This window comes from Sabethes cyaneus, chromosome 3 (genome assembly GCF_943734655.1).
Source record: "Sabethes cyaneus chromosome 3, idSabCyanKW18_F2, whole genome shotgun sequence".
Classification (NCBI taxonomy): domain Eukaryota; kingdom Metazoa; phylum Arthropoda; class Insecta; order Diptera; family Culicidae; genus Sabethes; species Sabethes cyaneus.
The window spans coordinates 82,409,206-82,697,563 of record NC_071355.1 but is presented as its reverse complement, the minus strand read 5'-3'; the positions used below and the strand labels follow the sequence as shown (position 1 = coordinate 82,697,563).

At 40.4% G+C, this 288,358-nt stretch overlaps 8 protein-coding genes across 8 annotated transcripts; 2 read left to right on the top strand and 6 right to left on the bottom strand.

Annotated features, from left to right (window-relative positions):
* Nucleotides 1-19,608: 19,608 nt before the first annotated feature.
* LOC128741144 (venom allergen 5-like) lies at nucleotides 19,609-27,957 on the bottom strand. Its single transcript, XM_053836744.1, has 5 exons — nucleotides 27,831-27,957; nucleotides 20,614-20,686; nucleotides 20,278-20,549; nucleotides 19,977-20,218; nucleotides 19,609-19,911 (listed from the first exon to the last, which is right to left on the bottom strand). Exons 2-5 carry the CDS (start codon nucleotides 20,630-20,632, stop codon nucleotides 19,665-19,667), a joined length of 780 nt encoding a protein of 259 aa, XP_053692719.1. The 5' UTR covers nucleotides 20,633-20,686; nucleotides 27,831-27,957; the 3' UTR covers nucleotides 19,609-19,664.
* A 62,282-nt stretch (nucleotides 27,958-90,239) lies between these two features.
* On the bottom strand, nucleotides 90,240-91,933 carry LOC128739791 (venom allergen 3 homolog). Its single transcript, XM_053835294.1, has 4 exons — nucleotides 91,915-91,933; nucleotides 90,860-91,167; nucleotides 90,562-90,803; nucleotides 90,240-90,483 (listed from the first exon to the last, which is right to left on the bottom strand). Exons 1-4 carry the CDS (start codon nucleotides 91,931-91,933, stop codon nucleotides 90,240-90,242), a joined length of 813 nt encoding a protein of 270 aa, XP_053691269.1.
* An 18,865-nt stretch (nucleotides 91,934-110,798) lies between these two features.
* Nucleotides 110,799-120,439, top strand: LOC128739790 (uncharacterized). The gene is given in 4 exon segments (XM_053835293.1): nucleotides 110,799-110,967; nucleotides 112,078-112,192; nucleotides 120,372-120,420; nucleotides 120,422-120,439. Coding segments are annotated over 4 exon segments (327 nt in total). The 5' UTR covers nucleotides 110,799-110,822.
* A 9,688-nt stretch (nucleotides 120,440-130,127) lies between these two features.
* LOC128741449 (microprocessor complex subunit DGCR8) lies at nucleotides 130,128-137,572 on the bottom strand. The gene is made up of 4 exons (XM_053837272.1): nucleotides 136,797-137,572; nucleotides 136,412-136,737; nucleotides 134,997-136,097; nucleotides 130,128-131,187 (listed from the first exon to the last, which is right to left on the bottom strand). Exons 1-4 carry the CDS (start codon nucleotides 137,110-137,112, stop codon nucleotides 130,906-130,908), a joined length of 2,025 nt encoding a protein of 674 aa, XP_053693247.1. The 5' UTR covers nucleotides 137,113-137,572; the 3' UTR covers nucleotides 130,128-130,905.
* Nucleotides 137,573-145,158: 7,586 nt separating this feature from the next.
* On the top strand, nucleotides 145,159-155,246 carry LOC128743853 (cytochrome P450 4c21-like). The gene is made up of 5 exons (XM_053840535.1): nucleotides 145,159-145,510; nucleotides 145,572-145,827; nucleotides 154,163-154,289; nucleotides 154,387-154,602; nucleotides 154,668-155,246. The coding sequence occupies exons 1-5, from the start codon at nucleotides 145,159-145,161 to the stop codon at nucleotides 155,244-155,246; spliced, it is 1,530 nt and encodes a 509-aa protein (XP_053696510.1).
* A 105-nt stretch (nucleotides 155,247-155,351) lies between these two features.
* Nucleotides 155,352-155,976, bottom strand: LOC128743034 (general odorant-binding protein 84a). Its single transcript, XM_053839540.1, has 3 exons — nucleotides 155,713-155,976; nucleotides 155,510-155,639; nucleotides 155,352-155,446 (listed from the first exon to the last, which is right to left on the bottom strand). The coding sequence occupies exons 1-3, from the start codon at nucleotides 155,974-155,976 to the stop codon at nucleotides 155,352-155,354; spliced, it is 489 nt and encodes a 162-aa protein (XP_053695515.1).
* A 14,938-nt stretch (nucleotides 155,977-170,914) lies between these two features.
* Nucleotides 170,915-258,338, bottom strand: LOC128740680 (glucose dehydrogenase [FAD, quinone]). The gene is made up of 5 exons (XM_053836241.1): nucleotides 257,579-258,338; nucleotides 209,464-209,648; nucleotides 209,264-209,390; nucleotides 171,712-173,006; nucleotides 170,915-171,649 (listed from the first exon to the last, which is right to left on the bottom strand). The coding sequence occupies exons 2-5, from the start codon at nucleotides 209,611-209,613 to the stop codon at nucleotides 171,398-171,400; spliced, it is 1,824 nt and encodes a 607-aa protein (XP_053692216.1). The 5' UTR covers nucleotides 209,614-209,648; nucleotides 257,579-258,338; the 3' UTR covers nucleotides 170,915-171,397.
* Nucleotides 258,339-279,341: 21,003 nt separating this feature from the next.
* On the bottom strand, nucleotides 279,342-280,041 carry LOC128739788 (uncharacterized). The gene is made up of 2 exons (XM_053835290.1): nucleotides 279,557-280,041; nucleotides 279,342-279,492 (listed from the first exon to the last, which is right to left on the bottom strand). The coding sequence occupies exons 1-2, from the start codon at nucleotides 280,039-280,041 to the stop codon at nucleotides 279,342-279,344; spliced, it is 636 nt and encodes a 211-aa protein (XP_053691265.1).
* Between the last annotated feature and the right edge of the window lie 8,317 nt (nucleotides 280,042-288,358).

Genomic DNA, 288,358 nt, shown 5'->3' with positions numbered 1-288,358 from the left:
ACCTCGAGCGCAAGAAATAATTGTTTTGACGGCAAATGTTAACAAGCGATGCAGAGGAAAAAAAGCGCTTGGGAAAACTATATAAGCATTATCACGAGTGATCATTTGGCCAAGTATTGACGAGCGCGGAAACCGCTTAGTTGGTTCCGAGGTACGATGCTGGTCTATCAAGGCAGTCGTCGTATGATCGAATCTCGGTTCGGCGGTGCTGCGAGGTAGAGTTAGTAGGATTGTTGCACTCGACCCGTAACCGTCCTGTAGGGGGGCTCCGTAGCCGCAAAGTTACCGAGTCTGCTTTGACAAGCGAGTGGTCGTAGGGACGAATCTTAGTAGAATCAAGCCATTCGATGTCAAGTGACTTTAGCATGGGTTTATTCTCAGGCCCCTCCATTTACCCTTCCTTCGTGCTGAAGTCTCTATTTACCCTCTGAAGCCTCTTGACAGTGCAAATGTCCCTCCTATAGTTAAGTGTACTGGTCAGAGGTACGAATGAATCCTCGCCAGGGACGGCTATAATATGGGATAGTACTGACAGCGAGTGGGTAAAGTAGATCAAGCTTTAAAGGAAGGGTAAATCCCAATACACACAAGCACGCATAAAATTTAATAAGCATATCGCTCATTCAATAACGATTATAGCAAAAAGAAATGCAGTGCAGGTCATACAGCAAACACCCAGGCGATATTACAATAGATCAACTATACTGGTCGCAGTAATGACTCCACACATGGGAAAAAACCGTCCTGTACTCTAATAGCGGGCTGTGAATTCTATCGATAAAGAAGGGCCAAGTCTAAGAAAGACGTTTAAGCCCAAGGTTTTTTTTTGATGAGCGCGAAATGAGTTGACCACGATCCTGAGGAGGAAAAAGCGCCAGAAGTATGGCGAAGATCGTGAAGTTCTATAACAACCATTCCAAGCTAATGAGACGCGTAAGTTCTACAGTGTGACACATATATATTCGAACAAAAATCGTTTTATGCTTGCAACGACATATATAATCAATTCAATCAAACTAAAAGACCATATTGTGTCTCGTTCGGCGTGCACGTACTATGTGTGAGTTACGGTCGTTGATAATAAATAAATTCCTAAACGGTGCTACACGCGGCACTATTTTTCATGACCTCAAACATCTCGGCACAAAAAGAGGATTTGTACACTATATAGCAGTGAAGCCCAGGCATAGGCATAATGCGGGCCAAATCAGATCATTCATGAATGCCGCGGGCCGCAATAAACTCAGAAGTACGTAACAAAATGTAAAATATGCGACTACAAAAACCATAGGAATAGGAATCACCACAAGATTTAAACCAGAAAAAAATCAAAATCACAACATGCACGAGGCATTACAACTAAACTGAGGGACCGCTATGTCACCAAAAATTTTCTCATAAGTCCACCATCTTTCAAATCAGTTCGCGGGCCGCACGAGTCACCTCAAGAAGCCGCAGTTTGATCATTACTACTATATAGTAGCTATACAGTTTTGTCGGAACGGAATCTGTTGAAAACCGTAAAAAATCGGAAGAAAGTGAAGCGTTTGAACTACAGAGGTCAAAAAGGTTGTTCGAGAGCGAATTCGTCACAGTTGCGATCGGTCCGTACGGAAATTGGCAGTTGAACTGAATATCAACAGGGAATCTCTTCGTCGAATTTTGAAGATGGATCTGCATATGAAAGCATTCAAAAAACGTAAACTCCATGGATTAACGGAAGCAGCTAAACAAAAACGACAGGAAAGTTGCAAATTGCTGCACTGCCGGCGAAATGATGTTTTCTGATGAGAAGTTATTTGTTCTTCAAACTCCGCATCATGCTCAAAATGATCGGTTGTGGTCGGTTTCGATCAAGGACGTTCCAAAGCACTACCGGAATGTACCACAATACCAAAAATCAACAGCGGTCATGGTATGGGAAGACATTTCAAAGAATGGGAAACTTCCTCATGTATTTATTGACAAGGGTGTGCAAGTTAATGCAAAATACTATCTACAAATGGTCTTAGAACAAAATTTGATGCCTTACGTTCGGGGAATGTATGGTGAAGAATATTACTGCTTTCAACAGGATGGAGCTCCAGCCCAGACTTCATATCTTGTGCAGACGTGGTGCTAAGCCATTCTGACGGATTTCATAATGAAAAAGGAATGACTTCCAAGTTCTCCTGATTTGAACCCACTGGATTTTGGTATATGGGAGCACATGCAGCAAAAGGTCAAGGATTATAAATACAGTGGTTTACCGATTTTATCTACCCATCCGAAAATTTTTGGTAGATATATTTGGAAAGTAGACAAATTTGGGGAAAAATAAATTGCTCCAAAATAATTTAAATAAACGAAAAATATTGTTAATGTTGACCATTTTCTTCAATTGTGTACTATTTCAGCGTAATTTTGCGCATAGGGCTCATTTTATTCATATAAGCCATTGGCCATAATGCACGTCAACTCAGCATATTATGAAAAAAGACATATCGAAATTCAAAATTGCTCCGATTTTATTCAAATTTTGTGTACTTTATTCCTTTGCAATAAATTTTAGAACCGTATTTTTATTTGGTACTTAGGGTTTTCTTTTCTGAGTCAGTGTGGTCCCAAAAGTTACCATTTTTTCCACCTTTATTTCTATAAAAATTCATAACTTTTGATCTATTGAACCGATTTGAATGATGTTAATACCAAATGGAAAGCAAGATGAGATTTTAATAAGCTTTTCAGAACAAATATTGGACTGAAACCCAGTTTTTTTTATTATCGCAAAACATTGAAAACATTCACTTTTTGTGTATACATGGTGTGTAAACCAAAGAAACTAAGTTTTCAAAAAGTGTCGAGAATACAATGGAGACGCATGGTTTTTGTTTTTACTACTAATAAAAGCATTTTTTGACAAAGAAGTGCGTCTCTAAAATAAAACGCCATGCGAGTTCATTACATTTTCATATCTTTATTTCTTAAAAAAAGACTATCTCAAAAACTAGAAATGTCACATCTGTTTTTTATATCGTATATTGAAACAAACAAACTAGCTTGCCATTGAATGTATTATTTAAAAAATGGATAACGAATATTTTAAATGTTTTAAGTGATTTTAAGGGTTTCCTAAAAAAATGTTATTGTAATCATAAAAAACTTTGAATAAAAAATATTTTCTGTTATGCGTAAATTCATGAAATCTTCCAAATTTTCATGCCACGTGGTTAAAATAACAAATAATAACAATAATAACAAAAGGTAGATAAAACCGGGTCAAAATGGTAGACAAAATCGGGGGTACCTAAAATCGGGTGTAGATTAAACCAGGTGTAGATATAATCGGAATACCACTGTATTATAATTTGGATGAATTTAAGTTAGTTATCAGCAAGATATGTGATGATGTTCCGATGGAAATACTGCGTGCCGCGTGTAGCGACTTCAAAATGCGTTTGAAGTGTGTTATCCAGGCAAAAGGTGATTAAATAGATAAATGATTGTTTGTTTCGTTCTGTATCTATGGGTAAACAACATCTAAAGCTAAAATTCGAATAAAGGCTTTATTATTTACAAAAATATATGATTTTGTTTTTGTTCGAATACATGTGTGTGACACTGTAGGAGAAGGTGAACCACTCAGATATCACAAGATCGTAAAAGAAAGTCCACATTAAGTCGAATGCACGTAAATTTTACATTGGAATTGCATAATGGTTTGTTGTTTTGCAGTTGTGCGTGTCATCATATACAACTCATAGGTATGCATTATAAAGCAGTTTAGATGAATGTAACATTTAGTTATATCTTAATCGTATATTAAGTTGCGTGTTCCAAAAATTGTTGTAAAGAATGCAAGTTAGAATTATCCAAACTTATGCACGTATATTGCCTCCACTTTGGTATTTATATGTGTTTTTGTGGTGTTAAATATAACTTTTTCGTTGGGATATGATTTCAGTTGTCCAACCAAAATATACAAACCAAATTGTTCACTGGGCAATCTCATAAAGGATACACACTGACGTCCAATAAGTGTAGGCACGAGGAGGAAAATCTGGGGTGACATTACGATTCTCGTTTCGAGTAATTTTGGTTCGTTTCGTCCACGCTAAACGAATGGGCGAAACGAACCAAAACCTCTCGAAATGAGAATCGCAATGTCACCCCTGGTCACAAATGAGCGCGAGGTGATCGACAAGTAGAAACAGGAGCATTTCAACGGCGATATCGCAGAAGGAGACGCAACGGAAGTTAACCTAGGAGTGCCTACAAACGATAACATCATGCCGTCCTCCGATCTCGATGAGATCCGGTGAGAAATCTGTCGGCTGAAGAATAATAGAACCGCCAGAAAGGAGCGCCTCCTAGCAGAACTCTACAAAAATGCCCAAGAACCGCTAGCAACGGCACTTTACTGGATAATTTCAAGGATTTGGGAGGAGCAGAAACTACCGGAGGAGTGGATTAAAGGTGTGGTTTGTTCCGTCTACAAAAAGAACGATCGGCTAGATTGTTGTAATTACCATGGCATTATACTGGTCAATGCCGCCAGGGTGCTCTCTCAGATTTGGCCACGTCGTCTATCCCCAATAGCGAGTTAATTCGTAGAACAGTATCAGGTAGGCTTTATGGGGGCCCGTGCTGCTACGGATTAAATTTTTACTCTCCGGCATATCCTAAAGTATGGATTTTTGGACAAGCTGATCAAAACTACCCTGCACCGAGGGATGTGTTTCTTGAGTGTTTAGGGAGCACTATCGGCTCTCGAGTTCTTCCGAATCGCGCAGAGCGGCAAGGGGATGGGCTGTCCTGTATGTTATTCAACTTCCCTATTGAAAGTGTGATCCGGCGAGCGGGTAACGAAATAAGGGGAGCAATTTAAAGCAAGAGTAGCCAACTTCTAGGTTTTGCAGACGACCTCGACATCATTACCAGAAACCTTGGGATGGCTGAGGCAATCTACGCCAGACTAAAACCGGAGACTAAGAGGACTGGGTTACAAATCAATGCGTCTCAGACCATGTATATGGTAGGAAGAAGCTACAGAGAAAACAACGTAAGCAGATTCGACGACGTATTCAAACTAGAAGTCGAGCCTACTTTCCCCTCCGCAAGACGCTTTGCGAATACGCCGCCGCACAAAGGTGACGATGTATAAAACGCTAATCGGATCCGTGGTCCTCTACGTACTAGAGACAGTTACTTTCCTTACGGAAAACATACGTGCCGCATTTGAACGAAAGGTGTTGCAGACTATAGCGGATAGCGAAGAGTGGCGAATGAACCACGAGTTGCAGGCACTAACTGAAGAGATTCCCATCGTACACCTGGTGAAAGTTGGGATACTACGGTGGGCCGGCCACGTCGCAACAATATACCGGACGACTGTGCAGTGAAATCCGTTCTCTTCGAGAATCTCACCGGCATCAGGATAGAAGGGACCAACTCGGCGGGCAATTCAAATGGTACATTAGCTGTACACGACACGACACGACACCATCGTTTCCATCGTCTGACAACCGGAGCGCCGTCCTGATGAAATACGATTTTTCTTTATCATGTTGAGTATTTCCTATATGTTTATGTGAGTTTCTTGATAGCTTAACTCTTCGGAACAATAAGCTAAATTCCGTTCGTGTCCCAAAAAACCAGAGACTATCACCTCACCTGCAGATTATTAGCCACTCCTCTCCATTTGACTTGCCTTCGAACAAAGACCATAATTTTTTGCACCTGCTGTTTTCCCACTTCACAGCGAAATTTCGTTCTCGCTCCAAGTCGATCTCATCGTTTATAGTATGACTGTTCTTTGCGTTTTGCGATTCACAAATGGCCAATACTCCTTAATCGGTTTTAGCTAAAGGATATTTGCCGGATCCCACTCCTTTGGAACTAAAGTGACGCCATTGTCGTTGTACAACTATTTGTTAGAATGTAAATAGTGACACCATGCCAATTCAGGCCAGCAAAGACCATCATCCTAATGTTGAGCTAGAAGATGCTCATCTTTTTGTTAAACTCCCTGGTTCATGGTTTTGCCTTTCTACTATATAAATATATAGTATAAAGGTATAGAAATCACTTGGAAAACCGGAAATGGAAAGAAGGTCCTGCGGGCCGAATGTTATATACCATTCGACTTGGTTTCGAAAACTGAGCATTTTCTGTGTGTGTGTGTGTGTGTGTGTGTGTGTGTGTGTGTGTGTGTGTGTGTGTGTGTGTGTGTGTGTGTGTGTGTGTGTGTGTGTGTGTGTGTGTGTGTGTGTGTGTGTGTGTGTGTGTGTGTGTGTGTGTGTGTGTGTGTGTGTGTGTGTGTGTGTGTGTGTGTGTGTGTGTGTGTGTGTGTGTGTGTGTGTGTGTGTGTGTGTGTGTGTGTGTGTGTGTGTGTGTGTGTGTGTGTGTGTGTGTGTGTGTGTGTGTGTGTGTGTGTGTGTGTGTGTGTGTGTGTGTGTGTGTGTGTGTGTGTGTGTGTGTGTGTGTGTGTGTGTGTGTGTGTGTGTGTGTGTGTGTGTGTGTGTGTGTGTGTGTGTGTGTGTGTGTGTGTGTGTGTGTGTGTGTGTGTGTGTGTGTGTGTGTGTGTGTGTGTGTGTGTGTGTGTGTGTGTGTGTGTGTATGTAACGCTTTAATCTCACTCACTTTTCTCGGAGATGGCTGGACCGATTTTAATGTTCTTAGTGTCAAATGAAAGGTCTAAGTGTCCCATTGGTCGCTATTGAATTTCATTTTGATCGGACTTTTAGTTCAAAAGTTATGTATAAAAATACGAAAAATATGGGACTTCATTATCTCATAGATCCCTTAACCGATTTGAACAAAATTGATTGCATATGAAAGAGGAGTCTTATTAACCCTTAACTTCCAAATTTCATGATGATTGGACTTGTAGTTTGAAAGTTACATAAAGAAATGTGAAAAAATAGTATTTAAAACATATTTTTGTAACATTTAAGAATTAATTCAATGAAAAACATCACACATTTTATTATTATTTGAAAATTAATGCTGAGATCTATCAAACGAAACCGAGTTATTTAAAATCGGACGGTTCATTCAAAAGTTATTCAAACTTTAACACTTAAGCACCGTATATTAAACCGTTAAAACGTGTGAAATCAAAACGTATCAATCAAATGTTGATTGTATTCAATGTGTGCGATGTATGTATGTATGTATGTATGTATGTATGTATGTATGTATGTATGTATGTATGTATGTATGTATGTATGTATGTATGTATGTATGTATGTGTATGTGATGACAATTTGCAATGAAATTCAAGAAAAGTGAGAAACATGTCAAAAGTCAGAAGTTTTTGAAGCCTCTTAGTGGAATACGAACTCTGAAATAAAAGAAAAGAAAAAAACTTTTACCGACTAAATTCCACTATTTAATATTTATTCGCAACAGATACGTATACGCTTTGAAAAAAGACACTGATGAAGCCTGCATGTTGTGGGCGAACTACGTATCTGTCGCAAATAAATATTAAATAGCGGGATTCAATTGCAAAGTTTTTTCTTTTCTTTGATTTTAGATTTCAATTGTCATTTTCTTCACTTGCTGTTACTCACAATTGCACGCAAAGCAAAAAGCGGAGAAAAGCAGTTAATTTAAGTATATAAGTATAGTGTTGTATAGGATCAAAATACTAGTGAGTTGATTTTTTCAAATAAATTTATACAAATTTCATACAAATTTTGCGCATCAATATATGCTCTTTTCAATCCATAGATACTAGAGCTTAGAAATGTTATATGAAAAATAGGAAGTAAACGTTGCACGGTAGTAACTTTGTACGATTTGTTTTCGTTAGTGACATTTTAAAGGACAGATGTCTTATGTCATGTATCATGTTTTAATAAATAAATCAAAAATGACAAGCACTGGAAATCATATCGATCATATTTCTCATCATCAAGCATGTTTACGGCGCAGTTTTTGCACTATTTTTCGACCTCATCTTGTTTTCCTAACCCTCTAACACTGTAAAAACGATGCGATCAAGCTAATGACTATCTTTTCATGAAAGTACATTCAAAAGAAGCTCAAGTTTTGATTTTCATGCAAAAATAATTATCTGAAGGAGCGCCAGCTAAGAAAAAGTTCAATTTCTCTTTTTCGTATCTAATGCTCTATTCAGTTATTTTTTCTAATTCAGATATATTGCAAAATTGAAGCCAAGCAAACTAATAGTAAAATTTTGAGATTAATCATTTTGTTGTAGATATCCTTTTTCTTCAAAAACGAAGTATAATAATAATTTTTCTGAACTCTTGTTTTTCAAAGATGCTAACTTTTGAACGCATGGTATTAATATCAAAAAAAATATACCCTTTGGGCTAAAACCACTCAAAATAAAATATCAAAAAATATGCTATGAACGCATATTTCATATTGTCAGTTCAAAACAAGTTTCGTATGTGGCTCTGAAACCCAAAAGTTAAGGCCGACCGATTATAAAACTAAATAAGGTGTTCATCAAATAACATAAATGACGCTTACAAGTATTTACGCACCCAAGGAAAGAAAATATAATTATTCTACGCAATACGTTGTGAATTTTACTGGCAAATAAGGATTTTGAGGAATACGGAACGGATATTTAAAAATATAGTCAAGTTAATTATAGATGTTCCTGAGAAATTAAATAATGATTATTGTGGCAGTAGAAAGGCTAGGTCACGCCGCTAGGTGGATTAATTCGGGTTTTTTTGGAAGTTATGAAAGCATAATTTTTTAGTAGCTGAAGATTGTTTGCGACACAAGGAACTTGTTCCCGTAAAATGAACGGCTTGAATTTTGCAAAAAAATTACAATTTTTTATTTCAGATTGTAATTTCACAGACTTTTTTGCTTCTGTAAAATCATGATTGACAAATGTACCTTTTTCTCGCAATAGAACTTCTTCAGCATTGTCGTGTACAGCTTCCGGGATCGTGTTTTGACCATTTTATTTTGTTTATCATCGCTATTTAAAGTCAATATTTTGTTAAACTCGACAGCATGACTCGGGTTTAAAGCTTTATTAACGGTTGTAGATAACACTCTCAGCTTGTTTGCGACATCTCGGTTGATTGGAGTTCTGCTAGAAAGCACTGGTCTCTCTGTTGCAGTCGTTGGCGGCTTCCAGTCTCCGATTTCCCCCGTTCTAGGCTTCTTGGCAGTCGACAAACGTTCCCAGAACAGTATTACGTTGGTAACAGTTGATTTGGCTACTCTTTACTGGATGTCTAAGTAGTTTGGATTTTCGCGACTCGTGAGCCTTAAGCTTGTTTATTGTTTATTGGAAATGGAAAGACCTTCACCTGAACATTCTTACGTTCTGTTTCTTAATCGATGGACAGTTTGAAATGGTTTTACAAGATAGCAACTCTCCGAAATGTACCAATTATATCTGTTACTTATTTTACTTATGATGAAAAACAAAACTGTGTTGCACCCGTTAAAAACTCTTTGATGTCGTCTGATAGTTCAGTTGATTCAATTGCAAAATCAATAAGAGATTTCAAAAATCATACGTATTCCAATCGACTGGTGAGAGAAAGATAACTGACTCGAACATCAAAAACATAGCCGATTGATTATAACCATATGACTTTCGAACCAATACAGTCATTTTAATAATCGCTGAATTACTCGGCAATTGGTTATTTTACCCTTAAAAATCGAATATTTCGTTGTTGAATATGTAGAAATCAGTAGAATTAGTCGTATCGAAAAAAATTCCATTACTTACTGGTGATTCGATGCATTTGGGAAAAGCCACATCACATCCGGTCTGCCTCGAGCGAAATGAAGTAAATCAGGTTTGTTTGTCTGCATAAAGACCATTCGTGGTCGGGCTACTGATGGGAAGCATCGAAAACTTATGTTTACTGAGCTAGAATATGTACCTAGCAGTAGTTATTTTCCTTATGTGCTTCGATTTTGTGAGTAACCATTTTCAAACAATTTGACCAATTTTGTTAGGTTACAGTGAATACTTTGTGGAGGATTATATTTTTTATTATATCATTACATGTGAAATCATTAAATGCAGCTACCAATGCAAATGCATCATTTGATGTTGAAGTTGAAAACGTAAAGAATAAAGTGAAAACCGCAAAATTTTATCTGAATAGCATCAATTGTTTGCTATAGGCTATAAATTATTGTCGATAAATGTATTTACATTAATATTTTTTTTCATGAAACTAATGTTAGTGAGCACTAATAATTAAAATATTCGATGAATGTTGAAAAGTAGAACATTAAAGCATCGAGAATTTTAAGCTGGCAAAAAAATGGCATTAATTCACGGCCGATCATAAAGTAAGTTTTGTGACCTATTGAGGCATTTTGCACAAACCTTATTCATTCTACAAAAAGCACAATGCGCTTTCCTTTAATTTCCCTTCCATAGTAACTAATGCCCCAAACAATAATCTGCTTTTGCGCGATGAAGGTGTTTTGTTATGTTTTGTTATGGTATATTTTCAATCAAATTTCTCTACCGGATGTAATGGAATCTAGACAATTCAATGTTCGAGTATTTTTGTTCAAAACATTAGCGCTCAGTGAGCAGTTTTATAGGGGTTTGGGTCAGCTAGTCAGAAGAGTTTGATTTTATGTGGAAGTGGGTTTTTTGCTGTCTAGTTAATAGCAAAATGCTGTCACCGTAATGTTTCTCCCTACTGTTTATTTTTGATGACTACTTGGCAATAAAACTTTCCCGTTGTTAGTACACTCAGGAAATCGTCAGGTTTGCAAGGTACGAACACAACCATAAGAAAATGTCTTATTTTATGATGCTACGAACCCACCACGAACAATAAAATAAATTAAATAACTTACAGGTAAAATGGCATAGCAACAATTTTAATATTGTTTTCACGGAAAGCAGCAACAGCAGCATAGCTTTAACAAAGGAAGATGATGGAGGATTTTTTCTGACATGGTTTTAGGCATTGTATAACAGTCTAGATATTCTACTGATTCTATCACACGCAGAGCTGGTAAGCTTGTGAATATCACGAGGTTTGTTTTTTAGCTTGAGGCAATGTATTATTTCCATGGAATCGAGTTGAGATTTTTCGTTCCTCTTAAAATGTTTTTTGTATATTATGCACAAAAAGCTGATAGACGACGCAATGCGTAATGTTTCATCATTTTACGTTCGTAAATAAAGACCTTTTGGTTTTCTAATATTGACAAATTTAAATTTCATTTTCGCTGCAAAGCAATCTAATCTAGAAGGTTTCCGCGATATAGAATATTTAAACTTATAGCGAATAAATGTTGTTGGCAAAACTTATGTTACACACGACTCGTCACCGCGAAATTGATTTATTTGTACATCAATGAAACAACACATAACGCAGATATACAATATGGATTGAACTTTGAACTATTTTTAAAACAACATAATGAATTATATCACTACTTTCAGTAGATTAATCTCTCTTTTCCAACGAACTTTCTGAATCTAGAAACATTTATTGTTTTGATCTGATTACACTTGAGGCGATGTAATAAAGCGTTGCTTCTATTTCCGCATAAGTGATATAGATAGTAATTAACTCGTACTGATTGATCTTTGTCGTGCGCCAAACACCAACCGCCCACGAACTCTATTTTGTAACCGGATTAGTTATCAATATGCTAAGAAAAGCGATAAATGAAGGCTTCGAATGCTAAGGCAATCCATAAACCGATTAGTTTCGGTCGAATTCTATCAGTTGCTGGAAGGGAATTACCTATTCAAAAGATTGAACAAGATTACGCAGCCTTGCCTTATTCATGTAGCTGAAAATTTGTTCATACCAATTATTGGAATTGATAGGATAAATGTAATTGGAAATTTTGAATTTAATCGTCATGTAAATTAATTCAATAAGCTCGGGGGGATTTTATTTTCCTATTAAATATTATGGAGAAATGAGTCAACATGGATTCTGTGATTTTTTGAAAAGCAATTTTTTTTGTTTGAAACAAAAATTCTGTTCATGAAAATGTATTCTCTATGTACAGATTGGCAAGAAGAATGCAGTAAATACATTTCTAAAAACAAAGCCCCTGTTTTGGGCCGAAAAACTGCTTCCGAAAATGGGCTTTTCGACGAAAAGTTAATGACTGCACATTTCCCCTTAAGTTCCTAAGAACAGAACAGGAGGGATTGCATACGTACGAAGTGCAGATGGCTCCAAATCGTTACGAAGGGCAAAATATGGTAGGAAAGTAACGGGCTCGGAAACTGTACACCCAGATGTTGATGAAGCCTCATTGTCTCATCATGGATGATGAGACTTACGCCAAGGCGGACATCCGGCAGCTTCCGGGGTTAGTTTGATGTTCTGGAGAAATATGGAAACAGAAACTTTCAAAGCGATCTGCTCATGTGGCAAACGGAGTGCGCCGTTCGTGACGGAGCATAAACGGACAGATCTACCTCCAAGAGTGTCTACAGAAGCGTCTGCTTCCTCTGTCGAAGCAACACGAGGGCCCTACGATCTTCTGGTCGGACCTAGCTTCGTGCCACTATTCAAAGGATGTCCTGGAGTGCCGAAGCCAGCCAGCGAGGTTATTTTTGTACCCAAGAACATGAACGCACTGAAACTAAGGCCCATCAAAAAATACTGGGCTATTATGAAGCAGGCACTACGGAAGCATCTCATTGAGGTCAAATCCGAGGAAGCCATGAAGAAAATGTGAGTTTCCGTACAGAAGATGCTGCAGCGAGATGTTGCACAAAACTTTTTGAGTGGAGTTAAGCGTATGGTGCGAGCTTACGGTTATGGTATTGAAGTTGAATGAAATAAATATGCCAAAAGCTTACTAATGGGCTAAATTTTATTGTCTGAAAGTTTGAAAAGGATCGATCAATTAGATAATTCCGTGGTGCAATTTGATGTGGGACACCCTTTAATAGTTAAATAACAGCCTATAGTACCAATTATTTCTATGAATCAACCTAACATATATGATCGTTTTACGCCAAGAGTTTAGCTCTTTTTTGTCTTCGTTTATTCGCATTATCAGCACACTTGGTCGATACTAAAACAAACCTAGTATGGCTGCATACTTCAATACTTCATTGGAGATTGGAAACGCTGTTCGCAGTTAAATTGTTCTACAACTTCTATTTATACTTCTATTTTAGTTTCAATTTTAATTTATTTTACATAGACATATCACTACTCCATAACTTTTAGACAGAGACAGTTGCATTATTTATTATGAATTAAAATCCCAAACATATCTTTAAACGTCTTCAAATTTCGACCGACAAATAAAACAATTGTTTGCAAGTGTTTAAAGATGTGTGCAACTTGGAAGTGATTAATGCAATTTTAATCTTTTGAACCTATTGATTTGTGCCTTATTTTATTTTAAACTTCTGATAATTAAGAAATGTTAATGTTACCGTCTATTTCTCCTTTCTTATCTTTTCAGGTACCTATTTTGCTGAGTTGTTCAAATAACCAATGGTTGTAAACCCGTAAGCCGCACCAACGGATTAAACAGTATTTCAAATATGTTTATACAGTCTATTTTTATGCACCACAAGCTTATCGTTCAATTATCGTTCAAATTGGACCGAAAATATCGTGGAATTTAGCATACAAGCATAGTTTATGGTATTAATTGTTTAAGGTAGTAATATAAGCTCCATTTCATATAAGCTCCACTAGAACTTTCTGATGATCACTATATAACTGCCTTCCGATCAAGTGGCCTACTCTTCAGAAGGTTTTTATAACCTCTTTAAGAATCAAGTTTATATTTACTTACTTACTTATGTGTCCATGTCCGCCGGTCCGGCAGAACAAAGGGATGAAATCAGAGATCTCCACTGCTGACAGTTACCCGCCATGGCTTTTACCTGTCGCCAGGACAGGTTCTCGTCTACAGCCCGGATGTCGTTGGCTAAGCTCCGTCGCCATGAGCCTCTGGGTCTGCCTCTTCTACGCTGTCCTTGTAGATTCCAATCGAGTGCTTCTCTGCAAACCTCGTTCGCTCCTTTCAAGGTGTGTCCGATCCACTTCCACCTACGTTCACGAATTTCTGCGGCTATCGGCCGTTGATGACACCGACGATGGAGTTCCTCATTGGATATCCAATTATCAGGCCACCAGGCACGAGTGATGTATCGCAGGCACCGGTTAATGAATACCTGCAGTTTTTGCGTTGTCTCCGCTGAGACGCACCACGTTTCGCAGGCATACAGCAGTACGGATTTAACGTTTGAATTAAAGATTCGGGTTTTCGTACGTAGAGTGATCTGGTTTGAGCGCCAAATGTTTCGCAGACCTGCAAAGGCACCCCTGGCCTTCCTGATCCGTGTGGCTATATCAGTCTTGGTACCACCATCGGGCGTTGTTTGGCTACCAAGATATTGAAAGGCAGCTACCTGCTCAACTTGTTGTCCCGCTACTGTAAAGTTGGTGGAATTGTCAGTGTTCACTACCATAGACTTAGTTTTCGCTACATTGACTGTGAGACCTGCTGCCTGGGAGCTCTCGGAGAGGTCGTCTTACTTGCTCTGCATATCGTTTCGGCGTTGTGCGAGCAAGACAATGTCGTCGGCTAGGTCGAGGTCATTTAGCTGCTCCATCGTTAGAGGATTCCAAGCCAATCCTCGATTTGGTCTACTAATATCTCATCCATAACGATGAGAAACAGAAGCGGTGATAAAATGCGTCTCACGCCAGCAGTAACCCTTATGGGGTCGGACAAGACACCGTCGTGCAAAACCTTGCACGAGAACGGCTCGTACTGAGCCTCGATGAGATGGACTAGCTTATCTGGAACTCCTCTACGCCTAAGTGCGCCCCAGATGTTTTCGTGATTGAGTCGGTCGAACGCCTTTTCGAAGTCAACGAACACCAGCAGAAGAGAGTCCTGGAATTCGTTGATCTGCTCCAATATAATGCGGAGCGTTGTGATATGGTCTACACATGATCGGCCAGCACGGAATCCAGCTTGCTGCCGCCGGAGAGTAGCGTCGATCTTCTCCTGGATCCGGTTGAGGATTACCTTACAGAGTACTTTGAGAGTAATACAGAGCAACGTGATGCCACGCCAGTTACCGCATTCCGTTAGGTCTCCTTTCTTAGGGACTTTGACCAATATGCCCTGCATCCAGTCCACCGGAAAAGTTGCGGTTTCCCAAATATTGCTGAAAAGCTGATGCATCATCTGGGCTGATAAAGATGGGTCAGCTTTGGGCATTTCGGCTGAAATACGATCTATCCCTGGCGCTCTATTGGATTTCATACTCTTGATGGCTGCTACAATTTCATCCAGCGATGGCGCCTCCGAGTTGACGCGATTTATTCGACGAACTGTAGGCGTCGTACGCTGCTGGTTTTGTTGGTCTCTGACATTTGAAACTCGGAAGAGTTGTTCAAAATGTTCAGTCCATCGCTTAAGCTGTTCTGTACGGTCAGTCAATAGCTGACCAGCTCTGTCCTTTAGCGGCATCTTTGTATTCATCCTGGCACCACTAAGGCGGCGAGAAATATCGTACAACAAACGGATATAACCATTGGCGGCGGCGGTTTCTCCTTGTTCGGCTAGGGAGTTAGTCCAGGCTCGCTTGTCCCGCCTACAAGCACGTTTAACAGCCCTCTCCAGTTCGGCGTATCGTTGACGGTCATCAAGGCAATCAGACGGGCAATCAAGTTTATATGCGTTCGTATAAAAAAACAGAAGGTCAAGAAGGGATGGTTCCTCCTCAAAAGAAAAAAAGAGAAGAGAAAAATTGAAACTGTGCTCAGTCTTCAACGCGATTTATTCTGCTCCGTTTCATTTTAACTTTTCTCTTTCTTGCTGAACGCAGTTGTATGAGCAACCGCACACTGTGCTACTCATTGAGGAAAATGTTAATACACTTTGAATACGTTGATGCGATGCGCTGACGTATGACAACTACGGGTAGTTTTAACACTGGTAGTGCGTTGAGAAAAAACGACGATTGTCAGTAGCGGTCATTGCCATCAGAAAAATATTAATCCATTAATGCTGTTGAATAATGATTCTTACATTTAGTATATTCAGTTGAGTTTGGCTGCCCGTGAACGCAACTGCATCATATGGTTAGGCATGTCACAACGGCAACAGTGCGAAAAATGTTATTTAGATATGACAACATTTGAATTCCATTTGCATTTGCTTCTTGACGCGCATCAACAGGAAAGTCCCATTATAAACAAAGGTAATTCTTCGTTAAGATTCAAAATTTAACGACTTTTCTTGACGTCTTCTTTTCTTCACATCTTGACGCCTCTGAGTCTATAGTTGCTGTACGCGCACCGGTTGTTTTGTTTTCACGTTTACTGCTGTAGCTACCGAGAGGACCGGGAGCAAAACCGAAAGTTGCTCATTTAAAGAGCGCATTAAGAAGTTTTTCTGCGCGTCAGTTTTTCCCATTGTGTTTAGTCTGTTTCTCGTTGTGTGGATTTATTTCTCATTTCTGAAAGCAGTTCTGCTCATTGTGTTGAACAAAAAAAGTTGCACTTTTTGCACGATGAGTGAGGAAATAACAAGCCTGAGGTCAAGTTTCGATAACGGAATGTAGCACCTAGGCTTTGCTTTGTGTTTTGAGCAGAAAAGTTAAAATTTTACTGTCAGATCATTCTGATCAATTTGGTTTATTGCGACCATAATAAAATATCCTAAAGAATAAATAATAAATTTTCAGCAGTTTTCGTAGTTATGCAGCATATGCACGTTGAATTTTATCGTGGTATGGTATGGATTGTATGATAGGTGGATAAAATCAACGCGTGGTCGAAATTTTGAAATTGTTGAAAGCGACTTATTTTAACATAATAAATATGTTGAATTAGTCAATCGCAATTTATAGCAAAATCATTTTAGTTGCTTCCTGTGACATGAAAACCGATTGATAATAACTTTTTTTTCTGCACCTCACACTTTGCTTTGATAAATTGTTGTTTACGGGATAAAAAAAGACTAGAATATCGCAAAATGGCCTAGCAGAAAAAATATTTTCGGTGTTGAACTCTAATATTCTCACTAATAATAGCAATGAATCTATTTGGTCAGGATGTTACCACATTAATAGCACTATAAAACTAACAGATTTATTGCGGTTTGGCAAGTAGTCGCAATAAAATCAATTTTATGTTGGTACGCCCCATTTATAGTAGGATTATAAAACAAGTGGCGCAGCCAATTAGTTTTATCGTGGTAATTTAAGCTACCACAATAAATTTGAATTATGAACAGTTTTATTATGGGGGTCAGTCTCGGCGTAGTGGTTAGCATTCACGCCTCTCACGCCAAGGACTTGGGTTCTAATCTTAACCCCGTAGAAGTCACGAATGACCCAAAACTGGTTAAAGTGACTATAATCTAAAAAAAAAGTTTTATTATGGTTTTATAGTTAGCTAGCTAGCATATGGCGCCTGAGAGACATGGGGTGATCGCCAGCCAATCGTTATTTTGTCGAGTGCTGATTTGTTTTATATGCGTCATGCCATATGTTACTGATGTTGAAATGTTGCTCTATGGGAAGCGCCATCGAGTGCACTAGTTAAGTGGCTAACTAATCATTTTTCACTTTTTACTTCTCAGAAATCACATATCGCACATATCACATTATCGCAGAAGCCACTTCCGTTTAGTTTTTTTTATTTCTTACTTGTATCTGACTGTACGCTGTCAAGACTGAAACTCTTTTTTGGAAAGTGAGGAAGTATCTGGTTCGAAGAATGACAAATTAAATGAACTGAAAAATTTCCGTATATATGTCAAAAATATATTAGCTCGTTTAATGGCAGATGGAGCTCGCACTCACGATCTTCCGGGTGATATCCAAATGTTTTTCTATGAAATGGTACGTGGAATGATAGAATTGGGAGAATACAAATAAAACTAGGCCTTCGATCACCTTATATAAGGGAGCGGCAGTAGTTTAGTTAGTAAAACATTTGGGTACCAACCAAAAGAGTGTGGAGCCTGTTGCTACGCACCATATTTTGTAGTTGGTCAGCAATAAGGCTTTAATGTTTGAAATGAAAATTGGAATTTTGGTATGTAGAGTGATCTGGTTTAAGCACCGCATGTTTCGTGAACCTCCAGAGGCACCTCGGGCCTTCCTGATCCGTGTGGTTATATCAGTCTTGGTAACACCATCGGACGCTATCTGGTTACCAAGATATTGAAAGGCTTTCATCCGACCCGTCGGCCCACTACTGTGAAGTTGGTGGAATTGCCCTCGTTCAACATCATAGGTTTAGTTTTTACTGCATTTTACTGTTACCGTATTTGGTTAGGTCAGCTATTTCAGCCGATCTGGGTCGCTCTTGCTCAATACCGGTTCTCTTTCATTCTGGCTGTCGTTCATCTCCCAAGTTTCATCCACAAACCACTCCCTCCGTGCGTTGCCCACTTTGTCGAGAGTTTTGCGACAGAATAGAATCTGTGGATCTGTCAGTTGAGATTCGGGACGAAGTTCCCCCAAACATCAACAATGCCCTATTGTAATAGCAACCTTTCTTATGATTTTGAACCGTGGCTTTGAATGCCTGAACCGTCTTTTCCCTTTATATCTGTGAGCATACAAATATTAGTGACCACTCCGTCCCAGACGCAAACCGCGCCAGACTGCGTGCTATCACCCATAATGCTGTGAGTGGCAGTGGTGAATTCAGTAAAAGCTTTTCCGTATGAACGACCACTCCGTCCGAAGACGTGGCGAGCTATCATCCATACAGCCATCTGCATGCTACCTCTCGGTAAAGCTATTCTGCATGACCCAGCTAGCATTTTCATATTACGGTTACAAATAAGAATTATGTATCCAACAAAACCGTACTAAGTACTAAGCAATGGTTACATCGCTCTGTTCTAAACGGGTTCTATTTAGATCAATTTATTTTTACTTCTCGCTAGCGCAAATCATCAAGCATGGACAAATAGCTCTACAATAGAGAAAGGAAGGCTAATGCTGGTAAACGCGTGGATAATGCGTGTTGAGCACCTGGCATAGAATAGGCCCTACTCTTATCCAGCAACTCCTATCCCTAGGCCTTGCAAGCTTGCAAACTTAGATTGTCGTGCTTCTTGTGGGCTTCACAAGCAATTGCGATTGAACAGACTGAGTCCTCGAGCAAAGTGTACCCTGTATGATACGTGGACGGTGAACACAGTATTCAGAAGGAGGTTATAGCTGGACGGATACGATGGGCAGGGTACATATAGGTATGGCAAGATAATGTATCTGACGGCGATTGTCCAAGGTATTAGAGAACGGGAATCCACAACCAAGTTAACTGGAGAGTCCATTAGTCTTCTAGCCAAGCCCAATATATTTGATCTTTTGGAAGCCAACATTGAGCATATTATATACGAAATGGTAAGCCTCGAATATTGATACAAAATTGCATATCATATGGTTGCAATTATTTCACTAAATGACATATTCTTTTTTAAAAAGGTCGGGCCGCTTCTAAATACAAATTGTATTGAATAATGATTTAACGTAATCAACTTTATTCAGTGTTCTGAAATGCAAGTAAAATATTTGAAATGGTCGAAACAGCTGTTGAATTTGTAGAAGTAGGTTCGTTGTGATATTAGTAGCCATAAGCCCGTAAAATATAGCTCTTCAACTCATTAATGCTTTAAATTATTTATTGCTTATAATAACTCGTCAAAACTGCACAATCCATCTACCACGGGTTAGGATTAATATTTTCAGCTGTATTGCATAAACCTGGATAGTTTGCATTGCAACCCGTTGTGCACATGGAGCAGTAGTTACCGCTTTGATACACTGGTTGGCCGATTATGTTGGTTATGGCATAGTTGCAGACAAATAACTGCTTGATCCAAGGAGATTCATTGTAAGTTACCATCGAGCAACCCAAGTGGGTGGCACGATCGGCCACAATCTGCGTGAAGTGTCCAATTGCAGGACTGAAATATAAAACCAAATTTATCATAATTGAAATGTATCTAATTGTAAAAGTTTAGATAAGTACCCGGTGTAATCCTTCGGATAACTGGCTATGTAGCTGGGGTTTGCGTATGAATATTCCGAGTACCAAGAATCAACAAATCCTTTAATGAGATCAGTCACTGAAATGGTCATACCGTAGTACGATTTTGAAGCAATGTTTTGTCCAGCCGCCTTGAAGTCGGCTGTGTTCCGACACTGGTCGTGACCGAAAACGCAGCGTCGAGCATTGGCTGCGGTTACTTTGGCTAACTCATCACTCCACACCTGAAAATTTTGTTTCATTAATTTCGAAATATTTTACATTCAAATTCTCTTCAACATACAGTTGTCGCCATACGTTTTGCTTGAGGATAGAAACTATTTGACGTGTAGTTTTGGTGGCCCATTGCAATTTTGCTACGCAACTTATTATGTGAATCTAAAATTAAGGCTTTCAAGGTTGAATCCATAGTAACTTCTACCGCTCCAGCTCCACAAGATGGCGAGAGTCCCGTTAATCCATTGCAGGCAATATGTTTTGTTCCGGCTGGGCATAGCGAAGAACTGCAGAAATCTGTCTGCTGTTGGCTAAACTTGGCCAAAGCCAAGATTGTTACTGAGACCAAATAGGTGAACGTTAGAAATTTGGTAATTTAAAAAAACATTAAACCTTAATCTACCTGCTACTAAAAGCTTCATTCTGTTGTTTCTAGTTTACTGACTGTTGAGGTTCCAATGTCTCGCTTTATATACCTGTTGTTAGATAAGCAAATGGACGATAAGAGTTTGTTGATTAAAACCAAAACAATAAAAGAAATATCTCGTAATCTGTATTTCTTCGGAAGCTGAGATAAAGATTTATGTGCTTAATTCCTGGGAACGGATTTATTATGTGTTTATGATATGGAAATAGAAATAGAAAAGATTGTTTCTGGTAACAATATATCATTCTCATGTAAACTATTTCATTTGAACGGGTTTAAATTAATTACTAGTGAAGTGTAGTTTTGTAGGAAAAATTTTATGTATGGGTCATAATATGTAGAATTTCAAATTTAAAACTCTTTCGAAGGAGGTTAAGAAAAATTAAAACAGACAGAAAACGAAGTAAGGAGATATAAAGAGCACTTCGTAATGACACTGCGATACAAACCTAATAGCTTCTTTGCGCACCGAATTACGGCGACAACGAATCTATAGCTCCATTCTACTATAGAATATGTATGTACTTGTTCACAGAAAATTGCTGCTCAATAGATACGAAAGGTATGTACGTAAGAAAACTTAGTACGGAAGAAATGCATATTAAGATAGAGCAGAGGGTAGAAGAAAATGATGCTGCGGTGACTGCCGAGTGGAAGGAGTAGACATTTTTGAATCACGCCGTCATCGCTGCCAGCGGATATGAAACCATACCGCACACCTTAATAGTGTTTCGAATAGTTGTCGGTGTCTGAGAAATCGTTTCACCACCGTCTCGTGGTGCAAGCAAGGTGACACCACGAACGGCGCTGGCTTGAAAAGGAAAACATGCTCACCGAGGAAAGATCCTTTCTTGGAAAACTCACAAACGAAAGCGAAGCAACGAGAACTTCCTGCTGGAACGTACTTACCTATACCTACGCTATACTATATCTATGCAAGTGTGAAACCTTCCAAACGAGTGGCCCGTCGGTGGAAATCTTTGCGAATGCCGGTGAAAGTTCCGACATGTTTTTAATTGAAAACTGTGGTACGAGATAAGGCGGGAAGTTACTCGCACGTGCAGCCAACCTAGTAGCTTCAGTGCTAGATCGAACATACCTAGGCATACCTACGGTATGAATTAGTTAATTAAAGTTCCTTGTTTTCGATTTTCTTTTTTGGCAAAAAGTGCAAGTTTTCTGTCGCAATTAATTTAGGTCAATGATTTAATCTCATTTGTATATTCTTTCCGGAAAATGAATAGGCACTTCAGACAATGAATAATTGAGTTGAAATTCAACCGGTGGAAAATCACGTTAGGACCGTTTAAAAACCGTATATCTAAATTGAACTTGAATTACGTTATAATATTTCCTGGTAGATAGATTTTGCGATTCGTATTTGGAATAATTCTGTCATATGTGATAAGAGTAACTGGTTTATTAGAATAAATGTCTTAATTTCCTGGTTCGTGCAGTCAACCGATTAGTTTATTTACTACAACTTTGTACTCCATGATTTTTGAAATGTCTGAAAATTTTTTATTTTTTTAAATCCTAGCGGTTTTGAAGATTTTTGTATTTAGAATTCAAAATAAACAGATTCGGGTTCAATCCGTGGGTTCCGTGGATTGTTTTCAATGCCAGGTGAAGCGAAACCTGTATATGAGAAGTTGCTAAGTGGAAACGGTGAAAGAAAAATATGAGGAACTATGCGTAGGCAGTTTTAACGTTATGTCACAGTTATGACAGTATCACTCTAGTATCACTGTATTTCAAGTATCATCATGTCTGTCACTACGGCACTACCACGGCAATTCTACGCTCAACCATGATACTTAGAGTGATTTTGAAAACATGGAATTCTGCTACATTTCAAAGGTTTTGTGTTATCTTAGTTTCATTCTATACATTTTTTTCTGTACATCGCCGTATTCATATCACTGTACAAGAATCACAGATGTGTCAGTCATACCAAGCTTTGAACATGTATTCCGTAAAGGAAATCATTCTTTTTTCACAGGGTAATTAAACATTATGACGCAATACTAATTTTTGAAGAGGGCATAAGAGTTTTCACTTATGAAATCTTAAAAAAATCAGACGGGCTGTGCACAAGACACGATCGCATAGGTGACGTAGGACTACGTAAGTCTCTTTGTAACGATAGTAGGATGTATCCATGTATGTAATAATACGATTCTTCATGTATACATGCTACATGCTTACGTTACGTACACGTTTACCAAAGTAGGAACATTGTATACGGTCAATCCTCAACAGATTTCAAAGTTATTTCTATGAATTGATTGAATCTATTTTATTAAAGCGAATCAGTCACACTAAACCAAACAGTAAATCAATTTTCATGATCTGTTTCTACGTTGAATAGTCCCGAGTAACAATTTGGTTTTTATTATACTCTTATGATGGTATTTAAGACCACAATTGGTCTTGAAGATCACCAATAAAACTCACATTGTTGCTTGGGAGTGCTTTTCCTCTGGTAATCGGTACACGGTACGCGCTAGTTTTTAAAAGCTGAAAATTTTAAGCAAAACTTTTCTGCGGTTAACAAAAGAAGAACACTGATTTACAAGCTGCAGACGTTTTGGAAGTGGCAGAAAATGTCGTCCGTGACCAGAAAACTTATTCCCGCCATTTGTTGATCTTCCGCAACGGCGAAAAATTCAACTTTTCCCTCGTTACCTGTATTATTATCGTATTAACTGGACAAGAGAAAATAATAAACTCTTCAATTGTTGCGTGGTCCTTAAAAGAACCGATTGTTTGATTATCATAACTCCAGCTTGCAATAGACTTGCACTAACTAACCTAACGCAATTTTCTTTTCGGTAAATTGGAGTACAGATAACCACAAACCAGGCACGGCTTGTTGCAACGATCCAACCGGAAAGCCACAGCAGCTATGCGATCGACGAAGCCGTTCATGTATAGTCATGAGTCACGATGAAATACCAGTCCAGGTGGCCAGCTGCAAGCAACGTTGGATAATTCTGGTCTTTTTGTTGTCGTGAGCAGCACTTTCGCAGTTAATTATTCCATCACAGCAGCCAACTTCAGCTCAGTAGCCGATGAATGCGACCGGCAGGGAACTGCAGACGTGCACGACTCGAGCGTAACTTTCGCTTCCCATTGATGCTTTCTTCTTTGTCGCGTACAGACATGCCAATAAGATGTTGGCTGTAGCTCAGCTAGCGTTTGAATAATGCTGTTCGCTGGCTTACCTCGTGGTATGTACCAGAGCAAGCGACAAGAATCAGTCCCGTTTATTTTTCATGGTCCGTCATATCATCATCTACATTGAAGAAAATTGAAATGCTCCATTTTAGTCTGAACAAAAGAGCAAAGTTGCCAGTGAGCCGTTCACTTTTTGCTGCCAAAGAAAAATTATGCTACATATTACTGTAGCATTGGTGATGGATAGATTTGTGTTGCTAAAGAAAACCTAGTGAAAAGCCCTAAGTGCCAAGTTTCCTAAGTTTCATCAATTACCGAAAACCGTTCTTTTAAGAATGAACAAATTCTTATATGAAGATACAAAAGATGTCACTAAAACTGCTAATACTGCTTACATGAAAATGTAAAAGATTGTTGTTCTCCGCTGATCACAATAAAGTTTATTGGGTCACGAAAACGCGTTACCACTTTTGATGACGTCGTTTCCAACAACCAATCACGGCGCGAGGATTTCTAGGTGGACAATGATTCATTATATCCAATTTTTCAATAGTGTGCACTTAAAAATCAATAGTTTTCTTTATTGGTGAAGATGCATAGAAGGTTTTCCGATCGACTGGTTCAAAAATATTGAAAATCGATTGGAAAACCGCTAAGCTATTAGCGCTCAAAACCTATCATTTTTCGTGACGCTCGCATTTTTCGATTTTTTGGAATGACACCCTATCTCAAAACTTGCCGTTAGACGTAGTCGAACGTCAAAAAATATAATTCGATTTTTTATTATAGTTGTAGTGATCTTCTTCTAAGAAGAGGACCTAGAAAAGAGATTCCCAATCTTTTTAAGATACTGGAACGCCGTATTTCCACTAGTATGGCCAGAACAGTTGGGTTTAGCAGGAACTATCTGGATACCGAATGTGCCATAATAATTTGATGCCGTGATCAGTGCTGCCAGACTTTGCTTTGTCATTTTTAGCTCTTTCTTTAATGATTTTTGTTGAGAAGAAGGGTATACTGGATGAAGCTGAGAAATTTCGATATGAGGCCAAAAATATACTAGAGCATTCAATGTCACGTGGGGCTCCAACCTACATACTGTTACCCGAGTCCGTTCCCCAACCGAGAGCCGGGGTGGCTCTTGCCGCAACGAGAGTTCCTCTCTGTTGTACTCGGTCCTGGGCTACTCGTCACCAATTCGTTGCGCGTCTCGACACACGCAAGTCGACCCATCTGGCACGTTGGGCCCCTCTATTCATGGTGTCGGTGGGGTTCTTGAAGAAAACGGATTTCGCTGCACAGTCATCCGACATCCTTGCGACGTGGCCGCCCCACTGTAGTCCCCCAACTATCACCAGGTGTACGATGGGAATTAATACCTTCAACTCATGGTTCATACGCCTACGCCATTCTCCGCTATCCGTTTGTACTCCGCCAATAATAGTCCGTAACACCTTTTGTTCAAATACGGCTAGTGCACGGATGCCTTCCGTAAGTAAATTACTGTCTCAAGACCGTAGACGACTATCGGTCTGATTAGTGAGTGAGTGGCTACTCTCGCCGAAGATCGTTCCTCTCGTTTCGATGCCCGCTCGCTAGATCACACTTTGAATAACGATATTGAATAACATAAAAGACCGTCCATCCCCTTACCGCAACCATCTACGCGATTCGAGAAGATTCGAGAGTGTCCCTGAAACGCGCACGTAGCACATCACTCGCTTCAGGGTAGCTTTGATCAGCTGCGTCAGTTTGTCCGAAAAACCGTACTCGTGCATTATCTGCATAGCTGTTCGCGTTTAGGTGTATCGTACACTGCCCTGAAATCCACGAAAATATGATGCGTTGGCACGTTGTATTCCCAACATTTCTGAAGGATTTTTTGGAGAGTAAAAATTTGATCCGTAGTAGCATGGGCCCGCTTGAAACTGTCCTACGAAGTCTCTTGCTATTGGTGATATACGATGCGACAAAATCTGGAAGAGCATCTTAAAGGCGGCGTTGATCCGCTTAATGCCGCGGTCATTACAGCAGTCTAGCCGATCGCCTTTTTGAGCATGGGACATACCACACCTTCTATTATCTACTCGGGTAGTTTCTGCTCCTCCCAAATCCTTGAAATTATCCAGTGGAGTGCTGTCGCTAGCGGTTCTTAGTCATTTTTGTAGAGTTCTGTCGGGAGTTGGTTCTTTCCGACGGCTCTATTATTCTTCAGCTGACCGATTTCTCAACTAGCCGGTTGTCTAATTGCCGAATGTTTAATCGAGGTGGGTCGCTTTGACGCGAGGTATAAACCGTCGATAGTGTAGAGCGCAAGTGTACTGCTACTAGGTAATAATCCGAGTCGATATCCGCACTCCGTAGGGAGCGTACGTTGGTGATGTTCTAGAAAAACTGGCCCTCGATGAGAAACCAGAGGTACCCGAGTGTTTTAGCAATTAAACTACAGTCACAGCCTTCTATTAGATAGTCTCATATCTAATTTTGTCCTTCCAGTCTAATCATTCCATACACCTACACGTACGCTCCTCGCCGACGGTAATTATTTTTTGATTAATGACCTTTTGCTTCTACCATCAAGACTGTTATCGACTGTAGTGTGGTAAGAGCGAGCAGTCGGGCACCGACCGTGGAACAAGCGGCACGTTAATGTTATACCACACTTGATGTGTGTTTTCTGTTTTATTTGTCTCTGACTCTGTCGCGGTCCAACGTAACGTGTCCTGGAGACACTATATCCACACCTTTGTTTCATTACTTTCTTCTACTGTTCCTTTCACCGATTGTAAAAAACTATCGTTATAAAATATTAATGAATTGTCTGTCCTCATTACAAAGGTCAAGACAAAAACACAAATCTATTTGTTGTCCTTCTTCGTCTTTTGTGCCATTTGTGTCATCTTATCGTTGTTTTTTTGCTGTCGTATTTCCGTATTTTTCGACTCTTTTTTCGTCTTTTGTTTTGTTATTTTGTTGTTTCGTCGTTTGTTGTTGTTGTCTTTTCGTCACTTTTTCCCAGCTAGCATTTTCATATGTATATAGAAGATGAAAATCAGCATTACGTACAGATATATATGCTTATAAACCGGATTTTATGCGCAAAATTGGCATATCCGTACTATTTTGGAGGCGATATACGTGGTTAGGAATAATTATAAGCGTTACGACAATATTTGTATTTATATATGATAATATCCAATTAAGCGCGACTCGTTTCGTAATGCTATACGATTTTGTGCTGAAAACCGTATGTATGTCAGTTATTATCATTACGATAGAATGGGCCCACTTTATCAAGCTTTAATTACGATTTCAAATTTGTTAAGAGATATTTACGATAATTTTCGTAGATTGATATACGAGTTGGTGCTAGCTGAGTTGCCATTTGGTCATCACCCTGTCTTCAAACAACCCAAGCAACAATGTGAGTTTTATTGTATTGTTATGGGGTTTGACCATGACCAATTTTGGTCTTAAATGCCGTCATACGACTGTAATAAAACCCAAATTGTTACTTGAGAACAAAACTGTTGTATTTTTCTTGTCTTTTAGACGTACTTTCGTCGTTTTTCTGTCATATATTCGTCGTCCTGTCGTCGGCTTTTTTACAATGAGTAAAAATGCGTAAAAATGTTTTCTTTAAACAAATAATTAAATTTCTCAACCAGTAAGAGATAGGTAGTTACGACATTCAGCAAAGTTTCGCATTTTAGTGTGTTCTACAAATTTCTGAAGAAAAAGATTTTTTGCACGCATGAAAAATAAAAATTTGTATCACCCTAATAGGTGGATTCCCGGCCACAAATAGTGTGAAAACGCGCTATATTATAATAATAAACTTCTCCAAAAACATCACCCTTGAAAAATGACACACATGTTACGCGCTTTTGCGATTCGGCACCATTGTGCTTAGGTCCATAGAAATGTTCTAAGTCCGTAGAACTACGGATGAATCCGTAGATCTGACATTAATAGACGTGATTGGGGCCAATCTGCGTGATCGTGGCACTTACCAATGAGGTTGCTTCAAAGAATTACTAAACACAAACTATTCTTGGACCGCGTTGCGCCACGGCGGTGGTGGCTTCAAATGCACTGAACCATTGTACTTTATTACTTCTCTCTTTTATACATTTGGGGATAATAGTCGGTGCATTTACTTCGAAAAAAACACGGTATTGTTTGCTGGATGTGAGCAGCAACGTGGTTTTCTATCACAACAAGAATGTTTGTGCAAAGTTTCAGCTGAATCAATAATGGACATTTATAATCGATTTGCGAAACTCCGTTTGAAATTTGACAAATGCGTCAGGAATTTTAAATTTTAAAGCGGATGTTTTGAATTTATCTTTTATATATTTTTAATTCAAAAGTTATTTGCTTTTTTACGAGTTTTTATTAATCAGTCCAGTTAATATTGATCGAAATGCGTAGTTTTTGGTAGCGAGTAACCTAAATGTTTCATGTAGAGAATGTAGTATAGCTTCATGTGAATATTTTTTGTCGTTATTTAGTTGAAACGTCGCTATAGTGGAATTAATCATCATTAACATTATTAAGCATTACATTATTATTATTATTATTTATTGTTTACTCCTTACCTCTGTTATTCACATAGTTGTTCTATTAATTGTAACAGTTTTTACTAACTACTAGAAACGACCAACATTTTATTCGTGACATTTTTCTCAGCAAAGTGTGAACGGATATAATAAGAATTTTCACACTTTCCCTAAAAGTGTTTTCACACACGCAAGCAACCGCTACGTCATCTTGGTGGTGGTGGTGGTGGTACACGAGTTTTCCACTTCATGGTCTCACACCTTGTTGCTTTGCGGTCGGTATTTATTGTCGCAAATTCGTACCGCAAACCGCTTCAAAGGGTCGCCTTCGTTCCGACGAAATATTTACGTGAAGACGTGTTCTAGTAGCAGTCGGAACAGTTTTCTCGCAAACCAAAACTGTATCGACATAGATTGTACCTACTTCCGACAGCGAGTGCAGGCACGGCGCTTTCACAGCATCTTCCCTCTTTGGTAGCGTGCCGTTAGCAACAGTTTAAGGAAGCCACTTGGCATAGACAATAGTGCATTCATTCGAACCAAGTGGAGCGTGGATGTGATCCTTCTAATGAAACCTAGCTTTGGCACCCACAGCATCCCCGGCATGGTGTGTCGGGTGAGGGCAGAAGGGGGTTGTTTAAGCAGTTGGCAATTTCCGGACGCTTGTCACTGCACTGACTGTGTTGAGGTAGAAAGCGAAACTTTACTGTCAACAGCAACCGGACTGGATGGGTGGATTGTCGCTTTTACAGTTAAAATGTTAACAACGGATTGCTGCCAAGAAACGGAGCTAACTTGCAAATTGAAAAGTAAAAATGTCCTCAACCGGAAGCAGCCACATAGACGATAATGTGCTAGCTTGTGTTCATATGTAAAAATGTAACGAGACAAGTATAAAAGCTGCTACATTTCTAGGAAACTAGACACAAAAGTTGAAAGACATCGTAAAACCGTCTGTGGTATCTGCTCATGGAGATTAACCACAAACTGTCGGTTTGTTTGTAACTTGTGGTGTGTCGTTACGCACTCGAATGGAAAGAGTTTGCCAAGTCTTGTGAGAGTAGAAGTAATACACCTGTTATGAAATAGCATACAAGAGATGATAGAAATCAGGACAAACGTTTTACGCAGTTTTTTCCATTTTCCGAATCAATTATTCACGTTTTACTAACCGTCGACAAACAGCAAACACGGTGTGGAAATTGTAGAAAGATAGCTATTTCGAATGGTTGACGATCATGTACAGCCTTGTATGCGAAGGGGTGGAAGTGAGTGGGAGAAAGTGCACGGCTTTTTACTCGGTTGAACAAGCACCGCATGACAATAGAACACAGCATAGCAGCGATTACAATTCCGGCCGCTTTTTTTTTCAAATCATACAGATGAAATGTTTACTTTTATTGCTTCCTGAGTGGAAATGCTTTAAAATGCAGCAGTAGAAATGTAAAAGGTAGCTCTACTATCGTAATGGTTTAGTCATTTTTATGTATTATGCAAACTGCTTTCATTTTATTTTTGATCGAGCTTAGCTATATTTGCCACTCGTAATTTTGTCTACAATGACTATCGTAGTGCGTCGTTGTTTATCAGTACTTCTATTCAAGTCAATATTAATAGTGTTTCAACTGTATTGCATGTTTTGAGGTAAGCAAAATTCTTCGAACATCAATATCATAGCAAATCATATCAAATTGCAATTAAATCGGACTCACACACTAAAATATGTTTGCATGCCAGAGCGTACATTGAAGAAAGACCAACTTTGAAGGATTTGTTCTCTCTGTTTATGACAATGTTCGTAAAGCGCAATAAAGATCCTTTATCTAAAACGGATAGCGTTTCTTGCAGCACAGTCTTCACAATTCGAATCGGATTGTTTAATCCAGATTGGTTGAATCAAGTGCATGCTACTTTCTTCGACTTATTTTCAGCACAATTTTTGTCACGTTGCTTGCTAGATGATGCTTTGTAGCTCAAGTAAACCACTCGCTACCTATCAAATGGCATGTTAAGTGTCACGTCGTGTGGGGCGAGAAAACCAAAACGTTCCAACAGAATTGGTTACGTATCGTGAAATATCGGTATTGGCGTGTTATCTTGTATTTTGTGACATTTGCTAGCCAGTTTGCAATGAGTATAGATCCGCTGAGACATTATTGAACAAAATACCATCGCGTTTCACGTGAGTTCCAAAATCGATTTGACATGAGTTTTGTGAAACAGATAGGATGCATCGAAAAGCGTCGATCAGGTCTAGATTGTGCAAGCTGTATGGTACGATGATTGCTGGAAACTCGAAATGCATAACGCAGGGCCACAGTATTATATGGTGCGAGAAGGGCACATATTAGACTAGTCTCGAACATCCATTCAAAACAAAAAATTCGGTGAAAGGCTATGGTATGGCAAGCTATTTATGGCTGTGGTAAAATTTCAAAACCGACAACCAGCGAAATGTATGGCGTGGTACACAAATTACGTAACGCAAAAAATCCGGATTTTTTACTCCCTCCCTCCCCTATGTAACGGTAAGTAACGCTTGGCACAACCCCCCCATTAAATTACGTAACATTGGCCAAACCCCCTCCCCCCTTGACAATGAAAAAAATTCACATAAATCGTATAATTTTTTATAAATTGAACAAAATCATGTTCAAAACAACAATCAGGCACTGATCCATGTTGAGGTCAATTGGTTTTCAACCATAACATTGTGATGCCACTAATAAATTGGATTTCCGGAAAAACGGCAAACGATTTTTCTTCCGTACCATACATTAAACCTAGTGTCGGAAGTAGTGCGCCATAGCAAATGAGACGTGCTATACAGCGCACTACTTCCGACACTAGGTTTAATGTACGGTACGAAAGAAAAATCGTTTGCCGTTTTTTCGGAAGTGAAATTTGTAATAGATTGGAAAAAAGTGTTGGTGAAACTTGTGCACTAAGTACTAGTCTTATTTCAAGAGTATGTCCAACGAAAATTTAATCTTCTATATAATAAAACCAAGTTGGTTCGTTTGTTTGTAAGGGATAAACTCAAGAACGGCAGGACGGAATTGGATGATTCTTTTTTCAGTTGATGTGTTTTGGTTTGCGTCAGGTTTATACGCAAAAAAAAATATTTAAAATCTACGCGAAAAACTGAAAAATAGTAAAAACCCGATATTTTACTTTTCCCGCCATTCGTCGCATAGATAATGTTTTAGACTACTATGATTATTATCGGTGCAAATCAACCGGCGTCGCATTCAATATGAAGCGTCGTTGCTGGGCTAACAAACATGTTGATGAGGGTAACTTTGATTGAATGGTCAATAGTGCCTGATTTTCACAGAACATCTGTTCGTTACAACTATGTTAGAAATACTGAATACTGAAATACTTAGAAACTGAGTTAGAAATAGGATTGGGCAAAATTCCCGAAAGTATCGATAATTGAATATCAATATCAAATCCGCCGCTTTATCGATACCGCCGATATATCGTTCGTTAAGCATCGATATTAGATTTATCGATATTATTCAAGGCGGCATTCTGGAATAAGGAAATGCTACACAAACAAGGGATTCATAAAAGTTAATCAATAAAAAACATGTTGAGCTAAGAGAGTGCCCCCAAAACACGCACGCAACACATCACTCGCTCCAGTGCAGCGCTATTTTGGACACGTCGCTTTGTACGGGAAACCGCACCACCTATTCGCGCCCGACTGAATCGTATATGCTGCCCCAAAATCCACAAAAATATGATGGGTTGTACTCCCGACACATCTGGATGATTTGCCGAAGAGTAAAAATCTGATCCGTAGTAGCACTGGCCTCCATAAAGCCCACCTGATACTTCCCTACACACTCTCCTGCCACCGGGGATAGACGACGCAACAAAAGCTGGGAGAGCACCCTGTTGGTGGCTTTGACCAACGTTATGCTGCGGCAATTGCAGCAATCTATCCGATCGCCCTTTCCGTAGATGGGACAAACCACACCCTCAATCCACTTTTCCGGCAGCCCTCTCCCAAACCCCTGAAACCATCCAGTGAGGGGTCGTTGCTGGCGGTTCTTGACCATTCCTGCAGAATTCCACCGGGAGTTGTTCCTTTCCGGTTCTAGCTTTTTTCGATCTCTGTCCCACCTCTGTCACTTTTACCGCTATTATGGCGTGTACAAAGCTGAAAAGTATTTGTTATTGCCGTCAATGCCCAATAATACTTTCTGTGCTCTCGGATCAGTTCTGAATTGGATAAGAGTCAATTCCAATAAAGAAAATTTGAGAATTAACCTTAGTAGATACCTCAAAAGAAAACAGCACGAGAAAAAATCCTGAAAATATTGCTCTCTTGAGCCTTTCCTGGCCTAGTTTTAGCCTATATTTTTTTAGCTGCATATCCCGCTTTATCAAAACAGTATCGGGATGAAATTATCGATTTAGCATAATATCGACGTCGTAAGTATCGATGAAAAATATCGAAATATCGGCCTTCGAGTATCGATATCGCGGGTATCGATACGGTATCGCCCAATACTAGTTAGAAATGTTTGTTCGATTTAATCGACGTTTTTCGGCGAAAGAAGTATGAAGATTTTTAAATACCAGTTAGTCCGGACGTTTCGAGCTACTACTGGTCTTCGCTCATCATCTGCGGACAACTTTTTCGTCCATTAGGTTCTACTTGGTTTATCTTTCTCCAAGTCCAAGTAGAACCTAATGGACGAAAAAGTTGTCCGCAGATGATGACGTCCTGACTAACTGGTATTTAAAAATCTTCATACTTCTTTCGTCGAAAACGACGATTAAATCGAACAAACATTGCGGTGGCGGCGATTATCTGAAATCAACATTAGTTAGAAATGGTAATCTTTCCAGAATCCTAAAACTTATTGCCAAATATTCATTGAAAACATGTGGAAAATGTTAATTTTTCCATTTATAGCACTCAACAGTTAAGCTGGCTGTTAATTTATTTTTTGTAAAAGTAATTTCGATAGCTCTAGATAATGTCTAATTCCGTCTGCTGTAGTTGTCCGTTAATATGGCATGCAATATACATATATTGAAACAGAATCTGTATTCTTGCTAATAAACAGTTTTATGGGCTAGTTGTATAATGCGTTGGGGGTTCAGTTTATAAAAGAGCCTAATAGTCTAAAACTAATTCTTTTACATCATTTATCAAATTAATGAAATTAATCAGAACTGGAAACTTTCTACGTTGTATGCGTTTCTAATGCATGTTTACATTTACATTTTCGTATGTTTGAGGAGCCCAGCAAGAAATGAAATTAGCAAATAACATTGATTATATTTTGAGGAATAATGAAACCTATCAGATTGGTTTAATATACTAACAAAGGTAATTGTTTGAGGACTTTCAGTAGAGTATAATTCATTCGATAAATTCTTACCAATCGATTGATAAGTAAAATTAAAAATCTAATGAATCTAATTGACATTCTCATTTCATACATATGAATATCAAATTTAAATTCAAAAATTACGGTGGCAATCACAACAAAGCTCTGATTTCGATACAGGAAATCGTAAGTGTCAACAAATTATATGTTTAATAAACCAACAATTTGCGTAAAAAAACAAGCAAAATTTCAAATCAATAATGGGGGAATGCACAAAGGCGAAAGAAAACATTTGAGGGCGTTGAACAGAACAATCATAGATTTCGGCGGCAATGAAAATATAGTTGGTGGTGAAATGATTCTGTTCTCAAAAAGTTTTGAATGTATATTGCATATCATTAGATAGTTAACTGCAGTAGACGGAATTAGGCGTTATATAATAACATCGAGTCTATTGTTACAAAAAATAAATTGACACTCAGCACAACTGTTGGCTACTGAGAATTGAAAAATCAACATTTTCCATATGTTTTTAGCGTATATTTGGCAATACATTTTACGATTTTGATTGCCATTTCTAACTAATGGTTTAGCACAGTTGTAAGAAACAGATGTTCTATGAAAATCCGGTAGTCAATTAACCATTCCCTCAAATGATAAACTTCTCAAAAACGCACAAAACTTAACCTACACTTTGAGTGCATCCAAAATTTACTATTTACGGCATTTAATTCAATTGGTGGCAGTACGAAGTTTGCCGGGTCAGCTAGTATCTAATATTTTTGATTTATTTTTACCTAAATTTAATTAAAACATGTTAAGGCATTAAAAACGAAACCAATTGCCTATGGTTAATCCGAAAACGCCGCGACTAATTTAAATTATTATTATTATTATTGCACAACGGGTGGCATCATACTTAATATTAAACACAATTCGAGTGCAGTTATGCAGCACGGATGTATTGTTGTGCAATGCAGTTGAATGTGTAGCTGTGTCCAACCATCGCGAAACGTAATTTATGATCAATCTTTCGTTAATGGCTTTAAAATACGATTACGACTTGTTTGTTCTACCATGCATAAGATAATAGAGGTGCTGAGGAAAGTATCCTATGAAACAGTTACGCAATAATATGATGCAAACTAGTCTAATTATATCGACTGTGTCTTCCCAGGTTCAATTGATTTCGTTTATGTGACAGAACTTTTTGTCCCCTTTTGGTTTTGTATGTTTTGGCTTTATTTTAAAATTTTAACGATATGATTATTATGTAAAAAAAAGCAAAGTCTAGGTGCAACATTCCGTTTTCGAAACTTAACCTATTATTTTTACTCGACAGACTTTGTAGCCAACTGTTAGAGTACAGGACAATTGCAGGGCTAGTGCTGTGATCCTATTGACTCTAACAGCTTCAATATAATGAATAGTAATGTAATTGATTCGAAAATGTTCGCCAGCACACTTAAAATGCGTGTAAAGATCGGAAGTTTTTTTTTGAAATACTCTAGTTTTAACTAATGGGCAGGCCGTCCTTATTCATGACCCTTTTGTCTCTCAATCACTTGTTTGTACATCTGTTATCGTATTTTTTTTAACGAGTAGGGACATCTGCTATCAGACACCTGAGAAGACAACTCAGGGAGTGGGGTTTGGTATCCCGACCCCCCTACTGGGGCGTGAGGATCCAGACCCACTAAAACCCTACTCGAGTCTCCAGCCTCAATCCCCCCTGGCACCACCTTATCGGTATTACTTCAGAGAGGGGCTATTGTGCTTAACGCACACTCTTAGATAACTACTGGACTATGGTAGTTAGGCTGTTTGTTTATTCGCCGTTGATCGGCTTTCCAGCGGTTTTGTAGCTCAAGTACGATCTGGGTAGCAGCCGCGTTGACCTCACCCCAGACGTCCGAGCTAGAACACATCCTTTGGACTAAGTTATCCGGAGTAGTGTCCTGTCCGCTCACTGCCATCATGTTGCTTCTCACGCCCGCGAAGCGAGGGCATATGAAGAAAGCATGTTCTGCAGTTTCCTCAACGTCCACGCATTCGGGACACGCGGGGGACTCCATCTGCCCAAACTTGTGCAGATACTGTCTGAAGCAACCATGCCCTGACAGAATCTGTGTCAGGTGGAAGTTTACTTCGCCGTGGCGCCTGTTGACCCACCCGGATAGTTCCGGGATAAATCGATGTGTCCACCGGCCTTTTGTGGAATTAGACCATGCCCGCTGCCATGTGGTCATCGAGGCCGATCTTGTGGTACTCCGTATGCCTCTAGTTCCACGTTGGTTGAAGCACTCTACGTCTTCGCTGATGATAATGCCAATAGGCATCATACCTGCTAAGACGCAGATTGCGTCATGTGAAACTGTGCGATACGCACTCGCCACTCTTAAGCACATGAGACGATAGGTGCTTTCCAGCTTGGCTTGATAACTTTTGGTACCTAACGCCGATGACCACACCGGCCCGCCATACCTGAGTATGGACCGGACCACGTTGGCTAATAGCCTTTGCTTGCTGCCATATAGAGCTATTAGACATCATACGAGACAATACCGAAATAGCTGTGGAAACCTTCTTGCAGGCATAGTCGACGTGGCTCCTGAACTTGAGCTTGTCGTCGACCATGACTCCCAGGAGTTTTAAGGACCGCGTTGACGAAATAGTGCAGTCCCCGACGCTGATATTTGCTTGCTGCACCGACTTGCGGTTCACCACGATAACCTCCGTTTTATGATGCGCTAGCTCCAGTTTCCTGGATCGCATCCAATCTTCAACAATGCTTATAGAGTGGGCAGCCGTCAACTCTGCCTCTCTGATAGATTCACCATAGACTTCCAGGGTGATGTCATCCGCAAAGCCGACAATCACCACCCCTACCGGGAACTTTAGCTTCAACTCCTCGTCATACATGACGTTCCACAACACCGGGCCCAGTATGGAACCTTGCGGAACCCCTGCGGTGATTGGAACGCACTTCTGACCCTCCTCCGTGTTGTAGCATAGCACACGATTCTGGAAATAATTTTCCAGGATCCTGTACAGCGACACCGGCATTTGGACGTTCCGAAGCGAGTTGGCTATGGAGTCCCAGCTAGCGCTATTAAACGCATTTCTCACGTCGAGCGTGACAACTGCGCAATAGCGAATACCTGTCCTCGTGCGCTGGATCGCCACCTCGGCTGTCTTAGTGACAGACAAGATGGCATCCACCGTAGATTTGCCTTTTCGGAAGCCGAATTGGTTCCTTGACAGACCGTTTGTACCTTTAGTGTACTGTACGAGTCTGTTAAGGATAACCCTTTCCAGCACCTTGCCGGCAGTATCGAGCAGACAGATCGGCCTATATGACGAGGGGAAACCCGGAGGTTTTCCCGGCTTCGGCAATAGAACCAGATTCTGTCGTTTCCATCTGTCCGGGAAGTTGCCAGCTTCCAGGCATCTACTCATTACTGCCTCGAATAATTCGGGAGCCTCCAGAATAGCCACTTTAATGGCCATATTCGGGATTCCGTCTGGTCCCGGTGCCTTGCTCACCTTTAGGGATTTAGCGATCTCAATCAGTTCGTCGTTCGTAACCGTTACTTCCTCCCCGACCTCTAAACCACCGTCGCCCACGTTACTTTGGATGTTCGGCACGGAGACCGACCATCCTACGCTATGGTCTGAGATACTGGAACGTCGGCCGTGGGACGACTCGATCTGTTATCGTATGGAAATTCTCAAACGCAATAAACAATTATGAGGAAAACCTCATTTGATCGACCCTCCCAGCTTGTCATGTCCTTACTTTTTAGTCCTGTTAGAAAGTGAAACAAAGGCTTTTTTCTTTATTTTTCTTTATTTGAATCTCCTTCCTTGTCTATGGCCAATTGGCCATCTCTTCTTTTCAGATCTTTCTTTTGTCTCCTAGCCACTTGTATATCTGCTATCGATCCAGAAATTGGTATAATGCAAGACAAAACAGCCTTTTTTGTTTGGACCTTCTCCGCCCTTGTTAATCTTGTTGTTGTTGTTGTTGTTGTTGTTGTTGTTGTTGTTGTTGTTGTTGTTGTTGTTGTTGTTGTTGTTGTTGTTGTTGTTGTTGTTGTTGTTGTTGTTGTTGTTGTTGTTGTTGTTGTTGTTGTTGTTGTTGAAGCCTTTTGTTCCTGGTACCGGTGAGGTTGTTGAAGATAACTGTTTTCGCCGCACTGTCGTCCCACATCCTTATGACGTTTCCGGCCTACCGTAGTGTACTGACTTTCGCCAGATGCACGATACGAATCTCTCCAAGCAGTTTCTGTAGCTCATGATTAATACGTCTTCGCCACCCTCCGCTTTCAGTTTGTAGTCCGCCAAATATCGTCCGCACCACCTTCCGCTCGAACACGGCAAGGGCGCGTATGTCCTCTGTGACCAGCGTCACAGCTTCAAGTCCATAAAGAACTACTGGTCTGATAAGGGTTTTGTACATTGTCCGCGTCGTACGGCGGCATATGCTTCTTGTTCGTAGGGTTTTGCCTAGGTACACACTTAAAAAAGCACCGAATTCGGTTAAATTTGGCCGAAATTTCAACAGCCGACCGTTCGGTAATTTTTTTTATGTTATTGAACGTAACTAAAGATCCGTAAACGTTGATATGCAAAGCAATAAAGGCTTCGCAACCAGCTGTTACAATACAGGACAGTGCGGGGTCAGTGCTACGATCCTATTGACTCTAACAGCCTCTCCCAGCCGAGATTCGAACATACGACGACTGGCTTATTAGACCAGCGTGTTACCTCGAGGCCAACTGGGAGGTTGATATGCACCATCGACATGTTTACCGAACGTTCAGCTGTTGAGATTTCGGCAAAATTTTATCGAAGTCGGTGCTTTTTTAAGTGGATGGGCCCGATTTCCCGCTTGAATGCACCGCTGTATCTCCTTACTACTGTTGTTGTCTGCGGTCACCAGCGATCCCAAATATCTGAATTCATCTACCACTTCTAGTCATCGTCATCGCACGCATACCAGGAATAACAATATTATTTGACTAGAATGAACCTAAAATGTTTCTTCGCAGGGATTTAGTATATGATATACCCTTTCAGAAAAACATAATCCCAAAATATTCTATCGGTGAAAAATTGAAAACACCATGTTTAAAGTTTTTTGCGAAGAAATAAGCAAAACTCGTACATTGTTCGGGCGACCAAATAGTTTAAATTTACCTCCAGTGTCTCTCAGCCTCTGAATTCGTCGAAATGGTATATGAAAGATTTGTAGATAATAAAATTACCTATAATTTTTCCAAAGATGATATTGTTCTATCTCCAATATACACGTCACCAGGGAAGAGAGACCTCCAGCGCATTAATATGGAAACCAGTCTTCTTAACAGCACAAATCAAACATTTTCTACGAGACGTTCTAAAAAATGCTCAATAAATTTGTCGGCTTGTATTTTTTTTGCTATTTTGAATATAAAAAATTCGCTATACAAACAATATTATCCCTATTAAATTCTTAGTTTTATTTCTTCATTTTCTTCATTTAGGCTGATTCAAAACTCGTCACATTTATTGTATTTAAAAACTCATAACTTTGAAAGTTTTGGTACAATATAGCAAATTAATAAGTTTTAAACAGTTTTCTAAAAAATATAAATAATAAGTGCACTAAATTGAGAAAAAGTTACAAATATTACGAAAAGTCGTTGTATTGGCAGAGTTATTTATTTTGATTGATATTTTTTCCCTGAAAGTTCAAACTGCAGCAAACCAACATTCAGCAAACATGAATCTCAAAAGATTTCAATCTCATATTGCAAGGGATTAAATTTTAAATAAAATTAAAATGTCTATCTGACCGGGAATGATCGTACTATTAAATGATCCTACTCAAACAATTCCTCTCAGGTAAGCGTCGAACATGGAGGCTGGTTTGTTAATCTAACATCGAAATGCTAATCAAAAACATGTTTAAGCCCTCCCTAGTGACAAAAAAACAAAATTTCACCCTTGGGTCTAATAATATACTCATATAATTTGCTTATTGAGGATTTTTGTGTAAGAAAAAGAGAGGGCGCTATATTTACGTTTTTGCCAGTACAAACACGTAACCACTTTCTTACGGGTTTCGTCAGAAATTTCGCAGCCCATGAACAAAAATTGTAATTTCTTGATTTTCTTCACAGTTTTAACATATCGTTACACAATTTAATGACTTCATAGTTACTCGAAATCCCATATGAAGTTATCAAGTAGGATCATTCGCCTTGTAATTATTCTGCATAAAATCACTCAGAATTTCAAGTTACAGTTTTCTGAAGGATTACGCAACATCTACGGATTTAGTTTCATTTTTTTTTGAATCCCAATATTCCTACATCTACGCAAAATATGTTTTTCGTCGAACATTTTTATATTAAAAAAATTACGAAAAACTAAAAACCAGAAGTCTTGTAAGCATTTGTATAGAACTTTACGAAGAAATTCATCAAAAGTTGGATTTGTGCTTTTTTCAATGTAAGGAAAAGATGAAGGTTTGAAAATTAGTTCCATGTTACATGCGCTAGAGGTCTCTCTTCCCTGGTGACGTGTAAATTGGAGATAGAACAGTAACATGTTTGGAAAAATTATAGGTAATTTTTTTATCTACAAATCTTTTTTATACCATTTTCACGAATTCAGAAGCTGAGAGACACTGGAGGTAAATTTAAACTATTTGGTCGTCCAAACAATATACAAGATTTGCTTATATCATGGAAAAACCTTTAAACATGATTTTTTTAACTTTTCACCGATAGAATATTTTGGTATTATGTTTTTCTGAAAGGGTATATTATATACTAAAACCCTGTGAAGAAACATTTTAGGTTCATTCTAGTAAAATAATATTGTTATTCCTGGTATGCGTGCATCGTCATCGTCAACAGTTACCGTCCGTGCGAGGTGCACATTTATCTCCTTTGTGCCTTTTACTTTCAAATACATGATCTTGAACGCATTTATTTTTAGCCCAATCCTCCTAGACTCCGCCTTCAGTCTGGCGAAGTCATCCATAAAGTAGCTGGTTATTCTTGATGAAAATCGTACCTCTCGTTTCGATGCCTGTTCGTTGGTATCACCTCCTCAACAGCGATGCTGAGTAACATGCAGGATAAGCCGTCATTTCATCGCAACTCACTTTGTACTCCGTTGTCTGCAAGATCTGTCGGTTGGTGAAAATTCGGTCCGCAGTGGTGCGAGCCCTCATGGAACCCTCCTGATAATTCCCTACGAAACCTTGTGCTATAGGTGGCAGCCGGCGTAACAGGATCTGGGAGAGTACATTGTAGGCAACGTTTACCAGCGTTATACCGCGATTGTTGCAGTAGTCGAGTAACCCTTTGTGTAGATTAGACAAACCATTCCTTCCATCCACTCCACAGATAGCTTCTCCTCCTCCCTAATCTTGGAAATTACCCAGCCGTTGCCAGTGCTTCTCGGTCATATTTATAAAGCTCTGCCGGTAGGCCTACCAGCGGCTATGTTCTCCCTAGTGGCAATGCACAGATAATTTTTCTTTCTTGTTGGCATTCCCCATCAAACCAACCATGTTGTATTCTCCGGAGCCAGTACCTAGTGCCTCTCCGATGGCCGAGCGTATTCTGCCCCAACCGTCTTCGAGCTTTGAAGCACTTAACTCCTCGGAAGAAGGCAGGGCAACATTCAGTATTCGCGCGAAGTTCTCGGCAGATTGCCGGTAATCTAACTTCCTGATGTGCAGGGCCTTACGTTTCTTCAAGTCTTCATCAGATATACTACAGAACTATTAATAAAATAAGGTAAAATTTGCTTGAGGAATACCATTATAAAACCTGATAGACTTTGTAATGCACTGGTAAAACTACTTTAAAAATGAATAAAACCAATTTGCTACTGTATTGTTACTTGGGCAGGACCAGAAATAATGGAAGGGTCTTTTGTTACACGGTGAATACATGGCGCGTAAAAAATATAGTGTAAAAATAATTGTGTTGATTCAAAAACTGTTGTAATAATAAACGATGTTATTTCCAAAATCGTAATATTTAACCGTGTGAAAAATAATTGAGTGTTTTGCTTATTTTCATGAGAATAATTTAAGACCTTTATCGGTGGCTCTTTGCACAGAAGTTTTACGCAATACATCTCAACTGATGAGCATGACTTTTTTCCTGGTCGCTCGATTAGCACACATCTGGTGGAGGTTAGCTCATTTTGTTTACAACATATGGAAGGTAGAGCATAAATCGACACGGTGTATACTGACATCAAAGCAGCGTTCGATCGGGTTGACCACACCATCTTGCTAGCCCAAATAAAGCACCTTAGTGATTCTGCTGCCTTTGTCCGGTGGTTGAAATTCTTCCTTGAAAACGGCTGTCTTTCTGTGCAATTGGGAAGCACTGAATCTTGCGACTTCCAGAGTACCTTAGGCGTGCCTCGGACCCTTGCTAGTTTCGCTGTGCTACAACGATGTCTGCATGATACTTCCTCCAGGATACAGAATCGTATATGCTGATGATCTCAAAATCTACCTTGCAGTACGCTCAGTTGCTGATTGTATCAAATTGCAAAAGCTGATCGATATGTTTTATGGGTGGTGTGTATGCAACCGGTTCAGCATCAGCGTTGCCAAGTGCTCCGTAACTAGTTACAGTAGAAAGATCCAGGCTCCAATCCAATACAGTTATTCCATAAACGGACAGAATATTGAACGCGTAACAGTAGCCGATCCAGTCGAACTTCCTCCATACGAATACAGGTGTAAGCTGCTGGATATGGACACATTGGAAAAGAAAATGGACGATATGCGTACCGTATTTGTTCAAAAGTTATTATGTGGATCAATTGGATTCTAGCAAAGATCAATATGAACGCACCCTCGACAGTTCTTCGTTCATCTAACTCCCTCAGAATTCCGTTTCATTGGACATTATATGGTCAAAATGAACCTGATACCACTATGTGTGCAGTTTTTAACTCTGTGTTCTACTTGTTTGATTATAATATTAGTTATGAAATATTCAAGTGTCGTTTACGTAATCGTAGATCACTTCAATTTATTAGTTATTAGTTTTAATTATTTTATATCAAGTTCTACAGTTGTCAGATGAAGCAAAGAATAAATAATAATGCAAGAATTAAATTAAAGAGTTTTCAACGCTTGGAAATCGAGTTTAACTAAAATTCTTTACTGAACCGTGTGTCAACAGACCGGAGCCACCAGCGCAACTACTTGGAGAATTTTTGTTCTAAATCCCACAAGTTGGAGTGTTTACCGTTTCCGTTTACGTCACTGAAATTGAAACCAACGTGATAAAAATTACTTTTTTCATTCAAACTGTTTTAAAATGTTTAAATATATTAAATATAGTAAATACTATGAAAACACTTTGATGAAATAATGAAAAAATACAAATAAACACTAATCCTAAGAAAGTTTCAAATGCAATGTATCTTTATAAAGCGTGAAATTGATTGTCAAAAATAGCCCATTAAAGTATAAAATATAAGGTATCTGGAATCATTTAGTTTGTCTGTAGAACGAAACATTTGTTCGGCTCACGGAGAATGGAATTCAACTATTTCATCACGTCGTATTTATATCGATTTCATCTTGACGCGTGAACTAGAAATGCTTTCGAAGCAAGTTCCTGGCACAAAATACTTACTGTACGATGACTAGTCAGCAGAGAGATGTACGAATGCAGATCTATCACGTATCCACCGGAAAGTTCTTGATGAGAAAAAATGCATCGTTTCCGATGGTTTTGAGCCGCAGTTACTTGAAATCACTGTTCACTTATTGCCGCGCTTGTGTAGAACTACTGCATTTGAATGAGGATGAAAACTGGTGATTGAAGATAGGACGGTTTTGTGCTGTAACTACGTGTTAGTTGTCAAAGGCAGAAAAAAGCGTGACTTTAATTTTAACTGAATTCAACATTAGCTAAGATAAGTCCCTGTACTAACATATAAATGTTTTATGGGGTATTTGAAGTGCGATAATACAGCTATGGTATATCATCGGGAGGCACGAGTTTTCCGGTACGCAAGCAATATTTTACAGCCTAATCAAAACAAATGATGAAACAATTCTTACAATTCCTAAATGTACTACATCTGTAATAGTCTATATCATTAGAATAGCCTTTTTTGTAAAAATTAACGGCGAATATCTAAGTAAAATGCGGTTGTTTGAACGGTTGTTTTAATTTTTTTTTTAAGGTTTGTTGTTGCTTGTTTTAGTAAAGCGAAAATAGCTACATATAAGTGATTTTGTCTTTATAGTTCCAGCAATACGACACTTTGAATCCAGATTTCTCTGGAGTGCTTAGTGCTGTTAGCATCAAATAACATTTTTCATACGTCAACACTTTATGATGCTGCACCATCGACGAACGACCATATCTTGGTGTAACTTTGTAAACAAGCTTCTATGAATACTCATCTCAGACGATTAACAGAATTATTTCGCCCAAAACTTTTGTTTTCCCTACCATTAAATTTAATTTTTCTACTAGGCTTACAAAAGCTGTTTCAGCTTTCACTAAAATAAAACTAATACATTCCGGGAACGGTTGCGTTTGCTGCATTGAACGGATCTCGCACACGGATCCGTACGTGATGGCACGGAGGTAAACAGGATACCATTTGCCTGTAGCAGCCAAAGCTTAATCCTTTTATCAGTGTGCTTGTTTTAAGACTTTTGCTGAGCTCAGCGGAGCGTTTACTCTCCGTTATGTAAACAGCATAACATTCATCCCACCTGGGCGGTGCCTGATACACCGATACAGTGATATTATGGAAATGTCCGCTCCAGTAGTGTATCGTCGGCAGGATGCTACGTTGTCCTATCTATAGTTTGATATAATTTATTTAGCTGAGTAAAATGTAAGTCAACACTCTGCTCAAGCAATATTAATTGCAATTTTCTAGCTTTTCTAGTTAGTTAGTTACTTCAGTAAGAATATTTAATGTTGTTACGATCAGGTACTGCATATGTATAAATCTTCTTGTAGAGAATGAATTTTCGACCATTCCACCTAGTTCATAATATGGTCAATCGTTGTACGCTTATATTGAATTTCTAGCTAATTTCACTTCCCATAGGCAACGTCGACTGCTACTGGAACGCACTTGCGGTCTCGACATACTATACAGGTACCGCCGCATTTATGATTATATCGCACCCAAAGTGGTGTGGTTATAGAAATTGTTTCACTACGGTATGCAAATGGCTTTTCGCTGCACTACGATGCTTTTCAGAATACTGTTCAGAATGATAGGCAGCCGAGCTCATTTGAACAGATTAAGCTTTATGTGCGTCACAATGCGCTTTGGTTTTTATAGGATGATAGCGGCGCTAATACCTATTATGCAAAAAAAAACGATTGTGTTTGTTCCTCCGAATCATATTGGCAACATTTTCATATAAAATGTATTAATCAAAAGCATAGCAAAATCTGTAGCAATTCACGATCAATGAGACGATGAGATGCCATTTGTTGAAGAGCTTTCCTTGAATAGTCTATTACACGTCTTCACGTGGTCGTAGTTCATGGGAAGTTCGTGATTGGATAACTTCAGAAAATCGTCAAGAATCCTCGTTAGCTTTCAAGCACCATCAAGCAGCACCATAAAAACATTTTAAAGTTTTTTTTAGCTTTTTTAGTCAAAAATATACTTTACCCTCATTTTAGATTTGTTTCCTGCTTCTCGATCAATAAGTGGTGTCCCTAGAAAAATATTTTCATCGATAGATAAAACCCAATTTACATCCAAGGATAGAGAACCGAATATCTAACAAAAACCACCAAAATGACGGAAACAGGGCTTCTGCTGGTTATGTGTGGAAAATAATGCCATTTTGCTCTTCTTGGTGTCTTCGGCTGCCCGATACGTCCTGAACTGAACCGGTCCTGAACGGATTGATACGGAAGTTGGTCGATAACGGCCACGCTGCACTGCAATATTCTCGCTCGCTTTGCCGTGTCCACCAATCACGTTGAGTAGACGTTTTGCCATGACATGTTATCGGACGGACGATACGAACGTTGATCACTGGAAAGCTGGAAAAATAGCACGGCTGACTTTTCCTCTTCAAAGTAAAAAAAAAGCAATCCGGTCGACTGAAGAATCCTTCTCTGCTGGTACCGGGTTCTGAAGAGTAGTGTTTGAGTTCACTACATTCTTCATTCAGTACGTCAGAGAAAAAAATCCATTCTGTGCGCTGCGTTAAATCCAGTTGTAGCGTAATATTTATCAATTCAAGCGTACAAAATAAATTTTGAAGAAGTTTGTATTTGTACCGCTTTTTTTGGTAATGTAAATATAAGGCAACTTAACAAGTCGAGTGGAAGATATATTATGGCTACATGTTTACAAAGTTTTACTATGCTACTTGTTTTGTAAAATTACAAAATAAAATAAATCTAATTAAATAACAATTAGGTACATTCAAAGCTATATAATTTATAGTAGATAATTACGTGGAAATAGACACAAACAACGTATAGGCTGTGTTTAAAAATCATTTTTCAATTTTTTTCATAGTACGAAAATACAGAGGTGTTTAATTTTTGGAAAAAAATATAGCATATGCAGGGTAAATAGAGGACATGACTCACTTCAATCACGTTTTTCCCAACTAAAAAGGCAATGAAAGGTCAACTCTACCGCAAACATTTAAATTATAAGTATGTATAAATTTTTGTATAACGGTAGTTTTTTACAATCAACGAAGGGGACGGTAGATGAAAATAATGTAACAAAGATGTTGATAGGGTTGAAACAGAATGGGACCTGGTATGAAGGGGAAAGAGCGGAATATTAGGCAAGGAAGGCTCATTGAAGCAACGTTTATGAAGTTGTATACCGCTCTTTTTGTCCAAGCTAGGGAATCCACGGATTTAACTAAGCAATAATCGAAGTTAATTACAACCGGATTCGAACCCACTTCTCCTCCCAGGCTCTGTGGATCGCAGGTAAGCGGACTGGACAAAGTAAGACTCCACAACCGCCCATCATTACCCAGTGACTAACACAACATGTGTTGGTGTACTAGAGTACAGATAAAATGCTCTCAGTATTGTTAATCTGAAACCAACGATTCGAGCGAATCACTTGCGTTCAGGTTAAGAGACCAACACGCTCTAAGTTCATTCATTCTCAACAATAGTGAATGAAATGAAATCTTTCATTCATTATGAACTTCCGACAAAGATAAACGAAATTACAATAAACGTAAACTTTGCTCCGAAGTTTTAACTAATTTTCTTCAGCCAGCTTTTGGTTGATTTTGAAAAGCGGGTAGTTTACAAACTAAGCTTTGAGATCTAAAATATAAGTTAAGAGCAACAAAATTGCTGTCAGTTGGTCGAGCAATCATTCAGCACTGCCATTCATGAATGAATTGTTCTGAAGGGTAGAAAAGCACTGCTTTTTGTTTGTGATAGTATCATTTTATTTCTCATTTGAGATAGAATTCAGCAGATCTTCAAATATAATTTAATTGTTTGAAACTACTAGTTTTGATCAATATTCATGTGTATTTAACACACTGAATACATTTACCGAACATTTGAGAGTAATTATAAAGTTGGGGAAGAATAAATGCTTAATGCTAGAAATGTAGATTCAGGCAAACTGAAAATTCTTGATATTAGGCCAAAACTGTAGACTTAGCGTAGGTGAGAGTCGAACTCACAGGTCCCAATCTCTAGTTGAGCGTGTTGTTAACCAATTACACCACTAAGCCGTCTGGTTAAACAACACGCTCAACTAGAGATTGGGAGCTGTGAGTTCGACTCTCACCTTCGCTAAGTCTATATTTTTGACCAAATATCAAGAATTTTCAGTTTGCCTGAATCTACATTTCTCGCATTAAGCATTTATTCTTCCCCAACAGAAAAGTAAAGCCGACTGCTATACGTCGTTAGAAAAAAAGAAAGAAAAAAAAGTAATTATAAAAATCGCATGCAAAGTTCTGGAGCAGAATTGATATTTAAGAGCTAACTCTGGAAACGCGAAAATGAACTCTTAATTAGCAAATTTTGATAAACAACACCTTTATTTTGAAAAACTGGCCATTTTAATAATTTTTCAATTTTTAAAACCCTGCTACGAGCAATTCAAAAATGAAAACAATAGCATTAACTTGAATAATTATCTCAATATTTGCGAAGAACTCAACTCGGCCGCTAAAAACGCATATGAAGAATATAATAGTAAAGTCGAAAATAAAGTCAAATCATGCCCAAAAAATTTCTTTAACTATGTAAATACTAAATTGAAAAGTGGTAATTTCCCATCCCAAATTAAACTTGACGGGCTTATTGGAAATAATACTAAAGAAATCTGCAGTCTTTTTGCAAATTTCTCTCAAGAAGTATATACAACATTTACCGAAGAAGATCGCGACCAGGAATATTTCTCATTTATCCCTGAATTTTCTAACGACATATCTGTCTCTCAACTATCAGAAATTGACGTATTTGAAGCACTCAAAGACCTGAATGCATCAAAAGGACCGGGGCCTGATGGAATAGCACCCATATTTCTCAAAAACCTGGCCGAAGAACTGGCTACACCATTACAACGCCTATTTAACATGTCTCAGAAAAATGGAAAATTCCCGGAAATTTGGAAATCTTCGTATTTAGTCCCTATCTTCAAATCAGGAACAAAATCAGACATCCTAAACTACAGTGGAATTGCCATTATCTCTTGCATTCCTAAACTATTTGAATCAATTGTAAATTGACCAAACTTGTGTATTTAGTCTTTTGACCTTGAAATGCGGTCAGGCATATATAATTATTTTTTTGAAACGATGGTTCTACAATTGATGAAGGGACGGTAAGGGAAAGTAATGAAGTAAGACTTTTGGGAATGGAGGCGAAAGAGTGGAAAGGAAGGGAGTAGCTCATAGGAACGGAGCCTTTCTCCGAAGACCCGCGCTGAGAAACGCGGGCTAACACGCTTACGGACGAACAACGTCACACGTAGTACCTTGCAAGTCGTAAGGGCCTGCATAGTGTCGTCGTCCTGAAAGTAAAAAACGAGTTAGATCAAAACTTCTCGGGACGGTGGTCTCTACAGTAGGTGGAGGAAGAGGCACAATTTGTGTCTAAAAATAGCCCAACCCATGTCGCTACGTTAATAAGGCGGTTTGTGCAGACTTCTTTTGTCCAGCGCCTCTGTGGTTCATAGGTACACGGGCAACAACGAGCCACATGCGCTGGCGGGTGTTGTGGGTTCAAACCCGTTTATAATCTTAGATAGCTTGGTTCGACCCATACACCTTCCAGCATTGGACAAAAGGCAGGAGTCATAACGACTACTTGTTAAGCGTAGCTACCAACCTCCCCCCTCACCTTCCCGCGCTTTCCCCACCTATCCAAAAAAATTTCATTACTTTTCCCTACCGTCCCTCCATCAGTTGTAGTACCACCGTTTCTAAAAAATATTAATATTAAGGCCTGACCGCATTCCAAGGTCAAAGCCTAAAACACGAGTTTGGTCTATATAAGACCCGGCCCTCCGGGCCTTGGATCAGTTTCGTGTTTTTCGACGTTGTTATGGTACAACAAAGGTAAAAATGTATAAAGATCTACGTTTAAATCCTCTAGAAACTTCGGGAGTTACAACGTGCCCATGCATCATATTTTAGTGCATTTCAAGGCTGAATACGACACAATCGAGTGCGAACAGCTATGGCTGCTAATGGACAAGAACGGTGTTTGAGAAAAACTGACACGGTTGATCAAAGCTATCGTGGAAGGAAGGATATGCTACGTGCATGTTTTAGGGGTACTCTAGAGTTCTTTGGAATCGCGCTAAGTGTTGCGGCAAGGAGATGGACTGTCCCGTATGTGATCTGACGAGCGGTCACCGAAAAGAGAGTAACGATCTCCGGAAAAAGTAGCCAACTCCTAGCCTTCGCAGATGACCTCGACATCATTACTAGAAACCTTGGGACTGCGGAGGTAATCTACGCCAGACTAAAAATGGCGGCTAGGAGGATTGGGTTACAAATGCGTCAAAGACCAAATATGTGTTAGGCACCAGAGAAAATAACGTTTGCCTTCCACGGGTTGTGACTATTGATGGCCATGAACTTGAAGTGGTTGATGAGTTCGTATATTTGGGTTTTGGAACGGTGACCCGACAATAATACGAGTAACGACGTATTTCAACTGGAAGTCGGACTTCCCAAGTAACACACAAAACAAGTTAGAAAATAATATTCGTGGAAAGTAGTGGCTTAAGAGTACTATAAACGTACTTTGAAAACATATGCCGTTATTATTAAGGTTTTGAGATGTTTTGTGATAACATGCATTTATTTGACAGCTCATATCAAATGAATAATGTTTGTTTTGTCAACATGTCAACACGAAGTTTTTATTATGTCTCCATTACTAAATTTAAACTACTGGAAGAACAAGTTGTAGCTTATGCTATAATAACGTTTTAAATTGGTATGAAATAACCTGATACATACTTCTTTCAATACTTGTTTCATTAGACTTCAATTTTTTGCGCTTTTCAGGTAATAGAGAAATTCTGATATATGTAATATTATACTGTTCTATAACAAGCTGTGTTGCTTGGGTTACTTTTCCCTCTACAGGACGCTTCGCAGATGATTTACAAAACGATAATCAAACCGGTAATCCTCTACGGACTCGAGACTGTGACTTTGATTACGGAAGCCATACGTGCATTTTCCATATTTGAACGAAAGATGTTACAGACTAGTTTTGGCGGAGTACAAATGGAAAGTGGATAGTAGAGCTGTATGGGCCACGAGTTGAAGGCTCTACTTGGAAAGATTCCCATCATACACCTGGTAAAAGTTGGGAGGCTACGGTGGACCAGCCACGTCGCAAGGATGCCGTAAGAGTGGCCGGCACCTGGAAAACATACGCGAAAGGTTTCTGGGGTCACGCCACAGTATACTGCGCAATGCATAAATAGCGTAAGATTTTTTTCTGTACAGCTTCGATTCAATCGGTGATTGTTGATCGGGGTACCCGATCACAGTTCCGAATTTCAAAACAGACCTTAGAAATGAATAACACAATGATCGTTATTGGTACGAGTCACGGAACTCCCTTTGCGATTTCACAAAGTGAATTCAAGTTGCTTATTAGTTATAATGTTGTATACGAAAGGCTACGATACAAAAAGCAACACAAAGCGGATACCAGATAGCGGATGAAGGATACCGTGATCCACCAGATCAAACGTTGCTTTCAAGTCTGTGTACATTGTATCAATTTGCACTCCTTCATTCATGTTACGCAGGTAGAACGAGACCAAACCAACGAGATTCGTAGAGACTGAACGCTTTGCGAAAAATCTGTGCTGGTCAAAAGAATGATAGTATTGAGTCAACACTGTCTTTCTTCAGACCAGCATGGACCAGCAAAACGTTCAGTCTCTACGAATCTCATTGATTTCGTCAAAAGAGTCACATGAGATTGAGAGTCAAAACAGCAAAAAAAATGTAAAAAGAGCAAATCAAGCCAGGTGTTGAAAGCTAAAGGAACGAAGCCTCATTCATGATGGTCCATGGGTGGGTTTGTTTATGTGGTGGAGATTGGCGATTTCTTGGCTCTTTTACTTGTTTTCTATGAGTTGCTGTCTAGCGATTTGTTTTGTAGTTTGTAGCCAGAAATTTATTTCAGTGTTGTTCTATATTGTATATAGGGTCTGTTTTGGCGTTTTGGCGGAGGTATAACTGCTTCTCTTCCAAAAGTTAGCTCGTATGGAGTGAAACCCCGGTCCGGTTATGACAGTGTCACGATCGCCATATAATAAACTTGGTCTTGTATATGAGGATAAGTGAAACGAGTGGAAAACAATTGAAACGATGCATCCTTTTCGCAGCATCGGCAAAATTGGTTATTTCGACCTGGTACAGACTTCGTAATAGGACGTTTCATTCGGCGAGCTCAGCGAGGCTGTACGGATCACGAAAGAATATGCAAAAGTGTACAGCGCTAATGACAAACATATGTGTTGCCTCTCGCGCTGTACTGGTCTATGTTTTGACATGGGTTACAGCGTGTGGCTCAAATACAATCAAGTACTTTTTTACACGGTTTGTTTTTTCGAATATTGAGAACGGGGCTATTTAGGGACCATTCATTTATTTCTCAATACGTTTGGGAGGCCCGACATTCGTCACGTATTTTGTAAATGGTCCCTAAATTGCACCGTTCTTGAGTAATCGAAAAAAACTCGTAAAAAAAGACTCGAGTGTCAGTGAATACACTACAATAGCAAGCCATCAAAACATTTCCGTTCTGTGGAAGTCTAAATCCTTGCCATCGCTAACATTCTCAAACACGACAACAATCGGCGAACTGATCGGTGATCGGCATCGTGCGTGATAATAGGTTCAGCTGCTTTGGAAAATGAACCAAGTTGTATGGCGAGATCATCGGGACTAATTTATGTTGGGACGTGAAACCAAACCCGCCTAAAAGGGCGGTATAAGCGTAAGAGCCTTAATAGTCGAGACTAGGGCAACCGTTTACAGGAACATTCAAAACTAAACCGGGATGGTTGTAATATCGAACAGCAGCACTAAGCATTGTTACGCACTTTCCCAATTCAGTTTACTCTCAAATTATTATACAGGCCGGACTCGATTATCCGGGGATTCGATTATCCGGGTTTTTAAAAAATTTTTTTTTTTCACTGATTTATTTTAAACCCAAATGTTATAATTTTCATGCTACATGATGATTCCAACTAGAAAAGCATAGATTAACCTCCCTAAAGCTACAAAATTCCTTTCTTATATCCCTTTTATCGGCGAAAAAAACAAAAATAAATCTTGCGATGATGAAATCAATTTTTTTACTTAAAAATCATCATCACCATCATCATTATCATCATCATCATCGTAATCATCAGTAAAAAAATTGCAAAAAAGGAATTTTATGACTTTAGGGGACATTGATCAATAATAAAAAAACATTTATAATACCTAAATATTGAAAAACATAACATACAAAAAATAATATTGTACCAAAAAAAATCATCAGTGGAAAAAATAGTAAGAAAGGATTTTTCTGACTTTTGGGAAGATAGATCAATAATAAATAAAACATTACTGATACCTATAAGTCAAAAAACTTGACTTACCAAAAAAAAATTTGTACCAAAAATGATGATGCGATTATCCGGGCTGAAAATAAAAAAGAACACCCGGATAATCGAGTCCGGGCTGTATTAGTCTAGACTCGCATGACATCAATAATCTTCGTCCTGTGAACTGGGAAACTTGGTTGTTTTTTTATCATTATTTCAAGTAACTGAGTTTCCACTGGCTAAAATGTGTTTTTAATTGTCGCCTGTGCTTGGGAAATAAGGCGATCAAACTGAAAAAGTATGGGAAAACTTGACCTTGAAACTTTCGTTGATTTTCGCTACCGATTGAAAAATAATATTGTGCTAATTATTGTACATTTTCTACATATCCTATGAATCGATTGGTATACAAACGATTGAAAATCGTCCATAGTGGCCGAGTTATTAGCGTTCAAATTCTTTTATTATTTTATGATGCTCACCTGAATCTAAATTTCGGAACGACACCATAGGTAGTCTCACATCAAAACTATCATGCGCTTCCATCTAATTTGTGTTCGGTGGAGGCGCGTTGTTTATCATTGTCCAAAATATTCAAGAGTCAACTCAAGCAACAAGGCGTGTCCATAATTATGTCATAATGGGGTATTGCGCTTTGCAGCTCGCAGTATTAATTTGTATGAGTTATGCAAATTTAGTTCAATTGGCAGAGTAGGATTTATTTAATCCTTAAACCATACTAGTCGCCAAATTTTAATGTCTCTGCACTATACAACTCTCGTTTATTGGCAATGATAAATGATTCTCGCCACAGTTCTGTAAACGGACAGTGAGATCATCAAGATTATTTCATGAAGTGAAAGCAGTACGCCAAACACTGCGATAGAACGAGTCATTTAATGGGTACCAATTACAATGATTTATCGTTTTCAGTCGCATGGCTCTTAAAAAGTAGTTTCATAATTTATGTTCGCTTAATGTTTATCCTCCCTGGTAACTATCTCACTGTTTCTTACCCGCGAAACATTACAGCACGATGGAAGTGAAAACATTTCTCCACTATATCAATTATCAACTTTTTGGAAGAAGTTAGGATGAAAGTGGAATCAACTCTTGTTTATTCTTCGTTTTCATCACTTATCCCAAGCGATGGAGGAGGCGTCAGTTCACATTATACAGATGACTTCATCGATAAATTCAAGTCACCCAAGCAAATGCTTGTTAACGCATTTCACACCACCCTTCACCGTTCTTTTTTTAGGTTCAAGCTTCACACGCCTCATTCCGAAAATTTATAGAGTAAAGCTTGACATTGAAACTGCTGATTATATCATTTCCTCTTTGTTCCACGACATTTAACCGGATGGCAGTCCTCTGCTACAGTAATACCTTCTCAGTGCACAGAATACCGTTCAACGCTTTCCATCCGTTTCTGAAGAGGAAGAAACAACAGCACAGTAATGGCAATGATTCGGAATATTAAAGTATCGGGGAGATTCTTTTTTCATCTCTAACGAGACGAAAGACACGCTCAACAAAATACAATTTTCCACACAACAGTCAGGCTCCTTCAATGTGATGGTAGTTCAGTCTGATAGAGAGTGAAGGAAAAAAAATACCCTAAAGATGGAAGAAGACATGCACGTAATGGTACTTTCTTTCCGAGGGATGCGTTCAAAGCCGATGAAATTTCACAAAGGAATGCTGAAAAGGGTTTGCTCACGTCTTCGACAAAAGAGCATAATTGGCCACTTTGCAAATAGCGTGAATAATATGTTCCGAATGATGATTTGGACGAATTTTTGCCTCGGTTAAACGATGGCACGTGTTAAGAATTCGATTATTGATTTGTCACTATCGAACATCGACATCAAGTGCAAGATCCAGTGTGGTTTCTCGTGAAGATAAGTGGGTTTTAGTTGGAACACTAATCTACCTATAAGTGAATGAATGCTTTTCTCTTCAAAATATATTTAAAATGGACTGAGGCTTTAGTTAGGTTTTATGAAATAAACTACATCCAGTCAAACTTTTATGGCATTAAACTTACGTAAAACGAGTTTAATCAATATCAGCAAAATGTCGATGATCTACATTTTTGATTGAAATTTCAAAGAAGTTCACACTTACTGTTTACGAGGATTGAAATTTAGCCACAACAACTGAAATTATTTGAATTTTTAGATTTACTAATAAAATTAAAAAAATAACTATTGTTTAAGAAATTAACGCCTATCTCAATCAAAATCAAGCTTTTAGTCTGTAGCAGCGAAGCATACTCATTCGTGATACGGAATTTATTCGTCCGTTATTGTCATTCATTTTGGATGTAATTTGTAGATCGAAATATAAACTCTTCCCAGAAGCACTTAGTTTCTGCTGTAATACGTTTAATGAAATGTTCATAAACCTACCTTTTCTCTGTTTAAAAGCAGTCAACGCTAATAGAGTAGAAAGAAGTGTCCCACATAAAAAGAATGATTCCCTTTGGGTATTTTGTTACATATTTTATAAAACAACCAAGAACGAGGTGACAAAAGCATAAACTGCTCCGTAATTCCACTTTCATATGAAGCAAAACCGCTAAAATTATATTACTACGTAAAATATCGTGAAAGGCCGAAAGCGTGAGGACGTTTTCGTACCAGACAGCTATAAATTAGATGAGAACGCCATTCGAAACACGAAACTTCCTCGCTCAAAGTGCAATAACAGCGAACCCAAAGGAAAATTAGATCAAATATACCCTTATCGCTGAACCGCTGAGCCGTGGTTCTATCGGTTTCGGGCGTTTTATCTCATCCGGCGCAGTAAGTAGGATTCGGAGCCTGACTCAACAACGGCAGATAGATATAGCTACCTATATCCGTGTGCGTAAAGCCAGACTAAACATTCTGAATCTGATAGGGTCAGCATTTTGATTTGTCTCGTGATAGTGCCGGTGGGTAACTCTCGGAAATGGTCTGCTTGGGTGAAAGCCCGATGCTTGATAAGTGATGCGGCGGAAACCGGAGCATGAAGCACGAATCAAGTTAATGTAGGTACGTAAGGTACCTATAACGTGAGAGTGAAAGACAACTGCAAGCTTCCACAGATAACAGATTGTGCAGATTGGGACTAAGCAATTTACTGTTAGAGATAAATGCAAATAAACTCAAGTGGGTGTTTGTCATGCTTTCAGGAGATTATTTCAGAACGAACTTCTAGACAAAGCGAAATTGTGAATAATTAGAATTTTAAACGACTGAGTTATTTACGATAGGAGAATCATGTGCTATGGAATAGTTTAGGTTTTCGTTTCGTTTGGAATGGGAAGGTTCTGTTTTACAATTTTTTTACAGTATTTATTTTGATTTAGATTCTATAGACTTTCCGCTTATTTTTATATACATTTTGTAATCATCCGACCACGGGAATTGGACGAAAAAAATCATACATTTAAGTGTTCCAATAACTCGTGGAACAAACTCGACATGCTTCACAACACGTGTATCAACAAATCATGTTTTCAGACGTTGTCTTGGAATAATTTTTGTTGGAACGAGGCCACTATTGGCACGAGGTCTTCAAGTATTCAAACCTTTGTACTTGATTAGTTGAAAATGTTTAAAAAATGTGAATTGTTTTCATTACCTCGCAGCTGTGGGCACCTCGTTCGCCAAGGAGTTGGACAGTTTTCAAAGAAATTGATTTCTTGGCAAACCTGGACATCTTCATCACGTTATATATCCAAATTTTGCTATCAAACAATTAACAAATGACATGGTTCTGTAAAGAAGAAGAAGAAGGATTTTAAATGATGGTTTAGTCATATACACCTTCAGTTTATTATGATTTCGATTTTCCTTTTAGAGAAAGAATGACAGAGTCCTCTCGTCCCAATAGGTCACAGATTCTTTACAACGAATCAACCTAGAGCTATTTGATGTTTTTACTTGCCAGGGGATCTAATCACAAACGATCGCGAGGTGGTCGACAGGTGGAAACAGTATTTTGATGAGCACCTCAACGGCGGTATAGCAGCAGGAGTAGCAACCTCGAAGAAATCCGGCAAGAAATTCGTTTGCTGAAGAATAATGAAGAGCCGCCAGAGAGGACCGACTCACGGCAGAGCTCTACAAAAATGCTAGCAACGGCACTTCATTGGATAATTTCTAGGATTTGGGAGGAGGAGAAAGTACCGGAGGAGTGCTTACATCCACACCTGTCTGTGTAGTCTGTCTTATCTACAAAAAGGGCGACCGGCTAAATTGCTGTAATTGCCGCGGCATTACGTTGGTCAACGACGCCTACAAGGTGCTCTTCCAAATTTTGTTGCGTCGTCTATTCCCAATAGCAAGAGAATTCAGGCAGGCTTTATGGGGGCTCGTGCTACTACGGATCAAATTTTTACTCTCCGACCAATCCTCCAGAAATATTGACCGTACAACATGTCCACGCATCATATTTTCGTGGATTTCAGGGCAGCATACGTTATAGTTGAACGAGAACAGCTATGCCAGATAACGCACGAGTACGGTTTTCCGAACAAACTCTGGAGCGATTGATGTGCAACGTGCGCGTTTCGGGGACACTCTCGAGTCTTTTCGAATCGCGCAGAGGGTTGCGACAAAGGGATGGACTGTCCTGCATGTCATTCAATATCGCTATCAATGGTGTGATCTGGCGATCGGGCATCGAAACGAGAGGGACGATCTTCAGCAAGAGTAGCCAACTCCTAGCCTTCGCAGATGACCTCGACATCATTACTACAAACCTTGGGACGGCGGAGGAAATCTACACCAGACTAAAACCGGAGGCTAGGTGGATAGGGTTACAAATCAATGTATCGAAAAACGAAAACAACATAAAAGGTAGGAAGAGGCTTCAGAGAAAGCAACGTTTGTCTCCCACGGACAGTGACTATTGATGGCAATGAACTGGAAGTGCTGGTCACCGCCGACAATAATACGACTAAGGAGATCCAACGACGCATTCAAGTTGGAAATCGAGCCTACTTTTCACTTCGCATCCTGCTTCGACCTGGGAGCATACGCCGCTGCACAAAGCTGACAATGTACAAAACGCTAATCAGACCGGTAGTCCTCTACGGACTTGAGACAGCAGCTTTGGTTATACGCAGGACATACGTGCAATAGTCGTATTTGAACGAAAGATGTTGCGGACTATTTTTGGTGGAGTACAAACGAAAAGCGGAGAGTGACAGAGGCGTATGAATCACGAGCTACAGATACTGCTTGGAGAGATTCTCATCGTACACCTGGTGAAAATAAATAACTCTTAACAAATTCGGAATCGTAACTCAAGCATAATATAGTGCGTCCAAGATAATTTTCAAACTCATACGATTTTCAGTACAGAGTTGTATAGCAGTATGGAGCGAGTCGCGCATAACTGGATATTATCGTGTATAAATACTTATATAGTTGAAACGCATATAATTTTTCCTCATCACGTATATCGCCTCCGTATATTGTACGAATATGCCAGTTTTGTGCATGATATATGATATTTTAGCATGCATATTTATCTGTACGTAATGCTGACCCGACAAACTTCGCATTGCCACAAATTAAACTGTGTTGTACATAAATCATGAATCTCAGATGATCTTTGTCACAATCCCGAGTTTTGCAAGTTTCTGAGGAGTTCAACCTTGGATGATTCATTTTGGCAGTTACGTAAATATGAAAGGTAACATCACCAATGCTATTCAAATGCAAGCCAATAAGCATTTAAATTGCCTTAAATGCTACTTAAATGGTATTTGGGTAAATTATATTCCGCCGAATACCATTTTGCGAAAAACCTTAAGCGGAAGGTACCATTTCATGGAAAACTTTTTCGTGGAAAGTACCATTTCGCAGGGGTGATCCTCTCTTTACACGCTGTCGCTCGTTCGGACCCAACTGAAGAAAAATAATAGAGGTCAGTATATCTAGGAAAATAAATAAATCTAGACAATAGTGATTTTTGCGGTGTGGTTGTCCCCCCCCCCTGTGGCAGGCGCTTCCGACGGCGGGTCGCTGGCCACACTCGCGGCCATCTCGCCCTGAATGATCTAGTGTTACTATTGATAGTTTTTGTGATTTTGTTATTGACTAATGTTTTATGGAAGAGTCTCGAATTTCTCGAGTTATATTAGTCTTTGAGTTACGTGATAATTTCTGCTTTATTTGTATGAGAGTCCCCAAGTAACAATCCAATAGCAAATTGGTCTTATTCATTTCTTATAGTAGTTTTATCAGAGCATTTCAAAGTCTGTTAGGTTTTATAATGTTTTTCCTCAAGTGAATTTTATCTTATTTGACTAACATTTCTGAAGTATGACTGAAGGAGACTTGAAGAATCACCCATAAAACTAAATTATCAATAAGTGTAATTCACCTTATAAGGGGTTTTAAAGGATACTTCATTTATGCTTAAAAACGACGCTCCTTAAAACTTAACAATAGTTTTGACAAAAACTTATGCTATTCTTCTGCAAGATTTGTTTATCTTAACAATAATGTAATAAAACTCTCTTAAAATCGTACATTCTTGAAAGAGAAATTATACGCTTGAATAAGAATATTATAACGTAAACAACTAATCTGTCAAAATGGGCGTCTGAACCTGGAGAAAATTGAAGAATACAGATCTTTTAAACGAAAATTGAGCGAAAATCTGTGTAATATTTTGAAAACTCTTTCATATGAATAGATAGCGAAGTCACAAAACAATAAAGATCTCAGGACTAACTGAACTGGGGAAGGACAGTGCCGGTAATGATGCATTTGCCAGAGGCGGTGCGGATTTCCTCTAGAGCTTTTAGTATTTTTTAAACTAAATATAGAGTCAGATGTCTTTGTATGGAAAATGTTTGAAGGCACTGAAGCAGTTGAAGCATAATTTTTAAAAACAGTTGTACCGATTGTAAATTAAACGCTTGGAACTGACGTGCAGTCCAAACAGCACAAACAACACGTTACGTCGATACTTCGTTGATGTTTTATTTGTTTATACTAGAATGGTTATCTTGCAAAAACTTGGTGCCCTCAAGTAATTCAAACAATTCTTATTCAAGCGCAACGTGTCTTCTTCAAGAATACAATAAGTATTGATGAACTTATCGCGCTCTTGGAAAAATTTTCTTTGTCTTGTGCAAGAAATGTTAGTCTAATAAGCGCTTTCGGGTTGATTTGGATAAAACCATTGAAAAATGGCGAACAGGGCTATTTTGATTACTTTTGAAATTGTAGGCAATTGCATATGGGCGCTTATAAATATGGTATTATGCAATACCGTGAGTGATCTTATCTTTTTAAATAAATGTTTAGATATATAAAAGCCTTTTTGCCACAATTAGTTAAAAATTTGGTTGCTATCAACTTCTTCATGAAATCATTAAATTTTTTTATTAATTTAATTTTTCAATAATCTAGCAAAAATAACTGGCGCGTTGAAATTTTCTAACTTTTATGCCACAAAACATCGACAAACCGAGCGTGGCATGAAAAATTTCTCATTTATGAGCAACAAAGCAGCTGCTTTTATCACCATTTTTATTTTCAATTTTCATTTATACCCATTTCGGAATAGCAATGTCTGTGAATGCTTATAGCTTATAGCTCTTGGTCAATTTAAAACATTTAAGGCTGTGAAAAGTGTATGATGTCTTGCAAGTGTTCTTTGAAGAGACAACCATAAAATCATCAACACTTGTGGCGGTTTTCTTTTTGTTTCAAGCGACTCTTGGAAGTCGTTATAGATAGATATCGATAAGAATTATAAGTTTTAAAAGGATCTTAGGAAATTTTCTTGAGAACCTTCTTTAGTGTGGGCCTCCCTCGCCTTAAAAGGGTTTTATGGCTGTTTTATCGCAGTTTTGTAGAATTACAAGTTTTGGGATTGGTTTTAAGCAGCAAATGCTGGAAACCTCTTCAAGTGCACCTTATCCCCCTACCACAGGTGTGAGAGGTCTATAACCATCATAAAATAAATTCAAGACTCCAAAATCCCCCACATGCCAAATTTCGTTCCATTTGATTGATTAGTTCTCGAAATTTGTATTTCATTTAGATGGGAGCCCTCCCTCTTGAAAGTGGGAGGGGTCATAATTCACCATAAAAAAATTCTTGTAACCAAAACACCCACATGCCAAATTTGATTCCAATTGCTTGATTAGTTCTCTAGTTATGATGAAATTTGTCTTTCATTCGTATAGGAGCCCTCCCCCTCCTAAACAGGTGACGGATCCTAATTCATCATGGAAAAAATTCTTACCTCCTAAAACCCCCACATGCCAAATTTGGTTCCATTTGCTTGATTTATTCTCGAGATATCATAATTTCCCTCCTAAAGAGAGGATGAGTCTCTATTCACTATAGAAAAAAATCTTGCCTCCAAAAACACCCATATGCCAAATTTGGTTCCATTTGCTTGATTATGTTTCGAGTTATGCAGAAATTTATGTTTCATTTTTATGCCCCCCCCCTCTTAGTGGGAGGAAACACCTACATGCAAATTTTCACGCCGATCGGTTCAGTAGTTTTCGATTCTATAAGGAGCATCCCGACAGACAAACAGACAGACAGACAGAAATCCATTTTTATATATAAGACTAGCTGACCCGACAAACTTCGTTTTGCCACAAATTAAACTGTGTTGTACATAAATCGTGAATCTCGGATGATCTTGAGTTTTGCGAGTTTCTGGGGAGTTCGTGGGTGTTTTAATATACAAATTTTCCTCACAGTAAAATAAAAAACAACTCCCCCCATTGCTTAGCCTGATAAAATAAAGCGGATAGCATTTTAATATTCGCCATCATTACAAACCATTTCGCCGAATACCATTTTGCGGAACACCAATTCTCGGTTGACCATAACGCGGAATATAGAGTTTCGCAGAATACCATTTCGCGAAAAACCTCACGCGGAATGTACCATAGAAAAAAATCTTATCTTCAAAAACACCCACATGTAAAATTTTGTTCCATTTGCTTGATTAGTTCTCGAGTTATGCAGAAATTTGTGTTTCATTTGTATGGGAGCCCCCCCTCTTAGTGTGGGGAGGGATCTCTAACCATCATAAGAACCTTCCCTGGCACCAAAAACCCGTACATGCCAATTTTCACTCCGATAAAGAGCATAGGGCAGACAGAAATCCATTTTTATAGGCATAGATTTGTATGGGAGCCCCCTCTTAGCGGGGAGAGGGGTCTTTTGCCATCGAGAGAACCTTCCCTGGCCCCAAAAACCCCTAATGCAATTTTTTACGCCGATCGGTTCAGTAGTTTTCGATTCTATAAGGAACATAGGGACAGATAGACAGACAGACAGAAATCCATTTTTATAGGTATAGATAAAAGAATTTCTATTTGTCTGTCTGTGTCTGACCATTATAGACAAGGAAAATACAAAACCGATCGGCGGGAAAAAATGTATGCAGCGGTTTTGGGGCCGGAAAAGGTGCTTATCATGGTTCAAGACCACTATCCTCTCTGGAAGGGGGGGGGGGCTTCCATGCAATTGAAACACAAATTTCTGAATAACGCGCAGCAAATGGAACCAAATTGGGAATACCGGGATTTTTGTTTAGGAATTGTAAAACTTTTGATATAAAAAATACCCTAATTTTGATTCCCAATTACGCGACTATGCGCAGACGGATACAAATGAAACTTCCTGACTTTTTGTAGTTTTTTATTTAGTTTCAGATTCATGTAATGTAATTTGTATCTGTTCACGCATAGTTGAGTAATTGGGGGTCAGAATTAAGGTATTTATTATAACAAAAGTTTTACAGCTCCTAAACAAGCAAAGATAGAGGTATACTTCATTCGGCAAAGTTGTGTATTTTTACTATTTGTACAACTTTATAACACATGAAAAAATCATACAACAACTACTAAAAAAGCTAAAATAGAAAAACTGATTTTGACGATTCACATCTGAGAAATAGGATTTTTCTATCTTCGCTGAAGAGATAGAAGGTTACGGTCTTCAGTAAAATTTCTTGTAATAATATGCTCTAAAACTTTGCAGAACTCATCAATGTGTTATATTGAAGCTGCAGAAAAATAAATTTTTTATTTCACTTTTAGGGGGATTATTCAAAATTTGAATTTCACCATATGATAGAACTTTTAATTTCAAGAAACTCTCCCAAAGGTTCCATAAACCTAAAATCAAGTTTTCCCACTCAAAACTCTAATGCGCACATATTTTTGGTTTTGGACAACTGTGAAGCCCCACGGGAATATGTTCCGGAATGGCCATGCCGTGGCAAAATCATCAGATAGAATCAAAATAATGAAAAATAACCTTCTGGAGTAATTTCATGAATTTAGACACCCATATTGCCAGTGTTGCAAACCAAACAGTTTTATGGCCACAGGAGGTCCCACGGGAACTTGTCGCAGAATGGCCATTCCGAGGATATATCATTGTATTGTTTTAAAGCAATGAAGAATGATCTTTCGGAGTAATTGGAAGAACTTTGGACACCCATATTACTATAATTACATCCAAAAATATAAAAAGTGCTTTAATTCCGGAACACATCGTCGGACTGCCGGATTTCCGGGAACCAGATGAACCACTTCCGGCTCTGTTATAACCACACTGGAAGTGGATAAGTTCCTGAATCTTTTGGTGGTAAAAGTGTCCGAATCGGTCAAAAATTGCCAAAGTTACAAGCGTTTCAATTTGTGGGTACCCGGGTACCCTTGTCGAGCACTTAAGGGGTAAAAAAATTCGAAGCCCCCCCATTCCACCCCTACATGAAAACTTATTTTATGAAAAGTTGCAATTCAACTAGTTCTTAGATGTCACAGAGTTTCAGTATCCTTGATCAAAGAAAACTTTAGAATTTCGTACTTTGAAAGCTGAAAAGGTACCCGGGTACCCTTTCGAACACATAACGGTTAACAAACATGACCTCATTGTACAACAGTAAATAAAGTTACCTTTCTTACTAAGGCTTATAGTAAACAGAAGAATATTCTTTTATTATAATGCAAATTTGGCAGGATTTTTCTCTATGGTGGTTTGAGACCCCTTCCCCCTCTGATGGAAGGGGGGGTTGGCTCTCATACGAAAGAAACAGAAATTTCTGCATAATTCGAGAACTAATCCAGCAAATGGAACTAAATTTGGAAGTTGAAGGTTCTGGAGTTGGAGTTCGGTTAATGTTAGAATTGCGAATTAATGTAACTGGCTTAAACCTTCAGCAAAAGCCACCAAATAAAAGACGATACGTGGTTCTGTATGATGTTCATTGTTTTATATAAAAATTATATGTTAAGAATTTTTATATAGAAAAGATAAAGTGTCGTTTTGCTTTGACAATTGGCTGTCCTGTCGAAAAACCAAAATTCGTGAATCCTCACGAACAGTCGGTAGCTCCAATTCTAGAAATGTCCACAGTATCCACATTAAGGGGAGGGACTGTACCTGTCGGAGTGTCGGGCTGTACATGGGTAGTCCTACGCCAAGCCTACGTTTTTTGTTTTTCTTTTGTCCCGAGTACACAGACCCTTCTATTTTTAGGGTTGGAGTTTTATACGACAAACGAAAGGAGAAAGGTGGCAGACATTTTCAATCATATGAAACTGTCAAAGATCACTAAAAATAGCTGGCTTGGCAGGTTAACTGTGCTTGTGGCTTGAAAAGCGACAACTTTTCAATTGAAAATTTACGTAACCGGCTGGGAACCATCTGGAAAACCATCTGGTGGCTTTTCTGAAGGGGAATGGCTGTTCCGAACTCCTTTGGCCAGATTTGGCATCTGACCATTATGAAATAAAAGCCACGGAGTGGTATGCTGTCAGCAACGTGCAGGTGGTGTCAACCCAAGGACAAGAATCTTGCAAACATTTAGGAGCTTCACCCAATTAAGACATTTTCTTTAACTAAAAAAATTGTTGAAAAGCCGCTAAGGGCTAATTCACGTCGAGCAAAGTGCTTGAAACTAATTAAAATTAATTAAGCATTAACTTCGATTCAATATTTTATCTCAGTTTGCTACGTAAACCAGCTTAAATTTATTTCAGTTCTCTCTAAGACTATAAAGAAAACATGTAGTTAATACCTACAGAATGCAATAAACAATTTCAATTTGTTGATTTTCACACATTAACCCCTCTAAGGTCTACATCATTTTTAACACCGCAAAATTCACTAAAATGGCCGTAACGTAATTTGGGAATTTTGCCGAAAATATTTTCTATTTTCATAATATCTATAGATAATGGCCATATGTCATATGGTCCCGGAGTTATTCCGGAGTTCCTTGGGGGACCGAGATATGGCTTTTTTTTGATAAAGTTGCCAAATATCTAAAATTTGTTTGAAATCTGTTGATTTTTGTAAACCTATCATCGACTGTGGACATATCAGTTACTTTGCCGCAGTTAGGAGCCACGGTGCGCGCCATCCGGATCCAGGGAGGCACTATCAATCCAGAACCGGTTCCCGTAATGGGACATTTCAGCATCAGTAAAGCATGTCGTGTCACATATCAAAAAACATCAGCATTTGACAAAATAGCGATTGGCGATCATCTCATGTCTCTCAGAGGCCATATGGCCGATTCCAGGTCCCGGACAAGTTCCTCCGAAATCCGTTCCGTGCTTGAATCAGAAAAGAAACCCCCCCCCCCCCGGACCCGGAACCGGTCATACGGCCTCTGAGAGACATGAGACGATCACCAATTGCTATTTTGTCAAATGCTGATGTTTTTTGATATGCGACACGACATGCTTTACTGATCCTAAAATGTCCCGTTATGGGAACCGGTTCCGGATTTATAGTGTCCCCCCGGGTCCGGATGGCGCGCACCATGGCTCTTAACTGCGGCAAAGTAACTGATATGTCCACAGTCAATGATATGTTTACAAAAATCAACAGATTTCAAACAAATTTTAGATATTTGGCAACTTTATCTAAAAAAGCCGTATCTCGGTCCCCCAAGGAACTCCGGAATAACTTCGGGATGATATGACATATGGCCATTATCTATACATATTATGAAAATAGAAAATATTTTCGGCAAAATTCCCAAATTTGGTGAAAAAATATTGAAAAATAAAAAAGTTATGGCCATTTTAGTGAATTTTGCGGTGCTAAAAATGATGTAGACCTTAGAGGGGTTAAAATTATGTTTGTGGTTGTTTGCCTAAAAACGATCCCTGTTGCAGCACTTACTACAATTTAGTGACTATGTCTCACATCTTCTATAGATAGAGTATTCAGATATTTACCAAAATTTCCATCAAGTTGTTAATTGAATCACTGGTCAAAATTTTGGTTTAATTAGAATGGATTCACGAGTCCTGCATAATATTTCTCATTATGGATGGCAAAAACGTAAACTGGGACACTGGATAAATTAAATTACCTGTTTTTAGTGCAGTCATCCGGCTGATTGAAGCATAAATTTTCTTTAATTTTGTTTTACTATTTTCAATTTTAATGACAATAATTTGGTCAAATGTGGACACACCTAAAGGACAAAGGACACACCTAAAGCTGTGCATATATTAAAGCATTCGTGCATAAAATCAGATTCGACAACGTCAACCAGCGGGCGACGCGCGGTTTTCCTGCGGTGGGTGTTAATTGGATACTGCGAGATTGCTCAGCTGGCACCAGATCTGAGTTTGCAAAATTGAACGGAGGTCCGCTGGAACAGTTGCGATGTTCGAATCAAACAGCCATTGGCCTGTGTTCGTCTTTATCTGATTTAACTCCTCTGCAAGCGCTGATACTGATATATTAATGGAAGGGGTTATTCGTCCGTGCCCAAGAATGCAATCAACATTAATAGTTAATCTGACGAAGATTCGACAGCGTATAGAATTACAAGTTTACCACAGAAAGCTCGATTAGTGCAACCGTGGGGAATTGTTCCACCAGACCGGTACGCCGGTTGATTAAAGATGAATTTGGTTGTCTTTGCGTGGATGGGTAGATAGGATATGGGAATTCACACACGATTGAAATTCCTGAGTACATACGTGCGTTTATGTAATCATTGTTTGCTGTAAGATATGTGTGGAACATGAAACGTTGATTTCGAGTATAAGCTACTATAATTGTACGCATTTTAGCCGCTTCTTCAGGATCGATTTGAGTCGGTTAAGTTGCACAGATTTCCTTCTGGGTAACACTATTACAAACATCGAATATCGAATAATTAATTATCCTATTTATCCTTTATTGTCCTATTTACCTAACCTAAAATGTTAAATTCCAATAGAATGCTTTACATAAAAATCAACGACGTACCAGCCTCGTCGTTACTATCCTTAGAGAGGAAAAAGAAAGATTGTTTGATCGACATTCATTGTTGTTATACTTAGGTAATTGTCTTCCACATTTGAACGATATAAAGAATTATTTTATAAGTACTGTAAAAATAGTATACTAAAAGTTGTAGTCCGAATATTTTTCCATATGGACTTTTCAACGGAAGTGTTCATTTTAAACTTGTTCAGACGGTATACAATTCTGGTTACTTAAACCAGTATCACTCCTTATAATTTAGTCTGGTGAATTTCTATTATAGTCCTAGTTAATGTGTTGCATTGATTTATTAGAATTTCCCTACAGCATTGTAACGAGACTTCGAAGAAACAGGCTCCTTCCTATAGCGTAGGAATACAGTATCAAAGCAAGTACGACTATGTCGAACAGCGAAGGTAAACAACAAACTTTCCTGCCGTCTGCTCTATATCACGTCTTCGCGGGTGATGTTGATGAGCATGAGCCACCCAGAAGCTCTAGCCTAGATACTGTGTATGTATATAGCCAACAAGTAGCATCAACTTATCATCATTTCGTGGGAAGTGCAAACAGGGTGTAAATTGTAGCGAAATACGCAAGACTAGACGTCGGTCAACTACAGAGCAGGAAAAGTTTGTTTGTGCAGAGTAGGAGTGTGCCTTGGATTGGCTTAATGATGACTCAAATTTTTGTTTATTCTTTTGCGTAAATGTTACCTTAATACAAATGTTTGAATATTTTGAAAAAATGATTTGTAGATTTTTTATGCTGGCAGGTAGCATAATAACTAGAATCAGTTGAAGCTAAGCTAAACAGTACATTAAATAGACTTTTCTTTTTAAAGTCAATAAAGTGAGAATTTTTTTCTGTCATTTTAAATTTTATTCTGTGAATTTAAAGAAAAATATTGGTTTTTTTATCAAGTATGTTATCATTCATATGGGCAGTTTGGTTGGCTCTATGGGTGCGCATTCTACCAGCCAATACGTTGTTGGATTTCGTTTGCGGATGTTTTTTACAATATTGATCTTTCCATGTTCTAACTGTTAGCCATAAAAAGTGGGCTGTCATGTCTCTGTAGTACTCTTCGGTGAACGAGACGATGGGTTTACTCGCACCTTCGAAGACAAATGTCACCACTGCACAATCCTTCGCAAATTGTGACTCTCCGAGGATGCATTGGTTTTCAGACGGTAACATGCCAGATTCCGAGGCTCCGATCCTGCAGTTACGGGTATTAATAGCCGTCGATATAAAAATGTGTTCCATCCGAAAAATTGATTTTTGAAAATCATCCCATACTAGAAAGCGGCTGTAAAGTTTGTTGATACAGGAAGGCGAAATTTTTGAGATACGTCCTACAGAACGTTTTCCACCATTGCTTCATAATTTAGAAAAATCGAAAAAAATCTGTTATAAATTAGACAAAATCTTGGACGTAAAAATATTAGTTATTTTACTACTGAAGCATACACTCGAAGTGTCCATCGTACACAGAAAACTGGTCGGAGTAGTGCGTAAAATCACGTTGTTTACAACATGTACGCCAGATGGCCAACCTAAGATGAAAACAGAATTCCAAATATTCGAAGAACAGCGCACATGTGAACCGCCACGTCGAAAGTTCTCAGTGACAAATATATGTACCTAGTACCAATAATACGTTTGCTGATTCCACACAGCCTCTTTTTCAATTTTATGCCGACGAGCATTAAATTTCACCAGCTTAAAATGCCTTAAAATATGAAGCAACTTTGAGCGCCGTTGCCTATACGTTATCATATTATTAGCATGCAGTGTTATGAGCGATAATAAAAGATTTTCCCAGGACGCGCTTCGTTAATGGCTTTTACGAAATAAACTGCGAGCGTCGTAATAATATCCAATTAGGTAGCGCTCAAATGTGAAATCACTAACTGGTGCAGATAGCGCGGCAAGAGTTCGAACCGGAGAAGTGCAATCGTGTTACAAGAAAATGAAATTAAACCTTCGTTCACAGTCGGTTCCCAATTGGGAAATTGTTTATTTTAGTTCGAAAGGTACTACCTAATTTCGTTATCTGCGACACATGGAACCGGTTCTTTCTGACAGCACAGTTTGATGTCCTAATGCTCTGACGGGGTTTCCCTTTTGAGATCGTTTTGTTGTTTTGAGTGGCAAAATCGAATTGGTTTGTTTTGCGGAATTTAATGTGAATCCTTTATTGTAGAGTTAAAAAGTATTAGTAATGACGAAGTTGACATTTTATGCTTCGTAACAGATGTGCCTTTTAGCAATGCCCTTTTAATTGTGTTTTATAATCTATACCTATAAAAAAGGATTTCTGTCTGTCTGTCTGTCCCTATGTTCCTTTTAGAATCGAAAACTACTGAACCGATCGGCGTGAAAATTTGCATGTAGGGGTTTTTGGGGCCACGGAAGGTTCTCTCGATGGCAAAAGTCCCCTCCCCCCACTAAGAGGGGAGGCACCTATACGAATCTATTCCTAAAAAAATGGATTTCTGTCTGCTTTATGTTCCTTATAGAGTCGAAAACTATTGAACCGATCGGAGTGAAAATTTGCATGTAGGGGTTTTTGGGGCCAGAGAAGGTTCTTATGATGGTTAGATACCCCTCCTCCCACTAAGAGGGGGGGGGGGGCTCCCATACAAATGAAACACAAATCTCTGCATAACTCAAGAATTGATCAAGCAAATGGAACAAAATTTTACATGTGGGTGTTTTTGGAGACAAGAATTTTTTCTATGGTGAATTGAGACCCCTCCCCACTTTAGGAGGGGGGACTCCAATACAAATGAAATACAAATTTCCTCATAACTCGAAAACTATGAAACTTTTCTATGATGAAATGAGACCCCTTACCTTTTAAGGAGAGGGGGCTCCCATACAAAAGAAATACAAATTTCCTTATAACTCGAGAACTAATCAAGCAAATGGAACAAAATTTAGTATGTGGGTGTTTTTGTAGGCAATTTTTTTTCTATGATGAATTGAGTCCGCTCCCCTCTTTAGGAGGGGAATAATGACCCTTCTCCCTTTTAAGAGGGGGGCTTCTATACACATGAAATAAAAATTTCCTCATAACTCGAGAACTAGTCAAGCAAATGGAACAAAATTTGATATGTGGGAGTTTTTAGAGACAAGAATTTTTTCTATGGTGAATTGAAACCTCTCCCCACTTTAGAAGGGGAATTATGACTCCTCTTCTCTTTAAGAAGGGGGGTGGGGGCTTCCAAGCAAATGAAATACAAATTTCCTCATAACTCGAGAACTAATCAAGCAAAAAAACCAAATTTGGCATGGACGCGCTTTTCGAGGGTAAGAATATTTTCTATGGTGAATTATGACCCTTCTCAACTTTAAGAGAAGGGGTTCCTGTACAAATGAAAAACAAATTTCCCCATAACTCGAGAACTAATCAAGCAAATGGAACCAAATTTGCCATATGGGTGTTTTTGGAGACAAAAATTTTTTCTATGATGAATTGCGACACCTCCCCACTTTAGGAGGGGGGCTCCTATATAAATGAAATACAAATATCCTCATAACTCGAGAACTAATCAAGCAAATGGAACAAAATTTGGCATGTGAAAGTTATCGAGAGCAAGAATATTTTCTATGGTGAATTAGGACTCCTCCCCACTTTAAAAGAGGGGGCTCCTATACAAACGAAATACAAATTTCCTCATAACTCGAGAACTAATCAAGCAAATGGAACCAAATTTGGCCTGTGGGTGTTTTTGTAGGCAACCATTTTTTCTATGATGAATTGGGACCCCTTACCTTTTTAGGAGGGGGAAGGGCTCCCATACAAACGAAATACAAATTTCCTCATAACTCTAGAACTAATCAAGCAAATGGAACCAAATTTAGCATGTGTGTGTTTTTGTAGGCAAGAATATTTTCTATGGTAAATTAGGACCCCTCCCCACGTTAGGAGGGGGGGCTCTTATACAAATGAAAAACAAATTTCCTCATAACTCGAGAATTAATCAATCAAATGGAACCAAATTTGGCATGTGGGAGTTTTAGAAGGCAGAAAATTTTTCTATGGTGAATTACGACCCCTTCCCCTTTTAAGAGGGGGGGCTCCCATACAAATGAAGTACAAATTTTCTTATAACTTGAGTACTAATCAAGTAAATGGAACCAAATTTGGCATGTGGGGCTTTTGGGGGGGCAGAAATTTTTTCTATGATGAATTAAGACCCCTCCCCTGTTTAGGACAGAGGGCTCCCATACAAATGAAATTGAAATGTCCTTATAACTTGAGAACTAATCAAGCAAATGGAACCAAATTTGGCATGTGGGAGATTTTGGAGTCTTGAATTTATTTTATGATAGAGAACTCTCACCATTGTGGTAGGGGGATATGGACTCTCATACAAATAAAACATAAATTTTTGCGAAACTCAAAAACTAATCGAACTCGAGAAATTCGAGACTCTTCCATAAAACATTAGTTAATAACAAGACCACAAAAACTATCTATAGTAACTCTAGATCATTCCGTTGCCGTGTTCAGTGTTGCCGGCGACCCGCCGTCGGAAGCGCCGCCCACTGGGGGGAGACAACTCCCCGCAGAAATCACTACTGTCTAGGTTTATTTGTTTTCCTAGGTCTACCTGGGTTTCCTGGAACAAGCGACAGCCAGTAAGGAGAGGATCGCGAAATGGTACTTTCCACAAAAACGTTTTCCGTGAAATGGTACATTCCGCTTAAGGTTTTTCGCAAAATGATATTCGGCAAAATGTTGTACAATCATGGCGAATATTACTATCCGCTTTCTGGCTATGCAATGAGCCGATAGGGGAGTTGTTTTCTACTTTAATGTGAGGAAAAATTGCAAATTTGTATATTAAAAATTAAACTACCCATTCCTGGTAACTAATAAGCATTAACATAAGCAGCAAATCAGCGTATCTGGCATTTTATACTGCACGTTGTTGTATATTAGCTATTTGACTGCATAGGTGTTGTCAATTGGCATCCAAAATTGTATTCAAATTCTTCGTGTCGGTAATTAGCTGTAAATTAGCATTGTTAGCACTATAAGAAGGTTCAGTAAAGTAGCTGTATATTTTACCAAAATAGCATTTAAGGCGAGTTAAATACTTATTGGCCTACATTTGAATAGCATTGGTGATGCTTATTGGTTACCTGGGATGCTTTCATAGTTACGTAACTGCCAAAATGAATCATCTAAGGTTGAACTCCTCAGAAACTTGCAAAACTCAAGATTGTGACAAAGGTCATCCGAGATTCACGATTTATGTACAACACAGTTTAATTTGTGGCATTACGAAGTTTGTCGGGTTAACTAGTTATTCATAAAATGCAAAACGGCTATGAAAATTTTCGTTTTCATTTCTAGGAGTCAAGATTTTTCACCTCTTGATTCAGAACTAAAAGAATTTAAGATTTAGCAGGTTCAAAAATTTTATTCTGGCTCTAAGTTGACGACGATCCTAACAAGTTATGCCGGAAAGTTGTGGTGAAAAGTACTTTAAAACTAAAAATTAGACGAGAGACACACTACGTGTATCAACAGTTAGCCTTACTACCAGAGAGCATAGCAAAACGGACACAACCTTTTTGAGTGCTAATCAGAAGACCAACCCTGGCTATTTTGAAGATTCACTCACATATTTTTCCTTCTCGTCTCTATAGAGCTCAGTCGATGCCCCTGGTTCTGATTTGACGTACTTGTTAGTCTGTTTATTCCGCAAAGTACTAAAGGGAATTCAGAAGGTTTTTTTCCGGTTTGAATGTCCTTCTTTGGCGTTTGCCAGTGCTTCTGTTGTGTTTGCTAGAGGGCAGGATACATTTTTCTTGCTATCCGTGTGGATGAATTTCATCAAAATGATGATATACTTGGAATCTCTGACGATTCTGAAATGGGGAAATGAAATTCACTCGTATTTGCCTGCTCCCAAAGTGTGTAATAAAGTAGCAGATTTTTACATTGGAATTACCTTGATAAATGCGAAATTTATCATAAAGGTTTTGCTTTACTCTATATAATAGCTTGAGAGTTCATATTAAGTATTTACAAAAAATAGTGATAATCGAAATTTATCGTTTATATGTTTATCATGCTCTTATGTAAGTTTAAATTTTTCTGATAGGGACGCTTTCTTTCCTTTCTCTTACTCAATTCTGGAAATAACCCTACCTCTTAGCATCGGAATTGAATGGAATATGTCTTCATGTATGAGAAATATGTATCCATAACAGTCGGCAATACTTTTTCTAGTTATATGACTTATTTAATATTTTACCACCCACAATGTGAAGTATTTTGGGAGATAGCTTCAATATGTGCCGACACGGTAAAAAGCATTATCTGCTTGGAAGTTTTGTACTTTGCGGATGAAAACCGAACACATTTTTATAGCGCCTATAAAACTACTCTGCTCCGTTCAGTTTGTAGCAGAATAGATGTGAGGACGGTCTTCTGGGGCCAAAAGGCGATAAAAAGCATCATCAAAAGAGAAAGTTGGATATATACTATTGTCAGGACTTCCGGCATTTCGTTCGTCGGTTGAATGCTGCTCCGCTACCGTACATCTTGGCTATCGGTTAAACAGGCGAGCACTAAAATGAGTGCAACTCGACGACGGTGATTGGAAATAGAACAACGGGGCGAATAACGAGAATGACAAATGGGAAATTCTCCTATTGTTTGCGTTGAAAAATATGTTCGTTCTCCGGTCAATTTTAATCAAGATGTTAACTTTTGCTGTATGTTATGTCTTATGGTTGAAACTGTGTGATTTTTTTTAAGAGAATTGCTATCTTTTGTGAGGAGTATTAAGCATCAAGTGCATATCTATTTTTCCACATTTATATTTCTAGTTTCATTCTAAAGTGGTTGAATTTCGGAAAGCACGCCAACACCTAAATATGGACAAAAATCCAATAAAATCTAATGTTATAACGGATCAGAAGTTAGCTATGAGAAACTGATTATGACCAATCACAACTATGACACGAGTGTATATCCTTTCCATCTGGACGTGAGCGTTTGTTTAGATACCCTCTAACAAACCTGTTAACTACTGTGTTACCGAGTCGAAAGTCGTAATAATAACGGTGGCGATATATTCGATGTACTGATTTCTTTTTACGATAGTCGCTTACGAAACCTTGTTAGACGAAGCCGCAAACTGAATAGGAATGGGATGGATACAGGTTGAATACATAGATTGATATAGATACATGTAATAAAAATCAATGTGAGAAGAAATGTGCCAATCTGCAACGTGTAACCTACTTTTGGTACGTCCAATGTTGGCACGGCTCGTATCTATAGAGCAGAGGAAAATTTGATTTCCAGTCAAACCAAATGCGTGAGAAGATTCTCTATGGGAGTTGGAAAAGTTCGCGAAGATCTAATCATCAAAATTGACTTTTTCATTCGCTTATGTTGCTTTCCGTAGCGAAATGCTATTTAGCTGAAATGGATCCATTGCTATTGACGATGAATGCATTGGTTGCTGGAAAATTTTATTTTGAACATATAACAGTATTTCTCCGAGCAATATCTATCGGTACCAGTACTAATATTCGCGTCAATAAACAACGTTAAGTGGAGTTAGTATTTGAGCAGTTTAGTTATTTATTTTATTATCAACTGGAAATGTTTATTTTTCATGTTTATCTTTCGTTAGAATTGTGAAAAAGCAGTGGGATTTACTATTTAATATTTTTTTAAGGGAAACCGAACAACTTTACCACTAGTTGTTCTATCCACAATTTATGTTGCTTTTTGGCTTATAAAAGTTTTCTTTCCATCTTTTTAGATCACTAGAACTAATAAATAGTAAAACAGTTGTACTTTTTCCATTCATTTTATTGTTGTTCTTACCAAGAATTGGCCATTGACCACCAGAAGCTAGGAAAAGTCTCGTGCCGACGTAACCGACACAGTACAGCCTCCCTTTCGGTATGTACATACTCCGCCAAAAATAGTCCCCAACACCTTTTGTACAAATACCGTAACCTGCAGAGACTACTGATCTGATTAACATACTGTACATCGCCAGCTTCGTGCGACGGGCTATGCTCCTTGATCGCAATGTCTTGCGGAGGGAAAAAATAGGACTGCTGCTGTCGGTGGTGACCAGAGGTTCCAAATATATGACTCATTAATCTCGCAAGATCTTCCTTTTCTTACATTACTTTACCTACACTTCTTGGTCTTGGGCTCCAATCACCTGTAACACCTGCTGTTCTAGCATCCTCGTCAACAGCGCACATCCAACGGGTACTGGGTCTGCCTTGAAGTCGACGGTCTCTATCGGGTTCTGCGCTGACTGTTGTTTTCGCTTGTCTCTCATCCGGCATCCTTGTTACATGAGCAGCTTACTATAGTGTGCTGTGTTTTATTCGCTTCCCAATATCCGCATCTATATAAGTATACAATACTTGATAAATTTCGTGGTTCATGCGCCAGCAGCACATTCTTTCTTCTAATATACCGCCACGAATTGATCGCAGGATCTTATGCTCAAACACATAAAGCGCTCTTCGGTCTCTCTCTTTCAACGTCCACGCTACGTGGCCGTAGAGTACCACCGGGAGAATCAGTCTAGTCAAGACCATTGCTCTTAATTAAACACTATATTTATGGCCGTGGGAGACAAATGATGTTTCCTTTCGAGCCTTTTCATTTACTTGGGTTTCGGGGAATTGATTGCTATCCCAATCCTCCTAAAGGGTGTCCCACATAAAATTGCGTCACGGAAGAAACGCTGTAGAAAATTATCCTTTGGGTATTTTTTCTTGAAAATTTGGGTAGTAGTTTAGAGTGTATTGTTTACAGTGTATTTTTATCGTTGTCAGTTTTTCGTCACCCGAAAAGCAACGTCGCGAATACATTTTGCGAAAGCACCTGGAAAATTCTCAAATCTCTCATCATGGGTGATGAGACTTATGTCAAGGCGGACTTCCAGCAGCTTCCGGGGCAACTGTACTTCACCGCCCCGCACAAGTTTCTTCAAGTTTGTTCTGGAGGAAGTTAGGATGCAGAAACTTTCAATGTTTACCAAGAAATATATGATTTGGCAAGTGATCTGCTCATGTGGCAAACGAAGTGCGCCGTTCGTGACTACCGGGACTGTAAACGAGTGGATCTACCTCAAGGAGTGTCTACAGAAGCGTCTGCTTCCTCTGTTGAAGCAACACGAGGGCCCTACGATCTTCTGGTCGATTCTAGCTTCGTGCCACTATTCAAAGGGTGTCCTGGAGTGGTACGAAGTTAACGGGGTTACTTTCGTACTCGAGGACATGAACCCCCCCAACGCACCGGAACTAAGGCCCAATGCAAAATACTGGTCTATTATGAGGAAGGCACTAGGGAAGCACCCAAGGAGGTCAAATCTGAGTGGGTTTCCGTACAGAAGAAGCTGCAGCGAGTTGTTGCACAACACTTTTTGAGTGGAGTTAAGCGTAAGGTGCGAGCATACGGTTATGGTATTGAAGTTGAATGAAATAAATATGCCAAAAGCTTACTAATGGGTTATATTTTATTGTCTGAAAGTTTGAAAAGGATCGGTCAATTGGGTAATTATCTACAGCGTTTCTTCCGTGATGCAATTTGATGTGGGACACCCTTTAGCCTCCGGTTTTAGTCTGGTTTAGATTTCCTCTGAAGCCGCAAAGTTTCTACTGATAATGTCGAAGTCGTCAGCGAAACTTAGGAGATGGTTATTTTTGCTAAAGATCATGCCATTCGTTTCGATGCTTGCTCGTCAAATTGCGACCTCAATGGCGTTGATTCTGTCCGAATTCTCGCCGGAGTTCTCTCTTCGAGAGTTGGTGCGGGGGCGCTACTGGTCGTTTGTGGGCACTCCAAGTTTAACTTTCATTCCATATAGTTCCACTATGTCACCAACGAGGTGTTGATCGAGATACTGCTTTTACCTTTCGACCGTTTCACGACCGCAGTTTGCTTCTTCGTACCTACACATATTAGGCATCGGTGTGTAGCCTTCATGAGATTGGTTCATCTTCTCATAAAACTTGTACGAGTCATCAAGCTACAACGGTTGATCTAGTTCTTCATGGTTTCTATCCTCCTTTTGACGCTAGTATACGAAGCTACGAAGCTACGAAGCTACGAAGATACACTGATACTAGTATACGAAGGCACGACTCCCTTCCCGTCGCGCAGAGGATTGCAGCCAGAGGATGGACTGTCCAGTATGTTATTCAACACCGCTATTGAAGGTGTAATCCGGCAAGCGGGCATCGGATTGAGAGGAAAACCGCGGTAGGCCGGTCACGTCGCAAGGATGCCGGACGGCAGTGCAGTGGAATCTGTTATCTTCAAGAAGCCCACCGGCACGAGGAATACAGAGGTCCAACGTGGTAGATGACTCATCTAGGTTGAAGTCGGCTTGCGTGGTCGTCGCTCAACAAATTAGCGACGAGTAACCTAGGACCGAGAACAGTGGAGAGGAATTCTTGCTACAGCAAGAACCACCCCGGGTCTATGCTGCTAGTAGTAAGAAGTATACTAGGCATACAGATACGAGCCCGAAAAGATGTGAGGACAAATGCCCTCCCTGTGCTTCCGACGATGGGACGCTGACAACACTGGCGGCTTCTGAACGTCGCGCCTTGGTTAATCTATGAAGAATTTACAGTATTTTGCTTGTAAGATGCTAACCATTTCAGTTCTTCGTTGTTTATGTCGCTTAACGGATGCATTAAATGGACTAATTGCAGATGGCGATGATAAAAGAAAGCACAAAAGATAGTTCAATGGAACAAATGCTTCAATGCCCTGCCGGGCGGGTTTACGACAAGTAGCCGGAACTCTCAGATTTCCAATCAAGTTTTTGGATCCGATTAAAAAGTTTTCCATTGTGACGGAACCCTAACAACAGCCGCAAATCTACTGGCGGTAATGTTTTTATAGCTGTCCGTCGTGGATTGGATCGAGAATGACTCATGGAACTGCGTAGAGCAGGTTTGGATGGCCACCAAGCTGAGTGATGGCTCACTTTTTCTATGTGCCTTATACATCTCACTTGATCGTGTTCGCGATAACGATTTAATTGACGCTCACTATTAATCAGTTCACTCCGTCGTGAGGGACGCTTCGTCGCTTGATGAGATAGTCATATTGAGCAACTTCAATCTGCCTTATATCTCGAGAAAATCCGCCCATAGCAGTTTTCTCTATCCTGATTCTGTCCGGTGCAATGAATCTTCTCGACAAATAAAGAGCTGCAATGCTCCATGAAGTTAACCATGTCGTCAACGAAAACAATCGTTCCTTAAACCTTCGCACTGCCCTTCATCTCAGCGGCTTCATGTCTGTTAACCATGAGAGTTCCATACCATCCTCCTCTGATCATCTGTATTAAAGATAATAATAATAATAATCTCCTTCGGGATTTCGATAAATGTGCAGCTGCTATCACATATAACTTCCGTAAAGCTGATCAAACCCGCATTAATCATTTGTTGTTCAGTATTTATTGGGCAAACACGCTAGATGCTGATGACGTTGAAGCTGCTGCGCAGACCTTCACACATGTCTTGATATATGCTATCGATCGTCACGTACCGAAAGGAAGTCACCGCAGTACTTCTCATCCCTCTTGGCACACGAAGCTAAGCTGTGCTAAGCAGGCTGAAGTCATTCAAAAGAGCAGTATCGACAGTTGGTGGTTGCCGTTGGACATTTCCGGTCCGATTGCTACCCAGCTTCGTCAAATATACCACAAGGAAGCCAGCTAGGCCCCCTGATCTTTCTGCTTTATTTCAACGACGGTAGTTTGGACATTAAGAGCTACGACTTTCGTATGCAGATGGTCTTAAAATGCATCGAGGCCTTTGCCACTTCGTGCGACGTTAACTGTATAATAGTGAACCCGGAGAAGTACTCAGCAAAGCCCGCGGAAAAGAACAGCTGCTTAGACATTCCCTTCTCGCTGATAATCAGCCACAGCCGGACTTTTTTCTAAAACTTACTGTGGGAGGTGTATTTGACCGGTCCCCTGCTAGTCGACATCCAGCGTCAAATAGGTCTCGTCATCAATTATGACCGCGAGCGTCGTCGCACTTCTTGGTGATTACCTGCTACTCCAACACAGCTGGCCTCGACTGAAGCTTCCGCATAATACTCAGAGGGGTGGCGTGGCTGTCAAACTAAATACATTGTCCATGTCCCACTCATTGGTTTTGGTTCTTTTGGTTCTGGTACCTACTCAAAGGTTAATTCATTATAAAGCAACTGAAACTAATTAGAACACAGTTAAATACAGCCTTTTAGTTATAATTTAACTATTATTAGCTGTTATTTCCGATATGCTGGCTGGTTCGAAATTGTCGCCATCCATGGATCTTTAGCCCACAAAATTTTGACAATTTCACACCCCTGGTAATAGGGTAAGGAACGAGTTAAGCAGTGTTACCTATTTTAATCAGTTGAACATAAATTATCCGAAAATGCACTTTTTTATTCATATAACCTGCTGAAACCAAGCTTCCGCTCGACACTCTCATCTATACCTATAAAGAAGGATTTCTGTCTGTCTGTCTGTCTGTCTGTCTGTCTGTCTGTCTGTCTGTCCGTATGTTCCTTATAGAATCGAAAACTACTGAACCAATCGGCATGAAAATATGCATCTAGAGGTTTTTTGGGGCTAGAAAAGGTTTTAGTGATGGTTAGAAACCCCTCCCCTCACTAAGAGGGGGGGCTCCCATACAAATGAAACACAAATTTCTGCATAACTCGACAACTAATCAAGCAAATAGAACAAAATTTGGCATGTGGGTGTTTTCGGTGACAAGAATTTATTCTATGGTAAATTGAGACCCCTCCCCTCTTTATAAGGGGAATTATAACTCCTCTCCTCTTTAAAAGGGGGGGCTTCCATACAAATTTCCTCATAACTCGAGAACTATTCAAGCAATTGGAACCAAATTTGGCATGTGAAGGTTTTCGAGGGCAAGAATATTTTCTATAGTATAGGGGAATTATAACTCCTCTCCTCTTTAAAAGGGGGGGGGGGCTTCCATACAAATTTCCTCATAACTCGAGAACTAATCAAGCAAATGGAACCAAATTTGGCATGTGAAGGTTTTCGAGGGCAAGAATATTTTGTATAGTAAATTAGGACCCCTCCCAACTTTAAGAGGGGGGCTCCTGTACCAAAGAAACACAATTTTCCTCATAACTCGAGAAGTAATTAAACAAATGGAACCAAATTTGGCATGTGGGTGTTTTTGGAGACAAAAATTTTTTCTATGATGAATTGGGACCCCTCCCCGTTTTAGGAGGGGGATCCTATACACATGAAATACAAATTTCCTCATAACTGAAGAACTAATCAAGCAAATGGAACAAAATTTGGCATGTAAAAGTTTTCGAGGGCAAGAATATTTTCTCTGATGAATTGGGACTCCTACCCACTTTAGGAGGGGGGGCCCCTATACAAATGAAATTCAAATTTCCTCATAACTCGAGAACTAATCAAGCAAATAGAACCAAATTTGGCATGTGGAGGTTTCTGGAGGCAAAAATATTTTCTATGGTGAATTAGGACCCCTCCCAACTTTAAGAGGGGGTGCTTCTACACAAATGAAATACAAATTTCCTCATAAATCGAGAACCAATCAAGCAAATGGAACCATATTTGGCATGTGGGTGTTTTTGGAGGCAACCATTTTTTCTATGATGAATTAGGACCCCTTACCTTTTTAAGAGGGGGGCTCTCATACAAACGAAATACAAATTTCCTCATAACTCTAGAACTAATCAAGCAAATGGAACCAAATTTTACATGTAAGTGGTTTTGGATGCAAGATTTTTTTCTATGGTGAATTGAGACCCCTCTCTTCTTTAGAAAGCGAGTTATGGCCCATCTCCCCTTTAAGAGGGTGGGCTTCCATACAAATGAAATGCAAATTTCCTCTTATCTCGAGAACTAATCAATCAAATGGAACCAAATTTGGCATGTGGGAGTTTTAGATGGTAGAAATTTTTTCTATGGTGAATTACGACCCCTTCCCCTTTTAAGAGGGGAGCTCCCATACAAATGAAATTCAAATTTCCTTATAACTTGAGAACTAATCAAGCAAATGGAACCAAATTTGGCATGTGGGAGATTTTGGAGTCTTGAATTTATTTTACGATAGTTAGAGACCTCTCACCCCTGTGGTAGGAGGATATGGACTCTCATACAAATAAAACAGAAATTTTTGCGAAACTCAAAAACTAATCGAACTCGAGAAATTCGAGACTCTTCCATAAAACATTAGTCAATACAAGACCACAAAAACTATCTATAGTAACACTAGATCATTCAGGACGAGACGGTCGCGAGTGTTGCCGGTGACCCGCCGTCGGAAGCGCCGCCCACTGGGGGGCTTGCAAAACTCGAGATTGTGACAAAGATCATCCGAGATTCATAATTTATGTACAACACAGGTTAATTTATGGCAATACGAAGTTTGTCGGGTCAGCTAGTCTTTCTATAAAAGAGACATGATGTTCCAAATGCTAGATCGGCTTAATCCGGAGGACAGAATGTTCCTCACGTTGTCCAACTTATTCGATCCGAGGTGGAACAGGCAGCACAAACTACTAAGTATTGAGCGTAGTTGCTTAACTGCTTTCGCTATGGCTGCCACAAATCAGCTGATAACGTTGTCAAATTCTTCCTGTACACAATAGGGATGCTACGATTGGTAATGCATAGCTGAATTCACCGCTAAGTCGCAGATAATCGCATGAAATATCACTGAAACAGTCAATTTTTTAAATGCGTACGTTAGTCTATTCGGCCTATTGTCTTGGCCTCTTGGCAGAATGCCTCACATTCATTATGCCAGACCCATTATGCCAGTATTATACCCAACACTACAACACCTATTTCCAGGTCAAAACATTCCTGAAAGTTTCAGCTTTTTATCTCCGCTGGAAAAAGTGTGAAACTTAATGGGTTGAAAATTTGGGTTTTGAAAGAAACAATTGTGTTGCAAATACGACGTTATATAAAACTAAGAATAGTTCATCCATGATCTTTGTTAAAATAGATGAACAATGCAACCCATAACCACAGCTATAACTCCATGACTGAATTTCAATATGTACAACTTCGCATGCTCGTCCATGCTAAATCAATGTAATCCATAGCCTCGTCATGAAACGGTACATGGAATACCAACCACCCACCCACCCATGTGAAATCCTGGCCTTAGCAAAGCGAAATTGTGTTTATCTCTTGATGAATACTGCAGTATACGTGGTGTAGGTACCAGTCGTCGCGGATGTTTACTTTTTCGTATAAAAACGAACAGTAACGTTTCATGCTGCGTCCTGCTGGATTATACGGCGTTCGTTTCGTCTTGTTACCCGCACCGATCGGTGGCGGTTATATCTGTAGAATAGAGAAAAGCTTTTCCTTTTACATCGCCAATACCACTATCCGTGACAGCTAAACCGTCATTGCATAGCAATAGGTGAATAAATTGTCCAACATGGCGTAAATTTTATTCCGATTGCTTTGAAATGAAATTGTCGGTCGTTAAAGGAAATGAGAAATTCTACTTGCAAGCGGTAAAAGAGCAAATTTAAATTAACAGTATAAGAACACGCAGAAAATATCGAAGGAATTACTTTTATAAAATGAGACAAAAACAAAGCCTTGGGCTTAAACGTCTTTTCTAACACTTGACCCTTCTTTATCGACAGATTTCACAGCCGGTTATTAGAGTACGGCACAGTTACGGGGCTAGTGTAATAATCCTACGGGGTTTATCTAGCAGCTCCGCCTAGCCGAGATGCGAACATACGATGACAGGCTTGTTAGACCAGCATCGTACCTCGAAACCAACTAAGCGGTTCTGAAACAACGATTATCAAATTTTAAACAATTTTATATTAAAAAATTGCTCAAGTATTTTGTATATTCACTGCTACAGCTTCAAATCATTCATTAAAGATTAACAGTAAAAGCGAACGATGGAAAGAGAAATATGTTATCGAGAGGTTTACCTGTTCTGAAAGTAAAGTTTGATCAATATATTGATATGGGTAACATACAATTTGATTTAGTTGTCGATTTGATGAGTTAAAAGCTTCGTGGCAAAGTTGGAAAACGATAAAAGCGCAGTATGTACCGCAGAGAGAATTCCAAGGAACCAATGAGACCAGAAATAATGTCCAATTCCATTAAACTCATCGAAATCAAGGGGAAGAAAGAAAGTGTGGACCTCCCGTACCAAACGCTTCGCATAAATTTAATGATTTATTTAGAGTCGTTGGGAGTATCTTTGCAAATAAAGATCAAGTGATACTCAAGTGATACCTTCGGGGATAAACTAATGGTATTTAGATCAGAAGCCAGGCTGCAATTGGCCAAGGATATAGCGCCTTATTTCGCTCTTTGAAAATGGATTAGTCTACAGAAAATATTAGTTTAAATTACATAATGCTTGAAAATAAAGTCGTGTGGTTCTTGTCTAAAATTACAGTTATAAGGTTAGGAACTGAAAACCACACAACCCCGCATCTCCTAGTTTGGCTACTCAATTAAGCAAATTGAAGTATTTCCAGGTATGGCCACGTGGAGGCGCTAGGTAGGGGCGTGGGATGGCAAAAGCTATGTTGGGCGCTTTTCTTAGTTGCCTTCCTCATTTCATACCTTTTATAGTTAAAATTTTAAGGCAGTGCTTCAAACTTCAAACTGTAACTTGCTTATGCTTATGCTAATGCTCTAAACTTCAAAGTTTACCTTGTCGTTTTTATACGTTTTTCTTTTCAGTTCTTCAACTACACTAGGATACTACATTGCGGAGCATACGCGAATAAAAGGTAAATCAAAACCTGAGTTTCACTAACGATATTTGATTTTGCATAAATAATAATTTTTGGCACAGGTTGTAAAAAAGTAAGTGTAGGTAAATAATTCTATCAGAAGCCTTTAAACTTCAAAAACATCTCTAAGTTTTCATGACATTAGTATAAATTTTACAAAAACTTACCGTCGATTCGCTTATGATTAATGGAGAAAACATAATCTTTGCTTCAATCATTACAATCAACAGCTTATTCGTGCTTTTACATTCTGCAGTCGCAGCACGATAACAGGTGTAACGAGTCAAATGGCTGATTTGGAATTCTAATTTGAACCATTAATCAGCTTCTGTGATGGAGCACACCGGTAATAAACACGTCGCTGGCGCTTCTCACTTTTCCTTTTATCTGAAGAAAATTTGAAAAACAAGCCCGGGGTTGTTTCTTTCAGTGACCTACGACGGTACGTACGTGACTGTCGGAGCCCAGAATAGCTCATGTAGTGCTGCATAATTTATCTTAACGACAAATCTGGCGCCGCTGCTTTAGCGTTTAAACTAAGAACGCTGTTGAAGGACGATTTATCATCATTATTATTCATATTTGCTTCATCTTACGTTTGTTCCGGTAAAGTTTCGGTGCCAGCAAAAAAGTCAGCGGAAGAAAATTCCGGTATCGCAGGTAATTGAGACGCTGAGCTGCTGAGATTCCACCGTGATTCGGAATACACTTTTCTTGACGAAGAAAAAACATCGATTCACTTTACAGTACGAACAAGCCTACTCATGGAACAACAATAATGAAAAACTAACTGTTAATTACTATACAACCTCAATAGTGGTATCTCAAATACAGTAGAAAGGAAGTGAAAGGATAAGTTAGGGGCGAGGTTAACCTCAACCAAATAAAAAATTTCACATCTACATTTAATTCAATTGGTGGCAGTACGAAGTTTGCCGAGTCAGCTAGTATAAAATAAAAGCTTGACGGAATTGTAATGAGATTTCGAAATACCTACATTAAGTCAGTGTTCTTTCCTCTTCATTCAGGTTTGTGGCTCGAGTTTCTTTTCGTTACTCGCAGTTTCTACTCTTTCCTATTTGTTACCCTATTTGTCTTATACTTACATAAGTGTAATCAATATAATCAATATGGGTAAAAAATGATAAAAAACTGAGCTTACCGTATTGTGAGAAAATTGACGTTATGTATACGTTTGAAATAGTTTCTAACGGTATAGATTATATCATATTAATCACATTAAGACATTAATTCCTTTTGGCCTCTGGATGACAATTTTACGTTCTCCGTTTTTTTAATGATTTTAATGTGAACAGTAAAGTGAAATGATTTTTGAATAATTTAAATGGACACTTTTATTGATGGACACTTGACTTGTATTTTGCAGACGCCTAGCGCGTTTGGAGTTTTTACAAACTGAAGAACATATAACAAATTATTCTACTTATGGTCCTTTCAGAATGTGCAGCTATCACTAACTGCGTTGATGTTGAAACTGAGTGCGTTATATCTACATTAGGTTCATCAATGATAATTAATCTGGCAGAAGATACCGCAGAAATGCCAGCATATTCATTAACGCAATTTACATTTCGCGCTGCATTTTCCTCTGAGGGAAATCTAGACCTAAAATCTTAATTAGAGTATGCTGCGTTACTAGACGAGTATGAACAATTGTCATATCCCGTGGCACTGTTATTAGCAACATTATTTGTATTGAGCCCTTGACTTAGTAAGCATTCCCCGTCGAGACCTTTTTCAAATATAGGTACAGTACCGCCCCGCTAATCCGACAAATTTATAGCCGGATTAGCGAATTTTGACTCGATAATCCGACAGTCAAACTGACGTTAGCGTGAGTTTGAAATGTGGTTTTGTTTACATCCATACGTAAACAACTCCGGAAATTTTTGAAAATATTTGTCGTAAGTACGCAATAACTATGTTTTATACTCAGTAATGCTCAATTTCGTCAACAAAATACTTTGAAATTCTTAGTTAGTGTCGAAATAAGTGCAAGCACATCAGTCCATTGAGAATAGCAATGGAAATATTATGGCCATAGCAAACGTGAACGTAGTTAGAAGCAGCACCATGTACCATTTCCATTTAGTTAGAAAGAGTGCCATTCTGACGCCAAACGAATGTAGTGTTCGATTGAAAGAAGTCAAGTTCAATGCTTTTTAATTCGGAATTTTCCGGATTAGCGAGATCCGGACTATTGAGTCGTCGGATTATTGGGTGTCGGATTAGCGGGAGGATACTGTACTAAATCAGGTTTCAGGTACGATATCATCTACGTTTTAGTATCAGACTTCAGTTTTGATTAAATTCTAACAGCATATCGTTATTGTAGCCTTCGACTGAGTATCTTGTCAGAGTTATGTTTTTCTGCTTTGCAATCAAATTGCTGACGCTTGACTGCAAAGCCGAAAAACATCACTCTAACAGACTAATCTCAAGTTTTTAGTCTTAATGCGGTCACACATATATATTAATATTTTTTGAAACGATGGTTCTACAATTGATGAAAGGATGGTAGGGGAAAGAAAATGAAAATTTTTTGGTGAAGGAGGGAAAGAGCGGAAAGGAAAGGGGGGTGGGATATCGAGTCTGCTTTGACAAGCGAGTGGTCGTGGGTTCGAATCTTAGTAGAATCAAGCCATTCTTTGTCAAGTGTCTTTAGCATGGGTTTATTCTCGGGCCCCCTCGTTTACCCTTCCTTCATGCTGAATTCTATATTTACCCACTGACGCCTCTTGACAGTGCAAATGTCCGTCCTATAGTTAAGTGTACTGGTCAGAGGTATGAATGAGTCCTCGCCAGGGACGGCTATAGTATGGGATAGTACTGGCAGCGAGGAATAAGTGGGTAAAGTAGATCAAGCTTTGAAGGAAGGGTAAACCCCAATACACACAAGCACGCATAAAACTTAATAAGCATATCGCTCATTCAATAGCGATTATAGCTAAAAGAAATGCAGTGAAGGTCATACAGCAAACACCCGGGCGATATTACAATAGATCAATTATACTGGTCGCAGTAATGAGTCCACACATGGAAAAAAAAACATATGTGCCAAGTTTAGCGGAGAACAGTCAAGGCGTTCTGGAGCTATGGCGGCACATGCAAACACATGCGTTCACTCTTCTATATTGGGTACGGAAGGGTAGGGTAAGACTGTCCAGAACGCACCGGGGTGGTAGAAGGGCCCATGCTATTAATTGCTTTAAAACGCGGAAGCTATTTGGTAAAATTATGAATGCGCATTTTATTTTGGTGTAAAACACGCTAATTCACAATTGTGTAGAATGTAAAAGCATCAAACATAGCCACATCCAATAAAATCAAGCGATTATCCGCGATCTCATTCCTCATGTAAGAAATCACGGTTTTCTCTTAAGTTTTTACCACTAGTCGGTATGCAAATTTCATAATAAATACAGTCTATCTAATTGATATACTGTCATACTCGATGATTCATCACAAAAAAATGCATATTTTTCACATATATTGCAAAAAAACTTCAAAATACAAAACAGGGGTAGAATGCATCACAGCGGGATCGAACAGTTATAAAATATTTTTAATTTGCAGTACATCTCTTGTTTCGGATTATTGATTAAAAATGTAGCAATATTATGTATTGTATAGGACTTAGAATTTGCCTTAAACCTAATTGTACATTGTTTAACTTACAATATTTCATCACACATCAGTTGGAGAAAAGTAGATGATTAAATTTTATTGCCAATTATGTTGAGATATGAACCCATTGTATCCCAACAAACAAGCGTATGTAACAAACGCTATAACGAACGCTTCCGCCATTGCGGCAGTCTAGTTTTAGGAGTTTATACAACACGTGATTGAATGGTAAATTTTTCGGGTGCGTTTAACGCCTAGCTGGGCAAACTTGGTGCGTTTTGTCCACGGGCTTTGGCCTTCTGCCTCACATTTCACATTTCACTGCAAGGGGGATTGTTCAATCCATACAAAACTTTGAGAAATAAAATGTGGGGTCGAAATAGGCCATTATACCAAATTTGGTTGAAATCGGAGGTGGTCGAATACAACGGATATGATCACTTGAGAGGGGATGACCCCGAAATAACCTTCAAAATTGAATTTTTCAAAAAACCCAAGATACAATATTTTAAGACCTTCTCTAAATTAATTGTTTTGATTAATACTAACATCCTGTGAAGAGAAATCTGAGGTGCATGTAAGTTAAATAATAAATACCTTCGGACATAGCGTGAAATGTGGAACAAACACGCCGTTGCTCTGCAAAATGATGTTTTGCTTAAGCGGTGCATTCTGCACCACCTTACCTATTTTTAGCAGGTTTCTAAATTCAGCCAATTTGCCTTTTCTTTCGCCAATAAAAATACTTTGCCGACATACAATTTCAATATGTTATATGTCGCTTTTGGAGCTCCAGAGCCGCATACGAAATTTGTTTCTAATTGACAATATACAAAATGTGTTCAGAACGGATTTCTTGACATTTTGATACTAATATCATAACATTCTGACCATGCATTCTAAAATTATCATCTTTCAAAAACAAAAATTCCGAAAAATTCGGAAAAAATTATGGTGCAAATATTCCCTTTTTTACGTTTGAAGAAAAAGGACATCTAGAACAGAATATTCGATCTCAAATTTTTCGTATGAACATGCTTTTTTCAATTTTGTGATATATTTGAACTGAAAAAATATTTCGGTAGAGCGTAAGGCATGAAAAACTAAAAAGAGAATTTGGACTATTTCATACCTGGCGGTCCTCCAGATAAATATTTTCCCATGAAAATCAACACTAGAGCTTCTTTTGAGTGTACTTTCATGATAAAGTAATTTGCTCGATCGCATCGTTTTTCCCGAGCAGGAGCGAATAGCAAAATAATATCAAAATGTGTTATTGGAAATCGAATAACTCATATCAAAATTTGGTCTTGTTTTGGCTGACATAGTTGGTAAAATAACAAAAAATAATATCAAAATTTTACTCCTTTAAGACTAAAAGAATAACTACTTGTGTTATTTGAATAACAAAGCAATAACATGACTGTATTCAGAGTTTAGAATAACATATTTTAGTATTATTAAGGTATTGAATAACAAATGCAGTAGTATATGAGATATTAAAAAATCCTTTTATAAAATATTTATAATCTAAAATTTCTTTAATCATTAAAAAAATTGTATGAAATATATCGAATGTCATTTTAAGGCCAAAATAAGATATGATAACAAAATCAGTTATTATACTCATCCTACAACCACTGTTTTAAATATCTACTCAATAACAGAATGTGTTATCAATGTATCTCGATATCTATTCAATAACAAAATATAGCATTATAACACCGTTTGATATTGTTTTTATATTATTTTGCTCTTCGCTCCTGCTCGGGTTACGATGTTGTCCGTTAGAGGGAAGCTTTTAAAAATGAAATATGCAGCTCTTAGCGAGTAAATATTATTGAAGCAAATCAGATGACATGCAAAGGACAAAAATCACCATACGATAGAAAACCTAGTTGTGTTTCTCACATTATATCCATAGAAGAATGATAGGATGCTGAGAACATTTTCGCTTTCAGTAGTAATTAATTAGATTTGTAGCCTCCCTGCGCTAAGTTTAATTAAGATGGGTATAATGAAACAATAAATGGGCAGTCTTCCTCGCGTAATCCTTTCCGATCCGTAATAGCACGGACTTGTTTTCGGGCAAACCACGAAATCCCATCAACGGAAGCTCATGGAGCATTCATCACATTCGGGGAATCAGACGGTGGAATGAATGTATGGACGCGCTTGTAAATACTACAGGATGTGATAAAGACTATGTTCTGTTTTGTATATTACATTAAATGAGCACAGACAGACTACAATAAATGACGGGGCGGTGAGTGGAATGGAAACAACTCTGTATCAAATCGTTAGCCGTAATTCTTTCTGACAGCGATATCGTTCTTGTTGGAGGAAAGCCTCTGGGTGTGATATTTAAAAGATAGCACTTAGGTATTAAATTCACCTCCTAATTATTCTGCTCGTATGTCTGCTTTGAGCAATGGAAAATATTTGCTTTGGGTATTCATTTTTTTGGTTTCAAAAGCAGAATTGTAATGCGAGCATGCTGTGGCCCTAATTTCATGTTTGCTATCCTCATTTAAATTCACTTTTTTAGTTTCTAACTATCTTCTAACTAAGCAATAAGCAGTAACGAAATTTTTCCTAACATTTTCAAGCCAAAATTTTAATTCATATATTTGCACATTTATGGATTGGAATTAATTACTTCGTTTTGATTGCACAAGCCCGGATACCTGGTATTGTAGCCAGTGGTGCACCTAGAGCAGTAATTACCACTAACGTAGACTGGTTGACCGACTATGTTGGTTATTGAATAGTTACACACAAAGTACTGGTTAATCCAGGGTGGTGTATTAAATGTCACAAATGAACATCCAAGTTGGGTAACTCGATCCGCCACAATTTGCGTAAAGTGTCCAATCGCAGGTCTAGTATGAAACGAAATGATAGTGTTATTCAGGTGACGTCTTTGTTTCCAAATCCCGGGAGTGTTTATAAGCACCTACCCAGTGTAACCTCTCGGATAGCTTGCGATTATTGTAGCGTTGGCGATCGCGTATTCCACATACCAAGCATTGACGAATGCTTTAATTAGATCAATTGTCGAAAAGCTTATCCCGTAGTATGATTTCATAGCAATATTCTGTCCGACTGCCTTGAACGCTGCCGTATTGCGACACTGATCATGACCATAGACACAGCGTCGAGCGTTGGCTGCCGCTATACTAGCTAATTCGTCACTCCAAATCTGATTTAGTGTTGATCTGATTATAATCATATTGTTCAAGATATTTTAGGACCTACCACTGTCGCCATGCGGCTAGCTTGTGGATAATAACCATTTGAGGTGTAGTTCTGATTACCTGTAGCAATTTTACTTCGAATCTGGTTGTGCAGTTCCAAAATCAGCGTCTTCAAACTGGAATCTAGAGTTACTTCATTTGCTCCTGCTCCACATGTGGACGCTAGGGTCGTCAATCCATTGCAGGCAATATGTGTCAATCCGGCAGCGCATAGTGTGGGGCTGCAATAGTCGGTTTGCTGTTGACTGGAAGAACCGCAAAGGGTTGCTTGCTGCTGAGTAGTTTTAACTAAAGCCAAAACCAGCGTGACTGTAAAACCGAATCACTATTAACCATCAGCAGATAAGGTTTACTACACAAATTACCTGCTATTAAACTTCTCATGCTGCAGCTAGCAGTTTTTCAGACTAGCAGTATTTCACTAAAATGAGCCAATTTATATACCCGATTGGTTGTTAATAATACAAACACTCGTTAAAACGAAGAAAATAAAACTGAGAAAATAATAACACTAAAATAAGCCTCTATTTAACAGCCGTCGTGACTCTTGATAACTGTTATATTTTACCCTCACCCAAAAATTTATATATTTTCTAGTAATCGAAATAACGTAAAAACTTGTTGTAGATGATCGGTGTGAACTGTGTGTACTATATGTGGATTTGGTTATAGCTTGAGTATGTTTCACATATTTCGCATGGAGTTGACTTTCTACTGGATAGAATGAACAGATTTTCCATCAACTATTGATGCTTAAGACAATTGCGGAACCAGTGAAACATATCAATTGACTCTAGCAGCTTTCAACTCTTGCGAAAAGCCAGAATGATTCCAGTAACTCGCAACTTCTAGACATAGGCATCCTTTGCCACTGAAATTCCTTTCATTTTCATTCAACCCATCCCGTCCTATCTAGATCACTGCAATCCCCATTACACGGATGACTTCACCATAAATTCTGTTCACCCTATAACAAACGCCTGTAAGCGCTTTTCACACCACCACCAGCACCACCACCGTTAGGCCATAAATCCACTCGGTTTATTCGAAATATACAGGAGATAATGCTTGACATAGAAACTGCTGATTGCATCATTTAGCTTTCCTCCGATGGCATTGGAATGCCGTTTTTGTGCCTGCGGTCAGAATATCGATCAACGCTCGGAATCCGTTCGGCAAAAGAGCAGATGAGATGAGGCAATAATTTTCTGGCACTCGAGGGTTCTTTTCTCTTTTACAGAAAAGATATGTCCAACGAAAAAAAAACTTGTTCATCTTGTAGAACAGAAGAATGTCTTACCTTTACATACCGCATTCTAAAAAAGGAAAGCACAAATACGATTAAGTTGTGGGTGGTTTGGAGTATTTTATCAGTATTTTATGGTAAAATACCACAAGGGAACACTGGATGGCTTCTTTGCTAAAACTTTTGTTTTAAGGATGGATGGTTGTTGTAATTATTGTTTGCGAATTCTAGATAAAGGCATTTGGGGTTTGAGAAATTGTTGAAAATTGGGTGCGAAGTTCTGTGTGTAATTTGCTTGATTCCGTTAATATAATGTTCCTCTTAGTAATTTATCGAAAAAATAAACAGTATTTTGTGGCAAAAGAACGTTTTCCGAAGGTTTGGTTTCATTCGACGGACTTCGAACGTAGCTGTTAGAATATAAAACAATTGCGAGGTAGGTGTTACGATCCTATCGATTTTAACAATTGCTCCCTGTCGATTCGAACATGCGATGACCGGTGGCGTACCTCGAGGCCACCTGGGAGGCTAAACAATGACAACTACGGATGAACAAGGCGTGCAAACATTGCATAAAGTTTTCTCATTTGAACAATTGAGCTGCATACTGACACGGCCAACAAATTTTACAGCTCTTTGCGAAAATTCATGCACTATTTGCACGATTCGTTGTTTATCAGTAGGATTCGTGATTTCTTTTTATCTTCTAATAACTTACACGGTATATAATTTGTGATGGTTATGCCCAAGGGTTCGGCATGATGGCAAACTAAGTTGAAAAGATTTGTCCGTAAATATGGTTGTTAGTTAGAAAACATCGACATAAGCTTTTGGATCAGTCTTTACTATATTGATCTTGTAGATTTCATGAAGCTTTTTCTTGCAGTTTTCATTTAATTCTGATGTTTGTTTGTTTGTTTTAACAAAAGATACCAACAGACCTTGTTACCCAAAGGATGGACTTTACCTAACAAGTACGTGTTGAGTTCGAAAAACAAGTTTTCGGCACTTCTCGGCCAACTTTGAAGACAAAGTGACCTGCCGTGTGACCTCGTATTGCTACTGTGCGAAAATCATTTCTATTTTTTGAATTTTGTAAATTATGATACAATTACAATATTTAGATTTTCAAATTTCAATTAACAAAATCTTTTACTTATCCTGCGCTTCTTCGCATTTCTTAATGTATCTTTCAACCTACAAGTCCAACCATCATAAAATTTGAAAGTTAACGGTTTGTCATTTGCAATCACTACTACCTACTACTTTAACAGTCGAAGGCCGGGGTGGCTCTTGCCGAATCAAGAATTCCATTCCATTGTATTCGCTTCTGAGATACTCGTCGTCAATTCGTTGCGCGTCTCGACACTCGCAAGTCGGCTTCAACGTGGTCGAGCCATTTAGCACGTTGGGCCCCTCTATTCCTGGTGCCGGTGGGGTTTCTGAAGAGAACGGATTTCACTGTACTGTCGTCCGGCATCCTTGCGAGCTAGGTGTATGATGGGAATCTCTCCAAATAGTTCCTGCAACTCGTGGTTCATACGCCTACACCACTCTCCGCTATCCGTTTGTACTTAGCCAAAAATAGTCCCCAACACCTTTCGTTCAAATGCGGCAAGTGCAAGCATGTCTTCCGTAAGCAACGTTACTGTCTCAAGTCCGAAGAGGACTACCGGTCTGATGAGCGTTTTGTACATCGTCAGTTTTGTGCTTCAATAGTGATATTGAATAGCATACCGGACAGTCCAACCACAACCCTCTGCGCGATTTGAAGGACTCGAGAGTGCCCCCGAAACGCGCACTTAGTACATCACTCGCTCCAGGGTAGCTTTGATCGGCCGCGTAAGTTTGTCCGGAAAACCGTACTCGTGCATTATCTGCTATAGCTGTTCGCGGTCAACTGTATCATATGCTGTCCTGAAATCCAAGAAAATATGCTTTGTGGGCTCGTTATACTCCCGATATTTCTGGAGGATTTATCAGAAAGTAAAAATTTGATTCGTAGTAGCACAAGCCTGATACTACCCTACGAATCCCCTTGCTATTAAGGATAGATGACGACACAAAATCTTGGAGAGCACTTTGTAAACTGCGTCAACCAGCGTAATGCCAAGGTAATTACGCCAATCTAGCCAATGGGCTTAACCGCCTACCTCTTTGGTGGAGGAGGTAAAGTACCCAGCTGTTGCCGTCCAACATCTCATCGTCATCCAGGTCTCATCATCGATTAAGACCACGAGGTCGCTCTTCGCTGGATAGATGTTTTTCTCCAGCACCTTCAGCCGCGCTTTCTGGGTGATTGGCTGCTGCTCAGACTCGACCGGCCTCAGCTGACATATACGCATAAAAATATCCATTTCGGCCATGTACTTCTTCACCGTTTGGCCGGTTGCTCTGACCTCTCGGTTCAAGGCGCAGAATGAGTTCTCGGTCTTCCAGCTTCTGCTGCACTCTATGAGCGGCTGGAACCAGTCTTCCGTTTAGCCTTACTAGCAAATACGAAGTGCCTTACAATTTGCAACTTTTTCGCTCCGGGGTGGACCTGGTAGTATGAACAAAGCATTGAGCGTAGTTGCTTGACTGTTTTCACCATGGCTGCTTTTAATCAACAGATACGCTGTCGATTTTTTCTGCTCACAACAGAGTTGTTATGATTGGCGATGCGTGGGCGGATTTGCCCCCAGATGGTAGATTAATCGGATGAAAAATCACCAAAATCAGTCTATTGTTTTAACGCATACGCCAGCGGTCGGCGTGATAAAAGAGATAAAAGGGATACTGTGGATAGAAGGTTTATTTCAATAGTGACGTGGCTCTGAACCGTCCATTTTTTGCCGCGAACCGATCAACGTTCAAATGAACGTTGATATCGCGTCAAGCAATCGAGCCGTACAGGCGAGTAAAGCAGTCGAATCAAGTAGTCGAGTCAAACAATTGAATCGAGCAGTCGAGTCGATCAGTCAGATCGAGCAGTTAAGTCGAGCAATTTAATCGATTTCGCCGTATACCATTTTGCGGAACACCAATTCTCGGTTGACCATAACGCGGAATATAAAATCGCAGAATACCATTTCGCGAAAAACCTTACGCGGGATGTACCATTTCACGGAAAACCTTTTCGTAGAAAGTACCATTTCGCAGGGTTGACCCAACTGAAAGAAAGTAATAGAGGTCAGTAGATCTAGGAAAAGAAATAAACCTAGATAGAGGTGATCTCTACGGGGGGCTGCCTCCCGCAGTGGCCGACGCTTCCGATGGCAGGTCGCCGACAACACTCGCGGCATGTGTCTCGCGCTGAATTATCTAATGCTACTATTGATAGTTTTTGGTGGTCTTGTTTTTGATCAATGTTTTATGAAAGAGTCTAAAATTTCTCGAGTTCGATTAGTTTTTGAGTTACGTAATTTCTGTTTTATTTGTATGATAGTCCTTATCCCCCTACCACAGGGTTGAGGGGTTTCAAACCATCATTAAAAAAATTTCTTCCTCCAAAACCCCTTACATGCCAAATTTGGTTCCATTTGCTTGATTACTTTTCCAGTTATGAGGAAATTTGTATTTCATTTGTATGGGATCCCTTCTCCTAAAAAGGGAGAGGGGTCCTAATTCATCATAAAAAAAATTCATGCCACCAAAAACACCCACATGCCAAATATGGTTCCTTTTGAGTAATTAGTTCTCGAGTTATGAGGAAATTTGTATTTCATTTATATAGGAGCCCCCCCCCCCCTCCTGAACCGGGGAGAGGTTTCAATTCACCATAGAAAACATTCTTGTCTACAAAAACACCCACATGTCAAATTTGGTTCCATTTGCTTGATTAGTTCTCGAGTTATGAGGAAATTTTTATTTCATTTGTATGGAAGCCCCCCCTCTTAAAAGGGAGAGGTCATTATTCCCCTCCTAAAGAGGGGAGGGGTCTCAATTCACCATAGAAAAAAATCTTGTCTCCAAAAATACCCACATGTAAAATTTTATTCCATTTGCTTGATTAATTCTCGAGTTATGCAGAAATTTGTGTTTCATTTTTACGGGAGCCCCCCCCCCCCCTCTTAGTGGGAGCAGGGGTCTCTAACCATCATAAGAACGTTCCCTGGCCCCAAAAACCCCTATATGCAAATTTTTACGCCGATCTGTTCAGTAGTTTTCGATTCTAAAAGGAACATAGGAACATTCGGGCAGACAGATAGAAATCCATTTTTATAGGTATAGATTTGTATGGGAGTCCCCCCTCTTAGTGGGGGTAGGGATCTCTAACCATCATAAGAACTTTACCTGGCACCAAAAACCCCTACATGCAAATTTTCACTCCGATCGGTTTAATAGTTTTCGATTCTATAAGGAACATAGAGCAGACAGAAATCCATTTTTATACGCATAGATTTGTATGGGAGCCCCCCTCTTAGTGGGGGGAGAGGTCTTTTGCCATCGAGAGAACCTTCCGTAGCCCCAAAAACCCCTACATGCAAATTTTCACGCCGATCGGTTCAGTAGTTTTCGATTCTAAAAGGAACATAGGGACAGACAGACAGACAGACAGACAGAAATCCTATTTTATAGGTATAGATTCTGACCATGCACTTTAGAATTATCAATGTTCAAGAACAAGAATTCAGGTAAATTGCGAAAAAAATATTTTTTGATTTTACTTTACTACTTTTGTAGAAAAAGAAAACATCTAGAAAAAAATGATCCACCAAATTTTGAGTTTCTGTGAGTAATTTACGTGCTTTATTTAAATTTTGTTATTAATTTTATTTAAATAATTAACTGGATAGAGCGTTGGACTTGAACAACAAAAAACATTTAGACTAATTCTTACCTGACGTCCATTTGGATAACTATTTTTGCAAATCAAAACCTGTACTTCTATGAGTGTACTTTCAGAAAAAAAGTCATTAGCTTTAACGTAACGTTTAAGCGAAATTTCGTGAACACGTGCTACAGGTTTTGCGCGATTTTCGCTCTTTTTTTGTAACCGTAGATAGGGACAGGATAGGCCAGGTATAGGCCACCTCGGTTCAATTATCAGCCAATTTAATCCACTAGACTTCGAAATACTCCACAAGCAATTGCGGTCGAGCAGACTAAGTCCCCGTACAAAGCGCACCCTGCACAAAACGCTTATTAGACCGATTGTTCTCTACGGGCATGAAACATGGACAATGCTCGAGGAGGACCTGCGAGTGCTCGGAGTTTTCGAGCGATCTTCGGCGGTGTACAGGAGAACGGAGTATGGAGGCGGAGGATGAACCATGATCTCGCACAGCTCTTTGGCGAACCCAGTATCCAGAAGGTGGCTAAAGCTGGACGGATACGATGGCCAGGACATGTTGCAAGAATGCCGGACAACTACCCTGCAAAGATGGTGTTCGCCTCAAATCCGGTAAGAACAAGACGACCAGGAGCGCAGCGAGCAAGATGGTTACCAGGTGGGGCGAGATCTGGCGGAGAGTATGTCCGAGGGATTGGAGAGCGGTAGCCCTCAACCGAGTTACATGGAGAAACTTTGTTCAGCAGGCTTTGTCTTTGCACACTTAAAAAAAAGTGCCGAAGTCAGCAAAATTTTGCCGAGATTTGGACAGCCGAGCGTTCGGTAAAAATTTTTATGTTGCCAAACGTTAGTAAAGATCCGTAAACGTCGAACTGCAAAACTGAAATTTTTACCGAACGCTCGGCTGTCCAAATCTCGGCAAATTTTGCTGAGTTTTTTAAGTGTGTGGGACATGATTAAATCATTAACTTAAATGTTACACACTGTCAGTTCATACCTTTTCTCAGTCAGTCAGGCATTGCATTTCTTACGAAGGTTATTGCCTGTTTGGGAACAGCAGACCTTATTTCGAAAAGCTCTATTGTACCTTTAGATTAGTTTAGTTCTTAGTCTGCGAAGAGTTGAGGTGCATAGCACTGGCAAAGCGGATGTTCAGCGGTTTAACTTTCAAATCAATCAATGCATACCAAAATTTCTGATCGATCAGAGCAAATATATCTAAAATCTATTTAAAAAAATGAAAAGTTATAAAACGGAACCACTTTTTGTTACACGTTCATTCCTCGTACTCTTAAAGTGCACCTCGACATAATAAACAAAAACGTAATTCTATGTTGCAAAATTTTAAACAAATTAGTGATTTAAACAACAGCATAGTCATACCTTAACATCATAAATTTACCATTTTACATCTTTGATTGCTAAGGTTAAGATTCGCGCATTTTACTTGATATTTTGCCATTCATTTCTGATTTTTGGTTCCATTTGTCTTTCTTCCAGATTACATTCCAAAGTGGCACCGAACAAGGACAGGCCGGATCATTCATCACTTACGGTTGCTGAGAATTGTCAATACGGCGAAACGGAATGCGAAACACATGGTGCTGCTGCTTACACGGATAATGTAATTTCATGATTACATGGCCACCACTGATCCGAAAAGCGGTGCCATTGGATGAAATCATCACCCTCCAGATGTTATTAGATTACCGATTGAGTTGCTCTGGTGGAAGGAAACCCGCACCGAATGATAGATGGGACTCAGGATTCCGGAAATGGCCGCTGTCGCATATAGATTGAGATATATTGATGTAATGTGTTAAGCCTTTTTGCTGCTGTGATGTGAAATCGGATTAGTCGAAGTAGCACGACACGTTTACGTTAGAGTTCTAGCTGAATAATCCAATTTCGAGCGCATTGGCCTAGGTGTGCCCGGTGATGTCTGTGATGTGGAAGGATTCGTTTAAATAGAGTTGATCAAAATCAAAAAATATATGAATAAATCTTAAACCAGGACGGCCTTTACAGTGATCCAAGTACTTTTTTATAAAAATCTGAAACAAATGATATTTGTTTGAAATAATATTAGAGTGAAACACCGGCAATTATGGCAGTAGCTGAAGTACATATCAACCGTTTGGCAACATTGTCGTTCACCTTTCTAGTGTTGGTAATCAAACACGGTAAGTTTTTGTTAATTTGCATTGTTTGTACATATAATGGGCACATGTAATAGTTGAACTTTAAAGGAATCATGTTGATTTCTAACACATAAAAGTTCCACTGTAACACATTTCGTCATGTATATTTTTATGCGTACACCATTTGTTTCCATCAAGAAGATTTTTTCCAAAGCGTAAAATTAGTTTATTAGTTTTCTAATTTAGTGAAATTAGAAGAACAAACGGTATACCTAATTGCAAAGGGTATTTATTTTACCACGAGTAAACGAGCTATTGTCTCATAAATGATTAGGATTGTAAAAAGCAAGCTGTTGCGCATTGCTTTCTCGTTGATGATAATGATCCAATTATGCATGATTCGGGTTCGAAAAAAATCTTTCGCACTTGAGCATAAGTACGACAGTGATAACCTTGACTAGGTAGCTTGCTTGTACATATTTGCATTCTTGGTTAATTCTTGACTGGTTACCGCTAACGAAGCTTTTCTCAACGTTCGTCTTTCAACATATTTTCCATTTGCTAACAATGTCGAAAAGCACTCTTCTTTGAAATGAAATAAACGCTGTGTGAATAAATTCCACTGAATAAATTATTCAAAGGCTAGAAACGACTGCGAATTGAGAAGTTCAAATTAAAGCAATTTTCAGCATCAGTGATGCAGTGACAGCAATCAAGGAGTCTAGACGTGAACTACTATGACTTGACAAAATGTCCCTATAACAAATCCTGGTAGAACGTCTTTGATTATGGTAACCACGACATGGGCTCACCTGATCCAAATATGTTCCAAACTGGGTTTCTTTTTTGAGTGGGTTGATGGATGAAGTTGTCGGGAAATCGTGAAAACCATCGCTGTTGGCAGGCAGGCAGATGTAGTAAAAAAGCAGCATTGAAAAATTCGATAAGAGAAAAAGAAAATCTCATATTTTCTCTGCAGCCTGAAAGCGGTACCGTAAGGATAGCAACCGGGGACCGGCTGGCACATGAGCATGATTTGCCAGAGTTTTGAGTGCTCATTCATCGTCCGGTATACTGAGCAAGCAAACAGGATCATTTGTTCGTAATACGCAGACAAAGTACCGTCTAGTTGTGTATTTTGCGAACCTTTTGAATACCCTTGCATTGTAAGTTGGTTGAACTTATTTGTGAAGTATTGTTGGCAACCACATGATAGGTAAATTGAGTATGTGTAAACGTCGCAACAGAAATTGTGTTTCGGTTTTTATTGAAAAATACATTAAATACTTAAGAGCAGCAAATTTACATTACAAAATATTTTTAACAGGACAAATATAAATTACCAAAAACTAAGCTGGTGAATAAAATTTGAATGGTAGCAATTCTCATTAGATTGTCATTAACAAATCGTTAATTTTTTGGACAATTCAACTGACAACAAATTATAATTCCAATTTAGTGATTAAAAAATAATGGGAAACCGGCTTAGAAAATTTCAACGACTTTTGTATAATATCAGCTACTTATTGGTTTCAGTACTATAACTCTCCCCAAATGACAGTGCTTATTGTTTGGCAAAAATAGCAGAAAAAAGTGTTAGGTATGTACTTTAAACTGCTTAGAGAAACAATAAAAACGCAGTTTCGTGCACTTGAGTTGAGAGCCATGCGGATTGTACATTATTGTCCGCCGGAGTTTTTGTTGAGCAATAATGAAAAAACTTTAAAATGGACTTTCTACCTAGGACGATGGAAGTAAAATTCTTGTGTTAAAAACTTTGTTTTCTTTAGTAAAATTGAGCGAAATTTGAGCTTTAAATTCAACATTTGTCAGTAAAAGCTCATTGAAAATTGAAAACGTCTTTATTACTAAATTCTTCAAATTATTTCAAAAGGCGTCATTTGCAGACTATTAACAAGTGGAGTGAAAGGTTATTTTCTACCGCATTAGCATAGCGAAAAGAATGCATTGTATGCACAATCTCACAAGATTTCATTTTGTGCGTGTTACGGCTATTGAATCGCAATCGAATTGATAACGCCCTTCAACAAAATGCGCATCACCATATGCGAGGGGTTTCAGCCCATTGCACAGTGGTCCAGCAGCGAAAATTAAGTGGAAAGTTTTTTGTGGTTTGAAATAGTTCCTTATAATGTTCAGCAAAGTTGTTCAACTCTAAAAGACAATTAATGTGAAATCAACGACTAAATTCCAGTTTGGCTTGTAAACACATAACACATAATAACTTTTTATTGAAAAGAGATAGAAGGATAATTTCTTCCACAAAGTTGTAGCTAAAGATTGTATAAGTAACTTTGCCAAAGACATAGTAGGCGTATTTTTTATAGTTTCTATCTCACAGGGCGTTTTATATAAAGACCTCTCAAAAATCACTTTTTCGCTAATTATTTCAAATTTAATGGTTTTATTGCATCATAATATTTTACAAAGTTGGTTCTCTTATCAAAAGACATATTTTTGTAGAACATTATATGTTGAAAACTCATACGTATAACGAGTTCTAACGTTTTTCCTGTATTTTTTTAGTCTTTTTCAGAATAGAATATCTAAAAAGGGGCAAACGGAAAAAATCAAACTTGGCCGTTTCTGAAAGCTTGAAATTTGATCTCAAACATATGTGAAAATAAAAAACTGGGTTTTTCTCTAACTTGAGTAATTTCAGTTTGATTATTGCATGTTTGGCCATTTTCCGCTATGCAGCATTTTCTAATATCTTTTCGTAGACGATTAGAGCCAAGTCAATAGTAAAAAAGAAATTGTCGTACCTACCATGATAAAATTTCTTCTGATTGTCACATAAAATGGTCGATGTTAAATCAGACCGGACCAAGTCGCAAAATTTAAAAAAATTGAGTTAATGACAGCAAACGATCAAGAATTTTCTTAGCTACATTTTACTATTATCAGATTACATAAATGTTGCAAACATCCAGAATTATGAGATGATTTTGAAAGATTAATAGCTATAAACCATATAGAGTAGCAAACTTTAAACCCGTTTTTATCGAAGTCAGAGCTTTGTCACTTGTTTCGGTCTGACTTAACAATGACCAAATAGCCTTCGAATTTCGAATATAACATATAACAACATCAACATAAACAACTGAAATAATAACTTGCAATATTGTGGAATAACCAACAAAAACTTGTTTAGTTTTTGTTATTGATTGAAAATTTTCTCAAAAAGACATTGATGGTAGAGACATTTGCAAAGTAATGAAAAATGAAAAATTGATATTTATCCAAAACAGCTGGTGCAGATAGAAAACTGATGTTATATCCGAAATTCGAAGACTATTTTACGTGACAATCAGAAGAAATTATGGCATTGTACGACAATTTTCTTTTGCACTATTGACTTGGCTCTAATCGTCTTAAGGTGATACGGTACTGAATCCCAACATGGCCGAAAAAATGAAGTCTGTGAGAGTATATGGGTGCTATCGATTCGGCCATGTTGGCTTCCGTACCGTTTCACCTCAAAGAAAATATTAGAAAACGCTGCATAGTGGAAAAAGGCCAAACATGGAATAATTAAACTGAAATTACTCGAGCTAGAGAAAAAACAATTTTTTTATTTTCACATATGGTTGAGATAAAATTTCAAACTTTCAGAAACGCCCAAGTTTGATTTTTTCCGTTTGCCCCTTTTTTAGATATTCTATTCTGAAAAAGACTAAAACGTTAGAACTCGTTAGACGTATGAGTTTTCAACATACAATGTTCTACAAAAATATGTCTTTTGATAAGAAAAACAACTTTGTAAAATATTATGATGCAATAAAACCATTAAATTTGAAATAATTAGCGAAAAAGTGATTTTTGAGAGGTCTTTACATAAAACGCCCTGTGAGATAGAAACTATAAAAAATACGCCTACTATGTCTTTGGCAAAGTTACTTATACAATCTTTAGCTACAACTTTGTGGAAGACATTACTCTTCTATCTCTTTTTAATGAAAAGTTATTATGTGCTGTGTTTATAAGCCAAACTGGAACTTAGTCGTTGATTTCACATTAATTGCCTTTTACAGTTGAAGAAATATGCTGAATATTACAGAATATTATTCCACTCAGTTTTCGTTTCTGGACCACTGTGTATTGAGACCCATTGAAGTCTCGAATGTGTTCTCGAACCAAAACGCGCCCTACAATACAGCTTTCATTCACTCATCGCCATTCTAGTACAGTTTTCCCCTTCTCGTTGGGTGCAGCCTAACCAGGGCTTTTGAAATCGACCTACTGACGACATTTCAAGTGATCGTTTCACGCAGGAATCTTTTTATACAGGGCAGCGGTTCAAATTTGTGTCGGACAGACTAGATGCTCGGATATTTCATCCACACCGCTGGGGGTCACACTCCGCGCAGAGGGGTGACCTTACACGTCCGAATTAATGTAAATATTGTCTAAAGCATCCATGTCTCAAGAAAAATTGCGCCACATGGAAGTGCATTTCTCCATGCTTACTGTTCACCCAGACCGAGAGAACCGGTATTAACCTGTAGGTCTTTCTACCGTTAGTCGCAGTATTCTAATTCTTCCGACAGTTGGCCATTAAGTTCACTCGCATTGCTTTCTTATTCCTCTGGTGTTCTTTGGGTTATAACTGTCACTGTCATCCAGCAAAATGACGTCGAGTGGAACCATCGCGGCTATGACACAGGCCGCTTCCGAAATTGTGGTTTTGCGGATGTCCGACAATGACAATGAGGCTTCGTCAGTATCTGGATGTACAGTTTCCGGGCCTGTGACTTTCCCACAGTAGTTTACCGTTCATCACAATTTAGAGCCTTCTGCACTTTTGCACTTTGTACGTATACAGTCAAATGATGACGGTCGATGGCCTTACCCGGAAATGCTTCATGTACTTACTGAAGCAGCTAAGCTAGGAGGTGCGAACTAGAGCGCCTGTTCTCCAGGTGAGGGGCGGCTCACACAGCGTCTGTCTCGTAACGGGCGGCTGAATATGAAATGCTGTATCCCGCAAGCTATACCTAAGATGGCAGATCCATCAGCGGGATGTAGGTATCGCGACCCCGGTGAGGTAGTATACCGAAAACTCAATTACCACGAACAACGAACAAAGAAATTCAGGACGGAACAATCGGTATAGGATACGGCAAGGGACAAGGAAACGATTAAGGGATAACGATTGGAAACTTGGTACCTGGTATGTCCGAACTCTCCATGAACCGGCACGGGCTGGCTTGCTTCAAGTACCACATCTACTACAGTGGCGGTAAGAAAGCTGAACACGGAGTCGGTTTCGTAGTGTTGGGAAACCAAAAGCAACGAGTTATCCGGTGGAGGCCCGTAGATGACCGTATATGCGTGTTGAGGATTAAGGGCAAATTCTTCAACTATAGCCTAATCAACTTATACGCACCGACAAATGATAAATCCGATGATGCTAAAGACGAGTTTTACGACAAGCTTGCGAGGACCTATGGAGAGTGCCCAAAACACGACGTGAAAATCATCATCGGAGATGCAAACGCGCAGATCGGGAGGGAGGAATTCTTCCGTCCAGTTATTGGAAGACATAGCCTGCATCTATCGACCAATGATAACGGTCTGAGGCTCATAAATTTTGCCGCGGCCAGAGGGATGGCCATCTGTAGCACTTACTTTCCACGTTTGAATATTCGGAAACACACCTGGAGGCATCCAAATGGAGACTCTAGCTCTCAGATCGATCATGTCTTGATTGACGGTCGACGCTTTTCGGACGTTATCGATGTACGGTCTTTTCGTGGACCAAATATCGACTCAGACCACTATCTCGTAGTGAGTGAGATTCGCGCAAGGCTGTCGAACACGGCGAAAGCTCGCACTGAGAGGACGCTGCGTTTCAACATCCAGCGGTTAACGGCAGACGGCGTAGCAGTGGAGTACGCCAGGAAGCTTGACCAGCGAATCGCAGAACAGCAGGTAGAAGAAGAAGATATAAATGGGCTGTGGAGGAACATCCATGGTACCATCCAAACAGCAGCGTGAGAGGTGGTAGGCACGACGCGTGGAAGACAGCGTAACAGCTGGTTTGATGCCGAATGCCAGAGAGTGACAGATGAAAAGAACCAGGCCAGGAGTCGCATGCTCACTGCGGCAACACGCCAAAACAGAGAGAGATACAGAGAGACTAGAGCTGCGGAAAAAAGAATCCATCGTCTAAAGAAACGCGAGTACGAGGAGCACGTGCTCGCCGGCGCAGAGGAGCGATACGCTAGCAACGACACACGGAGTTTCTATAAAACGGTGAGATGCAGCAATTTTGCCATGCCTGTGATGTGCAATGATGGTGCTGGCAACTTGCTTACCGACAAAACGGCGGTAGCAGCCAGGTGGAAGGAGCACTTTCAGACACTATTGAATGGAGAGGTAAATGCGGAGATCAGCAGAGACAGGATAGAAATTTTAAGCGATGGTCAAGCTGTGGAGCCACCAACGCAGGAGGAGGTTAAGAAGGCAATCAGTGAGCTGAAAAACGGTAAGGCTGCTGGGAAGGACGGTATCCCGGCTGACCTTCTAAAAGCGGGGAGCGAGCGGCTGTACGAAGCAATCCACCGGATCATTATCAGGATCTGGGAGGAAGAGCAAATGCCGGAGGAGTGGTTGGATGGCCTCATTTGCCCAATTTTCAAAAAGGGACATCGAATGGAGTGTAAAAACTATCGAAGAATTACATTGCTCAATTCTGCCTACAAGGTGCTTTCCCATATCCTGTTCTGCAGACTGAGACCGTTAGCGGAGTCCTTCGTCGGCGAGTACCAAGTGGGTTTTCGTGAGGGTCGCTCCACGACGGATCAGATGTTTACCCTGCGTCAGTTGCTAGACAAGTTCCGGGAGTACAACTTGCAGACACACCATCTGTTTGTGGACTTTAAAGCGGCGTACGATTCAGTACGAAATGAGCTGTGGCAGATAATGCTAGAACATGGTTTTCCGACGAAACTAGTTACACTGATTCGTGCGACGCTGGACGGATCCAAATCATGCGTTAGAATAGCGGGTGAGACCTCAGCTGCTTTTGTGACGTTGGATGGACTGAAGCAAGGGGATGCACTCTCTAATCTATTCAACATTGCCTTGGAAGGTGCATTACGAAGGGCAAACGTGGAAAGGAATGGAACTATCATCACGAAATCTCACATTCTTCTTGGTTTTGCGGATGACGTCGATATCATCGGAATCAACCGTAGAGCAGTGAAAGAAGCCTTCAGGCCCTTTAAAAGGGAAGCTGCGAGATTGGGACTTACCATTAATACCGCCAAAACGAAGTACATGGCTGCTGGTAGGGAACGTGGGAGCTCAAGTGGTGTTGGTGCCGAGGTGGAGTTAGATGGGGAACGATATGAAGTAGTGGAGGAATTTATATACCTTGGTACACTCGTGACATGTGACAACGATGTAAGCCGCGAAGTGAAACGACGAGTTGCAGCCGCGAATCGGGCTTTCTACGGATTACGTAGCCAGCTGAAGTCCCGTAGTTTGCAAATTCGCACAAAACTGGCGCTCTACAGAACACTAACGGACTTTACGGACACGAATCATGGACGCTAAAGGAAGCTGATCGGCGAGTGCTTGGGGTGTTTGAGCGTAAAATTCTGCGATCTATACTTGGTGGCAAAATGGAAAATGGAGTGTGGCGCAGACGCATGAATCACGAGATGTACCAAGTATACAAATATGCTGATATAGTGAAGGTAGTGCAATGTGGCAGGCTGCGATGGGCTGGACACGTGGCCAGAATGCCCGATGAAAGAGTAGCCAAAACTATTTTCAGCAGAGAACCAGGAAGAGGCCGTAGACTCCGAGGCAGACCCCGCACCCGGTGGGTGTGTGCTGTCGAAGACGATGCACGCTGGTGTTCGTGGAGATTGGAGAACGGCAGCCCAGGACCGACGGCACTGGAGGACCATAATTCGTTCGGCGCAGGATCGGTAACGGACCGTTGCCACTAAAGTAAGTAAGTACGTATACAGTTTCTTTCAGTCCTTGACTCTCTAAACGAAAGACCTGGACACATTCAACTTTTTGGCCACATTCCTGACCGAAGCATTGGGTTTCCAACTAAAACGCTTTCACGACACGCTTGTGACCCTGATCACTAATACAACATCCATTCTGACCGCATTTCTCCCTCCGTTCGATGCTTAGACGTTTAACCACACGACTCACCGTGGATTGCACGATTCCAAGCCGAGTTCCGATGAGAGAGCTGAGGATTTTCCAGTTGCTTGCGCAAAATCAATTCGCGACGTTGCTTTTCGGGTGACGCCATTTTTTTCAATCTTTGAAAAACTGACAGCGATAAAAATAAAGTGTAAACAATACACACCAAACTGCTTCTTCCTAAATTTTCAAGAGAAAATACCCAATGGGTAATTTTCTACAGCGTTTTTCCGTGATGCAATTTGATGTGGGGACACCCTTTAGTTGTAATGGCTGTTGAAATCCAGCCGGTTATCGATCCATATACTTAGATGTCCTCCTGCTTACCTCCAGGTTATCATGTGCTCTACTTCTATTACTCTATTGCTCTACTAATCTTCGCCCTATGAATCAACTTGTGGTTGCTTACTACCAACGCTACCATCTAGTGGTGAGCAATTTGTAGTTTGATTTCTTACTTCCAGGTGTCGATTATGTCTAACGACCGATTATCTCTAACGTCAATATTGCTACTTGTACCAGCGACTCTCCTGCTACCACCATCACGATGTCGTTCGCAACAATACCTACGCCTTTAGGCGGAATCGTCTTTAGTACACTTTTGTACATCCCATTTCAGTGTGATGGAACCAGGGTATTGCTTCGTAGCAATTCTGCTCTAATCCTGATCGATCTCTGCCGCTTGTTTGTTCCTTTGAACATAACCCTTTCCTGAAATAGCCTTTCAAAATTTTGCACCAGAAATCTCTATTCTATGTAGCGTTAGAGCGGAGCTGGCATTGTTGAACATGTTAATGACATCAATTGTTATCACTGCACGGTATTGGTTTTCCTTTGTTTGGAGGGTATTCTTGTACCTCTGTTCGTCCTTCTCCGACTATGTCAACACTTTCTCTTTGGCTGCCTTCTTCTAAGTATGAGATAGTTGGCATAAAGTACGTTAGTCCAGAACCTCATTCCACCAATAAACTGGTGAGTTCTTGCTACTGCTAAGGTTTCCTCAGCATTTATGTGTCGCATACTTTCGCGTTTCCGTAAGTTCATCTACGTTCAAATGCAAGGAATTGCTGTTAGCGCGTAGTGCTTTGATGAAAAGATCGTTGTTGAAGACGTTCGTCTTTCACTTTCGCTCGTTGCTTCTATTACTTTATAGTGCCGCGAGATTCCATTCGCCAATGGCATACAGGATCATCCGCTTTCAGTTTGTAATCCGCCAAATATCATCCACTGTATTTTCCGCTTGAACACGGCAAAGGCACGTATGACCTCCGTGAACAGCGTCACGACTTCAAGTTCATAAAGAACTACTGGTCTAATAAGGTTGTTATACTATACATTGTAAGTTTCGTACGGTAGCGTATGCATCTTGATCGTAGCCTTTTGCGAAAGACAAAGTAGTTAGGCCTGATTTCGCTTCGCGTGGGAGGCACCCCAGCTAGCATTTTCATATGTATAAAAAGATAAAAATCAGCATTACGTACAGATATACATGCTAATAAATCGTATATGATAAGCAATATTGGCATATCCGTACTATTTTGGAGGCGATATACGTGATTACGAATAATTTTGAGCATTACGACTATATAAGTATTTATATACGATAATATCCGATTAAGCGCGTGTCGCTCAGTACTACTCTACGATTTTATGCTGAAAATTGTATGTATGTCAGTCATTATCATTATATACGACAAAAAATCAACTTGATCCCACTTTATTCAGCTTTAGTTACGATCTCGAGTTTGTTAGGAGATATTTACGATAGTTTTCGTACATTGATATACGAGTTGGTGCTAGCTGGGTTGTAAGCGGTGTTTACTAGCGTTATATTGCGATAGTTGCAGCAGTCGAGCCAATCACCCTTTTTTTTATAGATGGGACGAATCACCCGTTCCATCCGTTCCTCCGGTGGTTTCTTTTACTCCAAAATCTTAAAAATAATCCAGTGTAGAGCCTATCTCACCACAAATGTTCCTAAACACACGACGTTCAGAAACGGCCAGCGCTTTCATATCCTCATCGAGCATTGTCCACATTCTGTGCCTGTAGAGAACTACCGGTCTTATTAGCGTTTTGTACATGCTACATTTGGTACGGGGTGAAGCTTACCAGATTTTAGGATCTTGTGGAGTCCGTGGTAAGCTCGCTGTCTGGCAAGAATACGTTTGCGTATTTCTTTACTGCAGTTGTTATCCCAGGTATACAAACTTGTTCACAACCTCGACGTCGTCACCGTCGACTACCTATGCCTCTGCGAGCTCAATCGCGCTCGGTTCCCTCTGCTAACAGATACTTGTTTTTAGACGTATTCACCACTAATCAAGCCTTCGCTGTTTCGAGTTTAAGTGTTGCATATTGCTCAGCAACCGCCTGGAGCGTCCTTCCGACAATATCCACGTCATCAGCAAATCATTTAAATTGACTAGATTTACTGAAGATCATGCCCCACAGGTTAAAATCCGCACGTTTCATAATACCTTTTAGCGCGATGTTGAACAGGAGACAAGAAATACCATCGTTTTGTCAAACTCCCCTGCTTGACAACGCGTCCGATATCATAACACAGCACTATACACAATCCATCGTGGCTTTAATCAGTCTTTTCAGCTTCCCGAGAAGACCGTTTTCGTCCATAATTTTCTATAGCTCTTCACGGTCGATAGTATCGTAGAAATCTATGAATAAGTAGTGCGTACGGACTTGGTATTCGCGATACTGTTGGAGGATTTTTTTTGTATACCAGGAGGGCATTGGGTTAAAAGGCCACTGCGACAGTCTTAATGATCGTTTTTTGTGGCAGTTGTTGAAGGATTTGTCGCAGCACAAAGTTTTGGTCCGTTGTCGATCACCCGTCCACAAAACCGGCTTGACAGCTTCCTACGAATCTACTTGTTAGCGGTGATAAACGACGAAAGATGATCTGAGAAAGCAATTTATAGGCGGCCGCTGTAGGATTTATTGTTTTATATTGGAATTATTATAAAAATCAACACGTCAAATTTAGTTGCAAAGAAACTGACAAAATCTTTCATTTTTGAGTTGGATGTGCAGTTTTTTGTTGCGACAGTAAAATCACCTACATACAGTGAGAATGTATTTGATATACATTGACTTACAACCTGGTTTAATGAAAATATCACTCGCCTGAGGGATTTGCGTTTTTCATTCACTATGTCATTCAGATACAGAATTTAATCAGCGCCGTTTATATTTTAACTGTTATCGAACCGTGCAAGCAAAGCAGCCATGACTTGTCAATGAAAAGCCGAGAAACAACATTAATTAATCGGCAGCATAAATTATTCTCATCTCCCAAGAGGGGATAACCAATGATTAATTGCTCGGATGATACACCACAAAGTCCATTAAATTGCTTAAAATGCGTGAAAAAATACCTTATTCATAAATCAATTAGCAGTCTGTTCCGATCGTTGAACAACCAAATAAACTATAATTACCCAGCCATGTAATCGTCGACTTCACACCAATCGTCCTGATGCAACGGTCATCAACTGGAAAAATTCAATAATTTCTGTTTAACCCTCCAACCACATTCCATTTTCCATTTTCAGCACACGGGATTGATTGCTTCAAATGTGTGTCGATGAATGGTGCGAATAAAGCGTGCGATGACCCGTTTCACAACAATTTCTCGACGGCCATCCTGGAATCACCGTGCATGGGTGGACGGAAGGGCAGGGATGGACTGTTTCCGGCCACGTCCTGCATCAAAATTGCTGGCTACTACGGTAAGTGCGACCAATGCGTTCATGCACCTCCTAGAATGGAAATCGTTCGTCCGTTTCTGTATCTAACGGTATGTCACTAAGCTGCTGAAATAGGGATGGAAACATTTACATTTACACCCTTTGGGAGGGAAACGAATCGAACCCGCACAATGTTTCATTTTGATTACTTTAGTATTCAACAAACAATTGTAAACCATTTTAATGATGGCTTGATTGAAAATGTTGCATGATATTGTTTTTCCATCGCGGATGATATTGATGATCCATGACATATTTCTGTTCGTGCTTTTATTTATGATACGTAGGTACATACGTTCAATGACTGTAAATAAATATTCCCTAGCATTGCTTGATGAAATTGCGAAAATATGCAGAAAATTACCATGTACAGAAAATTACAATGTGACGTAAACGTTACATCATATTGTGATAAAACAAAATTATTTCTCTTTTACGAAACAATATTGTAATGTTATGTAGAATTTTCACGAAATGTACGAAACAATATTGTAATGTTTTGTAGCATTGTAATGTTATTATAGTATTAAAATGATGTTGATTTACTAGATCCTCTATGATGGTACTATAGAGGACCTAGTAAATCAACATCATTTTATTGAAATATTTAGTCTTGTTCATTCTGTCTTAGCTACACGACAGCTGGACTTCACGAGGGACGTTTTCAGTTCATGTTTCTGTCAGTGATGTCAATGAAAACGTGAAATGTGTGTGCCACACACTTGTAGCACGTAGTCAGCGTGAAAAGCATGAAAGGGGCTTGACTTCCGTTCACGTCAGAAATCTCTTTCTCTCTCTCTAACCTACTTCGTCCCAGCGGGTTGAGGCCGAGCTTCGAAACATATTTTACATCATTATCTGTTTTGCACTCAACCATCGCGAACAAAGAGACCCTAACGACATGTCCTCAAGCCTAAACATGGCACAGTACGATGGATAAATTTATTATATTGACTCACAACTGTATACCCATATAGGCACGGACGGTTACTCCCGGTTGAGGTTAAAAGTCAATGTTAAACGTTTGATTGATCAGCACTTTCATCCATTCCTTCCGCTTACTCTTTCTCTCTCTATCTCCTGTCGTTCCAGATGATACCGGTGAAACCATTACCGTTAGAGGATGCGCCCTGGACAGTGGAACACTGACTACCGATACGGAAATCATTCGGATGTCCCACTGCGGCCGGTTCTTCTATGATGATAGGTAAGGCCAATGTTCTGTCAGCGATGAGTGTATGTAGTGAATGTGCAACGAGGATTAACGGGCGGTAAACCAATCGTGGATGTTTTTCATAAACTACCTGTGCTGTGTTTTTCCAAACCATACAAGGCCCGTAATTTTTACTAAAAACTAATTTTAAGTCGGATTTTATTCAAACTTTCAGGAAATAATTAACATTATTATGGTTAAGTTTACCGCCCAGTTAGCTTCGAGGTACGATGCTGGTCTAACAAGCCAGTCGTCGTATGTTCGAATCTCGGCTAGGCGGTGCCTGCTAGATAGAGTCAGTAGGATCGTTACACTGACCTCGTGATTTTCCTGTACTCTAACAGCCGGCTGCGAAGTCTGTCGATAAAGAAGGGTAATGTCTAATGACGGTTTAAGCCCACGGCTTTGCTTTTTTATGGTTAAGCTTCCTCTTCATTGCTTAATTGGATTCTTCTCCATAACCGGATGCCCATATTTCACCCTGTTTTTTTACGAGTAGGGAAATCTGCTGAGCACCTTAGAAGATACGGTACATCAAAGACCTGAGTAGACAACTCAGGGAGTGTGGTTTAGGTATCCCGACCTCCCTAATGGGGCGTGAGGATCCCGACCCACTAAAACCCTACTCGAGTCTCTAGCCTCAATCCCCCCTAGCATTACCTTATCGGTATTACTTCATGGAGAGCACAATAGGCTTAACACACTCGCTTAGATAACTACTGGACTATGGTAGTTAGGCTGTTTATTCGCCGTTGATCGGCTCTCCAGCGGTTTTGTTGCTCAAGTACAATCTGGGTAGCAGTCGCATTGACCGCTCCCCAGACGTCCGAGCTAGAACACATCCTTTGGAATAAGTTATCCGGAGTAGTGCCCTATCCGCTCACTGCCTGTATGTTGCTTTTCGCGCCCACGAAACAAGGGCATATAAAGAAAACATGTTCTGCAGTTTCTTCTACATCCACGCATTCGGGACACGCGGAGGACTCCGCATGCCCGAACTTGTGTAGATACTGTCTAAAACAATCATAACCTGACAAAATCTGTGTCAGGTGGAAGTTGACTTCGCCGTGGCGCCTGTCGACCCACCCGGATACGTCCGGGATAAGTCGATGTGCCCACCGGCCTTTTGTGGAATTAGACCATGCCCGCTGCCATGTGGTCATCGAGGCCGATCTTGTGGTACTCCGTATGCCTCTAGTTCCACCTTGGTTGAAGCACTCTACGTCTACGCTGATGATGATGCCATTAGGCATCATATCCGCTAAGACGCAGATTGCGTCATGCGAAACTGTGCGATACACACTCGCCACTTTCAAGCACATGAGACGATAGGTACTTTCCAGCTTACTTAGGTAGCTTTTGGTTCCTAACGCCGATGACCACGCCGGCACGCCGTACCTAAGTATGGACTGGCCCACGTTGGCTAATAGCCTTCGCTTGCTGCCATATACCGTAGAGCTATTAGACATCATACGAGACAATGCCGAAATAGCTGTGGAAGCCTTCTTGTAGGCATAGTCGACGTGGTTCCCGAATTTGAGCTTCTCGTCGACCATGACTCCCAGGAGTTTTAAGGACCGCGTTGACGAAATAATGCAGTCTCCGACGCTGATCTTCGCTTGCTGCACCGACTTGCGGTTGTTCACCACGATAACATCCGTTTTATGATGCGCGAGCTCCAGTCTCCTGGAGCACATCCAATCTTCAACAATACTTATAGAGTTGGTGGCCGTCAACTCAACCTCTCTGATAGATTCACCGTAGACTTCCAAGGTGATGTCGTCCGCAAAGTCGACAATCACTACGCCTACCGGGAACTTTAGCTTCAACACCTCGTCATACATTACGTTCCACAACACCGGGCCCCAGGCTTGTTATTTCCTCACTCATTGTGCAAAAAGAGCAACTTTTTTTGTTCAACACAATGAGCAGAACTGCTTTCAGAAATGAGAAATAAATCCACACAATGAGAAACAGACTAAACACAATGAGAAAAACTGACGGACAGAAAAACTTCTTAATGCGCTCTTTAAATGAGCAACTTTCGGTTTTGCTCCCGGTCCTCTCGGTAGCTACAGTAGTAAACGTGAAAACAAAACAACCGGTGCGCGTACAGCAACTATAGACTCAGAGGCGTCAAGACAATCAAAAGTCGTTAAATTTTGAATCTTAGCGGAGAATTACCTTTGTTTATAATGGGACTTTCCTGTTGGTGCGCGTCAAGAAGCAAATGTATAGGAATTCAAATGTTGCCATATCTAAATAACATTTTTCGCACTGTTGCCGTTGTGACATGCCTAACCATATGATGCAGTTGCGTTCACGGGCAGCCAAACTCAACTGAATATACTAAATGTAAGAATCATGATTCAACTGCATTAATGGATTAATATTTTTCTGATGGCAATGACCGCTACTGACAATCGTCGTTTTTTCTCAACGCACTACCCATGTTAAAACTACCCGTAGTTGTCATACGTCAGCGCATCGCATCAACGTATTCAAAGTGTATTAACATTCTCCTCAATGAGTAGCACAGTGTGCGGTTGCTCATACAACTGCGTTCAGCAAGAAAGAGCACAGTTAAAATGAAACGGAGCAGAATAAATCGCGTTGAAGACTGAGCACAGTTTGAATTTTTCTCTTCTCTTTTTTTCTTCTGAGGAGGTGTCATCCCTGCCGGGCCCAGTATGGAACCTTGCGGAACCCCTGCGGTGATTGAAACGCACTTCTGATCCTCCTCCGTGTTGTATAGGGCTGTCGGTATTGGGGGCTTTTGGTGAAAACCGGTATTTCGGTATTGGCATAGAAAATACCAGTAATACCGGTAAAATACCGGTATTGGCAGATTATTCGAAATCAATAGAAATATTGATATTTTTCAGTAAATCTTTTTATTTTGAAACATTAGCTTCAGTATTGTTGCTTAGCAAAATAGAATTGAAGCAGATATAATACACTTAGCGATTTAATTCCCTTACTATAGAATGAATTTTATTGCCAACACTTCCAATAATTGAAAAAACTTCCGCTTTCATCGATGTCTAGCGAACGGCTATAAGCACATCACGAACTTTCCTTACAGTTCTTCACATTTATAGTTGGGAGACCCGCCTTTAATTATTTACAAAATATCTTGTATTGTTGCTTCCAGCATAATTAATGCCCCGGTCTACTACAGCCTCTCAACAATTTTTTCTCCATCCCCAAACCGGAACTCCTGCATAACGTTATCCTCTTCATCATCGTTCACAAATACCTTCTCTTCTCTGTTATCAATCCCACTATTCCAAGATAGTGGGATGCAGATTTCGTCTCCTTGTGTGCAAATTCTTTCCTGGCAGATCCTTTGTTGGCAAGAATGCTCAAAACGCGCAAAGATCCCCGTATTCTGATCAGAGTCCGGCATCGTCGAAACAAATAAATGAAGCTAACTTTCCCTTACATTCGCTTCATATATGAAGCGACTTGTTTCATTTGTTGAACAGAACGTTTCCAGCAAGCTTCAGCTGAAGCTACTGACTGCGTCAAATGATGACGATTGACAGTCATGCACGATTTGTCGATGTTGAGTAGATTAATGTAGGAAATGTTACTCAAAATCAATTCAATTGCATTCAAAGTCTAGGCTGACCTTTTTCTGAATATTTGATAGAGAAATACAAATGAAACTTTAAAACCGGTCGTCATGATGAAGTGAAAATCGTTTCAATGACGCTGATTGAAGTCAGTTTTGAAATGAAGCGGCGCTGCTTCTGTAAAAACTGAAGCTTTATTACTTCATTGTTGAATAACAATTTACTAGTGTTGGGTACCGCTAGTTCGCTAACCGAGCAATCGCGAAACGCTAATAAGGCTTCATAATTTATACTCAGACTAGCCGAATTGTTGCTGATCCGTAATTCCAAATGAAGTGCCGCTGTTAATTTTGAAATAGTAAACTGTAGAGGATTTTATCCATTATTATAGGTTTTGATCTTAGTTATATTAAGAAAGTAATAATTTGTACAGTGATAGATTCCAATGCAAGTTGTTGTGATATGTTCAAAAATAAACTGTGACTGTTAATTTGCAGTTTGCGATTAGTGAAATTGAATTGCTTAGCGAATTAGCGGTGCCCAACATTGCAATTTACTATTGTAAGTGACGTTTCTGGGCCCTGATCTTGTTTCCTAAATTCGTTATTTGAGAGTTTGGAATAATTTGGTGGCTTTTGAATGACAAGTTGTTCAAAAATAAATTGAAACGCGACGTCTGGCTTATACAATGAAACATTTTTACACCAAAGTTACTCTACTGTGCCTTAAACGGGTTCAAGAGCTGAAATGATTTGACCCACAATTGCACTCTCTTCATTGTTAGTAGTCGAAGAATCTCGTCGGCATTAACACCAAGTTGTTTTTCTAAGAGTTTTATAATCTTTTATCAAATAAGTTCTTATTCGAATAAGGAGTTGGAAAAAACAAGCAGATTAGAAAATACCGGAAATACCGGTTTTTTGCCTTTTCAAAACCGGTATTTCGGTATCCAAAAATTGGCCGGTATTACCGGTTTCGGTACTACCGGTATTACCGGTTAGACAGCCCTAGTGTTGTAGCATAGCTCACGATTCTGGAAGTATTTTCCAGAATCCTGTACAGAGGCACCGGCACTTGGACGTTCCGAAGGGAGTTGGCTATGGACCCTTATTTTTACCCTGGACACCACTCATAAGTTTTGGGCAATGGTGGGACCGACTTCTTTTAATATCTTTATCCACTGTTTCTTCAAAGCTGGCTTGAGGCACTCGTCCCGGTAGATTTGCTCGTTGATGGTACCCGTTGTGATGTGAAGGCTCGCTTATCTTGCCGTACACGAAGATGGCCTGCTAAACGAAGAACTTTTTGACGAATTTGTCCACCTTCTACTTCTATGCAGCGTAACTTCGGCCCCGGCAAGTGCGTTGTGCACGTCTCGTCGTTCATCATGACGCACCTCGGTGTCGTCAGCCACTCTGGGTGCAGCTTTCTGACGCGGGTGTTGTTCACCGTGTTTTGTTTGTCATTCCGGTTCGGTGCCATCTTCGCCGCATTGCTAATCGAAAGTTTCGGCCGACACTTGAGTACCCAGTCAGCATTTTCATATGTATAATTAGATTGCAAATAAGAGTTACGTACTGATATGTATCCGACAAAATCGTATTCGACGCGCCAAAGCCGCTTATCCGTAGTATTTTGGAGGCGATATGTATACGCACTGGGAATAATTTTGAGCGATACAGTTATATAGGTATTTCAATACGATAAGATACGATTAAGCGCGACCAGCTTCATATAGCTATACAACTTTGAACTGAAAATCGTATGTTTGTCAGCTACCAGCATTATAAACGATAGAATATCCACTTGTGCGCGCTTTATTAGGCTTAATTTACAAATCCAAATTTGTTAAGAGATATTTACAATAATTTTCGTACATTCATATACGAGTTGGTGCTGGCTGGGTAAAGTCGTATGGATCTCCTTTAATAAATTCACCACCCAGACACCGTCGAATGATCGATGCCCACTTAACCCTTAACAGATTATGATGTAAATTCTGCCAACGTAAATATTACACTCCTAGCCAGTTTCAGTTAAAATTTCATCAATTTCTACCCACACGCTAAAAAGTTAAAAACTATTCAATGTGCCTAACTCAAAGTACAGTCTTCAAAGATCTTCTTTCGAAACGTGAGAGTCAAGTTCAAATATTTCTGGCCTATGGCCTAAGGCGTGATCTCTGCAGGCTACTACAGGGAAATAAACTCTCACTCAGTTGGATTATGTTTGCAGATAGGATCTATTTTAATATCATGTCAGATTAGACCGTGTTCCACTGGCATGAACTTGGCGAATGCCAAACATTATTGTTGTGCAGCGGGCTGGATTTGAAGCGTTTTTCAAATTGGATGAAATGCTACTGACTTTATTGATTTCAAAGCAACATACGATACAGATCGAGACCAGTTATGACCAGTTATGAGGATCCCTCGTCATACAGGCCGATTTGCCTATTTGACACGTTAGGCAAGTTACTAGAGCGAGTAATCCTAAACGGACCATCGTCCATTGCAAAACGCGATGCCGGGTTGGCGAGGACACTTATTCCGCATAGGGAAAACAACTGTCGGCCCGTCGGTCGGGAAAACCATCTACTCCGTTATAGAGAGGTCTGAGAAGATTATGAGACAGAAGAGGCGAGGCGACAGGTATTGTACATTAGTCACGATTGATGTCAAAAACGTCTAGGACGTGCGATCGTCCTAGCGTTGCTTAGGATGAGGGTGTCGGACCATCTACGCAGGTTGCTTAAAAGCTACTTCTGAACCGAACGCTAGGGTATGACACGGCTGATAGGGCGAAAAAGTATAAAGTGACAGCGGTTTTTCTACAGGGCTCGATTCTCGAACCTGTGTTCTGGACTGCCATGTACGATGGGGTCGAGATCACAGGCTTCGCCGAGGATACCGTCTTAACAATGCTGGCACCAGACACCATAAGCATAATAGAGGGATGGATGACTGGCGTCGACTGGCACACTACATGATGGAAGCGGTTATGATCAGCAACCGCAAGGTGATCTTAGCTGTCAAAATTTGTTGGAGGACAAGTGATTCTAGGTGAGAATATTAAGTGCCGCAGGCAGAGGAACTTAAGGCGCATCCGGGTAAGAATTAGGTTGGATTCTATTAGGAGGTGGTAGGTGGAATGGGACCACACTGAACACGGCAGGTGGACTCATAGGCTGATCCAGAACCTCTCGTCCTGGAAGGGTAGAAGACACGGTGGTAAATTTTTACCTTACTCAATTTTTGTTAGGTCCTGGGTGCGTTAAGAAGTACCTACATACGCGTGAGCGGGTAGGGTCGCCCTTCTGCCCCATTTGTACTGAAGCTGAGGAAATTCCGGAACGCGTGTTGTTTCACTGTTCGCGTTTCGAGGCCACGCGGTGTGAGATGCTTGCAGTCGTTGGAGTAGGTAGTGATGGACGTGATGACGGAGTTGCACCGGCTAGAACGGGTGCAACGACAGGGTCTGGCGTAGCTTATCTAGGGTTAGATACTGGGATGAGTGGGCAGCCCAGGTCCTAGCCCCTCCTAGCTGACGGGTGCGGCAGTATGGCATACCAGAGGGTGTTGTTTGAACCTACACCAACAACGACAATGGTGACTTAGTGCTTAGACCAGTTATGGCAGATAATGCACGAACGCGGTTTTCCGGAAAAATGTGTATTTGGGATCGCTGGTGATCGCGTCCATCAGCCGGCAATCAAACTTCGTCAGCATTGGCGCGCCATGTGATCCATGTGGCTAAGGAGACTGCACAACCCTATTAGGCTAGCGACATGGGGGGTTTCTACAGTAGACGGAGGAAGAGGCACAATTTGTGTCTAAAAATAGCCCAACCCATGTCGCTAGCCTAATACGGAGGGTTGTGCAGTCTCCTTTTGTCCAGCGCCTCTATGGTTCAAAGGTACAAGTACCAGTGAGCCACATTCCCTGGCGGGTGTTGTGGGTTAGAATCCGGTTATAATCTCAGATTATAGCTTGGTCCGACCCACCTTCCAGTATTGGACGAAAGATGGGAGTCACAACGACAACTTGTTAAGCGTAGCTACCAATAACCCCTTCCTCCTCACCTTCCCACAAAAAAAATCATTACTTCTCTTTCTTGCAACAGATTTTCTGTAGGGCTACTTTGCCGAATTCTCGATGTCCAAGCTTTTCAAATTCCAGCAATCCGGTAAGAATTGTCGCACGACATCGGACAGATGCAGGCAAAAGTTTTCTTTGTGTTGGACGAGGTCCGTCCGACAATTCTTACTGGGCGGTCGCCCGATATTACGAATTTCAACGATCCGCAGTAGCGACTTTCCCTTCATCATTCTTGTTTCGTTGCCCAAGTTGATCCCAACTATTAACATCCGTATTTACTTGAAAGCTACAGTAAAGTTCGATTTAGATAACTTGCCGTGGTATGAGTGAAAATAATTTAAATGATTTCATATACTACTTTTATTGTAAACTCTTCTGAATACTAGAAACAAATCCACATGGTTGTTTTTTTTTTCAATTCATAAAGAATCTGACCTGCCGCAACGTGTTCATTAAATCTATTTTCTGTGTTCTTATCGTCCTTTGCTCACCTTGCAGATATGTCCACGGGTGTCTGCAGAGCTGCAACGATGCCGATGCATGCAACCATAGCTCCAGGCTGGTGAGCGACCACTTCCGTGCTGGCAGTCTCTGTTTGGCAGCGCTTGGCTTAGTGCTGTACTACCAATACCGGCAGCATGTTTCGGTGTCCACCGAGCGGTCGCAGTTGGGTGCCGGAAGCTAACAGACGAGGATGTAGCCACTCTATCATCAGTGTCGAGTAAAAAATTTATGAAACCAGTAAAACGTCGTAGCATTTAGTTAGCTGCATCCTAGGGCCATCTGGTGGTGGCATAATTATATTCAAACTATGAGCATAATTGCAGTAACAGCAGCACGTTTCTACACGGCAACAACATTTCACGGCTTTCACATTTTTTGTACACCTATACTCACACTAGACAACCACTGTACTGTAGGTGACAATGATAATTACAACACGAAATTCGACAAACTGCGAGCAAAATTCACGACCAACAAACATTTCTCTAGATTTACACTCTCAAGATACATGGAACGGTTCCATGGGAAATTGAAAATCAAAATGTAATTTGTTATAATGTTTTTACCCGCACTTAACAACACACTATGATATGAAATCCCGATTCACTGTACTCAAATTAGGAATTTATTATCAGTGAAGAAAGGTCAAAATATGAACTCTACAACTGTTTCCTATGAAACAGGAATAAATACAGAACAAACCGAAAATAATCGAAAACAAACTTGAATATAAGCATTAACATGTAATCGCAGGCTATCATCTACGTAATATTCAACATGCAAAATTGCGGTGTTACTGTCGATTTTACAAAATGAATCAAAAACAAGGAATTTAGAGAAGGAAACGTCAACTAAATCAAACTATATATACTGCTACAGTCCAGCGGTTTGGAGGGAAAAGTTCCGGGGCAAGACAAACAAATGGTTTGAATAATTAAACATCATTATAATTCTGCGCCAGGATAAAATTTTTCGCTAGCAGGAAAGAGAAACGAGGAAACTTTTCCATGTTCGGAGAAATAAATGCCATGGTCAAACGCTGCTCTGTGTTAAAGTTTTGACAGAAGAAAAAAAAAAACAACAGAAGAGAGAACAAAGTCGTTAAAATTAATAATTTTTAAAATTACTCCCATTACTCCGCAAAGCGGGGCTATCGCGCGCCCCTCCTTCCGTTTGCAATTTGCTTGAAACTAAGCTGGCCAACTTATGGAGAGCATGTACAACCCGCAGGGATATTAGTAGCGATGAATTTTCATTTACTATCAACTTCAACAGCTTGTTAACGTTCATAACAACTTTTCGCAGTAAAAATTATCTAAATTTCATACTTCTGCTATAGATCGGATGAAAATGTGCTCTCGGTTTGATTTTTATATTTGTTTTCTGAAGAAGGTTTGCTGGAGAGCAGGTCATAAGAAAGAAAGATTTCCTTATGTTTCATATAGTAGAATATGTTGCATAAATGACTTCTGGGAGGGCTGTAATTATAAGCTTTAACGTTTTCTTTATTTTTCATTTATACCTGTCTAATTTAGTCCACTATTCATTATCTTAGCAATATCCCTATTGGAAACAGTAGGCATATTCGTGTGTATATTTTCTTCAAGCTTTCAATTTTAAAATACAAGTGGTGTCAACTTGCCTTGAACAGGAGGCTTGTCATTACGCTTCTCAAGGATTTATTAAAACTTTGAGTTACTTGATATCCTCCAAGCAGTTCTTGCAGTTCACGATTCCTTCGTCATCGCCATTATCCTACTCCTATCTGTACTCCGCTATGAATAGTTCGCAATACCGTTAGTTCAAAAACTCCATAGACTTCTTGTTCTCGTCCATGAGCTGTTAAAGTTGTTCGCGCCTGACTGTATTGCATTAACATCAGTGACTCTCTGTCCCGGTCCACTCAATTAGACCGTTCGGTACGTGTGAGATGTGTGGCAACTAAAATTCTGGAATTTATTTCTCAAGCTGTCAAAAAAAAAAACAAAGATACTTGAAGAAGATCTGATTTACTGAAATTAAAGATACATTCTGTACTGTTGAAAAAAGTAAGGAACATTTGAAAACGATCCGTAATCGGCAGTTCAGCGAAACTTTCGTTTGATGTCGGAACATGAGCTTTGCATGGCCGTCATGTAAACTTTGCAAATGCATCTCTTGATTCGACCAATCGATTATTTGCAAATAGTGGCTCACCAGTTATTTTTGTACACCAAGGAGCTCAAAATCCCGAACAAATCTTTGATTGGGCGACACTGAGGCAGATTTGTCAGTCATGGTTTTTGGGTACAAATGGGATCGAATGGGACGATTGTGTATTTTTGGCGAAATGCGATGATGTTTTATCCGGCCAAAATACGTATTGTCCATCTGCATGATGTTTTTGTCTTTCGTCGTCCAAAACAAATCATTTTCTGGAATATTTGTTTTATCAACATTGGGATATTAGCGTTGAAAAACGGTTCCTCATTGTATTCCGGGGGGCTTTTGTCTTCTTTCGGCACTGTATTCCGATTCTTTTCAATGTTCTGCAGATGGACTGGAGGGAACAGTTGAACTTTTTTAGCGCCATACCATTGGCTCACGGAATCCTTGTTGTTGAAGGTACGAGAAAGAGAACGAAGTTCTTCTGCGTCCATAGTTTTGGACCATAAGTGTTCCAAAAACACTACCACAGCACTAAATTCCGTCCATCACAGTCGTAAGTTGTTTTCTTCTCTAATTTTGCATAGCTCATGTCGCTTTACACAATCATATGCGGCTTTGAAGTCGACGAACGTGAATGAGGTTCGGATAGCTACTGCTTCTGATGGATAGCGGATAGCTTCTGATGATCTTGATAAGATACATGCTACCCATAAATTATGCTAGTAACTAGAAGGAGTTGATAGATGGTTGATCTTTCCTTGCCGAACCCAAGCTGTGCCTCCAGGAAGAACCCATTCTTATCAGCGAACGAAAGGACTCGGCTTTGAATTGACTTCTAAAACAGCTTGGAGAGTGCAAAGAGCAAGTTGATGGGTCGATAGCTATTGGAAACAGAAGGTTCTTTCCCCGGTTTTAGAGCTGGGATAACGATAGATATCTTTGACGAGAAGTAGTCAAGCTCCTAGCAACTGATGAACAGATTTGCTACCAAAGCAAGTGGCTGTGGTTTTAGTACTTGAATTGGATGACCTATCGAAATCGGAATCTTCACCCTGTCCGTGGTGATTTTTCTTCCTCAGGTGCCAAGGTGCCATTTTTTTGAAATCCCATGTTCTTCAGAACTTGTTTTCTCTCCTGGATTTCTTTTTTGCCGGTCACCAGTTCACTAGTATGGTGGTTTGGTGGTACAATCTATTTGGGGAGAGGTGCGCACCTCGGAAACTGCACTTTCCCAGATGACAGTAATCTTTTGCTGGAGGGATTCCAGCGCCTGGTCTATCTGCTCCGGCATATCCAGAATCTGTTACACACTACTACAGGGACTACTACAGGGTAGTAGTCGGACGACAGTTTTTCAAAGATTGCGATATTGCGGAGATGGCCACGTTTGTTAAAATAGAGTGAACCCCCGATCTAATGATTCTGGTCGTACGGTCCGGCGCCAAGATCTTATAGTGACTGACAACAAAATCTTCCGCCAGGATGGTCCCGTTCTGATTTCTGCTTTGGTTGCCCCACTCTTCACAACGATCATTGAGGTCACCAGCAATGATGTAGCTAGTGATGTCCGATTCAGGGCTTCGACCGATCCTTTTTTTCTACCGCAGTCCCACCAACGCGCATTCAAGTTCACACCGTCCGTTTAGTGATGGAATACGAACGCTATGCATAACACAACTGGCAGTTTGCTCAGTCAAACGCCGATGGCACGCAGTAGTATGAACGCATTCTAACGCTTTTTAACATTTTCGTTTCGATCAAGTTGCCTTTACCGTTTGGAGCAGCGAATGACTGCAAAACAGTCAAATGACTGGCAGTCACCACGCTTACGAAAAGCAACCGCACAATCGTATGATTCAATACTACAAAAAAACCACCACTACATGTGCATGGAAGAAGTCGGTCGGACTCCGCCCAATACAAACGAATATTTTGCTTGCATCGGACCGACGTCCGGGTGACAAACTATTACTGTGAGCAGCCGATTTGGAGACAAAAAGAGAAACGAAAAAATACGTCACCGTATGCTTCCAGTCAGTTTGCAGTTTATATTCTCAAAGCGCAAAGCAAAACGGGAGATTGACTGTTTGCTTCTGCAGAGATGCCGCATGAATTGTAAGACGGCAGCAGCGCAAGCGGCAAATTGACTGAATTCAAAAAATAGTCAAATGATCGTTCAAAAAGCGGAGTTTGAATGCGGAAAGTTCGCATTCACGGCAGTCACATTCAACTTGCGATCCCTTTTGAAGCCCTGTTCCGATTACTTCTCGATTAATCGAACTAATCGATTATCTGTCAAAATAATCGATTAATTTTTAATCGATTGCTTTATGTTTCGATTATTAGATAATCGATTACCTGGCCGATCGATTACGCTGGATTTTTTGAAATTTATTATTCAACAATTTTTAGCAAATTTAATTTATTACAGTGGCTGGCGCTTAGCTACTAAATTAACCACATGCGATTGGCCAGTTAGTTGGTTTCACTTAGTTGGTTTCGAGGTACGATGCTGATCTAACAAACCGGTCGTCGTATTCGTATGTTCAAATCTCGGCCAGGCGATGCTGCTAGATAGAATCAGTAGAGTCGTTGCACTAGCTTCGTAACTGTCCCATTCTACTCTAATAACCCTCTAATAATACGAATGTGAAGTCTGTCGATTAAGAGGTGTCAAGTCGTAAGCCTGGTATCCAGCTGAAAAGAAAACAGCTCAAGAAAAAAACCTATTTACCGAACAATCTAATATAGTTCTTTTAATGTTAGTTGCATAGAAATCGATTTTGATTGGATGGACAACAATGGAGATAGAGCCGAGAGTGTAACTAGTGTAAGCAAGTATCCTTATTTCTGGTATCGGGACGTAAAGGTTATAACCAATCGATTATTTCGACTAATCGATTATATAGCGCCGAATAATCGATGTCGATTATTGGCCGCTCAAAAAGTAATCGATTATCAGCTAATCGATTAATTGGAAAAATCGGACATCACTAGATGTAGCCCACCATCGATTAAGCTAGTCCAAGTCGGGTGAGCTGTTCCGCCCCGGGCTCTGCTTTGTTTAGGACAGTAGGCTGCTATGATGTTGATTTGACCCATCGACGTGCTGACCTCAACCCCAAATGGCCTCGATTACTTTCAGGCTGAAGTTCGGCTATACGCGGCCTTTAACGTTGCGCCCAGAAGAAAATTTATGCTGCACTTTCAAGCTTGAAATTGCACCGCCAGCTGTTTAGAGCACCGGGAAATTTGTGGGGCTGGTTGTATGATCCTCGTTGTCATCGTCAGCAGCTTAGAACCGGGGTGATTCGTACTATTTTCGGCTCTATTCAACTCGATATTGGGTTACTCGGCTCTCAATTCTCAGAATTCTATGGCGTCGCCTTGGACCTCGTCGAGCCATCTCGTACGTTGAGCCCCTCTGTTCTGGGTGCCGGAGGGGTTGTTGAATAAAACCGCATTATCTAACAGTTCATTATAGCTGACCGACTTCCGCCAAATATATGTTGGTAATCTTCCCAAGCTGTGTCGTTTACCCTTGATTCAAACACCTCCACCATTTTCCGCTTTCAGCTTGTACTCTATATATCGTATGTGCTCCGTGAGCATTGTCAAATCTATAAGAACTGTCGCTCTAATAGGGGTTTGTACTATGATCCCACATACACATATTCATCCTCCACTTTTAGTTCCTCGTCGTAAACGATTATCGTCTTCGAAAGGTGCATTTTCGCCTCGTTTGAGCCTCTACGATTCATGCAATGGTTCTTGACGCGTTTATTTTAAGTCCATTCCTCCTTTCCTCCGCTTTCAGTCTAGCGCAAAAGGCCCCCGCTGTGGCAAAGGAGCTGGCTTTAATATTAAAGTCACCTGCGTAGCCACGAAGTTTCCTACTTCCAAAAGCGATGTTGAAAAGCATGCGGAATAAGTTGTCAGTTTGTCTCGACCCTCGCCGCATCTCGAAGAGATTCGATCCTATGGACTCTAACAGTCTCTCCCAGCCGAGATTCGAACATACAGGGTGTTCAATAAGTTCGAATACAACTTTTCATCGTTGTGTAAGTGCGCATCATGTGCATTTTATGTATTTGTATTGGTGTCAGCTTTAGTCTTATATATAGGTTAACCGACGCGCAAGGTATCGATTTGATTTCATTTGTTATTTGATTACCGCGCGCGATGAAGGAGTACCGCAACTTCGTAGTAAAGTTGTTTGCGAAAGGTGAGCGACCCGGCGACATATTTCATCTATAACATCATCCGCCGGTACCGGGAGCCGGGCTCGGCCAAGGATAGCTAGATGCTAGATCCTGTCCGTGTTCAAGATGGTGAGGGAGCGGGTTCGTCTAGAAATGGACCGCTGGATCCGGAAGACCGCTGCTGACCTAAAAACACGAGGTGTGACCTGGATGTGTTGATCGGGACTGCCCACACCATCATGGCGAAGGATCTGGGATGCAAGCCGTACAAGAAATGCAAGGTTCCCGGGGTAACGGAGGCTACAACGAAGAAGAGACTGGACAGAGCAAAACTGATACTTTCACGGCACGCTGGTCAGGAGTTCGTGTTTTCTGATGAGAAACTCTTCTTCTTGCAACAGCCGCACAATGTCCAAAATGATTGGCTGTAGGCGCCGACGTTGGCCAGCATCCCCACGACTCACATGAATCCCGCAGTTCCAGAGTGCCGCGTCGATGATGGTTTGGGGGGCCGTATCCAAGAGTGGGAAGCTTGCACTGGTGTTTATCGAAAACACCTGAAAATCAACACCGAGAAGGTTGTGGCCCCGGCACTTCGTGACCTCTACTGGAAAGATCATTACGTCTTTCAACAGGACGGCACAAGGGCCACACGGCGAATATCGTCCTAGCGTGGTGTCGGGGGAATTTGACTGATTTTCTCGATAAGACTTTGTGGCCTCTCAGCTCCCCGGATCTTAATCCCCTGGACTTTTATGTATCGTATGTATTATGACCAGGTGCTTGCCGCGTGTGATTCTTTTGAGAAACGCCTCAAGCTCGACATAGAGAACAAAGGGGGGTGCTTCCACCAAATATTTCGTAAAGGTTCACAATAAACACTGCTTCAATAAAAATTGACTCAGAAAGGAATATCTTGTATTTTCATTTTTTAAACACATTTTTAAAGTGTATTCAAACTTATTGAACACCCTGTACAGCTGGTCGGTGTTAAATCAGACCAAGTTGCAAAATAAAAAAATAAAAAAAATATTTGGCTTCTTGTATTTTAATTCAACTATTTTTTTGTCAAATGAAGAAAACTCAATTTCAACCAAAATAGCTTTTACTGAAAATAATTCCTCGTTTTCTGAATAAACTCCTCGCTTTGTCGCATTTTCAAATACAAAACCCCTTTTTTGTGCCAAAAACTGCTTCCAAAATTGGGCTTTCCGACGAAAAGTTAATGACTGCTAATTTCTCGTTAAAAGGTGGTAACCTTGCCCTGGGTAGCCATTTTGCCCCTGCCGACCTTGCTATTTTGCTGCGAGCTAAATTTTGAGCATGTCCCTGGGGGTTCGTGAATTCCTATTTGGGAAACGCTGGTATTGACCATGATGAATAGAATTAGATTCACCATGGTATAGACGAAAAAATAAACTTTCTAATAAATGTAATTCAGATCAATTTATTTAATTTAAAAAATATTTTCTAATGTTTGAATACTAACGCAGAGCAGTGTTTAATTGGATTGACTATTAACAATATTTTTTTATTCAATTTATATTAGCAATTGCTGCATATATAAATTTCTCATAAAATCGTCTATTTAATCCTCAACTTGGGGAACCGAGGAAAAAACGTAAAAAATATGACAAAAATAAGGTATTTGACCTCAAAGTTAAACTATTTCTTCGAGGATGATAAAAGCTCAAATCTATAAGGACTCAGATGCCTATTTCTTTCGAGAGCCTTATGAGCCAAGACAAATTATATTTCTTTATTTTTATTTGTAATAAAATTAAATAGTAGATTTTTTTTCTGATTGATTAGGAAGGTAGAAAATAGAAAATTACAAATAACAAATCTATATTGAAATGCTTTTAGCAGTACGTTTAATATTTCATTTATCACGGCGAGATAAAAAAACTACCACGTGGAAGAAGTTAATAAAAGTAAACAAAATTAATCTTAAGGCTCAAATAACGACTCTAGATCCCCCTGCTGGACGGGTATTGAGGACAACATTCAGTAGGTGTAGTAACGGTTTCATAATGCTAGCATGTCTCTGTACCATCACAAGTCAACAGAATCGTTCTGATAGAAGATTACCATTAATAAGCTTGCGAATATAAAACAAAGAATTATGGAAAATGTGAATGGACCTAACTAATTTCGAGAGTTCCGCAGAAGACCACAAACATATATTAGGCTTACGAAAACTATGTTTTATAGAGCAAAACAAAAATGGAATTAATCGTAAATCCAGTTCCATCTGTAAGTTAAGCACAATTATGTCAAACAGCAACTAATAAATCATGACGATAGATTGGTTAAGGATAGTGGTTATAACAAATGTACCACCCATAACATTAGTACTTTAAGTGCCTACGCTTTCAGCCTATTCATGCTCAACTTTTAGTTGGATTAGTTAACAAATCTCGACACAAACAGGTTACTTTGGACCAACGATCAATATCGGAATTTATTTATACTTCCAATTGTTCGATTATTTTTCATTCGAGCACGATGTATTTCCAAATGCGGTTCAACTAATTTAAGTTACATGAATCAAAAGAGATTGTTTGGCAATATTTTCTTTGGTGTAACATCTCCGAGTGCGTAGCAACCCTGCATGGTCCAAAGTAGCCTTCGGATTGACCCTTTTGGTACTCAGACTTATAGAAACACGAAATTTATCAGTAAACGAGATAGTGTTAGAAACGAGATACCAATTAGCAATATTGTTTATGTCAATTAGAAGTATTTCCGTGTAAATGGCCTCTGACCGGTAATGTTAGTAGGTAACTGTACACCGATTCGGTGACATTCTAAATGTTCTCTTTGTAATAATCATTGCATAATTTCACACTAGACCAATACAATGGTATTTTCACAATTGTTACTCTTGTTTGCTGTATTTCAGCGTTTTTCAAAGCACTGTTGATTTTGATTCGATTTAGTTGCACTTTCAGAAATCTAGCTGTCTATAAACACCTAATCACAAGTCAACCAAACACAATTGTACATATGAAATAAAAACCAAATATACTTAATTGTGATATCAAAGCAGTACAGGATGGACAACTACATTCACAAAAAGAATAGGGCTTGAATACAGCAACTCTCGCAAGATTGAAACCATTAGAGTTGGACAAACCAATTCGCAATGAAAATCTGCCCGTTCGATCGATAATTAACTTAGGCAACACTACTGCGTGATCTGCTAACTCTAGCAGACCGAGCAAATTTATGATTAGCTAACAAAGGCACCAAGGATTCTACTGTAGCGTAACTGACACGTTTTGATTTTCCAGCAGCTGTCCCATGCCCCCACTGTGACATTAGCACTGAATACATGTGACAATTATTTCCCGAATAAAAAAAAATCAAACTGGTTTACATAGTGAGTGTTGTTTTATTGTAGTACCTAACCTGAAACAAAAACTTTTATTACATAATTCATAATTTTAAAAGAGACTGCCCAGGTAACTAATGAGCACTAGTATACGCAGTAAATCAATCGTTTATTAGCATCCCTGGCGTTTATACTGCAGGTTGCTGTTTATCACCTTTTTGACTGCATAACTGTTGTAAATTAGCTTCCACAATTCTATTTAAATTCTTCTTGTCTAGCTGTAACTAGCTGCAAATAAGCATTGTCAGCACTATAAGAGGGCTAGCAGTAAAGTAGCCGCATATTTTGCCAAAATAGCATTTAAGTAGCAGTTAAGGCAACTTAAATGCTTATTGGCTTGCATTTGAATTGCATTGGAAATGCTTATTGGTTACCTGGGTGGTCTATAACTAGAACATCTTTTCGATAGAACTAATATCTAAGAATGTATTAAAACCTTTTCATCGGTTAAAGATTACTACGGCCAAAGTTTGAGGGCAAAGTAATGCCTGTTACTTTTGTTTGTTTTAGTGTAGATGTTTTGCTAATCCCATCAGCTATTATTCAATTTTCATGCATTTTTTATGACAAAATATATTTCTCGTTCCAAGTGTCAACCACTCCCATGTAGATGTGAATACACTATCGGCTTAAGTCTATAGTTTACCACACAAACTGTCTCCCGCTGGAAATAATGCTTTTACTCTCACTACGCACAACCCGAGGCAATGTGCTAGTTCCGAAACAGTAAGGATGAAGTACGTCGTTAAGCGTGATTATAACCGGCCAGTAGGCGTTCAGATTAGAGATCGACATTTTTTAGGTTCGAACCGGATGCCAACGGCAGATCTACGTCCGGCACAAAGGTTCCAATGACGCGCACATTTTTTTGGCGTTCCTCAAGTTTGGACATTTCCAGTTTTAGCTTGCTAAGAATGGCATAGTTGGGTTGGTTGATGGCAGCTTTGCTTTGGAGTACGGTGATTTCCTGCTCCTCCTGCTTTTTCTCTTTGTAAGACTTGATCGAGTGATTGCCGTAGAGCCGCAGCAGCGAACCCCACGTTTTAATGTGTGGGTGAAGGATCTGTGGATTTAAAGATACAGTTCAGTTACGGATATTGGGTAAGCTAGGATATGAATAGTTTTTTTTTATTTTTTGGAGAATTAGGCCATTGCAAATCATTTTCAAAGTTTTTGTCACCCCCCCTTGGAAATTGGCTTGAAAAATTGGGGGGCAGAAAAATAATTTGTAGGATGAATCAAAATTTTTTTATAAAATCAATTGGCAGTGGGCTCTACAGTCTGAAAAACTCAAAAAATGAGTGTACAAGTTGACTTAACATTTCTAGCAAGAGACAAAAAATGGAAATTCAAGCAATGGAATTTCCGGAAATCGTCCAAAAAAATTTTGCTTTGTTTTTTGTCTTTTTTCCGTAGATTTTTGCATAGAAAATAATAACGTATATATTATGAGCAAGAATAGATTTGGTTTTCACGTTTAAACTTTAAATAAAAATGCTTAAACCCAAGTTTTTTTGCTCGATTTCACTTTGTTTTTTTTCTCCCCCCCCCTTCAGTGGCCAAACACCGGAAGGACAAAAACTTTATAAAATATTTGTTATGGACTTATTTTCTAAAAGAAACTTACAAGCTGGCACAGGCGGTCCTGTCGCACATAATCGAATTGCTATGAAGCAGTGCCGATTTGGATTTAAACATCGCCTAAACAATTTGACTATAATTCATGGACAAATTTATAATAGTGACAAAATTTTGAACAAATCACACTATAGTATCCCCCCGCTAATCAGACACCCAATAATCCGACGACCCGTAGACTCGATCTCGCTAATCCGGAAAATTCCGAATTAAAAAGCATTGTACTTAGCTTCATTCAACCGAACACTGCTTTCATTGGGAGTCTTTATTCGAGTCAAGATGTTACTCATTCCAACTAAATGGGAAGGGTAAATGGGGCTCCTTATAACTGCGTTAAATTTTGCCACGAGCTCCATTTTTCATCACTCTTCTCAAAAAATTAACGTTCTTGCGCTCATTTCTAAGCTAAACAAGAATTTAAAAGTATTTTATAGAATAAATTGAGCATTTCTTAGTACAACATAAAATTATTGCGTATATGCGACGATTTTTTTCGGAAATTTCCAGAGTTGTTTACGTCTGGATGTAAACAACACGACATCTCTAAACCCCACTGACGTTAGTTTGACTGCCGGATTATCGAGTCAAAATTCGTTAATTCGGCCATGAATTTGTTGGATTAGCGGGGTGGTCCTGTACTATTCAAGAACCTCATTTTCTATACAGTCAACCAAAAAAATATTCGGACAGCAGCGCATAAAATTTTCTTTTAGTAATTTTGCACAGTATTTTTGCAAAGAATGGTAACACATATTTTTTAAAACAATGTTTAACTAAAGCATATTTAGATGCACAACAAAAATTCGGGGAAAAGCTTTCCGTTTTGAAGATAGGGTACATATAGTTTGAATTCCTCAAAAATGCAGCCAAAAAAGTATTCGGACAGTTAACTATTAGTTGAAACAAATGTCCTTTCTCGCTCATCTACTACCTCGTAGGACCATTTACAATCTTGATGACCTGTTTTAATCTGTTTGGGATAAAATTAACAATTTTTCAAATATCCCTCTGTGAATTGCTGACCATTTTTTTACAAGAGCTGGGTTTAAGTCATTGTGATAAGAAATCGAATGATTTCTCATTTAGAAATAAAATTATCTAAAAAGATGTTCAAAAGGGTTCAAATCTAGACTGAATGCTGATGTTTCGACAGCTCTAGGACAATTGTATGGTGCCTACCGCTTACAATTATCGACAGTATGTTTAGTTTCAACATCCCGGTACAATATGTATGTACCGCACAATTACAATTTTGCTTTAATTTCACCTAAAATTGTTCAGATAATTGAGTTTACACTTAGTTCTATCCAAAAATATATATCTTTGCTACCTCGGAGGTTTCCAAGCATCCCAACAAGGTATGACACTAACCGCATTGCTCGTTTACTTGCTGACGAGTGATTTTTCGCTTGTAACCCTTCTCTTTTAGTTATTCTTGCATAAGGGTTGTTGATGTCATACCTTGTTGGGGTGCTTGGAAAGCTCCGAGGCACCAAAGATATATATTTTTGGATAGAACTAAATGTAAACTCAATTATCTGAATAATTTTAGGTGAAATTAAAGCAAAATTGTAATTGTGTGGTACATACATATTGTACCGGGATGTTGAATCTAAACATACTGTCGATAATTGTAAGCGGTAGGCACCATATAATTGTCCTAGAGCTATCGAAACATCAGCATTCAATCTAGATTTGAACCCTTTTGAACATCTTTTTAGATAATCTCATTTCTAAATGAGAAATCATTCGATTTCTTATCACAATGACTTAAACCGAGCTCTTGTAAAAAAATGGTCAGCAATTCACAGAGGGATATTTGAAAAATTGTTAATTTTATCCCAAACAGATTAAAACAGGTCATCAAGATTGTAAATGGTCCTACGAGGTAGTAGATGAGCGAGAAAGGACATTTGTTTCAACTAATAGTTAACTGTCCGAATACTTTTTTGGCTGCATTTTTGAGGAATTCAAACTGCATGTACCCTATCTTCAAAACGGAAAGCTTTTCCCCGAATTTTTGTTGTGCATATAAATATGCTTTAGTTAAACATTGTTTTAAAAAATATGTGTTACCATTCTTTGCAAAAATACTGTGTAAAATTTCTAAAAGAAAATTTTATGCGCTGCTGTCCGAATACTTTTTTGGTTGACTGTATTAGGAATCAATACCACAAAGAAATTGTCATTCTTTGATTTTAGTTTGCAGTCACCAAGGGACATTGAAGAACTTGTTTGATTCGGAGTATTAAATGGTGACTATCAGGGATGGTTTGATCACTTTGACTCAATTTTGATTCATTTGACAGTACCATCTCAACCGAGCCAAATTTGACAAAGTTACATATGGGACATTTGGAGAACTAGTTATTATCTACAATTTTTCTGAATAATGTTTTGCTGCATCTTTTGTAATTACGGTGCTTCCTGCTAGCAGCTCATTAGTAACTAAGTGAACGTTTATTCAGCTTTATTATAGCTTTGAAAGGCAATATACAACGGTTTTCAATGAAAAGGCTTTTTTTTTGTTATGTGACCCATTTTGACCCGTAATGTTGTTGTCGATTTTTTTTGAAGGAAATTATTATTATCTTTATTACTTAAATGAATGATAAGTTGGTTAAAAATGAATATGTAAAAAAAAGCATCAAATGCTTTCCTTAGGTGACCCGTCTCTCCCTAAATGTATAGGAAAATCGAGTTTACCGAGCACAAATTTGGAATAACAAAAATCGCTATCTCGTTTTTTTTTGTCAAAAAAACATTTTAAAATTTGTCTAAAAAATAGAGTATGGCTCTTCCGTGTAAAATTTTATGAAAAACTAGATCCAATTAATATTTTTCTTAGATCACTGAGAAAATTGTCGTACATCTTCACGATTTTTTTGTAATATGACGCTTGGTTCAAGAGTTATGAATTTTTGAAATAAGCGATGTCCGAGAATATCGAAAAAATTCCCTTGGAGTTTTCCGGGAAAACGGGAGATCTCGATTTTTTTAAATATCGTATGATCGCTTGCGATGATTCCTGAAATTCTAAGACCCTTCGGCCCATTTTGTATGATAATTTTAAAAATGTCCAATACAAAAGTAAAATTTCCAACTCACTCAACTCAGGAAATAGTAACGCAAGAATTTAAAAATTCAAAGTAAATTTGGCACCAACTATGCAAGCGATTGTAATCATTAGAGAATATGGAAATAATCTAAGCATTTAGCTGTCGTTAATCCTACCTGCAGTATCGCTTGTGATGCTTTCTGTTTGCCGTCTCGCTTGTTCTTGCATATCACGGTTGCCGTGTGCTTGCCTACAGTCATGGTGAACTCGTTCTTATGGTGTTTTCCCGCCTTAACGTCGTACTGAATCTGTACATCGCCCAATCCGAAGTTTCTCTGCAGACACGTCTGTAGTATCGTGTGCGGAGACGGTTCGGTTGTCTTCGCGCAAAACTCGGCCACACGTGGATCCTCGATTTTGATTTCATCAAATACGGACAGATTTCGAGCTTCTGGTTGTAAATCCATAGCACTTGCTCCGTTTTGTTCTTTTTTGTTATCTTTACTAGTGATTTTGTCCTTCATATCAGGAATAAGTATTTCCAGCGTCTCTCGAGCTGCTTCACTTTTGGCTTGCTTTTTACTAGTTCCATAGCCTGTTCCGTACTTCAGATCATTGATGGAAACTGTTGCGGAGTACGGAGTTGCTGCGTTCTCCAGCTCTTTGAAGTCATAGCTTGGTTGCTTGCGAAGGGCATGCTGTACGTACTCGTGCAGAATGCAGACATAGCTTTTTCCATTGGGATTCATTATCCACTCTTTTTTCGGGCGTTGGTGAACATTAGTCTTTTCACTTTCCGTGTGCAATACGGGGAATGTGATTAATTTGGTTCCGTCCGGTAACGTAGGCCTTTGTAGGTTTTTCAAATGCTTCCTGTGCTTAGTGAGCTTTCGTCGAGCTGCCCAAGATTTAAAACGCATAACACGAATCGTTTTAAATTTAAAAAGCTTCTTGCAGTAGCTTTGAAATGCTTCAGCCGTCAGAGAGTGGGCTTTGAGGTTATCGTTGACAGTTTCTATACGGGCAGTAACTTTGAGTGGCAGCAGTTTAACGTTTGCCTGCGCTTCCGCCGGGGTTGTCGTGCTGGCTATCATTTTACTCAGCTGAAGATTGTGCATTTGTTTCTCCTGCTGTTGAGAGTCTTGAGCGATGCTACTTTCGGCTTCAGCGGCAGCTGCGGCGGCATTATCTTCTATTTCTTTACGCAGCATATCCTCTTTTTCTAAAGCCTTGCGATAGTTTAGACAAGGTATAGCACTAAGTGGGACTTCATGTTTCTGGAAAAAGAAAGATCATTAAATGTTTTATTTTGATTTCAATTTAAAAAATAAAAAAATCGACTGAAGTTAGCAAATAAACTACATAACGAAAATAAAGCATTTAATGGCAATGAAGGCGCGACTATAATACCACAGCCCCAAAAAACATGAATATAAATTCCAAAATTCAAACTTTTGGATTTTATTTATGATTTGCATATTTTTTGATTTTCGGCCATATAGATATAATTTGGCCTTTGTAACGTAAACTTAAATTTATTTCAAAACAGAAAATTGTTTAATGTAAAACGATATTTCAAGTTTATACGCACCCGAACACTCCCTGGGCCTAGGAAATACGGTCTGGAAGCAGTACACACCCGGGTTAATGTGTGCAAAAACAATGGCATCCCACTGATGTGCGTCGCTTGAACCCATCCTTCCGGAAGGACTTCAAAATGATTTCTACCCTTCTCCTCTAAGACTTCTTTAAAGCGTTCCTCATAAGCCTTAGTTTTAGGCCCGGCAGATGATTTCATGTCCTCCGGAAGCCCTTCATCAAGCATGTTTTCAATTTCTTCGCAATCGAACTCGGATCCTTCTTCACTATTATCGTCAACATCATCAATATCATCAATATCATCGTCTTGTAAATTATCTGAAAAATACAATAATGATTATCTGCAATCACTCACTTGAAACTTCTGTTTTACTTACCTCCATTCTCTTCGTCATCGGAATTATCGCCCTGAACTTCATCCAGTACTTGAAATTGCTTTAAACTTTCGCCAAACCCCTCACGATGTTTTGCTATAACATCAATCTGGCTACTGGTTCGAAATTGGTCATCTTCTTCTTCGTAATCGTCATCCTCAAAAAATTCATTCAAACGCCGTCGTTTGGCCATGGGACATTCTCTTAATAATGGATGTTGGTTTTGGTCGTCAAAAGAACTATCCTCATTCGACGCTTCAGCAGGTGAAATTATTCCATCGGTCACCGTTTCCGGTGCCGCGCTTACGGCGTCTTCCATTACTTGAGTTAAACCCTCTTGCTAATTTTTTTTCTAATTCAATATAACACACGACGATTGCTGATGACAGCTCAAATAATTGTAAAAGTATTTTGGTGCTGGCGATTTTCCACCCAACCGTCCAATGTCGATCACGCTCAATAGTTTAGCAAAACCTGCAGCTTTTCCTGCTGCTGTCCTTGCCGATGGGACAGAACAGGACAAAAATTGAGTGTGTTCACATCGGCTGGAGGTAGAAAACCGGAAGAAATCCGTAGTTCGCGGTTGGTATTGATTTTTGATGCTCTTCCTATTAATGGCAGTACGTTCTGTGATTGACGATTATCACGTGGAAACTGAAGCCTAGTGTTTCTGCCACTTTGTCCGAAGGCAAGAACGCACAAGCCGAAAAGTTTCCTACAATGACTTTTCCGTAATTTGCACTGCCTAGCGTAAAACTTTTCTCCAAAAACTGCAGAAATTATAAAAACCATGCAACTAACTCATGAAAGAATGTGGATGACATTTCGTTTAGGTAAACGTAAAAAAAATGGGTGAAGTATTGACATTTCATTAGACAACAAATCCAAGACGAGTTGCCAGATATTTCGAAACATGAACTGAATCTACTCGAAAACAGAAAAAACTGCTCGAAATCGGAATAGTACACAGAAAACGATTAAAACCCAAATTTATGTGTTTTTCACTCAAATCGGCACTTCCCCCACAATTTTGCCAATGAGTTGTTCTTAAGTAAAAGTTCGTTTTAGAACTTGCGGCAGCTTTATGCAGCGCGGGTTAATTATTGAACATAAAGTTTGGAGCCACGCAATCAACTAGTAATGAGATACCGACAGCATATGCTGCTCAACACAACACAATAATGAAGAGCATTGCATTCTAATTTACATTTGTAATTAGGAATGTGCGATGATTAAATTTATTCGAGTAAAATAAAAATAATTAATCTCAAATAGTTTTAGGTTCTGCTAGTTTGATCAGCAGAAATTTAAACCAAAAAAATCATTTCGTGGTCAGGAGCACACACGCAGAACTTGTTAGCAACTAAAGTTACTTCAGAACTTCATGTAGCATCCCAATAGCTTTGAAGTATCTATGAAGTAGTCACACCACTTCTTAAGGGGGCATAGTACTTTTCCAACTTAAAAAATCTAATTTTTTTTATTGATTATTTCGAAAGATTAACATTTTGACCATATGTGTTTCAAGTCATTTCAATGAATTCCAAAAATTGACAAAGTTACAGCTATTTATACCGCGCATGTCTGGAGCGATTACACGGCGAATAAAAAGTTCAACGTCGTTTTTCTCGAAACCAGGTTTTGAAAGTCGGTACCATAAATATCTCAGAAACGGCTCAAGTAATTCTCATGATCCTTTTTTTGTTTTAAAGACAATAAAATTATCTATTGTTTGACCCAACCTTTTTTGATATTACTATTTTTGTGTTTTTTAGAAATGTTTAAAGTAAATTTTTTCGACTAAAAACCTTACTTTTATGTTTGAAGGTCCGCCATTTTGTTATGCGTTCGAATTTTAAAAAAAGGATGGGTCAAACACGAGATAATTTAATATACTTTCATGAAGCTTTGGAATTTTTCAATTCGGATAAGACCCCCAGCGCCAATCCATGGTACCGCAAATCATGTTTTTTTTTCGAACGATTATGTTCAAGGAGCCGTAGGGGAGAGGGGAAGTTCACATATGCATACAAACTTGTAAATATTAGTATAAAGTGCAATGTTTGGAATGCAACAAAACCGAATCGATTCGCTTTTCGCGTTATCGAGAATAAAATATTTGAAATTAGGCAGAAAATATGGTGTAAAAAGTACTATGCTCCCTTAAAGCATTTAGTTCCACGTATACTTGATATACAGTACTAATCAGCAAGAAAGTTCCACGGAACTAAATTTGAACTAATTGTGAATACCTCCCAGGCATCCTCGGCTACTGGGAGAGCCGGTATCGCTAAAATAAAGTGCCCAATAGGCGTTTTTGACAAGCTATCGCCCGCTTAGAGGCACTGCATAAAAAAAGTGATGAAAAGTAAAATCGCTGTCAAACTCCATACATTTTTGAAAAAAGCTGAAATAAAATGCAGTTTTTGATTAATCCTTTCAATTGTCAGGATTTTAGATAGTGAAATATTGGAAGAAATTTGGTTATCTACGTTAAGGTAAGTGGAAATATTCGAATTAATTAACTTTATGGCAGAAAAATGTTAATGTTTGATTTTGTACCGCATGAAACAAAAGTACATAGAGTCAGCTGTAAAGTTTACATATCCTGGATGGAGAATCACCAATTATTTTCTATCTGCACTGTTTTCCAATGTGTTTTCAAATGCTAACGGATTTATTTTCGTGATTAGCATCATCTGCGCCAAGAACCAAACATATAACCTATCAGTTCGTAAACATAAATACACTTGCGAAGCTCTAATAATCTCCCGAAACAGAAACAATATATATCAAATGAAAGGTAATGCTTTTTCTTACCTTCATTATCCATTTTCATCATTCCCACTGTTTATAATTCAATAAAATATTACATTTAAAGTCGAGTTCCATATAGGTGCCAGCAAGCGTTTTGGGAATTGCACTTTTTTTGTAGTTCCAATAATCACAACCAGGTAGCGAACGGTTGCTCTTAGTTTTGCTCGAATTCGCCTATTTCTAAATGTTTTCATCTTTCCTACCCAACCGATTTAGCAAATAAGCCATTCAATATGTCTCGCATTCATCCAAAAAAAATCTGATCACTTTAGCCTACGGTGAATATATCAGAGAGGTCGAGTTGACCGCTGCCCACTCTATAAGCATTGTTGAAGATGGGATGCGCTCCAGGCAACTGGAGCTAGCGCATCATAAAACGGAGGTTATCGTCACAGAGAACAGACATCCATTCAGGAACAAATTTTCCGGGAATTCTTGGATAAAATTTCAAATTAAAATCCCCTAATATGCTAGCGTCACCACCACTATAGTTTCCCAACTAAACGATTCTTTTGATTTGCACACTGACAACCTTTGGCTCCTCCGGCGCTAGTATATATGGACTATAAGCGTTATGCTAGCGCCAGAAGCTAGCTGTTGTGAGTTTAGTGTAGAATTTTATGCGCCTTCAGCGACATCATCACTATAGTTTCCCAACTAATTTGACATAAGTTTTATCCAAGTGGGGACCTTTCGCTTGGATGTCTGTTCTCTGTGTTATCGTGGAGAACAACTGCAAGTCGGTGCAGCAAGCGTTGCACTATTTCGTCAATGTGGTCCTTAAAACTCCTGGGAGTCATGATCGACGACAAGCTCAAGTTCGGGAGCCACGTCGACTATGCCTACAAGAAATCTTCTACAGCTATTTCGGCATTGTCTCGTATGATAGCTCTGGGGTATGGTATATGGCAGCAATTAGCCAACGTGGTCCAGCCCATACTTAGGTATGGCGGGCCGCCCAGCAAACACCAACTCGTATATTGCCCGTTTCTTTGGTAACAAACCGCGCTGCTCACTTTTTTGATAGCTTGAAATCGTCGCAGAAAGAATCTGCTTGGCTGTATGTATGTTATAAGCATATATTATGCTTATGTAGCACGTAAGCTATTGATTTACTTGACAAAAAAAACGATATTTGCCCTTGCGACGATTCTGGCGACGGTTTCGCCCGCGACGATTGTAATTCATCGCGTACGAAAGGGTGGGAAATTGACAATATCAATGTATAAAAATTATCGTCATTGACTTTTAATAAATTCAGGATCGTAAATATAGCCTAATAAAATGTATACAAGTTTATATTCTGTCGTATTTGACGATAGCAAGTGATTGACCTGCGATTGCCAGTACAGAATTGTATAGCATTAGAAAACTAATCGCCTTGAGCCGGATCTAATCGCATACAAAGACTTATAAAGTTGAATTGTTAACGTATATTTTTTAGTACGTATATGGCCTCCAAATTAGTACGCATATACTAGTTTTGTGCCTCAGATACGATTTTTCAGAGTATATATAGGTACATATAACCACATATAACTCATTTGTTACTCTGATTTAGCGGGAGCTAAATCTGTTTTAGGTGGTCTTAGACACCTGTTACCCTCGCTTGGTTCCGCCAGTGAATTCAGAAGAATTAAAATTATAGTTTTGCTGTTGATTTGACTAAGTTTTCACTTTATTGTAATAAGATATAAACCTGCAATGATCCGTGTCACGTGTTAGTTCTGTTCTTGCGCGATTATTAAAGTTATTTATGTTAAATAATTGGTGATTTAAAGTTTCGAAAGTTTTAGCAAAGCCTAAATATTGTAAGAATGCTAATTCACTGATCAAATATTATGGTCTATAATTACCGAATTAGTAAATCACTGCAGTTGTGCATTCAAAACGATCTAATCGAAGTTGAATTGAAAATTTTGCTTTTCATTGTTAATGTTCTCGCGGGCTTCCTTGGTCATAATTGAATTCTGCAACTTACCGGCTAGGGAGTTATTTATGCTTCAGAGTAAATTACAAGTATTGTCAGCATGAAACAATCGAAACAATCTCAATAAATAAAAAATTACTCTACCGTCCTCGTCAATTTTATAGATTACTAGCTGAGTGCCCGATCTTACTCGGGGCGCCTTTGTCTCACAGCCACTTGTACATCAGTTATTGTAACCGAAATGCTTATAATCCAAAAATATAACGCTTGTTCCTGTTTTGGACGTTCCTCCCCATTTGTCAGCTCCCCTTTTTTTGTCTACCCAGCCATTTACACATCTGTTTTCTTTACAGAAATCCCTATAAAACCCTATAAAGAAAGAGAAACAAAGACATTTATCCTGTTTGCACCTTCCGCTAACAATGGCCACCGCATCACCCATAGGCAGTGGTTGGAGAATTCGCGAAAAAGTGATCATTTGAATCGATGAACATCCCTCATGAACACACACTATTCGCCTGCCTCGCCGATAATGCACGCATCAGCTTTGAATTTTATCACGAACAGAACCTCAATGTGAACATCAGAATTCGTTCAAAAATTGAATATTGAACATTGCGTGTGTTCGATTTATCGGATATAGAATGTCCGGGGACGCCGGAAAGTATTCAAAATAATATTACCGCGAAAAGGGAATAGTTTAAAGTAGTGTTAGTGGCTTTACAAGCAGCAGAAAGCAATAATTTACACTTTTGCGTTGCTCACGATATTCGTATATTCAGCGATGCTATGAAGCGTGAGTGTATGATGCTCATTGTTATAGGCGAATTGAACCACTCGCGTAGCTGTTTTATTATGATAAAAACCGTTTGCCGATGCTCGGCGTATCTATTCATTTTGCGAGTTTTCCAACCTCTGCCCATAGGTAATGAATTGTTTTGTAATTTTTATCGTACTTTTTTGGCCTTTTCAATCTTTTACGGAAATTAGAACTGGCTTTTTCAATTCACTCCGACGTTTCGACTATTTATTTTAGTCTTTTTCAAGGATAGCTATAATATTTTGTCATGTTTGTTTTAGTTATAAATGTCTTTTGTTTCGATTGTACCTACAGTTGTCTCAGTTCGTCGTTAAAAATCTTTAATTTTAAGATTGTAAATGTCTTCTTTAGTTTTTCTGTGCATATCTGATCAAATGATCAAATCACAGATTTGATCTACCCAACACCAAAATAGTCGATCGCAGTTACAAGAAAAAAGCTCTCCCAATATTAGAAATGTGCCATATCTACAATACACCCAATACAATCAACAGACGGAGCGACGTAGATGGATTAAACCATACATATGCAGGGATACTAGCCTCCATAAAACCCACTCAGAAGCACAATTTCCCTACCACCCCTTCCTAATTAGATAGCAACGGTGAAAACAGTTAGTGTGCGAAGTTTGAAAAGTAGGTTCAACTATGATAGTAGCGAAGTTTTTGGAAAGGTTTTTTCACCAACAAACTGTACTAAACTGAGACAGACTATAAATATTAATCTTTTGCAGACGACAGATATGCACAGAAAAACTAAAGAAGACATTTACATTCTTAAAATTAAAGATTTTTAACGACGAACTGAGACAACTGTAGGTACAATCGAAACAAAAGACATTTATAACTAAAACAAACATGACAAAATATTATAGCTATCCTTGAAAAAGACTAAAATAAATAGTCGAAACGTCGGAGTGAATTGAAAAAGCCAGTTCTAATTTCCGTAAAAGACTGAAAAGGCCAAAAAAGTACGATAAAAATTACGAAACTAACAGTCGACAACGTCTAAAGCATACATGAATTGTTTTGTTATTGTACATTGCAAAAAAAAAGAAGGTGCAACAGTGTTTCTTTCATGGATACAAAAAACCTGTCATTCCTTTCATCTCACATCAAGACAAAACTTGTTTGTAAACAATGTTTTTAGTTTCACCACCAGGAGCAAGCATGCACAAATTATTGGCCGAGCCCAGTCTGTAAAATGTCGACCATGGGAAAAACATGGTGTTCTCAGATCAGCTCCACACTGTTTGAATGATTGCCCATGTGACTCAAATAGTCGGCCAGCAACACTTAGCACTAATGGTCGAACACTTTTTATACGGGTCACTTTGATTCGGCGTATAACTTGACAAATCTACAGCTGCGAGCATTGCCGTTTAGTGTTTCGTATTTGGATTTTTTCTGTTGTACGGATAAATTTTTACAGTCATGTGCGCGTTACTCACCCCTTCCTGTCAGCAACCTCCTGTCATCAGCTTCCTCTTTTGTCTCACCGCTACTTAAGGAAGAACCGTCCAAACATTTCGGAGTCTTCCCCCTGTTACTCCCCCCCTCTTTTGTCAACCCCTTCAGTTTTGATTCCCTGATGTCAAGGAACATGTGTGCCAAGTTTGATAAAGAACGGTCAAGGCGTTTAGGAGTTTCGGCCTCCCCCTATTAGAAACCCTCCCCCTGTCAGGGAACCACCCCCCTCGTTTTTTTAACCCCTCAGTGCTGATTCTCCTGTGTCAAGGAACATGTGTGCCAAGTTTGATAAATAACCATCCAGGCATTTCGGAGTTATGGCCTCACCCCTATTAGAAACCCTTCCCCCTTATCAGGGAACCTCCCTTCCTCGTTTTAGTGACCCCCCAGTGCTGATTCTCTTATGGCAACGAACAATTGTGTCAAGCTTGATGAACAACCGTCCAGGTATTCCGGAGTTATGGCCTCCCCCCTGTTACGAACCCCCCCCCTTTTGTCAACCCCCCAATGCTGATTCTCTTATATCAAGGAACATGTGTGCCAAGTTTGGTGGAGATCAGTCAATGCGTTCTGGAGTTATGGTGGAACATACAAACATACAAACATACAAATATACAAACATACAAACATACAAACATACAAACATACAAACATACAAACATACAAACATACAAACATACAAACATACAAAAATACATACATAGTCACGCTCACTTTTATATATATAGATAAAACGACTTGATTCCACTGTAGTGTGGAACTAATTACATTAATTTATGTTTTCGTATGGAAACATTACTTTATCTATTACATCGAGTAGGTACGCTTCACCAGCCGCGTCAATAGTCGACCCAATTTTCCAACGCTTTCGTCATATGAACATGACTGTTAGCCTACCGGCGACATGTTCAGTCTTCCGTGAGCGGCTTGTTTTTCCTGCGTTTTGTTTTGGTGACCGATTGCGGCTTAAGTTCACTACCCTTAACTGCATTATTGGAGGAAGCTCAATGCATATTATTATGATATGCATCGCGGTGCAAGTTTTTCAGCAGCGGTAACATTAAATAACGAGCTCCATGCGGACACGCCACCCAAACAAAGCACATCAAATGGAAACGAACGATTGCTGCTGGTTACTTTGAAAAGGGCCCATTATTCCTGCCATCAAGTAAACCCCACCTGAAGGTGGAAAAGTCTGTACAGTCTGCAACTGAATGCATTTCTTAATGCAGTTTTCCTACGACTGTCTAGCAGGCTAGCCAGTTAACTTGTGACCGAATTCCGAAACAGGCTTGTTTTGAGTAGCTGTTACTATTTTAATTGTGCGCAATGATCGAAGTTTTGTGGCTGATAATTTCCATAGCAACCACGCTGCTAGTCTATCGGAACTGGCAGAAAAAGCTGTGCTTTGCCAAAACTATTCCCCATGCTGAGCCATACTATCCGATACTTGGAAATCTACCGTTGGCGCTGGGAAAAGGCTCCGATGAAGTGTTTAGCGTATTGCACGAATGCTTCCGGAAGCATGATAGATTGTTCACCTTTTATTTTGGACCTTTGGTAGCCGTCGGAGTGACGCATCCAGAATTGATACATCGTGTTCTGAATCATCCCGATTGCCAGGAAAAACCTGATGTTTATAAAGTTGTGCGCTTACCCAATGGACTGTTAGCAGCACGATGTGAGCATTTATATCAACGATGCAGAAATTTCACGATTTTAGTGATTGCAATTGCTTTCAGATGAAACTTGGAAGGTTCACCGGAAAACGTTGAACTCTACGTTTAACATTCGCATTCTGCATAGCTTTCTACCGATTTTCAATGACTGCACAAAGCGTTTGATCGATCGTCTCAGTTGCCACGCTGAGTCCGGAAAAACCTGCAACATTCTGGAGTACATTTCTGAGTGTACACTTGATATGATAAGCAGAACCTCTCTGGGTGGCAAGGCATTGGAAAGAGAGGGGAGGCAAGATTTCATTGACAATCTGAGAGTGTAAGTAAGATATTGCGAGGTTTGAAATTTCGGTGAAGGTTTCAGCATGCTAATGGAAGGCACATTGCAGATGAAAATCGTCTTAATATCTTTGCTAACAATATTGGGTATTATTTTGTGAAAACGACCGCATTTCTGTGAAATTAAAATGAAAGTTTGAAAATGTGTTGTGATGTAAATTGTCCAGCAATTTATGATTTGATGGCTGCAGCTATTATGCAAATGACCAAGTATCCGAACTGGAAAAAAGTGATTTCTTTTCTGTGATTTCAATCACTCGCATTTGCATTCGCATTTCATAATATGGTATTTAAAAACCGTAACGCTCATAATGAAGCATTTTTGCTTCCTTTGAATTTAGACTAAGTTGATGTCCTGCTCAAAGTATCAGAAAAGGAAAAAGGTGCATAGAATAACATTTCAATTTATAGTTTGTGTTGGATACGAAAGAACATAGTGCAAAAACTAAAGGAAATCGAAGGAACTAAAGGAAGTATTTGCAATACATACAGTATGTGTTAGTGTATGTATGTATTACTTAGTGGTGTAATTGGTTAAACAACACGCTCGACTAGAGATTGAGAGCTGTGAGTTTGGCTCTCAATTTCGCTAAGTTTATATTTTTGGCCTAATATCAAGAATTTGTGGGAACTTATCAAGCCGGCTTCGTCGAAGGTCGGTCTACAACGGATCAAATATTTACACTGCGGCAAATCCTCCAAAAGGGCCGTGAATACAGAGTTCCCACGCATCATTTATTCGTTGACTTCAAAGCCGCATATGATACCATCGACCGGAAAGAGCTATGAATATCATGGACGAGAACAGCTTCCCCAGGAAGCTCATCAAACTGATTAAATCTACGATTGATGGTACACAGTGCTGTGTTCGGATTTCGGGTTGGATTGTCAAGTTCATTCGAATCACACAGAGGGCTTCGTCAAAGTGATGGTCTTTCATACCTGCTGTTCAACATAGCGCTACAAGGTGTTATGAACCGAGCGAATATCAACACGCGGGGCACGATATTCAACAAATATAGTCAATTCGTCTGCTTTGCCGATGACATGGATATTATCGGCAGAACATCTGTGGCGGTGGCTGAACAGTACACCAGACTAAAGCGCGAAGCAGAAAAGATTGGGTTAAAGGTAAATACGTTTAAAACAAAGTACATGCTGGCCAGCGGAACCGAGACCGAACGACACCGCTTGGGCAGTAGTATATTGATCGACGGCGATGAGTTTGAGGTAGTCGATGAATTTGTCTACGTTGGCTCACTGGTAACGGCGGACAATGATACCAGCCGTGAGATTCGGAGGCGTATTATCAGCGGAAGTCGTGCTTACTATGGGCTCCACAAGCAATTGCGGTCGAGCAGACTAAGTCCCCGTACAAAGTGCATCCTGTACAAGACGCTTATTAGACCGGTTGTTCTCTACGGGCATGAAACATGGACAATGCTCGAGGAGGACCTGCGAGTGCTCGGAGTTTTCGAACGACGAGTGCTAAGAACGATCTTCGGCGGCGTACAGGAGAACGGAGTATGGAGGCGGAAGATGAACCATGAACTCGCACAGCTCTATGGCGAACCCAGCATCCAAAAGGTGGCTAAAGCTGGACGATGGGCAGGGCATGTTGCAAGAATGCCGGACAACTACCCTGCAAAGATGGTGTTCGCCTCAAATCCGGTAGGAACAAGACGACCAGGAGCGCAGCGAGCAAGATGGTTAGACCAGGTGGAGCGAGATCTGGCGGAGAGTACTCGGTGTCCGAGGAATTGGAGAGCGGTAGCCCTCAACCGAGTTACATGGAGAAACTTTGTTCAACAGGCTTTGTCTTAGGACGGCAAGCCACCTAAGTAAGTAAGTAAGTAATATCAAGAATAATTATTCAGTTTTCCTGAATCCACATTCTTCGCGTTAAGCATTTATTCTTCCCCAACAATTCATGCAGTGTAAACCAGACCATTACTAACTTGCGAATTCTAACACATGGATTCCGAGACTAATCAATCCAAAAACAATTTTACAGAATACGACTTTATTCATAACTATTCTTTCTGTCACCCATAGCTTAGTTGAGCTGAAATCATTCCAACTGTGCTCGATGAAGAAAAAAATTTATACTCGCTTTTGAAAATTTAGTGGAAATCTTCTTTGGAGGCATATAGTACCAGGAATTTCTTTCCACTGTACTTTGTGCTGGACTAATCGTCGTCGCTTCGCTGAGCGTCTCGACGCACGCAAATCGGCTTTAACTTGGTCTAGTTATCTAGCACGTTGGGCCCCTCTATTCCTGGTGCCGATGTGGTCTGGCGCATCCTTGCGATGTGGCCGGCCTACCATAGTCTCCCAACTTTCTCCAGGTGTACGATGGGAATCTCTCCAAGTAGCGCCTGCGATTCGTGGTTCTTATGCCTACACTACTCTCCGCTATCTGTTTGTACTCCGCCAAAAATAGTCAGCAACATCTTTCGTTCAAATACGGTAAGTGCACGAAGCTATTGGCTCAAGTTCGTAGAATAGATATGATTAGCGTTTTGTATATCGTCAGCTTTGTGCGGCGGCTTATGCTCCTTGATCGAAGTGTCTTCCGGAGGGGAAAGTATACGGGACTTCCAGTTTGAGTGCGTCGTTGAGTCTCCTTTCTAGTATTATTCTCGGCGGTGACCAGGGATTCTAAATATACGAACTCATCAACCACTTCCAGTTCATCGCCGTTAATAATCATCGTCTGTGAGAGGCAAACGTTGTTTCTCTGGAGCCTCTTCCTACCATATATTTGGTTTTCGACGCATTGATTTGTAACCCAATACTCCAAGACTCCGTCTATAGTCTGGCGTAGATTACCTCCAACTTATTTACTAACTTCTGTGTCTATGTCCGTCGGTGCGGCAGAACAAAGGGATGAAATCATAAATCTTCACTGCTGACGGTTACCCGCAATGGCTTTTACCTGTCGCCAGGACAGGTTCTCGTCAACAGCCCGGATGTCGTTGATTGAGTTGCGTCGCCATGAGCCTTTGGGTCAACCTCCTCTACGCTGTTCTTATAGATTCCAGTTGACTGTGTTTCTGCAGACCTCGTTCGCTCCTTTCCTCAAGGTGTGTCCGATCCACTTCAACCTACGTTAACAAATTTCTGTTGCTACCGGCCGTTGGTGATATCGACGATATCCTGCATCTCCGATATCCAGTTGCTAGGCCACCAAGCACGAATGATATATCGCAGGCACCGATTAATAAGTACCTGTAGTTTTTGCGTTGTCTCCGCCGAGACGCTCTACGTTTCGTAGGCATAGAGCAGTACGGATTTAACGTTTGAGTTAAAAATTCTGAAAAATTGTGATCTGTTTTGAGCGCCAAAAGTTTCGCAGACCTGCAAAGGCACCCCTGACCTTCCCGATCAGTCTTGATACCACCATCGGGCGTGGTCTGGCTACCAACGTATTGAAAGGCGTCTGCCTGCTCAACATGTCCTGCTACTGCGAAGTTGGTGAGATTGTCAGTGTTCACTACCATAGACTTAGTTTTTGCTACATTGTCTGTGAGACCTGCTACCTGGGAGTTCACGAAGGGGCCATTCAACTTGCTTTGCATATCGTTTCGGCGTTGAGCGAGCAAAACAGTGTCGTCGGCTAGGTAGAGGTCATTTAGCTGCTTCGTCGTTAGAGGATTCCTAGACAATCCTCGATTCGGTCTACTGTCAATTGCTCCAACTAATATGTCATCCATAGCGATGAGAATCAGAAGCGGTAATAAAATGCAGCCTTGTCTCACGTCAGCAGTAATGCTTATAAGGTCTGACAAGACGCCGTTGTGCAAAACCTTGCACGAGAACGCCTCGTACTGAGCTTCGATGAGATGGACTAACTTATCTGGAATTCCTCTACGCCTAAGTGCACCCCGAATGTTTTCGTGCTTGAGTCGGTCGAAGGCCTTTTCGAAATCAACGAACACTAGCAGAAGAGGGTCCTAAAATTATCTTGATCTGCTCAAATATATTGCGGAGCGTTGTAATTGTAATATAGACTACACATGATCGACCAGCACGGAATCCAGATTGCTGCCGCCGGAGAGTAGCGTCGGTCTTCTCCTGGATCCGGTTGAGGATTACCTTACAGAGTACTTTGAGAGTAATACAGAACAATGTGATGCCAGTTACCGCATTCAGTTAGGTCACCTTTTTAGGGACTTCGACCAGTATGTGTTGCATTCAGTCCTCCGGAAAAGTTGCGGTTTCCCATATAATGCTGAAAAGCTGATGCATCATCTGGGTTGAGCCCCCCGCAGAGATAACCTCTATCTAGGTTTATTTATTTTCCTAGATCTACTGACCTCTATTACTTTCCTTCAGTTGGGTCACCCCTGCGAAATGGTACTTTCTACGAAAAGATTTTCCGTGAAATGGTACATCCCGCGTAAGGTTTTTCGCGAAATGGTATTCTGCGAAACTCTATATTCCGCGTTATGGTCAACCGAGAATTGGTGTTCCGCAAAATGGTATTCGGCAAAATGGTTTGTAATGATGGCGAATATTTAAATGCTATCTGCTTTATTTTATCAGGCTAAGCAATGAGGGGAGTTGTTTTTTACTTTACTGTGAGGAAAATTTTTATATTAAAACACCCATGAACTCCCCAGAAACTTGCAAAACTCGAGATTGTGACAAAGGTCATCCGAGATTCACGATTTATGTACAACACAGTTTAATTTGTGACAATACGAAGATTGTCGGGTCAGCTAGTATAATCTATACCTATACAGAAGGATTTCTGTCTGTCTGTCTGTCTGTCTGTCTGTCTGTCTGTCTGTCTGTCTGTCTGTCTGTCTGTCTGTCCGTATGTTCCTTATAGAATCGAAAACTACTGAACCAATCGGCATGAAAATATGCATGTAGAGGTTTTTTGGGGCCAGGAAAGGTTTTAGTGATGGTTAGAAACCCCTCCCCCCACTAAGAGGGGGGGCTCCCATACAAATGAAACACAAATTTCTGCATAACTCGACAACTAATCAAGCAAATAGAACAAAATTTGGCATGTGGGTGTTTTCGGTGACAAGAATTTATTCTATGGTAAATTGAGACCCCTCCCCTCTTTATATGGGGAATTATAACTCCTCTCCTCTTTAAAAGGGGGGGCTTCCATACAAATTTCCTCATAACTCGAGAACTAATCAAGCAAATGGAACCAAATTTGGTATGTGGGTGTTTTTGGAGACAAAAATTTTTTCTATGATGAATTGGGACCCCTCCCCGTTTTAGGAGGGGGGGATCCTATACACATGAAATACAAATTTCCTCATAACTGAAGAACTAATCAAGCAAATGGAACAAAATTTGGCATGTGAAAGTTTTCGAGGGCAAGAATATTTTCTATGGTAAATAAGGACCCCTCCCCACTTTAAGAGGGGGGGCTCCTATACAAACGAAATACAAATTTCCTCATAACTCGAGAACTAATCAATCAAATGGAACAAAATTTGGCACGTGGGTGTTTTTGGAGACAAAATTTTTTTCTATGATAAATTGGGACCCCTCCCTACTTTAGGAAGGGGGGCTCCTATACAAATGAAATGCAAATTTTCTCATAACCCGAGAATTAATCAAGCGAATGGAACCAAATTTGGCATGTGAAAGTTTTCTAGGGCATGAATATTTTCTATGGTGAATTAGAGCCCCTCCCCACTTTAAGAGGGGGGGCTCCTATACAAACGAAATACAAATTTCCTCATAACTCGAGAACTAATCAAGCAAATGGAACCAAATTTGACACGTGGGTTATTTTGGAGACAATAATTTTTTCTATGATGAACTGGGGCCCCTCCTCACTTTAGGAGGGGGGCTCCTATACAAATGAAATACAAATTTCTTCATAACTCGAGAGCTAATCAAGCAAATGAAACCAAATTTGGCATGTGAAAGTTTTCGAGGGCAAGAATATTTTCTATGGTGAATTAGGACCCCCCCAACCTTAAGAGGGGGGCTCCTATACAAACGAAATGCAAATTTCCTCATAACTCGAGAACTAATCAAGCAAATGGAACCAAATTTGGCATGTGGAGGTTTCTGGAGGCAAAAATATTGTCTATGGTGAATTAGGACCCCTCCCAACTTTAAGAGGGGGTGCTTCTACACAAATGAAATACAAATTTCCTCATAATTCGAGAACTAATCAAGCAAATGGAACCATATTTGGCATGTGGATGTTTTTGAAGGCAACCATTTTTTCTATGATGAATTAGGATCCCTTACCTTTTTAAGAGGGGGGGCTCTCATACAAACGAAATACAAATTTCCTCATAACTCTAGAACTAATCAAGCAAATGGAACCAAATTTGGCATGTGGGAGATTTTGGAGTCTTGAATTTATTTTACGATAGTTAGAGACCTCTCACCCCTGTGGTAGGGGGATGGACTCTCATACAAATAAAACAGAAATTTTTGCGAAACTCAAAAACTAATCGAACTCGAGAAATTCGAGACTCTTCCATAAAACATTAGTCAATACAAGACCACAAAAACTATCTATAGTAACACTAGATCATTCAGGACGAGACGGTCGCGAGAGTTGCCGGTGACCCGCCGTCGGAAGCGCCGTCCACTGGGGGGCTTGCAAAACTCGAGATTGTGACAAAGATCATCCGAGATTCATGATTATGTACAACACAGGTTAATTTGTGGCAATACGAAGTTTGTCGGGTCAGCTAGTCTATACCTATAAAAAAGGATTTCTGTTTGTCTGTCTGTCTGTCTGCCCGAATGTTCCTTATAGAATCGAAAACTACTGAACCGATCGGCGTGAAAATTTGCATATAGGGTTTTTTGGGGCCAGGGAAGGTTCTTATAATGGTTAGAGACCCCTTCCCGCACTAAGAGGGGGGGGGGCTCCCATACAAATGAAACACAAATTTCTGTATAACGCGAGAACTAATCAAGCAAATGGAACAAAATTTTACATCTGGGTGTTTTCGGAGACAAGAATTTTTTCTATGATGAATTAAGACCCCCCCCCCCCACTTTACGAGGGGGGTCCCATACAAATGAAATACAAATTTCCTCATAACTCGAGAACTAATTAATCAAATGGAACCATATTTGGCATGTGGGTGTTTTTGAAGGCATGAATTTTTTCTACGTTGAATTAGGACCCCTTACCTTTTTGGGAGGGGGGCTCCCATACAAATGAAATACAAACTTCCTCATAACTCGAGACCTAATCAAGTAAATGGAACAAAATTTGACATGTGGGTGTTTTTGGAGACAAGAATGTTTTCTATGGTGAATTGAAACCTCTCCCTGCTTTAGGAGAGGGGGGGGGGGGTCTTATACAAATGAAATACAAATTTCCTCATAACTCTAGAAGTAATCAAGCAAATGGAACCAAATTTGGCATGTGGGGGGTTTTGGAGGCAGGAATTTTTTTAATGACGGTTTGAGACCCCTCACCCCTGTGGTAGGGGGATAAGGACTCTCATACAAATAAAACAGAAATTTTTGCGTAACTCAAAAACTAATCAAACTCAAGAAATTTTAGACTCATAAAACATTAATCAACAACAAGACCACCAAAAACTATCAATAGTAATATTAGATAAATCGGCGCGAGCCGGCCATAGGCCGCGAGTGTTGCCGGCGACCTGCCGGCGACCTGCCGTCGGAAGCGCCAGCCACTGCGGGGGGCAGCCTCCCGTAGAGATCACCTCTATCTAGGTTTATTTATTTTCCTAGATCTACTGACCTCTATTACTTTCCTTCAGTTGGGTCACCCCTGCGAAATGGTACTTTCTACGAAAAGATTTTCCGTGAAATGGTACATCCCGCGTAAGGTTTTTCGCGAAATGGGATTCTGCGAAACTCTATATTCCGTGTTATGGTCAACCGAGAATTGGTGTTCCGCAAAATGGTATTCGGCGAAATGGTTCGTAATGATGGCGAATATTTAAATGCTATCCGGTTTGTTTTATCAGGCTAAGCGATGAGGGGAGTTGTTTTCTACTTTACTGTGAGGAAAATTTTTATATTAAAACACCCATGAACTCCCCAGAAACTTGCACAATTCGAGATAGTGACAAAGGTCATCCGAGATTCACGATTTATGTACAACATAGTTTAATTTGTGGCAATACGAAGTTTGTCGGGTCAGCTAGTATATAAATAAATGGAAATATAAAATGTTTTAAATAACAACTGAGCTATAAGCTAAAATCTGACTACTGTTGTGATGACCTATTATAGGTATAATACCTTCTACATAAAAATCAAAGAATCTGAAACTAAATTTATTTTTCCTTTTTATCTTTTTTTTCTTTTTCCATTTCCTTGTCTGCTTTCAGTGCCCTCACAACACTGGGCAAGCGAATTTTCAATGTTCTGCTGCACAACGATTTTATTTACCAATTCACCGAGCTGTATCGCAATGAAATGAAGGCTATCAGCGTTTGTCATCGCTTCACCGATAAGGTAACCTAATCTTTCCCGAGAGGAAAATTTTACAGTCTTCGGGCAACAGAATGTTTTTTTTTTCTCGTTATGTGGTTTTTGCTTTCGTTTGTTTAAGATCATCGCCGAAAAGCACGTCGAACTCGGCTCCATCGGGCAGAGTGGGGACGTTACTGGGAAAAGTTTTTACCATCAGGACCAAGAGAAGGAAGACCACTATCGTCGGCCGCAAATTTTCATCGACCAGTTGATGAAGATGCCTCTAACTAATGGTAACGCTTACAGTTTCACCGACCAAGAAATTTCGGACCATATCTATACCATGATTGTGGCGGTTAGTGAAAGACTGACGATTGAGTGTGTTAATTGTTTTGACGTTCATTGGTGTTATGCTTTCAGGGCAACGAAACTTCTGCTACACAGCTGTCACACACCTGTCTGCTTCTGGCGCTGCATCCTGATGTACAGGAGAAAGCGTTTCGTGAAGTACAAGAGGTAATTACGTCAACCGATATGGTTATTGACATGGATATTTTGAAGCAGTTGGTCTATATTGAGGCAGTACTGAAAGAAGCCATGCGACTAATGCCAGTTGCTCCGATTATTGCCCGGGAAAACTTAAAGGATTTGGAACTGGACGGACACAGAATTCCCAGAGGGACATTATTATTGATTAATTTTTATTCGCTGCACCGGAGAGGTGACATCTGGGGTTCCCAGGCTGACCAGTTTGATCCAGAGCATTTCATGGGAGAGCAGGTGAAGCAGCGACATGCTTATGCGCACCTTCCGTTTAGCGGGGGACCACGCGGTTGTATCGGCTATCGGTATGCCACTATGAGCTTGAAAATGTTGCTCGCTATGATATTGAAACATTTTCGTCTAACTACTGATATAAAGTACAGTGATATCAAATACCACTATCAAATTTCGTTGAATCTAGCTTTTCCACATGCTGTACGACTAGTAAGAAGATAGAAGAAGATGGAAGATTAGCTTGTTAATGTAGATATATAGGTCGGATGCACTGCAACGTCTCTTTTTATTTAGTTTTTCAGTATAAATACAAGTAGTTGAAGTAAATTATCGCTTTTTACTGTCCTTGCTTCGTCCTTCAACTAGACGACGAGTACTAACACACCGCACTAGGAAATACGCTCGTTCGCAGGTGCCTCCAACTGAAACAATAAAAATTGAATTTAAATTGGCAAACTTGTACCGTACTCTGGAAGCGGGCTCACTCATATCCTGTAAGCAGTCGTCTATAGTATCACCGTTCTGAACCCAGCCGGTGGCTATTGCTTGTTCCTTGTTGATTTTATCGTTCTCGTTCAGGATGCCACGCTGCTGCAGGAAACATCGCATGAAGCACTACGGGAAAGGTTATGCAACATCAAACAAAATTAGATAAAAATAGCACTGTCCCGGTAAAAAAGCCTGGTACCATTGGAGTTTTATCCGTTTCATCCGGAAAGCTGCCCGTGTCGTTTAATTCGGCCAAATAATCCATAGTTATGATGAAGGTTTGGTTGCACTCCGTGTAGATTTCCTCCATGGTGTAGTTTTTCGTATCCACAGTGCTCGTTGCAGGATCTGCCAATAAAGCCTCCCGCAAGTCGGTGACGTCGTCGTTGGTCATACTACAGCTCGAAACACTCAGAATGACCAGGGAGCTCAGTAAAAATGATATACGGATAACTGTATTCATATTGCCTGATAACAACTCTATTTATGCTGCACAATTTGCTTCACAGAAAAGCACAAAATTCGTTTTATTAGTTTCCGCGGCTAGCGTTCAACGCGTGTGGTCAAGTTTTTTCAATTTATACACCCTTAAGGGCGAAAGCACGGCGTTAGGAAACCACATGATTCCAATTTGTCTGGTCGTGATTTGAAATGCGAAAATTGATTAATTTCACATAAGCTAGCCATTGTCAAAGCTGCCTCTGCTCCAGAAATTGTATGATATGTCGGCGGGGTGCTGCCTCATGAGCGAGGGTGGTCGCAACAGTTTTCCGGGAATTGCCCGATGAAGCAAAGCAGTACCGCTGATATGAGTGCTCCAGTTGAATGGTAGGCAAGGAAAGGTGGAAAGGTGTGCAACAGAAGCCATCAATCAAATTGTTGTATTATGGACGGGTCAAATTGCCCGGTGAGTGACAAATAATGATTGCATGATCCGTTGCATATAATGATGCCGGAATGCACAGTGCAATAGTAGTGTTTTAGAGAAAATTGAGCTGATAGAAATGGAATAGTTAGCCAACAAAAGGAAATTTTTTACTGCTTTCCGTTGATTTATGATCAGTATCACTAGTAGTGGAAGACAGTAATTGAGCTACTTGTATTGGATAGTTTGTAGCCACCAGATTTACATCGCCTCCGAGATTCAAATGAAAACGTAAAATGTTAATTACTTTGCACTGAAGTATAGACTTGCATTTAGATGTCTTTTATTCTTCAGAAAGAGTCATTTTATTTTCTTACTGAGTTAATCTCAAAAATTAAAGCGTTCATCTTTATTTATCCGTACTATATTTATCGGTGCCATTACAAATTAGGCCATTGCAAATATTTTTCAAAGTTCAAAGTTTTTGTCCTTCCGATGTTGGACAACTGAAGAGGGGTTAAGAAAACAAAGAGATTTTTTTAATCACACAAGAAAAATTAAGATTTTTTGCATGTTTACTTAAAGTTCAATCGTAAAAACCGAATCCATTCTTGCTTCTCATATACACGTTGTCATTTTCTATGCAAAATCCTTCCAAAATAATTGATTTTATCCAAAAATTTACAAAGACAACAAATTTACAAAGACAACAAATTTACAAAGGTAACAAAGACTTTAAAAATAATTTGCAGTTGCCCGTTTTGCCAGATTTATGGAGTTTTACAGAAAACCAAAGCAGGGCGTTGGATGGTATTTTCGGCATGTATCTAATTATTTTGGCTGGCAAAGGGTGAACATGTGCATTCCATAACCTCTGTTCATTAACTCCTATTCCTTCCTCCACGAGGTACCGGCTGGGGTACGCAACTTCGGTAGTCGTATGCTAACAGGAAAGGGGGCACAGTGGCTCCCGCCCACATTAAGATGGCAGCCCCATCAGCCGGATAAGGACCTTAGGTTAACAACCTCTTGTACCGGAACACAAAAAAGTTACCGAAAATGAAAGAAGAAATCTCTCTGGATTATTGGCAATGACCTTTAACATGAAAACACGGACACGAATCGGAACATGGAATATACTGACCCTTGCCCAGCAGGGCAAGCTGGCTCAACTTGCAAGGGAAGTTAACCGCCTGAAGCTTGAAATCTTGGGGCTGAGCGAGATCCGCTGGCCGGGTACTGGCGAACACAGGACATCATCCGGGCAAGTCTTGCTCTACTCAGGCATACGAGGTGAACATGCTACTCGAAAAAGAGGAGTTGGATTCCTACATGCGGCCCTGATGAAGTGGGAACCGATAAATGAGCGAATAATCGTTGCCAGATTCAGAACACGGGTTAGGAACATTACAGCAATCCAGTGCTATGCGCCAACAGATGTTGCCGACCTGCAGGAGAAAGAGAGTTTTTATAGCCAGCTGAACAGCGTGGTTGAGAAAATCCCGAAGGGGAAAATCCAACTCCACATGGGCGAGTTCAACGCGAAGATTGGCTCAAACAACGCGGACCTTGAACGCGTCATGGGACGCCATGGCCTAGGAGAGATGAGCGAAAATGGGGAGCTGTTTACAGAATTCTGAGGTAATAACAACATGGTCATTGGTGGATCACTCTTCCCCCATAGACCAGTACATAAAATTACGTGGGTTTCCCGCGACGGGCGAACAAAAAACCAAATCGACCACATCTGCATCAGCCGTAAATGGCGAAGGAGCCTTCTTAATGTACGCGACAAACGCAGTGCTGATATTGCAACTGACCATCATCTTGTTATCGCTGAGATACGTCTGCGCGTCGCACGTGTCCGACGTCGGGAGGAGAAAGTTGGGTGCCGCTACGACGTCCACCGATTGGAGAATCCTGAGGTGAAAAGGGCCTTTGTCGAACAACTTGAATCTCGAGACTCGGAGCTGCCACCTGGTGGAAGAATCAAGAACGCCTTTATCATGACCAGTGATGAAACCCTCGGCAAAGCGCGCAGCGGGCGGAGGGAGTGGATTTCGGATGAAACTTGGAGGAAGATCGACGAGCGGAGAGAGGCGAAAGCCGGCATTGAGCGAGCGCGGACCAGATCGGCTAAGACAGCTGCCCGTCAACGATACGCCGAACTGGAGAGGGCTGTTAAACGTGCTTGTAGGCGGGACAAGAGAGCCTGGACTAACTTCCTAGCCGAACAAGGAGAAACCGCCACTGTCAATGGTGATATCCGTTTGTTGTACGATATTTCTCGCCGCCTTAGTGGTGCCAGGATGAATACAAAGATGCCGCTAAAGGACCAGAGCTGGTCAGGTACTGTCTGACCGTACAGAATAGTTTAAGCGATGGACTGAACACCTTGAACAACTCTTCTGAGTTTCAAATGTCAGAGACCAACAAAACCAGCAGCGTATGACGACTACAGGTCGTCGAATTAATCGCGTCAACTCGGAGGCGCCATCGCTGGATAAAATTGTAGCAGCCATCAAGAGTATGAAATCCAATAGAGCTCCAGGGATAGACTGTATTTCAGCCGAAATGCTCAAAGCTGACCCATCTTTGTCAGCCCAGATGATGCATCAGCTTTTCAGCAATATATGGGAAACCGCAACTTTTCCGGTGGACTGAATGCCCATGGCATATTGGTCAAAGTCCCAGGCAGCAGGTCTCACAGTCAATGTAGCGAAAACTAAGTCTATGGTAGTGAACACTGACAATTCCACCAACTTCACAGTAGTGGGACAGGAAGTTGAGCAGGTAGACGCCTTTCAATATCTTGGTAGCCAGACAACGCCCGATGGTGGTACCAAGACTGATATAGCCACACGGATCAGGAAGGTCAGGGATGCCTTTGCAGGTCTGCGAAACATTTGGCGCTCAAACCAGATCACTCTACGTACTAAAACTCGAATCTTTAATTCAAACGTTAAATCCGTACTGCTGTATGCCTGCGCAACGTGGTGCGTCTCAGCGGAGACAACGCAAAAACTGCAGGTATTGATTAACCGGTACCTGCGATACATCATTCGTGCCTGGTGGCCTGATAACTGGATATCCAATGAGGAACTCCATCGTCGGTGTCATCAACGGCCGATAGCCAAAGAAATTCGTGAACGTAGGTGAAAGTGGATCGGACACACCTTGAGGAAAAAGGAGCGAACGAGGTTTGCAGAGAAGCACTCGATTGGAATCCACAAGGACAGCGTAGAAGAGGCAGACCCAGAGGCTTATGGCGACGCAGCCTAGCCAACGACATCCGGGCTGTAGACGAGAACCTGTCCTGGCGACAGGTAAAAGCCATGGCGGGTAACCGTCATCAGTAGATATCTCTGATTTCATCCCTTTGTTCTGCCGGACCGGCGGACATGGACACATAAGTAAGTAAGTAAGTTTCTAATTATTGGACCTACTCTGTTTTCGTGTTACCTGTGCCTGAAGAACCAATTTATCCCCACAAAAAGAATGTGCAACCATAGTAGTGTACCACTACATACCACTATTGTTTTGTATTGTTGCCCTGGAGAACAGAGGGTAGGCCCAAAATAGAAACAAACTGCAACAAATTTTGTTCAGTTCTCAAATGTCTAATACACAAGTAAAATAGTGTGAATTTTATAACGCTATATCAGTGGTTTTATGACAGAGTGTAGAAAGCTGCTAACAAAGAAGTTTCGTGCCGGTTAGCCTCATTGTGGTTTTGCAACCACAATATGATCAGTTTCGCATTAACCCTTTTGCTGTATTGCAATTTTCAAGGCATTCGTAGTGAAAACTATACTGTTCCTTTTTTGGGAAAGCCCTTCCAGCTGTTTTATAAGAAATATTGCAATCAGTAATGTTGTGGTGTTACAAACAGCTCTAATATGATTTGTATTTGCATCATTACAACTCTTCAAAATGGGTAGTGGTTGCTTTAATCCCACAGACACAAAATTTTCTAGCAAAACATCATTTAGCGATAACCCTAAATATAGCAAAAAACACTACCCGCCAAAAATTTGATCTGTATATCTCGGTTGTAACTCAGGGATACGAAATCATATCCGCACGAAAAAGTTATATTTCACACCACATAAGAATATATAAGTACCAAAGTGCAGGCAATATATACGTTCCAAAATTTTGACAAGCATTTGTAATTCTATCCTTGTATTCTATACAACAGTTTTTGGAACACGCAACTTAATACTCCTCAATACACGATTAAAATATAACTAAATGTTCATCTATACTGCTTTATAATTCACAGCCATAAATTGTATATGACGTCTCGCACGACTGCAAAACAACTTATTGTACACTTTGTTTTGACATACTCTAATCATTATGCAATTCCAATGTAAAATTGGCATACATACGACTTAATATGGGCTTCCTATTACGATCTTGTGTTATATGGGTAACATTACTTGGTGCAGTCTTCGCATCACGCTATAAATTTAGTTGAAAATTTCAATTGATTGTTTTTGTTAGTGATGGAATGATGCACACTGGAGCATGTGTTAGTCTGTGACAGGGCTCGGAAAATTCGAACCTCTTTGCTGAATATTGAGAGTTGCTTTTCGTCAATATCATGCGTTCATTTTGAATATCGAAATACTATCGTTCGTCTAATACTTGTAGAGCTCACGTTATCCCACGCTTACTGCATACTGATTTCGCAACATAGTAAGCTATTGAGCGGTCTCATTCTTCTGGTAAAGCACTGTAGTGATATTTCTGAAAGGTCAATATCATTGTCATGGAAAGCAAATGATATTTTCGCTGGAAATATAAAAAGTTTTCTGTATTGCAGATTTAAATATTGATGTTTGTTGTTGCTTTTTTGGTAATCTGAAATTCGCAGCTTCCGTAAGGAACATCTTTTTAAATTTAAAGCTATTACTTTGTTACTGAAACTACATACAATCACTAGCGTGCAAAACATAGCGAAGCCCAAATCCTACATTCCGCATCCGGCATTTTTGATTTTTTATTTTTTCGGCAGACTATTAGAGCACTGGGCAATTGCAGGACTAATGGTAATACTAGTGCGCGAGTCCTATTAACTCCAAATATTCTTGCCAGTCGAGGACAAGTGATGACTTAACTATTCACTCAGGAGGAAAGCATTATAACTCACGTATTGAACCAAGTGCGTCGATCCAAGGTGAGTTAAAATAGGTGATCTAGTTTTCACAGTTTGTAGAACAGAAGTGCGCGGCACGATTGGTTAGCAACCATCGACGTCGTTTAAACATTCAACAGTTTCCGCTTTGAAAAATCGGTGGTCGTCAAGAGTAACCCAGCGGGGGGGAAAAACAAATTTGAACATCAGAAAACCTTTCTTGACTAACCTTGCGTCGATCCACAGCGACAGCTGTGCTATTCCACTACTTTAGGTAAGGAAGGGACGCAACTGGGCCTAGGGTCGACCAAATACCAGTCTTTGGTTGTACCCTCAGTTGTGTGCTAACAGGGAAAGGGGGGCACGTTGTGCCTGAGGGTAGCGTGGCGTAGTGGTGTAAAGAGGCGAGCGGGGCTCAACTACTATAAGCCAGCTGCGGGCGCCGTAGTGTTTGCGGTTAGCGTGGCGCAGTGGTGTAAAGAGGCGAGCGGGGCTCAATTCCTATAAGCCAGCTGCGGACGTAGTAGCGTCCTGTTGCGAAAATCGGTATCTTCACGGACAGCCAAGCAGCACTACTGGCTCTCAAGTCCGCCAAATGCGTGTCCAAATTAGTTTGGGAGTGCAGCACAGCATTGAGGGAACTCTCCCGCCAAAACAAAGTTTTATTACTTTGGGTGCCCGGTCACTGCGGAATCGAGGGCAATGAATTTGCTGACAACCTAGCAAGACAAGGATCAGCTCAGCAATTTATTGGTCCTGAACCGTTTCTGGGCACCTCCACATCCGCCGTGAAAGGCGAACTGATGACATGGGAAAAGCTAGAAATAGCATCCCGTTGGAATCAAACACAGGGTTGTAGACAAGCTAAACAGTTTATCTACCCAAACCCTGCAGTAGCTAAAAAACTACTCCATTTAACTCGTAGTGAACTACGCACGATCACGGGACTCCTAACAGGACACAGCCCCGCTCTTTATCATTTAAAGAATATCGGCAAGGTATCATCTGACACCTGCCGCTTTTGTAACTCTGAACCTGAAAGTTCAGCGCATCTGCTCTGCTATTGCGGAGCTCTTGCATTATCAAGGCACAACTTCTTAGGAAGTTTCCTTCTTACTCCATATCAGGTATGGAGCCTAAATCCCAAAACGGTCATTGGCTTTATAAACCATGTAGTACCGAATTGGGGCACAGGATTACAACTACAGGGATACCTCGATATAAGACAATTAATTTTTTCAAAAAGTTGTCTTATATCGAAATTGTCTTATATCGAAATACGATATTTCGAACAATTTTTGGATTAGCAGTCGGCAATTTTACTCTGTGTTGTATGTTTACTTTTTTGCACTATTTTTAATTGTTTGAGTTATTAGTTTTTTTACAATTTTTAGGATTATTTCGAAATATTGAACATCTTTATGGTGCCGCTTTTGGAATGGAAATTTAGCCCTGGTGTCTTTACCACCTATATCAAAGGAATTTGTCTTATATCGAGGTAAAAATCGTCTTATATCGAATTGTCTTATATCGAGGTTGTTTAATAACGAGGTTGTCTTATATCGGGGTATCCCTGTATTCCGCTCAACTCCATCAATGGGTATGAGCGACCCGTAAACTGTGTACAGCAATCGGGGCCTGCCACAAAAGACGATCATTAACGACTGTCGCAGTGGCCTTTTAACCCAATGCCCTTCTGGCATACAAAAAAAAAAAAAAAAAAAAAAAATAGAGCTCAGGACTTTAAGCAAAAAAGCCGGGTCAGGAGTGCCATGGGCACATTAGGATCGGTTCCAGGAAGATCCTAATTACGGTGTACTGGACGGGCGGGAATAAACGTTTGGATTTGGCGCTACAGGGCTGACGGCTGTGCTATTCTACTACCTTATGTAAGGAAGGGTGGTACCTTCCTGAAACGGCGAGTAGGCTAATGGTACAGCTGCCTTCCGTCCCGTTAAAACCGTAGCTGGTCTCTAGGTACGTTCAAAGCTCGTCACTCACGTCAAAGTGCGGTGGTGTAGGCTCAGATGATACATTCCTGACTAACGCTGATCGGATGCTGACATCCCTGCCCCCATGAAGGGTAGGGGGGAGTGTCCCTAGCCATGGCCTCCCTGCTTGCATAGATCACCATGGGATCGTTAAGGCGACTACACAATTACGAGTGGAGATAGCGGCCTAGAGTTGGAACCCTTTCGAATGGACAAATTTTTAAATTTTAAAGAGGGAGCGAATACGGGTGCTACTAGTGGCAAAGATGATATCTTTGCCAAAAGTAGTAAGTTGGCCAGGTCACCAACAGCAAAGACAGGTAGCCCCCCGTCATTGGGGGCGCGACCCAAGAAGGGAAGCCCGCCGAAATCGGGGGCACAGCCCATACAGGAAAGCCCCCCGAAAACGGGGGCGATACCGAAGAGGAAGTTGACCCCACCAAAGTCTAACACCCCAGTTAGAACGCAGGTAGCCACCGCTGCTAGCTCAGCCAAGAGGGCGAGCGACAGCGGTAGGCAAATGTCAACGGAGGGCGTGGTGCACCCTCTTGAGGGCGAAGTTGGGCTTCCTCCAGCCAGTTGCAAGCTGGAGGAAGCCAAAAGGTTGGTGGACGAGTTGTACTCGTTCATCAACTCTAGGTCAAATGTCCACCTCGACATTAAAAAGCTGGCGGTGAGCCTCCGCTCTACCGTCATAGCTGCCGAGGTGGAGAGGCAAGAGCTTCTGCAGCGATGCGAAATCGCCGAAGCTCTGGTCATAGCCGCTAAGACTGTGGCCATGCCTAGTCAGGCGCGTACGCCGCTTGCCAAGCGCAAGGCGGCTACGCCCGACCATGGACCAACGCTGGTAGCCAAGAGGCAGCGGACTTCGGCTCGCGCCTCTACCAGTGAACGCGCGAAGGCGGTCCCGGATGGTGCTTCCGGGACCGGGGAGGAGGAATGGCAGGTGGTTAGGCGTAAACCGCCTAAACCGCCGAGACCGAAACCGAGCGAGGCTGCGGCTGCAAAGCCAAAGCCAAGGCGCGTCCATAAGGGCGACGCCTTAGTAGTGAAGCTGACAGGTAAGCTGTCGTACGCCGAACTACTGCGTAAGGTTCGAGTGGACCCCAAGTTGCAGGAGCTTGGGGCCAACGTAGTAAAGACCCGCCGAACCCAGGCAGGGGATATGCTCTTCGAGCTCAAAAAGGACCCAACGGTCCAGAGTTCGAATTACCAGAAACTGGTAGAGCAGTCCCTGGGCGAAGCGGGCCAGGTAAAGGCGCTGTCGCAGCGTGTTCTGGTCGAGTGCAAAAACCTCGACGAGATTACGACGACAGTGGACCTGAGTGATGCTCAGCGGGATCAGCTTAAGGTTGATGTGGCACCCGCAGACATCCGGTTGAGGAAGGCATACGGTGATATGCAAACTGCGACCTTAAACGTGCCAGAGGCAATCGCCAACAAGATGTTGGCGTCTGGCAAAATTAAGGTAGGATGGTCAGTGTGTACACTGGTGTCGAAACGGCGTATCGAACGCTGTTTCAGGTGTATAGGCTTTGGCCATCGGGCGGCCAAGTGTAAGGCCCCCGATCGGTCCAAGCTGTGCAGGCGGTGCGGCGAAGATGGCCACTTCGCCAGGGGATGTAGCAAACCCCCCAGGTACCTGCTAAGCACAGTCGATGCGGGAAATAAGCATGCCACAGGTGGCCCACTGTGTGCGGCTTATAGGCGGGCATTGCAACGATAAGGGTGCAGGTTATACAGATTAACCTAAACCACTGTGAAACGGCACAGGAGTTGCTTTGGCAAACGGCAGCCGAGACGGGGTGCGATATTGCCATTATCGCGGATCCCTACCGGGTCCTTCGTGGAGGCACAAACTGGGTTATCGACAAGGGTCGGATGGCAGCGATCGCCGTGATGGGTAGATACCCGATCCAGGAGGTGGTGTCGTCCGACCAAGAGGGGTTCGTGATCGCGGTGGTCGATGGCGTCTGCATCTGTAGCTGCTACGCTCCACCTAGGTGGTCGCCGGAGCAGTTTGACCGGATGCTAGACGTGCTCACCGACGAACTCACGGGCCGCAAGCCCGTTGTCATTGGAGGAGACTTCAATGCTTAGGCTGTCGAATGGGGTAGCAGGTGCACTACTCCGAGGGGACAAAGCTTGCTGGAAGCTCTGTCCAAGCTAGATGTAAGTCTGGCTAACGTGGGATCCGTCAGTACCTTTTGTAGGGGGGTACAACAATCGATCATCGACATCTCCTTCTGCAGCCCAACGTTGCTTGCCAACATGGGCTGGAGGGTGTCAGATGAGTACACGCATAGCGACCACCAAGCTATACGGTACACGATTGAACGACGGGCGCTACGGCCACGCGGTGTGAAGTCGACAGGGAGGAGGTGGAAAGTGAAGTCCTTCGACAAAGACCTGTTTGTTGAAGCACTCAGTGCAGAGAGCAGCCGCTCGAACCTGAGTGCTCGTGAGCTGACCAACGTCCTAGTACGGGCATGTGATACCACTATGCCTAGGACGGGGCAGCCAATGAACGGTCGTCGCTCGGTATACTGGTGGAGTGATACCATTGCCCAGCTCCGTTCCAGGTGCCACAGAGCGAGAAGGCTAGCGCAGAGGGCCCGGACCGATGCAGATGCTGAAGCTCGGGGAGTCGAACTTAGAGCGGCAAGGTCGGCGCTTAAGAAGGAGGTTAGGCGTAGCAAGAAATCCTGTTTCCAGGAGCTATGTCGCGATGCGGATTCAAACCGCTGGGGAGGTGCATACCAGGTGGTAATGAAAAAGATGAAGGGTACATCTGCGCCGCAGGAAACCTGCCCCCAAAAGCTGAAAGTCATCGTGGAAGGGCTCTTTCCGCAACACGATCCAGTTTGGTGGCCTCCGACCCCGTACGGTCAATCGAATGATGTCCTCAATCCGGTCACGAATGAGGAACTCATCGTAATTGCCAGGGGTCTAAAAACGAAGAAAGCGCCCGGTCCTGACGGGATTCCGAATGAGGCACTCAAAGCGGCGATCCAAGCATATCCCGATATGTTTAGAGAGACGCTTCAGAGTTGCCTAGAGGTATGCGAATTTCCAGACAAATGGAAAGTCCAAAGATTGGTACTGCTGCCAAAGCCGGGGAAACCGCCTGGTGATCCCTCGTCGTACAGGCCAATTTGCCTACTGGACACGCTAGGCAAATTGCTAGAGCGGGTAATCCTAAACAGGCTAACGCCTGTGACGGAAAGTGATGTCGGACTGGCAAACACGCAGTTTGGCTTCCGTAAGGGGAAGTCCACTGTAGATGCCATAAAGTCCGTAGTGGAGAGGGCCGAGAAGCCTATGAAACGGAAAAGGCGAGGCGACAGGTATTGTGCCATAGTCACAATCGATGTCAAAAACGCCTTTAACAGCGCTAACTGGGGTGCAATTGCGTTAGCGCTGCATAGGATGAGGGTACCGGATCATCTATGCAGGTTGCTTAAGAGTTACTTCGAGAACCGGACGCTAGTGTACGACACGGCGGACGGGGCGAAGAGGTACAGAGTGACAGCGGGTGTTCCACAGGGTTCGATTCTCGGCCCCACGCTTTGGAATGCCATGTACGATGGGGTGCTGAGGCTCGAACTACCCACTGGGGTCGATATCACTGGCTTCGCCGATGATATCGTCCTTACAGTGGTAGGCGAGTTTCTGGAGGAGGTGGAAATGCTGGCATCAGACGCCATAAGCATAATAGAGGGTTGGATGGCGGGCGTCAATCTGCGATTGGCCCACCATAAGACGGAAGCTGTGATGGTCAGCAACCGAAAGTCGGCCCTAGAGGCAAAAGTAATCGTGGGGGGACAGGTGATTGTCTCCAAACGAAGTGTGAAGTACCTGGGTGTCATGACAGACAACAGGCTGAACTTCACCAGCCATGTGGATTATGCTTGTGGTAAAGCGTCAACGGCGGTCACTGCGCTGTCTAAGATCATGCCGAACGGCTACGGTCCTAACAGCAGTAAGAGACGCCTGATGGCCAGCGTTGCCATGTCGGTGCTACGATACGGTGCACCGGCGTGGGCCCCGGCTTTGGAGAGTAAGCGCAATCAGGCATGTCTGAACAAGGTGTTCAGGCTGTTAGCATTGCGCGTTGCGTGCGGTTACCGTACCATATCGTTGGATGCGATTGGGGTTATTGCAGCCATGATTCCAATATGCATACTCCTAGGTGAGGATATCGAGTGCCATAGGCAGAGGAACGTCAGGGGCGCTAGGGACAGAGTTAGGCTGGACTCTATTAGGCGTTGGCAGGCGGAATGGGATCGCACCGACCATGATAGGTGGACCCATAGGCTGATCCAGAACATATCGTCCTGGATCGGCAGAGGTCATGGTGAGGTAAACTTTTTCCTTACCCAGTTTCTGTCGGGTCATGGATGCTTCAAGAAGTATCTACATACACGCGGGCGGGTAGATTCACCCTTTTGCCCCGTTTGCACGGTAGCCGAGGAAACGGCGGAGCATGTGATTTTTCACTGCCCGCGGTTTACGTCCACTCGGCGGGTGATGCTTGCGGTCGTTGGGGAAGACACCAACGCCGACAACATTGTGCAGAGAATGTGCGCTGAGCAGCGCGCATGGGGTGCCGTTGATAGGGCGGCAACGGCGGTGATAACGGAGTTGCAACGGCTAGAACGGTTGCAACGACAGGGCCTGACTTAGCTTGCTAGGGTCAGTAATGGGCTGATTGGGCAGCCCAGGCCCTAGGTGAAGGGTAGTGGCGGTATGCAAGGGCAAGGGTGTTGTGTGAACCCACACACGCAACGGACAAGTCGGAGTGCTTCGGCACGTCCTCCCTCCTGAAGTAAAACCTAACGGTAGTTCCGGGAGGGGTTCAGGAACGGGCAGCAGGATAGTTTTTAGTAGGTAGGCGCATGTTGGCACCATGTGAATCCTATTCGGCACCGCGAAGGTGCTGTCTATGAAGATTTTCTCCCTGCATAAACAATACAAAAAAAAAGGTAAGGAAGGATGACACCTGCTCGAAACGGTGAGTAGGCTAATAACACGGCTATCTTCCGTCTCACTAAAACCGTGGGCTGTCTCTAGGTACGTTAGAAGCTCATCACCCACATCAAAGTTGGTGGTTGTAGGCTCGGATGATACATTCCTGACTAGTACCGATTTGGTTCTGCACCCTATCCCCATGACGGATAACGGTACAACTCTGGCATGACCTTACTGCTTGCATAGATAACCATGGGATCATATAGGCGACTACATTCTATGACCAAAGATAGCGACTAGAACCCTATATTCAGAAAGTGGGTGGATCATCAATCGTATTTTATAATACAGCAAAGTTTCGTTAATTGGTGGTTCGGTAATTGGGCGGTTCGTTAATTGGGTGTTCGCTAATTGGGCTATGTGACAACTTGAATGTCAAAACTGTATGGAATTTTCGAGTTTAGAAATTTCTAACAACTGTCAGTCGGCCCAATTAGCGAATCAGCTGAAGTGCAGTTGTGGCCCAATTAACGAATTCAGGCTGTAATGCCAAAACAATGCTGTGGTGACTTTAATCTATGACTTTTTGCAAAACTTTTACGCTTGATCGAAGAGATATAGAGGTACCAATTCGTTTTTGGTACAACGTACAACCGACTAGAAAACTAAATTTTAATCACAAAAACTAATTTTTCTTTTTTCTTTTCTTTTCAACGACGTATAGCAGTCGGCTTTTTACTTTTCTGTTGGGGAAGAATAAATGCTTAATGCGAGAAATGAAGATTCAGGCAAACTGAAAATTCTTGATATTAGGCCAAAAATATAGACTTAGCGAAGGTGAGTCACCTTCACCTCACCTTCGCTAAGTCTATATTTTTGGCCTAATATCAAGAATTTTCAGTTTGCCTGAATCTTCATTTCTCGCATTAAGCATTTATTCTTCCCCAACACAAAAACTAATTTTAAGTCACTATGGCTAACTCTGTGGAACTCAACAAGACGCTTTTTAAGTTATTACTCAATTTTTACCAGTCAGTTATGCGGCCTTGACATAAATACTTGACCTAATACCTAAAATCCCTTTTTCAAGAAGAACGTTTTGTGCATGTTTCGAAGGCAGCGCCAATATCAAACGCATTAGATTGCTTTTTAAAACGAACTCTTCCTTTTATTAACTTAAATACATCCAAACATTCATATCCGGTTGATTCTGGCACCATTTAGGGTCTACCACGGTTAGTGATACGGTTCGTAATACGGTTTGGCATACCGGGCATCTCTGGCATTTCCGGGGTGGCTGGCATCTCAGGTGTCGATGGCATCTCCGGGGTTGCGGGCATTTCTGGCATTCCTGGCATACCCTCTGGCATTTGAGCGTTCACGGCTGCGGGATGGAGTCGGCAGTAGTTAGGTGATTATCTTTTTTTTTAAAGCACATTTAAATTTAACTTACCAACAATGGCCAGGAGAAGGGTGAAAGCGATGAACTTGTACATTTTGGTTGATTTTGGTGGCTGTTGGCAGCTTACAGTTTTACCTACTTCAAGTGACTGATGTCGTAAAGAAAAATTGGTCTGCTTTTTATACAAAGTTCTTCGCAGTTGAAACAAATGGTAATTTAAGACTTGATATCGAGACCTCCATTACGGGAATGCAATTTTCCTATTGTCTTAGCCAACCGCTGATAACATTCGATTTATGAATTTCAATTAAGTTTATATCAAAGTACGGTAAGCCAGTGTTATGAGTAATTGATTAGAAATGTACGCAATTGTGCTTAATGAATGAAAAGTATACAATGTATTTAATGTACAATACAAAACAATGCAAAACTCTATTACCATATTTAGCATTTGATGTCATCTAATTGACCCAAATTGTTTCAATTATTTATATGGTTAATTAAATGATAATTAATATGAGACATTGCTTTGCGTACTCAACAAATTAATATTGCAATAATCTTAGCAAATGCACTGAGAATTTATATTCAGGTGGATAACAAACAAATTATAATTTGATCTTTAACACTTTTTATAACAATATTTTTCTGTAAATGTAAGTCAACTTATATCATTTTGTAATTTCAGGCTCAAGAATGAAGTGCATTTTTTAGCGTTTTAGTAGAATAGGAACAAACATAGCAAAACGAGGTTCTTTTTAACTAATTGAGAATTGACAACTGCTCAATTGGTTGTATATCGACAACGGCAGAATTTACTGCCTGACGTTTCGACTTGAGCCTGTGGTCTTTTTCGAGCTATGGTTACGTTTCGTTACGATTATTAACGAACGGTAGTTGATTTCTAAGAGCTTCTAATGTTGAATTTTTCATATTGTTTCATTGACTGTGTTTCTTTTCAAGGAGATTGTGATAACGTAAAAAATTAATTCCTATGAGTTTAATTAAAAATATTCAATTATAATTTACATGCCAACTTACGCTTATCCAATCGATACACTCTACCTTTAAATCGGATGCGGAATATTGCGCTACATGAAGATTGATGTGTTCATTTGTATGAACAATTTGAGGAGAAAGGTGTTTAGAATAACACCTTTTCGTTTGAGGCAATGTTCAAATAACTGATTAATTTTAAAGAGAGCTGTGTTTTTTGATAAACTGAGAAATGGGACGACATATTGCGTTAATTTGGGGGGCTTTCATTTATGATGTAAATAAATTTATTTTAAATTTTATATCGAATATGCTACTAATGACCTATAGCGTAGCCAAGCGGTGGAAAATCAGAGTTAATTAGTTGAGAATTACGTTTTATCAAAATGTTGGCCGACGTTGGATGTCATTGTAGACATGAAAATTCTGTGATCAGTATAATCGTTATTGATACGACGATAACTTTGCACTTTAAATGCGTATAAAGGATTCACAATAAACGACTTTTAGCGGGCTCTAGCGTGCTCCCCAGGCCCGGCGAACCAAATGTGCACCTTTCTCGGCAATCATAATGACTGGAGCATTTGTGTTGCCCGACGTCACCTTGGGCATCACTGAAGCGTCCACCACTCGAAGATTCCTCACTCCATGTACCCGTAATTCGTGGTCAACTACTGCCAGTGGATCCCGCAGTGGACCCATTTTGCACGAACCCGCTTGATGGTTTTCAGCTCCGGTGTTTTGCCTTACGGCGCATTCCCAGTACTCCTGCAATAAACCGAAAAGTAAAACTTTAAATTATACTTAAACTTCATTTGCTGGCATATTACCTGAGATCCGAAATCATGCTGCATACATGCTCTAACTGGCGTTCGGTCAAGTTGCATTCCATAGGCCTGTAGAGCATCAGTTTCAGACATTCGAATGGCAAACTTTATACCTTCTACCAACGTCTTTACATCGTGGTCTTCCTGCAAATAGTTAACCACGATTTTCGGGTGATCTAAGGGATCGGTTGAATTCAGCTCGATGTAACCCCGGCTCTTGGGGTGTAAAACTGCGGGGAACACCTGAATCGATCGAGAATCATTGCTGAGTAGTTCACCCACTTGACCAGACTTGGCACAATCGGCCAAGAACCCTCCAAAGTAAAACTGGAGATCGGGATCATCCGGTCGTTCAGCGTACTTTGTACTGATTTTAGCTGTCACGGCCGATACTCCGGTGCCTGACATAAGGCCATCACGGAACAGCAAGTACTCCATAGCTGTGGCCCAATTTAGTGGAGCAGTATTGGAGTCGTTGATGAAAAAGTTTATAAAGTATGCAACGTGATTGTGCAGATTGCGACCAACACCGGGCAGGTCGTGAATTGGACGTACACCAACTTTTTCCAGATGAGCTTTCGGGCCAATACCGCTGAGCAGGAGAATTTGAGGTGAGTTTACCGCTCCACCGCAAACAATTACTTCTTTTTTGACCAAAATTTTTCTCATATGACCATCTTCATCAATAATTTCGACTCCATGGGCTGTTTTGGATGTAGGATGCACCAACACCTTGGTTACTGTAGTGTTCATCAAAATATGCAGATTTTGTCGATCTACAGCTGGGCGAAGGAAAGCTCGCGCTGCACTGTGTCGTATACCGTTCTTGCTGGTGGTTTGTGCGATCATGAATCCAGTATTATTGGCTCCGTTCAAATCTTGGGTCGTGTAGCCTAATTGTTCGCCTGCCTTAAGTACCGCATAGGAGAATGGCGGGCTGTATGGGAACTTGGAAACTGGAAGCAACCCACCGGTCGTATGATATTTACCGTCCACTTCATTCATTTGCTGATTATCTTCTGACTTGAGGAAGTATGGTAGAACGTCTTTCCATTTCCATCCAGGGTTGCCCATCGCTTCCCAGTCTTCGTAATCCACTGGATTACCACGGATGTACATCATACCGTTCATAACTGACGTGCCACCGAGCACTTTGCCACGAGGCCAATAGCAACGCTGTTCCGGGGAGCCAAGGCAAGCGTAGTTCTCCGGCTCTGTATTGTACTTCCAATCGATTTCACTACCTATGTAGTTGAGAAACATTGAGGGAATTTGGGCTCCCGTTGGTTCATCGGGACCTAGTTGGAGAAAGAAAGTAAAGAAAAAAGAAAAATAGTAAGCACTTTATACCGGAAAGGGGTTAAGGAAGTTAGTTGTACTGTGAATTAATGTCTTGCTGAGTCGCTGGCGGGCAGAAATTGAATTTGTTTTATTTATCTAAGTAACCAATCTGGGTTAGCAAATTGTGAGACTTTGTCCTGCTGGTATGTATTGCACTACAATAACTGGTTTCGAAGTAGAAAAAAATGTTAGTTATTACGATAACCAGAGTTCTGACATTTGTACATCATTTTCAAGAATGCTATTATGTTCATAGCCCTCGAATTTTTTCTCGGCCTAATCAGTCTTAAAATGTCAAAAACGAGTCTGAACTCTACATCCAACATTTTCTATGATTTATTTTATAGTTTTCAGAGGATTCTATGATATATAAAGTTGTGTTGGTTTTCGGCTACTATTAGATCTGTTTTCATGTTTTTTTAGGTTTTTGACATTGTAAGACTGATTAAGCGGAAAAAACTATGAAATTAATACCAACAGTCAAGAAATTGCCAATGAAACGGCAAACATGCGTATTCATACAGGATATTTTTGACTTTAAGTCAATATGTTTATCACACAGAGAACAGCTCAACAGGTAATCTACGAGAGGTGTGTAAAAAGGTTTTTATGTAATCAACGAGTAATTCTTTGAAGGAGCACCCATATAGCAATAAGTGGCAAACTAAAACTCGATGTCGCTGCCATTACTACGCACTATGGGGCAGAACCCGAAAAAGCTCGGACAAAACCTCAAAATTTTTATTTGAGATATTCTATCAAACTTAATATTCTACGTATAGTAGACACATAATCTATAAGAAATATACATAAATTGCTTTAATAAGTAGTTTTTCAATAGACATTAAAGAAGGTGAAACATAGTGTAAAAAAATTTTGGAAAATGAAAAAATAAATATCATTTAATCTTTTAGTATCTGGCTACCATGCTGCTTAAAATTCTATACTTTTAAAGGACAATTCACATTAAAGGTATTATAAACTAATAGTTCAGGTGATATTAAGACAGATTTTTTCCTAGTAGGCTTTGTTCTGACGAAGTGTTTTAGAACAAAATATTTGTTATTTTTGTCAATTTTCAATAGTGTGTAGAAAAAGATTTCCACAGATTTCCGCTCTAACACTACCATAAAATCAACATTCAGGGTGTTAACTAGTAATAAGTAAAAAATTAGCTGCTACTAGTTGCGACGTTCGGAGATGTTTAAGTTTTCCGAATGCATGTTTTCCGGCATTTTAGGCTACAAATTAGTAAATGCGCGCGCCAGTGCGATGTTCATTCCTGCTGTACGTTAAATAGTCATGCTTGTGTATGTAAGACATAGCATTATTATCGTTATGAGATACATCGGACTCGATAAGGCGAATTCAGGACAATGTAAAGACGACCAATTAATGCGATTACTTAACAGCTTTTTCCCAATCAGCTCTGTTTCAAGTCAAATTGGCAGTAGAATATGTTCGGTTGGACTTTCAGCTCGATTGAACTAGCCTCCATTTTGTTTATTTAGAGTCGAACATGTTGATACGTGTTTGCAGGATATACTCTGTCAGCTACTTGTTATTTTTTGTGCCTTCTGCCAGGATTTGGCTGAGGCCGATGACAGCCTATCTCGCCACTCGTATCCTTTTGCTGCGTATGGCCAAACTAATGAATTAAAAAATTTGCATGAATGCACTAAAGCAGATAGTAGGGTAAGTTAACCTATACTTCTTATACTTCTTATTTCTGAGAATATATATGACATGAAACAGAACGTTCTAGACATAGCACACATTTGAGTTAATAAAATTTTAGCTGCATTTCATTATTAATGCTTTAAAATTGACATTTTCAACAAGTGGGTCCATTATATACAATGCAAAAAATGTCGCCATTACCGGACTGTCTCCATGCAAAATACACTAAAATTCCTATAATGGACCCGGTCGTTATTCTATTGTAAACCACAAGGGTCCATAAAAGGAAAATGGACACTCCAATCTGTTTTAAAAAATCTGTAAATTATAGAGATTTGCAGCAGAAATTGATCGCTTAATCGAAAGTTACTAATATTGTAAGTGCCATTGGCTGGGTGTTTAGCGTAATGAGTTCAAAATAATGTATAGGTCCACAAATGGTTGAATTACCCTGTACCAGCATAATAATACTAAATTACTCTTGATATACAGATTGTGATCATTTGTATAGGAGGTCGTCAGACTACCAATTTCGACTACATACTTAAAAAACTACAAGATATACAACCCTAAGGGTTGTACGAAAGGGTGACGTAGGACTATATCAGATCATCAGATCAAAGACTAATGTAAACTGCCTTTTTGGCATATGTATGTTTATAAGAATTTGTGAGTGCCATTGTTTAAGTGAATGTTTAAAAGAGAAGAGCACAATATGCAATGCAATGGTGGCTTTGAAAATACGTGGACGGGGGTTCATAAGTACAACCCCTGCAACATTTGAGACATAGAAATTTCTTTTCAAAATCTCTTGTGTGCATCATAAAGGTTGAAATAATAATGAATGACAAATTTCTGTTTTATTTGTATGAGAGTCCTTATCCTCCTACCACAGGGGTGAGGGGTTTCAAACCATCATAAAATAATTAACTTCAAAATAAATTCATACCTCCCCCTAACATGCCAAATTTGGTTCCATTTGCTTGATTAGTTCTCGAGTTATGTAGAAATTTGTATTTCATTTGTCTGGGATCTCAACTTCTTAAAGAAAGCAAAGGTTCTAATCCACCATAGAAAAAATCCCCACCCTGTTAAAAGAAGGATGGGTCTCATAATACCATAGAAAAAATTCCTACCTTCTAAAACCCCCACATGTCAAATTTGGTGCCATTTGCTTGATTAGTTCTAGAGTTATGAGGAAATTTGTGTATTATTTGTATGGGAGCCCCCCTCCTTAGAAATAGAAGAGGTCGCAGTACACCGTAGAAAAAAAAACCTGCCTTCTGAAACCACCACATGCCAAATTTGGTTCCATTTGCTTGATTAGTTCTCGAGTTTTGATGAAATTTATGTTTCATTTGTATAGGAGCCCCCCTCTTACGCCCCCCTTAAAATTACTCTCTCGCATCCTATAAAATTGCTGGTCATTTTATCTATCCAACGACATATAAATTGTTCAGTTTCGTTCAGTAGTTTAGTATTTATTAGCATTTGAAATCTTTCATTCAAACGTTACACTTCTATTTTCGTTTTCACAAAGTGCTACCCAGTCCCAGTATAGTAAACAAAGACGTAGTCCTACGTCAAAAATGTGTTTGAGTATTTAAAATATTTATAACTTGATTCCCGTAAGTCCTACAATTTTGATATGTTCAGTAACTTTACGTAACTTTACAGGACAAACAACTTTTCTGAAGACACAATATTTCTAAAGTCAGTATTTAAAAAGTTAGTTCTCAACGCCATCTATAGGAATAAAAATACAACTACTTAAAATTTACAGAAAGATGCGAAATTTTATAACAAACAATGTTGCTGAAGACAATAAAGCTCTACGAAGCATATGAAAGGAGTTATGAGGTTTTGTCCGAGCGCCGGACCAATCTGCCCCACTGTGCTACGGTATATACATATTTTTGAGCCTTTTGGCAAACTATTTCTGGAGGGCGTCACCGGTAGATTTTACACACAAAATATCGATTACTTTCTTCGAGTCTGTTAGTCTGTTGTCTGTGTTTATAACACCAACTACTTTTTCAGGCCCGCAGCAAATCCTGCCCCAGATAACAGAGTGTTTATGAGGTACTTGCACCAGCTGTAGTATAGGTGGCACACGTACTAGTTTTTGCTTTATATTTTCTTTAAAGTATGTAGGGAGCGAGCTGCGATTATTACTACGAAAATCTGGTGTGATGCCAGGTGCCTGGCTTTGGTTACGGACGAAATAAGACGCTTATAGTTTTAGATTAATGAAGGTAAGAGGGTCGGCCACGCCCAATGATGTAAAAAACAGACTGTATTTAATTAATGAACTTCTCTAAAGATGCAATCCTTGAAAAATTACACATTTGCACGCTATAAAACACTCCTGTGACTTTAATGATTTCACTACACTCATATAACAAGCAACTGCGGCGCTAGATGAAGAAATCCCGAGTGCATAAAATGATTGGTTTAACGGGGAGTGCAAGCAAGCGAGGAAGAGGAAAACTAGAGCCTGGGAACCCTATCTAAGTATTGCTACTAGGCAGAATTTGGCCAAGTATCGACGAGCGTGGAATGAGTTGACCACAATCCTTAGGAAGGTCTATGAAAAGGTGGACCAGCCTCGTAAAGGATACACACCAAATCTTGATGTGTTTAGGGACGAGAAGGGAAGCAGTCAGCGTTGCCACAAGCACAGATATTTGTGCATGCATAAGTTTGGGACCCTACCATTTTCTACCAAGTATTTTATTTTCTTAGTATAATATTTTGTAATACATAAATAGCTTATTGATTACTTTAAAATAAAGGAACATTTTATTACCAATGATTCCCCAACGTTGAAGGGATTTTATCAATTCAATGCCATTTTATTAGCAGCACATCTTTTCACTACATTTCCAATGACACGGCAAACATGCGTATTCATACAGAATTATATTGTAATCGAAAACTACAGCTTTAGCGCACTTTTCCAACACAGCTATTAAATTCGCCTAGGTTGAATCGTCGAATTTGCCGGAAGACGAATGAATCTTAAGATTTAAAGTCTCCGTTAACAAATAAAAACGAAACGAAACGTAAAGAATTTGCAATCTATTGGGACAATGAATTTTAGTCATTTTTTCTGGCACACTTCCCTAACACAGACATCAAATTGAACTAGGTTTAGTCGCGTTCGAAAGAAATCTGTTGGCACGAAGGGGGTTTGTCACTCTTTCTGGCGTACCTCCCAAGCAAGGACATCAAAATGGTCTAAGTTTAATCGTGGTGTTAAGAAACCTTATTGAGACGTGGAAACTTTGTCACTTGTTATGGCTTACTTCCCAAGCACAGATATCAAATTGGTATAGGTTTAGATCATCGTAAAGAATATTGCAACCAATCACGAAGCGAGGATTTCCAATTAGACAATACCTCTTATTTTCAGATTTTCAATAGTACGTACTTTGAAATTTATGAAACCTATTGGTGTGGATGCGTAGAAGATTTTCCAATCGATTGACGTAAAAATATTCAAAATCGACCTGGAAACCACTATGCTATTGGCACGTAAAATCTTTCATTTGTTCGTGACGCTCGCATTTTTCGATTTATTGGAATGACATCCTATCCCAAACATTTCCGTATGACGTAGTCCTACGCAAACAATCTGTACGTCAAGTTTACGTGAAAACATAGGTAACGCTCATCGACTGCACTTTTCATGTAATGTTCACCTGAACTGAAACCCTAACTAACCGGATCCCAGTAAATTTTATCCATTTTCCCATTAACTAGCACCTGAAGTCCATGCAAATTGCTGTACAGAAGTTTACATGATTTTTCACGAGGATGAGACGTGTCGATAGAGTCTACTATCGCTACAAAGTGACTTATGTGGTCCTACGTCACTTATGCGGTCGTGCCTAATCTCAAACCTTCTGATTTTTTTTTCTTTTTTACACATGCATTTAACCATTTGATAGGTCGTCTACTCGATTGGAATGACACTGACAGATTCTAATTTTGACAGTGTCGCCACTTTATAATCACTCTAGTTTTTCTATGTGCCAATTTTTTGCTTACGTCCACAAGAGATTTATTTTCATATATGTATGGTGCGTGCTTAGATTTTTTTTTCGTTCTTTGCTCTTCATTTATCTGAGCAACCAGATTATTCGCTAATCAATCAGAATTAAATTGTTTTAGTAGCTGTGGTTCGGTATTTTACCCAAAATAGCACAAAACGGAGTAAGTATGCTTTTTTGATGTGTTGTTTGTGATTTGTAACTGAAAATCTTAGTAATAGTGGCAGTCCAACGTCATCAATCGAATCCAAGTGAGAGAAAACGAGGGCAAAGCAAAGCAAAAAAAACAATTTCTACGATACGTGGCTACGTATAATTTAGAACGGTATTTTAATTTGAATCGTCCCAAGATCGCTAAAGATATTGGCATTATCTCTGAGATTCCGAAAAAACTTCAAAAAACTGGTTGTATTTGTAAACAAACAAGAATTTCTCCGAAACTACGTAGAATTGATCACAGTGTGCCACTATCCATTGAGTTTGCTTTCCAAACGGTGTTTATATGGATTGATCGATCCTATTGTGATCAATTTGCAGTTTTATGCAATGACGCCAGAATATATGCCTAAAATTTGCAATATCTTTGATTTAATTAAATGTGAATCTGATGGCAAACTGTTCTGGTATCATTAAAGTTTGACCTCGTAACACGTCTGGGACGCTCTATGATTGGTGTCAAGCATCAAATGATTGTCAATGGCAAGATAGTTTCCCGTACACTTTGTCTTGTCGAGACAACCGAAAGGCACACCGTTAAGTATATGGAGAAAGAGGTTATGAGTCTATTGAATAAGTTCTCAACTCTACTCAACTACTGCAAACTCCGGTAGTAACGCTCTTTAATTTGTAAAGTTGATGATCACAGCCCAAGCGCGCGAGTTTTTATAAACTCCTCCGGACGAGATTGTTATTACAGATAACCAACATGATAACAACACGGACGATGACGAGATATCAGATGAAGTTTCTGATACATTCATTGTCGAATTAGATTCTATTCTGTGATCGGTTAAATGTAGTTCTCATGGATTAAATTTTGTTGTTATTAAGGTAAAATTGGAAGATGGTACAAAAGGAGCAATATCACAAGCCTGTGAGCTCATTAAAATTTCAAGTAGTGAGCATAAGCAAAGCTTTAAAATGTTCGAGAGCTACTATTCTTATTCCCGCTACTATTCTTAGATTGTACTATCAGATGGTGTTTAAAAATCAGAGGGGTTGTGAACAAGACACGACCGCATAAGTGACGCAGGACTACGTAAGTCTCTTTGAAGCGATAGTAGCATATACCGATGGATGTAATAATACGATTCTTCATGCAGCATATATATGGTTTGTTGATATTAACTGCAGGTTGAGAAGCGCCTCAAATCTTACTTCAACATCAAACACTGCTTATATATAAATGTATCAAAAAATTGTTCTGTCAAAATAGCTTAGGGCGATAATTTTGTTACAGCGTTTTATTCATTTTGATCATTGAAAGTTACTATATAAGTAAGGTAAAGTTGTTAGCAAATTACTTTGTGCATTTTAATGCTTTATAATGAGTTGACGGTTCTTTTCAAGTGAAACCTGAATTTGTCATTTGCAAAGCCGTTTTCGACAACTTACCGGACAATAATTTTATACCTCGGCAAAGTTTTCAGGAAGACTGGAAATTAAGAAGGAGGTCGAAGTTCAAAACTATTCTCGGATAAGGGAGTCGCAGATTTTCCTCGTTTTGAGAATTGCTGCGTCCCGTCGAATGCACAAATATACCTTCAGCACTGTTTCGTGTAGGACAACAGTTCCGAACAAATTCTTGCGGTACCTATCTGGCGGTATCTGGCAAAAGGAAAGGATGACTTTTCTTTGACGTTTCACTTTCAGGACATCAAATTGAACTAGATTCAATGTTCAAAGATAAAATCGGTTGAAGAAAATGGATGGTTTAATATTAAAACAAAATTGTTTACCTTCAGGACATCAAATTGGACTAGGTTAAACGTTCAAACGATAACATCAGTTGAAGAAGAGGGGTGCACTCTCAAAAAATAAATTGATAAAACATTTTGGGAAAATTGCCGGTAAATTAATGATACTCTAAAGCCCGTGTAAATCCCGCGTAAATCTTAAAGTGAAAGTGAAGGTTCTGTTCAAGCGAAAACTGAATTCGTCGTCTGTAAAGTTGTTTTCGACAATTTCCCGGACAATAACTTGATACCTGTGCAAAGTGTCCCGGAAGAAAAGAAATTAAGAAGGAGGTCGAAGTTTTCAATAAAGGTTTTGCTGTTGCAAGCAATCTGCAGCTGCGGACCGCAAAGCGACGCGATCCCATCAGCCACGGTTGATTTGCTCTTTTTACTTCGTTTTTGCTCTTTTGACTACTGGGCCTTAGCCAAACAGAATTCGAAAAAGTGATTTATAGGACAAGTGTAGAGTTACTTATTATCTACAATATTATTGAAGAAAGTATAGTTTAATCTCTGGTAAATGGTTGGATAATGCGTAAAACAGACCCCATTGTGGTCCCTAGCCTCTTATCTAGCAACTCCTACCCCTACCTCCACGTGGTACCAGCTGGAATACGAGTAACCTTAGCGGAGATCGGGTAACCAACCCCGGTGGAAACTAAGGTCGTATACCAACAGGGGAGGAGGCACAGTATGTCTCGACACTGCAAGATGGCAACCCCATCACGAGACTCGGTAGCGTAAGCCCTAGTACGGCTACCTATCTAAACACAAAAAAAACTAAGAGTCAAGAAATATCTTCTCGGAATCTTCGGTATGGACCAAGGCGACGAAATAAGGACATGGAATGGAGACTTGGTACCTGGAACTGCAGGTCGCTAAATTTCGTTGGTGGCGACAGGGTGCTGCTCGATCAGTTAGAACCCCGAAAGTTTGGCATCGCGGCACTGCAGGTGATCTGTCGCAAGGACGAGAAGGTGGGTAGGATCCGTGGCGGCAGAGCCCGATTTTTCCAGAGTGGTGGAGCGATCAACGAGCTGGGAACGGGCTTCGTAGTGTTGGGCAAAATGCAGGATCGCGTAATGGACTGGAAAGCGATCAACGAGAGGATGTGCATGTTGAGGATAAAAGGCCGTTTCTTCAACTGCACCATCATAAACGTGCGTTGCCCACACGAAGGTAGACCCGACGACGAGAAGGAAGGGTTCTATGCGCAGCTGGAGGCAATGTACGACAGCTGCTCACCACGGGACGATCGTCATCGGGGATATGAATGCCCAAATCGGCAGGGAAGCAACGTATAGACTGGTGATCGGGCCCCATAGCCTGCACACCGACACGAACGATAACGGCCAGCGATGCATCAATTTTGCGGCTTCCCGAGACTTGATGATCAAAAGCATCTTCTTTCCTCACAAAGATATCCACAAGGCCACCTGGAGATCACCTGACGAACCTCGAACCAAATCGACCATATTCTCATCGAGGGCCGGTTTTTCTAGAACATCACCAACGTACGCCCCTTACGGAGTGCGGATATTGACTCGGACCACTTCCTAGTACCTAGTAGCAGTACATGTGCGCTCAAAACTATCGACGGTTTATACCTCGCGACAAAGTCGCCCTCCTCGGCTAAACATTCGGCAACTAGAAAACCCGCGAACTGCTAAAAACTACGCGCGCGTACTGGATGAAGCGCTGCCTTCCTCTGTGGAGCTAGATGCTTCGACCCTCGAAAACGGATGGAGTAGGATACGCTCGGCCGTCAACGAGGCCGCAATCGCGGTGCTAGGTGTGGAAACCTCGAGTGCACGAAACGATTGGTTTGACGGGGAATGCCAAGAAGCGATAGAGAGGGAAAAAAGAGCTTGGGAAAACTATCTGAGCATATCCACGAGAGAGAATTTGGCCAAGTATCGACGAGTGAAGAATGAGTTGACCACGATCCTGAGGAGAAAAAAGTGCCAGGAGGACAGAGATCGTGAGGAGCTTGAACAAATATTCCGAGCTAATGATATCCGCAAGTATTACGAGAAGGTGAACCAAACTCGCAAGGCCCACACACCAAATCCTGACATGTGTAGGGACGAGGGAGGGGATCTAATCACAAACGAGCGCGAGGTGGTCGACAGGTGGAAGCAGTTCTTCGATGAACACCTCGACGGCGATACAGCAGCAGGAGACGCAATGGAAGTGACTCTGGGAGTACCTACAAACGACAACTGCGTACCGGCTCCCGATCTCGAAGAGATCCGTCGAGAAATCGGTCTGCTGAAGAATAATAGAGCCGCCGGAAAGGACCGACTTCCGGCAGAACTCTACAAAAATGGCCAAGAACCGCTAGTAACGGCACTTCACTGGCTGATTTCAAGGATTTGGGAAAAAGAGAAACTACCGGAGGAGTGGATGGAAGGCGTAGTCTGTCCCATCTACAAAAAGGGCGACCGGCTAGACTGGTGTAACTACCGCGGCATTACGCTGGTCAACGCCGCCTGCAAGGTGCTCTGCCAGATTTTGTTGCGTCGTCTATCCCCTATAGCTAGAGAATTCGTAGGCCAGTAGCAGGCGGGCTCTATGGGGGCCCGTGCTACTACGGATTAAATTTTTACTTTCCGACAAATTCTTCAGAAATGTCGAGAGTATAACGTGCCCACACATCATATTTTCGCGGATTTCAGAGCAGCATACGATACCGTTGAACGCGAACAGCTATGGCAGATAATGCACGAGTAGAGTTTTCCGGACAAACTGACGCGGTTGATCAAAGCTACTCTGGAACAAGTGGTGTGCTACGTGCGCGTTTCGGGGACACTCTCAAGCCCTTTCGAATCGCGCAGAGGGTTACGGCAAGGGGATGGAGTGTCCTGTATGTTATTCAATATCGCTATTGTAGGTGTGATCCGGCGAGCGGAAAACGAAACGAGGGAAACGATCTTCAGCAAGAGTAGCCAACTCCTAGCCTTTGCAGACGACCTCGACATCATTACTAGAAACCGTGGGACGGCGGAGACAATCTACGCCAGACTAAAAACGGAGGCTAGGAGAATAGGGCTACAAATTAATGCGTCGAAAACCAAATATATGGTAGGAAGAGGCTCCTGAGAAAGCAACGTTTGCCTCCCACGGACAGTGACTATTGACGGCGATAAACTGGAAGTGGTTGATGAGGTCATATATTTGGGATCTCTGGTCACCGCCGACAATAATACGAGTAAGGAGATCCAACGACGCACTCAAGCTGGAAATCGAGCCTACTTTTTCCTTCGCAAGACGTTTCGATCAAGGAGCATACGCCGCCCCACAAACCTGACGATGTACAAAACGCTAATCAGACCGGTAGTCCTCCGCGGACTTGAGACTGTAACTTTACTTACGGAAGACATACGTGCACTTGCCGTTTGTGAACGAAAGGTGTTGCGGACTATTTTTGGCGGAGTACAGACGGAAAGCGGAGAGTGGCGGAGCCGTATGAATGACAAGCTACAGGCACTGCTTGGAGAGATTCCCATCGTACACCTGGCGAAAGTTGGGATACTACGGTGGGCCGGTCATGTCGCAAGGATGCTGGACGACTGTGTAGTGAAATCCGTTCTCTTCAAGAACCCCACCGGCACCAGGAATAGAGGGACTCAACGTGCTAGATGGCTCGACTAGGTTGAAGCCGACTTGCGTGTGTCGAGACGCGCAACGAATTGGCGACGAGTAGCCCAGGACCAATTACAATGGAGAGGAATTCTTGATACGGCAAGAGCCACCCCGGCTCTCGGGTGAATAAACTAAACTATAGTTTAATCTCTTGTATTTATAGCGTTACAAAGCTTCAATGACATTGGTAGCAAAAAGAGTGCTCTTTTGGCTACCAGCAGGGTATCAGCCCCATAGCGCTATGAATATAATGGATAAAACTATACTTTCTTCAACAATATTGTTGATAATAATCTGATATACAACTGGCCTATGCATTACTGTTTCGAACTTTGTTTGACTGGGACGCTGTAGTCAAAAGAGCAAAAATAAAGTAAAAAGCAAATCAAGCCTGTCCCAGCAAGCAGCCATGGTCCCAGCAAACCACGAAAATCCAAGAAAAGACGGCTGCTGTGTCTGGAGCAGCATGACGTTACTGAATAAAATTTAGTTCAAATTCGTACAGAGATATAAACGCCGGTACATTACTGGCAGTTATTTATTTGATATGCTTTGACTAGTGCTACGATCCTATTGACTCTAACAGCCTCCCAGCTGAGTTTTGAATATACGACGACGGACTTGTTATACCAGCGTCGCAACCCTACGAGGCCTGTACATACTGTGTACATGTAACTCATATTCATTACACCAGATGGTTACAATGGCTGAATTATTAGTACTCAATTATGATAATCTTAACGTGCATAAAGGCTGGAAACCAAAGTTCCTGGCAGGATAACTTTGCTTCGTTGTGAGGGACGTAGGCAGTGTTTGTTTTATTAAATCAAAAAAACACGGTAACAAGTTAGATGATTTATCTATTAAACAATACCGCCTCACAATCATGATAGTTCTGTCTACCGAGCTATATGAGTATGACGACGCGACGATGTTCAACGTTGACCTCTTGCGAAGAGAAGCAAGCAGAGCTTGCGGAAAATGCGGATGATTTGAGATAATGCTTAAGAAAAGTTTTTTCTTCTTCTCTTCTGCATTCATGGCATCATCGTAGGCGGACGTGGTTGGATGATATGGAAATCCGATGAGGGAACAGGCATCTTAATCGCGCTGCGAACTAACAAAAGCTTTGCTCGTCTGTGATTGCGATCTCGAAAGACGCTCTACGCATCCACGTTGGTTACCGGTGCGCGGGGTGGCTTGGTTGTGGGCTGGGTTCGGATGGGCGGTCGTGTGTGAGAGCTGTCGGTCAAATGTTTGTGCAAGAATATATGATGGGAAGGAAATGCAGCCAGTCAGCTGCTTTGAGGTGTGCCTCAATGGAAAAAACTTACTCGATGCGAGGGATTGATCTCATGGCGGCTGATGTGTGTGATGTACTTATCTGTAACGAGATTTTTATCTCCTGAGAAGGGGAAGTAAACCCAACTGAATGGCTTTTTTTATCTGCAAAATTGCAACTTGTTGCGTTGCTGTTTTAATTACTCAGTTGAATAATGATTTTGTTTTTTATCATTTGTTGCTCTGCTTTGTTCATATAATTTTTGATAAATTGGGTGTGTATCATTTGATATTTGAAGAAATTTCGTTACCAAAAAGATTTTTTAATTAAAAATCAAGCTGAACAATTTGCATTAATTACATTTCAGTTTTATGTAAGTGTTTGTAATAAAATTTCATTGCGTAGAGAACCCGCGAGTTCAAGAGTATTATTTAATAGAAACTGGTTGTGGGTACACCAACAGTTCTTTTATTATTGTGAGTGAAATTCAACATTAAAAATCAATCATGGCAGTTAGTAGCGGTGCCGCACAGACTCGCTAGTTCAGTGCAAATTCGTGTTCGGCTGTAGTCGACTGTAAAACGGTGCCATAGCCTATCTACCCTAAGTGAGTGTACACTCAGCCAGCAGAGGGGGCTCTCTGAAGCATTCGAGAGCGAACTGCACGAATTTGTGAGCACCGGGTTTTGTTCTACTTAAAAGCTCAATTGTTTAGCAGGTTCAAAACATTTCAATGGCTTTTGCAAAATTCGAAAGCAATTATAGCATTATGCAAACAAACGCGCTTCTCCGGTACCGCTTGTTTTTGCTATGCCAGCCGTGAGGTTTGTACTGGTCGATTTTGAACCAGACAGCAAAGATCCGCTGCGGCGCTGGCCCACTGCAACACCGTGGACGACTGAGATAATATGGTCGTAGTGAACAGCTAACCGTACAATCTCCTCCTCGAAAAATCTTCGCCGCCGACGATGGCCTCTGGATGGCCATGCAGAGAATGGATGAATCCGAAAGAAGCCTTTGATCGCACAGAGCCGACGCGGTGATCAATGATCGGTGAAGTGGTTTGTGCAATTGTAGGCCCACCGTCAACACCGACCGGCGCTGCCCGCGATTTCTAGAGTTTAGCAAGCATTGCAAATACCGAGACTAATCGATGTGTTAGGAGATAATAGAGCTGAAATTGCTTTACTATTATCTTTGGGTGGATTTTTCACGAATTGTCGATCAATTAGTTTGTAGTGGATAGTTTGAATTGGCTCGAAAGCCGTTGGCCTAGTATGATCGGAGCTGGAAGGCCACAACTTCATGCATTCTATTTGCAACTAGAATGTAAAACTGCAGCCTGGATTACGGATCTGATTCTGATAAGATTTATGCTAGCAGCGATTTCCTTCATTTTCAGTAGTTGGTTTAGCTTTTGATGTGACTTAGCTACTTAGCTTAGCGTTGGGAGGGCACCCGGAGGATTCTTGTAATCTGCCGTAAATATTTGGTACACAACTAGGTCATTATTTTTTTTGTGATAAAGTTGTTGCAAATAACTTTGCACATTCTTTCTGGCAGAGCTCGAAAGTCATCAAGTGCTCGAATGCGGCAAGTCTTCATGTTTTGAGGCTATCCATGGATCGAGACATTCTTTTATGTCTTTATGTGAGTCCGACCGCGTGCCATTGATCGGTACAAGTAACAGTTGGACGGGATATATTGTGTATCTAGCACTAAATTGGACTTCCGAAAAAACGGCAAATGATTTTTTTCCGTACTGTACACTAAACCTAGTGTCGGAAGTAGTGCGCTGTATAGCACGTCTCATTTACTATATAACGCACTACTTCCGACACTAGGTTTAATGTACGATACGGAAGAAAAATCGTTTGCCGTTTTTTCGGAAGTCCAATTTAGTGCTGGCGACACAATATGATGAGGTTCGGTAACGTAAGACCGAGTGTTGTCATGCTGTAGCATCTGTATTTCTGCTTACATTATACCATTCCCTAGTGACGTAATAGACCCTAGCTCAAAATAAACAGTGCCGACCTGATCCCATCAAATACAGAGCGTTACCTTCACAGCGTAAATATTTGGCCGAGTGGACGTAGTAATGTTTTTGCCGGGCAAGACATCATCGCATTACGCCAAGAAAGAAATAGTTTCCTGAAGGGTCATTATGTGCCAAAAGACCGAAGTTTGGTAAATCTACCGCTATGCCGTCCTATCGAGCATATGAACGGTTGGTAAACGACTGGATAATGCATACTATCGGTGCCTTGCGCACTGGGCATAGAATAGACAGAACAATGGCCCATAACCCCTTATCCAGCATCTCCAATCCCTACCTCCTTGTTGTACTAACCGGTATACGAGCAACCTAGGTGAAGAACGGTGGAATCCAAGTTCGTACAGTGATGGGAAAGTAGGGCTCTTTCGAGCTACGTTGGACCTCCGGCGATACAGTAGGGTTGATCGCAGGCCTTGATAGGTATCACCACTAAAAAACCAAATCAACGAACGACATAAGTACTAATTCAGATCGCATCCATCCATTAATCAGCTCCAGGCCGTGGTTTCCTCTGCTGTACGAAGAAGTCGTCTCCATTTCACTCGGTCCATGGCCGCAATTCGCCAGCCACGTAGTCTGCGCAGGGTTCGCAGGTCGCCTTCCACTTGATCGATCAATCTTGCTCGCTGCGCGCCCCGCCGGTTCATGGTTCGTTCGCCTCCTCCACGTTCCGTCTTCCATCTGCACTCCGCCGTAGATGGTGCGCAACACCTTCCGTTCGAAAATACTAAGGGCGCGTTGGTCCTCCACGAGCATAGTCCATGCCTCATGACCGTAAAGGACTACCGGTCTAATTTGCGTCTTGTAGATTGTTAACGTAGATCGCAATTATCGGTAAATACCCTGCAAGGAAAACGGACTAACGATTGGATATTAGGAACATGCAACGGTCGGTCTCTAAATGTTATCGGAAGTTTCCATGTGCTTTATAAAGAAGTCAAGAGCCGCAAGTTCGACATCGTAGCGCTGCGGGAGGTATTCTGGAAAAGAACGATGGTTCGTACGCATAGGGATGACCATACCATCTACCAGAACTGCGGCAGTACACACGAGATAGGCACAGCTTTTACCATAATGGGCGAGAAGCAAAAGCGAGTGAGCGGGTGGCGGCCGATCAAACTCTGAATGTGTAGATTAAGAATTAAGGGCCCCGATTCTTTAACATTAGCACAATGAACATTCACGGCCCTCACCTTAAGTTCTTAGTTGGTTAACGTCCTAATACAAAGCCGGATTAACAATTTTTTTCCAATTTACTCGGTTGTGGGCTACCGCTCGTCAATTCCTCGGACACCGTGTATTCCCCGTCAGATCTCGCTGCACCTAGACTAACTATCTTGCTCTCTGCCCCCTAGTCGTCTTGTTCCTGCCGGATTTGAAGCAAACATTTCCTTTGCAGGGTAGTTGTCCGGCATTCTTGCAACATGCCCTGGCCATCGTATCCGTCCAGGTTTAGTCACCTTTTGGATACTGGGTTCGCCTTAGAGCTGTGCAAGTTCATAGTTCATCCTCCGCCTTCACACACCGTTCTCCTGCAAACCGCTGAAGATCGTTCTTAGCACTCGCTTTTCGAATACTCTAAGGACTCGCAGGTCCTTCTCGAGCATTGTTTATGTTTTATGACCGTAGAGAACAACCGGTTTAACGAGCATCTTGTACAGGGTACACTTCGTACGGGTGCTTAGTTTAGCCCTCACCTTGAAAGTACCGATGATGACAAAGACGAATTTTACGCGCAGATGAAGCGCACTTTTCAGACATTATCGAGGTCAGAACCTATTGGAGCGCTAACGCTGCTTCGAAGATGCGTTAAAAACTATCTGTTGTGAACAACCTACGTTATCGGCGCCCGCCACGGTATAATCTCATGCGGCTGAAGCTACCATATATCGCCGAAAGCTACGTGTTATCTCTCGAAGCACTGTTGGAAAGTCGGAGTGCCGTTAAAACAACCGTTAAAAGCGCGGAACGTCTTAGACCAGTGATGGCCAAACTTGATGAGTGTGGCCCTTCAAGATGATTCGTGCGGCCCGCGAACTAATTTGAAAGATGCTTTTTATGACTTAGAAGTCCGTCAGTTTAGTCGTAATGCCTCGTGCATGTTGTGAATCTGAATGTTTTCCGTTTTAAATTTTGTGGTGATTCTTGGAAAATGGTTTTTGTTGTCGCATATTTTATATTTTGTTGTGCACAGGAATGGCCAGAGATTATTGCGGCCCGCGGCGTTTATGGGCGATCTGATTTGGCCCGCACCATGCCTATACCTGGGCACCACTGTCTTAGACCGTGTGGCCGTATCGATGTAACGAATGGTTTGACCAGGAATGCCAGCAGATATTGGATGAGAAGAACGCAGCGCGTGTGCATAATGTTGTGTAGAGTAACCCGTCAGAAAGTAGAGCAATATAAACAGAAGCGGAGAAAACAAACCAGACTATTTCACGGGAGGAATTGCCACCAGAAGGAGAAGGAGTGCGAGGAACTTGAGCAGCTGTAGCGCTTTCACGATATCTGGAAGTTCTATCAAAAACTCAACGGATGTCGATTGGACTCCTCCTACCTTTATGGGAGCCCCCTCTTTTATAAGCAAAAGCCTTGTTTTTTTTGTTTGATTGTAGTCACTCTAACAGCTTAAGTCATTCGGGACTGTTGCGGGGTTGGGATTTGAACACGGGTCCTAAAAGTCTTGTTTTCGTAAAATCTGCTCATATACTTTTGCTTATATCTCCGAAAATATGTAGTCTAGATAGACACTATATTCATATTTTCAAAAAAAAAAATTCCTAAGGAATTCGAAAAAATAGTATTTCAAAAAATTTTTAATTCGATTTGAAAACTTAATTTCTATTTTTCTCTCATTGAACACAGTTTGATCTCAAAAATTCCAACTCCATTCGCTATGTGCGCGAAACGGTGCTGCCACCTTCCCAAGTTTGTTCTATTTGTGAAGTCTGTGCACAGGTTTGTTACAGAGTGAAAAGGATAGACAAAACTTTGCACCAAATCTTCACAAACTTTCCATATGGCAGTTCCATGAGAGTACAAGAGATCGATTTGTGCTTACATAGCGAATTGTACTCCCCAGATTTTTTGACTTAGAACTACGTCTTACCGCAGAGTGTCAATCGAAAATTTTAATCCAAATTTTCGTCACGAAAGAATGAAAGATTTTGAACACTAATAGCTCTTCCAATTTAGAACGGGTGTTGATAGTTCACGTATCATTCGATTCATAAAAGATACAGCAGTAGTGTGGCTTTCTTGAAAAGATTGTTTTCTAATCGCTACATGGTGAAAATCAACGGAAACTTTCAAGTTAAAATTTTCCCATGCATTTTCCATGTCGACGAACGACGATTAGGCTTCGTACGCAAATTACGTAATGCATAGATGGGGGCGGGAGGGGTCGTGCTTGCGTTACTTGTTGTTACACAGGGGGAGAGGGTTTTTTGTAAAGAAACTGACTAAAGAAATGACATCGGAGCTCAGTCACTCGCGGCCTCCTGTCCTGTTAAATCTAATTTGCTCAACGATGATTGTTGTGCGTGACTCTGTTCAAAGTTGCTAGAAAAAGTTCTAACAATATTTTTTCGAGTTCAACATTTAGGCGATTTTATGAACTGTACGATACAAATTTGATTGCCTGGTGTTTTCGTTAGGCAGCACGGATCGATTTCGTGATGATACGATGATATTTGTTGCCGTTTGCAGGCAATATTTTCTGCCGCGTTCATCGACTGATACTCTGCAAGTTTTCGAGCAAAATATTCAGAAGGTTTTATCGAGATTCATGCGCACTTGGTTTCGACGAGCCGAAAATGAGTTACCTGTCACTTGTTTAGTCAGTTTCTTTAAGATGAAATTAGTTATCATCGATTCTGCAAATTTCCAAAGCAGTTTTTTTTTGTTTGAAACACAAATTCTGTTCATGAAAATATGTTCGCTGTGTTCAGATTGGCAAGAAGAATGCAGTGAATACATTTCTATAAACAGAACCCCGCTTTTGGGACAAAAAACTACAAGGCATACAGCCCTAAGGGTTGTACGAAAGGGTGACGTAGGACTGTGTCATATAATACTCATTATATTGATAACATGTTTTAATCGATGAAGTATAACTTTATGTCTGATCATTAAATCAAAGACTAATGAAAACTGCATTTCTGGCATATGCATATTTGAGTATTTGTGAGTATCATTGTTTGAGTATTTTTTTGTAAAAGAAGAGCGAAATATTCTGATTTAATTCTTCATTGAATCAATGATGGTTTTGAAAAAAACCGTTTGAAATTGTTTGGTGGTCCTGAAAAGAACTATGTTTGAGCTGATAGCACTTCTTAAAAATCAGTACTATAATTACTGTTGCCAATATATAGATGGATGTCGCTATTCGGTCCTTTAGACTCTAGGATGGTTGTTCGCTAATACAGGAGTGATAGGAAATACCAAATCACTGTAAAGTAGAAATGGATTAGTTTTGTCAAAATACTGACCGTCCGTCAGTGCGATCGTGCGGTAAATGAGCAGACGGCGAACCTAGTGTGCGATTTTATAGTCACTGGCACTGCCGTTGCTACTTGTAAGCTAGTGTAGGTATGGGAGAAACCAGATCGGCTGCTGCTGCTGCTCAAATAATTATCCAAATGGAACGTTAATCATTTAGAAAGTGTAGAAAAATCTTTCCATTCTTCAATTACTATAGTTCTTATAAGAACTGTTTAAGACCACAACGGCCTACTGCTGAATTTGATGCCCGTCAGTCGATCCGTTTCCATTTGCCTTCAGTGTTGGTTTGCGAAAATTACCGCCAAAATGCCATTGGGTTTGCCTCGAATTGTCATCGAAGATGACATTAATTGCCGCAAAAGTCCTTGGATTTGCCTCCAATTGCCGCCAAAATGCTATCGTTTTTACCTCCCAATTGCTTAAATGATTGTACGACACTGATTGAGCAAGCTTTCGAACAATTTCGCATGTCTGCGATGGGGATAATGCAAAATGTAACGTAAAGTGCATCGTGTGGGATTCACGTTGGCCATTGCCCGCTGATTCCACTTGTCTTCGGGGTCGGTGTTGCCGTCAATAGCCATCGATGTTGCCCATTGGATTGGAAAAGGGGTGTGGCTTACAAAGTGGTCTCAAAGGTTATCATTTGGATCCAAATCCTTTGGTGTATCTAATTGTCGTCCGTGCCTGTGAAGCTAGGCGATCACAAGGGAAATGTATGGGAAAATTCGACCTTAAAACTTTACACACATTTTCACTATTTAGCGTATAAAAAATTATTATTAGTATGTTACTATAAAATTGCTGGACATTTTATCTATTCAACGACATATTAACTGTTATGTTTCGTTCAGTAGTATAGTAGCTATTAGCGTTTGAAATATTTCATTCAAACGTTACACTTCTATTTCTCGTTTTTACAAAGTGCTACCCAGTCCCAGTATAGTAAACAAAGACGTAGTCCTACGTCAAAATTGCTTCCGAAATTGGGCTCTCCGATGAAAAGTTTATGATTGCTACGTTCACTTGTAAGAGAACTTCAATGATGATTGCACTAGTGTATGTAAATGAACTTTGCTAAAATGAAGTGAATCATGTGTGTTTGTGTGCATTTAGGCGAGCATGAAAACGGTGAACGCTTTGTTTACTTATTGTCACGTCATTGACAGTTCAGTGTTTGAATCGTAGAGTCGCAAAATGGATGAGAATGATCTTTTCCAACGCCTTTTCAACGCTATCGTGAAGACTAATCCTCAAAGCAACAAGAAAAAAATCCTGAATTTGGAATTAGTCGAAAGAAAATCCGAAGCTGCAAGATAAGTTCATTTCTGAAAAGCTCTCCGAAATGCAAAACAACCATGCAAAAAAGCACTTTGCTAAAATTTTGGGGACAGGCAAGTACCTCTAAACAGAAGGATGTAGCTGTTCCAGTGGCTGACACACATCGCGAACCTGCCAAAGTACCGCAGCGCACGGAAAAGTGGATTGTAATGATCAACTGGAACCACCAGCATATATTCAGGGAAAACTGAAAACGGAACTAACCCGCAATATAAAAGCCTTCTAACTAAGCGAAACTTAATAATATTGTATATCCTATTTTATTTATTTTGTTAGGTCAAGCTTAGAGAAATGAAGGATCCTGGATTGCTAACAGATGAAGGAAAAATGAAATTAACCGTTATGTGTGCGACAGGGTACCCGGGTACCTTTTCAGTTTTAAAATAGTTATAACTCATTCAATTTAAAACATACGTCATTGAAATTTTGCGACATCGTAAAACTCGTTGATCTTAAGTAATTGAGGTTTTTTTGGTGCATATCCATAAAGGGGTTTAGCAATGAGAGTCACTTGAATTTTTTTATTACGTAGGAGGGCGACAAGGGTACCCGGGTACCCATGATTTGCTATCTTCATAACTTTAGTTATGTTGAACCGATTTGGATGAAACCGGTGGCATTTGATTCGTACATTTATCTAGTTTTGATTAGATAAAACGTTTGGCCATCAAATGACAAGTAGTTCCCGGGAATCGGTAATTCCGGAGCAACATCCGGTAAAATGTGGGAAGCCGCATGTTTTGAAAGAATATCAGCTTTCAGTAAACCTATTAGCTTTGAACTTGACACTGTGGACCCTTTTTTCATCTAATTATATAAATTGGTGACTTTAGATCGCATTGGCCACTCCAGAATTTGGTTCCTGTAGGGATACAGATGGCGAGTTGGGTGCCTAATCCAATATTAGAATTGGTTTAGCGGATCTTCTAGATGTTTTGAACTGAAATGGTCAGTTTAGTACTGATTGATAATTTCGGAACTGGTTCCAAATGTATAACGGATGGTTCTACGCTTTGAACGGTTCTGATAATGCTAAGCATTATCTTGAATCCTGCGGTATCATCTGTGACCCCGTAGAAACCATTTTCGAAATAACCAATCAAAATACATCGAAATGTAAAAAATATCACCTACCGAACTAATTCCAAGAACTTTGATACCCATATTGCTAGGTTTTACCTCCAATCCTGGACTGGCCACCCATGACCCCACAGGAACCTACTCCGGAATGGCCAACCTGATTCATCTCATTATATGAAATAGTACATTGTATGAATTTTTAGAGTTTTTATATCCGCATGACTGATTTTCCTGCAATACAATCATTTCTCTTCCTCACAGCGGACACTCTGTCGGAATTCCGGATTTTCGGGCCCCGTATGTCTTTTAGTGGCCAAATGGCCAAATGATTCAAAACTAGATAAATAAACGAATCAAATGACACCTATTTCGTCGAAATCGGTTTAAAATTGTTGATGTTATAACAATATCAATTTTGGGTACCCGGGTACCCTTGTCGGCCTGCTAAAGGTGTTTTTTTTGTCGCACACATAACGGTTAAGCAGATACTTGAGGGAACGCAAATAGAAGGAGGTTGAACTGAGAATCAAGGTACTGGGTCAAGAGCGCCAACAGCGATTCCGGGATTAGAAAAAAAAGTCCATGCAAAACCTTTTGGCTCATATTCCGGAAGCCAAGGATCATTTGAAACCCCACAGTTCGGCCGGACGATCACCACTATTCCAGCCCGTATGGATCAGCAGCTGAGGGGAAGCGTCACGACGAGCGATATCGTAGTGCTGAAATCCTGTCGGAACTGACAGAAGCTATGAAGAACAAAGGATTCAATATCAGCCGCTCGGGTACGTATCTACGCTTGATACCTTTTCGAGCCAATTCTATCGAGAGATAATGCCATGTCTCTACAGTACCGGAAAAATTATTGAAGGCTTGGCATAATACTAACCAGATGCATCAAGAAGGTAAGTTTTGTACTGCGACCATAAATATGCTGGAACAGTTGGAACAGCTTCGATACTGGGGCCAAATGAAGTATGTTTTCTGAGTCAAGATGATAAAGCTCGTGTTGTAATAGGCTTGACAGCAGCCAATAAGCAAGCGCCAATTTAATGCACGTGGAATACCGCGTAAATCTTCCGGATCATGATTTTTTGTGGCTGCAAATCATAAGCTTATTCTATCCGTTATTGCGGGTTGCACTATAAAATCAGGACAGCTTGGCCGCGGTGACGCTGTCGGGTACAGTGGACCAACGTACGTTTTCGTTCCTGGACTATTCGTTCAGGAAAACACTGTTCTTCAACTGCATATTCTCATGGCCATGATTTAAAAATCAGTGGGGTTGAGTGTATAAGACACGACCGCATATATAGGTGACCCAGGACTACGTAAGTCTCTTTGTAGTGATAGTAGCATGTATCCATGCTTGTAATCATTCGATTCTTCATGTATACATGCTATATGCAACATATATACACAGAGAACAGACATTTATGCTCATATAAAATATCATGCAAATGGTGTGTAAACTTTTTAATAAGACACTAGCGACATCTCACATCAGGTGCACCAGTTGTTCAATATCCTCGTTGCCAAATTTAATATATTGTCGTGTTATATTCTGCAAATTCGAAATACTGGCTACTCTGATATAAGTTACTGTAGCAACGGCTGTAACTTTGTTTATGTTATTTATTGAACCTGGCTGAAAATCGAAAATAGAAACCAAAAAGGCATCTCAAGATTTTATTTTATTTGATAATTGCCGGAAATAGGTGTCGTGTTTAGAGTTTTTCAATAATTGAACGCATCATTCGTACTGCCTGACACCATTGCGGCGGCACCTGCAGCAGCCTTCTGAACTTCCAGAAAACCTTACCGCTATGAAGACTTTCGTATAGACGAACGGCTGCTGGAAGCCGCTCAGAATAGCTATGAACCAAAATGCAAAAAAGTTGGTTTATTTACGCAAGAATAGTTTTACGGATGAGCTTAAAAGAAATAACTCAAGCACTGCTATTTTTGATAAATGTTGTTTACTTTTATTTTTGGTTCGATAGATTGCATAAACAACACGCTAGTGCTATTGCGACGCCTTGGTGAAAACATGAATACTTTGATATGCACTGACAGACATTAAATATCAAAATCAATCCTCTTAGTGATGTGAGCGCCACGTAGCGGGAGCATTACCACTTACTTTCAAAATGGCGGCTGAGCTTTTACACACGTTGCGAGATTAAGATGAATGTCTGTTCTCTGTGATATATACATGCTGGATGCGTTGCATGTAACATTTATCAAAGCAGTAACATTGCATACGTTCAATCCTCAAAAGATTTCAGAGTATTTCTATGTGCATTTGGAAACAACTTAACAAAATCAAGAACACAAACTATTGCTTTCCTGCTACCTTACAGAAATTAGGGATTGTTTTTATTACCCATGGTTCCCCACGTTGCAACGTTGAAGGGATTTTACCAATTCAATCTATTTTATCAACAGCACTTCTTTTCACTACATTTCTAATGAAACGGCAAGCATGCGTGTTCATACAGAGTCACATTATAACTGAACACTACAGCTGTAGCACATTTTCCAACACAGATATCAAATTAGCCTAGGTTTAATCGTCTCGCAGTAAAGATTTTGCAATCTGTTGGGACAACGAACTTATGTCATTTTTTCTGGCACACTTCCCTAACACAGACATCAAATTGAACTAGGTTTAATCGCGTTCGTAAGAAATCTGTTGGCACGAGGGGGTTTTGTCACTCTTTCTGGAGTACTTCCCAAGCAAGGACATCAAAATGGTCTAGATTTAATCGCGGTGTCAAGAAATCTTGTTGAAATGAGAAAACTTTGTCACTCACTTCCCAAGCACAGATATCAAATTGGTATAGGTTTAGATCAGTAGTGCCCAGGTATAGGCATGGTGCGGGCCAAATCAGATCGCCCATGAATGCCGCGGGCCGCAATAATCTCTGGCCATTCCTGTCCATAAGATTTAAACCGGAAAGCATTCAGATTCACAACATTCACGAGACATAACGATTAAACTGAGGGACTCTTACGTCATAAAAAAAATTTCTCCTAAGTTTGCCATCTTTCAAATCAGTCCGCGGGCCGCACAAATTATCTCAAAGGGCCACATGCGGCCCGCGGGCCGCAGTTTGGCCATCACTGGTTTAGATCATCGTAAAGAATTTTCCAACCAATCACGAAGCGAGAATTTTGGTAAAACATAGGTTCATTATTTTCAATTTCAATAGTTCAACATCAAGGATACTAAGCTATTAGCGTTCAAAACCTGATCGCTTTTCTAGAAAGATTTTTTGGAATGACACCCTATACCAGCTACCTTCCTGAAAGATGTAGTCCTACGTCAAATGGGTTTGTGTGCTGTCTGAATTCGACGAAATAGCTCGTTATCAAAAAACGATTAAACCGGTAATAACAATAATCGTAGATGGAGGCCCAGATGAGAACCTTCGTTATAAAAAGGTAATAATTGAAATGGCGAACCACCACTTCATGGAATATGACCTTCATGTGGTATTCAGTGGCACAAATGTACCAGGACGAATTGCTTTCTACCGCAATGAGCGCCGAATGGCTCCGCTTTTCCCGGGAGCTAGTAGGTTTAATACTCCCACATGACCATTATGGATCACATTTGGATGGACAGCTCAAAACTTGAAGCGAGAAATTTCCAAAATGCGGGTGAAACGTTGGCGGCCATATGGAACGATTTGACAATCGATGGGTATCCCGTTAAAGCAGAATACATTGAACCTGCCAACTCCCAAATCGATTAATATGAAATACGAGGATATTCCGCCGAGTGGATTGCTAATCATGTAAGGACATCACAGTACCTCTTGCAAGTGGTTAAATAGTACTGACAGAAACTGCTGCAAACTGCTGAAACGAAAAGTAGGGTATGTTGCTACATCGTCGTAATTGCCTATTCCCGTCCTATCCAACACAAATTATTAAAAATATCAGCATTTTTATGACACACAATGCAAAACTAGTTATTCCCTAATATTTTAGTTAGTTGTCTATCGCATGCGATTAATCAAAGTGAGCTGAGATCTATTTAAATGCTTTTTATCATTGAAGAAGTCCTACCAGCCAAATTTCCTATGTTTTCTCGTGCGACGAAGAAGACAATGTCGACTAATCGTTTTAATTTCCGTCATTCATAAATGAAAATAACTCACGCAAGGCATTGTCGTTATTCTACAGCCAGAAAAACTTGCCTGACCTGCAGAAATTTTGCAGAATAACAGTCGTCCGGATTCGAAAAAATGCGGACAATAGCAATTGGGTAAAAAATTTAATTTTTCAAGTGTGATATACTTGAGGAAAACAAATTGAGGAACTCCATACAAAGAGATTTTAAATTGCATAAGGCTCATCTTGCTTTGTCGATTGAATACAGTTCTTCTTAATTAACATCTTTCAATCAGGTCTCATCATTATCTTAATACTTTTGCATGAAATAAATATAAAATGATTTTTTTAGGATCTACTCGTAAAAGAAATATACGCATACGGCACAAGGTTCGTCCGCTCAGTGAATGGTTAGTGAACTGCGACCATTTCAGTTGTAACCGACTTAGTTCGGTAAATGTCATGCGTGCTGTTGGATTTATTTTAAGCCCGCGGAGGTCCCTTGAGAAAGATCAACCAGTTTTTTTTGCCAGTCAAGATAGTCAAGAGAAGAAGACGGCTCATAAGCAGCAGCGAAGAGCACGGACGAGTACGTTTATGGTCTGCTCGGTAGCACATATGATCCAGTTTTGCTCAAGTGTTCATAATTATTGTGATAAGTTCATTGCCAGCATGGAAAGGAATCGCATTTCTGATGGTTCTACTTACTGCTTACGGCCCGGCCGTGCGTGTTGGTGTATTCTAATAAATTCTTTTTGTTTTAACTGTTTGTCTGTAATTCATGCAATATAAGTGGACGTAATTCGGTGTGAGCTTTGATAAAGCATTTTGTTATTTAAAATTTCACTGCCTATAAAATATTCTAACTAATATTTTAACTTGTTATTATTTTTTCTTACTAATCGATATAACTTATTAAAAATTGCTTAGAGAAGTGGTTATCTTCAAACTGATCTACCGCGAAAGCTAACTCATACCTAATTCGGTCTGCAACAAAAGCACGCTTTGAAAGTCAAACCCGCATAGCCATTTCCAAGTTCCCAGTCACGATGTTTTTGTGGTTCAGCTATAGTGGTCCATGTTTCCTTTCTAAAAAAAACTTTACTCCAGCCCTTCAGGGGTTAAATTTCGAAACATTTGCGCTGTTTGCTTTATTTTGATCCCGTAACTGATAATCTTTTTCTAGCACGATGTTCAACGGCCTTAGGTTTGATTCCAAGGTTTGAAGTAATGGCATATGAAACCCAACTAAAAACAATAATTTTTCTTTCGCTGTGCATTGCATTGTGATTAGTAAGAATCCTCATGCGGAAGATTTAGGCTGATTGAGTAATGTCTGCTGTTCTATTCGAAAGTTTTAATTTCCATCATATAGTTATACTTCAGACCATTTATACCTCAAAGTTTTAAATAAATTTTGTGTATAAATACCTAGCTGGTATTGCATATTTTTATCGTGGACAGAAAATAATGATTCATTTTGGAATTTACTTTCGCTTGACTAAACGGAAAACCACCTTATTCATACAACGCTTTTTTGTATATTTATTTTCGACCCGTCTGAGCAAACGTGATCTTACCACCTCTCGGTGAACGGTGGAATTCAACGGTCGGGAATCCACTGTAAGCTGGCGTGTATCACAATGAAACTCCTCCATGCTAGTTTTTTTATGGTAGTATTGGACTATATTTATCCGGCTGCAAGAGCAGCCAACAACAGTAGCAAGGCATTACCGCGTCGCCCGCTGCAAGGTGAGCGACCTTCACGAAGGTGCCATGACGGTAAATCTTGTGGGTCGCACGTTTAGCGTGTGCTCTTGTGAATCCTTTCGCTGGCTTACAGTCTTCTTTCGTTTTACAGAGGATTACCTATGTGCAGTGTGCTTTCTTGCAGCAGCCATTGAGATGGCTTTTAAACCGGTTGGTTTACGGGTGATTATCAGTATTGAATGAATAACAGGGATCATCTAGTGTTAGAAAATGCACATAGGTTCATTTTACAGTTACCGTGCAGAAAAATCAGAAAGTTTGTTTGAATTTTTTATGAAAAAAGTTGCGTTTCGCTGATGTCTCTTCGTATTTCGTGTATTTTTTTTTGCAAAACCTTTAATTTTTTTATTTTCAACGCACCGGCAAGCGTTTGACCGTTTTTAATTTGAACACTTTTTAATTTGAACCCGCTATTCTGCACGACGTATAAATTAAAAATGCTTTGAATGTCATAATCCAAATCAAGGAAACCAGGGTCGTATGCTGACAGGAAAGGAGGGCTCCTTCGAGCTACGATGCCCTTCCGGCGATACTGTGGGGTTGGTTGCAGGCTTGGCAAGCCTGCATAACTAAAAAAGCGCAATGCACACAACGTAAAGCAATGAACGACGCAAGTAATCAGAGCAATCGGCAAGGACCCAGGCGACGAAATCGTACTAACGATTGGAAATTAGGAACGTGGAACTGTCGGTCCCTAAATGTCCTCGGAAGTACCCACGTGCTTTCTAAGGAAGTGAAGATCCGCAATTTCGACATCGTAGAATTCATGGCTGATTCTTCAATATAAGCATAATTAACGTGCACAGCCCTCATCTCGGAAATACCGATGATGACAAAGACGAATTTTACGCGCAATTAGAACGCGAATACGACCGCTTCCCAAGACATGATGACAAAATCATCATTGACTGTAATGCTCAGGTTGGCCAGGAGGAAGCATTTAAACTGGTGTTTGGACGGTTCAGCGAACCCGCAAACGAATGAAAACGGCCTAAAACTTGGCGTTTCGCCGCCTCCAAGAACATGACCATATGTAGTACCTTCTTCCAGCATAACCTCCACTATCGGGACACCTGGAGATCACCCAACCAGACGGAATCACAAATCGGCCACGTTGTGATACATGGTCGGCACTTTTCTGAGATTATCGACGTCAGAACTCAGAACCTATCCGGGCACTAGCATTGATTCGGTTCACTAGCAAGTGATGGTAAGGATATTTTGCCTTGCAGCAATTATGCGAGTCCTAGGCAAATTGATATTTTAACAATAATATTCCCGCACTCATCAATACGTCGAAAATATGCCTGTCAAGTAAGGAGGTGTGCAGAGGTCAGTGTGCTGGATGAAGCCCCTCTTGAGGACTGTTGGAATGCCGTGATAATAGTCATTACCAGCAAAGCGGAGAACGTCTTAGGCCCTGTGACACCGAATCTACGTAACGAATGGTTTAACGAGGAGTGCTAGTAGATATTGGATGAGAAGAACGCAGCGCGGGTACGAATGCTGCGTAAAGCCACCCGTCAGAATGTGGAGCGATACAAACAGAAGCGTAGAGAGCAAGCCCGACTCTTCCAGGAGAAGAAGCGCCATCAGAAGGAGTGCGATGAACTCGAACAGCTGTACCGCTTTCACGGTACAAGGAAGTTCTATTAGAGACTCAACGAATCCCGCAAAGGCTTTGTGCCGCGGACCGAGATGCAGAGATAAAGATGGAGGCATCTTGACTGACGACCGTGCGGTGATCGAAAGGTGGAAGCAGCACTATGATGAACACCTGAATGGCGTGCAGGCGGAAGACCAGGGTAATGGAGCAAGCGACCTCATTGGTGTAGCAAGCAACATCGATAAGGGAAGTTAAAGAAGTCATTCAGTGGTTGAAGAACAACAAAATTGCGGGAAAAGATGGCATTGGAGCGGAACTTATTAAAATAGGCCCGGACAAGTTGGCCGACTCTCTGCATCAACTGATTATCACGATTTAGGATTTAGGACCCGGAGTAGTCCGGAGAAATGGAAAAACAAGATTATTTGCCCTCCCCTAACTACAAGAAAGGCAATAAGCTGGATTGTGAGAACTGCTGAGCGATCACTATCCTGAATGCCGCCTACAAAGTGCGGTTCCAAGTCGTTTTTCATCGACTATCGCCAATGGCCAATAGATTTGTGGGAAGTTACCATGCTTCATGGAGGGTCGGTCTACAACGTCTACAATCAAATCTTCGAATTCCGAGTCCCAAGTCCCAACGCATCACCTGTTAATTGATTTCAAAACCGCATATGACAGTGTAAACCGACAAAAGATATGAAAAATTTTGGACGAAAACGGCTTGCCGGGTAAGCTTACTAGACTTATCATGGCTACGATGGATGGGATCCAGTGCTGTGTGGAATCTCAGGTAGATTATCGGACCCATTCGAATCTCGCAGGGGACGACAAGGAGGTGGTCTTTCCTGCCTGTTATTCAGCATTGCACTTGATAAGACTATAAGACGAGCGGCGATCGAAATGCGGGCACGATTTTCAATAAATTTGAAGGGCGGGATCGAGCGCGGCCGAGGACGCTTGAGAAGTACCGTGGCAATCAACGAGGATGAGTTTGATGTAGTCTGCGAGTTCGTATACCTTGCCTCACTGGAAATAGATCATGAGATTCAAAGGCGTATTATCCGCGGAAGCCGGGCATACTACAAACTCCACAAACACTGATTGTCCTCTACGGGCACGAACCTACGAGCACTCGATGTTTTCGAACGGCGGGTGCTAAGAACCATCTACTGGACAGATACGTTGGGCGGGACATATTGCTAGAATGCCGGACAACTATCATGCTAAAATGGTAGGAACAAGACGAAGAGGTGCACAGCGAGCGAGGTAGCAGGACCAGGTGCAGCAAGATCTGGTGAGCACTGGGTACCCGCGGAACGAGAGACCAACTGCCATGGACCGAATTAGATGGAGGAATTATACTACGCAGACCTGTTATAAGACGTTAGGTCAATTGGGTATTTTAGCGGTATTTAAATTCTCGCATATTATGATAAAATATGATGTTACTGTAAAGTCACATGAAGGCTTTTCCAAATTTGTCGAGTGAAAGTAATAAAAAAAAGCATTTTTTTAATTTCAAAAAATTTTTTGAGATTAGACGATAGCTTATAAGTAAACCATTTTTCTTCTCAGCTCGCCTTCGACAACACAATGGATAGATAAACTATGGTCATCAGACGATACAAGTTTCATATGGGAGCTGTCAAAAGCTCGGTCAAAATGAAAAGATTTATCAGAAAGATAGAAGAGAGGAAGAGAACTTCTGATATCATTTCAATCAATCGGCTTGATTGATATCTGTAAAACAGCAAATCATTTTCATCAAATATTGACTCAAATGAAATAAAAAAAGAACTGTTAGATTCAGAAAACGACGGGCTATCAAATGAGGTAAAAAAAGTAACTTTTTTGGGAAAATTAAAATACCCAATTGAGTAAGTACGATCAACCGTGGGCAATACACGGGCTACGATGTGAAGTAGTAGAGGTGTGGACTAACGTATCGTTTGTTTGTGTTAGCAGTGCAAATAATATAAACAGCAGGGGTGACGTCAATCTCGCACTATTATTCTACGGGCATAAAAAAGCATAAACATTGTGCAGTACAACGATGACTCTAACACACCTATACTTTTTAGCATATTTTAGCATAAGCAGTATAGGTATGTTAGAGTCATCGTTGTACGGCACAATGTTTATGCTTTTTTATGCCCGTAGAATAATAGTGCGAGATTGACGTCACCCCTGCTGTTTATATTATTTGCACTGCTAACACAAACAAACAATACGTTGGTCCACACCTCTACTACTTCACATCGCAGTAGACGGACCGTTAGGCACACTATAAGACCGAATGGATTATAACAGTATTTCAATCGTCATCTATGAAGCGTTAACAGCATCTCGCTTGTAGGAAAACGAATCATTTCGATGAAAAGTGAACAGTGAAAATTGTGAGAAGTGCGAAGTTAGAATTGCGATGCGCTAAGAGTGAACATAGAAGTACGAAGTGATTAGTGAGAAGTAAAAAGTGGGAAGTGGTAAATGAGAAATGAGTGGAAAGAAATAACGTGTAATTAGTTCTACGCCAATTGATCTCGCATTCGAGTTCGAATTTGATCGGACGACGTCTATTCGGTGTCCATTCGTCCTACCGTCCATTTGGTCTCATGTTCATACGGCCTCGCAATAATTATGTCTCTCGTCTGTATACCTAACGTCTGTTACATCGTGTTCTGTCCCCGTCACATACAAATGAAACGCCGAAATTATACGCTATCATATGGCATTGGGTTGAAAGTGATCGTGAGTCACAACTCGTGATAGAATGAACTTCGAAAATGATGCGTCGTAAACAAAATGAAAGTTTACCTCATGACCGCATATAGTCATATACAAGTTAATAAGAACGATAAAACACACGCGATGATGGTTTTATTTTCGAGACTTGCCGTGCAACCGTCGGCAACGCACTGCTTTGCTTCTATTGCACTGATTGAGTATTCATGCGGAAATAATATCGTCGCATGGGAAGTATGTGATTTATATGCGGAGGATGATAGAATTGGGAATATAAAACAAACGTAGGCATTAGACTACCTAATATAACAGGTGGCAGTAGTTTAGTGAGTATAATATTCGGGTACCAACCGAAAGAGCATGAGTGCAAGCTCCACCTGTCATTGCACAACCCGATATATTTTTGGTCTATATCGAAATTTTCCAGTTCATACAATTAATTATTCTTCGCATCAGACACTTTCTCCATTTCCAAAAAAAAAAAATGAATGGACACAAGTGGTAAAGAAGAAGTTCAGCAGCCTGGTTAGCCACGTAGACTTAGTAGTTGCCGACAAGCTTGAGGTGATCTACGAGCTCCCATACTGTACTGCCGACAATAACGACAAAACGTCATTATGCGAGAGTGAGCCACTTATATAGGCGAGCCAGTAGGCAATGCTTTTCACGGCATCAACAGAGCATTCAACGAAAACTAAAGCGTCACCCGAAGTGCTTCTGGAACTATGTAAACGATCAACGCAGAGAGTCCGGCCTCCCGTCATCTATGGAGTATAACGGGGAAATCGCTGCCGCACCTTAGGATATATGCCGTTCCTTTTCCAGCAAATTTGCAAGTGTTTTCACTAACGAGGTATTGAGCGTTGACCATGTTGCCCTAGCAGCATGCAATGTTCCAATTTATGGTCAAACACTAGGCGCCATTGATGTCAACGTCGAGAAAATCTCAAAAGCCGCTTCCATGCTTAAGTCGTCCTTCAACCCTGGACCTGATGGAGTACCTTCTGCATTCCTGAAGAGACACATATCCTGTTTGTTGACGCCATTGCTCTACCTATTCCGAAAGTCTATCTCTAGCGGCGTATTCCCATCGTGTTGGAAATTTGCGCATATGTTTCCTGTGCATAAAAAAGGTAGTAAACGAGATGTGAACAACTATAGAGGAATCACATCGCTCAGTGCAGTTTCAAAACTATTTGAGTTGGTAATCATGGAACCTCTATTGTCACACTTCAAACAATATCTAAGTGCCGATCAACATGGCTTCATTTCCCAGCGCTCTACCACCACTAACCTGCTGTGTCTAACATCATACATAACGGGAAGTATGGACCACCGTGCTCAAACCGATGTCTTATACACAGACTTGTCGGCCGCTTTTGATAAGATAAACCATGACATCGCAATTGCAAAATTGCATAGACTGGGCGTTAGCGACAACCTTTTGCGCTGGTTTCGCTTATATCTGACCAATCGACAGTTGGTGGTTACCATTGGAGATTGTAGGTCCGATAGCTATCTAGCCTCTTCAGGTATACCTCAGGGAAGCCATCTGGGACCTTTGATCTTTCTGCTCTACTTCAACGACGTTAATTTGGCTATCAAATGCCCTCGACTCTCGTATGCAGATGACCTGAAAATGTTTTCCCAGATCCGTTCGACAGACGATTGTCACTTTCTCCAAAATCAGTTGGAGGCCTTTGCCGCTTGGTGCGATGTGAACCGCATGTTAGTGAACCCGGGGAAGTGTTCAATAATCACTTTCTGCAGAAAAAAGACCCGATCCTGTTTTGTTATGAGCTCAATGGCACACCCATCGAACGTGTTTCGTATATAAAAGACCTGGGAGTTATCTTGGATCCGCAGTTAACGTACAAGGAGCATATCTCGTACATTATCGCTAAAGCTTCGAGGTCATTAGGTTTCATTTTCAGGATCGCGAAAAAGTTCTCTGATATATATTGCCTTAAGTCACTATATTGTTCGCTGGTGCGGTCCATCCTGAAATACTATTCGCCCGTTTGGAATCCTAACTACAACAACAGTACAGAGAGAATTGAATCAGTTCAGCGCCGATTTCTTCGATTCGCTTTGCGAAGGTTGCCATGGAGAGACCCGTTCCCTCTACCTAGTTATGTAAGCCGCTGTCAGCTGATTGACTTGGAACCTCTCTATGCTCGTAGAGCTGCCTCTAGAGCTTTGTTTATTGCGGATTGCCTGCAGGGTAGAATAGACAGCCCTGTGCTTATGGAGCAGATTAACATAAATGTGCAACCACGAGCACTGCGTAGTAGCGCCATGCTGAGACTACCAGTTCGTCGCACTAATTACTCTATGAATGGCGCTATCGGTGGCTTGCAGCGAGTTTTTAATCAAGTGTCATCATTATTCGATTTTCATCTGTCGCGTCGAATACTTGGCAGAAGATTTGCAAGCTTTTTTTCGGGAGCAATAATCCGCGAGTGATGTAGACTTATATTTTAACTGTTTTTGTATTTGTATTTTACTCACTTGACTGTATTTTTATGTAACTATCGACAATCATTGGGGCTATCTCGAGCCCGTTGATTTAATAATAAATAAATAAATAAATAACACCAGCAAAAAGATCTAAAATTGCATTCGAGCGAAAACCTTGTGAAAATATAATGCAATTAGAGCTTTTTGTGTAGTGTTTGGGTGCGTAAAGTGTTTTAAATGACAGTGCGCAACCGTTTGTGAAATTGAACTTTTTATCAAATTATATGAATGGGCTGTTACTCTGTCAAAGATTTTATAAAGGAATGTTTAGCTTGTTTTCATCATTCGTTTCTATTTGATATGGGGTGACATTGCGATTCTCGTTTCGAGTGATTTTGGTTCGTTTCGCCCATTTGTTTAACGTGGTCGAAACGAACCAAAATCACTCGAAACGAGAATCGCAATGTCACCCCTAATCCATGACTGCAAATCACCAACTAATCAGTTTATGCATAATGACTGCAGATTGTGGATACACTTAAAAACTCCACCTCGCCCATTATACACACTTAAAAAATTTTACCGAATAAATTTCGATGATGTCGGACCTTTATTAACGTTTGGCATCATCGAAATTTTCACTGAACATTCAACAGTTCTAATTTCATCAAAACATTGCGGTATTGCGTAAATTTTTTTAAGTGTGTACACTTCTTCTAGCGTTTTAGTCGGAACGCTATGAAGGCTCGTTTTCGCTGGGTTAACTTCTAATCTTCGTAGGACATGCCATCGGTCTATGTCACATGAGATTTTCGTCTTTTACAGCCAATTCGGTAGAAGTTTCTTCAGTTTGTCCACTAATATCAAATCCAATCTGATTGGGTTTAGCTGCGATTAGCCATTAAAGTAGTGATACAGATTTTAAAAGTTTGTTTTTATTTCCGTTCATATATATGAAAATACTACCAGTGGATATATGTAAGTCCTGGGATTTGTCAGCACAAACATAGACGATAACACTAGGCTGTCATCGCATGCAGCATTTTCGGTTATAAACTTGTTTGTCCATTTTTTTGCCTATGCCATCCATTTGACCAGTTGTTTTGTAAAAGCGTAAAGTTTTCGCGAGAGGTGGTATTGTTTGAATTAACTTTATCGCTAGGTTTTTTTTTGGATATTATTGTCAGCATCAACGTAGAAGTATTCGAGTCTATTTCTGACCGACAACGTAAGGTACTCGAAATAAAATACTGCATGAATATCCAACTGCAATTTGCGTTTTAATGAATCCTAAATTGTCTACTCTGTTGGCTTACCAACTTCACCCAGGAATCCATGAAACCATCAGGTTATACGTAACCAATGATTCATGTGAACGGGCTTAAATTAATTTTCTATGATTTCTATGTGATTTGAGTGACACTTACAAAGCATCGGTATGTTTGCAACGGTTAGGTTCGACACAAGTCCCAATATATCAGCGTCCTTTGAGCGGTCTATTGATATATAAGCAATAAGTGAGTATTTCGAGAACGGTCCAACTACTAAAAACTCAACTTTTCACGACTTTGCGAACAATGGTAGATGTTTAGATGTTCTCCGAAAATGATGAAAATAATGTTATTTTTTACACCTGAATTTTATGGTTCCTATTCTCAATTTCCCGAATCTTTAGCCGTGATAATAAAAACGCACTCTTTATTGGCGAAGATGAATAAAATATTTAAATGTTAAGAAATTCAAACAGAATTTAAAATCATTAATCCAAACTATGATTGCATGCACTAATTAACGTTCAAATAATCATGATCAATGACCACATTGACCGAAAATAATATCTATTAATTAAGTTTCCGACTGAGAAAGCATTCGAAAGCTCTAGTACCGGCTCTCATCACTATGTTCACTCACCCGCTTCTATCAGCAGCACTTTCCAGTTTTTGATCTCGGACAAACGCGACGCCATTACTGATCCACCGGAACCGCCACCCACCACGATGAAATCATACTCGTAATCTGTATTTCGGGATGTTTTGGACTGAAAATGACAGACAGTGTATCCGCATGCACGTTAGAATCGCTTCTAAAGCTTATTTTAATTAGCACATTACCTTCATCCGCCCGCAAGGATCCTCCAGGTCGCACTGGGACCGTATGAATACCTCTAGCAGGCCCATAAATAGCATATACTGTGATCCGCCACACAGAGCTGCCAGAGTGGCCCCGACCGGCGGGTTCATCGGGCAAGCGCAGGACGACATCCTGCGAATGATGCACTCTCGGTCTCTAGCTAGTTCTGAAAAAGAAAAAGTAAAAGAGGGATTAAATACAACAAACTAGTAGATTGACCCCTGCAATGAAAATTTTTCCGAAATGAATGGTGGAATGTGTAGTTACGCCACGTCGTAACGGTCCTTGTTTTAATATTAATGGAATAATGGTGTTGATTATGATTGTCAGCACTAAATCAATATTTTTTGATCGTTAAAATGAGCAATTTTCCAAGGTAAAAGCAACGGATGGCGGTGCTATTTCAAGGTGCAGGGTATCTTTGAGTAGTTGGCTACGAGAAAATGATGCTAGCAGTTGAGCACATTTAGCGGGGGTGCAGCAGACGCCAAAGCGAGGTAATGGGTGAAGAGATTAGTGCAGACCAACAAAGTAAAGAGTGGAGCAAACTGGATCATGAACTCGTCTAATTTAAAATCGTGGCCTCCATCGCGCTGCTGGCATGATAGATGGCGATGGTGGTTGAAAGAGGTCTTAGATATTAAAATTAATAATGTTTCAGCCTTTCAAGACAAAATCATTATTATCGTCAACCGGAGGAGACAGTTCTCACATTAGCATTGCAATTGCACTGAAGAGGGTTAAATGGTTTAAATTTATTATTGGTGCCCTTAGATAAACTGTTGCAATCCGGGTATTACAAAATAGTGGGAAATGACAGAATGTCAATAGAAAAGAATAATTTGTTTTTCATCAACAACAAATAAAATGTGTATGTGAAAACTGTTTTATGTAAGAGGGGTATTAATAAACGACTCTGCTGCACCTTTTCTTACTTTTCCGAAATAAATAGCGGATCATTCTGTAGATACAGTTGCGTTATTTTTTTCATATTTTGATAAAAAATTTATGACAAACGTTTCTAAGAACTATGCGCAACGAGTCAATGCTGTATGCAGATGTTCAATGACATAAAAAATCATAAAAAGTTATAAATACTATTAATGCCAACTTCGTTTCAAATAACTCGTAAGTGTGCGGACTTCGATTCTCTGAAACGATAGCTATCGTTCCGATACTTGAAACGTCGGGGTGTTAAATCAATTTTCGTAACAAGATTCCACTTCACACCGATTGATTTCGATTGTTTTCGTTCCGGCGGAAGAAAGAAATCATTCAACCTGCTTCCTAAGTATTATTTACAGAAGATTGTACGAATCCGGTCAGCGAAATTCGAAGACACTATAAAGGAGAAAAATAAAAGAGGAGATTTGAGTGGAGTGCAGAGTTGCTTCCCGGAAGTGATAGAGACAAATGGTTGCTTTTATTTTCGTATTGATTAACGGATGAAAATAATTTCGTGGTGTCCATTTACTATATTTCAATTCTACGACATGCGATTATAAAATCTGTAGGAGGGAATATTTGGAAGTAGGACGAAATGTAGGAAGAATAATCGAGTAGCTGTAATGTACATTCATCACATACGAAGGATCGTGCAAGTCCTCAAACTTGCACTACCAGTCGCGAAAGTGAAGTGATCTTGATTATTAAAGATCAAGGTATGGCCTCGGAGAGAATTTCGCAATCGATCGAAGAAAATGTCAGCAGCCTTGAATATTAAAGGTCAGTATTTGGAAACTGGTTTAAGGCTGGATTCCCGTTGAACTTGTTTGCTTGTGGATTTCACACGCTGCAGACCGGAAGATTGCACTTAATCGGATCGTGTGGTTGTTGGCGGACGGCCTCAGTGATGATGTAATAACGAATATCGTGCCCCACGGAAGCTATAACCCACCTGGTTTATGGCCGATCAAAATCAAGTAAACAACTGCAATTAAGTTTTAAGGTGTCGGAGAATAATAGTTAATTCTATTGTTATTTTTTAAGTTAGCGCAAAATTGATACTTAGAAACATTTCTGGGTAATTTATATCCCTTTATTTCACTGTTATCATCAGAACTGGGCTTTATATAATTACAACTGCTGAAATAGGGTTTTAATTGTACACAAGCTAGCTAGTCGTTGAACAATCGAAAATTTTGATGTCCAATTTATTCCTTTTGGATGTGCAAAAGCAAATCAGATGAAGAAGTGATTGCACATAAGATTGAAATTTGTCTATTCGTCGTCGATATTATCAACTTGGAGTCTATTTTGTTTTGCTATGTAGAAAGTCTTGCGCAAAGATCTGAAACTGCAGCGTTGCTACATTAAGTTTTTTTGATTTCTTAGGTCTGTAATTGAAGTGGCAAGTGGAATCTTAGATATTCAGAACAATACTGGGTGCGGATTACGCGCTCTAGTTGCATTATATTGGCCCTTATTTGTTGGAAAATGTAGCTAGAACAAGTGGTGCGGACGAAACACTACAAAAACGATCATTAAAACTGCAACAGTGGCTTTTCGAATCCAATGGCTAGAAACAAAAAGTAACGGACGAAACGTTATTGGTATTTTTATAGGGCCATGAAACGTTTATTATTCAGCCAACATACCAGCGTTAATTTAGATCTTAGATGCGAATATCGTTCATGAAATCTTAGAAATGGAACCGGTTTGACTTCAGAAAAGGCCCACAAATTAAACCTATCGGGTTTTGTTTGACATCATTGGTACCTATTCATTAATAATGAAAAGTATTACAATCAATTTTTTTAGCCTCTCATTTGGCCTTTAAGTATGACGCTGATCTAATAAGCAAGCGTTTTTGTGAACGAAACATGATGATCAGATGGTCGAAATAAAAGGTTTTTGCTTCTTTTTCTCTTTTTTATGGTTGTATTTTGTGAACAAAGCTGTTAAAGTTTTCCTTACGCGTCTATCAACAAAACAAAAAAACTTTGTTAAGTTGTTTAGTATCCGAGAAAAAGGTACACGAAGTTTGAAAATCGTGCTTTTATAGGAGTGGCGTTTTATTACGTCGAGTATCTTTGTGATGCAGGGTTGTATACTTAGGTATATGTTTGTGTTTCGTCCACTTCCCCTGGTCCGATTGTTGCAAAATTAGTATCAAAACAGCAGATAGTCTATAGAATCTAGGACAGAAATAAAAAATAGTGACTTTTCAAATTTTCTGTCGACCATGGCTTAAGGAATTCCACGGTAATCCTCGATTTGATCTACCATCAATCGCTCCAACTAAGATTTCGTGCAGGTAAAAATGTGCAACCATGTCTCACTCTAGATGTAACCTTTATGATGTCTGCCCAAGAACGTAGCTACGGGTTTCTAGAAACCCCCCTCTCCAGAAAAAAATTTGTTCTACACTTGTATGACCCTCGTCGTCGTGACTCGTACTGTTTCAAGCAGTAGTCTCCATTCTACTCGATATTAGGTTACTTGTCGCCAATGTCCCAAGCGTCTCAAAAGTTGTAAGTCGCTTTTAACCTTATCGAGCAGCCATGTCGCACTTTGGAGCCCTGGCTGCCAGCTGTTGAAGTGAACCGTTTTCATCTCACTGTCGTCCCGCATCCTGTTTCCGACCCACCGTAACCTACCGACTTTCGACAGATGTACGATGGAAATTTCTCCAAGCAGTGCCTGTAGCTCGTGATTCAAACGCTTCCGAAACTCTCCGCTTTAAGTTTGTACTCCGCCGAATATCGTTCGCAGCTCCTTCCACTCGAACACGACAAAGGCGTCCTCTGTGAGTAGCGTCACTGCGTCAAGTCCATAGAGAACTACGTCGTCTTTTTGATCGCAGCGTTTGGCGAAGGACAAAATAGGCCCGATTTTCCGTTTGAATGCGACGCTGTTGAACAAAGCCTGTTGAACAAAGTTTCTCCATGTAACTCGGTTGAGGGCTACCGCTCTCCAATTCCTCGGACACCGAGTACTCTCCACCAGATCTCGCTCCACCTGGTCTAACCATCTTGTTCGCTGCGCTCCTGGTCGTCTTGTTCCTACCGGATCTGAGGCGAACACCATCTTTGCAGGATAGTTGTCCGGCATTCTTGCAACATGTCCTGCCCATCGTATCCGTCCAGCTTTAGCCACCTTCTGGATACTGGGTTCGCCAAAGAGCTGTGCGAGTTCATGGTTCATCCTCCGCCTCCTTACTCCGTTCTCCTGTACGCAGTCACAGATCGTTCTGAGCACTCGCCGTTCGAAAACTCCTAGCACTCGCAGGTCCTCCTCGAACATTGTCCATGTTTCATGCCCGTAGAGAACAACCGGTCTAATAAGCGTCTTGTACAGGGTGCACTTTGTACAGGGACCTAGTCTGCTCGACCGCAATTGCTTGTGAAGCCCATAGTAAGCACGACTTCCGCTGATAATACGCCTCCGAATCTCACGGCTGGGAATGCGACGCTAGATCGATCTCCTTATTAACGGGTGACAACTAAAATTTTGGAATTTTTTCTCAAGCTGTCAAAAAAAACAAAGATACACGAAGAAGATCTGATCTACCGCAATTAAAGATACATTATCCATTGTTGAAAATAAATTAGTGTACATTTGAAAACGGTCCGTAATTGGCTGTTCGGCGAAGCTTTTGTTTAACGTCGTAACAGGAGCGTTGTACGGCCGTCATGTCAACTTTGCGAATGCATCTCTTGTTTCTACCAATCAACTTTTTGCATTTTGCTGCGTCCATAATTTTGGCTGGTCTTCCACTACCTTGCTTGCGAATAGTTGTTGGGCATCTGAGGATATGGTAAACATTCGAAGCCGTAACATATTCGATTTTTAAAAGTTGTACCGTATACTTTTTCCCGCGATTTCTGTGGCAGTTCGTAGAACTGTACAACGCGCTCTTGAAATGCTTCTTGTTTCGACGTCATTTTAGGCAAAACAAGGCAAGCATAAACAAAACCAAAAATATTAACAAAAAGAGGAGAGAGAGAGCTAACACATACATATTCTCATTTCTCTCTTAGCTCATTTGTTGTTGAGTATAAGGGCCGCAATAAAATTCCAAAATTTCAGTTGCCACCCGTTATATAAGACAGTCACTCTCGTTGTTGCAACGCCCTGCGCGTATCGAAGAGCCTCCAGAGTGCCCCCGTAACACGCACGTACCATATCACTCGCTCTAGGGTACCTTTGATCAACCGCGTCAGTTTGTCCGGGAGACCGTATTCTTGCATTATATGCCATAACTGTTTGCGCTCGACTGCATCACGTGCTGCTCTGAAATCCAGGAAAATATGATATATGGGCACGTTTTACTCCTCATGCTTCTGGAGGATTTGTCGGAGTATGAAAATTTGATCCGTGGTGGCATGGGCTGCCACGGATACTTGCTTACTTACTTACTTACTTACTTACTTACTTACTTATATGTCCATGTCCGCGGGTCCGGCCGAATTAATGGATGAAATCAGAGATCTTCATTGCCAATGGTTACCTGCCATGACCTGTCGCCAGAACAGGCTCTCATCTACAGCTCGGATGCTGTTGGCTAAGCTGCGTCGCCACGAGCCTCTGGGTCTGCCTCGCTCGCTCCTTTCCTCAAGGTGTGTCCGGTCCACTGCCACCTACATCCACGAATTTCTGTTGCTATCGGTCGTTAATGACATCGAAGATGGAGTTTTTCACGATGAAGACGATGGAGTTCTGCGAGCGAGAATGTCGTAGGTTATTTCGAGGTCATTTAGCTGCTCCATCCTTAGGGGAGATAATTCTTGATTTGGTCTACTGTCAATCGCTCCAACCAATATCTCCTCCATAACGATGAGAAACAGTACAGTAGCGGTGATAAAATGTAGCCTTGCCTCACACCAGCAGTAATCCTTATAGAGTCAGACAAGACGCCTTTGTACAACACCTTACACGAGAGTTCCTCGAACTGAGCCTCGATAAGGTGGACTAGCATATCTGAAACTCTTCTACGCATAAGTGCGCCCCAGATGTTTTCGTGGTTGAGTCCGTAAATCGCTTTTTCGAAGTCATTGAACACCAACAGAAGAGGGTCCTGGAATTCGTTGATCTGCTCTTACATAATGCGGAGCGTTGTGATATGGTGTACACATGATCGACCAGCACGGAATCCAGTTTGATGCCGAGTAGCGTTGATCTCCTCGTGACTCCGGTTGAGGATTATCTTACAGAGTACTTTGAGAGAACAATACAGAGCAACGTGATGCCAGTTACCGCATTCTGTTAGGTCTCCTATTTTAGGGACTTTGACTATTATGCTCTCCATCTAGTCCATCCGAAAAGTTGCGGTTTCCCATATATTGCTGAAAAGCTGATGCATCAACTGGGCTGACAAAAATCAGCTTTGAGCATCTCGGCTGAAATACAGACTATCCCTGGTTGATTTTGTTGCTCGTCCGTCTTCCTCCAAGTTCCATGCTAACTCCACTCCCACGTTTTGTCGTGTTGTACGCTTTGTCGAGGGTTTCGTTACTGGTCGTGATGAATGCGTTCTTGATGCCGGCCTATTACACTTCGATGGTTTCACTAGGTGGCAACTCCGAGATTCGGGACTCAAGTTGTTCGACAAAGGTCCGCTCCAACAAGCGGACGTCGTTACGGCATCCAACTTTCTCCTTCTATCGTTGGACACGTGCGAAGCGCAAACGTATCTCAGCGATAACAAGGTGATGGTGAATTCAATATCAGCGTTGTTGCGTACATCAAGAATGCTTATTTTCGGCCGATGTCGCTGTGCTCGATTTGGTTTTCTGTTCGGCCGTCGCGAGAAGCCCACGTGACTATATGTGCTGGTCTATGGGCAAAGAGTGATCCACCAATGACCTTGTCGTTATTACCACAAAATTCTGTAAACAGCTGTCCGTTCTCGCTCATCTCTCCTAGGTCATGACGCCCCATAACGCATTCAAGGTCCGCGTTGTTGAGCCAATATTCGCGATGAAGTTGCCTAAGTGGATTAGGATGTCCCCCTTCGGAATTTTCTCAACCACGCTGCTCAGCTGGCTGTAGAAACTCTTTTTCTCCTCCTCCTGCTCCATGGATACTGCCCTATGAAAGTTCTTGCTATTGGGGATAGGCAACGCAATAAGATCTGGGAGTGCACAGTGTAGGCTATATTCTCTTTTTTGGAGACTAGGGTGAAACGTCAAAAACGGTTCAATAGCAACTATCTACAAAAGCTTAGTTTAGAAGACCACCTAATAAACTAATTTTTTGACCTAAAGTTCCAATTAAAACATATTTAATAATGATCAATTGAATGAAACTATGAATTCTTTCAACTGTACCCAAAAGAAATCCAGCTGTTGATCCTGCCGTTGTCTGGTTAAAGTTGGATAGAGGAACTCTGTCACTCAACACTCGAGCCGCTTTTTACGCGAAAGATATATTCTGCATAAGTCGAAACCGCGTAAATTTCGAAATTCGCGTAAAAATAGTCGCGTAGAAAATCACGTAAAAAGTGACTTCAGTGTATCAGACATTTGCTCAGTTTTTAAAAGTTAGAAAATGACTTTGTTTTGCGAACTCCAACTAGAAAGTTCATTTTTGGAGTGAAATTATAGCTCGGTTCGCCCAGTTAGACTCGAGGAACGATGCTAGTTTAACAAGCCAGTTGAGATATATATGAACCTCGGCTAGGCGGTGCTGCTAGATAGAGTCAGTAGGATCATTAAGCTAGTCACATAACTGTTCTGTATTCACTAACAGCAGGCTGCGAAGTCTATCGATTGAGAAAGTTTAAGTCTTTAAAGTCATTTAAGGCCAAGGTTTTGCTTTATAGCCCGGTTTGATATTGATCCTCATTTTAACCGTAATTTCCCAGTAGTATACAATGCTAAAATACGCAATTGATACGAACCAATACCTTTTATATCTGAAATCCTTGTTTGAAAGCTTCAAATGATTTAAGTAGCAAACAAATTGAACTTTTAATGATGTTCAGCTTTCAACGATATATCGATGATTAATTCAATGGCGCTAACAGCCACTTTATTGGCTCCTAATAAATCACGCAGTGTTCAGTCTGGCGATTCGTGGCACCTTCAAAATAGAAAGTTGTTCTTTTTGTCTACGCAGCGAGATGGCCATCGGAAACTTGGTTCAACAATTGTCTTTACAGCAGACGGTGGCGAGCGCGGTTCATCGCCAATTTCCAGCGTGGGTCGTAAGCGAAAGTGCTTGTCGCCTGGGAACTTTCCACCCGCCCCATCCGGGCTGCCAATCGTACAGCAACGACGCCACGTCACGGTCAGCACGGCGGCGGGTGGATCAACTTACACGACCAGCTGGGAGCGGAGCCCATCAAACGCGGTGAAAGCCCATTCATTGGAACTCGTCTTCGTCCATGAAACCGCATAAGTCCCGTGGAACGCGCCAAACTTCAACTGAAAGCATTGAGCTATCAGATTGTGGCATGATTGCATGGTGTTTCGTTTCGTTATTTCCACTACCTCCCACTTGGACGGACGATTGTAAATTATATACGTGAATTTTGGGCCCGATTCAATTTCCCAAGAGCGGACTTTTTCCGGTTCACTAGACAGACTGTAGCGATTTTCTTCGTCTGGAAAATAACTCTGATTTTAAATCATCTTTATCTCCTTTACTTTCTTCTTCGCCTTCGTCTGCCGTATCGAAGAGAACAGGATAGCTCACGAAAATGCTTAGATAATTGAATACAATGGGAGTTCGGTGAATGGTAGCAATGCTAGGTTCGTGGTTTTTGTTGTATGCTCTATACCACATCATTTGAATCATCAGCGATGTCGATGATTGTAATGGAAATCATAATGAAAGAGCCGGAAAATATAAATCGAAAAGTTCGTCAAGTGGAATTATACGGTGATGTGGTCGTGGAAACAACTTGTTAACGAGATGTTATCGAGTTCGAAGCTGATGTTGTCGGTTTGTTTATGAAAATTAGCGGGTTGAGAGGCCACCGAGCGAGCGCGCGGCGGCCTGCGCGTTATGTTGGCAAATGCTCGCTGGGAGGGTTGATTCACGATAACAACGATGACAGCGCGATTGGATGTATTGTCTATTGGTTAATGATTGGGTTCGATCGATGATTCGGCATAATAACATTGAATTTCGGTCGCTTAATATCTGTTATGCTGCGGTAATTGATATCAAACCCGACAAGATGGTTGTACTCGAAAGATGCAGTCAAGCGAGTGAGTCAAGAAACAATTAGTGGAGTCACTCTTGTCTGAAGTAGGAAATACTAAGAGAATCGGATGATGATTCCTTTCAGATAATTTAATTGTAGTGAACATTGTAGTCTGTTTGCATGCTTGGTTTTGAATGCTGAAATTGTGATGGAACTTTTGCTTAGTCTAATTTTATATTGATTTTCCTCAGCAGATCACGTTTATTGAGTAAAATATTTTTCAGCAAAAGTGATACCCAATTCAATATTTTACTATTTCTTTCACTTTTATATCCCTATATGATCTAAAGTTATCCACGTACAGTATACTGATGCAGTTGCATCCAATTCCAACCAAGTCGTCCATATTCCAACGCTGAGAGGGAACCTTCTAAATCGAGCTACATGACAAATTGGAGATTTTATCACGACAAAACCAAATTCGGAAAATCGCTTCATTCGTGTCGTTCGCATCACTTGCTTTGAAGGTATCCTTTTGTGGAACATGGAAGAAAACATCTTCTCTTTTTGTTACTACCATCGTTTGATGTCTGCCGCTTGCTGTCACCGAACATCACCCTTCAACCCAGTACGGACGGTCATCATAGTATCAACTCGATTTCGTTACTTAACAAAAGTATCGATAACAGTCGAAGTTTTTTTTAAGCGTTGGTTTTTTCGTTGATGGAAACGTCGTTTAAATTGAAAGAGGTAACATGTTCAAACCGGAATAGAACTCATAACTATTCCAATTCTCTAAACTAAATATGTAAACGGGCTACGCAATACCTTTGATTTCAAAAATTCATTCAAAAAGATCAAGATGCAAACTGGAAAATTTACAGAAGTTATGAAAAACCTGAATGGTTTCTGAAAATTTTATACTGTGATGATGTTTAAACAGTTTGAATTGTCTTTGCCAAAAAATGTTTCTCATCAGTCAAGCATCCTCGTTAATTTACCGCTTTCCTACACACAGAAATGTTCAAATAGTTTATAAAGTTATCATTTTGCAGCCAATTTATTGCTTTTATCGCGCAGCTAAACTAACATTGATGCTCCTGCTGAAGTGGCAGCATATTGCTTTTCGCGCGATTCAATCAGCAAACAAAATTCTGTCGTTATAAATTGCCAATTCACCCGCCCGGGTCTAGAGGGTTTACGTTTCTGGCACACAGATAAAACGGGCCATGCCACGGTTGACAGACTCATAAATAGTTTGGCTTTAGGTACCTACTACCTAACGTAGCTAGGTATGGTATCCTTTTGCGCGCCGGAATTTCGTCTCCGGCGACGGATGCCCTTCTTGCGATTGATGCTCATGTTCAACCATCCGGCCAAAGGCAAAAACACTGTGCGCTCCATTGCACTTTCCTTCGAGTGTGAAAATAGCGCTTCAACTTCGAAGACGTGTCCTGCCGTGTGATCTGTTGTCGAAGCCAGTCTGAGGATGATGTTCTTAGCACTACCTACCACTGTATATATACATATATATTTATTGCGCCGGTTCTATCTAATACTGCAGGAATCCACTCGAAGCACAACGGAGACCGGAGTGTGAATTGGGTCGATGAAACGCTAAGATATCCCTCGAATAAATGTTTTTTTAGAAAATGCTAGGATTTCAATGCATCAGAGGAAAGGCGTTGTTTTTTAGAGTTACGCTTGGAGCAGCCTTAAATTACTATGTTTATTTGTACCGTATATTCTTGGCGCAATTGTTGCGTTGAGCCTCAATTGTTTGAACGAACTATCGAAGTGGAGCTATCGACTGTTGATGATTCCCAAACTTTGATCGATTGACTGTCCTGCCGAAAACATAAAGTTTGAATGAACGTTACACGCCATGTCTGAACGGTCGGATTATGTAACTTTGATGTGTGTGTGGTATAATCCATCGCCCGCTGACCGGCAGCGCTTTTATGTAAAAAAAAATTACTTGCACCTTTTAGCTAGAAAGTGTGTCTTCCTGAATGCAAATAATTTTAGTTCTGGAGATGGAAGGTGATAGCTCTATTGTTCATCCAACGACCCATTTCTAGAATGCCTGGATATACACGCACATTCCGGGATCACCTTCATAAACAAAAGCCCCACATAAATACTTTTACATATCCGCACTGCCAGAATAATTATAATTATTCTGGCGCGTATATAATTTGACAAAATCATAGTTGTAATTTGAAACAAGCAGCATGCGAAGCTGATTTGAAATAGTTCTCTACCATACATATACCGTTTAAGGTCGATTTTGGAGATCTTGTATTAAACACGAAACTTCATTCATTGAAATTACCCGCTTTTATAATTTTAATAGCCATATGATAATTAAGTTTGCAGTGACCAGGCAGGAATCTGACAAGAATACTGCAATTTACCTTGGAGTGTTGCAAAAGAAATTTCGCAACCTGCTCACAAGGCTTAACAATAAAACTTTTCGTTTGAAGACAAGTTTCAAGATTTTTCCAATAACGTTCATGTTCAGATGAAAACCTAGATCGAATCTTTTGTTTTATCCAACATGCCGCAATTGGTAAAGCAGGTTCCGGTCCGAAAACCGGCTTTTCTATTCCAGATCTTGCTAGTTCATCAGCCCATTCATTTCCTGTTATACCAGAATGCCCAGGGACCCAAACCAGATGAACGGCATTTAGAATGCTTAGTTCTTCTAATTGGGTGTGGCAGGCGATGATGGAGATTTAGAATTAGCCGCACAAAGGGCTTTTATAGCGGCTTGACTATCAGAACAGTAGTAGACAATCTTGCCTATCAGTTCTTTCTGAAGTGCAAACTGAGCTCCGCACATAATTGCAAAGATTTCAGGTTGAAAAATGGTGCAGTAGCTACCCAACGAATAGGATTCCTCCAATTCCAGCTCACGGCAGTAAACACCTGCACCCGCGCGATAATCGTACAAGGAACCTGATACTGTTACGGGGAAGTAGAGGATAAGATAGTCGCATAGTCCACTAACGTGTTGGACGCGACTTTACTAACACTTTGTCTCATAGGCACAAGGCTTCAGGACGCCAAGGGACTGTGGGGATAGATGTGCCGAGATGATGAGTGTGTACATTGGAATGAGAGTTTAATACAACAAAAAAAAAACGAAAAGAGGCAAAGTCCCAACGATTGCGCCTACTCAAAACGATCGGATTAGAAAGAAGCCAAATGATCGTAGTCACGCTTGTGGCCACAGCAAAAGCTCTCATTCCAGGGTACACAGTCTAGGTTAACCTTCTGCGGCTGAAGTGCCCTAATCTTAACGATTATGCTGACGTTGTAGTCTGCTGGACACCCAAACTTAACTTAATAATTCCTATTATTGAATTATGTAAATTCTGATTTTAATTATTTTAGAATTGAGTGCATATCTTTAGCAATCTTTTGGATGTAATTAGACCGCAGATATAAATCGGGAAGACACTGCAAACTTAAGAATCAAAATACAATACATAACGCTCTGTTACATATTTCTGATTTCTGGTGTCTGTCAGACTACCACCCCAGCTGCAGAAGGTTAAGGCGGCGAGGCGACGAAGGCGGTGAATGCAGCAGACCACTCACCCTGTTGAGTCGATCCCGAAGCTCCACCGAATTCGCACCCGAGCCTGTACTAAAAAAAGCACCCCCGAAGAGAGTTGGATCCCGGATCAGCACCCGAGCTCGTACTCGAATCCGCACTAAAAATCACCCTCAAAAATAGTAAGATCCCAATCGAGAGAATTCGTTGTCAACCATCGAGGATAGTACACGTATATTGTGTGGACGCCAAAAAGTCGTCTAAGATTATAACTATAAAAATGTGGTTTTCAACTTTACACGCAAACCTCGAGAATTATGTTACGCAATGTGTTGGGGCGATTTAGTGTTTTTGACAGGAAGAACTACGTCTCATGTTCAATAGTGAATGGCAATGTCTGCATAGTTTATGCAATAGAGTATTAAGAAGCCATTGAACACGTGTTCCGGAAGTAGCTGCCATGGCAGCCGTGAATCCTGCATAGCCAGTATTACCTTGGAAAACCGAAACCTTCAAGGGCTAGTGTGACGTGGAATAAACGCTTAAGAGCCGCTTTGAGTCTGTGTTGCTGTATAGTGGTCCAGGGGTCCGTAGTCGTGACAAAGTCTAGTGACGTTCATCGACCACGTGGTTCCCAGTTAAGTTGGACGGAGGGGGTCGATAGACCTGTTCGAATAACAAACGGACGATAGATAGTACCGGAGTGAAACAGTTTCCAACGTGTGACGGCCTTTCGAGTTTCGGGTTAATGGGTGCAGGCGGTTGGAGAACTTCTAGTGATGGTGCAGTGCTGAGACGGTGTGAGCAGGAGGCGATTGCGGGGATACTGCGGCAGCAGCGGAAGGCGTGTTCAACGGTGGCCCCAACGGAAAAGGTGCACGTGCAAGCATTGTATCATGAAAATGCTTAACAATATATGTATTAAACGTATTTAGTTTGTTTTCTTATGGCTAGTTGAGAAAGTTTAATTTCAGGTGGAGAAAATGAGAACTACCGGTAAGTCAGTAAAGAGTGCATTCAATCTATAGTGACTAATATTGTGGGCGAAAAGTCTATAAAGATCTGGTTAGAATCTAACCGGTAACAAACCTTCGGTATAACAGACCACATAGTCGAAAATTTTCCTTTGCGTGTAGTCTGACATCCACTCCTCTCTAGGAGGAAAGTCACTTGAGAAAGGCCTATACCGAAAAGTACGCATGAGCGTTGTATCGCTAGGAGCAAGGGCAAACTTGTCCTCAGCAACAATTTGCGACCACAATCGAATATGACCAGTGGAACCGTCCGCAGACTGCCAAAGCCCAATCGCGTATAGTCGATAAGCACATATTAGTGCCTCTTGCTTCAGGTGGAAGTGTAGAAGTTTAATATTGAAAATAGCTTCTAGGGCGGCAGTAGGAGTTGTAGTAAATGCACCAGACATTGCCATTAAACACATCCTTTGAAGATGGTTTAGCTTTGTCTGGACAGTCACAACCTCCCCTCTCTGCCACCATACAAGACAACCATACGCCAGTATTGGTCTGACAAGGACCGTATACAACCAGTGTATGTATTTGGGTTTAAGCCCCCAAGAGGTGCCAATTGCTCGTCTACATTCCCCAAAGGCCATGCACGTTTTTTTAAATTCGGAAATCTATATTTGTGGACCAGTCAAGCTTGGAGTTGAGAATCGACCCCATGTACTTCACCTCGTTCACAACATCAACATCTGAATCGTAGAAGCGCAAAGCGCGAGCACCATTGGTATTACTACGTCTTGAAAATAAGACGATAGATGTTTTGCTTGGATTTACCGAAAGTGCAGTTTCTCGGCACCACGCTTCCACGACGCGTAGTGCCTGCTGCATTAAGTCAAATAATGTGCGTATGCACTTTCCAACTACTAGGATGAGATAGTCATCTGCAAAACCGTATGATGGATAGCCTAGACCATTGAGATTCCTCAGTAGGCCATCCGCCACAAGGTTCTATAAAAGAGGCGAGAGAACGCCACCTTGTGGACATCCACAAACACTTTGCTAACGACGAAAAAAGCAATCGGTTACTAACCATTTGTTCTATACACTTTATGATTATTGAAGGCACATTATGATAACGAGCAGCCTCCAAAATGGGAGCGAAAGATACGTTATCAAACGCGCCTTTAATATCTAAAAAAGTTCCTAAGCGGGATTCCTTTCGTAAAAAGCAACCTCAATTTTATTCACCACAACTTGTAATAAAGTGGTTGTAGACTTGCCACTTTGATAAGCATGTTGTGCTGAATGATGAGGAACTTCTACTAAGCTTGTTTCGCGGATATGATGGTCAACAATCCGCTCAAGTGATTTAAGCAAGAAAGACGTTAGACTGATTGGTCTATAACTTTTTGCTTGCTCGTATGTCGCGCGTCCACCTTTAGGAATAAACTTAATGGTTATTTCACGCCATTGAGTTGGGATGTACCCAATAGCAATACTACACACAAACATCCTTTTCAGAATGTGTTTGAAGTATTTAAATCCTTTTTGCAGTAGAATTGGATATATTCTATCTGTTCCAGGAGATTTGTATGGAGAGAAGCTGTTCACGGCCCACTCAAGCCCATGAGTCTAAGCCACCTAAAACGATTCCTGGATCGTTTCGAACTTCAGGTTCCACACAGCTCGGAAAGTGACTACAAAAGAGACATTCCAGGATTTCATTGTTATTCGCCGTTCGAACTTCGAATGTTATTAACCTGATAATCTTTCGATTTTGACAGTATTTTATTAAGTCGACTTGCCTCGCCGAAACTGAAAACGTTGTTGCAGAACCTGTGCCAGCTCCCCGAGCAAAGTTTTAGAGCAAATTGAAATAAAATTTGATATCTTGATGTAATAGATTTTGAATACTCGTTGTGATTTCATTTTGGTCGACTTAGCGGTTAAAATATCAAAATTGATTGCAAAAATTCCACGCCGTGAAATTAAATTGAATACTACTTTTGCTATCAAAAATATCAAACGGAATACTAATCTTGCTGTTAGACTATATTAATAAAAAAGCAGAATTAGTTGTCATTTTACTATCATATCATCATAATTTTGCTATCAGCATATAATTTGAACCAACCATTTTACTAGAAAGATATGTAAAAATAGATTAATTTAAATATTGATGGTTTATTTACATCATAAATAGAATCTATCAACACATTTTCTTTCAATAAAAATGAAAACAAAATGAAAGCTAAGTCTGATACATCATCAGTGTCATTTTGAGTTGGCAACAAAACATGTTTTCTATTTGATATCAACAGCAGAATATGCAATAATTTTGATATACTTTTGTTGTCAATCCTTGCTCGGGTCGTGCATGCTGAAGATCGTAGAGCCTTTGCATAGGCTTTCCGGGCTTGGTTGAAAGGCTCCACGCCGTCCCTACGACGTCTATTCCAGGCTCTCCTGCATCGTTTCTTTAGTTCCGCGAGATGAGAGTTCCACCATGGTTTTTCTCTAGTCGTTTTAATAGTTTTTGGCGGGCAGGCTACTTTAAAAGCTTCCGCAATAAAAGAGGTTGTGACATCTACAGCCACATCCAAGTCGATCGATGACTCAATCCTCGGTTCGAATCCGTGAAATTTCGTCACTAATTCCTCCTCAAAGGGTTTCACAGTCGGAAAATCTCGGATTGCGAAAAGTTGCAGCTTTCAAGGAGACACCCAAATGATCAAAAAATAAAAAGCAATGATCAGATATTGGTATCTCATTTGAAACATGCCATTGTACCAACTCATGAGTCATGACTGTTCCTGTTAGAGCAGAGTGTTATATCTAATACTTCCTCTCTGTCAGCTCGTATGAAAGTTGGACAATTGCCAATGTTGAGTATTCCAAGGTTGGTACTACTCAAATATTCCATCAAATCAGAGCCTCTCAGATTGATATCTGAGCTGCCCCGAATGATGTGATGGGCATTGGCATCACTGCCTACAATGAGCGGAAGCCCATTTTATTGGAGGTATCTCACCACATTTCTGAAATCGTCGCTGGGAGACGGTTCATCGTGTGGTAAGTATGCAGAACAGTAGACATAACGCCTATGGACATTATCCAAGACGAGTTCTACTGTGACTGCACAAATATCTCGAGTAATCAACTCAGAGATAAGGCATGCACTTATTCACCTATGCAACAATATGCATGCCCTGGGCATCAAACGAGGATTTGTCATACCAGTTTTGCTGAAAACAGCAAAGTTCTGGTTTCCAATATCCATCGAATGAAAGTACCCCTTGCGAAAATATGGCTCCAGAACCAATGCGAGTCATTAAAAAGTTTTTCGCATAAATACAAATTTGCTGCCCGTTTGTGTTGAAGATTTATTTGTGCAACTCTAACTATTTGACTAGCGGAGTATATGCACAAACAATCTCCAACACAGATCAGACAGAAAATTGTAAGTGAAGCCAATTATGTTGGTCAGAACGCAATTGGCGTAATATCCATAGGGGAAATGGGATAGGACTCCTATGTTGTTCCCACGAGATGCAAGGGACGACAAAGATCGGCCATACCAGAGCCCCGCATGGCACAGTAGGGGCAAGATGCCCAAAGCACTCCGTTCGCGACTGGCATGTTTTCACCCCTTCAGCCACCCAATCATCGGCACAAAGTTACACCTTGACTTAGGGGCTACTGATTTGCCGACTCTCAAGGCAGGGTCAGGTCCGGTGGTTCAATTTTTGCCTAAATGTTCAATTCGGCACCAACCGCCAAAGGGCACAACTGCAGAATGTGTAAACAGACAGATTGAGGGTCTCTCTCTCTATGCTAATCCAGCAGAGAAAATAACTCTCGCCACGCCCTCCGAAAACTCCGCGCCGAACTGCATGATTAGGTAGCCGGAAACCACACGGCGAGTGTTCCACCTTCTCTGTCTGCGTACGACAACCACGACGTACGACACTGCCATACCCCAGCCGGCACCACGTGGAGGTAGAGATAGGAGTTACCCAAGTAGCACACTTTTTTCATTTCTGGTTGCTGCAACCTATTTATGACTGAAATTAGTCATTAATCGGTTACCACAACTGGTTTATAACAACTGTGCTAGTAGGATAGGAAGCTGAGCTGAATATTTGCACATGTTCACTCCCCAGCTAGCACCAACTCGTATATCAATGTACGAAAACTATCGTAAATATCTCCTAGCAAACTCGAAATCGTAACTAAAGCTGGATAAAGTGGGATCAAGTTGATTTTTTGTCGTATATAATGATAATGACTGACATACATAGTAGTACAGAGCGCCTCGCGCTTAATCGGATATTATCTATACCTATAAAGAAGGATTTCTGTCTGTCTGTCTGTCTGTCTGTCTGTCTGTCTGTCCGCATGTTCCTTATAGAATCGAAAACTACGGAACCAATCGGCATTAAAATATGCATGTAGAGGTTTTTTGGGGCCAGGAAAGGTTTTAGTGATGGTTAGAAACCCCTCCCCCCACTAAGAGGGGGGGCTCCCATACAAATGAAACACAAATTTCTGCATAACTCGACAACTAATCAAGCAAATGGAACCAAATTTGGCATGTGAAAGTTTTCTAGGGCAAGAATATTTTCTATGGTGAATTAGAACCCATCCCCACTTTAAGAGGGGGGGCTCCTATACAAACGAAATACAAATTTCCTCATAACTCGAGAACTAATCAAGCAAATGGAACCAAATTTGACACGTGGGTGTTTTTGGAAACAAAATTTTTTTCTATGATGAACTGGGACTCCTCCTCACTTTAGGAGGGGGGGCTCCTATACAAATGAAATACAAATTTCCTCATAACTCGAGAACTAATCAAGCAAATGGAACCAAATTTGGCACGTGGGTGTTTTTGGAGACAAATATTTTTTCTATGATGAACTGGGACTCCTCCTCACTTTAGGAGGGGGGGCTCCTATGCAAATGAAATTCAAATTTCCTCATAACTCGAGAACTAATCAAGCACATAGAACCAAATTTGGCATGTGGAGGTTTCTGGAAGCAAAAATATTTTCTATGGTGAATTAGGACCCCTCCCAACTTCAAGAGGGGGTGCTTCTACACAAATGAAATACAAATTTCCACATAATTCGAGAACTAATCAAGCAAATGGAACCATATTTGGCACGTGGGTGTTTTTGGAGGCAACCATTTTTTCTATGATGAATTAGGACCCCTTACCTTTTTAAGAGGGGGGGCTCTCATACAAACGAAATACAAATTTCCTCATAACTCTAGAACTAATCAAGCAAATGGAACCAAATTTATCATGTGGGTGTTTTTGTAGGCAAGAATATTTTCTATGGATTTCCCCACTTTAAGAGGGGGGGGGGGGCTCCCATACAAATGAAAAACAAATTTCCTCATAACTCGAGAACTATTCAAGCAAATGGAACCAAATTTGACATGTAAGTGGTTTTGGACGCAAGATTTTTTTCTATGGTGAATTGAGACCCCTCTCTTCTTTAGAAAGCGAGTTATGGCCCATCTCCCCTTTAAGAGGGTGGGCTTCCATACAAATGAAATGTGAATTTCCTCTTATCTCGAGAACTAATCAATCAAATGGAACCAAATTTGGCATGTGGGAGTTTTAGATGGCAGAAATTTTTTCTATGGTGAATTACGACCCCTTCCCCTTTTAAGAGGGGAGCTCCCATACAAATGAAATTCAAATTTCCTTATAACTTGAGAACTAATCAAGCAAATGGAACCAAATTTGGCATGTGGGAGATTTTGGAGTCTTGAATTTATTTACGATAGTTAGAGACCTCTCACCCCTGTGGTAGGGGGATATGGACTCTCATACAAATAAAACAGAAATTTTTGCGAAACTCAAAAACTAATCGAACTCGAGAAATTCGAGACTCTTCCATAAAACATTAGTCAATACAAGACCACAAAAACTATCTATAGTAACACTAGATCATTCAGGACGAGACGGTCGCGAGTGTTGCCGGTGACCCGCCGTCGGAAGCACCGCCCACTGGGGGGCTTGCAAAACTCGAGATTGTGACAAAGATCATCCGAGATTCATGATTTATGTACAACACAGGTTAATTTGTGGCAATACGAAGTTTGTCGGGTCAGCTAGTCGTATATAAATACTGATATAGTCGTAGCGCTCAAAATTATTCGTAATCACGTATATCGCCTCCAAAATAGTACGAATATGCCAATTTTGCACATGAAATACGATTTATTTAGCATGTATATCTGTACGTAATGCTGATTTTTACCTTTTTTATACATATGAAAATGCTAGCTGGGTCATTTGCCAGCCAATTGCAGTGTTTTCATTAGTTACCAGAACTCCAATATTGTTTTAGCTGAATTTAGTCTCATTTCTTACGCTTATCTGAAGTGGTATGATGCGAAAGAAATCAAGAAGGGTTTCAAAACAACCAATCAGTAAAAATGCCGAGAGCTTCGATCAATTCAAAAGTTGCGGGCTCTGGTTAAGTCAAAACCTTTTTAAACCAAAATAGGCCGCAAAAATACCGATGGTTTCAAAAATATCGTCTTTAGTGATGTTTTTCATAATTTGAAAACAGAAGTTCGATGCATAGCTTGATAATTTTACAACCGTAGGAATTGACAAGATTGATTTGACAAATATATTATTCATAATTCTGCAAAATAGTGGCCCAATTTTCCGAGATCGGAATTTAACGTGCATTGAATTTATATATGCGAATCCCATCATAGGTTCTAAAGCGAATGCTAAATGTAATCGACAGGTGGGAAATAACTTGCATACGTGTGAGCATTGGAACAGGCGTGTTTTGGAGGTAGATAGGCAAAAATAAATACCTAGGTGTGCTTGAGGATAGAAAAAAGTTTTCCCATGAGACTCTGGATGTTTTCAAACGAACACATCGAGAGGTTCACTTGTTCATACCGATGCTGGCTTGAACTTATTCAGTAAATGGGAGTCATTGAATTGTAATGCAAAGTGATACTGTGCTCAATGGCAATTGAATGAGCAACACATGCATCATTAGAGAAACTGATATAATTGAACCATGAGCTGAAACTCAAGTGATCGGTGTGTCGATGTTATTTGATCAGTCTTATTTGGGTTCAGCCTAGCCAATATTTTAAACTTAAAGAGGTATCACGAAACAGTTATTTTCAAGTAACCTAGTCATCAATTTCAAGGGAGGATATATTATGCTATTAAACTCGTTTATGTTATGATACTTAACGCTCATCTCTTAACCATAGACTAGCAGACGTGATACACACTTCAGTGATTTGGAACGAGTTATGCTGCCTTTATGTAGGAACAAGGCCGTCTGACGATGATGTTTGAATAAAGTGATTTAAATGGGGTTTCGTTTGCTGCTATGTAATTATATTAATCATTATCACAGCTATTAGTATTGACTGCTCAGCTCATTTGTACCTGTTGGGTGCTTGAGTGCACCATACCGTAAGGTAATTCTTTTGCATCCGAATGCACTTTACCTAGGCGACTGCTGATGGAAAAATTGGCACTCCCCGTTCATTGTGCATCGAGAGGATGATGGGAGAAAATTTTATTAAAAACTTTGTGTTGCACTTCAATTTTCATCATCCACCCGTTAGTCAGCACTAGAGCTTCCTTCCTCAGGTATGGAAAAGAAATAGGTAAAAGGTTGCCTTGTTTGACTTTATAGTGTCTTCATCAAATAAATTAATTGCAAGTCATTTTAAACTATTAGTTAATGTGAAGATGCTAGTGTTTCATAACACGGAACTATGAAAAAACTCCACTATATAACTATAAATTTAAACCTCTGATTAGTTTAGTTGGAGTTTTGCAAAAATTGTATTAATTATATAGAAGAACTTGAACAAAAATAGGTGAATAGTTCCACCGATTACGCAACATTCAAAGGTCATTACACAATAAGCAAATATATATACCTGTCTAATTAGTGTGGTGCTCAGTTTCTGTAAAGTCGCATTTGTTATGGTATGAAAAGATTAGATGCCAATCGTGGTTTTCATCAAGGAATAATCACCGTTGTTGTCACAGCAATGGCCATGAAGTGGAACAGGCCTTTTTTTAATAGGAAATAATTAACCAACCAATATGCCACACCAAATAGACCTTACAGAACTGCTGACTATTGTGTGCAGCTCAGTTGCTAGCTTTAGTTGCTAGGTTAGTTACTAACTTTTCGTTTAGATTTCAAGCTTCTCGATTACGAGCTTCGGATAGTAGGAGCAATCAACTTTAGTTGAGTAACTGCTATGTTAATTGTACGTTAATTGGGAAAGAATAATCATGTTGAAAACGAGATAATGTCATTCTATCCATGCAAGCAAAAATATTACACTTTTCAACAAAAAAAAATATCTGTAACCTCACACCGTCGCTTTCTATTTCAAGTGGAACTTAAAATTTACAAATATTGCTCTTTCAAGAGTAGGATAGTGTAAAATGTTCGAAGCCGAAGAACCTACTTAGGAGTAGTGTTATAACATATTACGGTTATTTCAACGTAGACAGTTTATGGGTCAGTTCAAACACTTTGTTTCGGAAGCATCCTCGAAATTTTTCCATCGTCATCATTTCTCTCTGGAACATTTGTTTATTTGGTGCCCGCCGCACCATGACCGGACAAAAATCGATGGGAGTGAGAATTTTACCGCGTCAGGTCTCATTATAGATTGCCAGGTATCGATAGCACCCGCCGTCGTCGTCGGTCGTCGTGAATAGCGGCCACGGTCCGTCCTGTGGTATGGACGCTGACCTTTAGCAGTTTTTTTTATGTTTGTGACTGGTTCATTTTACTTTTCGACAGTGTTTTTTGAACAAACAAACTTTAAATGCTATGTAACTGCATTATAATAAATACTGAGAACGGATGATAACTTTCAGACTTGTAATTCTTGTGCTTAAGGTTAATAGGGGGTTATTATCGTGCAAATTGATTGACTTGTTCCTGAGAAATAAGTGATGAATAAACAATTGAACAAAAAAAATTCAAAAAGCGTATGAAATTTTAATTTGAATCGATAAATTAGTGTCCACTATTTATCATGATGGCTGCAACTACGCTAATGCACGCAAAAGCCTCAATTTTGCATTACTTTTTGAGTGTTCTGGCTGGTAACTAGGGTATGTTGCTGCTTCGTCGTAATTGCCTATTCCCGTCCTATCCAACACAAATTATTAAAAATATCTGCTTTTTTATGGCACACAATGCAAAACTAGTTATTCTCTAATATTTTAGTTTGTTGTCTATCATACGCGATCAATCAAAGTGAGCTGAGATCTATTTAAATGCTTTTTATCATTAAAGAAGTCCGACCATCCAAATTTCCTACGTTTTTACGCGCGACGAAGAAGAAAATGTCGACTAATCGTTTTAATTTCCGTCATTCATAAATGAAAGTAACTCATGCAAGGTATTGTCGTTATTCTACAGCCAGGAAAACTTGCCTGACTTGCAGAAATTTTCCGGAATAACATTTGTCATGCCGTCCTACACAAATAAATGCGTGTTAGCTTCGTAAACATTGTTGTGATTTTTAGTTCGGACGATGAAAAATTGTGATGTAAGTGTGTTTTAGTCAAATCAGCACAAGAACTTTTGGAGTATTCATTGAATCCATCCAACAAATGATGAAAATTAGAATGGCTTCACTTACTATGACGGGAATTAGAAATAAACTCTAACTAGGCGCAGCCAGATCCAATGTATGACAGCTGTCCAGCAGAGTTTTTATCGGAGATATGAACGCCCAGGTCGCTAGAGAAGCGATGTACAGACCGGTGATCGGGTTTAGCAGTTTTATTTCTCTGCAACAATATTCACATGAACATTGAACCAACTCGACCATAAGAATTGATGGTCGACTTTTCTCGAACATGATCAACGTACGCTCCCTACGGGGTGCAGAAATTGACTCGGATCATTACCTAGTAGCAGTACTCGCGACGAAGCCGCCTACCTCGGTCAAACATTTGGTAATTAGACAACCTGTAAGCTGTCGAGAAATACGCGCGCATACTGGATGAACATCTATCTTCAATTGGTGCTAGAAGACGAATGAAGCAGGATACGCTCAGCTCAGGTTTTCGTGCTGCCAGACGAAGAAATCCGGAGTGCACAAAATGGCTGGGTTAATAGAGTCTTGGGATGACGGAGGTAATCTACGCCAAAGCAAAAACGAAGACTAGGAGGATTGGGTTACAAATCAAAGCGTCGAAATCCAAATATATGGTAGGAAGAGATTCCAGTGTAAATGACGTGCGCCTCTCACGGAGAGTAACAATTGACGGCAATGAACCGGAAGTGGAATCTGATCACCGCCGACAACAATACGAGTAAGGAGTTTCACTGACGCATTCACGCTCGGGTCTACTTTCCCCCCGCAAAACTCTTCGATCAAGAAGCATACGCCGCCGCATAAAACTGACGATGTACAAAGCATCAATCAGACTTGTCCTCTACGGACTAGTAACAATAATTTTGCTTACGCGCACTTGCTGTATTTGAACGAAAGGAGTTGCGGACTATTTTTAGCAGAGTACAAAAGAAAAACAAAAAGTGGCGTAGGCGTATAAGCCACGAGTTGTAGGCACTACTTAGAGAATTTCCCATCATACATCTGGCGAAAGTTGAAAGACTACGGTGGGTCGGCCACGTCGCAAGGATGCCGGACAACTGTGCAGTGAATTCCGTTCTTTTCAAGAACCGCACCGCCACCAGGAATAGAGGGGTTCAACGTGCTAGATGGCTCCACCATGTTGAAGCCGATTTGCATGTGCCGAGATGCTCAACGAATTGTCGACGAGTAGCCCAGAGCTGAGTACTGTACTCAGAAGAATGCGGAAAGAGCCATCTTGGCTCTATGCTGGAAGCAATAAGTAAGCACTCTAGCACCACTTTAGAGTAGTGACAGATAGCCAAACCAGGGTAGAATATAACTATACCTTTATCTTTACAAATGAATGGCAAAATCAGTTCTTTAAGTATTCTTTAAGTAGGCTACGGTGGGCCGGGCACGTCGTAAGGATGCCGGACGACAGTGCGACGAAAATAGTCCTCTTCAACAACCCCACCGGCACCAGGAACAGGGGGGCCCAACGTGCACGATGGCTCGACCAGGTCGAAAGCGATTTGCGACTTCTGAGACGACTAGGAAATTGGCGACGAGTAGCCCAAGACCGAGTTGAATGGAGACGAGTGCTTGAAACAGCACGAGCCACCCAGGCTCTATGCTGCTGAAGAAGAAGAAGAAGTATTCTTTCATGTATATATCTGATATCAGTGTTGAGTAATGATAAAATGCTCAGTTTTCAGTCTACAGCTACCCAAGCCATGACCTTCTTTGCGAATTTATCAGCAAACACGAATTTATACTTGACCTAAGACTTGTTGACGTCGCCGGCTCCAAGAACATGACCATACGTAGTACTTTTTTCCAGCATAACCTCCACCTGGAGATCACCAAACCAGACGGAATCACAAATTGACCACGGTCTGATAGCTGGTCGGCACTTTTCAGACGTTATCGACGTCAGGACTAATTCGGTCGCTAACATTTATTCGGATGACTACCTAGTCATGGTAAAGATACGTCAAAAACTATCTGTTGTGAACAACATACGATACCGGTGCCCGCCACGGTAACCCCTGATGCGACTGAAGCAACGGGATGTCGCCGAAAGTTACGCGTCATCTCTCAAAATCGCACTGCTGGAAGAGGGTGAGCTGAATGAAATTCCTCTTGAGAACTGTTGGAATGCTGTGAAAACAGCCATTGGCAGTGTAACGGAGAACGCCGCGTGATCGCGAATCTTCCTAACAAAGGGTTTGAAGGAGTGCTAGCAGATATTGGATGAGAAGAACGCAACGCGGGTACAAATGCTACGTAGAGCCACCCGTCAGTATGTGGAGCGATACAAACAGAAGCGTGGACTCTTTCAGGAGGAGAAGCGTCACTTGTAGGAGAAGGAGTGCGAAGAACTCGAGTAGTTGTACCGCTTTCACGACACACGGAAGTTCTATCAGTGACTCAACGAATCTCGCAAAGGCTTTGTGCTGCCAGTCGAAATGTGCAGAGATAAAGATGGAGGCATCTTGATTGACGACATTGCGGTGATCGAAAGGTGGAAGCAGCACTACGATGAACACCTGGCGTGCAGGCGGAAGACCATGATAGTGGAGGATGCTGGCTCATTGGTGTAGCAAGCAACGAAGATTTGCCACTTCCATCGATAAGGGATGTTAAAGAAGCCACTAAGCGGCTGAAGAATAACAAAGCAGCGGGAATGGATGGCTTTGGAGCAAAAAAAAACAAAGTAAAGCAAAGCCGTGGGATTAAACGTCCTTTCTAAGATTTGACCCTTCTTTATCAACAGACTTCGCAGCCGGCTAATAGAGTACAGAACAGTTACGGGGCTAGTGCAAAAATCCTACTGACTCTATCTAGCAGCACCGCCTAGCTGAGATTCGCACATAAGACGACTGGCTTATTGTACCAAAACCGTACCTCGAAACCAACTAAGCGGCTACGGTATTGGAGCGGAACTTATTAAAATGGGCCCGGACAAGCTGACCGGCTGTTTGCATCAACTAATTGTCAAGATTCGGGCTAAGGAACAACTATCGGAGGAGTGGAAAGACGAGTTTATTTGCCATATCTGCAAGAAAGGCGATAAAGGATTGTGACAACTATCGAGGGATCACTATCCTGAATGCCGCGTACAAAGTGCTGTCCCAAGTCATCTTCCATCGAGTATTGCGAATAGCTAATAGATTTGTGAGAAGTTATCAGACCGGCTTCATGGAGTGTCGGTCTACAACGGACCAAATTTTCAGTCCCCACGCATCACAAGTTCATTGATTTCAAAGCCGCAAAGCTAATATAAACCGACAAGAGCCATGGAAAATTCTGGACGAAAACGGCCTTCCTGGCAGGGATGGTTCGATCACTTTGACCCAATTTTGGTTTATTTGAGAATACCGTCTCAGCCGAGCAAGATTTGACAAAGTGATACATGAGACATTTATAGAACTATTTAATATTTACAATTTTGCTGAATAAAGTTTTGCTGTATCTTTTGTAGTTACGGCGCTACAATGCAACTAACTCTTAAGTGACTAAATGAACGTTCATTTAGTTAATAAAGAGGTACTCGCATTGTAGCACCGTCAAGCAAAATTATAGATTCTACAATTCTACAATCTACTAATTCTACAAATGTCCCGTAAATCACATTGTCAAATTTTGCTCGGTTGAGACGGTACTATCAAATGAATCAAAATTGAGTCAAAGTGACCGAACCATCCTTGCTTCCTGGTAAGCTTACTAGACTTATCATGGCTACGATGGATGGGATCCACTGCTGTGTGAGAATCTCGGGTGGATTGTCGAACCCATTCGAATCACGCAGGGCACTTCGACAAGGTGATGGTTCTTACTACCTGCTATTCAACATTGCATTTGAAGGTGTTATGCTCGTCTTATAGTGATTGAAATGCGGGGCACGATGTCAATTTATTTGGATGTTGTCGGCAGAACATTTGTAGCGTTGGACCTACCTTCAAACGATAATAGCGAGCCGGCTCCCTATCTCGAAAAGATCCGGCGAGAAATAAGCCAGCTAAAGACCAATAGAGCTGTCGGAAAGAATGGACTCACGGCAGTACTCTACAAAAATGGCAAAGAACAACTAGTAACGGCAATAAATAATTTCAAGAATTTTGAGAAGAAAATACTACCGGAGGACCGGGTGAAGGTATGGTTTGTTTCATTCCCAAAAACGGCGATCGGTTCGAGTACTGTAATTACGTCGGTCCTACGCTGTTCACCGCTATCTCCAATATGCTTTCCTAGATCTTATTATGTCGTCTTTCTCCATTAGCAAGTGATTTCGAAGGGAGTATAAAGTGGGTTTTACCTGTGATACTGTAGATCATATCTTCACAATTCGCGAAATCCTCCAGAAATGTTAGGAGTAGAATGCACCCACGCATTATATTTTCATGTATTTCAGGGGAGCTTATAATACGCTCGAGCGCTAGCTGACGAGGCTGACCAAAGCTACACTGTCTGTGGCGAGTGATGTACTACGTTTGTGTTTCGAGAGCTCTCTCGAGTCTTTTCGAATCGCGCATAGGGTTGCGGAGTTTGCCGTATCCTCGTAGCTTCCTCCTTAAGCTGCGTTTGAGCTTCTGTCATCCTTCGACGGTTAACTCCGATGGTATCGTTATTTTCCGCGAGGCCTAGCATGTGAGATTTCGTGATGGCGGTACTGTTTCTCTGCACGCTGCTGAATAGAACCTTTCAAAGCAAAGTTGAGCAGTAACTTCGATAGCCCAATTAACGTTTCAAACGAGTCCGACATCTCACCCATCAAAGGGTAGCCCGAATCAGGCTTACCAGTTTTGCTGGAAAACCATGTTCAGGCATAATCCGTTACAAGTAATTTCGCTTTAATAAATCGTACGCAGCTGTGAAATCTATGCAGTAGATGGTGTGTCCGCAAATTGAATTCTCGAAACTGGTCGAGCTTCTGTTGCAATGTAAATATTTGGCCCATTGTAGAGCGTTCCTCTCGTTAACCACACTGACTGGTATTCGCTAACAATGGTTTTCTGCAACGGCCTCAGTCTATGAAACAGCGTCAGAATTGTGCATGTATAGTAGAGGAATGTTAAGGCCCGGTAATCGCTGCTTGACCCGTTTTGTAGATGATGTAGGATAAGTGAGACCTTCCAACCAATTCGAAGGTTCTTTCTTCTCGTCCACACCTTTATAAACAAACAGACATTCGAAGAGCATCCCACAAAAATATCGTCACGTGCACTATGCAGCACACTAACACCATCTATGATTGACATTCCTACATATGAACTTACAACAGAAGTATTCGTCGGTTGGGCAAATGTTTTGCGATCGGCCTTCTCCTCTTTTTTTTAAACAGTTCTACTGTGACTAGTGTGGAGACATTCCCAACCATAACCGAATTTGAAAAAAAAAGTTACACACATCTATCAATCTATTTTGGTGGTGCCTATGAGAAGTATCATAGATCATAGTATCAAGTTGTCTTATATGTTATCAGTACTTTCAGCTGAAAAATCCGCTACATGCTCCATCGTTTTGACGTACTGGAGTTACATCCCATTTAATGACAAAGCAGATCAGAACACAGGATACAGCGTAGCTATATATATATATCTACCTGACATGGTATAACCGCAGGTGATCTTTCATTGAATTTCGATTTGTTGCCAATCAAAAGGTTCGTGTTGATTAGTTCGACCCAGCCCCACAAGCGGCAGGTTTCTTGCATGACATGTTGGCAAAGAGATAAAATAAAACTATTACTGTCTTTCGTTTATCGTTTCTTTCTGCGACTTGGCAGCAGATACACAGCTATCCGTTGCAAAACCGGTTTCCTGCCACCGAGCAGTAAACCGGCCGGTTGAAGTCCGCCGCTCAACCCACCCGGCGATTGCACGGATTTTCAAGTTCAAGGTGTCCAAAGGACAGTACTTCCCCGTTGTTATTGCTGGCTAGCCACATGAAGAGATTTGATTAGCCGTATTCAGTCACGGTTGATGATGGGAAATACCTAATAGGCTGTTTACCAGTCCATGTGCATGACATGACGGCTGTGAACGTTAGCGTCGTTTATTCGTTTTTGCACGAAATTCAAAATTCTACGAACTGATGACACTTTGGATTCGTGACCAAGCCCATATAGTGGATGTGGGGAACACATTTAGTTCGAACAGGTGATAATGAGAATTTGGAATCCTGGATTGAGTCACGATTGTTAACCTAATTTACATTTTAGCATCACGAATAATTCAAGTCAAATTATTGTATAATTTTTCCCAGAATTATAAAAATGTTTTAGCAAAATACAGTTTTCAATATAATGTCGATGAGACTCAAAATACTCTTTCCAATGCCTGATGCGTTGAGCTGGTAATTATGGTGCAGCATGTCTGCCGGGATAAACTCGGCTGCCATCATCGGCTGTATACCTTGTCTGTTCACTGACGTCTAGCAAATGTCTCTAATTTCAGACCAGTAACCAGCAAACTGAAGATTTATACCCATTACTATCATAATTACAAGACATCAACGAGCGTAATGATGGACTTGATGACAAACTCGTATATATTATTGTGCAGAGAGATGACTATATTTTTAATATTATTGATTCCGAAGAGTCTGTCTGTGCAGCAGAAAGTTTAGTTTTTTTTAAAGAATTTATTAATTGAGTGAGTGAATAGATCAGACAGTGGAAAGGTAAGTGATTACGTGAAATATACAGTGCACAACAAAACCGGTTGGTTTCAATGTGTTCAATGAACCGGCTTTCAGAGTAGATAACTAGCGTTATCTGCACAGAAAAATACCAATCATTACAACAGTAATAAGGATTAACTGTTAATAAAGATAATCGATGAATACTTGTGACTTGGTCTTCGGTTTTGTGAAGGTATGTGCGGTGTAAATATTTATATAAGCAGAAGAATGAATATAGCTGAAGCATTATGTGATAACGAATAACTGGTTAGATTTTTAATGTGGTAATAGTGAAATTATTTAGATCTTTTCAAACCAACTGCTTTATAATGTGGATGGATTACTGCATTAGAAGTATATTCTTGTTTTTTATTTTTTTTGCACAAAATACATTTACCATTTTCTAAGGTCATATTTTTATATCATCCCAATTTCTATATAATTGAAAGGCTTGACATAATACATTACCGAGTTAACCGCATTAGGTCATTAGCAAAACATCTTAAGTCTGCTTTCAAGCAGCCAGAAATCTCAAACCACGTACCTACCCAACTGCCTATTTTCTTCGCTAATTGGTCTCAATACTTCACAGATGAGCTGCCGAAACATGAACTGCTTTCCGTCTTTCCAAGGTATTGATGATCCAATTTCGAGGTTATGTAAAGCCAGCTCTTTTGGCAATGAAAACACTTGAAGTAGTTGACGTGGGAAATTTTCGGTATCACGAATTTCTCGTCCAATGGCTCTTGTCCATTTTGACTTTGACGTAATCAACACAATGTTTTGGTAGTAATCTTAATACTGTAGGAATTTCAAATGATTTAAGTTCGTTGGATTTATTTGCGTTTTGTTCTACGTAATCTACTAAGGGCCACCGGCGTGATCACGAATCAACCTCTAACTATCAATGCGGTGCTGATTTCCGTGAATTAATTGGGCACAAAGAAAAGTAACTGCCAACAGCAATTGGGTAACCAACTATTCAATCACTTGCGGGCATTATTTTGCATCTATCGACATCGACTAGAGGTTTTCAATTTAAAGTTTTGCCAAGTGAAGACGATTTGCACGGATAACGTAGAGTAGCACAACCGACAACAACAATAGGAATGCGTCACTAATCGATTACGGAAAATAGTTAAGTACATGGTGGGATAAACTGTGTACGTGTCCAAAGGTGATGATAGGTTGATCAGTTGCGATAATTTTCCTCTTAATGATACATCGAAAATACATCAAATTTAGAGTAATGAATGGTTAAATTTTTCGTAATGATGAGGTTCTCCCATAACAATTTCGATGCAACTTGCAACATGATGCTTACTAGGACAGTTGCAGAACAACGTTTGGTAGTCAAGTGCGAGTTATTGACTCGATGCAAAACCTAGAATCTTGCTTCATGGAAAAGAGAAGGTACCTATAATAAGGTGTAACTCCGTGCTGATGAATGAATGGCTGAGGGGGTGAAAATAAGCTAATCGCGAACGGAGTGTTTTTGGGTCTTATGCTTCCTACTGCGCAATGATGGCCTCTGACTGAAGTCGATCGTTGTTGTCCGTTGCTTCTTGTGGCAACAACATCGTAAACTTGTACCGTTTTAGCAAGTATTAGCGTCGTTTACAATTTTTTGCCCGATCTGTGTTTTAAATTAGTTACTATGTACATAATTCGCAAAGCCATTTGAGATATTTGCGCAATTTTAGTAGACCTCATCTTGATCGCGTCCATGTTCAGTTTACTGTTTTGCTTACTTGCTACATGATGAATCGTCTCCGAGCGGGGATTTAAAAAATGTGGAATAATACTGGCAATTAAATGGGTAAATGAGCAAACTACGCTCGATGCTTTGTTCATACTCCACCCCTAGTTCCACCCCTGAGCGAAAAAAGCGGGTACAATTCGACAATGCTTGACAATTTGAAAATGTTCAGCAGTTTGTTACACAAATTTATAATTTACTGTATTGTAATAAAGGCCCTAAAACACTAATATACATTTGTTAAATGAAGTGAAGTTTAAATATTCTAAATGTCTGTGCTCTGTATATCACTTTTATCGGTTTCTTCGTGTTTGTAGTTCGTCTAAGAGTTAAACCATCAGGCCACAATTACTCGTCTTCTAGTGATTGGCGGTGACTTCGCATTTTGATAATTTTTGCATACCTTGTAGCACTAGTAAACTTTAAGTAACTGGTTTAAAACTGGTATGCAGTTTACTTAAGGAGTTTGCTTACAACTACGGTTAAACCGAAAAAATAAAGAACTATTTTGGGTTATCATTTGCAGCACTGTTCGCATTCGTCAATTTCCACGAAATTGTTGACAGCACCTTTCATTGTTATAGATTGATTTGAAGTATAATTGTCTCACAACTAACATGTGAACAGCCAGTCAAAATATCAATTAACTAACGTCCTATGCGTTTTACTAGTTCCTTTCGACACTCTACTTTACAGTACTTTACAGTATGCAAATATACTTGACAGAATTACAATTAAAACTAGGTAAAGAATTACAAGCAACTAATTGACGCAAAGCAGCCAATGAAACGCTCACAAACTATTTACGGATAAGATCGTCCCTGATTTTTTTCACTTTGAGAATTACTGCGTCCCGTCACATGCACAAATATCCCAAATATTCCCATTTGATTTTGCTGGCGGAAATTTCGTTCGAAATTTCAATCCGTTCGAAATATAGAATAGCGGTGAACAGTTCCGAGCAAATTCTTACAGTATATGGATGCAATCTGGCAAAAGGAAAGGATGACCGCTTACTTTTCTATGACGTTTTACTTTCAGGACATTGCATCGGACTAGATTCAATCCTTAAAGATAAAGTCGGTTGAAGAAAAGGGGTTATTTTACACTTCAACAAAGTTGTTTACTAAAGGAAACCACCTAGTCGTCATCGATTCTGTCAATTTCAACAGTTTTTTTGTTTGAAACAAAAATTTTGTTCATGAAAATTTGCTGTGTCCAGATTGAAAAGAAGATTTTTCATTTACATTTTTACAAACAGAACCCCGTTTTTAGGCCCAAAAACTGCTTCCGAAATTGGGCTCTCCGACGAAAAATCAATGACTGCTAATTTCCCGTTAAACAGTTACACACAACTGTCGTCCCTGCCTGTGAGGCAAGGTAATTACGAAGAAAATGTATGGGACAATTTTTTCCTTGAAACTTGTCGCTACATCCCATAATTGCTACATCTTTTATGAATCGATGGTATTCAAATCATCAAAATCCATTCATAATAATTAGCAGAGCTATTAGTGTTCAAAGTCTTACATTTTTTCGTGACGCCCGCATTTTCTTATTTTTTGGTATTACCCCTTGTACCCTGTACTGAGAGACATAGTCCTACGTCAAAAGTTGAACATCGCGAGGCACGTTCTGTCCACCGGATGTAGCCGATTCGGCATTTACTACATTCTCTCCTTTTGAAGAAAGAAAAAGCGTCGAACGGAAGCCTGACTCGGATTGTATCGGCGTGACAGTAAAAGTTGAAGAGGAAGACCAAGCGTATAGCGGCCTCATCGTTCCGTGTTTTGGGTGGAAAGCTCGGAGCAATCGGTGCCAGACGGTGAAGAAGTACCTGACCCAAAAGAACGTTTTTTTGCGAAAGCATCAGTCGAGGTTGGACGTGTCTGAGCAGGACGCAAACACTCAAAATAAGCGACCGAAGGTTCTTAATGGATGAAAGGATCTATTTGGTGCTGGGCGCTAACGACTGGTAGGGGACCAGATGCTTTACATCTCCTACTAAAGAGCTAACCGATGACGTCAAATTGGTTGGTAAACGGCTGGATAATGCGGAATATAGACCCCATAGTGGTCGTTAGCCTCTTATCCAGCAACTCCGATCCCGACCTCCTCGTGGTACCAGCCGGAATACGAGCAACCTTAGCGGAGATCGGGTAACCAACCCCGGTGGAAACTAAGGTCGTACACTAACCGGAAGGAGGTATAGTGAGTCTCGGCACTATGAGATGGCAGCCCCATCGCGAGACTCGGTAGTGTTGCCCCAGTACGGCTACACACCTAAATTAAATTCAAACTGACAACATTCGGAATGGAATATTCGGCATCGACCTAGGCGACGGAACAAGGACGACGAATGGAGACTCGGGACTTGGAACTGCAGATCGCTAAATTTCGCAGGTTGCGAGCGGGTGCTGAATGAACAGCTGGAACCCCGCAAACTCGGCATTGTAGCTCTGCAGGAAATCTGTCGCAAAGGAGAGAAGGTATGGAAGATCCGTGGCGGAAAGGCCCAGTTTTACCAGAGCGGTGGCGCTACCAACGAACTGGGAACGGGCTTTGTAGTGCTGAGCGGAATGCAGGATCGCGTGATAGATTGGAAGGCGATCAACGAGAGAATGTGTGTATTGAGGATAAAGGGCCGTTTCTTCAATTATAGCATCATTAACGTGCACTGCCCGCATGAAGGTAGACCCGACGATGAGAAAGAAGCGTTCTACGCGAGGCTGGAGGCAACGTACGACAGTTGCTCGTCACGGGATATCAAGATCTTCATCGGGGATATGAACGCCCACGTCGGTAGGGAAGAAATGTATAGACCGGTGGTAGGACCCCATAGCCTGCACACCGACACAAACGATAACGACCAACGATGTATAAACTTCGCATCTTCCCGAGGCCTGGTGATCCGAAGCACCTTTTTCCCGTGCAAGGATAGCCACAAAGCCACCTGGAGATCACCTGACCAACGTACAATGAACCAAATTGACCACGTTCTCATAGAGGGTGGGTTTTTCTCTAACATCACGAACGTACGCTCCCGTCGGGGTGCGGATATCGATTCTGACCATTACCTAGTAGCAGTACATGTGCGCTCAAAGCTGTCCCCGTATACCGGACACGTCAAAGCCGCCCTCCTCGGCTGAACACCAGGCAGCTAGACAACCCACAAGCTGCCGAGAACTATGCGCGAGTACTGAATGAGGCACTGCCTTCTTCCGAGGAGTTAGGTGCTTCAAACCTCGAAGACGGTTGGGGCAGAATACGCTCGGCCATCGGAAAGGCCGCTACTGCGGCACTAGGTATTGAGCCTCGGAGTACACAAAATGATTGGTTTGATGGGGAATGCCAACAAGCTGTGGAAGAGAAGAAAAATGCTTGGAAAAATTATCTAAGTATTGTCACTAGAGAGAACCTGGCCAAATACCGACGAGCTAGGAACCAGTTGACCACGATCCTGAGTAGAAAAAAGCGCCAAAAGGAGGACAGAGATCGTGAAGAATTAGAACAACTATTCCGAGCTAATGACACGCGCAAGTTTTATGAGAAGGTGAACCAAACTCGGAAGGGCTACACACCGAAACCTGACATGTGTAGGGACGAGGGAGGGAATCTAATTACAAACGAGCGCGAGGTGGTCGACAGGTGGAAGCAGTTCTTCGATGAACACCTCAATGGCGAAGTCACAGAAGGAGGCGGAACGGAAATTTACCTAGGAGCGCCCATGGAAGATAGTAATGTCCTAGCACCTAATCTCCAAGAAGTCAAACGAGAAATCAGGTTGCTGAAGACCAATAAAGCCGCTGGGAAGGACCGCCTACCGGCAGAGCTTTATAAACATGGCGGAGAAACGCTAGCAAAGGCTCTACACTGGGTTATTTCGAGGATTTGGGAGGAGGAAAAGCTACCGGAGGAATGGATGGAAGGAGTGGTTTGTCCCATCTACAAAAAGGGTGATCGGCTAGACTGCTGCAACTATCGTGGTATAACGCTGGTAAACGCCGCCTACAAGGTACTCTCCCAGATCATGTTACACCGGCTGTCACCGATAGCACAAGGTTTCGTAGGAAATTATCGGGTTTCATGGGGGCTCGCGCAACTACGGACCAAATTTTTACTATCCGACAGATCTTGCAGAAATGTCGGGAGTACAACGTGCCCACGCATCACATCTTTATTGATTTCAAAGCAGCATACGATACAGTCGATCGAGACAAGCTATGGCAGATAATGCACGAATACGGTTTTCCAGACAAACTGACGCGACTGATCAGAGCTACATTGGATCGAGTGATGTGTTTCGTACGCATCTCTGGGACACTCTCGAGTCCCTTCGAGACGCGACGAGGGTTGAGACAAGGTGACGGTTTATCCTGCATGCTGTTCAACATCGCTCTTGAGGGGGTGATCCGACGAGCGGGCATCGAAACGAGAGGCACGATTTTTACCAAGAGTAGCCAACTTCTAGGGTTTGCAGATGACTTCGATATCATTGCCAGGAACTTTGCGACGGCGGAGGCAATCTACGCCAGACTGAAAGCGGAGTCTAGGAGAATTGGGCTAAAAATAAATGCGTCGAAAACCAAATACATGAAAGGAAGAGGCTCAAAGGAAACAAACGCGCGCCTCCCACGGACGGTAATCGTTGACGGCGACGAACTAGAAGTGGTAGAGGAGTTCGTGTATTTGGGTTCGCTGGTGACCGCGGACAACAACACTAGTAAGGAGATCCAGCGGTGCATCCAAGCGGGAAATCGGGCCTACTTTGCCCTTCGTAAAACGCTACGATCAGGAAGCACGCCGCCGCCGTACGAAGCTAACAATGTACAAAACCATTATTAGACCGGTAGTTCTTTATGGACTTGAAGCCATGACACTACTTACGGAGGACATACGCGCCCTTGCCGTGTTTGAGCGGAAAGTGTTGCGGACGATATTTGGCGGAGTACAAACTGAAAGCGGAGAGTAGCGGAGGCGTATGAATCACGAGCTACAGGCACTGCTTGGGGAGACTCCCATCGTACATCTAGCGAAAGTTAGCAGGCTACGGTGGGCCGGACACGTCGTAAGGATGCCGGACGACAGTGCGACGAAAACGGTCCTCTTCAACAACCCCACCGGCACCAGGAACAGGGGGGCCCAACGTGCACGATGGCTCGACCAGGTCGAAAGCGATTTGCGACTTCTGAGACGACTAGGAAATTGGCGACGAGTGGCCCAAGACCAAGTTGAATGGAGACGAGTGCTTGAAACAGCACGAGCCACCCCGGCTCTATGCTGCTGAAGAAGAAGAAGATGACGTCAAATAGGAGTTCGGTGTCCAGTATTCATCAAGAATGTTCGTTGGGATGTAAAAAATGGGAAATTGTTTTAGGTGGCTGCAAAACTATAATACCAAAAAAAAGCAAAGCAAAGCAAAGCCATGGGTATAAACGTCCTTCAGGACTTGACCCTTCTTTACCGACAGACTTCGCAGTCGGTTATTAGAGTACAGGAAAATTACGGGGCTAGTGCAAAGATCCTATTAACTCTGTAGCGGCACCGCCCAGTCTAGATTCGAACATATGACGATTGGCTTGTTAGGCCAGCATCGTACCCCGGAGCTAACTGGGCGGGTTATAACTAAAATATCTAATGTATACCTAGAAGCCCGCTGGGAGGTTGGCTCATAAAAAGCCAAATTTCTGACTAAGTAGTCTAAAACATAGACGAGGATGACGGAGGGAATCAGTAGAAGCAGTTCTTTGACGAACATCTCAATGACGACGTTGCAGAAGGAGGCAAATGGAAGCAACCTAGGTGTGCCCATGTAAGACAGTAATGTTCCAACACCAGATCTCCAAGATCTCCCCGCTGTTAAGGACCGCCTACTAACAGAGCTTTATAAATATGGCCGAGAAACGCTGGCAACGGCTGCACACTGGGTTATTTCCAAGATTTGGGAGGAGAGGGAGCTATCGGATGAATCGATGGAAGGATTGCTTTGTCCCATTTACAGAAAAGTTGATAGGCTCGACTGCTGCAACTATCGCGGCGTAACGCGGGTAAACGCCGCTTAGAAGGTGCTCACTCACCTGTTACGCCGGCTGTCGCCAATACCACAGAGTTTCGTAGGGAATTACCGGGCGACATTCACGGGGGCTCGCCCAACTACGGACCAGATTTTTACCATCCGACAGATCTTGCAGAACCGTCGGGAGTACAACATGCTCACGCATCACATCTTTATCGATTTCAAAGCGGCATACGATACAGTCGATCGATACCAGCTATGGCAGATAATGCACGGTTTTCCGCATAAACTGATGCTGCTGATCAGAGTTATATTGGATCAAGTAATGTGTTTCGTCCGTATCTCGGGGACACTCTCGAGTCGCTTCAAGACGCAGCGAGGGATGAGATAACGTGAAGGCTTATACGGCAGGCTTATAATGCTGTTCATCACCACTATTGAGGGGGTGATCCCGCGAGCGAGAGTCGAAACGAGAGGTACAATTTTCATCAAGGACAGCCAAGTCCTAATCTTTGCAGATGACTTTGATATCATAGCCAGGAACTTTACGACGGCGGAGGTAATCTACGTCAGACTGAAAGCGGAGTCCACGAGGATTGAGCTAAAAATAAATACGTCGAAGACCAAATAAAGTAAAGGAAGAGGCCCGAAGCAAACAAACGCGTGCTTCCCACGGACGGTAACCGTTGACGATGATGAACTAGAAGTGGTAGATGAGTTCTTGTATTTGGGATCGCGCGTGACCGCGGACAACAACGCTACGACCAAGAAGCATACGCCACACCACAATAGATCAAAGAACTGGTCGCAGTGGTCCAAGGTCCCCAACAAGGAAAAAAAAAGAAGCATACGCCGCCGTACGAAACTGACGTTGTACAAAACCTTTATTGGACCAGTAGTTCTTTATGGATTTGAAGTCGCGATGCTGCTCACGGAGGACATACGCACCTGTGCCGTGTTCGAGCGGAAGGTACTGAGAACGATGTTTGGCGGAGTGCAAACTGAGAGCAGAGAGTGGCGGAGACATATCAATCACGAGCTACAGGTACTGCTTGGAAAGATTCCCATCGTACAACTGGCGAAAGTCGGGGGGCCACGATGGGCCGGACACGCCATAAGCATGCCAGTCGACAGTGCGACGAAAACAGTTCTCTTACGGCGATGGTCTAAAGTATGTGGTTTCTAGACCAAGGCCATGAAGGTGCTGGTGTTTACTGCTGTGAGCTCAAATCGGAGGAATTATATTTACTGAGTAATTGCTGCACCGCGTTGCAAGTTGCGGTTGAGAAAGACTTGATACACAAGATTATCTCCTTCTCTTCGTTATAAAATCTGTTTATGCGGGTAATTCAATCAAAATCGAAAACAAACATCACCTGTCCCACTCAACTAGAAGCAGATTTAGACAACTAGGTCTAGAACAGATAAATCAGTTTTCGGCCCATAATTTTTTCGAAGCAGGCAACCTTTCCCCACAGACAAACAGACATAACACTCGTTTTCCATTCTTCGCACCGATTAAACCGTCATATCAAATTTGGGCTTAGTTGGGAATGTCTCCGTTTTGGTCAAAGTGGCGCTTTTTAACGAAAGAAGGGGAAATTCTCCATAATAAATACAGGATAGTTCGAGGGATACTCCTGTTGCTTTATGATATTTGGGAATGTTGTTCATAGATGGCACTAGTGTTCAGGCAAAATGTGTGGTACTATAATTTTTGTTGATTTTTCTCCCAAGTGTTATGTCTGTTTGTCTGTGCTCTCATGTTTCACGTCATCTGTAGCGATCAACAATGTAGTTTGCTGAAACACGACAAAGAAACCTTCTTAAATAATCAACCTCATTTCAGTAAATGTTTTAAGCAAGATTATTTTGCCGATTTTGTTTATTTCTCATGCACAATAGTCTAGAATAACTTTGGTGCTTATTTTAGACATCTATCTAGTCGTTGAATGATTAAGAAATATGTTTGGCATATTTCAATTTTCAATTAGGAAAGCATGCAATTTGTCAGGCGTCATAAAACTGAAAGTTTCAAAACGGCTAGCGTACAGTAACTGTAAAGTCAAATTGAACAAGTTTGCTAGTCTGCTGACTATCACATAGAGAATGTCGCTCCAATTACAGTACCGACACCCGAAAAGTCTAGCCAATTAGCAGGTATAAAGAACAATTTTCGCCTGGTTGCCTCATATGCTTCGCCGTCTCAACTTTTAGCTTATATACAACTAAAGTGATATCAAACTTGAAACTTACTCTTAAACTTCATTATAGAATCCCAGAGGCGACTGTCAGAAGATGCTCGGTCTACGTGAGTTTCAGTTTCCACACAAACGACACTATTCCTGGTTTCTATCCTGCAAGTGCGCTACACAGCGGAGTCGGCATTTTATGGCAAAACTTATCCTCTGATTTGATAAAACTTTTCAGGCGAGAGCATGTATCCTGCCGGAGGTGTTCGTTTACTATACTTCACATCTGCTTAGTTTTCTTTACATGAAAGTTTTCTCGCTGGCTGCAGGGAATATTGGGAAATTGAGCATAAAGATAGGATAGCATTGTTTGTTGCCACACTCTCTGATGAGGTGACGGAAAATTAAAGTTAGTCCTTAGCAGTTCACATTGCACTAAATGATTGCAGGATCGATGAATATAAAATTGGACGTACTATCGAGACATTATTTATTAATTTGTGTGGAAATGTGTCCTAAATATTAATCAGTTGGTCCGTTTAGAAAGCCAGTGCATATTTGAACCTGTGCAAATTGGCTAAAATTTTCGATTTTCATTTCCTCCAACTCGTGATATATTCTACGAGCAAAACAATAAAACTCTCACGAACTCCGAACTGACTTTCTTTTCTGTGAGACATCGTCATCCGCCGAACCATTTTGCATAATTTTTACTGTCGTGAGTTTTCTTCTTTTCCTCTTTTCTTTTGTATTTTTTAAGACGAATCTTCAAATTCACAGCTATCGGCAAGTGAACCGAACAGAAAAAGCATAAAAAAATCTGCGCCAGTCTCGAACAGCTGTTGTAATGCTCCACCCCGGTTGGCTACATTCCATCGCTCCGACCCCAACCGGTGGCGATGAATCGTTAAAATCTTGCCAACTTGTTTCGTGGTTGGGAAGCGTGCTCTTACCGACCGCCAGCCGGGTAACAACGGCGTGCGATAGTTCCACACCGTCGCCGGTAATTGCATTTGGTTTCCCAGAGCTTCATTTGATTTGTGTTTGATATAATAATCCATTTTCATTGGTTGGTCAGCATAATTATGGTAGAGGCAAGCAAATCTGCCGACAGTAAAACAGATGGAGTGTGACATAAAACTTTTTTATAGTTTGGAGGCGTTCCAACTGGCAAATGATGAAAAAAAAAAACAAAATTTCCGAATCAGCCAATTTCACAAATATAAATGTTATAAAGTGTATGGATAGAAAATGAAACTATTTAATATGGTGTCCAGTTTTTGATTTCAAAAGCTTACCTTAAACATAACGACATAACTGCCTAATTCATTTTTGGATTTAAGAAATAGGAATTACTAGGACTCGTAGAAAGGAAAAAGGTAGAACAGACATTTAGAATCAAATACTTGCGTTGAATAGACCAAAAACAACTTGAAACGAGGAGTAGAAATTGAAAAGGAAAACTTTTTTGGTTGACAATCGATTTTCAATAAACTGTAAGTTTCCCGTAAGATAAGAAAAATCTATTTTTGCGATATTCCTTTGTTACCAACTGCACCTTGCAAGTAGTAAAATAAGACCTGTTGTTTGCGCCTCACTGGTCTTGAAATTCATTCCACCCGAGTTGTATGACTTTAGAGAAGTTTATGTTCATTTTTTACTAGATATGTGCTGTAAATGGGTTGATAATTGGATACTTCACTAGGTGTAACGATATGCGTCAATCTGATTAAAATGCATTCCATTTATTCGTATGCAGCTTCTTTGTCTTGAGCTACAAGGCGAAGAAACTAAGCAATTCAATGTCTAATCGCGCCAATCAGCCATTTATTTATTTATTGTTCCGGTAGGTGAAGATTGATCTTCACTACCAATTTAGATTAGATAAAAAATCGTCGTTCACAATAAGGTTCCTGTAGCAGAATTACATAATGCGTTAGCTCTCGAGCATGATAACGTACGTATAAAACTCCCGGATTACAATAATCTGCCTCGCTGTTTGGCCTTCCATTTAGCACTTCCTATAAGTTTCCATTCAGTTTCATGGTTTAAGTTATAAAATTTATCTAAATCTCCTCCTCCTCTAGCAGCTTAGAACCGGAGGGGGTCATGCTGTATTAAGAACTTGTCTCCATTGTACTCGGTCTTGGACTACTCATAGCAAATCCGTTGAACGTGTCGACACTCGCAAGTCAGCTTGCTGAATGAGACCACTAGCCCGCTGGGCTCCGCTATTCCGGGTGCCGGTGGGGTCAGATTTCACGCTAATAATACACTTGTTTTTCTGTCACCAATAAACACACATTTGCAAAAACCTTTGAAACCGCAGATAATCATCTATAGAACAAACTGGCGAATATTATTTCATGTCATCAGCATACCTCAGTTTGCATCCAACTTCAGGCAGCGAGGTAATATAATTGAAAAACAACACAGGCAGAAGAAGTCCCATGCTGCTGCCTTGAAGAACATCCGAGTAATTACCCTGCTAGCACCAACTCGTATATCAATGTGCGAAAATTATCGTAAATATCTCTTAACAAATTCTAAATCGTAATTAAAGCTTGATAAAGTGGGACCAAGTTGATTTTATATCTTCTTCTTCTTCAGCAGCATAGAGCCGGGGTGGTTCGTGCTGTTTCAAGCACTCGTCTCCATTCAACTCGGCCTTGGGCCACTCGTCACCATTTCTCCTAGACTCCGCTGTCAGTCTGGCGTAGATTGCCTCTGCCGTCGCAAGGTTCCAGGCAATGATATCGAAGTCATCTGCAAAGCCTAGAAGTTGGCTACTCTTGGTAAAAATCGTGCCTCTCGTTTCGATGCCCGCTCGTCGGATCACCCCCTCAAGAGCGATGTTGAACAGCATACAGGATAAACCGTCACCTTGTCTCAACCCTCGCCGCGTCTCGAAGGGACTTGAGAGTGCCCCAGAGATGCGTACGAAACACATCACTCGATCCAATGTAGCTCTGATCAGTCGCGTCAGTTTGTCCGGAAAACCGTATTCGTGCATTATCTGCCATAGCTTGTCTCGATCGACTGTATCGTATGCTGCTTTGAAATCAATAAAGATGTGATGCGTGGGCACGTTGTACTCCCGACATTTCTGCAAGATCTGTCGGATAGTAAAAATTTGGTCCGTAGTTGGGCGAGCCCCCATGAAACCCGCCTGATAATTCCCTACGAAACCTTGTGCTATCGGTGACAGCCGGCGTAACAGGATCTGGGAGAATACCTTGTAGGCGGCGTTTACCAGCGTAATACCACGATAGTTGCAGCAGTCTAGCCGATCACCCTTTTTGTAGATGGGACAAACCACTCCTTCCATCCATTTCTCCGGTAGCTTTTCCTCCTCGCAAATCCTCGAAATAACCCAGAGTGGAGCCTTTGCGAGCGTTTCTCTGCCATGTTCATAAAGCATTGCCGGTAGGCGGTCCTTCCCAGCGGCTTTATTGGTCTTCAGCAGCCCGATTTCTCGTTTGACTTCTTGGAGATCAGGTGCTAGGACATTACTATCTTCCATGGGCGCTCCTAGGTTAATTTCCGTTCCGCCTCCTTCTGCGACTTCGCCATTGAAGTGTTCATCAAAGAACTGCTTCCACCTGTCGACCACCTCACGCTCGTTTGTAATTAGATTCCCTCCCTCGTCCCTACACATGTCAGGTTTCGGTGTGTAGCCCTTCCGAGTTTGGTTCACCTTCTCATAAAACTTGCGCGTGTCATTAGCTCGGAATAGTTGCTCTAATTCTTCACGATCTCTGCCTCCTTTTGGCGCTGTTTTCTCCTCAGGATCGTGGTCAACTGGTTCCTAGCTCGTCGGTATTTGGCCAGGTTCTCTCTAGTGGCAATACTTAGATAATTTTTCGACGTATCTGCAAGTCATTCGAGTCACAAGCTAGCCAAATGTTTTGAAAATTTTCCTTTCAATGCATTAGTATCGCCGTAAAAAGCAAAATAGAGAAGACACGAAGAGAATCTCTCATTTGCAGATACGGCGAAACGAAAAAGTACCCGTGACGTAACCATAGTGAGTAATAATCAAAATATGCTTTAATGTTTTAATGTGTTAACGTTATATTCTGTTGTTAAAATAAACCAAAATTACAGTTACCTTTGAAAAAGGCCAAAATCAAAGGCCGAAACGTCAGGCAGAAGGGGAGATGCATTAGCCTTCGCCCCCTCCCCAATCTTCGCCTCCCCGATCGAAGTTGCTTTTACTATATATCTCAACCTTCAGCTACAGTAAAAAAATGAATGTCTCCTTCCAAAACATCAAATCTATTTTCATTTCATTTTCATCAATTGCGTATATTTTCGTAATTTATTTATGATGAAATTTTGAACTTTAAAATGCCTCCATTGAAAACAACACTATTTTCTTCGGACGTGGAAAACTGGAGCTTATTTTGAAATGTTGGGAAAAAGTATAAAATAATATTACGTAATACACGGTTTAACTGTCATGTTTTTAGAAATAGCACAAAAAACATTTTGAAAGGTATTGACACGTAATCATGGTAAATTTTAGAGAGATTTTAATGCTAGGAGGCGGAGGCGAATAGCACACAAAAATTCGATGTTTTAGTTTTTCGTCCCCGTGGTAACTAGGGTAGATGCTCCAGTAGTTGTGGTAGTACCAGTAGTGGTGGAAACTCAAAATATATCGTAATTTTGGCGGATTTCGAGATAATTTCAATTTTCTATTCTTAAATATATATTTGTTAACAGTTTTATCTAAGATACACAGTTAAAATTTAAGATGCTGGTGCAAAAATTACAAATTCCTTTTGAGTAGACCAATAAAGTGCAGTTGCTTAAGAAATTCGTAACAATCCGTAGCATTTTAATAAGCCTACGCTGTTATCCCCCTGTTGCCATGCTCACCGCAGGTGTTACTAAGGGCGGTAAACAAAATTCCACTATTATAGGCAAATTTTCCACTATTAAAGGAACATTACCACTACTTCAGGAGCACAGACCAATGTCAGGAAAAGCAATATTTCAGATATATTAACCACCAGAATGGTATAATTTTGGTATGTATTTAAAGCCAACATTATGGTGCACCATATTATCATGTAGTTCAATTGGAAACTTATAAATTGTGCGTTCAAATTGTCTTTAAACACTATCCCCCGACATAATCCTTCCATTACTGGAGCATCTACCCTACTGTTCAAATAATAAATCGAATCATGTTTAATTCAGTAAAACATTAGTGGTTGCATATAATCAGTTGGATTTTATGCTTTATCGTCTATATTATACGTTAGTAACGCAAATGCAAGTAAATATACAAAATATTCGAATTATTGCGAGTGATAATTTCACAAAATCATATGGGTCATTCCATTACAAATGACCCAGAAAATAAGCAACCTGATGCTGTGATAACGACAATCCCTGAAAATGTATGGTAGCACTAAGTCAATTGCGGTTAAAATTGAATAATATCGCGAAAACAATAAAAGGCGATCCTTATTCATTCATATTATAGTCTTGAAATTCTCAACATAATTAAATTTGAATATTTCTATGTAAAAATGGCTGACAATGCCCCGCATGGGGGCGAAAATGTAGTACATACGGGGGGCGAAGATTAAATTATTTCTGAAGATTTTAAATGCCTAATTCCAAAAATAAGACGTAACCGATTAATGATAAAAATCATAAATTCTTGTAGAGAAAAATTTGATTGAACATAATTAGTAACCTAAATTTGAAAAAGTCCAAATTAAGCTAGCTATACTCCCAAATTTCATTGGCAATTAGGTTCTAGGGGTCGAAATATAATACATTTATAGGGTAAATAGGTAAAGCCGTTTTCCATATAAAACTGACTGGAAAGCAGAAAATCCACAATACAATGTATAAATTACGGTATACCAGTATACCTGAATACCAGTATACCAGTCAGGAATATCCCATTGTTGTAAAGGATTACTTTTTATTAAATCGATTACAAATTAAAAATTGGAAATCTTGGAAAACTCGGAAATTCATTTGCTATGTTTGTTTATCCTATAATTTTGTACCTTAATTTTAGTTTAGTACATCAAACCACGCATTTGAAAAAACTAATTGGTGTCTCATCACGAATGATAACTTATTTTATTTTATTTAACTTATGGCATCGTTAATTTATTGGCGACAGTATTTTGGGATAAAATAATGACAAACAAATAATAGAACAAATGTACTTCAAGCAAATATCTAAGTAGTTTGTAGAATATAATTATTTGCTTCTCCAAATTTGATTCAATTGACAGAACTTGTGGCTGAGTAGCGTTATTTTTAATAACAGATGCTGGACGATTGATCACATGCAGTAAAACCCTACACTAGTTGTCACGTAGTTCTTAGATTTTGGCAGCAGTTTGGGGGAAACGTGCTTTTGTTTGCTTCTTAATATGCACGTTGATAAACTAGTCATCATCAACCTGACTTATTTTAGGTATACACATAAATATTTCTGACTAATGCACGTAAACAATTAGACATCAAACACCACATCCAAACTTCATGACTTAACCGAATATTTGTTTTAGCAAAGTTTGTGCATTATGAAAGTCATCATTTTTTTTTGCAGAGTTATTCTTCATTTAAAAGCGTTTAGCTTTCTATATGTAATCTGTTCATAGTTTCTAACTTTAAACTATTGGCATACATACTATTGGTACGATAAATTAGAATTAAAAGTATTAGAAGTATTTATCCTTCTACTGAGCTGGGGTCAATCCCGGTGTATTGGTAAGCATACACGCCTCTCACGGCGAGGACTCGGATTCCCGAGGACTCTGGAAATCCCAATCCCGCAGAAGTCACGAATGACCCAAGCTGTTGAAGTGACTATAATCTAATAAAAAAATAAACTAAGCTAAAAATTCTCTGGTCTGTTAATTCTATTACGTAAGTTTCAATGAAAATTCTGCTATTGACATATTTAAACTTTAAATATTATACTATCTATCGAGAGACAATTATTATCGAAAACAAGTTACTCATCCTCCACTTTGCTGAACGCTGCTAGAGAAAGCAGCTGCTTTTAAAATCATTAACTACCACAATTTAAAATGTTAGTATGCTTATACTAATGAACATATTTAATTACTGGCGCCGTTGTAGAGCAGGTCTCCTTTATTGCACTCATATAGTAATAAAACTGTTGAACATCAATTCGCGTAGCCAATGGCTATTACTTGTTCCCGAGACGGTATGAAGAGGTGCACAAGCTCTTAATGTGGGAAACTTGTTGCGGAAGGATTGGATTTGCCAATGTAATAACATTATATTTCAAGGAACAGTGAGCAGATCGCCGTTCTGTTGTTATCATCATTCGACTGAATTGTGAACAACCCGTTATCAGGTGTTTGCAAAATATTACTGTCGCAATATAAATAAATCTCAGTTCAAGCCGCACCGTATCAGTATCCTGAACACATAGATTAATGAATACTACGTTAGAACGCTGTTTGATGCAAGTGTAGTTCAAACTTGTAAAAACCAAGTGGAAAAAATTTCCAGTTAAAATCAAAAGAAGAAAGTGATTCCAATATTCCACGATAGTTGACCAAACTCGTGACTTTAGTCATGACCTTGAAATGCGGTCAGGCATATATAAATATTTATTTTGAAACGATGATTCTACAATTGATGAAGGGACGGTAAGGGAAAGTAAGGCTCAAATCCGGTTATAATCTCTGATTACAGCTTGGTTCGACCCATGCACCTTCCAGCATTGGACAAAAGATAGGAGTCACAGCGACAACTTGTTAACCATAGCTACCTATTACCCCCCCCCCCCTTGGTTTCCACCCTTCCCCTTCATTCCCGGAAAAAAATCCTTCTTCATTACTTTCCCTTACCGTCCCTTCATCAATTGTAGAATCATCGTTTCAAAATAAATATTCCACGATAGGTTTTAACTATTTACCGGGTTAAATTTTAATTCGCGGACAAACATAGTTTTTTTTTAAATTTTACGCTACAAATTAATTAATTTCTTTATTTTCATCACAAAATTTTAATTCTGGTAAACTTTTTAGGTACACATAAAGTTGCAAACATTACAAAAAGATGCTAGAAGACATCACGAGAGTCACACTTAAATAAGCTTAAATTCTCTACTGTAGAATCTTTTTAAACAATATAAACAAATAAAAAAACAGCAAATATGCATTATGATAAAGAAAGTTCCACCTACTTCCTCTGGTTATGCTCCAACCAGTCGATCGGCAGTTGATGAGTTCAGCACGAAACCCTTTCACCGCACAAAAATTTCGTTCGAATGTCGGTATTCCACTTTGCAAAGCTTACACAACAAAAGCACTAGGAAACGTAACAACCGAATTGCACCGATCGGAGTTTCTCGAATCAAACTGTTGCACTCGCTCACAGATTCTTCTCGTGTGTGGCACTGGTGTATATTGCATTCAGGCACTAGCTTTGCGAATCCGTTGTTCTGTGACACTCGTTCGTGCTGCAGGAATTTCCAGTTGAGTGCTCCTTCGCGTTAAACACTGCAGCTATGTCGATTTAGTCACGCGTAACCGGAGAACAATTCACCGAGAGATGACCCTGCAGGTTTCTGGGTCCTAAGTTCTAGTAGCACCGAAGACTACGACGGCACGAGCTCGAACTGAACCGTAGGACATCCAACGAACGAATGATCAAGAACTGCTAAGATCACTCCGGCTGTGCTTATGCTCCAAGAAGAGACCGCGACTTTGAGAATAACAACAATAACGAGAGATCACGCCGCCTCGCCGAACAGCACCGTCCACGACGCTGTCGACCCCGATATGTTGCGGCTAAATAATAAAGCTGCAAGGGGGTTCCGCGAATCGAAAGGAAATCCCAAGGAAAAACATAAACCAATGCAGAGCGAGAAAAGCTACCGTCGTCGGCACGGCACGACCGAAAGTCTGAGAAATGCGTCACCTGAAAGTACCGCGGGTTCGTTTGCGGATGTGCGGCTTAGATGAGCTCGAAAAAGAGACTGAGAAGCGGCTCATTACGGCGTGATAGTTTTATATTTCTTAACAGTTTTGGGGGCTCGTTACATCCCTCTTTCGCACCCGAGACAGACGTGCGATCCGGTGTGGCTCATTCGGCATTTGCCATGCATTGCACCTTCACCCTCTGCATATGTTCTGTGCATCCATCCACAGTTATTCCCTTTTCGCGTTCGGCGAGCCGACTCGTGACTTACGATCGTTTAGTTAGATCGACCCAGGTGGGAAAAGTTGGCGAATCGTCGGACGCTTAAGTTAATGGCATTCAAATTTATTCGGACACCTCGTTTCGACGGAGTTACTGACCTACATCTATATGTACTGGGTCTGTTTTCTGTTCCGATCGATTGATTATAAATGGGAGTTTAATACGTTATGGGCCACTTGACTCTAGTCGGTTTTCCCTAGTTTCCTGTAATATTTAGCTATCTAGGATAAACCAATAATATCAACCGATATCATCTCACAATCTACCTTCTAAAATTGTAAAACCATTGCACAGTGGGCAAAATCGACCGAAAAAACGGAGCTTTTCGTTGCCGCTGTTTTTAAGGGGTAAAAAGTGACTTTTCTTATGTAAAAAATCACGAGAAATCGATTGGTAATGGTCTCAACGCGCGGAAATGACCTAAAGTAGTCCATTTTGCCCCATTCACCAGGTATCAGGGTTTTGTTTTTAGAAATGAATCCACTGCGTTCTACTTGCCAATCTGAACACAGAGAATATACTTTCATGAACCGATTTTTTTATCAAGCAAAAGAACTGTTTTTGAAATTTCAATTCCAGAGAATCAATAACGACTCATTTCTCCCTAAGCAGGGATAGTTCGATCACTTTTACTTAATTTTGATTCATTTGACAGTACCGTCTTAATGGGACCAAATATGACCAATTTATGTATGGGACATTTGTAGAACGGATTATTATTTATAATTTTGCTGAATAAAGTTTTGCTGTATCTTTTGTAGTTACGGCGCTACAATGCTAATATCTTATTAGTGACTAAATAAACGTTCATTTAGTCACTGATAAGTTACTAGCGTTGTAGCATCGTAACTACAAAAGATACAGCAAAATTTTGTTCAGAAAAATTGTAGATTAGAACTAGTTCTATAAGTGTCTCATACATAACATTGTCATATTTGGCTCGGCTGAGACGGTACTGTCAAATGAATCAAAATTGAGTCAAAGTGATCGAACCATCCCTGTCCCTAAGGTTCAAATACGCGTCATTGATTTATTTCAAGTACAATATTCAATCTTAATTCATATTCTTAAGTTTCAACTGGTTTCTTGTACTTCGATGACAAATCAATTTTCGGTTTTTGACAACTACCGTGTACCCCCGTTGGTATGACCTTCTTTAATCTGAACATTTTTAATCTGTACCCCGGTGGTATGAATGCGTTCACATTAAAACCCGATCAAGCGTCACACACAATTGACGTTAAAGTGGACCGGTAAATTAAAAAAAGCAAAAAATCTTAATGCGTTTCCTCTTGCTCAGGAGCTTTGGCAATATAGCTCATATGCGACTTATCTCTCTCCAGCACTCAAAATAGACAATTTTAGTCGAAATTGCCGAGCCAATTTCGTATTATACAAACCGAACCTTTAAAATTCGCGCATGTTTGAGATGTTTTCAAAACGTTTGTTTTCGTCAAATCAAAACAACAAGTTCATAGGGTGCGCGTCTTGCGCGTGTCTGAAAATGATTAGAGTTACCAAATATTCAGATTAAAAATGAACTCGCTTAATCTGAACGAGCTGTTTTTCATATTAGCGGGGGTTGAGTGTACTACTTTTGACAGTTTCGCTGTTATGTTTTCGATGACATTCTGCTGGTCTTTGACAACTTACTGATAACAGCAAGCGTGACGGCACCGACCTCCTGACATCTACTATTTTCCACTGCATCTCGAACCGGTTCGCGCGCAACATTCTCCCCCACGTGTCGCCAGAAGTTAACATTCGGCGTCACCATCCTGCTGTACATCCAACAGCGCAAGGTTGCATACTGCCCGAGCTCTCAGCACTACTCCACTCGTAGCCCGAACATCTGCACGACGAGGCACACCGTCTTTTCCAGGATATGTCTTTATTACAAGCCCCCTGACCCATCGGTTCCTCACATTTTCATCCCCAATCATCACTAAGTCGCCTTCCCTAACTGACCGAACATCGTGAAACCACTTGGTTCGTCTCGCAATCGTCGACAAGTATTCCTTTAGCCAGCGACGCCAAAATCCGTCGAGCGTATATTGGATCATGTTCCAACTCCCTCTCAATGCCATTCCCGTATCAACCGGTTCTTTTTCTGGTTGCTCCGCCCCACTGGAATTAAACAGGAGTAAATCGTTCCGGCGTCAACGCTGCATGATCAGCAGTTTCAAGCGGAACAGTGGTCAACGGACGAGTGTTGATCATGTGTTGTGCGTCTTTCAGCAATGTCTCCAACGATTCGTCGTCCAGCTTTCGTTCAACAGGTAGCGAACTCAGGGCTGCCTTGACTGACCGAATCATTCTCTTCCAACAGCCTCCCATGTGCGGTGAAGCAGGTAGGTTGAACTTCCACTGTGTAGCCGCATCAGTAAATGTACTTCTGAGCTCTGCATTAATTCTCGTAATTTCCTCCTTCAACTCTCTACTGGCGCCTACAAAGTTCGTTCCCCGGTCAGAGTAGATTTCCACTGGCGAGCCCCTACTAGCGATAAATCGGCGTATAGCCTTCTTACAGGAATCTGTCGACAAACTGTATACTAGTTCTGAACTGCTTCAGCCTCCTTACTTCGGTCGACTGGCCATTTCTTGCATCTGGTTTTCGGTAAATCCTATATTCTAAATTTCTCTATACTACATAACGTTTTTGAACACTGCAGATTTCGATCACTTTGCAATTTTCACTAATCGTGCAACAATTGCTTCTTGGAGCGCAATTTGTGCAGAATAATTCTGCGTGTCGATCTACTAATCTAACCCAAGCTTTTGAAATTTGCACTTATTTTGACATTTAATATTTTCCATAATTTTTCGTTAATAAATTAGCTTTGAGTAATTAAAAAAAAGTGTCCACTTTATAACATGAGCATTCTTACCGTACCTTAGCCGTACAATTCGGACAACCTTTCATCATGTGCTATGTTCAAAATAGTCCGAACATTGAAAAAAAATCTTGAAAAAAAAAACAAATTAGATAGCACCGTCTATGAGTACAAAGAAAAATCTTACAAGTAGAGGACAAATAAAAAGTAACTTGGCTGGGAAAATCCTTCATATAGAAATTTTTTAATTTAATTTAAGCACAATGCTTGCGGTAGAATTATTCGAAAAAAGTATAATTTTGACAGCCCTACCGTACTGGTGCCAATATCTTAACGAATAAAATAAAAAATAGACGTGAGGGTTAAAAACATGAAAAATATGAACATTTCAAAGCATTTCATATGAACATATCAACATTTTTAAAACCATATCTTATATATAAAAATGGATTTCTGTCTGTCTGTCTGTCTGTCGGGATGTTCCTTAAAGAATTAAAAACTACTGAACCAATCGGCGTGAAAATTTGCATGTAGAGGTTTTTGGGGCCAGGGAAGGTTTTAATGATGGTTAGGGACCCCTCCCTCCACTAAGAGGGGGGGCTCCCATACAATTGAAACACAAATTTCTGCATAACTCGAGAACTAATCAAGCAAATGGAACCAAATTTGGCATGTAAAGGTTTTCGAGGGCAAGAATATATTCTATGGTGAATTAGGACCCCTCCCCACTTTAAGAGGGGAGGCTTCTATACAAATGAAATACAAATTTCTTCATAACTCGAGAACTAATCAATCAAATGGAACCAAATTTGACATGTGGGTGGTTTTGAAGGCAAGATTTTTTTCTATGGTGAATTGAAACCCCTCTCCGCTTTAGAAAGCGAGTTATGACCCATCTCCCCTTTAAGAGGCTTCCATACAAATGAAATGCAAATTTCCTCTTATCTGGAGAACTAATCAAGCAAATGGAACCAAATTTGACATGTGGGAGTTTTAGATGGCAGAAATTTTTTCTATGGTGAATTGCGACCCCTAAACACGATTTGTTTAAACTGATCTAGCGTGTTTAATCTGTTTCACATTGCGTTTTCCCATCGATTATGGTAGAAATCCGATCGGAGAATGAAATATTCGCTGCTTGCAACTACTAACTGAATCAAACCATCAAAACAATAACAAAGAGCAGAGCAACCAGTCCACACAAGCTCCAGCATATTTAGGGTTGCAAGTTGTTCAAATTAAAAACTAAGCCTGTTAGTTTGCATGAGCAATCGTTCAAACGAACGGGGGTCCACTGTACAGCAGTCCCCCGAATAACGCGGTTTCGAATAAGGACGTTTCCATTAAGGACGGTCTCGAGTGATTCCATTAACGCGGTCGAACGTCCTTATTGGAGTCTACGTAGCATATGGGAATTGACCTAATTGGTTCCAACATGGAATAACTCGTGATCCTGACCGTATAGACGGTTGGTGTCTTCGACAAAGTTGTTCAGTACATCAACGGGTTTTCATTGGATTATAGTATTGCGGAATTGTCTCACAACGTGGCGCTAGCGTATATGTAATATTTTTGTATAGGCTGTATCTGGCGCTGCAGGCTATCTAGAAAGTTGCGGCCTTTGGGAAGGTTGTTCAAATGACTGCCACCTTCAAGATGGCATGGAAAAAAGCGCAGAACTGACTCACTACGTGGCGCTAGTGTATATGTAATCCTCTTATGCAGGCTGTATCTCACGCTGCTGACTATCTAGCAAGTTGCGGTCTTCGAGAAGGTTATTCATATGACTGAGATCTTCAAGTAGGGATGGAAAATATTGCAGAATTATCTCACTACGTGGCGCTAGCATATATGTAACATTCTTGTATAGGCTGTATCTTGCGCTGTTGACTGTCTGGAAAGTTGTGGCCTTCGGGAAGGTTATTCATATGACTGCCACCTTCAAGATGGTACGAAAAATATTGCAGAATTTCTGCACTACGTGGCGCTAGTGTACATGTAACATTCTTATACAGGCTGTATCTTGCGATGATGACTATCTGGAAAGTTGTGGTCTTCGGGAAAGTTATTCATATGACTGCCACCTTAAAGATGGTATGGAAAATATTGCAGAATTGTCTCACTACGTGGCGCTAGTGTACATTTAATCCTTTTATGCAGGCTGTATCTTACGCTGCTGACTATCTAGCAAGTTGCTGTCTTCGAGAAGGTTATTCATATGACTGCGACCTTCAAGAAGGGATGGAAAATATTGCAGAATTGCCTCACTACGCGGCGCTGGCATATATGTAATCTTCTTAAGCAGGCTGTATCACGTGCTGCTGATTGTCTGGAAAGTTGCGGTCTTCGGGAAGGTTATTCATAAAACTGCCACCTTAAAGATGGTATGAAAAATATTGCAGAATTGCTTCACTACGTGGCGCTAGTGTACATGTAACATTCTTAACCAGGCTGTCTTTTGCCCTGCAGGCTATCTAAAAAGTTGCGGTCTTCGGGAAGGTTATTCATATGACTGAGGCCTTCAAGAAGGGATGGAAAATATTACAGAATTGCCTCACTACGTGGCGCTAGCATATATGTAATCTTCTTAAGCAGGCTGTATCACGCGCTGCTGACTGTATACCAAGTTGCGGTCTTCGAGAAGGTTATTCAAATGACGGTGAGATTTTTCTGGCCATTTAGGAAGTAGCATTTACGGATAGATGGTAGACTAACCCGATGGATTATTTTTGCGAGGACTGTGGGAGATATACGAGTTTCTTCTAAAAAAAAGCATGCTGAACATAATAGCATAAACATAAAGGTCAGCATTGATTTGCAATTGTGGAGCCCCACCTCTGGGCACGCCGGTGAGCAGATGCGTTCCATGTAAAAAAGTTATAGGGACCTAAACTGCCATTTCAAAAGATGATTAGATCATGATACTATTTCGTGGTTACCGTTGAACCACTATAATGAAACTGATTCATCTCTACCAGGATGCTTACCAGGATGAGTCGAAAAATTTTGCTTTGTTAGGTTTCAACAAAAATTTAAGTAATGTACAAAATTTTTGTATTTAATTTTTAATATATGGAAAAATAAACACTGGTTTTTTTCTTTTTTGTTTAGTTATTGACGGTCTGATGTTATTATCTTTTTCTTGCCCCCCTCTTCAAAAAAATTTCCAGACCAGGACACCTAAGTAGCACACTTTCATCACTTCTGGTTGCTGCAACCTATTTATGACTGAAATCAGTCATTAATCGGTTACCACAACTAGTTTATAACAACTGTGCTAGTAGGGCATAAACTGTTTTACAAAATGTGAATTGGTTGCATGGTTTTATCAGATATTTTATATTCACTGCAGCGCAACATAAAGCCTTCACAAGAAGATCTCGAAGGCCGCAACTTACTAGATAGCCACACGGAGCGAAAAAGCTCCAGTTTGTTTCAAACAAATTGATTGTTGCTTTAAGCCTCAATAAAATATTTTTATAACAACCTGAAAATATTGTTGTTTCAAAACGAGATTCTAATTGAATCAAGAAAATAACAGTTTTGAATTAAAAGTAAAGTATTTTCAAATTTGAAGTTAAGATTGATATAACAATAAATATTTTCATTTCAATCATATATTTCAGTTTGAAACAAAACGAAATTTTTGTTTGTGCGTAAAACAACCATAAATATGGTTGAAACTACATTTTTATTCTCCGTGCAGCAGCGCGAGATACAGCCTGCCTAAGCGGATTAAATGTACACTAGCGCCACGTAGTGAGACAATTCTGCAATATTTTCCATACCATCTTTAAGGTGACAGCCATATGAATAACCTTCCCGAAGGCCACAGCTTTCCAGACAGTCAACAGCGCAAGATACAGCCTATACAAGAATGTTACATATATGCTAGCGCCACGTAGTGAGTTAATTCTGCAATATTTTCGATCCCTACTTGAAGGTCTCAGTCATATGAATAACCTTCTCGAAGACCGCAACTTGCTAGATAGTCAGCAGCGTGAGATACAGCCTGCATAAGAGAATTACATATACACTAGCGCCACGTAGTGAGTCAGTTCTGCGCTTTTTTCCATGCCATCTTGAAGGTGGCAGCCATTTGAGCAACCTTCCCGAAGGCCGCAACTTTCTAGATAGCCTGCAGCGCCAGATGCAGCCTATACAAAAATATTACATATACGCTAGCGCCACGTAGTGAGACAATTCCGCAATACTATAATCTACTGAAAACCCGTTGATGTACTGAACAACTTTGTCGAAGACACCAACCGTCTATACGGTCAGGATCACGAGTTATTCCATGTTGGAACCAATTAAGTCAATTCCCAAATGCTACGTAGACTCCATTAACACGGTTTCCATTAACGCGGTCCCTATTAGCGTCCTTATTGGGGGGACTACTGTACTTTCCACGAAAAAGTTTTCCGTGAAATGGTACATTCCGCTTAAGGTTTTTAGCGAAATGATATTCTGCGAAATGTTGTACAATCATGGCGAATATTACTATCCGCTTTCTGGCTATGCAATGAGGAGACAGCGGTGTTGTTTTCTACTTTACTGTGAGGAAAAATTGCAAATTTGTATATTAAACTACCCATTCCTGGTAACCAATAAGCGTTAACATAAGCAGCAAATCAGCATATCTGGCATTTTATACTGCACGTTGTTGTATATTAGCTTTTTGACTGCATAGGTGTTGTAAATTGGCATCCAAAATTGTATTCAAATTCTTCGTGTCGGTGATTAGCTGTAAATTATCATTGTCAGCACTATAAGAAGGTTATCACTAAAGCAGCTGTATATTTTGCCAAAATAGCATTTAAGTAGCATCTAAGGCGACATAAATGCTTATTGGCCTGCATTTGCATAGCATTGGTGATGCTTATTGGTTACCTGGGATGCCTTCATAGTTACGTAACTGCCAAAATGAAACATCTAAGGTTGAACTCCTCAGAAACTGCGAGATTCATGATTTATGTACAACACAGGTTAATTTGTGGCAATACGAAGTTTATCGGGTCAGCTAGTTGTATATAAATCTACAATTGAATCTCGCTCGTTGGGGTTTTAATACCCGGGCTTCGGCTTAGTTGGGCCCTCGCAAGTTGGGTTACGGCCCAACTAAAAAGAAACTGGATGTCGAAATTGGTTGTCAAATTAGAACTGACAATCCGACGTCAATTTATTCAAGGGGTGAGCAAAAGCGTATCAACTTGGAATTCGCGTTAATTAATTTTCAATAATAATTTTTGAAAGTTTCAGTTTATTTAAAAGAGAAACCGCATATTACCCAAAGTTCAAAGAATTCAAGTTGCGTAGCTTCCGATATATTGTTCTCAGCGTATTAAATGATCAAGCTCGGCTAGGTCTACGGCTATGCAAATGCACTTCAATACATCAGCTTACTTAGGTTTTTTTTGAAAAAGTAGTATTTTTCATACGGCAGCAGGTGCTTCTTAGTTCAACCCTAATTTACATTTCTGACGTAGCAATATATTCAACTCAATAATATAAGTATATGAATATTTATGTGAATTTTACTCCTGTTCTCAAAACAAACATCTCATTTTATTGCAGCACAAATAAAAAATCCGATATTAACTCAATATCGATTCAAAATTTTAACACTAACCTAAAACGAGCCATGCATTCCTCATGAAATCTTGTCCTTCTGTCAGTTGGCCCAACTAATGAATCACTTTCACTAGTTGGGCCGAGGTGGTGGTCCAACAAGCGAATTCAACTGTAGATCAATTAAGGGTCGATTGTTCCATTGTATTCAATATACGTATGTATGCGTGTATGTATGTATGTATGTGAACATGTATCTATTTATGTGTATGCAGGATGTATCTGTGTATAATTTTTCAAAATGCATTGAAATACAGGAAAAGTGTTAAAACATTTCAATCGTCAATTTCCAATTCAATTCATTAAATTTCAATTCAATTCAATTTCAATATTTTAATTGTATTCAATCTCAAAATTTCAATTCAATTCAATTTTCTCCACCATGCTGTTACTGTTAGGACAACTATACGAAGAAAACCAGTTGGTTCAACCTACGGTTACTCGTACTTTTATGTTTAGTACTACGCTTGTGAAACGACCAGTTTATATCGTTATATTGTGGCAATAAAGAAAGTTATTGTTTTCAGCAAAGTTAATCAGTGGACCAAGATATTTCAGTCGATGGACAAAGTTTTATAAGTTTTTCACCAAGTGGCGTTACTATTCGAGTAAATGATGAACTTCAATGAAATGAAATGAAATGAAGTAAATGATGTAGTAAATGATGGAATTGGCGTGAGTAACGAAATTTTATTATAGGATTGAAATTGCTAATGGGTTGATTTTCCTATATAAATTTATACATGTTTTAAACCAAATCTCGTTTTCTTAATTTATATTGATTTAAAAATTATATACTGCAAACATTATTTTATGTTATGTGTTAGTAGCTTAGTGCAATATCAAGTATCAGATGTCTGTGATGGATAAATAAAATAAAATATAAAATAATAAAATCTAAGCAATATATCACGGCCGTTTTATTGTTATTAGGTCCACCCTAGTGAAGAATTACGTATTAATGACTGAAATAATAAATGTAATTTGGTAGTTTGGTAAACGTTGCAGACAGTTTCAATGACATTTTCGACAAAGTTCCCTATGAACCGTACATATGTTTTGCCTTGTTTCCGAAAAAATGTTCCCAGAAAATCGATTTTTTTCTGAAGATAACATCAGATGTCAATGTTTTATGTTTTTCAAGCCATTAGGCATCAAATTATTTTTTCGAAAACCTTAATTAATAATTCTGAAATATACTGCAAAATTTATTTTCTTGGCCCCCTAATACCTGATTTTAGTGAAAGTATGTCAGTATACAAAGTATCCAAATGACTTTATGTCAAAATGCTCTAGTTAGACTATTTTCAACAATTTACCATTAAACTGAGCTCTATAAAACTTTAATAATGACGCTCTCACCCTAGCTTACTATTATTTCACTTTGACAGCAAATAAACATGAAATTATACATTACGGACTAGACATATAGCGTAAACCAACATCACAACACAACAACACATCATGAAAGACGATAGGTTACTAGAGTAACGCTAGCAAAAGCCGAGGGCATCTGGCCACCAGGATACTAAGTACTTTACTGATTAATTTATATTTTATTTGCTCACGTTTGCAATCTCGGAGTCATTAATAGTCGATCATTCATGACAATTTATATTCGCCACAAAGCGGCACTCGTAGCGCTGAATTTATGACTGTCGATACAATAATTTATCATTATTCATTACTTTTTATTTTGGTGGCTGATGTGTGTGAAAAAGTAAATAGTTTCAATAAAAAAATTCATTCATCTTACTTCACCTACTCAATATGAAGTAAACATACTTCGACCTGGACCGATTATGACCTGATTATTTACAATCATAATCAAGACGTTTATTAATGAGTGGTTTAGTACGGGGTCAGACAGAATAAAGCAATTATTATCGTAATGTGCCTAGACAGTAATTTGGGAGAGTTGAGGAAAAAGCACGATTGGTCATGCTTGCAAATGTGCTGCTTGTTCCTATCTTAAATTATGGGAGCCGACATGACGCTTACGTTTTATTAGTTTTGAACCAAAACGAGTAAAAGTAATTGTTATACATTCAATTAGTAGCTGCATTTGTGAATGTGTTAAGGCCCAGATACAATGCACACGGATTGTACTACATTGCGGCAAATTGACAGAAGACCCATGGAAAAACTGTCAAATTGTCGCAACGTAATAAAATCCGTATGCGTTGTGTCTGGACCTTTACTATTAAGGCAGTATCTAATCTTTGCATTGTGGCTCAGACGCGACACAGAAATCAAAGATGGTTTGGCATTTCAATTTGGAACCAAACAGTAACGGTAAGAATCTTGGCGTCTCTTTACCTTATAGTCTCTGTATATCCATACTCTAACAATTCGGCGCGTTTCTTCTACGTGCAAAAACATGTAAACTACGTTAAAAAACATATAGACTTCAGTAAACTTCTGTACCTACAGAAATTGGCATGGATTTCATTTCGTAATAATTGTTAAGTTGATAAAGAGTTGTTGATTAAATATTCACGTCGATGTTACATAAAAAGTGCGATGGACGAATATTTTCACGTAAGTTTGACGTGCCGATGTTTTGAGTGCATATCTTTGCTATCAAGTTTAAATCAGGCACCCAGACTGTGAATTGCTCTGCCATATTTATTTATTTACTTTTATTTCGTGCAATTAGTTATTCTGGCACTTCCGTTGCATGCAAGCCATTTCCACATAATTTTGAAAATAGTAGTTAACAGTCTAGTTTGCTACTTATATGAGTAACTCTTAAGGGATTATCATAATGTCAGATAAAATATGAACATTGAAATACAAATTCTTTTGAAAGCTGATACTTATACAATGACCTGCTTTTTCCGAACACCGCAGGTGAATTAACCATTCCTCTATTCTGACAGACGGTAATCGCTCTATCAAACTTATTCTGACGCGTGTTTTGATCCGGTCGCTGCGAGTTGTGCAGCAGTCCGCTTTAGGGCATAACCTGAGAGCATCATCCGTTTGCATGCGGTTGTAGGTCGTTGCATGTTGAAGCGGATAGATGATGGAACTGCAGCTGGGCAAGACTCTTGACTGCCACGGAATTGCACTCACCAAGTCCAAAGCCATAGACGCGTGACCGTGTTCTCAGCGCCAGCGTATAGTTTTCGCAGCGGATTCGCAAGAGTCGTGCTTCCGAGCTGGGTTCTTCGTGGCGATCGGTACTGATGCTGCAAGATTTTTATTTCGAACGACTGAGGCTGCGCTGGCTTGCTGAATACTGCCTTAAGTGAGTACCGTTCTGACGCAATCGGGCCGGTATGCAGCAGCGGGCGGTGAACAATTAAAGTTAGAGAAAAGTTGCCGGAGCTGCAGACGGGGTTGAACAGTAAACTATCGATTCGCATTTTTTGAGACCTTCAAACTGCCAATTTTGAACATATTTAGTTCGAATTTGTCAAGGTCTAGTGTTTTGATTCCCTTCTGAAGGTAGCCGTAATTGGTGGAGGCGGCATTGTTGAGCGATGTGATGATTGTATGTCGACTAAAACGCATCAGAAGCTCGAAGCCGATCTGCGAATTAACTGTGTGGGAATTTGTGCTTTTTTATTTTCTCGCTTCGGGGTCTTGCAAGAGGTCATCAACGTAATCGTGCGCTTGTCCATAACAATAATTAATCTAACTAATGTTTCGACGCTTATGAACGGCTATTTTCGTGTTAATTTCTGAGAAGTTTTGGTAAGAATTTTCACAAAAAATTCCTCTCTCCCAACTACGCAATGATATCAAATGAAATAAAATGGTTTAGTACACTGAAACAGAATGAACTATTTTATTGCAATTTCAGCGCGTTAAAAATGAGAGGTGCGTTATGAGAGTTGCCTTGTGTATTCTCTAAAACATAGTTTCGAACCGATAGTTTAAACATAATTTACATGACAGAGGAAAGATGAAAACCCAGAGCAAACTCTAAAAATACCCAGTCAAGGTCGTTTGTAATTTTATTGTTTTGATGACGGTGCAAGTCTATAACTTCGCATTTTACCTATCTGCTGATGAATTATGACTGGTAAGCTGGTTGCATAACTAATGACGTTCGCTGAAATGAAGACATATTTCACCTTGATGCAAATTGATTGATGGTGGAAACTGTAAGAGAGACTGATATTAGGTACTAGATTTAAATTTATCAAATGCGGTTTTAATTATGGCACAAACGTGAATTTTTTATATTTTATTTTTACTGATCAATGATGATTAATGGAAAATATAAGTACTGACGTTTAGCTAAACAGCAATTTCATGAAAAAAATGCGATTAAAATTTTAAAGTGCTCTAATTTTGTTAAAAATTTTGTTTCTTTAGAGCGGGGGTGGTTCTTGCCGTATCTCCACTTTACACGGTTCTGAGCTACTCATTGCCGGTTTGTTGAGCTTCTCGACACACGCGAATTGGCTTCAACTTGGTCGAGCCATTTAGCACATTGGGTCCCGCTATTCCTGGTGCCGGTAGGGAGCCGGTAGCGAAGAGAACGGCCTTCACTGAACAATTTTTCGGCATCCTTGTGACGGGGCCGGCCCACCGAAGTCTCCTAACCCAACTTTCATCAGGTGTACGATGCACGCTATGTCCGAAGGCACTTATTATTTAACTGTGCACCTCAGATTTTTCTTCACAGGCTGTTAGTATTGATCAAAACAATGAATTTAAAGAAGGTCTCATGGCTTTCCCATGGCTTTAGTAATGATATTGCGGTCTTCTGTGAAGGCTAGGAGCTGGCTACTTTTACTGAAGGCCGTTGCGCTCGTTTCGCGATTCAAGCGAGCTCGAGCGTGCCCTCGAGACACGCACGTAGTACTTAAATTCGCTTCAAGGTTGCGTTGATCAGCCGCGTCAGTTTATCCAGAAAATCGTTCTCGTGTATTTTCTACCACAGCTGTACGCGCTTGACTGTATCGCATGCTGCACTGAAATTCACGAAAACGTGATGCGTGGGCACGTTGTACTTCCAGAATTTCTGGAGGATTTCTCAGAGTGTTTAAATTGGATCCTTCCTGATACTGCCCTACGAATTTGCTATTGAGAATAGACGACGTGACCAGGTATGCCACAAATAATTTTAGGTTTAAAAATCTGGCCATCTGTACAGCGAGGAAACATATCTGTGCAATGCAAAACAATAAGAGTGAAAGAGATGGAGAGTCGTTTGCTGACTATTGCTGTCCCTTTCACACTCATTGTAAAAGCTCAAAAATCTGTTTAATCTGTGTAATTGGCGGAAATCTGTATTCTATGCATATAGATTCTGTACAGGCGATTTCTTTCAAATATCTGTTGAACACAGAATAATCTGTGCATGTGGCAACCCTGGACGTGACTAAATCTGGGAGAGCACCTTGTTGGTGGCGTTGATCAACGTAATATCATGGTTATTACAAGAATCAAGCCGACCGGCCTTTTTATCGATGGGACAAATCACAGCTGCCATTCATTCCTCCGACGATCTTTCGCCTGCTCTCTTCGAGATCAGAAGCTGACAGGCTGTTGTCGTTTGTTGAGACTTCTAGGTTAACTTCCGTTTCGCCTACTTCTGTTACGTCGCCATTGAGATGCCCAACGATGAATTGCTTCCACCTGTCGACCACCTCGTGCTCGTTTGTGACCAGGTTCCCCTTCTAGTCCCTACAGACTTCGGCGTATATCCTTGAAGAGAGCTTGCGCGTCTCATTAGCCCGGAATAGTTGTTTTAGTTCTTCACGATCTCTGTCCTTCTTTTTCGTTTTTTCCTCCTCAGAACCGTGGTCAACTTATTTCGCGCTTATCGCTACTCAGCTGAATTCTCCCTCGTAGCAATGCTTAGATGAGTTTCCAAGCTCTTTTTATCCTGTCCATTACTTGTTGGCATTGTTGGTTGGTAAATGGTTAGATAATGCATAAAACAGACCCCATAGTGGTCTTTAGCCTTTTATCCAGCAACTTTTCCTACCTCCACGTGGTACCAACCGAAATACGAGGAACCTTAGCGGAAATCGGGTAACCAACCCCGGTGGAAACTAAGGTCGTATACCAACAGGGAACGAGGCACAGTGTTGTCTCGACACTGTAAGATGGCAACCCCCATCACGAGACTCGGTAGCGTGGCCCCAGTACCTATCTACATCCAACACACTAAAAAGAATCAAATTTCAATTCAAAACACATGGACAAAGGCGACAAAATAAGGTCATGGAATAGCGACTTGATACCTGGAACTGTAGATCGCTAAATTTCGTTGGTAGCGACAGGGTGCTGCTCGATCAGATAGAACCGCGAAAGTTTGGCAACGTGGCACTGCAGGAGGTCTGTCGCAAAGGCGAGAAGTTGTGGAGGATCCGTGGCGGCAAAGTTCAATTTTTTTAGAGCAGTGGAGCGACCAACGAGCTGGAAACGGGATTCGTAGTGTTGGACAAAATGAAAGATCGTGCAATGGACTGGATAGCGATCAACGAGAGGATGTCCGTGTTGAGGATAAAAGGCCGTTTCTTCAAATACACCCGCATAAACGTGCATTGTCCACGCGAAAGTAGACCCGACGACGAGAAGGACCCGGTGTATGCGCAGCTGTAGGCAACGTACGACATCTGCTCACGATTGGACATCAAGATCGTCTTCGGGGATGTGAACGCCTAGAGCGGCAGGGGAGGGAAGCAATGCATAGACCAGTCGTCGGGCCCCACAGCTTGTACAGCGATATGAACGATAACGGCCGGCAATGCATCAACAAGCAGCCCAAAGCCACCTGGTCATATTCTCATCGATGGCATGTTTTTCTCGAACATCACCAACGTACGCTCCCTACAGGGTGCGGATATTGACTCGCACCATTACCTAGTTGCAGTACACATGCGCTCAAAACTATCGACGGTTTATATCTCGCGACAAAGCCGCCATCCTCGGTAAAACATTCGGCAACTAAACAACCTGCCAGTTGCCGAAAAATACGCACGCGTACTGGATGAAGCTCTGCATTCCTCTGTGGGGCTAGATGCCTCGGCCTTCGAAAACAGATGGAGTATGATACGCTCGGCCGTCAACGTGGCCGCAACCGCGGAGTGGAAACCTCGAGTGCATGAAATGATTGGTTTGACGGGGAATGCCAACAAGCGATAGAGAGGAAAAAAGAGTTTGAAAAAAAATATCTAAGCATATCCACGAGAGAGAATTGGGCCATGTATCGAGGAGCGTGGAATGAGTTGACCACGATCCTGAGGAGGAAAACCCGCCAGAAGGAGGACAGAGACCGTGTGGAGCTGGAACAACTATTCCGGGCTAATGACATGCGCAAGTTTTACGAGAAAGTGAACCAAACTCGTAAGGGCTACACACATAAACCAGACATGTGTCGAGACGAGGGAGGGGATCTAATAACAAACTAGTGCGAGGTGGTCGACAGGTGGAAGCAGTATTTCGATGAGCACCTCAACGGCGATTTAGCAGCAGGAGACGCAACGGAAGCTAACTTCGGAGTGCCTCTAGACGAAAACAGCGTGCCGCCTCCCGATCTCGAAGAGGTCCGGCGAGAAATTTTGAGCCAAAAATGGCCAAGAACCGCTAGCAACGATATTTTATTGGATAATTTCTAGGATTTTGGAGGAGGAGAAACTACCGGAGGAGTAGATGGAAGGTGTAGTCTATCCCATCTATAAAAAGGGCGACCGGCTAGATTGCTGTAATTATCACGGCATCATGTTGGTCAACGCCGCCTACAGGGTGCTCTCCCAGATTTTGTTGCGTCATCTATCTCCAATACCAAGAGAATTCGTAGGGCAGTATCAGGCGAGGCTTATGAAGACCCGTGCTAGTACGGATCCAATTTTTACTCTCCGACAAATCCTCCAGAAATGTCGAGAGTACAACGTGCCCTCGCATTATATTTTCGTGGATTTCAGAGCAACATACGATACAGTTGGATTTGAACAGCTATGGCAGATAATGTACGAGTACGGTTTTCCAGGACAAACTGACGCGGCTGATCAAAGCTAGCCTGGAGCGAGTGATGTGCTACGTGCGCGTTTCGGGGACACCCTCGAGTCCTTTCGAATCGCGCAGAGGGTTGCGGCAAAGGAGTGGACTGTTCTGTATGTTGCTCAATATCCGCTGTGATCCGGTGAGCGGGCATCGAAACAACCAACGAACAACCAGCGAAACATCGAAACCAAAGTAGCCAACTTCTAGCCTTCCTAAATGACCTCGGCATCATTACTAGAAGGGACGGCGGAGGCAATCTACTAAACTAAAAACGGAGGCTAGGAGGATAGGGTTACAAATCAATGCGTGGAGGACCAAATATATATCGATAAACAATAAATCGAGCCTTCTTTTCCATCCGCAAGACGCTTCGATCAAGGAGCATACGCCACCGCACAAAGCTGACGGTGTACAAAACGCTAACCAGACCAGTAGTCCTCTACGGACAGTAACTTTGCTTACGGAAGACATACGTGCACTTGAATGAAAGGTATTGCGGACTATTTTTGACGGAGTACAAATGGAAAGCGGAGAGTGTCAGAAGCATATGTATCACGAGCTACAGGCACTACTTGAAGAGATTGCCGTCGTACACCTGGCGAAAGTTGGAAGACTATGGTGGGCCGGCCACGTCGCAAGGATGCCGGACGACTGTGCAGTGACTGTGGTCCCTGCACATTGGAAATAACCAGGATGATGAATGCGGACCTAGAAAGAATTTCGGAGTGGTCACGGCGAAGTGGGCTTGTAATCAATCCTAACAAAAGTAAAGCGCTGTTTATAAGAAGTCGACGACGACGAGAAATTGGAACTGTTTCTCCGGTATCGTTCATCAAGATAGACGATAAGATCATTCAGTGGTCGGACAGTGTGAACAACCTAGGGTATACGTTCCAGAGTGATCTTCAGTGGAACGGCTTAATAGGCCAACAGTATGGGAAGATTTACGCTGGTCTACGAACACTATATTCTAATGTTTCTGCTGCGCCGGTCGACACAAGGCTGAAACTTTTTAAGTCGCTAATCCTGCCACACTTTGTATTCGGGAATATCTTCCATGTCCGCTTCAGTGCAAGTTCGTTTGATCGACTACGTGTGGCATTAAACTGCTGCGTACGTTTTGTATATGGTTTAACCCGATATGACCATGTAAGCCATCTACAGAAGAATTTGCTGGGATGTTCTCTACAAGTTTTCTACGCATATCGATCCTGCATGTTCCTGAGAAAATTAATGTCTACGCAAACCCCGGCTATACTGCATCGAAAACTGATACAATCACACCGCCGTCGTTTACAAAACTTAATGATTCCTGCAAACAATACAACGAATTACGCCAATAGGACACCGCCTCTAGTTTCTGATAATAAATATCAGAAGTCGGCGCAAGTATTTCATCATGCGCCATGCGTGAGAGTATGCTTGAAACTATCAATGTTTCCCTATTGAATACAACAGATGTCGTTACTTCGTAGCGCATAGTGTGCATTTCCGTAATATCTGAATTTTGCGCGACAATAAATTTACTGAAATCAACACCCTTACTCTGTCATGCACCTCAGTTTCTTTTGTGTTTATCGCTAATCGCAATATAACCTTTGACACCTGAACCAATAAATAGTTGGTAAACATTGTTTTTATTTATTGCGTTCATGTTGCGAAATTTAATTTTTTCGAATTAAAATGTCGCAAACATACTTTTCATAAAGCCCTATAAATGTATCTTTATAGGGCTTTAGCTTTTTAGGGCTCTCGGATGACTGGTAGTAAGATGCTATGGAGAGGTATAGGAAATGTTTGTTTTTTATCAAAATTAGGCAGAAATCATGAAAATTAAGTATAACAGAATAACTGTAGGGTAGTTGATCCAATAGTTGTGGTAGTACCAATAGTTGCGCTACTATTCATTATTAATGCATATTTTCGTCACCGTAGCATTTTAGATAAAACAATTACATTCATGATATAAAACAGGCTTTTAGAAGTATTGGTAGTTAGACTACACCATTTAAAATTAAAGCCTTATTTGCTAAAATGCCAATTTTCCAAAATCTAACGCGCAGTTGGAGCACACAACTATAGGCGCTCATCTATAATTTTGCTACGATGTTTTTTCACTTAGCAACCTAGCAATGTATATGGAATAACACAATTAAAGGAACATCAAACTTAATTAAGGAAACATTAGCGCAACTGTTGGTACAATATAATTGAATCGGAAAATTCATTTTTTTCTTTATAAAGCTTCTCGTACAACGAAAGCAATTGTCTTGCCTTGTGACAAACACCTTGTATTTGATAAATTTATATCCCACAAGCATTAATTGCGGCATATACCTCAATAAATAAGCAAAATGAAGTTATATTGTGCTTAGTGGCGCAACTAATGGATCATCTACCCTACCACAAATAAAATATGATTAGTGATTGTTTTTCAGGTAGGTAAACATAAATAAGTGAGAAATTTTGATTTTACTACCACTAGAAAAGCGCCATCTCTTGAAAAGCAACGGTTCGTATGGTGTCCTATTAACTGTTCGTTCGAGGTGTTATTAATTGGAATAGTTTACCTCCCATAGTAAAACGTTCTTCATCGGAAGCAATTTTTAAGAGTGGCTGCATAAGTTTTTGGAACCGTAGTTAGATTGGTAAATTAATTTATTAGTGACTAGTTTTAAACAAACATTATAATTGTAATTACTGTGACAAACCGGAGGTAGTATTTTTAAAAGGTAGAACCTTACACTACTGAACAATAAACAAATGACAAATGACAAATGACAGTGAAATGTTTGCGGGTTGCCTAATTGTCGAATGTTAAATTGAGGAAGGGGTTTTGTTGTGAGGTATATACCAGCGATAGTTTTGAGCGCACGTGTATTGCTATCATTCGTGTCGGTGTGCAGGGTATACGAATACCTGTCGTACGTTTCTTCTCGTTATCGGGTATACCTTCGTGTGGACAGTTCACGTTAAGGGGAAGGAAGCAAGCGTGGACCTTCCGGACCAAACGCTTCCCGTAGACATAGATAATGATTTATTTACAGTCGTTTACAGTGAGTATCTTTGCTAATAAAGGTAAGAAAAAAATGAAACTAAGGTTAAATGATACTACGGACCCTCAGGGATGAACTAATGGCATTTAGACCATAAGCCAGGCTGCAATTGGCATAGGATATAGCGCCTTATTTCGCTTTTTGAAAATAGATTAGTTTGCCAAAAAATAAGTTTAAATCATATAATACTTGAAAATAAAGTCGTGTGGTTTAAAGCTTGCCTAAAACTACATTTGTAAGGTTCGGAATCGAAAACCTCACGACCCCGCACCTCCTAGCTTGGTTACTCAATTATACAAATTGAAGTATTTCCAGGTATGGCCACGTGGAGGCGCTAGGTAGGGGCTTGGGATGGCTAGAGCTACGTTGGGCGCTTTTTCCTAGTTACCTTCTCCTTTTCATACCCATATAGGTTGAAAATTCGGGTTTTCGTATGCAAAGTGATCTGGTTTGAGCGCCAAATATTTTACATTTGGTCTACACATAATCGGTCAGCACGGTATCGGGCTTGCTGCCACCGGAGAGTACCGTCGATCTTCTCCTGAATCTGGTTGAGGACTACCTTACAGAGTACTTTGAGAGTAATACAGAGCAACGTGCTGCCACGCCAGTTACCGCATTCAGTTAAGCCTCAGTTTTAGAGACTTTGACAAATACGCCCTGTATCCGTTCCAGCGGAAAAGTTGCGGATTCTCGGGCACAGTGGCTCTCGGCCGCTCCAAGATGGCAGCCCCGTCAGCGGGATAGGGACCTGTCGCCACTGATAAAAGTCAGCGATCAGGTACCAAGCAGGGATGATTCGATCACTTTGGCTCAATTTTTATTCATTTGACAGTACCGTCTCAGCCGCGCAAAATTTAACAAAGTTAAATATGAGACATTTGTAGAACTAGTTATTATCTACAATGTTGCTGAATAAAGTTTGGCTGTATTTTCTGTAGTTACGGTGCTACAATGCTAGTAGCGCATTAGTAACTAAGTGAACGTTCATTTATTTCATTCATTCATTTATTTCGTACCTGTCGCGAATAAGTATAGATAGTAGAATTTAATTGGAATAGTTTCCTTTTTTATAAAATTCCTGGTTCTACTACGTATTCTACTAAAACGCTCCAAAAACTTTAGTCAGGTTTAGAATTGATTAGATTTACAATTAAATCTAAATCAAAGCTTTGCTATATTTGCCCTCCAAATATCAATAACAATCACACATACCTACAAACAGTTTCATTCTTTTGGCCCTACACTACAATTAAAACTTAAACAAATTGACGGCTGAAATAGTGTCCAAAATTCCATGCCCATAGGGGCATTTACTGAATGCTTTGGAACAACTCACTCCGTGCTGTCCATACTTTCGTGCCAATTTATAGTCACCATCCATAACATCCGTATCACTTGGCCTAAAATGTTTCAAAAATTTTAAATGGTTTCATCAATAGTCTCTAGACTGCCACCGATACTTACGTGAATATAACATCCAAAATTTCCCCAAACATTCCGTTGTGCCTGAGTGGAGTTTCAGCTACTTCGCAGATCGTTCGGAGGATGCACGACCGCCCATGTCGTCCCCAGTTGTTGATCATATGCTCGAGCAGTTGGTACAGCTGTGGGCGGCTGTTGTCGACAAACTCGTTGTTTAAACGCTCTTTGAAAACATCCTCCGGTACGGGCCAAATTATGTTCGCTGGAATGACATAGTTGGCTTGCAGGTTGAGGGCACAATTCAGGCTGCGTTTTAGCCTGTGGTGGAACCGTACCGGAAACACTCCACCGATAACGATCTTAGCAACGCCTCCGTTGACGACGAAATTAAGAAAACGTTTTTCCCGTGACAATAAATCACCCAATGGTTCTGTGAAATTGCAGTCGACATGTTGTACCTCCGCTATACCAAAGAAGATGATTGTCACTGCTAGAACCGAGAAGGTGGCTCGTTTCACTGAGATCATTGCGCGACCTGTTTTTGACTTATTGACTTGGTGAAGTGTCATCTTGAAATGGTTGTGATCTCCAATGACGGTAATATTTACTTTGCTTTCGACTAGATAGCCTATGTTCACGTTCAAATATTGGTCTTCAATTATCGGCTACAAAGTGAAATAATTTTCCATTGAACACAATTGCTCGTTTTGTCGTTTTGTTTGCTATACAGATTTGAGCGTAATGTGGTTGTTTATTAATACAGTTATACGCACAATGAGACGAAGTGAGTCCAAGTGATAAAAAATAGAAAAATTAGTAAAAAAAAAATGGAAAATAGAACCGCATGAATTCCGAAATTCATGTCTAAGTTGGCCAAATGCAGTTTTATTCTTTAGAAAGTGGATAATTAAAAAAAAGTATGAAGGCTTGTGCCTAAGGGCCCGAATGCAGTGTTTACGTAGAACTACGAATGCAGACATAATCTGACAATCTGCAAAATTTGACAGTTACATCTGGTTACAGGTTAAATTAAATTAAAACAGGTTTTTCTGCAAATTTTTAATTTACTGTACCCATTGTCTTAAATGCCTTGAAATAAGCATATGTATTACTAGATGAGCTCAACTTTAATGTTCCCAAATACCTGCACATCATTTTGATTTTGATTGAGTTTGTTAGAGTGTGTAGTTCCGGAGCAACCGGACACACCCTCTGATGATTTTCATTGATAGCGATTTTTAAGATTCGTACGTGATAGTTGGAAGCCCAATAGTTTTGATATTGTGTATATAATGTTTAATCAATATTGAAGCACAAATTAAAAGTTTTATCTGATATAGCTGCATTTATAATAAATTGCAACAACAATAAACAACAAAAAGTAACTAAAAGTTTCGATATTATTATAGATCGCTATTCATACTTACGTGAAGGGGTGCATCGGCAGTTTCGCAAATTGTTCTGAGCAGACATGCTCTACCGTTACTGCTCCAAACTCTATTCATTGTGACATTATCTCTATCACATGGCATAAACCAACTCAGCTGTTGTCGACAATATTGTTCTTCGGTTAACTTTCGGTTCTTAAAAATGCTCTCTGGAGTAGGATAAATAAGCTCCAGCAGTATAAAGCAATTTACTGGAAGATTAACAGCCGCGTTGATACTACGTTTTAAACGTTGGTTTAATTGGATTGGTGCCACGGGCGCCATAAACGAAAATACAATTGTTTTTGTGTAAAATGTGCCTCGTGCATTAGGCCGTATGAATAAAAGAGTTAGAGCAAATGCTCCCATACGATTTGAATGGGAAAAGCAAAGTACCGTGACCGCTCCTAATTCTGCGCATTTTCCTTTATATAAGTATTTTTTAACATTGTGCATAACTATGATCATTGCGTTATTTTTTTATAAATGTCTGCTGAATATTACGTCATTATGCACAAATGGGCCATAATATTTGAGAGCGAAATAATTTAACGTGAAACTTATAGTATTTTATATGGCAGAAAACATCGTCGTTAGCACCAACGCTAAGATTGTCCTTCTAGAAAATTAATTTATGATCGAAATTCAATGCAATGATCAAATTACCCACCATAATCAGAAAGAATAATTAATTTTAGTCATGTTTTAGACAAAAAGAGTGATTGCATGCATTGCTTTCCTCAGAAAAATGCGAGGCAATAATGCGCAGATTTAGGCACAGATTTTTTATTCATGTTCCAAATTCTGCGCAGTAATGTATCCTACGAAGAAATCGCGAAAGAATACTAATGGAATCCTGTGCTGTGTCTCGGGGTCCGAACCTACGAGCGCCAATTCATGAAACCATGTCTTCTATTTTTTTAATGTCCAACCTCATGGGGCTGTCAGAGAGTGGGGAAGTGGGTTCTATATGAAAACACAATTTTTAGTATTAGTCTATAGTGTAATATTCAGTATGCAAAAAAACCAAATCAATTCGCCCTTCACGTTATCGAGAATAAAATGTTTAAAATGAGGCAATCAAGATGATAACAATATTCCTTTGCCATCCGAACAGCACAAGAAGGCCGGATCATGGATTTAATTATGGTAATGGCTAACGCCGGATTTTTTAGTGTTCTTTCAGCGTATAAAGACATAAACAGCAGGAGTATTTATTTTCACTTTTTGGGTGCGCAGAATTAGGAGCAAACATGCGCAGAATTAGGAACATGGACAAGAGAGTGCGCAGAATTAGGCACCGTGGATACGTTTACAAAACAAAAAATATACTCAATTGTTGGTCGACTTATAATTCCCATATTTTTTACCAGATATTATAGACCGTAGCACTACACGTTGCTGCTATCCACGTTGTTAATTTAAATCTAGAATACTTAGGATAGCGGAAGAATCATAAAAATATCTTAACTGCGCAGAATATCATACGTTCACGGTAAACTGTTTTATTCATACGGCCTATTGTGTCACAAACTGTCGCACGGCATTACAGCTATTTTTTCCTATATGTAATCATATTGATGTTATTATAGACGCAAAACAAATATTTTTCGTTGGTGGCAATATACAGTGAACCCCCGTTCGTTTGAACGATTACTCATGCAAACTAACGGGGTTAGTTTTTAATTTGAACAATTGGTAACCCTAAATATGCTGGAACTTGTGTAAACTGGCAGCCCTGTTCTTTGTTATTGTTTTGGTGGTTTGATTCAGTTGGTAGTTGCAGGCAGCGAATATTCATTCTCCGATCGGATTTCTACCATAATCGTTGGAAAAACGCATTGTGAAACAGATTAAACACGCTAAATCAGCACAAACAAATCGTGTTTATGCGCATTGTCTGCATAAGCAAATGATGTCATATTGAGTATGACGTTTGAACCATTTTTAATTTGCACGTCGTGCAAACCAACGGGGTTCAAATTAAAAAGTGTTCAGATTAAAAACGGTCAAACGAACGGGGGTCCACGGTAGTTGCCACTGCCTTATAAAGGGTTATATGTCAGCACCATGTCAACAAACCACTCGAGACTTAACCGTTATGTGTGCGACAGGGTACCCGGGTACCTTTTCAGTTTTAAAATAGTTATAACTCATTCAATTTAAAACATACGTCACTAAAATTTTGCGACATCGTAAAACTCATTGATCTTAAGTAATTGAGGTTTTTTTGGTGCATATCCATAAAGGGGTTTAGCAATAAGAGTCACTTGAATATTTTTATTACGTAGGAGGGCGACAAGGGTACCCGGGTACCCATGATTTGCTATCTTCATAACTTTAGTTATGTTGAACCGATTTGGATGAAACCAGTGGCATTTGATCCGTACATTTATCTAGTTTTGATTAGATAAAGCATTTGGCCATCAAATGACAAGTAGTTCCCGGGAATCGGTAATTCCGGAGCAACATCCGGTAAAACGAGGGAAGCCGCATGTTTTGAAAGAATATCAGCTTTCAGTAAACCTATTAGCTTTAAACTTGACACTGTGGACCCTTTTTTCATCTAATTATATAAATTGGTGACTTTAGATCGCATTGGCCACTCCAGAATTTGGTTCCTGTAGGGATACAGATGGCGAGTTGGGTGCCTAATCCAATATTAGAATTGGTTTAGCGGATCTTTTAGATATTTTGAACTGAAACCCATTTGATACCCTGAACTTTGATACCCATATTGCTAGGTTTTACCTCCAATCCTGGACTGGCCACAGAAACCTACTCCGGAATGGCCAACCTGATTCATCTCATCATATGAAATAGTACATTGTATGAATTTTTAGAGTTTTTATATCCGCATGACTGATTTTCCTGCAATACAATCATTTCTCTTCCTCACAGCGGACACTCTGTCGGAATTCCGGATTTTCGGGCCTTGTATGTCTTTTAGTGGCCAAATGGCCAAATGATTCAAAACTAGATAAATAAACGAATCAAATGACACCTATTTCGTCGAAATCGGTTTAAAATTGTTGATATAACAATATCAATTTTGGGTACCCGGGTACCCTTGTCGCCCTGCTAAAGGTGTTTTTTTTGTCGCACACACGGTTAAACAAACGAGGTTATCTTGTCTGTTGCAATGATCTATTTGGCTGGTTACGTTCGGGTTAACCTGAATCAGCCCAGAATTACCCTGCAAAATTAGTCAAATTTTTAACTTTGGAATGCTATTACATCAAACCACAGAGCTTAAATACCTAATGTGATATTTCTTGTCGAACTATGTTTATTTGTTTTCAAAATTGTGTTACCAAATTATAGAAACAGCGATTGGTTTTAATTTTAGAGCGAAAAGTATAAAATTTGTAAAATGATGCCATGTTGCATCGTTGGGATGGTTCGGGTTAATGTTATTGAATTATCATCGAACATTTTATATTCAACACATTGAATCTGCTCGGTTGTTAGGAATGTAAATGGAAAATATTTTCTTAACAAACATTTCTAGATAGAATTAACAAAAGGGCGAATGTCGCAAATGTAAACAAAACGGGTGAGAGTTACTTTTTGCTGGACCAGCATAGGAAAAGCAACCCTCACTCGGTTTGTTTACGCTTGCGACATTCGCCCTTTTGTTAATTCTATCTTCATTTCTCAACACACCGAGGTGTTTAGTACCGTCGATTCGGGCGAAATTGATCAGTCGGGTGAAATTGATCAGCTTGGACTAACGAGTAAAAAACTCTTTATTCTACGTTTATACTGATTCATAAAGCTGAATATGCACCCATCCATATAAAGATTGAGTTACAGGTCAAAGTCACTCGGCTTTCAGCAAGATTGATCTTGTAAATGGCTTGATTTTTTAAAATTTACTATTTTGATCGAATCGCAATTTTCAACATGCCCGATAAAACTCCTTGCTGTTAACAGAAATTTCGTTGCAGAAGGAAATTTTGATAGAACTAATTCGATTCTCTAATTATCTGGCGGTGCTTTGATAATTTCCATGAATAAAATTATGCGACAGAAATTGTTTGATTTGACCTTTTACGAAATAAAACGATTGATAACATCATGAACTGAGGCAACATAGATTTCTAGATCGCTATGGGTGCGAAATGGAGCTGCCACCTGCGAAAGTTTATTCTTTCTGTAAAGCAGAATGGAGATTTATAAAAGGGTGCAAAAGACAGACAATACTTCGCACAAATTTTACAAACGCTCCATATGGCAATTGCATGAGAGTGCAAGAGATCGGTTTGTGCTTACATAGCGAAATGCAACTACACATTCAAAGAGACAGTCAAGCTCCCGTATATGAGGAGAATTAAATTATTTGTTTCACTAGATTGGTGAAGATTGTATACGAAAATCGTACATTTACACATATATACAGCAATGTTTAAACAAAAACAAACGATTACGATGCTAAAATTGGCTTAATATCTTTTCTATCGTTCATATTTATTTAGCAGATGCATCAACCATGCTAATGTAGAGCTGACTGTTTGATTTTTGTGCTAGTTGCTGTACGCGACATTGTTGCCTACATACAGGCAATATCTCGATTACGCCAGATTTTATACTGCACGTAAGGTTATTGCTGTCAGAGCGTATGGTTTAATAGCAATATCGTCTTGATTTCTACGTGATCAATTTCACCCGTTATTTGTAAATTTTCAATTTCACGATTACATTAAGTTTTATCTAAAATAAAACTATTTATATAAGATATAGATGATACTGTCGTGTAGCCAGCACTACAGTACTTATTTTAAAATTGAATCATCTTCCTAAATATGTTTCTATTCAAAGATATTTAAAAAATACTCGAAAAAGTGATCAATTTCACCCGAATTCACGGTACCTATCTACTATGTAAGTTTATTTCCCTCCGCAACGCGCTACGAATTGTTAATGCGCCTAGATGTATTCTCGTGAATGTGCCACATGCGGACTGATTAAAACGATGCACATAGGAGTATTTGACGCAAAAAGCTGGCCAAAATGCTAAATTGCTTTTTTTCAGTCGATATTGATAAAACATGATAAGAAATTTCATATCTTACAATTCTGCATACAAAGTTAAAGAAATTGCCAACTAATCCCCTGTAAAGTGCAATTTCTGTCTTTCTCTTATATAAAAATATAAAAAACCGAATAAAATCAAACCGCTTATTAGGTGTTGGAATGTGTGTATATATGTGTGCCTGTATGTATGTGAGCATCTAGGGGTGTATGTGTGTATGTAAATGTGCAGGAGTGTATGTAGACGTGTAGAAGCATCATATTCTAATCATCTGTTTCATAGTCGCTGCATTCATTATATTCTTCAGTTTGAAACTGATTCGGCTCCATCATCTCCAACTTTTCGGCTGAAAAAGGTCTGCTTTTTTCTTGACACTTTTACCCCGTTCGAAAGCTGCCAGTCTTATGCCCATGGCACGCATTTTCTAGGAAGACGATTTTTAAACATTTATTCGTGCATTTATTACTCTATCATATATCTACTCCAATTTCACTGATAACAAACAATACTAGTAAGAATATGTAGAATCATAAAATTTAGTTTGAAACTCCTTCTGAAAAAAAGCTTAAAACCTACCCAAGTAACCATAAGCATTAATGCAAAACCGTATATTGGAAATAATTCTGCATCCCTAGTACCAACCTTTTGTATATTAGTAATCTTAATGCTTATAAAACGTATATTAACATTGTTGATGCATAGAAGCATTAACGTAAAACAGCATTAAAGACAGCAATATATGCGCATATAACGTAACAATATAGCGCGTTTAGTCAATTGCATTAAAACGAGCCGTAAGTGTTGATAAACGCCCTCTTCCACCTAATGGATGCCGTCTTTTTCTACCCTATTGGTAATGCAGGACAAGATTTAAATACGACTAATTTCAACTCACTCAATCACGACCGCTATGGTTTAGGTAGCAAAGGTGCAAGGAAACGAATGAGGTTGCATGACTAACTCCCAGTTCGAGCCCCTGTCTAGCTAGGTGGTAACAATATTCAGCATTTCAAAAAATGGTTCTGCTTATCTGCTTCCCTTGAGATGCTGCAAAAAAAGCTTGCTTTTTCCGTTTTTTAAATCCCGATCGAATCTATTTTTATTTTCCATAACAAGCAAACGATATGCCGTCGATACTTTTTCGATACGTCGATAATGTAGACAAAATGACGTTTCGATTTAGCCTCAAACAAACACTAATAATGTTTATTGAATGCTTGTGGCGTAGCATTTTAACAACCCGCTATTTCGCCTTTTTAGCATTATGTGAGTTCTACAGAAGTATATAAAGACAAATAAGCTTTTAATCATAGTTCTGTATGCTTATATAATGTTGTCAAAGGACTGTGTTTAGTGCTTACTGGTTACTTGGGTACTCCCGAAAAGCTACAACGGGCTGCGCATTGGCGACACTCGCGTTTGTTTTGTTTATTATTTTGACATTTGACGATTCATAGTAAGCTTGATATGTTTTAATGTTTCGGAAATAAATAAACTAACAATAATGAAATAATGAACTAACATGTTGAGTGTTTAATAACATAATTGATTAATGCTTTGTGGTGAGACTCTCCCGGTCACTACTACCTACTACCAATTTTTTGGTTGAAAAACTACTCAAAATCTGATTTTGCATACTTTAAGGGCATTTTGAGTAGGTCCAACCTAGATTTAGCTAAGTCCGACCTATTTACGGGTAGAATCATTAAAGAGTGTAGATCATTTCGGTGTCTTCGGCGCACTTATTGCTTGGAATTTAACGAAAAAGTGCGCAGGATTTAATGCATGATGGCACTTTTATGAGCGATTTCGCACTTTGGATGGTACAATTTTCCTTGTAATCAGCAATATTTTCTTTAGAAATCTCGTGTCGAAAATTTTGAATCAAAATACGTTGAAAAGTAACACCAGCTGCACAACGAATTCGTATTTATCTTGGAACAATAAATGAATCGTTTGTTTGAGAAGCGCCATTTGACATGAGTCAATCTTCATGGCTTTCTGACGCGCGCATTGTTTCGTAGGATGAAATCATCTACCAATATGAACCCTTTGAAGTTCGAAAACAGACACTGACGAGCCCTGCAAGTCGTAGGCGAAATACGTATCTGTCACGAATAAATATAAATAGTGTAGAATTTAATTGGAAAGTTTTCTTTTTACTTAATTTCAGATTGCATTTCAATATGAACCCTGTCCCTGAACCCTGATGAATTCTATCCCATGATGCTTGTGGAGATGCGATAGGTGCGACTGCGGAGTCTATTTTACAGCCGCAACGAATCGCCCAAGTCTGTTTGTTAACCAACCGTAGGCGACTGGCTGTGCTCAGCAGTCAGGTTGTTGAACGTGGTTGGAATCTAGACGATAACGATGATTGTC

What these genes read in the sequence shown, in the direction of transcription:
- LOC128741144 (XM_053836744.1), bottom strand. An exon ending in CAAAACGTATGGCGACAACT is followed by an intron (nt 20,219 to 20,277) that starts GTATGTTGAAGA and finishes CAAAATTTTCAG; the next exon opens with GTGTGGAGTGATGAGTTAGC. An exon ending in TATCCGAAGGATTACACCGG is followed by an intron (nt 19,912 to 19,976) that starts GTACTTATCTAA and finishes TTTATATTTCAG; the next exon opens with TCCTGCAATTGGACACTTCA.
- LOC128739791 (XM_053835294.1), bottom strand. An exon ending in CTAGCCGCATGGCGACAGTG is followed by an intron (nt 90,804 to 90,859) that starts GTAGGTCCTAAA and finishes ACACTAAATCAG; the next exon opens with ATTTGGAGTGACGAATTAGC. An exon ending in TATCCGAGAGGTTACACTGG is followed by an intron (nt 90,484 to 90,561) that starts GTAGGTGCTTAT and finishes GTTTCATACTAG; the next exon opens with ACCTGCGATTGGACACTTTA.
- LOC128741449 (XM_053837272.1), bottom strand. Translation starts at nt 137,112, where the DNA reads ATGGAAGACGCCGTAAGCGCGGCACCGGAAACGGTGACCGATGGAATA. An exon ending in CGATGACGAAGAGAATGGAG is followed by an intron (nt 136,738 to 136,796) that starts GTAAGTAAAACA and finishes TGTATTTTTCAG; the next exon opens with ATAATTTACAAGACGATGAT. An exon ending in TAGGCCCAGGGAGTGTTCGG is followed by an intron (nt 136,098 to 136,411) that starts GTGCGTATAAAC and finishes TTCTTTTTCCAG; the next exon opens with AAACATGAAGTCCCACTTAG.
- LOC128743853 (XM_053840535.1), top strand. Translation starts at nt 145,159, where the DNA reads ATGATCGAAGTTTTGTGGCTGATAATTTCCATAGCAACCACGCTGCTA. An exon ending in TGGACTGTTAGCAGCACGAT is followed by an intron (nt 145,511 to 145,571) that starts GTGAGCATTTAT and finishes AATTGCTTTCAG; the next exon opens with ATGAAACTTGGAAGGTTCAC. An exon ending in GTCATCGCTTCACCGATAAG is followed by an intron (nt 154,290 to 154,386) that starts GTAACCTAATCT and finishes CGTTTGTTTAAG; the next exon opens with ATCATCGCCGAAAAGCACGT.
- LOC128743034 (XM_053839540.1), bottom strand. Translation starts at nt 155,976, where the DNA reads ATGAATACAGTTATCCGTATATCATTTTTACTGAGCTCCCTGGTCATT. An exon ending in AAACGGATAAAACTCCAATG is followed by an intron (nt 155,640 to 155,712) that starts GTACCAGGCTTT and finishes CCTTTCCCGTAG; the next exon opens with TGCTTCATGCGATGTTTCCT. An exon ending in CGACTGCTTACAGGATATGA is followed by an intron (nt 155,447 to 155,509) that starts GTGAGCCCGCTT and finishes TTATTGTTTCAG; the next exon opens with TTGGAGGCACCTGCGAACGA.
- LOC128740680 (XM_053836241.1), bottom strand. Translation starts at nt 209,613, where the DNA reads ATGTCGTCCTGCGCTTGCCCGATGAACCCGCCGGTCGGGGCCACTCTG. An exon ending in ATCCTTGCGGGCGGATGAAG is followed by an intron (nt 209,391 to 209,463) that starts GTAATGTGCTAA and finishes TGTCATTTTCAG; the next exon opens with TCCAAAACATCCCGAAATAC. An exon ending in AGCATGATTTCGGATCTCAG is followed by an intron (nt 171,650 to 171,711) that starts GTAATATGCCAG and finishes GGTTTATTGCAG; the next exon opens with GAGTACTGGGAATGCGCCGT.
- LOC128739788 (XM_053835290.1), bottom strand. Translation starts at nt 280,041, where the DNA reads ATGATCTCAGTGAAACGAGCCACCTTCTCGGTTCTAGCAGTGACAATC. An exon ending in ATTTTGGATGTTATATTCAC is followed by an intron (nt 279,493 to 279,556) that starts GTAAGTATCGGT and finishes GAAACATTTTAG; the next exon opens with GCCAAGTGATACGGATGTTA.